The sequence below is a fragment of the Balaenoptera physalus genome, assembly GCF_965194825.1.
Source record: "Balaenoptera physalus genome assembly, chromosome: 4".
Taxonomy (NCBI): domain Eukaryota; kingdom Metazoa; phylum Chordata; class Mammalia; order Artiodactyla; family Balaenopteridae; genus Balaenoptera; species Balaenoptera physalus.
This window is the reverse complement of record NC_138891.1, coordinates 122,278,135-122,566,492: the sequence shown is the minus strand read 5'-3', so window position 1 is coordinate 122,566,492 and position 288,358 is coordinate 122,278,135. Positions and strand designations below refer to the sequence as shown.

The 288,358-nt window shown below is 35.1% G+C and overlaps 1 long non-coding RNA gene across 1 annotated transcript; it reads right to left on the bottom strand.

Annotated features, from left to right (window-relative positions):
• Positions 1–85,478: 85,478 nt before the first annotated feature.
• Positions 85,479–249,642, bottom strand: LOC309660162. Its single transcript, XR_014263223.1, has 2 exons — positions 248,214–249,642; positions 85,479–87,961 (listed from the first exon to the last, which is right to left on the bottom strand). It is a non-coding gene; the product is annotated as an uncharacterized lncRNA (long non-coding RNA).
• Between the last annotated feature and the right edge of the window lie 38,716 nt (positions 249,643–288,358).

Genomic DNA, 288,358 nt, shown 5'->3' with positions numbered 1-288,358 from the left:
TTAATAAAGTATTGTTCAAGAAAAAAAACTATATAAAATCAAAGGCAAAATAGATTTAATTTTAGTTAATTTTGATATTTTTTAATAAAATTTTCTCCCGCCTTTTCAAGAGGCTTGACTGTGGTGCTTCCTGATACCTGTTGCCACTTGTTTGAACTGCAGAATAGTTATCTTCTTAGACAACGTAGAAGCAAAGGCAAAAGCAAAAGCAAAAAACAAAAAATTAAAAATTAAAAATAGCAACAATAACAAAATCTGTGTGGGAAGGATTCCCAAACTCAAATCTCCACAGGGATCTTGTTGGATATTTAAGTGGGTAAAATAAGCTAGGTTTAAGTTCAGATGCATTTGCTAGGCAACTAGATACATGGTGGGCACCGCCAACTAAGGAAGGCAGTCATAACTCAACTGCAGCCAAGTGCTGGCAGGTTCAAGTTAGCACTCATTGCCACCGGCATTTACAGTTTTTCAAGAGTCGTATTTTCGTACATTTATGTGAAATCTTCCAACTTGTAAATGTTAGTTGTAACTTTTTTTAAACACTATAAAACCCAAACATATCTGTAGAATAGATATGTTCCTTATCCTGGCAGTTGCATCTCTTGTATTGAGTCAATGCCAAAAACTGAAGCCACAAAATGACGGTAAAGAAGAAAATGCCTCTTGAGGCCACTCAGGAGGCTGTGGCACTGGCCTGGCTCTGCAATGCTTCTACTTTACTTTTATTCAACTTATGTTTATATGACTAGAAAATAACATTTGCTTAGAGGAGGCTGAATTGGTGTTTATTTACAAATATTCAGAATATCAAATGTAAGTCATTGTAGATAATTTATAGATGGAAGTGCTGAGTGTGTGAAATTGCAGAAATAAATGGTAGCTCCAACTGGAGCAGAATGGAAATAGGAACAAATATAATAACCATGTTGTTCAATGGAATCAGACTCAAAGATATCTGATTTTCTATTTCACTCCAGTAAAAATTTGTGGTACAGCTTATTATCATGAGCATCTTATTACTACTTTTGTATATTTTTGTAGATGTTTGAAGGAGACTAGGAAGAACAGGGTTCAAGGGATGTCATTTACTTCTTAAAAAAAGGTGAAAAAGACATAGCTTTAAACTTATTTAATTTATTTATTTATGGTTGTGTTGAGTCCTCGTTTCTGTGCGAGGGCTTTCTCTAGTTGTGGCAAGCGGGGGCCATTCTTCATCGCGGTGCGCGGGCCTCTCACCACCGCGGCTTCACTTGTTGCGGAGCACAGGCTCCAGACGCGCAGGCTCAGTAACTGTGGCTCACGGGCCCAGCTGCTCCGCGGCATGTGGGATCTTCCCAAACCAGGGCTCGAACCCGTGTTCCCTGCATTGGCAGGCAGACTCTCAACCACTGCGCCACCAGGGAAGCCCAAAATAGACATAGCTTTTAAATGATGTGATTTCTGAAAAATATCATGGAACTATTTGATTGTTAAAATGTTTAGTATAATTAAAAGATCACTGAGTGCTTAATAATGCTTAATTGAATGAATAAAAATAAATAAAATTACGGGAAACCATCTTATTCTGGTAAGGGAGGCACTAATTGCTGTAAATTATATCTCTCTTTGATGTTTATGGTTCTTCAATAAATGGGTCTTTTGATTCACTTACATTGTGAATAAATGGACAGAGACAAAAGTGCAGAGGGGGAGGGAGAAAAGGAAAGCCTGAGCAGGTTTGTGCTAGCAAACATTTTAGTAGTCTACAAGTAGAATTCCTCCCTCCCATCATCACACGGTGCCAGATGCTGCTTCGTCTGAAGCCACAAGCTGCAGTGCATCCCTATGGCACCATAAACAAAATCAAACCTGGCACTGTTATCACAGTTACAGAAACTCCTATGCTAAATAGCTCTGTGTTGAGAAACTGGGTAGAGTCTATATGCAGAACCTTTACTATCTTCAATTTTTTTAAACATCTCATTAAATTGCCCATTAAAGAATGAGTCATAGTAATATAGTAAGATAAACCAGCCTTAAAGCACTAGAGTATACAATGAACACATTCTGTACACAGTCTGTTTATTCCACTCCCTAAATAAAAGAGGCATGATGAAAATTCAGCTTTTAAAAGTATATGTATGCATATACTCTATATATACACATATATATTCAAATGAAATATGAAGTTTATAGTTGATTCATGCTCAAAATAATCTAATTTTCCCCAAGAAGAACTTATATTTAACATCAAAGAACTGTTATTCCATTGCTCTTTCTCATACTCTATTGTCTCTTTTGAGTATTTTGACTAAATTGAGTAGTTGAGTATATTGCTTGCACTGAGTATTGGTTTTGTGTAATTTTCACTGTATTGAGTAGGGTAGACATATGGTATCTTTTCCAAGTTATTAGTAAAATTTGATCAGAGGCAATTATTGGATAATTGGTTTCTTTGGAAGACTGAATTAATGCGTACTTAAGATATACAGATTATCATGTAAGATTAAAGAAGAATATTTAATATATCATTGGCATGACTTTGTCCCCAACTTAAGGGGCTGATGTCTGATATCAGAAGATATTTCAAACTCAACTTGACTACATTTCTCTTTCATCTTTTTTTCTTTTCCTCAGTGGGCCATTGGCACTGCCTTTTGTCTAGCAATGTTTTTCCTGTTTTGTGATTAAGGTATAGTTAGATAACTAAGTTTGGGGCCCTTCATCTTTCCCCTAGTTTCATAGAGAAAGTACACGATTGTGATGTGGAATTTAGAGGAAGTGATGAATGAATCTAACTGATGTCATTTGAAACAAGATTTCTGGGAATGCCTGGCTTCATCTATCTGCAGATGTTTATGGTGGCAAGTGATTGCTGCTATATATCCAGAGATGCAAATTGCTCACTAGACTCATCATGACTTTTAAGGAAAATAACTCTGAAATCTTTTACAACTTTATTTACTGCTCACTGCTTCTGTTCTTTCTTGTAGCATTCTTGTAGCAGGTATTGTTGATATCTCACCCAGATTTTCTTTACCAGGCTAGTATTCGCATTACTAGCTGCTGTAGGTCTTGAAAGCTAATGGCTCATACTTGCATCCATCACCCAGAATTGCCCACAATGGGCAGTGCTTGGGAGGCTATGATCTCTCTCTCTCTCTCTCTCTCTCTCTCCCTTTTAGTCTACTTCTGATCAATGGCTGAACTCAATCCCATTATATTTGACTAGGGCTTATGTTCCAGAGCTTCTCATGAGATCAGAAGAGGTTAGCCTTCACCTGAATCACATCTTAGCTTAGTCTCTACCTCTTCCCTACTTATGTTTCTCTCGCTTCTTTACAGTTTTCTACTGAAAAGACTCTCAAAAATCACTTATATAAGTATTTATGTCTCAGACTTTGCTACTGGGGAACATGACCTAGATATACCTGCTCATATAGCAAATGCTTATTAAAAGGATGGGGGCTGTTAAAGTAAGTTGATAGGACTAAATCAAGAATGGTGATAAACACAATCATAACCTTACTAGAGTTTAAATGATATGACCCTTGGTAGCATAAACATTTTTGATTTTCACTCTAGGTGGAAATTCTAAGTGAAATAATTTTCTTGAGATTCTTAAAGCCAGCTCATCTTGGTTTTCCTGAAAACCTAGGAAAGCAACAACCACTGGGATTTTATAAAGTGGAGGACAGAACCAGTTATGGTAAAAACAATTTATAAAGACATTGTGAAAGGGTTGTGATGTGATATATATGCTTAACATCTATTGCATCAACTTATTATACAGGGTTTCTAAAAACATTACAGTTAAGCATTCATATTCTGAGAACCTTTGCTGACAGTCAATGCCATTCTCTAGACTCTAGAGTCTAGATAAGCAGTGGGATTTAGGCAATAGCGGAGAGATTAGGAAAAAATTGATGTTTCGGTCATCTTTATTTTCATTCTCCCTACGGATTGTATTTGGAGAAAAACGTTGAATTTTAACTCCTACTTTATTCTTTTCTTTTTGTCCCCACCCTTTCTTGTTATCTCCTAAATAGGAGCAGCTATCTTTATTTATAGATTCCAATTCTGCCCTCAATGAGTTACTCTTTCTCCCATTCTTATTTGAAAATTGTTCAGTCTCTATACATTAGCCTAGGCAATATAAACATCCTTCATCAAATACACAGGGCATGTTTCCAAAACTAGAAGCGGACTTGTTTCTGAAAGCAATCATAACAGTCTGACGGGATCTAACCTGGGAAGAAGATATCTATGGATCTGGGAAAACTGATGGTGAGCTTTGTGGCAATGACAAGAGCAAGCAGCCTGGGAAGCTACTACAAAGCTAATTTTAAGGAGGCTTTCATAGGGCAATATGTTCTCTTTTTGATTTTTGTTTAATATCTGATTATATAATTATAAAAATTTAAATGATATGTAAAAAAATTAATTTGGAACTCTGTGGTGTCAGAGAAAGAATTAAGTTTATTTTTAAAACAGTCAATAGTGTATAGGTAATTCAGACCAAATTTTCAATCTGTTAAACATTTGGTCTTATGACTGTCAAGGAAAAATGAAAGAGCCACTTTTTTTGTTTTTGTTTTTTTAAATATAAATTTATTTATTTATTTATTTTCTATTTATTTACTTATTTATTTTTGAATTTTTGAATTTTATTTTTTTTTATACAGCAGGTTCTTATTAGTTATCCATTTAATACATATTAGTGTATACATGCCAATCCCAATCTCCCAATTCATCCAACCACCACTCCCCCACCACTCTCGCCCCCTTGTTGTCCATACGTTTGTTCTCTACATCTGTGTCTCAATTTCTGCCCTGGAAACCAGTTCATCTGTACCATTTTTCTAGGTTCCACATATATGCATTAATATACGATATTTGTTTTTCTCTTTCTGACTTACTTCACTCTATGACAGTCTCTAGATTCATCCACGTCTCTACAAATGACCCAATTTTGTTCCTTTTTATGGCTGAGTAATATTCCATTGTATATATATGTACCACATCTTCTTTTATTTATTTATTTATTTATTTTTGACTCCATTGGGTCTTTGTTGCTGCGCACGGGCTTTCTCTAGTTGTGGCAAGTGGGGGCTACTCTTTATTGCAATGGGTGGGCTTCTCATTGCAGTGGCTTCTCTTGCTGCAGAGCACGGGCTCTAGGTGTGCGGGCTTCAGTAGTTGTGGCAGGCGGGCTCAGTAGTTGTGGTTCACAGGCTCTAGAGCGCAGGCTCAGTAGTTGTGGTGCATGTGTTCAGTTACTCCGCAGCATGTGGGATCTTCGCCGGGTTAGGGCTCGAACCTGTGTCTGCTGCATTGGCAGGCAGACTCTTAACCACTGTGCCACCAGGGAAACCCGAGCCATGGTTTTTAATTGGTCTTTTCTAATGGGGTGATTCTTTAAGGCTCATAGTTTTTATATGGTACATGCAATTTAAACTGCTGCTCTATTGTTTTATGTATTCTAATTTAACACTTTACATGTTTCACTTGGATCCTTAAACTGATCTAACCATGAAGGACAAAATATTATAAATTGAAGATTGACTAAGAGGAACATATAAGGGATTCAAGGGAGAAGCAGAGAATGTAAGTATATTCAGTTAACTGAGACCTTTGAGGAAAGTGAAGGGGAAAACAGTTAGTTTGGCATAGTTCAGAGCATTAAAAAAATGTTGTTGTGGGCTTCCCTGGTGGCGCAGTGGTTGAGAGTCTGCCTGCCAATGCAGGGAACACGGGTTCGGGCCCTGGTCTGGGAGGATCCCACATGCCGCGGAGCAACTGGGCCCGTGAGCCACAACTGCTGAGCCTGAGCGTCTGGAGCCTCTGCTCTGCAACGGGAGAGGCCGCGGTGGTGAGAGGCCCGCGCACCGCGATGAAGAGTGGCCCCCACACTGGAGAAAGCCCTCGCACAGAAGCGAAGACCCAACACAGCCAAAAATGAAAATAATAAATAAATAATAAATTAAAAAATTAAACAGAAAAATGTTGTTGTGGTGTGAGTTGTATTTTTAATAAAGGACAGATATAGAGGATTACTTGACTGTATTTTGTTCTTATCTTTTCTATCCAAAATAATTAGTTTTAAATTTAAAATGATAGAATACACATAGTTAAGAGGGAAAAAAACTTAAAAGCAATAAAGGTAGGAACATTTTGAATAACAAAATAAAGTTTTAAAAAGTATCAATAAGGAAGAAGAATGAATTAAAACTAATGAGACAAATAAATACAGATCTATAAGACTATGCATAGTTTTGGGTTTTTTTTAATTTATTTTTATTTATGGCTGTGTTGGGTCTTCGTTTCTGTTTGAGGGCTTTCTCTAGTTGCAGCAAGCGGGGGCCACTCTTCATCGCGGTACGCGGGCCTCTCACTATCACAGCCTCGCTTGTTGTGGAGCACAGGCTCCAGATGCGCAGGCTCAGTAATTGTGGCTCATGGGCCCAGTTGCTCCATGGCATGTGGGATCCTCCCAGACCAGGGCCCGAACCCGTGTCCCCTGCACTGGCAGGCAGACTCTCAACCACTGCGCCACCAGGGAAGCCCTATGCATAGTTTTTTAAAGGATTCACCTGGTGCTTTATAATTCTTTACATGGATTACCAACAGCAACAACAACAAACCGTAAGGGACCATATCCACTAACAACTGAAAAGCATATAGAACTAATTTTATGCAAACTACCTTTGGGTTAATAAAAATGTTGAGAATTAACAGTAATTTTCATTAGTGGACTGATAATTAAGATGCATTATATTCAAGGAGAAAAAGACAAAAGTGAGAATTTCAGAGAAGAAACAAAAACCAATATACTGAAAAGCATTAAAACTAAAATTAAGTGACCAGTGAATGAGTTACCAGCTAGAGAGAAAAGTTCTGACCTGGAAATGATATCAAGAGACACAGACTGGCTGAATGGATACAAAAACAAGACCCATATATATGCTGTCTACAAGAGACCCACTTCAGACCTAGAGACACTTACAGACTGAAAGTGAGGGGATGGAAAAAGATATTCCATGCAAATGGAAATCAAAAGAAAGCTGGAGTAGCAATTCTCATATCAGACAAAATAGACTTTAAAATAAAGACTATTACAAGAGACAAGGAAGGACACTATATAATGATCAAGGGATCGATCCAAGAGGAAGATATAACAATTGTAAATATTTATGCACCCAACATAGGAGCACCTCAATACATAAGGCAAATACTAACAGCCATAAAAGGGGAAATCGACAGTAACACAATCATAGTAGGGGACTTTAACACCCCACTTTCACCAATGGAGAGATCATCCAAAATGAAAATAAATAAGGAAACACAAGCTTTAAATGATACATTAAACAAGATGGACTTAATTGATATTTATAGGACATTCCACACAAAAACAACAGAATACACATTTTTCTCAAGTGCTCATGGAACATTCTCCAGGATAGATCATATCTTGGGTCACAAATCAAGCCTTGGTAAATTTAAGAAAATTGAAATCGTATCAAGTATCTTTTCCGACCACAACGCTATGAGACTAGATATCAATTACAGGAACAGATCTGTAAAAAATACAAACACATGGAGGCTACACAATACACTACTTAATAACGAAGTGATCACTGAAGAAATCAAAGGGGAAATCAAAAAATACCTAGAAACAAATGACAATGGAGACACGACGACCCAAAACTTATGGGATGCAGCAAAAGCAGTGCTAAGAGGGAAGTTTATAGCAATACAAGCCTACATCAAGAAACAGGAAACATCTCGAATAAACAACCTAGCCTTGCACCTAAAGCAATTAGAGAAAGAAGAGCAAAAAAAACCCAAAGCTAACAGAAGGAAAGAAATCATAAAGATCAGATCAGAAATAAATGAAAAAGAAATGAAGAAGACGATAGCAAAGATCAATAAAACTAAAAGCTGGTTCTTTGAGAAGATAAACAAAATTGATAAACCATTAGCCAGACTCATCAAGAGAAAAAGGGAGAAGACTCAAATCAATAGAATTAGAAATGAAAAAGGAGAAGTAACCACTGACACTGCAGAAATACAAACGATCATGAGAGATTACCACAAGCAACTCTATGCCAATAAAATGGACAACTTGGAAGAAATGGACAGGTTCTTAGAAATGCACAACCTACCGAGACTGAACCAGGAAGAAATAGAAAATATGAACAGACCAATCACAAGCACTGAAATTGAAACTGTGATTAAAAATCTTCCAACAAACAAAAGCCCAGGACCAGATGGCTTCACAGGTGAATTCTATCAAACATTTAGAGAAGAGCTAACACCTATCCTTCTCAAGTTCTTCCAAAATATTGCAGAGGGAGGAACACTCCCCAACTCATTCTATGAGGCCACCATCACCCTGATACCAAAACCAGACAAAGATGTCACAAAGAAAAAAAACTACAGGCCAATATCACTGATGAACATAGATGCAAAAATCCTCAACAAAATACTAGCAAACAGAATCCAACAGCACATTAAAAGGATCATACACCATGATCAAGTGGGGTTTATCACAGGAATGCAAGGATTCTTCAATATACACAAATCAATCAACGTGATACATCATATTAACAAATTGAAGGAGAAAAACCATATGATCATATCAATAGATGCAGAGAAAGCTTTTGACAAAATTCAACACCCATTTATGATAAAAGCCCTGCAGAAAGTAGGCATAGAGGGAACTTTCCTCAACATAATAAAGGCCATATATGACAAACCCACAGCCAACATTGCCCTCAATGGTGAAAAACTGAAACCATTTCCACTAAGATCAGGAACAAGACAAGGTTGCCCACTCTCACCACTATTATTCAACATAGTTTTGGAAGTGTTAGCCACAGCAATCAGAGAAGAAAAAGAAATAAAAGGAATCCAAATCGGAAAAGAAGAAGTAAAGCTGTCACTGTTTGCAGATGACATGATACTATACATAGAGAATCCTAAAACTGCTACCAGAAAACTACTAGAGCTAATCAATGAATTTGGTAAAGTAGCAGGATACAAAATTAATGCACAGAAATCTCTTGCATTCCTATATACTAATGATGAAAAATCTGAAAGTGAAATTAAGAAAACACTCCCATTTACCATTGCAACAAAAAGAATAAAATATCTAGGAATAAACCTACCTAAGGAGACAAAAGACCTGTATGCAGAAAATTATAGGACACTGATGAAAGAAATTAAAGATGATACAAATAGATGGAGAGATATACCATGTGCTTGGATTGGAAGAATCAACATTGTGAAAATGACTCTACTACCCAAAGCAATCTACAGATTCAATGCAATCCCGATCAAACTACCACTGGCATTTTCCACAGAACTAGAACAAAAAATTTCACAATTTGTATGGAGATACAAAAGACCCCAAATAGCCAAAGCAATCTTGAGAACGAAAAATGGAGCTGGGGGAATCAGGCTCCCTGACTTCAGACTATATTACAAAGCTACAGTAATCAAGACAGTTTGGTACTGTCACAAAAACAGAAATATAGATCAATGGAACAGGATAGAAAGCCCAGAGATAAACCCACGCACATATGGTCACCTTATCTTTGATAAAGGAGGCAAGCATATACAGGGGAGAAAAGACAGCCTCTTCAATAAGTGGTGCTGGGAAAATTGGACAGGTACATGTAAAAGTATGAAATTAGAACACTCCCTGACACCATACACGAAAATAAACTCAAAATGGATTAAAGACCTAAGTGTAAAGCCAGACACTATCAAACTCTTAGAGGAAAACATAGGCAGAACACTCTAAGACATACATCACAGCAAGATCCTTTTTGACCCAGCTCCTAGAGAAAGGGAAATAAAGACACAAATAAACAAATGGGACCTAATGAAACTTAAAAGCTTTTGCACAGCAAAGGAAACCATAAACAAGACAAAAAGACAACCCTCAGAATGGGAGAAAATATTTGCCAATGAAGCAACTGACAAAGGATTAATCTCCAAGATTTACAAGCAGCTCGTGCAGCTCAATAACAAAAAAACAAACAACCCAATCCAAAAATGGGCAGAAGACCTAAATAGACATTTCTCCAAAGAAGATATACAGATGGCCAACAGACACATGAAAGAATGCTCAACATCATTAATCATTAGAGAAATGCAAATCAAAACTACAATGAGGTATCATCTCACACCGGTCAGAATGGCCATCATCAAAAAATCTAGAAACAATAAATGCTGGAGAGGGTGTGGAGAAAAGGGAACACTTTTGCACTGTTGGTGGGAATGTAAATTGATACAGCCACTATGGAGAACAGTATGGAGGTTCCTTAAAAAACTAAAAATAGAACTACCATACGACCCAGCAATCCCACTACTGGGCATATACCCTGAGAAAACCATAATTCAAAAAGAGTCATGTACCAAGATGTTCATTGCAAGTCTATTTACAATAGCCAGGATATGGAAGCAACCTAAGTGTCCATCATCAGATGAATGGATAAAGAAGATGTGGCACATATATACAATGGAATATTACTCAGCCATAAAAAGAAATGAAATGGAGGTATTTGTAATGAGGTGGATGGAGTTAGAGTCTGTCATACAGAGTGAAGTAAGTCAGAAAGAGAAAAACAAATACAGTATGGTAACACATATATACGGAATCTAAGGGAAAAAAAAAAAAAGGTCATGAAGAACCTAGTGGCAAGATAGGAATAAAGACACAGACCTACTAAAGAATGGACTTGAGGATATGGGGAGGGGGAGGGGTGAGATGTGACAGGGTGAGAGAGTGTCATGGACATATATACACTACCAAATGTAAAATAGATAGCTAGTGGGAAGCAGCCACATAGCACAGGGAGATCAGCTCGGTGCTTTGTGACCGCCTGGGGGGGGTGGGATGGGGAGGGTGGGAGGGAGGGAGATGTGGGAGGGAGGAGATATGGGAACGTGTGTATATGTGTAGCTGATTCACTTTGTTATAGAGCAGAAACTAACACACCGTTGTGAAGCAATTATACTTCAATAAAGGTGTTTAAAAAAAAAAAAAAGAAGCACTTATGCAGAGTGAGGCATATAAACAAAAAAAGAAAGAAATATATGGAAGACAAAGGAAGTGACAGGGAATACAGAGCAAGAATACCTAGCATATGGGTTATTGGAGTTCTCAGAGGAGAAAAGAGAGAGTGTAAGAAGACATAATGGCTGACAACTTTGCAAAACTTGTGAAAGAAATCTAACTTTAAATTGAATAAATTTATAAACAGTAAGGTGGATCAATACAAGAAATATACACCCAAATACATCAGATTGAAACTTTTGAAAACCAAATCTAAAGAAAAACATCTTAAAAGTAGCCAATATTGTTACCAATATGAAATGATAATATCCAAGTGCTGAGAGAAAATAGGTTTCAGAAAACAATTCTTCATACATTGAAGGTGAAATCAAGACAATTCCAGAAAAACTATAGTGTGAGATTAGTCACTACATACCTGCAACAAAAGAAACTTTTTCTTTCATTATAAGAGATTATAAATGAAAGTTTGGGGATGCATGAAGGACAGAAAAGCAAGAAAAGCGTAAGCAAATGATAAATCTAAATAAACATTACTTTTATAAAATAATAAAAATAATTTCTTGTAGGATTTTAAATATAGGGAGAGTTAAAATATATAATAGGGCACAGATAAAAAGAACTGACTTGTTCCTTGAATTATCCAGGAAGATAATAAAATTACTAATTACTATCAGGATGTGGTAATATTTACAAAGGTATGTCACAACCACTTACCGTACCACTAAATAGTAAAACAGTGAACAACACTGAAGGTGATAGCAAGTAAATATGAAATAAAAAATGTTTTTGTATAAAAGAGTCAAAACAAACAGAAGGATGGTAAAATTATAAGGACACGCTAGGAATTATTATGTTAAAATGTCAAGATAGTAGTGTGGGTGTGGACGATTTTTGATTTTTTGATCTAGGTGGCACCTACATGCTTTTTCATTTTATTGTAACTTGATAAGCTATAGAACTTTTCTTTATGTGCTGTTATCTATATATGTTATATTCAACATTTTTTTAAAAAAAGGTTTTAAAAAGACACAACAATCAAAGGGTAAAGCCAAAAAAGAAAGACAGGACTAGACATATTATCATCAAATATGAGTAGGCTTGTCATGTAGCAGACTTTTTATGCAATTCTGAGATTGATGTTTAGAACAGCAACAACAAAAAAACAAAATAAGTATCAATCAATATGGAGTAAGAAAACTATACCCAAATAGCTTTTGATTTAAGAAAAAAAAAAAAAAAAAAACAGAAAAATTTGGAAAAGTTATATGGCATTTCCAAGGTCACCAATGTATACAGAATGGCAGTGTTGGGTCTAGAAAGCAGGTCTTTGAGTCCTTTTTCATTGTTCATGATAGTATACAGAAGTGTTTCCTATTTTTATTTTATTATTTTTCTTGTAAAAATTAACCCTAGGGTTTCAGCTTCCAAGGATTGCTATTATAAATTCAGAGACTATCCTGTCTTTTGCCTTCCTAGCAGTCCACATATTTCTATCTTTTGGTTTGTTTAACACTTGTATTGTTACTGATTGGTAAGCATCATGAAAGCAGGGACATCACATTCGTTCTAACTCCTTTTGTATTCCCCCAGCACATAGAAAATATTGTGGGCAAGAAGTCAGTAGATTAGATTCAGTAGATTAGATGTAAAAAGTGGCAAGAATAGAAATCAGATAAGACATTTGTGCAAAATGAAAATTTTCTAGTCATTTTCCTTATGAAAATATGGGACGATGTTGTGTATACTATTTTATTAGTTGGTTGTTTTGTTTTATGGTTTAACCACAAATTATGAATGACTTCCCATATTAACAAATACATATAAATAACATTATTATGATGGCTCTATCATGATGCTTTATTTTGTGATTGTCTCATTCAATGAATGCCTATTGTTGAACATTTAGGTTCTCATTGTTTCTAAAACACTACATTATACATTTTTGTATGTACTTTAAGATATGTAATCACTGGGACAAAAGATATGAGTAAGTTTAGGGCCTTTGGTAAATACTGTTAGAATTCTCTCCACAGAGGATATTGTAAAGCATCTTTACATTTCAGAAAACAAGAATAATTGCCATTTACTTCAGAGGCTTCCCGCATTTTTTGGTGCAGGAGTGTTTTTCCATTTGTAGTTACTAAAAAATTTTTAAATGCTTCTTAGATAGTCACGTTCTATCAGAAGAGTTTTTCATGTAGACAGAACATTATTCTAAATGATGTTCAAGGGTTGTGAAAGGGAATTCTTGCATTTATTTGACTGTTAACTGGTTATAAGCCATGGTTAATTTTATGTGTCAGTCTGACTAGGCTAAGGGATGTCCAGATAGCTGGTAAAATGTTATTTCTGGGTCCATCTCTGAAGATGTTTTGGAAGAGATTAGCATTTGATTCTGTAAACTGAGTAAAGTTCCACCCCCACCAATGTGGGTGGGCATCAGCCAATCCACTGAGGACCCAAATAAAACAAAAAGGCAAAAAAAGGTGAATTCCATTTCTTCTTGAGCCAGGAAGTCCATCTTTTCCTGCTCTTGGGCATCAGACCTCCTGGTTCTTGGGCCTTTGAATGCTGAGAGTCACACTAGCAGCCCCCCGGTTCTCAGGCTGCCAGCCTTGGACTGGGAATTATACCATGAGCTCTCCAGGCCCTCAGACTCAGACTGAATTACACCACCAGCTTTCTTGGTTCTCCAGTTTATAGACAGCATACTGTAGGGCTTCTCAACCTCCACAACCTCATGATGAGCCAATTCCTATAATAAAGCACTCTCTCTCTCTCTCTCTCTTTCATATCAGTCTGTCTCTCTAGAGAGCCCTGATACATTATATAACTTTCAAGTGTGTCTTTATAGGATTTAATAAAAATATGAGATGCCTCAAAGTCATAAAACAATCTGCACACACCATTAACCCTAGTTCATTGGCATAATCTCCCTCTCTCTCTATCTTTCTTTCTCTCTCTCACCCCCAAATCTAAATCTATCTACCTATCTATCTAGCTAGCTAGCTAGCTATCATCTATGTTTGTATCTATCTATCCTATGCATATATCTATACCATTATCATTTCTTCTGCTGCTTTAGCCTGGAATTTATTTTAATGGTTTTCACAATAAACAAGATGTTTGTTGTTGGTAGGTATTTATTTTGCTTCACACATTAACAGAACCCCTTTATGGTTATCTTCAGTGATATAGTTCACTAACTTTCTGGAATCTCAATCTCTTTAAAATAAAATCTTGATTATGGCCATAGAATTTTTTTCTTAAGTTATACAAAATTGTTATACAAAATTGTTTTTGACTTTTTTATTATTTCAATTATTTTACTCTGGTAGTTGGTTTTTATTAGCTATGTCACTCTTAAAATACTGTGCATCTTTAGATTTGTATTGCTTTGTCTAATATGATGAGAGGTGATCTAGAATTTCTTCTGTATTTTGGAACAAATGATATTGGAATTCCAAAGTTTCGTAAAAATCTAAGAACCACACTCAAATCAGCTTCAAAGTTCCATTAACATAGATGTCAATTTTTCTGGCTGTCTTCAAGGGATATTTTGCATACTTGTAATTGTGTCCAAAATGTGCCATAAATTAAAATCTGAAATGATAAGCTATGCTGAAGTATTGTATTTTTTAATTCATTTCCCCAATTTTCCAATGGAAAAACTATAGCTTATATGTAAAGTAGAATAAAAAACTGACGTAAAGTATCAGTTTCCTCTATAAAATAAAAGCCATTCTGAGATAAAGGGAATTTTCCTTTACAAAGAAATACCAAGCTAAAAAAATCAAAACAAACAGTTAACATAGGCCTCAAAAATTTAGTCCTTTTCTTATCCAGTCTGAAGTCCCTTTATAATCACTGCCTTCCCAACCACTTCCTTTTAAAGAAAAAGCATAATAAGCAAGGGATATTCTAAGTAATGCTTGTTAAGCCTTCCTCTTTCCATAACGCCATTCCCTTTTACAGTCCAGAGAAACAGAAACACACATAGATAAATTGTGAAATATCATCCAGTTTTTCTTATTTAAGATATAGAATAAAAGTATGCCAACCTTTTAGTGAGTTCCTAAAGATTTTGAGCTATAACTTTTGTAACTTAAAGTTGAAAGTTAACTGAAACATGACCTAGATAATTTCTGCTGCAGTGTAAGCTCCCAATTTTGCTGCTAACAGAATACCACTATTTTATTTTAAACAAATTTCATGTCACTTGGCTTATTATCTACTTTACAGTTTTACAGAATATTAAATACTCTTTTTTCTTCATCACTTGCCTCATATTGCATTGTTGTAGGTGTGTGTGGATGTGTGTGTTTTAACATTTTCCTTCTTCTCCATCTCTTTCAAGTATCAGTGGATATTTTGGGAGTACAGTGTCCAAGTTAAACTCTATTTATTACCCTTTTATCCTTTATACTCAACTCCTCAATCACTTGTTATAGTCTTCACTTTACCCAGTGCATTTCGATAAGTAAATCATCAAGCTGAGAAAAAGATGGAGGTACTTATCTTCAGTGCCTGGGATAAAGTTGATCATCTTTCTCAGCTCAGGGTATTCTTCTCTAATTTCATATTTTCATCACAAGCTGTCAAACTCAAAAGGAGACCCCTTGTAGAGTTAGAAATCACCTCCAAAATCAATGATTCAGTGGGCAGATGGACACGTTTGTCAAATGTCCAACTCCAAAATGGGAGTATTAAAGGAAGGTTGAAGCATGTCTTTTTTTGTTTGTTTGTTTGTTTTGTTTTGTTTTGTTTTAATTTATTTATTTATTTATTTTTTGGCTGTGTTGGGTCTTCATTTCTGTGCGAGGGCTTTCTCTAGTTGTGGCAAGCGGGGGCCACTCTTCATCGCGGTGCGCAGGCCTCTCACTATCGCGGCCTCTCTTGTTGCAGAGCACAGGCTCCAGACGCGCAGGCTCAGTAATAGTGGCTCACGGGCCCAGCCGCTCCGCGGCATATGGGATCTTTCCAGACCAGGGCCCGAACCCGTGTCTCCTGCATTGGCAGGCAGATTCTCAACCACTGCGCCACCAGGGAAGCCCTGAAGCATGTTTTTGAAAAAAATTTTTAAAATGTTGGAAGTATTTTTTTTCCTTAAATAGGGTTGTATTTTATTTCTTTAAAAACTATGTGAGAGTCTTGTACCCTCTAAGTCTATAGAATCTTAAATATTGTGAACTGTATGTTTAAAAACATAAATAGTATTCTTTTAACTTAGGGAAAATAAAAGAAAAACCGTATTGTTCATGCATGCTTGATGACAACCATCACTATACACATGGAGAGTATTTGCTATTTATTATACTTTGGATTGAAAAGTAATGAAAGAGTGAGAACAATCATTATGTTAATGAAATGTCAAAGAAGCACGTTTGCTTTTCCCACTTGTAATGAAAATAGTCTTGCTTCATCTATTAGATTTTAACAGAAGTCAGAGAAAATAGTCGATGTTATGCAAATTATTCTAACTACCATATTATAAACTTTATGTATGACTTAAGAACTTGTTAACTAAATACGACACTATTTATGGAGTTACACTCTGAAATTATATCTAAGAATCTTTTCAAAGATTGTTCCACTGCCTAATTCACCTACTAGATTTGTCTTTTTGAAAACTACTAGCATCCAAATAAGATCTCAAAAATAAGATTTACGGGGAGCACAAAACCCATTATATCCAAGATCACCTCTGCTACAATCACTATTGCCAGGCAGAACACAAGGGAAGATGGCAGTTTGATTTGGGTAGGCTTCCCTCTGCTCCCAGCTCTAACATATACATCTGCTTTCTACAATTAAGCAGAAGTTGAAACAGGTAGGCATGTGGGTTCAAGTGAAATTTCAGATTCTACTGGCATTATAATATTCTAACAGAAAAAGATATTACATGATTTTCCCCCTTAGAATAAGATCATGTAAGAGTGTGTCTGGTCATTTTCTTCAGCAAAGATTTGAAGATGGCCTGACTAGTTAAGCTAAATCTTTTCTCTCTTGATATTGGGAGAGCATGATCATCATGAGCTATTGTGTAGCTTCCTTCTGCATCTTTATCAGGATGCTAGACATGACCACTGAACTCTTACTGATCCACAGGCAGAGTTTAGGCCACCACTTCTAAGAATGGCAAAGCTAAAGACACATTGTATTTAGTTGTGGTCAACATGGAGTGGACAAAGAGGCTTAGCTCTCCATCACAAGTACTGAGTAAAAAGAGAAAGGAAGAGCAAACAGAAGATAGAGCTTCTGGAGGAAACTGCAGCAAAAATTTCCAAAGGACTTTGAAATGGACTCAATTATCAGTGTTTCTGCCTTTCATTTTTTGTATGCAAATTTACATATCTATAAGTTGTACATAACATATCAATGCAAATGATAATAGTCTATAGACATATAATTTTACCTGACATAGTCACTGTCAAAAAAATGGCTCAGGGCTTCCCTGGTGGCGCAGTGGTTGAGAATCTGCCTGCCAATGCAGGGGACACGGGTTCGAGCCCTGGTCTGGGAAGATCCCACATGCCACGGAGCAACTGGGCCCGTGAGCCACAATTACTGAGCCTGCAAGTCTGGAGCCTGTGCTCCACAGCAAGAGAGGCCACGATGGTGAGAGGCCCGCGCACCACGATGAAGAGTGGTCCCCACTTGCCGCAACTAGAGAAAGCCCTCGCACAGAAACGAAGACTCAACACAGTCATAAATAAATAAATAAATAAATAAATAAATAAATAAATAAATAAATAAAAGAACGTGAATTTCAAAAAATGGCTCAAAACACTATGAGGAACAATAAAAAAATCAAAACAAAAAACTGTTTAAAAAAAAATGAAATTGAGAAACTACTAGCAAAAACTAATAAAGGTAAAATAATAGAAGACCCGCATTATCATTATCAGGAATGCAAAAGGATTTCGCTACATATCCTGCAGCCTTGAAAAGAGTAATAAGGTAACACTACAAACACCTGTATGCTCAATTCAACAACCTGGAAGAAATGAACCAGTTTCTCAAAGGCCATGAACTACTATAATTCAACCATGATAAAACAGATAATCTGAAAGTTTAAAACAACTAAAGAAATTAAACTTGCATTTAAAAAGACCACAAAAAAGAAATAAACAGGAATAGATGGTTCACTCAATAATTCTCCCAGACATGTAATGAAGAATTAACATCAAAACTGCAAAGATGAAAGATCCAAATGCCTGCTAATAGAGCAAGTTGTCTGCTCCCAAAGATCATTGAGTCTTCAAAGAAAACACCAGAGATATAAGTAAAAGAGGTTATGAGGGGTTTAACAGGAGAGTTACTTTCTTTAGACTTGAGTAGGTTGTGTATGGTACTCAGTATCCACCTGTCCTTGAGTGTGGGATCTTGACACCCCTCCATTCTACTCTCTACCTCTGTCTGCCTAAGTTCTTTTTTATCTTCTTCTTTTTTTAATTTTTTTTTGAATTTTATTTTTTTTTAAATATAGCAGGTTCTCATTAGTTATCTATTTTATACATTATTAGTGTATATATGTCTTCCCAATCTCCCAATTCACCCCACCACCACCCCCCTCCCCCGCTTTCCCCCCTTGCTGTCATACACTTCTTCTCTATATCTGTGTCTCTATTTCTGCCTTGCAAACCGGTTCATCTGTACCATTTTTCTAGATTCCACATATATGCATTAATATATGATATTTATTTTTCTCTTTCTGACTTACTTCACTCTGTATGACAGTCTCTAGATCCATCCACATCTCTACAAATGACCCAATTTTGTTCCTTTTTATGGCTAATATTCCATTGTATATATGTACCACATCTTCTTTATCCATTTGTCTGTCAATGGACATTGAGGTTGCCCAAGTTATGAGCATTGTTTAGTTTAAATCTCATGCTGAACACCAGATATAGTGATGGGGCTTGATGGACAGTAAAAACCTGCTCCATGACCAGTCAAGGTGAAACTGAAGAGAACTATAGAGGTGAATTTTCCTATGAGATTGAAAAACAGTGGACATACTGACACTGACACACACTCCCTTATTCAGCAAAAATGTATTAAGTGCCTAGTATATGCCAGGCACTGTGCTCAGGCCTGGGGATACAAAGATTGATCCCCCTAAACTCAACAGAGCAGGGAAACTGGATCAAGAGCAATCACAGCAGAAACACAGAAATGTGACATAGCACAGTTCTGAAAGAAAAAGATGAACCATTCCTGAGTTAAGAGGCAGTTACAAAATTGTTTTGCAGTTTTGTGTGTTGGAGAATAAATCTCCTAAGACTCATCTTTGACCAAATCTCTTCCAATCTTTTATTTTTTGTCTGAAACACCAGTAGGTTGGATTATAGAAATAAAGTTAATAACATCTATAATTTTAAAAACTGAATTTTAAAAACTTCTAGAGAGACAGCAACCAAGAATTTGCTACAATTTCAGTACAAATCCCATACTCTTTAAAAGCTCATTTTGAGGAGTCAAATATATTCAGAAAACGAAAATGAAAGATAAAAATATCATTTAGGAAGGCATTTTGGTTTGCCACTTCTGAATAAGAGGTTTAATTATTCTACAGTGAGTAGAAAATTACATTGTTTTCAGAGTTAACCTTATGTCCTTTGGATTTTGTTGCATATATGATATGGAATATAGACTGAATATATTTCACTTTCAGGTGTACAGTTTTGAATCTTTGTGGTCCAAAGTGTGTGTATTTGTGTGTGTGCATTTGCACCTTTAATATAGAGTGTCACAAAAATAGACCGTACAAGTATAGTTGTGTGAAAGGATTTCAATCTAAAATGGAACCTCATTTAATTCACACATGAGCTCTCAGAAGAATGGAACTTAAGAACTGAAAGACTGATGTCCATTAAATGCCTGATGTATAAAAGTCCAAGACTTATCTCCTGACTATTGAACACCCACCAAGAATCTTTCCCCATCCTCAAGCCAATGAACTTACTGTTTGGACTCTGGCTGGGCTTCCCCCTATTTGCACTCCGTGCCTATAAATCCAGTCCACTCCTAACCCTCACTGGACTCGCCTATAGCTGGTGCCAGCGTGCGTTTCCTGAATTGCAATCCCTCTGCTAGTCCCAAATAAACTCAATTTTTGGTAATTTGAACTTGTCTCAGTTTAACTCCTTATTTAGGCTGACAGTTGTAAGTATCCTTTTTTTTTTGGCTGCGCTGCCGGGCATGCGGGATCTTACTTCCCCCACCAGGGATCCAACCCGTGTCCCCTACAGTGGAAGCGCAGTCTTAACCACTGACCGCCGGGAATTCCCGTAAGTATACATTTTTATTAGATGATGTTAAATAATTACAGAAAAATGTCTCTAAAAAAACCTTATTTCTGTTTGGTTTTTCACATGATACACTATGTACCAAATTATTGTATACAACATCCAATGTAGCCGATTTTCTTAGTCCTTTCTTTCCAATATCTTTAGGCTATTTGAATTTCTTTCTCTGCTATTTTAGAAATCTTAGAGATTGGACCATTTATCTATTGTAATAACAACATCCAAGAAAGTAATAGTCCTCGTCGTATTGGACTTTCAATTAAGCCAAGTAGTGTAAGGTCAATTCCATACTGTAATTGAGAAAAGATTGTTTTATTGTTGGCTGCTTTTGGCATATTGCTCATGGACTATGCGCCAGATTAATAAAAATATTCAGTGTTTGGTGTCCCTGATATTTCATATCTTTGCTGCTCCTGAACCAGGGTCAGTATCTTCTCTTTGAGGTTTGAAATTCATTTCTCCCCCGGAGTCAAATCTCAAATTGATGTGCCTTGACTGTGATGAGTAAATTGATAGAATTGATATTCATCAAGTACATTGTTTTGGGCATATTCATAAAATATTTATTATATTTATAAAAAAAGACAGAATCTCTTTAATTTTGTTTCTGGTAGAAAAAACGGAATTTCAAGCTATTTCTTTCAACAAACTACAGCTCATGGGCCAAATCTGGCCTGCTGCCTGCTTTTGTATATAACATTTTATTAAGTCACTGCCACACCCCTTCCTTTGCATATTGTCTTTGGCTGTTTGGGGGCTACAAGGTCAAACAAAATAATTGTGATAAAGCTCAATGGCCTACAAAGCCAACATTTATTTACTGTTTGGCCTTTACAGTAAAAGTTTGCTAAACTAATAAGTCTGAATTTTAGTTTGTTCTCTAGTAACTTTCCTTAATAATAATACAAATAATAACTGAAAACTGTACTATAGGGAAGATGCTGTTCTAATCACCATACATTTATTAAATTATTTAATATGCACAACTAATATTTAAGAACCAGAGGTTATCTCAATATTAAAGACGATAGGACTGAAACATATAGAGGTTAATTAATTTGTCTATGGTCACACAATTAACTAATAAGGGGCAGTGCACTGTTTGAAACACTAAGATCTAGCTCCATTGCCTACACTTTAACCACTATGTTATTTATGTGACGGTCAGATGAGATCATTGTTTAAACTTTGTTTTTATCTTGAGTTCATTGTCATCTTGAGCTTACAAATTTTATTACTACATTCTACTTTTTAACCTGCAAAACCGCACCATGTCAAGAGTAATATTTCTTTGATAATATATTATCATACTAGTGAAGCAACTCTTTAAAAAAAAATGCTGATATATTTAAGGTTCATCTAAATATGAGAAAAGTATTTTTTGTACTTCTTTTTTAGCAAAATCAGTAAAACAATAGTAAACATAACTCTGTAACACTTTCTAATATTTTATAGTATCAGTTTATTTTTACAAGTCCTTTGAAATTTAATAACTAACCAGAACATTTGCTTATCTAGAATATTCCATTTGCAACCACTCCAATGAGTGTTTTTCATCCCTTTATATAAGAATGGGACCATTTGATGATGGCTTGGCTTCTTACTATCTTCTATCTTGCTTCCTGCATACTCTCTTGCTTTCTGCATACACTGGTTTGAGAGTATGCAGGGGGGTACTTCCTTAATCCATCACTTTCACTTGAATCTATGGCTTAGGTCTGCTACTGATAGAATCCTCCTGGATATTGTAGAAGGGAACCAAGATACAATCAAGAAAAATTAGGATGCACTCCAAGCTGATACTTACAGATAAACAAATGTTTAAACAAAAGGAGGAAAGGCCATAAAACAACAAGAGCAGCAACAAAACTGTAAGCAAGATATCTGGCACTTTCATTTCTATGATCCTCCAATATATAGCAGTGAGTGAAGAAACAGAAAGAAGAGAAAGGCCATGAGTCTCTCTGACAGAAATATCTCCTCAATATATATGTTTTTTCTATGTTTTTGTTTTTTCCTTCCTCATTTTTTTCTACACTAACGCTGCTTTGGCCCAATTTAACTTGAGTTTATGCATCTGTGTGTTGGTGTCTATGTGTGATTCTGTGTGTCTTTGTAGTTATAAAAGTATATATGTACTTGTGTGTGTATGTATGTCTGTGTGTATCTACACAAGACACTTATTCCCGCATATTGATTTTTTCCTTTTGGTAAAAAAAAGCAAGTAAAGAAGGGAAGAGAAAAATGTAATAACTTTTTCATGTTCTTTTTCCCCAGTATTCTCAAATTAAAATTACAATATTATAAGAACTATTGCATTTAATACTTAATTGTTCTTGGAAAATTGAAATAGATTTTCTTTTCTGTATTCATTATATGTTTTTCAGGGTATAGTTTTGTAATAATCTTGATTTCATAATTTGTTTTCAATTATAAATGTGAATGTACTTAAGCACTAAAGAAATTCAGGAGCTTCAGCAGATATGTGACTAATGAATGGGTCTCCTGAAGATATTTTATAAGTAGGGGGAGTCAATGCATTACACACTGCATGGAGAGAGCATTTCCCCTCCTGTATTACACAGAATGATGGTCTTCCCATTGGGACATCTATATCATTCAGATGTTCAAAGAAAACAACAGGCCACATCTTTATGGTCCAAGTGTCCTAAAAGTGTCATTTCCTGAAGTTGATCTGCAGAAAAGATCTATGACCCAAGAGTATTCCCTTTCTCATGTGTCCTTCACAAGGGACTTTTCTCCTGACTTTCCAAGGAATATCATATTTTACTCAGGTCATATTTTATTTTTATGCCTTGCAGTGCAAAATCCTTGGAATGTGATCATTCTTGTCAATAATATATTTACAAGGAAGGATTAAATGAATCAAATGCCTAGTAACAAAGCACTTTTCAATTTAGGTTATTCTCGAATCATTATTTTAGCAAAATTGAAGGAGAACTTAATCTAGTTATCCACTTATAGATATTTAAACATTTTTATGATAAATCAGAGTAAGATTTGGATATAATTTAGAAAAACCTTAAAGAAGTGTTACACCATTATAAAAAACTTTGTTCTAGTCCATTCTACGTATTTATGGAGACATAACTTTGTGGTGCTTCTATTTGTTAAGAATAAAAGCGTCGGGGGTAGAATTAATACTGGAATCATATCTCATTCTGATAATAAATAATTTGTGTCCATGGATACGTGTGTTGACTGGTAAAACTAAAGCTTTTCTCATACCATTAAAAGCTGTACTTTCAATAAAATATTGTCTTTTAATATTTAATAAAGATAAATATTAAAAATATTCATTTAGTTTTGATCAGTTCTGTGCTATTGCACATCAATTTTTTAACACCCAAAGGACTCTTCAGCTTTTTACCAAGATGGAGTTACATATGTGGGTTTCTTTCTGTGTCCTCTGTTCTATTCCATCATCTTTTAACTAATATTGATACTACCTTGATTTATGTGGCTTTATAGTAAGTCTTGAAATAAGATAGTGTGACTGCTTCAACTTTTCTTCTTTTTTCAGAGTTGTTTATACTATTTTAGTTTGCCTTTGCTTATCAATTTTTGAATTCAGATCGTAGTTTTCTACAAACACTTTTCTGGGAATATCACTTGGTTTGCATTTATTCTAAAGACAGATTGAGAAAAGCTGACATCTTTACTATGTTGAGTCTTCAGCTTCATGAACATATATATGCTGAAAATACAAACTAGGTGTCCTTCCATTTCTTCCTCCAGTTCTATTTTTTTCCCTTCTCTATCCTGCTTGGTAATCCAGGACACTGACCTCTATGGACTGTATCAAGGCCTTCCTTATCCTCTGGATTCCAATTGGCTTGGGCCAAAGATAGCAACTATGGGAGATCAAACAACAGAAAATGAGGAAGGGTGAGTTTCTTTACCAAAGGCACAGCCCCTATTGGGCAGCCTTCTTCCACAACTACAACTTTTGCTGAGTTTTTTTCCTTCAGGTTTACAACTGGCAACACTATCCACTATTCTTCATTGATCCCTCTTAAGTCTGCCAGAGCCTTTGAAATTGGCCCTCAATTAAACTTTCTTAAGTTGTGCCTTTGGAATGTGCCATCACTTCAATGCCATGACCATATCATCGTGTATATGTTTTCAGGTATACTGTTATTTTAAAGCAATGTGAATTTGATTACATACACACAGAGTCTCTACTATTGGTAAATACACTTACATATTTGTGACTTATGTCAGACGACCAGTATTCTTTAATGCATACTTTCATTTTGCAGGGCACAGTTATGTTTGTATATAGAGAGGGACGTTCATTTGAATTAATAGATTTCCATGTTCCACAAGCTTTCTCACAAACAAAGTATTATGTTATATGCTATGAATTCTGAAATTGTATAGCACATCTAATAGAATATGTTACTGAATTCAGGTTCAGCTACTCACCACTCGAAAAGCCAATACTCGAGAGACAAGTGCTGGTAGGAATGGAAGTTTGCTTTATTCAGGAGGCCAGCAATTTGGGGAGAAGGTGGACTCATGTCCCAGAACCAACTCTGAAGATTCTGCTCAGCCATGACAGTTTTTAAAGGGAACAGGGGGAAAGAATCTCAGTGAATCATCAAGGTAGGAGGTTGGGTTCTGTGTCATTTTCCATTGCATGCAGACTGGCTGACTCCTCATGACCTTTCTTCAGATGTTATCTTGCCTGCAGAGTCTGCCTGCAGAATTACTAGGGGGGCTGCTGGGAGTAGAGAGCTAGTCATTTAACTACTTAATTCTTCATTCCTACTTCTTTTAATCCAGGAAAAGAATCAACAGGTTAGGCAAGGCATTGTGTGCATTCGGTAGAGCTAAAGTCAGGAGTTAGGTTAAATGTTACCTAGTGATCTCATTTTTATAATTAAGGTTTAAGGAGAACAGAAATAGGCAAGCAGGAAAGGGGAAAAAGAGCTGCTTACAAATAGATAAAGTGAAATTATTAATTCTCCCTGGATCTAGAAATTTCAAATTGTAAGACCAAGAATTTCAAATGTAACACACTTCCTAAAAATAGAAATTTTTGTAGATGTAAAAAACTTTTGTAGATGTAAAGTGTTATATTCTAGTTATAGTTTAAAATGTGATCTGTAAAATTTAGCTTATTAAAGGTGTGTATTACAGAGTCACATTTGGAAAAGAGAAAATTGTGATGAAATTCATATAATGTGTTCTGTTAAGCAAGAATGGATGTGTTGCATTGAAATGCGAAGTATTAAATGTTATAAACTGGCTTCATTGTAATCAGAACCTTGAGAAGACAATGGAGTACAAAATAAGGTAACTCAAGAAGATAAAAAGCTAATGTCATCATTTTTCCACATATCTGAATTATCACTGATGAGAAACTCCTAATTAGCATTTTAACCTTTAAGCAGATAATTCAGCAAAACTTTCATTAGTAGTAGATCAAGAAGAAACTGCAAATTAAAATGCAATTTTCTGACTTGTTACAAACCGCTTACTGAATTTAAGGATAGCTATATATAATTACATAATATTCATTATCAATGAAACATGCTTATAGTAGACTCATTCAAAAATATGTTACAAAGGTTATATAAATTTAAAAAATTTTTAAACTAGATTTTTATCTTTTCCACAGTACTGAAAAAATTAATTTAATGTAGAGTTGTTTAAAATGAGCTAAAGAAAGAATACGTACTATTTGTTCCCATTTCTAAAATTTTAAGTACTGTTTTCCTTTTTACATTCAGTTACTATTATTGAGGTTTGGCAATAAAATATTTTTAAGAATAAAATGAACAAATTTACCCTTCTTACAATTTTTTCCACCAGTTTCTGGAGAATGGGTAGTAAAGAAAATTTATTGTTTTCACCTGCTTTTTATGAGTGGGCATGGAAAATATAATCAGTTCCACATCTGACCAGTTCTTCTGTCTTTTGTTTTGTATAACTATAAAAATGAATCTTTGCAATGTCAAGCTTGCAATGTGATTATGCTTATCACTAGCAGCCTTTTGGAAAACAGCAACATATACCCTCCTTTTACTGATTGATTTCTTGTCTCTCAACAAATTGAAGTGTTACTAATGATGGCAATGATTCTGGCCCTCAGGACAACTCCAGTGGCTACGTGCATTTATGATGGCTACTGTTTGCTATTCCTGCCCTTTTGAAAAGCCCAAGGCTTTTTCCCTGGAATAGCTAGGATCAGTAAATGCATCCCATGATTATACTCTATCAGTGCTTGCATGGTAGAATAGAGCAACACAGTGAGAAGATTAAAAGTATGACTGTCTTTATCCCAAGTCTTACTGACACAAATTTACTACAAGAAAATTAAGAGCAAAATTCATTTCACAACACCAAGACTAATATCTTGATATTGGATAATAGTAAGAGATCTTATTTTAAAATCTGGTACCAGGGTATCATTGAGGTGGATTAGCTATGTGAGGCTAAAGGGTACTAAAATTTTCAAGGCTGCCACTGACTTTAAATTGTATGTTTTCAGAACTTAATTTTCATATGTTTTGAAGTGAGAAAGTTAAATCTAATGTATTATCTGTAATATTAGTAAAATTTTAAGAATAACTTTCTTTTGCTTATATGGAAAACTTTTAGTAAGTGTATACTACATTCCTAAGAATGAAAGGTGCTTTTTTCTGGTGTTCAGTCTTTTATATTGAAATGTGTCACAGGCATTACATAAAATTTGAGAAATTATTTATATGATTAGAAGTCTTAGAAAATTTTACACTTTGCCTTCATTAAAAAAAAAAAAAAAACAAAAAACAACAACAAAAAAACCTTCTCTTAATTTATATCCCTCAACCTTAAGTATCTATTTCTTCTGCTTTTTGCTTTAGCACCAATGTAATCAATATGTCAATATGAACTATGTCAGCACAGCTTGTGAAAAGGAAATACAGCAAAAGATTTTAATGATTAAATGTATATATCAGAAATAGCCAAATATCCTTAAAGAAGAAATGCCAAGCTCTAGATCTGGTCTCAATGAAACCAATTATGATGCATAAAAATTGCAATTGCTTTAGAATATTTTCATCTAACTGTGTGCCCGGCCTATCTGAAGAGACTGCAGATTAGGGAAGAATGTCACTGAAGACTGAAAATCTTTCAGAAAATGATATTCAAAATACAAGACAAAGTTAAGATCAAAGAACTGTGAAATAGGTAATAGGAAGAGAAGGATGAAATAGTAAAATCGGAAGGGAAGAAAAAGCCTAGGTTTTAGAAAGTGTCATTCTGTTAAGTAGTCAGGTTTGCAACTATGTTAGACATTTCTTTTACAATTTCCATAATAGGGACCCACTCTGGTTACTTTTGTTAATGGAGATTCATCCTATGTATATAATGAAGTAAGAAGGACAGAAAATAGTTGCCACAAAACTAAATCTCACAGGAAATTGCAATAGAATAATCGCCACCAGGATGTGATGTAGTTCTATCATACTGCAGCAATGATAGCTCTAAACAATGATTCCACTAGTCCTATTTGCGGCCACATTGTCTATTTGTCCTGTTCTCTCTTCCTCTTACCACCTTACTGTGATGCCAAGTAGCTGTTCTCTCTACTTTCTGACATCCCTTGGCTGTCCACTGATAACACTTCACTTCTGCTTACTCACTCAGTTTTCTATGCCTCTCCAATTTTGACCACTCTACTCTTTACTAACTTTCCAAATGTTCCATGTCCGGACTGTCAAAAGGCGAGATCTGGTTGAACCAGCCAGCCAGTCACCATACAGTTTAAAGTGTTCCTTATGGGCAGAGCATCTTACTGTTTCGTGGTCTACTCTTTAAGCGTGAGGACTCCTGGGTCTCAGGTATAAATTATTGTCTGAACATCTAAATCCATATGATACAAAGCATAGTTTGATATGAAATTCTCTTCGAAAAACTCTAAAATTGTAATGGATGCTGAGAAATATATGACCTTTCCTCTGGCCACCTTTAGGTACATCTGTCTATGCATGCCCAGTGTCTAAAGAGAGTTGGTTAATGGGAGTAAATGATCCAAAGTCCCAGATTCCTTTAAATTCTTGCTGCTTCTTTTAGAAAAGCAACATATATGTTTTAATAAACAAGTTTATATATGATGATTTATTTAAAATAGAAAGTGGAAATTCTCTGTAATCCACCCTGAGAAAATTACTATTAACAATTGGTTGTATATTCTTTCTTAGATACTAAGCATGTTATAAAAATATGATTTTTTTAAAATTGGGATCATAAAACTATAATTTTCTGTAACTTATAGATGCATGTTCATTTAATGGCTGCATAATAATCTAAATAGTGTTACACATTTAATTATTTTTTTGGTTTTTTACTATTACAAATAATGCTTTTATATATACCTATGTAGTTATATGTTTATATATTTGTGTAAGAACTTCTATATTATAAAATTCTAACATGAAAATATTGGGTCAAAAATTTTTTTATAGATTAAGTGTTCATTAATTAGGTACTTAAAATATATCACATTCTGTGTGAGATGATGGTAATAAAAAGGTGAAAGTATTATATACTTTACTTTCTTATGTTTCCCTTTCACTGTGTTTCTCTTTCTTATTGGTAGTTTCAACTCCATACTTCATCACCCATAGATGCTCTTCTGCAAAACAACCTCACTCTAACTGTATCTAACAACCAGCCATTACTGGGCTTTTCTCAAGATTGAAGTGTGTTATAAGAAGAAAGAAAAAAAAAAGAATGAATACATAAATGAGCTACTGTGCTCTCATGGTTAGCAAATTCAATGGTTGCTAAAACCTACTGCCAAACTCCTTAGTTTTCTCTTGTTTTGCTCTACTTGCTGGCAATTATTCCTCATTCTTCACAGAAAGTATTCAAACTGACTGTTCTACATAAATCTTTGAATCCATACCCTCTTTGAGCAGATCATCTTGCCCTACCCATCACACAAAAGAAGCCATGTGATCAAATATATCTTAAAAGCCTGGTATTAAATTGTAGTCTTTTTTTCCTTCCTGTAAAAACAAGAGTGTTATCATTTCCTTAATCTAAAGGTTTAAAAAATAGCAAAGAGCAGGGTCTTGTGCTTCCTGAAGAAGACAGGTTATGGCTGGTAAAGGAAAAAAAGAGAAGGGGAAATCAACAGAATCTAACCTTCTCTTTTGTGCGTACGGAACCTCAGTCTTTCCACTGTTCCTGAGATGAGCATCCCTGGAGTGCTGTCTTACACACACACACACCAAAATAGATAAATAAATAAGTAAATAAATAAACCTAAAACAACAATGTATATTTAATAATTCAGAAGCACGTATTTCCACAATGAGAACTTCAATAGCTATGAGGACTGGAGGTTACTCAGGGTCACTAATAAATGACTGTTCTCACTTCCAGGGAGAAGTACAGAAAACTGAACTAAAACCACAAGTTCAGTTAGCACAAAAACGGTAAATGAAGTTACTCGCACACTTAAAATGTCTGATATATCGCCTTCACAGTAGGAATATATAGGAGAAGTATACTTTCTTCGTTTACAATTGTTTCTCTTTTAATTTCTGTTTTTACTCTAGTAGTTGAGCAAGTCTCAGTGAAAATTACTAATGCCTGTTTCACATACCTTGTCTAATGTAAAGTTAGGGGTGGCTATTCAAGAGGACCTCATGCTCTTTGCACAGGACCTCAAAAGGATTAAACACCTACTATGTACGGGATACTCTTCCAATCATTAGAACAATCTTTGGCATTATATCTGTATTTGACACATATATACTGAGATTATGTAGGATCTCTGAAAAGCAGAACCTGAAAAAATAGAAATATATTTGCCTTTACTTTTTACAAAATTGTATTTATTTTCCTCTGATTATTGACCTATGTTGGTTTGAGAACATAATGAATCTCTAAAATAGGGTTTTATTTGTTGGCTGAAAGCACTGAAGAAGAGACAGACACATGGCAACACATTAGAGTGAATTAACTTTCCATTAATCTCCGTGAGATCATAGGAACATTAAATCTGATCCTGTTATTGAAGGGAGGTCTGAGAGGCAAAAGCTGAAGTCTCTTGCTAGACAAAGATTTGTAAAACATTACTGCTTTAAAAATAAAATTCTTATTATGGCTAATGTAAACAGGAAAGCTAAATGAGGTGTGAGAGTTTACATTAGAAACTGTATGTTGTCTACTGAATTCTTGCTTCCATTGGGCAGCATAGTTACTTATTGCCTAAGCTACAAGATGAAAGAACAACGGGTCCTTTCAGTAGAAGAAATGGAAGGTGGAAAGAAATCCATTTATTGATTCAAGCACTGGATGATTAGGTGAGTGAGGAAAAAACTTTTTTTTTTCATAACGATGGTGAGAACACTTAACATGACCTACCCGCTTAACTTTTTCAGTGTTTAGTACAGTATGAATGAAGAACTTGTGGTCATAAATACAATGGGATATTATTCAGCTTTAAAAAAAGAAGGTACTCCTGCCAAATGCAACAACATGGAAGAACCTTGAGAACATTATGCTAAGTGAAATAAGACAGTAATAGGAATAATAAATTTTTAAACCATCGAAATTTAGGGGGTTGTTTTTTAGAGCAGCTAGTTTTGTCTTTCCTAACACAGTGAATATGTGCATTCATTGAAAATGTACATTCCTTATAAGTGGTCTTCTTGAAATATTTCAAGGGGTTAAAAAAAAAAAAATGCAGGACTCCTGACTTCATGAAGCCTCTATTTTAATAGGAGGAGAGAGGCCAAAAAAAGAGTTAAGCAAATAAATAAACATACCTTATTTCTTAGGAATCTAAGCATCAATAAGCAGAGTGAAGTGAGTGACTGAGGATGGAATATACTGAGGTATACTGAGGTTGTTGCAGCAACGCATGTGTGGAGAGGTGGTGATCAAAGATGAGTAGTGTGGAGAGAACTGCATGCCAAAAAAATAATAATAAATGAGGGTGGAAAAACACCTAGGGCTTTGATGTGCTTGGCTGTTAAATTAACAAAAAGGTCAGTGTGTCCAGATCCTAATAAGGTAAGAATGGAATGAGAAGGTGCTACAAACCAAGACTTGAGCTGTACCAAGAGACAACTCAAGCAGTACCATCTCATAAAGAGGTTGGAGTTTTATTTAAAGGCAACGAGAAACCATTAGAATGTTAAGCAAGGATGTTATTCACTTTGGTTTATATTATATGGATCATTTTTGTCTCTGTCATCTAGTTGATGGTGAACTACAGTGGAATCTTGGATAACAAGAGAATTCTGCAATTTTCCAGGCAGGAGATGGAGATGGCTATAGCCAGGGTACTCACCGTGCAGGTAGAGAGCAGTTGCTGATCATAAATTTTATATGGAAAGCAGGTTCACAGTGGAATTTGCAATTTCATTTCCTCAAATATTATTCAGGCAAAAGTTCTATTATTAAGAAGCAGAAGGAAATATTTACCAACTACTGATGCTTTTCAGAAATGTTTCGGTACAGATGTAAGAATTAGGTATATTTGGTAATCTTCCTATATTGAAAATTGAATAATAAATTTCATAAGTGAGGAGATCATTTTGCATATGATTTTAAAAACTCTCAAACAGGGACTTCCCTGGCGGTCCAGCGGTTAAGACTTCATGCTTCCACTGCAGGGGGCACGGGTTTGATCCCTGGTAGGGGAACTAAGATCCCTGTGTTGCGGTGTGGCCAAAAAAAAACTGTTTAAAAAAACCCTCTCAAACAAAAGGCAAGTGCAATGGGTAAATGGTTCATCAGTATTTGTATACCTTTGTTGGCTGTATTTAATTGCGTACAATGGAGTCGCATAGCTTTGATAACATTTTTGTCTGCCCTTATTGAATTTCATTTACTATGAAGTGCTTTTAGAAAATAACAGACTGACAGGCATGGAAACGTTACACAGGAAGCTTCAAGCTGTAATTTTTTTTTTCTTAACTAGAATGCTATCTGGATTTTTATCTCTACATGAAAAAAGGCATTAATACTTTGGTACTCTATTAAAATGTAATGTCAGTTTGATGAACTAGGTAATGGGCTGACATCAATACATCAAAACAATGAGTTTCAGGAGCGATTCAAAAGGGTTTATGAGCTTAAATCCAAAGGTACTGAACACAAAATGCTAAGTAGTGATTAGTAACAGAATATGGAATTTGAGAATGTTAATGTGTGCATATGAATTAAATCTAAAGTGGCCTTAGAACTCTTTCAAAGGCTATGTTTACAGGACACTATTCTATATATTAATTTATGTCAAGTAAAAAAATTCAAAATGATTATATACATATGAGTCATGGAATTTCTATCAAAGATCTGTTACTAAATTTGCTGTTTTCATCAGTTTGGTTTAAAGAATATGGTTGTGCAAATATGAAATTAGGCAGTTGACTAAGTGCACAGCAGAATGAGGCAGATCTATAAAGCAGCTCATTTGGATAAAATAGATTCTATATTTGGGGTATTATTATGCTTGATGAACTATGGTGATTAATTGAAAGCAAAGTCCTGATTCACTGGATAACTATACAATTGCTTTCGTGGTTGGGAATTTCCTCTTTTTTTCCCCTCTTGTTAGGTTTGTTCTAAGATCTCCTGTAGCTTAGTTTATTGGAAGCATCAATAGTTCTCTTCAATACATAAGAATGCAGTAATTCATTCCTAACTTTAATCATTTGGAATCGACTAGATGTGGCCCATAAAATGCTGAAGTATAACTATGACAGGTAACAACCTTAGCAGAGGCAATGAGCTATAATTACCCAGATGTAACTATTAATCTTACAGTTGTAGTAAAAATACAAAATAAACTTGTGTTCTTAGAGTAAATGTATGTGTATGCATTTATGTTTCTGCGTGAGTTTATGCAAGTGAATCAAGAGCTCAAAGCTATTTGTCACAAGATGAAGAAAGAAATATACAACTGATTCTCATTATTTGCAGTAGCTATGTTCTATAAAGTCACCGTGAATGCTGAATTAGTGAATACTGAATCATTATTCTTAGGGGAAATACAGTGTTGGGTTCCTGGAAACCTCTAGTCAAGACACTTTATCACCTCATCAATACATAACCTTGTTTATGTGTGTTTCTTTTCAAAGACACCTTATTTAATATATATTGCTGATTCATTAACATTGACCTCACAACCAACCTGTTAAGTTATGCCAGAACAAAGCTTACCTAAACACACTTGTTTTCTCTGTAAGGTGCATCATAGCCTTCCTGCACTTAGGAAAACTACACAGCACTACAGCACTATGCTTAAGAGCCATTTAAACAGCTAGAGTCACTACCGCCACCAACAACAAAAGACAGAAAAATGTGGCACTACTTATAATGCAGAAAGGATATATTTACAGTGTCAGAACTGAAACAAGAAGGCAGAGAATCACCTTGTTTGACCTGAGCTGGGAATGTGAGCATCAGGCCACTCAGAGTTTTCACTGTTCTGTTCATGTGCAAATGGAGCAGAGTTATGGCTCCATGATCCCTCCTATGTTGACTCATGTCGGCCATAAGTTCTGTCGGTCATAAGTTCTGCTATGGGACAGAAATTGGAGGAGGTATGTTACCCATCAATTCAAAAAACAGTGATTAAGCATCTATGTTATATTAGGCAATTATATGTTAATTGCAAGTATGTAGCAGTGAAGAAAATAACCATGGTCTGCTGTCTTTGGGGAGTAACAACTTATGGTGCCTCGTCAATTACAGTGTTCAAACAGCTGATGGGTTTTGTACATACCTGCATGGATCTGCTAAGATTCCTCTAATGACTATTAAAAAAATCATTATATTTAAACAGAAATATCCACTGGCTTGAAATATTTTGTGATTTATAAACCATGGCTGTCATTTTTAAATCAGTTGAGAAAAGGAAATTCCAAGGCAGCTGTCTTCTATCATTGAAATAGTCTGTTAACATCATTGTTAGTGAAATATTAATTACTGAATTAATACTGATGCGTCTTAGTTCTAAGTAGGATTGACTGTTATAGATAGCATAAAAGGCGTGTACCATGTCTTTAAAATCTGCATGTAAGGTAAAAGGACTTACTGCATATATTTTGGATTTAAAATTTAAAGAGTGATATGGAAAGAAAAGCTGAACAGACCATAAATTGTACACATACACATACACACACACTCCCCCAGCACACACACAAAACAGATACAGATATATGAGTTTGTATAACAATTTAAGTTAAGTTTTTATGCTTATAGAGCATATTTTCAGGATCTGTAGTATGTCAGTTAAGCTTTTCTCTTTTTATTGGTGTACAATTCATCAGAATTACTACCTGAAGGCAGGAATACCCATCTGACTTTATAATCAAGCTCTGACCAAAACTTTACCCAAAACTTTACCTCTTTCTCTGTTCACATATTTTGCTAAGCCATAAAACTTGGAATATGATTATTATATGTGAAAAATCGCCATTATTTCATTATTGATTTTGAAAACGTAAAATTAAAAATGAAAATACTCTGAGGGTTGTCAATACTATCATCATCACAAACAAATGTCAGAGTCCAAATGAGAAATTGTATGTTTGAGACATTTTTCAACCAAGCATCACAGTCATTTTTGGTGGGTATCAAGGAAATGTTTGGAAATATTTGGAACATTTAAGCATTTTTTTAAAAGGCAGCCTTGAAGCTTAACTGACAGACCCAGAAATCTAAAGGACATCTGATAAAAACTTATAATATTCTATTGTGTGTTCTGGGATTAATATTATTTTAGGAAATGAAATTAATCACTGGGATACTTTTAAAATTTTATTTCAGTGTTGGAGAGGGTGTGGAGAAAAGGGAACCCTCCTGCACTGTTGGTGGGAATGTAAACTGGTACAACCACTATGGAGAACAGTATGGAGGTTCCTCAAAAAACTAAAAATATAGTTGCCATATGATCCAGCAATCCCACTCCTGGGCATATATCCAGACAAAATTATAATTTGAAAAGATACATGCACCCCTATGTTCATAGCAGCACTATTTACAATAGCCAAGACATGGAAAAAACCTAAACGTCCATCATCAGATGAATGGAGAAAGAAGATGTGGTGTGTGTATGTATATATATATATATATATATATATATATATATATATATATATATATATATATACACACAATGGAATCTTACTCAGCTATAAAAAAGAATGAAATAATGTCATTTGCAGCAACATGGATGGACCTAGAGATTATCATACTAAGTGAAGTAAGTCAGAAAGAGAAAAACAGATACCATACGATATCACTTATATGTGGAATCTAAAATACGACACAAATGGACTTATCTGTGAAACAGAAACAGACTCACAGACATAGAGTACAGACTTGTGGTTGCCATTGGGGAGGGGAGGTGGGGGAGGGAAAGATTGGGAGCTTGCAATTAGCAGATACAAACTAGTAAATATAGGATAGATAAACAACAAGGTCCTACTGTATAGCATAGGGAGCTATACTCAATATCCTGTGATAAACCAGAATGGAAAAGAATATGAAAAAGAATATCTATATATGTATAACTGAGTCACTTTGCTGTAGAGCAGAAATTAACACATTATAAATCAACTATACTTCAATAAAATTTTAAAAAATAAAATATTTCACAATAAACAATTACATAAAGTTTTATGAAAAGAAATTATTTATCACTCCATTCAAACTCTATGCTGATCTCACATTTAAACCACTTTATTTACATAATATTAAGAAAGATGTGTTATTATCAGAGGGGAGCCATATCATTTTCTAAAGAATTTACAGGTATTTTTAAGAAAAAAGAACTGAATTTCAGAAAAATCAAATATATTTTTTTCAAAAATGAGGATTAATATAAATGCTTCTATATACCTGAAATGTTTATAAATGAGCTTGTACATAATCAAATTAGTAAACGTTAATATAAATAAAATGATTAATACAAATTCTATTTTAAAATAGACTGTGTTATCTAACTTTGCACAAATTACTTTCTTCCTATTGTCTATCAACTTCACCTGCCTTCTCTGTAGGAAAGTTTCTAAATCCACTTTGTAAATACAGTTGTGACAACAATGACTTAAAAGATAAGAATAAAATATGTTGTCACTACTGATGTGTTTATATTACACCTGCATTGAAACTGGGACAAACGTTTTTGTCTTGAAAACAAAGCCAGTTGAGCTTGAAGCACTTGTCTGTTTCAGCCACTGAACCATTAAATTTTTAATGACTTTAAGGTTTTAAATTATAAACAACTTTCTCAAGCTTATTTTGGATCCCTGTAAAAAGTGGATTGATTTGGAAAAGAAATACATACAAAGAAGAAAACAGGAAAATAAGATAATTTATTTTGTTGTTTGTATTGACATTTTCTGAGTAACTTAAAATAATAAGTTAGGCTTAGAGATTTTAATGGAGGAATTGGCAAAAAGATAAATAAATCATTGTTTTAACTTCCAATGATTAAATGCCCCAATTTGACTTTGGGGTTATTCCCATGATGGCAATTTCAAGTAAGAAGTTGCTTATTATACTACTAATTTGAAAGTATTTTAAAGGGATGGCAAATGATTTTAAATCTATTTCTTTTCAGAGCTATCTGAATTTTTTATTTATCAGGGAACATCCAGGTAAACAAACTCACACCAGGTAATTTAACAGAAGGAATTTAACATGAAAACTTAATTCCAACATTTTATAAGAGGAAAAGGGCAACTAGGGGAGAATGAAGACATCTCCCTCTTAACTACAGGAGGTTCCTACCACTCTTAGGACTGAAGAAAGACAAGGAGGTGGTGGTGGTACCAGCTTCAAGGAGTTAGAGCTCCTAGTCAATGATGGGATCAAAGCAGATGTGCTTGTTAGGAGTGAGGACCCAGGAAGCATAGTGTGGTGGGAGCTGAAGACGTAGAGAAGAGGTGCTTCTGCCAGAGATGCTGTCCAAGGAAAAAAGTGTGTGAGAAACACCTGCTCTTTGAATTTCCTTCCTTCCCCAAATCTCTTTCTAGTGTCTCCCATTGACTGAACCTAGCCTGAAGTCAGTAGGCAAAGGATCCTGGGAAAAGCGTATAGCCCCTGACTGTTATGCCAAGGAGGAGGGGCAGAGCAGTAAATGGAACTGAGAGCAAATCACTAACACAGTCTTCTAAAAGCTTGGATCTATCTATGTCTCTTGCAATTTTTTAAAGTATTGAATACTCCCCTCTGCCTACAGTAAAGGAGTTAAATAACCCTACTCAACAAGACCATCAAGTACTTTTGCAGTCTAGCCTCAGTCTAATTGTCCAGGCTGGTCTTCTGCCACACCTTATCGTTCAGTCTAACGTAGAGGTAAATAAATGAAATACGAGTTATTTATCACATAGAGTAACTTCAGGTCACTAAACCTTGTTTATGTTATGGCTTTTGCATAGAATGTTTTTCCTGGCCCTCCCCCTGACCCCAGCACTTTATCCCATGATTCTCAACACCTTAGGAAATCAATTCAAACATATCATTTCTGCAGAAATTATTTTGAGATGCAGATAGAATGACTTTATAGCGATCAACCATATTATTAGTATAATATTTATATTATTAGTAGTAATATAGTTTTGTTTCCTTTAATAAATTGAACTATTTTAAGACAGGGACCAAGTTAAAATGCATAGTGAATGGATTATTGTCAGTTCTCAGTATTAAATATATGAATGAATTATGTTTTTTTAGAATCTAATAAATTATATTTTTCCAAGAAAATTTCCAATATATTAATCATTGTGGTGACTTTCTTTTTGCACCTATGGGATCAATGCTTTGTAATAATCAAGGTTTACACTGAAATATAAAAAAACCCAAAATATTTAATTTTGTCACTAACAATCTCTTTCTTACTTGTATTTTGTCAAACTTTCTCTTTAAAAACATCTTTTTTTCTAATAAAATAATATTTGCAATCTCACATGGTTGGTAGAATATCATTTTCTGTTATTCACAAACCAGTAAACAATCAAAATACCTGCAGGGATCAAGGAAAAATGATCATGGGCTTTGCACTTTATTAGTCATAGCTATCATTTGTTTTCTACTCATGTCCATTTCTTTTCTGCCCAGAGATTGAATTAAGAAACCCTATGTAGTATGTGAGCCCAATTCTCCAGCCATAAATGACTGAGTTATGGATAAACTTTTGTTTCAAACTGAGAGGAAATATCCCTTAGAAATGTCTGCAGCCACTCTCCCTCTAGCATTATGTTTGCATTTCAGTCAAGAAGAGGAAGTACTGACACCTTTCCAAAAGCAAAGTTTTTTTCAATAAATTCCTATTAAACTTTAATTTGTGTTTCATTGGGCAGAAATATGTTACGTGATGACACTTAAAACCAACTGAATGTACAAATCTTAGTGCTGGTGCTGAAATCTCTCAGAATAGTCATCATAATCTCAAAGTTTGTTTCAAAATTTGCAAGCATCAACTGTCAGTCAAAACTGAGGATGAAACACCAATGAATGTTGAATTCTCACCCTTTAGGTATACTTCCTTTTTAGAGTTTTTGGTTCTCTGTTATTTTTACTGTACTGTTTCATTTAAATTTCCCACACGCTAACTTCGTTTGTGCAATTGAAATAAAATTGCAGTATATACATGTTAATAAAAAAGGAAATGAGAAATTATGTTCTTGACTTTTCAGTCTTTATAGTAGAGAAAGGAAATTGAGAAAAGAATTGATACTTTATTCTGAATGAGCCAATTCATAGTATCTAACCAAACAATATGGAGATTTGGAGTTAAGAAACATAGGGAGATAGTAGGGGACATTTAAGGCAATGAGGTCACTTCTCTAAGGCACATGCCAACACAGTAACCAGTGCAGAAAGTAAGAATTTTGCAGAGGAATGTGGTATACGGAGATAAGAGTGAAAAGAGAGCAAAAAGGAAAAAGACCACGGGGCCCCAAAGTAAAGAGAAAAAGAGAACAGCTGTCTGATGTTTCATTTGTTAAGTAGCCCAGCTATAATTTGAGCAATTAAGATTCCCAAGATTCATTAGTATCCTCAAAAAAATTGCCTATACTTAAGACGGCCTGAGAGGTATTTTGTTTCTTTATAGCCAAGCTTCCTGATTTATATAGGAGCTTAGATGAGAGTAATATAAGTGGAAAGTCTGGCAACATCTTCTCTGTTTCTTTAGTATGTGCTCCTGCTCTCATAGACTCTATGAACATACAAGAAAACCCATTGAATGAGTATATGTGTTACATTTGCTACTATTTTCTCCATTTAAAATTATCAGCATTCTTGTGAAGAACGCTTTTAAAGGATAGCTTTTTCCAACCATCTAAACATGTAGCTAATCATTTAGCATTTAATGCAAATCAGTCAGAAGCAAAATTAAGAAGAATGAAATGCAATGAAACATCTGTACTTATTCTAGTTACCTCAATGTACACTATTTTAATTCTTAATAATGTCTTCTCATATAGTTTCATTTGTGAATATTAGGATCTGTGAAAATACAGCTAGAGTTTATCACTTATTATTCTCCTAGTATCATTTCTTTCTCCTACTTGATATGCTTCATCATTTGTTTGTTACTGAACCCATGTCTATGGGATACTAGAGAATCTAACAGCTATGCATTAATCCAAAGGTTACCTGACAGATTTTAGCAGTTCTCCCTGGGAGGTCCTTTTGCTCCCTTATATTTTTTTGAGCATCCTTCCTAAAGCAACACATTTGATTATAAGAACAATACATCTTTTGGAAAAGAGGCATTGGAATGTCAGGAAATAGTACAAAAAGTAAACTTTAAAAAAATATAATCTATTAGAATTGTGGAATGGCCGAAAACCAATACAAGAAGAGCTAGTTTTTACTATCACTTAACATGATACAATATTTGGTGATAGAGAATACTGATTGAGCAGTTTTATTTTTCTAAATATTCTGCTTATTTTGTATTACTTTTTCTGATACTAGGCAACCTCATGTGCAATTTGTTTAAATTTAGTCCATTTATTATGCATGCCATAGATGCATCTTTCATATACATCTGTGTGTTTAATACATCACATGCCATACATAAACACATATATACACATGTATTTATTTGAGTTAAAACATCTTAAGTAAAGGAAATTTACTGTAAAATTCATCTTTGCTTCAACTCATAAGCATGAAACAATTTTGGATTTATAAAAACACATACATACATTCCATTTTTACTGAGACTAGTAAAATTGTCAACACTAACAGATAGTGATAGACTCAGAGCAACCCTAGATTTTTTAATTGTGTTTGTCACCTTAGCAGAGATGGCAAGTTATTCTATGACATTTCTTTGCCTATTCTTCTATGGCAATAGAAATGTTAGCTGGGGCTGGGCACAAGAATATCCAAGTAAAGATTGTCTTGCAACTAGATCATGTGGCTAGGATCTGGCCAGTGGGATGAAGTGGAGATAGTGTAGGCAATTATATTGTTCTGCCCTTAAAAGAAAAAAAATCATTTTTTTTCTCTTCTTATCCCATTCCTGCCAGCAGAAATACACATATGGTGATGAGCCTTTTTGGGTAATGAAAAAAAAAGATAAAATCTATGGATGGATACCAAAGATAAGCAAAAAGCAAAAGAAGGACCCTGGATCCTTAATGCCATAGAGGTATTATTCTAGATCTTAGTTATAAATGCTTGGAATGTTAACTAATAGAGAAATAAACTTCCAAGCTATTTAAGACACTTTTTAGTGAGACAGTTTTTCAGCAGCCAAAATGGTACCCTAAATATTTTGATCGCCATTTATCACAATAAATTGAAGGTCATGTATCATAAATGAAAGGATTTTAATGAAGATGCTTGTACACATTTGTAAATTTGATTAGAAAACGAAGTCTAATGGTTTTTAAACTAACATCAAGAAAGCAGAGAAACTTTTATTCCATTTAACTTTTCTTAGTTATGTGATATGATGGCAATAATAATAATAAATTAAAGGTAAAACTATTAACAAGAATATCACAATACTCTCTTTTCTAACGCAGAAATTCATAGTCATGTATCCCTTGGGGATACTTTGTTACCTAATCATTGGGCTTCCTACATTATGAACAGGACCATGATTTAGTGGCTTTGACCTAAGAATTGGCACACTAGTCTCATAATTCCAAATGTAGACTATTTTTCTTACTGAAAGAAATACTTAAAATATATATTATACATTATATATTTTAACAAATTTATTGGAGCATAATTGCTTTACAATGTTGTGTTAGTTTCTGCTGTATAACAAAGTGAATCAGCTATATGCATACGTACATCCCCATATCCACCCCCCCCCCCCGTTGCATCTCCCTCCCACCCTCCCTATCCCACACCTCTAGGTGGTCGCAAAGCACCAAGCTGATCTCCCTGTGCTATGCAGCTGCTTCCCACCAGCCATCCACCTTACATTTTGTACTGTATATATGTCAGTGTTACTCTCTCACTTTAACGCAGCCTACCCCACCCACTTCCCGTGTCCCCAGGTCCATTATCTACATCTGTGTCTTTATTCCTGTCCTGCCCCTAGGTTCATCGGAACCTTTTTTTTTTTTAGATTCCATATATATGTGTTAGCATACGGTATTTGTTTTTCTCTTTCTGACTTACTTCACTCTGAATGACAGTCTCTAGGTCTATCCACCTCACTACAAATAACTCAATTTCGTTTCTTTTTATGGCTGGGTAATATTCCATTGTATATATGTGCCACATCTTCTTTATCCATTCATCTGTTGATGGACACTTAGGTTGCTTCCATGTCCTGGCTATTGTAAATAGAGCTGCAATGAACATTGTGGTACATGACTCTTTTTGAATTATGGTTTTCTCAGGGTAGATGCCCAGTAGTGGGATTGCTGGGTCATACGGTAGTTCTATTTTTAATTTTTAAAGGAACCTCCATACTGTTCTCCATAGTGGCTGTGTCAATTTACATTCCCACCAGCAGTGCAAGAGGGTTCCCTTTTCTCCACACCCTCTCCAGCATTTATTGCTTGTAGATTTTTTGATGATGGCCATTCTGAGTGGTGTGAGGTGATACCTCATTGTAGTTTTGATTTGCATTTCTCTAATGATTAGTGATGTTGAGCATCTTTTCATATGTTTGTTGGCAGTCTGTATATCTTCTTTGGAGAAATGTCTATTTAGGTCTTCTGCCCATTTTTGGATTGGGTTGTTTGTTTTTTTGATATTGAGCTGCATGAGCTACTTGTATATTTTGGAGATTAATCCTTTGTCTGTTGCTTCGTTTGCAAATATTTTCTCACATTCTGAGGGTTGTTTTTTTGTCTTGTTTATGGTTTCCTTTGCTGTGCAAAAGCTTTTAAGTCTCATTTGGTCCCATTTGTTTATTTTTGTTTTTATTTACATTTCTCTAGGAGGTGGGTCAAAATGGATCTTAATGTGATTTATGTAATAGAGTGTTCTGCCTATGTTTTCCTCTAAGAGTTTTATAGTGTCTGGCCTTACATTTAGGTGTTTAATCTATTTTGAGTTTATTTTTGTCTATGGTGTTAGGAAGTGTTCTAATTTCATTCTTTTATATGTAGCTGTCCAGGTTTCCCAGCACTACTTATTGAAGAGGCTGTCTTTTCTCCATTATATATTCTTGCCTCCTTTATCAAACTAAGGTGACCATATTTGTATGGGTTTATCTCTGGTCTTTCTATCCTGTTCCATTGATGTATTTTTCTGTTTTTGTTTCAGTACCATACTGTCTTGATTACTGCAGCTTTGTAGAATAGTCTGAAGTCAGGGAGCCTGATTCCTCCAGCTCCATTGTTCTTTCTCAAGATTGCTTAGGGACTTTTGTGTTTCCATGAAATTTTTTGTTCTGGTTCTGTGAAAAATGCCATTGGTAGTTTCATAGGGATTGCACTGAATCTGTAGATTGCTTTGGGTAGTATTGTCATTTTCACAATGTCGATTCTTCCAATCCAAGAACATGGTATATCTCTCCATCTGTTTGTATCATCTTTAATTTCTTTCATCAGCATCTTACAGTTTTCTGTATAGTGGTCTTTTGTCTGCTTAGGTAGGTTTATTCCTAGGTATTTTATTCTTTTCGTTGCAATGGTAAATGGGAGTGTTTCCTTAATTTCTCTTTTAGATTTTTCACCATTAGTGTATAGGAATGCAAGAGAATTCTGAGCATTAATTTTGTATCCTGCTACTCTTCCAAATTCACTGATTAGCTCTAGTAGTTTTCTGGTAGCACCTTTAGGATTCTCTATGTATAGTATCACGTCATCTGCAAACAATGACAGATTTAATTCTTCTTTTCTGATTTGCATTCCTTTTATTTCTTTTCCTTCTCTGAATGTTGTGGCTAAAACTTCCAAAACTATGTTGAATAATAGTGGTGAGAGTGGGCAACCTTGTCTTGTTCCTGATCTGAGAGGAAATGGTTTCAGTTTTTCACCATTGAGAATGATGTTGACTGTGGGTTTGTCGTATATGGATGGCCTTAAATATGTTGAAGTAGGTGCCCTCTATGCCTACTTTCTGGAGAGTTTTTATCATAAATGGGTGTTGAATTTTGTCAAATACTTTTTCTGCATCTATTGAGATTATCATATGGTTTTTATCCCTAAATTTGTTAATATGGTATATTACATTGATTGATTTGCGCAAATTGAAGAATTCTTGCAATCCTGGGATAAACCCCACTTGATCATGGTGTATGATCCTTTTAATGTGCTGTTGGATTCTGTTTTGTAGTATTTTGTTGAGGATTTTTGCATCTATGTTCATCAGAGATATTTGCCTGTAGGTTTCTACTTTTGTGACATCTTTGTCTGGTTTTGGTATCAGGGTGATGGTGGCCTTGTAGAATGAGTTTGCGAGTTTTCCTCCCTTTGCTATATTTTGGAAGAGTTTGAGAAGGAAGGGTGTTAGCCCTTCTCTAAATGTTTGATAGAATTCGCCTGTGAAGCCATCTGGTCCTGGGCTTTTGTTTGTTGGAAGATTTTTAATCACAGTTTCAATTTCAGTGCTTCTGATTGTTCTGTTTATATTTTCTATTTCTTCCTGGTTCAGTCTCGAAATGTTGTGCTTTTCTAAGAATTTGTCCATTTCTTCCAGGTTGTCCATTTTACTGGCATATAGTTGCTTGTAGTAATCTCTCATGATCCTTTGTATTTCTGCAGGGTCAGTTGTTACTTCTCCTTTTTCATTTCTTCTCCTGTTGATTTGAGTCTTCTCCCTTTTTTTTGTTGATGAGTCTGACTAATGGTTTATCAATTTTTTTAATCTCCTCAAGGAACCAGCTTTTAATTTTATTGATCTTTGCTATTGTTTCCTTCATTTCTTTTTCATTTATTTCTGATCTGATCTTTATGATTTCTTTCCTCCTGCTAACTTTGTGGGGGGTTTTGTTATTCTTTCTCTAATTGCTATAGGTGTAAGGTTAGGTTTTTTATTTGAGATTATTCTTGTTCCTTGAGGTAGGATTGTATTGCTATAAACTTCCCTTTTAGAACCGCTTTTGCTGCATCCCATAGGTTTTGGATCATCGCGTTTTCATTGTCATTTGTTTCTAGGTATTTTTTGATTTCCTCTTTGATTTCTTCAGTGATCTCTTGGTTATTTAGTAGTGTATTGTTTAGCCTCCATGCGTTTGTTTTTTTTACAGTTTTTTTCCCCTGTAATTGATATCTAGTCTCATAGCATTGTGGTCAGAAAAGACACTTGATACAATTTCAATTTTCTTAAATTTACCAAGGCTTGATTTGTGACCCAAGATATGGTCTATCCTGAAGAATGTTTCATGAGCACTTGAGAAGAAAGTGTATTCTGTTGTTTTTGGATGGAATGTCCTATAAATATCAATTAAGTCCATCTTGTATAATGTATCATTTAAAGCTTGTGTTTCCTTATTTATTTTCATTTTGGATGATCAGTCCGTTGATGAAAGTGGGATGTTAAAGTCCCATACTATTACTGTGTTACTATAGATTTCCCCTTTTATGGCTGTTAGCATTTGCCTTATGTATTGAGGTGTCCCTATGTTGGATGCATAAATATTTACAATTGTTAAATCTTCTTCTTGGATTGATCCCTTGATCATTATATAGTGTCCTTCTTTGTCTCTTGTAATAGTCTTTATTTTAAAGTCTATTTTCTCTGATATGAAAATTGCTACTCCAGCTTTCTTTTGATTTCCATTTGCATGGAGTATCTTTTTCTGTCCCCTCACTTTCAGTCTGTATGTGTCCCTAGGTCTGATATGGGTCTCTTGTAGACAACATATGTATGGGTCTTGTTTTTGTATCGATTCAGCCAGTCTATGTCTTTTGGTTGGAGCATTTAAACCATTTACATTTAAGGTAATTATCGATATGTATGTTCCTATTACCATTTTCTTAATTGTTTTGGGTTTGTTTTTGTAGGCCTTTTCCTTCTCTTGTGTTTCCTGCCTAGAGAAGTTCCTTTAGCATTTGGTGTAAAGCTGGTTTGGTGGTGCTGAATTCTCTTAACTTTTGCTTATCTGTAAAGGTTTTAATTTCTCCATCAAATCTGAATGAGATCCTTGCTGGGTAGAGCAATCTTGGTTGTAGGTTTTTCCCTTTCATCACTTTAAATATGTCCTGCCACTCCCTTCTGGCTTGCAGGATTTCTGCTGAAAAATCAGCTGTTAACCTTATGGGGATTCCCTTGTATGTTATTTGTTGCTTTTCCCTTGCTGCTTTTAATATTTTTTCTTTGTATTTAATTTTTGAAAGTTTGATTAGTATGTGTCTTGGCATGTTTCTCTTTGGGTTTATCCTGTATGGTACTCTCTGCACTTCATGGACTTGATTGACAATTTCCTTTCCCATGTTAGGGAAGTTTTCGACTATAATCTCTTCAAATATTTTCTCAGACCCTTTTTTTTTTCTCTTCTTCTTCTGGGACTCTGATAATTCAAATGTTGGTGCATTTAATGTTGTCCCAGAGGTCTCTGAGACTGTCCTCAATTCTTTTTGTTCTTTTTTCTTTATTATGCTCCCTGGCAGTTATTTCCACCATTTTATATTCCAGCTCACTTCTCTGTTCTTCTGCCTCAGTTATTCTGCTATTGATTCCTTCTAGAGTATTTTTAATTTCAGTAATTGTGCTGTTCATCACTTTTTGTTTGCTCTTTAGTTCTTCTAGATCCTTTTTAAATGTTTCTTGTATTTTTCCATTCTGTTTCCAAGATTTTGGATCATCTTTACTATCATTACTCTGAATTCTTTTACAGGTAGGTTGTCTATTTCATCTTCATTTATTTGGTTTTGTAGGTTTTTACCTTGCTTCTTCATCTGTAACATTTTTTTGTTGTTTTACTTTTTTTTTTTTTTTTTTTTTTGATGTGTGGTACTGTATTCCTGTCTTACTGGTTGTTTGGCCTGAGACATCCAGCACTGGAGTTTGCAGGCCATTGGATAGAGCCGGGTCTTGGTGCTGAGATGAGGACCTCCAGGAGGCCTCACTCCAGTTAATATTCCCTGGTATCTGAGGTTCTCTGTTAGTCCAGCAGTTTGGACTATGAGCTCCCACCACAGGAGCTCTGGCCTGACCTCTGGCCTGGGAACCACGATCTCGCAAGCATCATGGTGTGGTTAAAAAAAAAAAAGAGAAAGAAAGAAGGAACAAAAAACAGGGACAGTACAATATCAAAGAATAAAAAGCAAAATAAAATTAGAAAGATAAAAAATATATTAGGAACAGTAAAACTATAATTGAAACACCTGCAATAAGGCAAAATAAAACCAGAACAGAAAAAGGAAAAAAAAAAAAGGGCGGGGGGAACAAGCCAAAAGGAGAGAACAACAAAGTTACACAATAACAAAGTGTAAAGAATAAAATAAAATTAGAAAAATAAAATATTTATTAGGAAAAATAAAAATATAAAAGAATCAACAACAAGGAACCAACAAGGCAAAACAGAACCCCAATCTAAAAGAGTAAAAAAGAAAAAAGAAAAAGAAAAAACCCTTGGCTATGGGGGTAGAACTTAGGTAGGGGCGAGGTTAAAGGTGGGGCGGGGCCTAGGTGCAGGGCCCATTTAGCCAGAAAAGGCCCTGGGGGTGGGCCCCAGGCAGGGCAGTGTTCAAACTTGTGGCAAGGCTCTGCTTAGGACCTGCAGGGGAGAGGCAGCACTTGGAAGGGAGGGTCTCTGGAGTGTGGAGATCCAGAGTTTGGAGGTAGGGCCCTGAGTGAGGGTGTGTGGGTGGAGTTTAGGCCCAGTGCATTGGAGGGGGTCTCTGAGTATAGACATAGGGCCCTGGGTGTGGGTGTAGGGGCGGGGCTTGGGCTCTGCACAACAGGAGGGAGGCTCTGAGGGCAGAGGATTAGGCCTGGGAGCCCAACAGGCTCCCCGGTGCCTAAACGGACAGGGAAAGTGCTGGCCCCAGTCCTTTCCGTTCCTTTGAATCCTTCCCCAACCATCTCCCCCAGGGTCTCCCTTGTCGCTGCTGGACCCCTAACTGTGGGTGGGTCCCGCTGGGTGTAGGAACTCCTCCCCTCCCCCAGTCACCCATCAGGGGTGCCAGTCCCATAGGTCTGGCCTTTACTTTTGCTCCCCCCTCCCTCCTTCCCACTCCCTCAGGACCCACGTGGCTGGAGGGGGCCTTGGTAGGCAGAGGATCAGGCCCAGGATCTCAGCAGGTTTCTGAGGGCCCAAGTGGGCAGGGGAAACCTGGCCACACTCCCTTTTAATCCTCTGCCCTCCCAATGGTTCCCCAACTTCCCCCTTCAGACGTGGGATCCCTTCCCCTCCCCCAGCTGTCCCTCAGGGGTGCCAGTCCTGTCCCACCTCCACTTCTCCCCCTTCACTCCCCCCACGCCCCACATCCTACCCGGTCGCTGGGGGCTCCTCCCATCCCCTTAGGTGTCCGTGGTCCCCCACTGGTGTCTGTTAGGTGCCCTAGTTGTGAGGAGACACTAATTCCATGTCCTTCTAGTATGCCATCTTGACTCTGCCCCCTATATATTATATACATTTTTCAGAAGTCTGTGAAATTTACCACAAATTATAATAGAATCAAAACCAAAATTCTCTTCATTTATTCTCAACCTCTAATTACATAATTGGGAAGAACCTTGTTATATTTTCAATGTTTTCAGCATCTGCTTGGGAGAGTGATATCCAATTCCTCATATATCAAAATTTTCAGGGTCCTGATTATTTAAAGCCTTGAAGGCCATGGAAAAGATCATAGAGTGCATTCTATGGCAAGCTATGTGGGATGACACTAGAAAGATTAGAATAGAATAATAATACAGTAAAGTTTAGGCTTAAAAAAAGTAAGGTTAGTCTGTGGAGAATATAAATTAATATTCACATATATCATCTTAAGAGTTTCATGTGAAAGCAGGAAACTGAGTACATAAATTCCTATGGTATATATAGCAAAGACTGTAGTAACAACCTACTGCTACTACTGTATCTGCTATACTTATCAGTTATTGTTAATATACAATTCAGTTGAAATACCATGGTAACAATGAGGAAAAAATTGGACTGTTGGAAATTTCTTTTAATCTTATCTGGTAAGGGTTACTGATTTCACAGCCAGATTTTGAAGGTAAATATTATTACTATAATTTTTTTTTTCTTTTTGGTCAGGGGAGGTAGGAAACTTATACTGTCCACAATAACATTAATGTTTACAGAAAATCCATTAGGAACATTATGGTGTCTGATTTGCACAATTCATGCCTGTCTCATTTAATCTTTATAACAACCAAATGAGAAACACAAAGTTCTAAAAGGTTTTTCTTAGAAATGCCAAGGCATACATCTAATAAAAGAGAGGTAGAATTCTCCCCTAGGTCTTCATTTATCTTTTAACTTCCTTTTTTTCTAAAAAAAAAACAAACTATGTTAGCCAAAAATAAGTTTATTTTTTTTGAGTTGTATGTAATGTCAATGTGAATTTAAAAATACATATTAAAAGTTTCAATGTAGATATGGATTTTTACTTAAAAATGCTACTCCTAGAAATTTATCCTTAGGAAATAATTAGACATTTAGCATAAGCAACAATCTAATTGTCCAGTGGAACACCACCCAGTCATTAATTACCATATAAGGCTAAAGATATACACTTATTCATATAAAAAGTTGTTCTTGTCATGTTGCTAAGTGTAAAGATGAAAAAGAAAAAACACTGAAAAGAATGCACACTAAAAAGCTATTTGGTTTTGTTTGTTTGCTTGTTTGGGTAAAAATAAACATTTCATGTGTCCATGTTTGAGGGAGTATCAAAGATGTCCTGCAATTTCTAATTATTAAAAAAACAATTTTTAATGCTTGACTAACAATCATCAAATCTTTTATCCCACATGATTACTGGAACCACAGGTTTTACCCCATATTCCTGCCCAAATCATTAGGGAATGTTTCAATAATGCTGAAAAAGTTCACACATCCCTTTCAGCCCCAATTTTAGAAAGTCATTTTGCTTCCATCATTCTCTAGTCACTATTCCTTGATTTTCCTAAATATCTTTTAAACTTGTCTACATAATTTCATCTCTACTGCTATCACTATTCTCCACTTCATTATCTTCACCCATCTGAGCTATGTTAATAGCTTTCTAATGACCCTTCCGTCTCTAGTAGGATCGTCCTGCAGCTACAATGATTTTCATAAATGCAAAGTTCAGCATACCATGCTTTCTTAAACTTTCCAGTGACTTCCTAAAATCCTTAAAAGAAGTTTTAATTAAATATTTTAACAGCAGTGTCCATATCTTCCATAACCTGGCTTTTACCTTTTTGTTTTCTGTGTTACATCACATCCCTCTACCTCTTACAACGCAGCCACATTGAACTTGTTTTAACTCTCTCTAGCTTTAGAAAGATTGTTAGTTCCTTTCTAGTGTACATATCATCCCAAAGCATCAAAGAATCCCAGGAACAGGAAGCGAAATGCACACTGAGTGAACCAGAAGCAAAGTGCTCTCAGATTGTCAAGTCTGCCAGAACTGGTAGACACAGCAATGATTGTAATAAGAGGTGCGGCCAAGAGAATTTGACGTTTTTTCATGTGTCTGTGATAAAGTTATGCACAGAAACATACTTTATAGACTCATATTTTATAGAATTCAGAATTCCATTTACCCTTACATTTTTTGTTGTTGTTGTTTTAGCACTGCCATAATACTTGTTCTCTATTTGGTGCAAACCTTATTGCTTTTCGTTTCTAACATTTTATACACATGTTCTTAACTCTCTTTTTTTCTCAACAACTTATCTAAACTTTTTCCGAAGAAAATATATTTATTTTATTTTATAAGCTTTTAGATGACACATTTTAATTTCTCCCATCTTTCAGAAGTAAATATTGCTTAGGAAATCTCAGAATCAAAGTTAAGTTTAGGTAGAGCCAATTTGGCACTTAGGAAACATCATGTTACCTAATATAAATAGCAAACACCAATTCCTTATTTCTGCCTTTTCAGATAATGAAAGTGTTACCTTAAAGCAATAAAATGAACTTGTTCAGCTCTACTAGATATCTCACCAGCAGAAAGCAATAGAGCTGGACCAAATAAGCTACAGAAGACAACAGGCCACATTAGACAAATGTTGCACCTTCATTCATCATCAGAATACTTGAATTTTTCTGGAGTTATTTTTTTCTTTCTTTCTTTATGTCTTTTTGACCTAATAGCATTGTGTTTTAACTCTCTGGTCCTTGCACATTACTTATCAAACACACTACTTGTCTTATTACATTATCTATATTGGCTATTCTTTCTTCTCCTATGTGTCACCCTATTTCTTGTTAAGTATTTTGACTGGCTCTGACCTATCAATATTGGCATAGTCCCACTTATTTATGCATTCCACAATTATTTATCAGCTACATGATAGTGACTATGCTTTGTTATATATTGTTTTATTGTTTTCAGATTATTTAATAATGTCTTATTTATTATTGTTATATGTTACTTATAGAAGTGTATAAAATAAAATCCTGTGTTGTCTAAAAGTTCAGAATAAGGATAGCAAAACAACATTTTCACTAGATAAGATTTGGATTTTGATAGAGTTAATTACTGGGGAAAAAGTGGGAAGCCATCTAAATCAGCTTGGGAAAAATGGGAGCCTTTTAAGAAGAAATAACACTAAAAGGAATTTTCCATGATAATTTGACATTATTGAGGAAAAATGTAATCTTGTGTTTTATTATGAGAGGTACAAGTACTTTCACTTGGCTGGTCATAACATAAGAGTAAGATATAGTCAAAGATGGAGCAAGTGAAGTAGAATGAAGTATAAATATGATGAATCATTAAAGAATTTTAGATAGAAGTCATGATAGGATTTATAATAGGAAGTTTAGCAAGGCTATGAACGGTTGGTCAGAGAGCTGTGACTGTAGCAAGTTAGATCAATTAGGTAACTATGTAAGTAATCCAGAAGGGAAGTAATCTAGATCTTGCTTTAAGAGGGTATAGAAGATACCCCCATTTGAAGAACATTTATGAAGCAGAATCGAAGGCAGTGAAATACTGAGTTCCTGAATATACATAAGAAGGAAGAGAGAAAAAGAGAGAGAGAAAGAAGAAGAGGAAGGAGGAGGAAAAGGAGGAGAAGGAAGTGGAAGAGGAGGAGGAGGAGATGAGAGAGACTTACTCCATGAAGCATGAATTACTCCACAAAGTGTGGTCTCATTCAATGAGTTAATCACGCCATTAGACATCTTCCCCACGGGTGGTGAATGTTCGTAACTATAGCCTTACATAAACTCTATTGTTTTGAGAAAATTGTAAATCTATTTTTATTTGTTCAAAGCATTATCATTTTTATAAATTGCCTTGAGGTGCAATTTCATTTACTAAATATTCTATTCAATAAACAAATATTGATTCAATACTGTATGGCAGGGATTATTTTTGGCTATGAGTACACAATAGTAAATAACAGAAATATAGTCCATATCTATCTTCCTTCAGATTTTTTGACAGGCTATAAGCACATAAATAAACACAGCAATTACAAATTTGTATAAGAGCTTTGAAGGAAAAAAAGGAGGATATTTTATAGAGAATAAATTTTAGAACTGTGTAGTCTGATAGTGGGAGATACCCCATAGGTTGTTCACAAAATACTTTTCAGAAGAGAAGATATTTTGGCTGAGACTAGAAAACGGAGAGGTGCTGTATCAACTCTTTAGGAATAGGATGGACTCTTACTCAAAATTTGGTTCAGATGTCAAGACTGATGAGGCTGCACACACTGAAAGGGTATGAAATGCTTTATCACTAACACAGTGAGGCTCCCTGAGAGCAGAGCAGGTCTCTTAAGTTGATCCAAAAAATGGCTTGAGAAAGTAAGGAAAGGAAACTTGCTTGGGGTAATGAGTGGGGCCATAGTAAGGGTCTCAGAGCACAGAAAGGGGCTTGTAGTAGTTTGAAACTCCTATAGGTGTCAAAGAGCTTTCCTGGGCTTTCTTATCAGCTTGTCCAGATATGGAGCCAAAGAGGAAAGAGAAGGGGTGAGGCACCTGGCAGAACTCAAACATCCAAAAGTAGAGACTTTCTTACAGAAAGCTACCTTTGGACAGAGCTGGATGATGGGTGAGGAGAGAGCTGGTTTAATTCTAGGATGAAGGAAAAGTTAGAACTTAGCCCATGAGACCTGAGAAAACTGAGCATGATTAAAGCAGAATGCTGGTGTGGATGGTGTACGTTAAATAAAGGTGAGGAAATTTTTAAAAACATTTATCATTTTATCCATGTTTCTCTGTATTTTTTTCAATCTCTTAACCAGGATGTCATTCAGAATAACATAATCAGAATGGACACCAGCCTTAGCTCTAGAGTAAGATCCTCCAGGCTCCCCACTGAGCCATGAATTAACCCTTTAATATTCAGATTACTTAAAAAGTCCATGATGTCTTAGAGAGAGGCCAGGTGCCCAGATCAGTAGGGAAGATAATTGGGAAGCTCAGGGCAGTGGCTCTTTCCCAAGGCACACAGAGTATTTCAAACTTTTAAAGCTGGTATAGTATCAGCTGAATGTTCACCTTATTTTAAATATTTTCTACAAGTGAACGAACTAGAAATTGAAACTTACGATCAAAAGTTAAAATGAAGATACAAACATTTCAAGTAGTACTATTTCTTAAACTTCAACATAAATATAAAATATAAAAAAAGATATTTTAATATGACTTGCACCCTCAGTTTTAAAAACATATATGATATTGTACAGGGATATGATTAACCCATATACAAACTTGTGTAAATTTTAAAATATTTCTCTTCCTCTGGGTGCAAATATCCCCGTTCTTATTCTTCTGATTTGGTGAGGACCACAAACTAAATTTCAGCTCTTATGTGCCACTCAAAGAGTGCCTTTGTGCAGTGCACAACTTGAAACAGTACGTAGGTTGGACTTAATGTTAAAATTCTTGAAAAGTGATAATAATCTAAATGTTCTTTAATTATTTTGAAAATTAGGGAAGAAAAGAGTAGCTGTCTTGCAAGTAATAACAATGAGTCTGTACATATTTCGAAGGAGAATATTTTAGATCATCAACATTCAGTTCCAGTTTGGCTAGGAGAAAAACAAGAAACACTAGTCACTAGTTTTCTGTTTTTAGGAAAGAAATTGGTGAGAAAAATAATTCATTTCTTATTATTTTCAATTGTAGGTTGTTGGTGAAATTATCTCCACTTCGAGGAAGGGAGGACTGTTCTGGATATTTGCTTTAAAATATCACTAGAAAATCCTTCATTTCATTTTTTCATAGTTGATGGACACAAAGCAATGGCATACATATATGTATGAGCAAAATCACCAGCTGAAAAAACTTTTATTTCCCTGCGGGAACGTAATAGAAAAAATCTTGGAATTTCATTTTTTTTGTTACTTCTGCTTTTTAATGAAAATACTAATTATCCTCAATAGGAACTCTGGTAATACATTATTTAATCTTTCTTTGTTGAACTAACCCTGATGCTGTCAGACTATTCAAAATAGTTTTGTCAGTTTTTAAAAGGCAGTCTTTCTGTCATATGTGGGTGGAGAGGTTGATGAATTTACCTGACAAAATTCATTGGTAAATAATAATTCAGTTTGCTTTATTAAAGCATTTTTCATTTTACAGTTGTGATTAAAAGTCTTAGCTTTTTCTTTTGCATTTTATGATGTTTCAGAGTATATCAGTAAAGCTACAAAAATATTCATTTTTCCCCACTGAAAGAATACTTTGTATAAACATGTCTTAAGCAAAAAGGAAAATTCATTTTTATGGTTGATTTTTCACAGTGACTCACAGAGACAGAGTTTTTACTACAAGTGTATAGTATATTTAAATTAAGGAACCCTTCTTTTCTAAGAATTCGTTTTCTGTTTTCCACAGCACTTTTTGTGAATCCTCTAGCTGTCTGTATTTTAATAAGAATGTTGGACTTCCCTGGTGACACAGTGGTTAAGAATCTTCCTGTCAATGCAGGGGACACGGGTTCGAGCCCTGGTCTGGGAAGATCCCACATGCTGTGGAGCAACTAAGCCCATGTGCCACAGCTATTGAGCTTGTGCTCTAGAGCCTGCAAGCCCACAACTACTGAGTCCGCGTGCCACAACTACTGAAGCTTGCGTGCCTAGAGCCCATGCTTCACAACAAGAGAAGCCTGTGCACTGCAAGGAAGAGTGGCCCCCGCTCGCCGCAGCTAGAGAAAGCCCACATGCAGCAACGAAGAGCCAATGCAACCAAAATTAATTAATTAATTAATTAATTTAAAAAAATAAAAATGTTTATGACCAAAGGAATATATGGATTAAATCAGCTACTATAAGCCATTTGAAAGATCAAAGTAAATTTCTTTAGTAAAACTGTGTGCCCAGGCTGTGTTGATAATTGAACAGTTTTAGTTAAATAAAAAACACTGACATCTTAAAAGTTCACCATCATAAATATGCTTTGCCTAAGATTTTGAAGAGCTTCTGGAAAGAACATCGTAATAATAATTATGTTGAGAATATTTTGTTATTTAGCAAAACAATCTAATTGGCCAAAGTTCGTTTTAACAGGGTGGAAAACATATATGTAATAGATATTTTTAATGCAATGTCATAACAGAATTTCCAAAAATTTGCAATCAAAAGGAACTGAATCAGCATAACTGCTTATTTCAAAGTATTCTAATGCTGACTTTTTAATTGATAAATAAAAGGTTAAAGATTCACACATTTTATTGCGTGAGAATATTAGAAAAGCTTAAACTATATCTGATAAAAATATATAATGCATTTAAAACATCTTTCAAAATAAATTGCTTGGTGAGATATTTGCTAAGTAAAATTTTACATGCTCTAATCTTACAGAGCTTTATAGAAATCTTAATAATTCATCTAAAATTATAAACATATCATTGTATAAAAGTATGAAATAAACTCTGAAATGAAAATAGCTGTATTTAATATTTTATAGCAATATTCACTTATAGAATAATAAAAATATTTTAAAATAGTGAAGATAAGGGGGATAATCATAATAGTTTTCATTATTTAAGCAGCAATTGAAAATATTTCTTTATAAGATAACATATTTAATAAATGTTTTACCAAATATTTGTTTAAACACCACATACAATATTGGTTTCAAAAAATTAAATAATTTAAATTGCTTCAATATAATTTTAAGAGAATTTCAAAAATTTTTTGCAAATATATAATTTTATTGTAGAGCCTTTTATATTAAAATTATAATATAAAAATTAAAACATTTATTTTTCCTTTTTCATACTAAAATATAACTATGATTCTCAAAAATGAGATGCAATAAACTTAAGTAAAACAAAATGTGATACTGAGATTCATTTATTTTTTAAGGAGTTTCATTCATTCTTGTTTTAATTATCCAGTATTAAATCAACATTGTTAAACATAAGTTTGAAGTGTAGAAGGGAATATATAGAGGAAAACATAAAACAATAGAACTGGAAAGGAAATGGACCATTATGAAAGAAAGTGCGTCGTTATGTAGGTCAAGGGGGAGCCTACATATATTTTAGTTTAAAAAAAAATTGTAGTCACAACCTCATGTAGCTTGTAAACCACTTCATCATTCCAGTTCCTATTTGGTATGTTAGTTAACTAGAGTTTGGGTAGCTGCCTCACTTTAGCACAAACAACCATGTTGATGATTCACTCCGTGGCAGATGGTAGATGCTATCCTTGTCCCATATGTAACTCATAGATGTCTCAGTGTGCAACTTCCAAATGCCTGAAGGAACTGCTGAAAGATTAACTGCCAGCCTGAAGTGCCAAGGAATGAATGCTGTGAGCAGCCCTGAAACAATGACTTTTCATATTTCATATAAACATATTCTAGCTATATTTACCACAGGATAAACAGGATAATTTTGAGGTGTGTCTTTTGCATTGTTTCCATCATTTTTCTGTGGGATTGAGGACCTTGTTCTTCACCACTATACATAAGCCTGAGCTGTGATGGGTAGCCACAGGAAACACATGAATACAGTAAGTTATTTCTCTACATAATATGTTAATTATTTTATATAGAATAATTCACCAGGTTCACAAACCTATTAGTTTTGAATTAATTCATTTTAATTCAACAAGGTTTATCGACACTACTAGGAACTCAGTGGTGTGCCACTTACAACGATGGGTTTTAAGACCTTCTTAGACACTCTGCATGTTTTACAGTGCTCAAAATAATTACATTTACATTAGAAAATTCATGAAGATAGGCAACATTTGAGCCACATTCTCCTTAACAAATTTTAAATAATAGACATCATAGGAAGTATGCTTTCACTACTACTATGGAATTAAACCAGAGATCAATGACAGAAGGATAGGTGAAAAATCCCCCCAAATTTGGAGATTAAACAATACATTCCTAAACAAGGAAACTGCAAGAGATTTTTTTAAAATTTTTATTGGGATATAATTGATTTACAATGTTGTGATAGTTTCTGCTGTACAGCAAAGTGAATCAGTGATACATATACATACAACCACTCTTTTTTAGATTCTTTTCCCATATAGGTCGTTTCGGTGTATTGAGTAGAATCCCCTGTGTTATACAGTAGGTCCTTATTAGTTATTATTTTTTAACACCTTTATTGGAGTATAATTGCTTTACAATGGTGTGTTAGTTTCTGCTGTATAACAAACTGAATCAACTATACATATACATATATCCCCATATCCCCTCCACCTGTGTCTCCCTCCCATCCCTATCCCACCTCTCTGGGTTGACACAAAGCACCAATCTGATCTCCCTGTGCTATACCGCTGCTTCCCACTAGCTACCTATTTTACATTTGGTGGTGTATCTATGTCCATGTCACTCTCTAACTTCTTCCCAGGTTACTCTTTCCCCTCCCTGTCACCCCACGTCCATTCTCTACGTCTGCGTCTTTATTCCTGTCCTGCCCCTAGGTGCAGAACCTTTTTTTTTTTTTTAGATTCCATATATATGTGTTAGCATATGGTATTTGTTTTTCTCTTTCTGACTTACTTCACTCTGTAGGACAGTCTTTAGGTCCATCCACCTCACTACAAATAACTCAATTTTGTTTCTTTTTATGGCTAAGTAATATTCCATTGTATATATGTGCCACATCTTCTTTATCCATTCATCTGTCAATAGACACTTAGGTTGCTTCCATGTCCTGGCTATTGTAAATAAAGCTGCAATGAACATTGTGGTACATGACTATTTTGAATTACGCTTTTCACAGGGTATATGCCCAGTAGTGGGATTGCTGGGTCATATACTAGTTCTATTTTTAGTTATTTGAGGAACCTCCATACTGTTCTCCATAGCAGCTCTATCAATTTACATTCCCACCAACAGTGCAAGAGGGTTCCCTTTTCTCCACACCCTCTCCAGCATTTTGATTTGCATTTCTCTAATGATTAGTGATGTTGAGCAGCTTTTCATGAGTTTGTTGGCAATTACTATATCTTCTTTGGAGAAATGTCTATTTAGGTCTTCTGCCCATTTTTGGATTTGGTTGTTTGTTTTTCTGATATTGAGCTGCATGAGCTGCGTGTACATTTTGGAGATTAATCCTTGTCAATTGCTTCATTTGCAAATATTTTCTCCCATTCTGAGGGTTGTCCTTTTGTTTTGTCTATGGTTTCCTTTGCTATGCAAAATACTTTAAGTTTCACTAGGTCCCATTTGTTTATTTTTATTTCCATTGCTCCAGGAGGTGGGTCAAAAGGATCTTGCTGTGATTTATGTCATGGAGTGTTCTGCCTATGTTTTCCTCTAAGAGTTTTATAGTGTCTTCCCTCACATTTAGGTCTTTAATCTATTTTGAGTTTATTTTTGTGTACGGTGTTAGGGAGTGTTCTAATTTCATTCTTGCATATGTATCTGTCAAGTTTTCCCAGCACCACTTATGGAAGATGCTGTCTTTTCCCCATTGTATATTCTTGCCTCCTTTATCAAAGATAAGGTGACCATATGTGCGTGGGTTTATCTCTGGGCTTTCTACCCAGTTCCGTTGATCTATTTTTCTGTTTTTGTTCCAGTACCATACTGTCTTGATTACTGTAGCTTTGTAGTATAGTCAGAAGACTGGGAGCCTGATTCTTCCAGCTCTGTTGTTCTTTCTCAAGATTGCTTTGGCTATTTGGGGTATTTTGTGTTTCCGTACAAATTGTGCAATTTTTTGTTCTAGTTCTGTGAAAAATGTCATTGGTAGTTTGATAGGGATTACACTAAATCTGTAGATTGCTTTGGGTTGTGTAGTCATTTTCACAATGTTGATTCTTCCAATCCAGAAACATCGTATATCTCTCCACTGTTTGCATCATCTTTAATTTCTTTCATCAGTGTCTTATAGTTTTCTGCATACAGGTCTTTTGTATCCTTAGGTAGGTTTATTCCTAGGTATTTTATTCTTTTCATTGCAATTGTAAAAGAGCGTGTTTCCTTAATTTCTCTTTCAGACTTTCCATCATTAATGTATAGGAATGTAAGATATTTCTGTGCATTAATTTTGTATCATGCTATTTTACCAAATTCATTGATTAGTCCTAGTAGTTTTCTGGTGGCATCTTTAGGATTCTCTACATATAGTATCATATTATCTGCAAACAGTGACAGTTTTACTTCGTCTCTCCTGATTTGGATTCCTCTTATGTCTTTTTCTTCTCTGATTGTTGTGGCTAAAACTTCCAAAACTATGTTGAATAATAGTGGTGAGAGTGGACAAACTTGTCTTGTTCCTGATCTTAGAGGAAATGGTTTCAGCTTTTCACCATTGAGAATGATGTTGACTGTGGGTTTGTCATATATGGATGGCCTTAATTATGTTGAGGTAGGTGACCTCTAGGCCTACTTTCTGGAGAGTTTTTACCATAAATGGTTATTAAATTTTGTCAAAAGCTTTTTCTGCATCTACTGAGATTGTCATATGGTTTTTATCTTTCAATTTGTTAATATGGTGTATCACTTTGATTGATTTGCATATATTGAAGAATCCTTGCATTCCTGGCATAAACCCCACTTGATCATGGTGTATGATCCTTTTAATGTGCTGTTGGATTCTGTTTGCTAGTATTTTGTTGAGGATTTTTGCATGTATGTACATCATAATCTGTTGGTCTGTAATTTTCTATCCTTGTGACATCTTTGCCTGGTTTTGGTATCAGGGTGATGGTGGCTTCGGAGAATGAGTTTGGGAGTGTTCCACCCTTAGCTATATTTTGGAAGAATTAGAGAAGGAAAGGTGTTAGCTCTTCTCTAAATATTTGATAGAATTCACCTGTGAAGCCATCTGGTCCTGGGCTTTTGTTTGTTGGAAGATTTTTAATCACAGTTTCAATTTCAGTGCTTGTGATTGGGCTGTTTATACTTTCTATTTCTTCCTGGTTCAGTCTTGGAAGGTTGTGTTATTCTAGGAATTTGTCAGTTTTTCCAGGTTGTCCATTTTATTGGCATATAGTTGCTTGTAGTAACCTTTATGATCCTTTGCATTTCTGCAGTGTCAGTTGTTACTTCTCCTTTTTCATTTCTAATTCTGTTGACTTGAGTCTTCTTTTCTTTCTGGAAGAGTCTGGTTAATGGTTTATCAATTTTGTTTATCTTTTCAAAGAACAAGCTTTAAATTTTATTGATCTTTGTTATCGCTTCCTTCATTTCTTTTTCATTTATTTCTGATCTGATCTTTATGATTTCTTTCCTTCTGCTAACTTTGTGGGGGGTTTTGTTATTCTTTCTCTAATTGCTTTAGGTGTAAGGTTAGGTTTTTTATTTGAGATTTTTCTTGTTTCTTGAGGTAGGATTGTATTGCTATAAACTTCCTTCTTAGAACTGCTTTTGCTGCATCCCATAGGTTTTGGGTCTTCGTGTATTCATTGTCATTTTTTTCTAGATATTTTTTGATTTCCTCTTTGATTTCTTCAGTGATCTCTTGGTTATTTAGTAGTGTATTGTTTAGCCTCCATGTGTTTGTTTCTTTTTTTACAGTTTTTTTCCCTGTAATTGATATCTAGTTTCATAGCATTGTGGTCAGAAAAGATACTTGATATGATTTCAATTTTCTTAAATTTACCGAGACTTGATTTGTGACCCAAGATATGGTCTATCCTGAAGAATGTTTCACGAGCACTTGAGAAGAAAGTGTATTCTGTTGTTTTTGGATGGAATGTCCTATAAATATCAATTAAGTCCATCTTGTATAATGTATCACTTAAAGCTTGTGTTTCCTTATTTATTTTTATTTTGGATGATCAGTCCATTGGTGAAAGAGGGGTGTTAATGTCCCCTACTATTATTGTGTTACTATAGATTTCCCCTTTTATGGCTGCTAGCATTTGCCTTATGTATTACGGTGCTCCTATGTTGGTTGAATAAATATTACAATTGTTAAATCTTCTTCTTGGATTGATCCCTTGATCATTATGTAGTGTCTGTCTTTGGCTCTTGTAATAGTCTTTATTTTAAAGTCTATTTTGTCTGATATGAGAATTGCTACTCCAGCTTCCTTTGATTTCCATCTACATGGAATATCTTTTTTCCTTCCTCTCACCGTCAGTCTGTATGTGGCCCTAGGTCTGAAGTCGGTCTCTTGTAGACAGCATATATATGTGTCTTGTTTTTGTATCCATTCTGCCGGTCTATGTCTTTTGGTTGGAGCATTTAATCCATTTACATTTAGGGTAATTATTGATATGTTTGTTCCTATTAGTATTTTCTTAATTGTTTTGGGTTTGTTATTGTAGGTCTTTTCCTTCTCTTGTGTTTCCTGCCTACAGAAGTTCCTTTAGCATTTGTTGTAAAGCTGGTTTGGTGGTGCTGAGTTCTCTTAGCTTTTGCTTGTCTGTAAAGGTTTTAATTTCTCCATCGAATGTGAATGAGATTCTTGGTGGGTAGAGCAATCTTGGTTGTAGGTTTTACCCTTTCATTACTTTAAATATGTCCTGCCACCCCCTTCTGGTTTGCAGAGTTTCTGCTGAAAAATCAGCTGTTAACCTTATGGGGATTCCCTTGTATGTTATTTGTTGCTTTTCCCTTGGTGCTTTTAATATTTTTTCTTTGTATTTAATTTTTGAAAGTTTGATTAATATGTATGTAGTAATAATTTGATTAGTAAGTGTTTCTCCTTGGATTTATCCTGTATGGGACTCTCTGTGCTTCCTGGACTTGATTGACTATTTCCTTTCCCATGTTAGGGAAGTTGTCAACTATGATCTCTTCAAATATTTTCCCAGTCCTTTTCTTTTTCTCTTCTTCTTCTGGGACCCCTATAATTTAAATGTTTGTGCATTTAATGTTGTCCCAGAGGTCTCTGAGACTGTCCTCAATTGTTTTCATTATTTTTTCTTTATTCTGCTCTGTGGTAGTTATTTCCACTATTTTATCTTCCAGGTCACTTATACGTTCTTCTGCCTCAGTTATTCTGCTATTGATTCCTTCTAGCGAATTTTTAATTTCATTTATTGTGCTGTTCATCATTGTTTCTTGGCTCTTTTGTTCTTCTAGGTTGTTATTAAACCTTTCTTGTATTTTCTCCATTCTATTTCTAAGATTTTGGATCATCTTTACTATCATTACTCTGAATTCTTTTTCAGGTAGACTGCCTATTTCCTCTTCATTTGTTTGGCCTGGTGGGATTTTCCTTGCTCCATCATCTGTTGTGTATTTCTCTGTCGTCTCATTTTGCTTAACTTACTGTGTTTGGGGTCCCCTTTTCACAGGCTGCAGGTTCATAGTTCCCGTTGTTTTTGGTGCCTGCCCCCAGTGGTTGAGGTTGGTTCAGTGGGTTTTGTAGGCTTCCTGTTGGAGGGGACTGTGGCTTGTGGTCTGGTGGATGAGTGTGGGTCTTGTCTTTCTGGTGCACAGAACCGTGTCTGGTGGTATGTTCTGGGGTGTCTGTCAACTTATTATGATTTTAGGCTGCCTCTTTGTTAATAGGTGGAGTTGTGTTCCTGTCTTGCTAGTTGTTTGGTATGGGGTGCCCAGCGCTCGAGCTTGCTGGTCGTTGAATGGAGCTGGGTCTTAGCGTTGAGATGGCGATCTCTGGGAGAGCTTTTGCCAATTGATATTACATGGGGCCAGGAGGTCTCTGGTGGACCAATGTCCTGAACTCGGTTCTCCCTCCTCAGAGGCTCAGGCCTGACACCTGGCCGGAGCACCAAGACCCTGTCAGCCACAGGGCTTAGAAGAAAAGGGAGAAAAAGATAAAAAGAAAGAATGAAGAAACTAAAATGAAATAAAATAAATACAGTTATTAAAATAAAAAATCAAAACTATTATTAAAATGAAAAAACTTAAAAAGTAATACCAAAAAAAAAAGAAAGAAGAGAGCAACCAAACCAATAAACAAATCCACCAATGATAACAAGTGCTAAAAACTATACTAAAAAAAAAAAAGAAAAAGAAAGAAAACTGGACAGACAGAACCCTAGGACAAATGGTAAAAGCAAATGTATACAGACAAAAATCACACAAAGAAGAATACACATACATACACACTCACAAAAAGAGAAAAAGGAAAAAAGAAAATATATATATATGAAAAAAAGGAAGAGAGCAACCAAATCAATAAACAAATCTACCAATGATAATAAGCTCTAAATACTAATCTAAGATAAACATAAAACCAGAAACAAATTAGATGCAGAAAGCAAACCCCAAGTCTACATTCCTCCCAAAGTCCACTGCCTCAATTTTGGGATGATTCATTGTCTCTTCAGGTATTCCACAGATTTAGGGTACATCAAGTTGATTGTGGAGATTTAATCTGCTGCTCCAGAGGCTCCATGGAGAAATCTCCCTTTCTCTTCTTTCTTCACACATCTCCTATGGTTCACCTTTGGATTTGGCCCTGCCTCTGCATGTAGGTCACCCTCTGACATCTGTTATTTGCCCAGACGAGGGGATTAAATTAGTGGCTGATTAGGGGGCCCTGGCTCACTCAGGCCAGGAGGTGGGAGGGGTACAGAATCGGAGCGAGCCTGTGGCGGCAGAGGACAGTGTGACATTGCACTAGCCTGAGGCATGCCATGTGTTCTCTGGGAAAGTTGTCCCTGGATCACTGGACCCTGGCAGTGGTGGGCTGCACAAGCTCCCAGGAGAGAGGTGTGGATAGTGACCTGTGCTTGCACACAGGCTTCTTGGTGGCTGCAGCAGCAGCCTTAGCGTTTCATGCCCATCTCTGGTGTCCATGCTGATACCTGTGGCTCAGGTCCATCTCTGGAGCTCGTTTAGGTGGTGCTCTGAATCCCCTCTCCTTGTGCACCCTGAAACAATGGTCACTTACCACTTAGGCAGGTTCAGTTATTTTCCTGGATGCCCTCCAGGTTAGCTGTGGTGCACTGGCCCCCTTCAGGCAGTGTTCATGCCAGCAACCCCAGTGCTCTCCCTGGGATCTGATCTCCAAAGCCCAAGCCTCAGCTCCCAGCCCCAACTTGTCCTGGCGGGTGAGCAGACAAGCCTCTCAGGCTGGTGAGTGTTGGCCGACACCAATCCTCTGTGCAGGAATCTCTCCACTTTGTCCTTGCACCCCTGTTGCTGTGCTCTCCTCCATGGCTCTGAAGCTTCCCCCCCAGCCACTCCCCGTCTCCACCAGGGAAGGGGCTTCCTAGTGTGTGGAAACTTTCCTCGTTCACAGCTCCCTCCCAGAGGTGCAGGTCATGTTCCTATTCTTTTGTCTCTGTTTTTTCTTTTTTATTGTGCCCTATCCAGGTATGTGGGGATTTTCTTGTCTTTTGGGAAGTCTGAGGTCTTTTGCCGGCGTTCAGTAGGTGTTCTGTAGGAGTTGTTCCACATGTAGATGTATTTTTGGTGTATTTGTGGGGAGGAAGATGATCTCCACGTCTTACTCCTCTGCCATCTTGAAGGTCTCCCTCCTCAAGAGATATTTTAAAATATTTTGAACTAAATGGAAATAAAAATATAAGCTACCAACATTTGTAGGATGCGGCAAAAGCAGTGTTTAGAAGAAAATTAGCACAGAATACATGTGTTAGAAAAGAAGAAAGATCTAAAATTAATAATTTCAGCATCAGCCTTAAGATATAAGAAAAAGAATTAAATCCAAATTAAGCAGGAGAAAAGAAGTAATAAAAATCGGAGCATGTATCAAAGAAATTGACAACAGGAAAACAACAGAGAAAAACAAAGAAACCAAAAGTTGGTTCTTTGAAAAGGCTGACAAAATTGATAAACTCACAACCAGTCTAACTGATAAAAAATAAAAATACACAAATACTAGTATAAGAAATAATGGAGGCTGTATAGCACAGGGAACTCTACTCAGTACTCTGTAATGACCTATATAGGAAAAGAATCAAAAAAAGAGTGGATATATATATATATGTATAACTGATTCACCTTGCTGTACCCTTGAAACTAGCACAACATTGTAAATCAACTATATTTCAATAAAAATTAAAAAACAAAAGAAATGAAGGAGGGCACTCACTATCAATCCCATGGATGTTATAAGGAAAATAAAGAAATATCATAAACAATTCTATGCCCACAAATCTGATAACTTAAATGAAATGGACCAATTTCTTGAAAGCCCCAATCTACCGAAACTAATTAAATATGGAGAAACAAATAATTATATGCACACACACACACACACATACATGCATATATGGAATAACCTCAAAAATAGAAAGCACCAGGCCCGGATGGTTTCACTGGCAAATTCTACCAAACAACAGAAGAGCAAATCATTTCAATTCTCAGCAATCTCTTTGAGAAAATGGAAGCAGAGGGAACACTTTCTAAACTCATTGTATGAGGCCAGTGATACACAAATACCAAAACCAGACAAAGATATTACAAGAAAGGAAAACTACAGACCAATACCTCTCATGAAAATGGCTGAAAAATCCTTAAGAAAATATTGAACAATCAAATCAAAATGTGTATGAAAACTATTATTACCATGACCAACTTGAACTTATTCCAAGAATGAAAGATTGGCTCTACATTAAAACATCAATTAATGTAATCTATAACATCAACAACAGCTAAAGAAAAAAGATTATATTATCATATAGACAGATGCAGAAAGGGCATTTGACACAATCCAACTCTCATACAGGATAACAACTGTTAGAAAACTACAAATAGAGGGGAACTTCCTCAGTGTGATAAAGAACATCTACCAAAATCCTATAGCCAACATCATATTTAGTGATGAAAAATGAGAAGCTTCCTATTAAGATCAGGAATAGGCAAACATTTTCCCTCCCACCAATACCATTCAACATTATACTGGAAGTTCTAGCTAATGCAATAAGAAATGAAAAGGAATTTAAAAGGTATGCAGATTGAAAGGAAAAAATAAATATCTCTTCATTTAAAAATGACATGAATCAAAATGCAGAAAATCACAAAGAATCAAACAAAAATCTCCTGGAACTAACTAGTGATTATAGCAAGGCTGTAGAATATGAGGTTAATATTCAAAAGTCAATTGTTTAAGCAATAAACCATTGGAAGTTAAAATTAAAAACACAATGCCTTTTATATTAGCACCAAAATATTGTGAAATACCTAGGTATAAATATAACAAAATATGTGCAAGATATATACGAGAAAAACTATAAAACTGTGAAAGAAATCAAATAATATCTAAACAAATGTAGGTATATTCCATGTTCATGGGTAGGAAGAATTGATATTGTTAATGTATCAGTTCTTGTCAATTTTATCTATAAATTCAATGTAATCCCAAACAAAGGCCCAACAAGTTACTTTGTGATATAAACAAACTGATTCTAAAGCTTCAAAGGAAAGAAAAGAAGCCAAAATAGTCAATATGATATTGAAGGACAGAGTTGGAGGACTGACATGACCCAACTTCAAGTCCCACTAGAAAGCAACCATCAGGGCAGTGTAATATTAGTGAAAGAGTAGTAAAATAGATCAATAGAATAGAATAGAGAGCCCAGAAATAGACCCATACAAATACAGTCAACTGATAACTGACAAAGGAGCAAAGGTCATTGATTGGAGAAATTGTAACAAATGGCACTAGGACAATTAGAAAGCTATATGCAAAAGAAGAAAAAAAAAATCTAGAGACGACCTTACATGTCTTACAAAAATTAACTCGAAAATTAACTCACAGACCTATACATAAAACATAAAACTATAAAACTTCTGGAAGATAACATAGGAGAAAATTTAGGTGACCCTGGGTTTAGCAATCAGTTTGTCAATAAAAACACCAAAAGATAAAAAGCATGACCCATGAGAGAATGAATTGATAAGTTAGACTCCATTAAAATAGACACTTCTGCTCTGTAAAAAAAAACAAATTAAGAGAATGAAAACAGAAGCCACAGATTGGGAGACTGTATTTGAAAAGCATATATATGATAAAGAGTTTGTATCTGAAATACATATTTTTAAAAACCTATTAAAACTCAATAGTAAGAAAACAAACAACCTGATTGAAAAGTGGGCAACAATCTGAACAGACACCTAACCAAAGAAGGTATATCAATGGCAAACAAGCCTATGAAAAGATGTTCAACATTATACTTCATTAGGGAACTGCAAATTAAAACAATGAGATACCACTACTCACTTATCACCCTAGGATGGCTAAATTCAAACACACTGACAATAAGTTCTAGTGACGGTGTTGACCAACAGCAACTCTCATTCTTTGCTAGGAGCAATGGAAAATGGTATGGCTACTTTGGAAGACAGTTTCTTACAAAGCTAAATATAGTTTTAGCATATAATCCACTCCTAGGTATTTGCTCAAATGAGTTGAAAACTTAAGTCCATGCAAAATTATGCAAACAAATGTTTACAATCAATTGTTATCATAATTGCCAAAAATTGGAAGTAAGATGTTTTCCCGTAGGTGAATGGATAAACACTGTGCTACATCCATACAATAGAATATTATTCAGTGATAAAACAAAGTGAGCTATCCAGCCACAAAAAGACATGGGGGGACCTTAAATGTATACTGCTAAGTGAAGCAAACCAGTCTGAAAATCTGTTTGATTCTAACTATATGACATTTTGCAAAAGACCCAACTATAGAGAAAGTAAAATGATCAGCAGTTCCCAGGGGTTGGGGATAAGGGGGAAGGGATGAATAGGTGCAGCACAGGTGATTCTTAGGGCAGTGAATCTATTCTGTATGACATTATGATGGTGGACACATGACATTATGCATAGAACTGCACAACAGAAAAAGTGAAACCTATGTAAACCATGGAATTTAGTTAATAATGATATATCAGTATTGGTTCATCAGTTGTAACAAATGTATCTCAAGAATGAAAGATGTTAATAATAGGGAAAACCGAAGACAGGGAAGGAAGCAGTATTTGGGAACTCTTTGTACTTTCTGTTTAATATTTCAATAAATCTAAATGCACTCTAAGAAATAAAGTCTATTTATTAAAAATAAAAATCACCAACACCCTCCCCCCAAAAAAAAGGATTACATTTCCAAGTCACCTGCTTATGGTTAACTTTTGAAAATACATGTCTGCCAGATTAACGAAATTTGTTTAAAGTTAACTCATGCAATAGCTAGAGAAAATATATTAAAAAAATTAAGCACAATAGTGAATTGTACAGAAAGAAAACAATATGGATTTTATGAAGCTTTCCCTGATCCTATTTAAAATTATATCTCCCCAAACTTGGAACTCCCTATTGACCCTTTCTGACTGTATTTTTGCTCATAGCACAAACTACCATTTTACCTACTATATATTTTACAACTTATTTTGTCTCACTAGAACGTAATTTCCTTCAGGGCAAATATTTTTGACTGGTTTGTTGACTGCTGTATCTCCAGGGCCATGCACAGCATTTAGAATATAGTAAATGCATTGTATATGATTGGATAAATGGATTTATGGGAAAAGATTTAAAACTGATATGTGAAATAACAGAAAATATATTGATATATTTTGGTCTCTGCCCTAGGTTCCCAGCACAGAGCTCCTAAAACCGTTGTAACTTTCTAAGTTATAAGAATTCTAGGAGCATCTTTTTCTAATATCTGGTCTTTGATCCGGGTTTCTCAGACAGAGGTCCTAAAACCCCTTGGAATTTCTTGGGTAATAACAGCATCTTTTGTTCCAGTGAGGTGACTCTTGGTGGGCTCCTTAAGGGGGGCTGGTCAGTAGAAAGACCAAGCCATTATTAGAAGCTTGGAACTTTCAGCCCCACCCCCTCACTCTATGGGAAGGGGAGAAGGGCTAGAAATGGAGTTAATGATTAATCATGCCTACAGGATGAAGACTCCATAAAAATTCTAAAAGTATAGGGTTCAGAGAGCTTTTGGGTTGATGAACACATTCACATGCCAGGAGGGTGACAAACCCTAACTCCAAGGGGTCAGAAGCTTCTGTGCTTGGGACCCTTCCAGAACTTGCACTATGTATCTCTTCATCTGGCTGGTTGTTTATATCTTTTATCATATATTTTATTCTATAAGAAAGTAGTAAGCATAAGTAAGTGTTTCCCTGACTGTGAGCTGTTCTTAAAAATGATAGAACCCAAGCAGGAGAGGCATGGGAACTTCTGATTTACAACTACTTGGTCAAAAGCACAGGTGGCAACCTAGACTTTCAACTGGCTTCTGAGGGGTGGGGTCAGTCTTGCGGGGCTAAGCTCTTAACCTGTGGGGTCTGTGATAATGTCAGAATTGAATTGAGTTGTAGGACACCCAGCTGGTATAGAAGAGAACTGCTTAATGGGGGGAAAAGACCCATACATTTGGTGTCAGAAGTGGTATAAATAGAGCGTGAGTACAGCAGAAACAGAGTTTTTTTGAGACAGGACAATCATTAAAAATTTAAGACTCCTCATAGTGGAGGATAGATTAGGACTGGCCTTTAAATGATTTGTAAGATTGGAAAGAAGGAGAAGAGGACAAGAGAGACCACACTTGGTGGTAACACTATAATTCAAGTCAAACTGATAAATACCAGGTCATACAGAACTGAAAAAAATTTGGATCAGGTGGACCAGAGAATGGGAGTAAATGTGCATAGCATCACAGAAGCAACCCGTATCAGCTATAAAGGCCACAGTTTCCAGACTTCATGATAAGAACTATGTATGCTCTTGGTTAGCAGACAGACCCTAATCCCAAATCCTAATGCATTACAAAGTCTACCGCAACACTTACACAAAAAGTCAACAAGGTATTTGGGGTTATCAGTGCCCAATTTTTGTTGGAAAGACCCCATCCCCGACCCCAGTGTGTTCTACACATCGCCAAATATTTTTTCAGTATTATTTCAGTATCATTTCAATGTAAGAAGAAAAGAAAAAAATGTACACACAAATAATGCAACTAGAAAATTGTGCATTCAATCATTTCTTCATCAGATATATTTTTGACCACATGTAAGTGGATTAAAATGTAGATAATATAAAGAATGGGATACATATTTTGTAAGCACAATTAAATTACAATCTTTTTTGGTGCACACATCACAAAAGACATCAATTCTTAACAATGAAGGAGCAAAGCAACACATTAAAAATATATCCAAAATAAGACAGGACAGAGGGAGAAATAATACATAATTATTACTCCAGAAGATCCATAGGAGTAAAAAGCATTGCATATTGTGCCTCAAGTGGCAGGGACATTTCAGAGTCAGCGGATTTTAAGCCAGTACAGAAAGATAGAATAAGGCAAGGTACAGAAAGGTAGGAAGGTGTTCCTGAGAGGGTTAGAGTCACCACTTGATTTAAAATTCATTTTGTGCCCCCACAGCTCTTCCCACTTACATCTGATCTGATACACTTCACTTTACAGCAGAGCTACTTAGCACATGTCTCTGAGCTTTTCAAAAAGTAAGGATTACATTATTCAACTTAGAACCATCAGTTCTTAGCACTGTGGTTTTTAAATTTCCTAATTTGAGTAGCTAATGAATGCATGCATTTAGGGGAATCAAAGACATTTTAAATAATTAAAACCTCACTAGGAAGATACATTTTGGGGCTAAAATATCATGTGGTGAATCCCAAAGCCATTTATAGACAGCTTTTGCAAGATTCACTGCTCTCAGTTACACTCTAACTTGCTCCAACTCTATTTCACATTGAGAAGAAAATACATTTTAGTTTATTTCAGAAGAGCCAAGAAATGCATTATAAAGGAGCAGGGTAGAAGCATTTACTGAAGATTTATAATAGTTATTAAAATTTTGGCAACCAATTCCTGAGGTAGTTTTTACACGTTTCTTGTTAGATTTAAGAAAACAGTAGCCCAGGATGTCTCCGTTACTTGCCCAAGGTCACACAGTAAGTAAATGGCAAACAATATCTCCATTTCTCCAAAGACTCTTCATATATCACATTAACTATTATAGAACAGCAGAGGGGCAGAAATGACTTTTTCTAAGCCGTGGGAGTATTTTGTGTCACTCTCTTTGAAAAATATTCAGCCGTGTATTTTCAACCCAGAGTCATAAGGAATAAAGATAAGCCTCTAAAATAGCGCTCAATTGCAGAAGAACATGAAATTTCTTATGCACAGTTCCCAACTCTATCAATCATGAGTCGTGTAACCTTATATAGGTCATGTTAACCTCTCTAAGCTACCAAACTTTCATCTGTAAAATGGAGATTAAAAAAATCACATCTATAGTGTTGTTATGAAGATTAAGTAAAACAATATTTTAATGTGCTAGGGGCCGGTACATAGAAACATTCCTTGGGCATGATAGATGCTCTTTTTTATTTTTTAAACTATGCCTCTGACCCCTAAATACATATTCAGTCATTGAACAAAAGTTAATACAGTATTTGTTATGTGTCAGACACCATATCTAGAATCTTGCTATACTATGATCTACAAAAAGACAGGCTCTTACCCCTCATCCTTTAGAAAACAGAGACTGTAGCAAATCAAATGCTGATGACATACTTAGAGAGTGAGGATCTAGGGCATCATGGTGAGAAACAATACAAAGTGAGGTAAAGAAAGATGCAAACAAATGTATACTGATGCATACCTTTGGCAGGTGGCTCCACAAGTATAGTACCAGGTAGACTATACGGCATCAGTACTGTGCTGCTTGGCCTACAGGAAGAACATCTCTGGACAGGCTGCAAGGTAAACTCAGGTCTCAGAGTGGTCAATCAAAGAAAGGTAGGAAAGGAATTATGTGCCAATTTCTTTTTTACCTACTGTTTCCTATTGATCAGAGTTGATCCCACAGGGAAATACCTCACATCCATTCTAAAATGCACTACCTAGTGACTGGGCATCCCTTCTGGGATCCCAGATCCCCCTGCTTGTGCTATGGTGTTTCATCTAAATGTATCAGGTGAGCAAGAAGTCAGAAATTCCGTGATTTCACTGGTCAACGCACTCTGTTGAAATGGCCAGAGGGAATGGCTCAGAACTCTCATGACAAATGAATTGCTGGCCCTCAGAAATGGCAGCAACTTAACAGGAGGTGAAAACAAATTATCAAAACTTTGTATCACTGGCACCAAAAGAGAAACATGCTTAGGAAAGGAAAAAATGCTTAGGAAATGAGAAAACGTGTCCATTACAGCCAGAGAAGCTTCCACTGGATTGAATAACATGAACAACCTAGTTAATATATGAAAAGGCATATTGTTTGGAGGAGCCCAAAAGACAGATTAGAGCAAAAAGAAAGCAAAAGCAGTCTCTCTCTATGCAACATTCAATGCCAGGCAAGACATGCAAGAAACTACATGATATGCTAAAGGACTGTAGGGCTAGGCTCAGAAAATAGAAATGGTATTTTGATATATCAGAAATACTGAGGCTTCTCCTGAGGGGCTGAAAATACATTGCCTTTGGCCAAGAAAAAGTTGCAATGGAAGCCATTAATTTCAGAATATGTAGGATGCAACAAAATTTAGAGTAGTAATATTAGAGACATATGAACAGGATTTTTGGTAGAAATCATAAAGATGTTAAAAACCTGAGGGAAAATAAGATATATATCTATATCTTTAGATATAGATATAGATACATGTATACATAATCTCTCAGGTCATGAGGGGAAGCCCACTGCCAGGAAGGAGATTAAGCAGCAGCCAAAAATATGAGAATCAGACCTATACTGGGCAATAAAGACATATATACAACTAAAAATAAGACTGTATTAATTTAAGTATGGATGTTAAATTTTCAATGTTAGAATTAAAATATTGAAATTCACTGTCTATCTTTCCAAGTAGTAGAGAGGAAATATATGCTTAATAAAATCAATCAATACAAAAGGAGAAGAATAAATAAAAGGCAGGAAAAATAGAGCACATAATTTGAGAATGGAGATATATCTAGATATCTAGATATGAAAAATGTATTAAATTGATTAAATTTATGTGTGTATATATGTGTGTGTATATATACACATACATATACAAGTGTTTTGTTAATCACAGTAATTATAAATGGATTAAATTTTTGTTAGAATACAGAAATTATCAGATTATATTAAAAAACTAGTGATATTTACCAAGGACACACATAAAAGAGAAGAAAAAGTATGATGCTGACAAAAAATAGAACTGGTAAATGAAATCCAGCAATGATATATATCAGACAAAATTAATGTTATTGTAAAAAACATTATTAGGAAAAAAGAAAGCCTCTATTAGTTAATGATTTCAACATTCAAAATAAAGTTAAAAAGCCAGGTAAGGAAAGTAAATTCTAAAAAACATGTGTAAGGGTTAGAAGAGGTTAAGCAAAAATATCATTACGTGCATAGTATCTATAGAAAATTTTTAGAATTAATGTGTGCAACCATGTTGATATATGTAATATTTTAAAAAATCAACTGAATTCTTCTTTCTCAGTGGCAAATATTAAGAAATCATAATTAGTAGATACCATCTGCAATAGCAACAATATATAGTGTATCTTCGAATAAATCTAAAAAGGATGTTCAAAAACTCAATAAAAAATATTATAAAGCTTTACTGAAGTAATTTAAAGACCACCTGAATTAGTTGGAAGATAAACAATTTGACCCTGTCCAACCATATATTAAGGCTCATTTTAAATATGTAATAATTAAAATCCTGAAGCAGAGACATAATAATACATGCAGAGGCCAGTAGGACAAAATAGAGACCCTATTATTTGACAAAGCACACTTAGTGATATGAGAGAATGGTCATTCTATATTAAAGAGAAAGAAAAAATTGAAATGCTGCATGATAACATGACCACCATGATCCTAACTACACTGAAAAATATATAACCAAAGGAAAGTAATAGTATATTAGATGATGATGTGTCAATGTAGGTTTATCAATTCTAACAAATGTACCACTGGGGAGATGTTAGTAATAGTAGATGCTATACATGTGTGGAGGCAGGGGTATATGAGAATTCCATGTACATTCCACTCAATTTTGTTGTGAACCTAAAACAGCTCTAAAAAAATAAAATTTACTAAGAAAAGAAGAAAAGAAAAAGGAAATCAGAAAAAAAAGGGTGGGGCAATGATAAAGCCTTCTATCCATTGCCTCTGTAAGAGAAGGGAATATATTCTCCCACCTCTAGAGTTTCTTTCACTGGTTAATGCCAGTTAACATCATTTTAGGATTGTAAAAACAGAAGAAGTGAATGTTGTTACCTATACTGCCAAGAAAGAGACATTATAACAATAACTAGGACATCTGCCAGTTTATGAATGCCTTTAAAATCTTTCAAGGAGTATTTGGATATTTTGATTGGCTATTATTTTCCATTTGTAAAACTTGCAAATAATTTGTTTGCTAAAATCATCTATTATACCTCAATTTTTATACAATTGACCTATTTAACTGGTATCTAATATTTTACATATTATTTAATATTTGGATTAAGCTATAAGAGAAATTTCTGAACGCTTTCAATCTGATAAAATGTAGTCCTATCAGGCAGAATGCAGGATAAGTAATAATATATTTAAATCCTTTTAAAAGCATGAATGCTTAGCTTGAGGAGTTTGAGTCTCCTGTGTTCAAATTCACACACACCTGTGCACATGCAAAAAGTTTTTTCATTGTTCTGGGAAATATTTAATTGACAAAAATAGAAAATGGAAGAAAAAAAGGGATTGTTAACTGATAGAAAAACATTAAAGTTAACTGCTTCCAGTTAAAAACACTCTGTCTCTTATTTTACTGAAAATGAACAAAAATGTTTCGATCTTCAATAGCTATAATAAATAAAGTTACATAATGTGTGAAATCTATTATTAGCAAAGTAAAAAGCAGGTAACTATATCCAACTAAATACTGAAATAGTACACTATGAATTTTTTGCAATTTTAATATCTGATAAATTTGATTCTTTTTCTACTCTAATTTTATAAACAGAGAAACTGTTTTTTTTTTTTTTTTTTTAATTTATTTTTATTTATTTATGGCTGTGTTAGGTCTTCGTTTCTGTGCGAGGGCCTTCCCCAGCTGTGGCAAGCAGGGGCCACTCCTCATCGCGGTGCGCGGGCCTCTCACCATCGCGGCCTCTCCCGCCGCGGAGCACAGGCTCCAGACGCGCAGGCTCAGCAGCTGCGGCCCACGGGCCCAGCCGCTCCACGGCATGTGGGATCCTCCCAGACCAGGGCACGAACCCACGTCCCCCTGCACTAGCAGGCAGACCCTCAACCACTGAGCCACCAGGGAAGCCCGAGAAACTCTTTAATCAAAAAAAAATTCCCAATTCCTACGATGGGCTTTATTTTTATCTGTTTTTTAATTTCAGTTTTACTTTGTGCTTTTTTATCTTATGGTTTAGGTCTTTACATCTCATCAATGTATTAAATTCTCATTTTTTGAATAATTTTTTAGCAAATACATTTCTTTTCAGTTTCTTTTTAAACTACATCTATTTCTTCTGTATTATTTTATTGTTTCATAGCATGTTATTTGATGTTTCAATTTTACCACAATGAATTTTAATTATGCAATATGTAACTTTTAGATAAGCTGGGCCATATAGGTGTTTCTGACATTTTGAAATTTGATTCTAAAAAATGAAGATAAAACATTGTGAAAAAAGGTCTATTTTTCTAGCCTGTTCTGTTACAATTTGAAGCCCATTCTTCTCTCTATGAGGCTTAGATCGCAATTCAAATAATTAATACTTATTAAGCAACTTCAATGCTTTGGGCACTGTTTTTAGTGCTTTACACATATTTTCTATTTTATTTTTTATTGAGTTGGAAACATGTTCATAAATTAACCATCGCTCTCTACTTCCAACCACTTCAACATTTCTTATCCCTCTCTTACCCTCATTTTGAGGAGTTAGACTTTCTTCATTCATTGACTCAGCAAAGTGCTAACCAAAGAAGAATCACAGTCTTTTACCTTTTGTGCTAAAAGCTTAAGAGTAGGGTGTAATCACTAAATTTGGAAGATGCTATTTATCAAAGAAAGGTTTTTCTATCACTTCCCCTCATTTCCCTACACTACACACACACACACGCACACACACACACACACACACACACTTGATTCATTTGATTTTGAGAATGATAGCATGATGAAGAGGGAAATAAAAACAAAAATAAAACTTCTACATGGAGGAACCTTTGAGAAGGTACCCAGTGTTGCAGCCCACACTGTCCTGGGTGGCCATCAGTGAGGGAGAGGATCCTGATAGAGACGGGGTCCAAACTGCGGAGGAAACATCTACCCCTGATATCCAAGTGTTCAGATTCCAGAGTTCTCCTCAGTCTACCAGGGCTCAAGAGTCTCAAGTTAACTGAGGTACTTAAATCCACAGGCCAAAGAGAACTCAGTATGCAATAGATTTTCTCTTGTGTCAAGGGCCACAGGAAGCTTGGACTGAGGGAGAGTAAGCCTGAAGAGAATGTCATGGCAGTGAACTGCTTGGCCCCAAAGTCAGAGTCTCAGCCTGAAATGTGGAAGGTGCCCTCAACAGATGGCAACATGTGCGGGTGACAACTGGACCCGCGGTAATGTGCCCCCTGCACATAAACACACACAGTGGTTATGAGAGGGTCTGATTTTTCCAATTACTCTGATTTAGAATTTAAGTGCTGGCTCAAGAAATGATGAAAGGAACATGATTTAAGTGAGACTTTGTCAGCCAGAAGAATGAGAAATTTAATTATATCCCAGTTATAGATAAACAAAGAATTTTTTTTGCATATGTGCATTTGTAATTTGATACACATATTCAGACTGATGCAATCCTACCATCCACATTTGATGGATAAAGAAAACAAGGCCCAGTATGACATTAAGTTTTCAAGGTCATACAGCAAGAAAGATCTACAGTCAGAATTGAAATGCTTGTAGGCTGATCCTGAGCCTACACTTTAAAAAGAGATGTCTTCTCAGAAATTATTTTTTATAGTAAAAGTGGCTGAGAAGCTTTTTTTTTTTTTTGGAGGGGAGGGGCATTCTGCCAACCCAACACTAAATGGGTGGATTATGTCAATAAATAGTCACATAAGATCTCTATCTCTATCTCTATCTAAAATATGAGGATTTTTGCTTAAATGCTTAATATATTTTCTCACTTTCTCTTTCATTAAAAAAGAAATGAAAAACTGTGTGATATTTTAAAATTTTGCTTTTCAGGTTTATTAAAAATTAATTTATCAAATTAAAATAAATAAACTGTCATCCTTTTTGTCCAAAATACTGTGTAACTGAGGCACACAGTCCCTGATCTTGAAGAATAAATGTGGACACAGATGTCTTAATGTTAATATCACATAGTTACTCAAAAGTGTGTCAAAGGAAGGTACAGTAAATGCACATGGCTGTGGTTCTCATCAGGAGTGAATGTTTCTATTTCAGAAGATCGATGAAGGAGATTCCATTTGAGCCTAATCATGAGATTATATAGAAGAATATCCATAAGCAGAAACACAAAATATTAAGAACAATCTAGTTTTGGGAGAGTATATCAAAGCCCAAAGGCCAAATGGCACAAGAATTTAGAATATCTGTCACATAAAGTAGGTAGTGAAAGTAGAAGCTTGAAATATCACTGGAATATTGATCAGAGAGGACCTGACATAAAATATTAAGGAGTTTGAACTTTATTCTTAAGGAATTAAATTATAGACCTAAAATATAAGATATACAGATATTTAAGATCTCTGCGCATGTTCACTCCACAGCCCAAAGTGGTGAGTGTCATTCACATAGGCTCCAATATAAGTTATACCCCCTACAGTTGGGCCAAATGGTGGCTCTGAAGACACCTTCGTTTGCAGAATAAGGGCTACATCAAAATATCAGTGGCAATGGAAAATGAGACAAAGTTTAGCCCCGTGGATATGTGAGATCGTGGTTGTAGAAATATTTGAATTAGACAACCAAAGAAGAATGCTCTGGTTATCAATGGATTGCTCTTGGCTCCAAATGCACTTTACCTGCTCTGCAATAAAGGAGATTTCTGGCAGGCACAATAGTAAGCTTTGTCAGTAGAGAGCACTGGAGGGACATTACAGTAGTAAGGAGCTTCTCTTCCCAGGTCTATTTTGTTGCCATTTTCCTTTCTTATTGCTGCCACTGTGCAGCTGTACAAGGATTCTGCTTGAACCCAGAGCATGTAGTTTCTCAGCAAGCTTGCAGCCCCTGCCCAGGTCTGGTGACCACCTTTCTGCTGCCCTTCTGAAACAGACACTCAAGACTTCAAGCTGCCCTGGCAGAACAGGTTCACAAAGCTGCGACTCCCTTTCTACCCTTGCTTGCTAGTGTGAATGTAAAATATTGCTTGCCCTATCAGTAAACAAAGGATGCTGCAGCCATCAAGCCATCACTTTATGGTGACCCCTGAGGGAACTCAGGAGGGAGGCAGAATGGCCCGCCCCCACAACTAGCAGTCAGCTGCTGCAGGCACCCCCGACTGTGCACCCAGAGTAGACTCAGGATGAGAAGCACAGGATACTGGCCCCAGATGGCTGAGGTGTATAGCAAAGGAATGATTTCAATGAGCCCAGACGTTGCATCTTCCCATACATAGAAAAGCGCTAAATTCTTTAACTTGAGATATCTGGTTTTCTTTATTTCTTCATTTATTTATTTTTAAAGAGTGATATTTATTTCTTTATTTTCAGAACATTATTTTATTTTTATTATTTTTTAAATTAATTAAATAATTTTTGACTGCGTTGGGTCTTCTTTGCTGCACGTGGGCTTTCTCTAGTTGCGGTGAGCAGGGGCTACTCTTCATTGTGGCGCACAGGCTTCTCATTGTGGTGACTTCTCTTGTTGCAGAGCACGGGCGGGCTCTAGGCGCGTGGCCTCAGTAGCTGTGGCTCGCGGGCTCTAGGGAGCAGGCTCAGTAGTTGTGGCGCACGGGCTTAGTTGCTCTGCAGCATGTGGGATCTTCCCGGACCAGGGCTCAAACCCATGTCCCCTGCATTGGCAGGCGGATTCTTAACCATTGCACCACCGGGAAAGTCCTGGTTTTCTTTAATTAACAGTAATCTTTTGATATTCCGACCACCTGGTCTTTGTTGCAAAAACTCCTATATCTCCTGGCTCCCCACCTTGTCTCTTCAGAGCAGTCTCACAGAGCTATATGAGATGCTGTGTCCCGGGGTTAAGTCCTCAGTTTTGTCTGCCGAATAAAACATAACTCTCAACTTTTAGGTTGTGCATTTTTTTCAGTTGATACTAGCCTCTCTCGGCCTGCACCCCCGAGGATAAGAGGGTAGTTTATGCAACCCTACCAAGAGCACCCTAGGCTTCTGATGTCCCAAACAACTCTGCACGCCCTCCTCTCGACCCACCTGCACAGTGGATGGAGTCTTTCCATCCTCTCTGGCTGGGGCAGCCCAGTGAGCTTTTCTGCTATGCAATGGGCTGCACCCACAACTTCTGCCAAGGAGACTTGGAGCCCAGCCTTGGGGCGGGGGCACACTTGTCCAAATTTGTCCTTTCTTCCTCAGGTACTGTAAAATTCTGTTTATATTTTGATCATGGCTGTGCTTATTGTTAACATTTATATTAAACTTCTCCTGTTCAAATTAAATTGTAGTTTCTGTCTCCTGATTGGATATGAACTGATACAGGAGAATAAAATAAAGGAGGAGGAAAGAAGAACTGGATATAATTATAATGACTGTGTTTGTTGCAATTTGACAGAGTAATAATGGAGATAATTTCTGGGAAGATGATTAGGGAAAGCAGAGAAATATTGCTAAAATACTTATTTCATTGCTTAATAAAGAAGCTGTTTCATAAATACTTGAATGCCCGAATAACTAACTAAGTTAATGAGATATATCATGACACAGTCACTGTGTCCTTGTTCCACTCCTCACTTTCTAGTTTGAAGTTGTTAAATGTATGCAGAAACTATTACAATTTTACAGTAATCATATTTACAATGCATTTGTGTTTAAGTAGGTTTTAATTTGTTTACCATGAAAATATAACTCTGTAGTATGGCGTGTTTCTGACAGCTTCTCAATTACATGTTAAATATATGTTTAAATTAGCTAGTCAGTATATCTTCTATCGTTGAAGCTGCAGAAAATTTCCTGACAAAAATTTGCTCTTGATCCCTGTCTTGCTAAATTCTATTGAATATCCCCTTCTTTTATATTGTTCTTTCTTCAGACAGAGGACAATGTAATTGCTTGGGTATGAACTTATTTATTACGTTATGCTTCTAGGTCACATCAATTAGAAAATGGTGTTTCTTAATATCTTCAACGATCTATTTACAAATTATTCCTTTGGTGAAATAATTGTTACAGATGGTTGATTGTACTTATTGTATATCTTCATTTTATTTATAATGTGTATATTAGTTTCCTAAGGCTGCTATAACAAATTCCCAGAAACTGGATGGCTTTAAACAACAGAATTTAATTCTCTCACAATTGTAGAGGTCTGGCGTCTGAAATCAAGGCTATCGTTCCTCTGAAGGCTCTAGGGGAAAATCCTTTCTTGCCTCTTCCAGCCTCTGATGGCTCTTGATATTCCTTGTTCTTTGATTGTAGCAACATAATTCCATCTCTGCTGTCTTCATATGTCATTTCCCCCTGCGTGTATGTGTTCTCTACTTATAAGGACACCAGTCATTGGATTTAGGACCTGTCTCAATTCCATATGACCTCATCTTAACAAATTATATCTGCAAAGATCCCATTTCCAAATAATTTCCAATCTCACATTCTGAGATTCCTGGAGCATGAATTTTTGAGGTACGTTATTCAACCCACTACTCTAGGGATATTAATTTTAAGGTTAAGGAAATTATCTAGGATGACTTCTGAAAAACAGAAATAACTTAGAGACATCCATTTCAGTTCTTCTTAGTCCACTTTTATATTTGAAATCTAGTACATACTTTTTATGCTATAGACTTAAAATGGAGAGATAAATGAATATATCTGGAGATAAAACAACATGTGCCTAAGTTCCAAACTCCTCTTCTGCTTCACATTCTTTTAATAGGAAGGTTGCTTTCTTTAAACCATTTTATCGACCTTGATAGAGGTGGGCTAAATCTGTGCCAAGTTTCCCATAAGAGTCAGGATATATTATCCTGAAAAATAAATAAATAAATACTCCAGTTTGTTAGACAATGATCAAAAAAAAATGATCATTTTTTGATCAATGATCAAAAACTCAAAAAGGAAATGTAGATGAGAATTTCAAAGCAGAGTTCATTGATAATGGTACTATTTAAACAAAAGAGGAGAGGGAGTTATCATAAAATGATAACCAGAGATGAGCTTTCTGGAGAGAGAAGTAGTCAGTGTAAATGTCCTGAGATGGGTGTTGCCTGATGTGTTTCTAGGATAGCAAAGAGGTCAGTGTGACTGCAAGAAAGTGAGCAAGGAAGAGCTGCAGGAGATGACAGCACAGAGTTACAAGATGGTGTGGGATCCTGGAGCATTTCTAGACCATAGTAAGGACTTTTCCCTTTAGTCTGAGTAAGATCAGACACCTGGAGAGTTTTGCCAAGAAGAGTGAGATTATCTAATGCAAGATTACAAGAGCTGCTGTGTTGCAGGTAGTCTGGTGGGGGGGTGGGGGGGAGGGACAAAGTGGAAGCAATACTATTAAATTAAAAAGAGAGAGTTTATTGCAATAATCCAGGTGAGAGATGACTGTGGTTTTGACCACGGTGTGAGGAGTACAGGTAGTGAGGTTTAGAAGCACTTTAACATATCTTTATACATCCACTTACGAAAACTCGGTGATTTTGTAACTCATACACATTTACATAAGTAAACTGCCTCTTCAAATTCAGCAATGACATGAACATTGTGAAAGACAATGGTCAAATCTCGTTTTCCATCTCACAGGATATGCTCCCTGATTAAAGATAGATTATCCATACACAGTAGTGGAGAAGTCCATGGATACAAAAGGTTGGGGGAAGGCAACCAGGAATTCAGTTTCCATGTCTAACCTGAGATATCTACAGGCCACCTAGATGGATATATTGTACAGATAGTCAAATATATGAATCCACAGTATAGGAGGAAATTCAAGCTAGAGAAATAAACTTTGAAGAGATATTGCTGGTACTGTTAGCAGAGAGGTAAAATGAGATCAATAAGGGAGTGAGTGTATCTAAAGAATCAAAGGGGACATTTGACGTTAAGAAGTCAGAAAGAAGAGGAAGAAGGTGGGGGACCTCCTTGGTGGCCCAGTGGCTAAGACTCTGCGTTTCCAATGCATGGGGCGCAGGTTCAAACCCTGGTTGGGGAACTAAGATCCCGCATGATGCACAGCGTGGCATAAAAAAAAAGAAAAAAATAAAAAGAAAAAAGAAGAGGAAGGAAGAAGCAACAAATGTAATGAAAAGGGGTTGCAGCAAGTGAAGAAGAAAAAAAAAGGCCAAAAGAAAAAAAAAAGGCCAAAAGCCAAATAAAGGCAGTGTTTCAAAGACATGGGAGTAAAGCATGAGCTGTGGTCAATATCGCTGCTGGGTCAAGTGAAATGAAGACTGTGAACTGACCAATGGCTTTAGCAATGTGGAGGTCTTTGGTGATTTTGACCAGAGGTATTCTATTTAGGTAAACTTGGACAAATCACAAAATCTCTGCACTTCTGTGTCTGGATGTATAATGGAAAAATTAAGTGACCCATGTACCTTATTTGCCTGTGGCTCACATAGAAGAAAACATGTCAGAAGTGTCTTAAAATTGGTAAAGGTTTGTACAAACGTAAACCAGTATGCTTTTTGTTATGAATAACTGACATTCCACACATCTCCTCTCTTTGTTAACTAACTCAAACAACCATTTGCTACGCTTTTTGGTTTGGCTTTCACTTCTTTTTATTCAGATGCTTTTACTCTATGTCAAAATATAAAGATATGATTTCTGTGAGGTAATAAGTATTGGAAACTCTTTACTAACACTTTTTCTTTGAACCATGCAATTTATGTTTCTGTTAAATCTCGATTGCACTTAGGTTTAAATCTCATTTTTATAGAATCCACACACATCAAAAAAAATGTATTCAATACAAGGCAGTGAACAAACCATTTTTTGAAAAGTAATATGGATTTGCATCATCTCATAAGTGCAGATGTGGAGTGTACGTATTTAGTGCAAGATTTATTTTGTTTGAAAACACAGTATTATATAAAATGTGTGAGGATCTTATTTTGCTGCTGTTACTAAACTGTGGTTAGAGGACATTTAAATCTTTCTATGTCAAATCTTCATCTCTGAAACTAATACATTAGTTTAGATGTTCCTCTAAATTCCTTTCAACCTCTTAATTTCTGTGGTTCATTTCTCAGAATAATGTCCAAAGATATTTGCTTCCATATTTCTAGGTACTTCCTTTCTTGCAGGTTTCCTAGACATCTCATTTTATCTCATTATAAATAACTCTTCAGTTGAACTATGCCACTCTTTTACCATAAAATTCTTAAATGTGTCTTTTAATTTCATTTAAATTTAATAGAGAAAAACAGCCCAGACTGCAGGTATTCATTGCACATGTTGGAGAAAATAATTGTTATTAAAGGATTGACACTAAATCATTTTATATGAAATCCAGATATTTCACTGACCTCCATTTAGGATCCACTTCTGAAAGCAATATTACTGAGATGTTAGTCATAGTCATAATATATCAAACGTATACAGGAACATGAGTTAATGTCTATACATTATGTAATTTCTAAAGCAATTATATTTCTATAGGCATTTCAAAAATTGATAAAGTATTTTTTAAATGTTTAAATATATTTGAGTCAGCAATTATTATACACTTACTATCAGGTAAACTAGTTTTCTGGATGTTGCCGTAGAACAATGTTGAGTAAAACACACTCTGCCTTCAAGTAATTAATAATGCAAGGAAAGAGATAAGATTAAAATTATTTATTGTGATTCTAATCCATGTTAGGTATTACGCTAGGGCCTGGGGGCATGACAGTGAATAAGACAGTATTTCTTTCTTTTTGGAGTTTATAGTCTAATGGAGAGAAATAAAGGAGTAAGTACACAATTAAAATAACATCTGATAAGCGTTATGGTGTCAATGAAAAGAGTACAATGGGAATTCAAGGAAAAGCCACTTAATTCAACTCTATGGATACAAGGAAAGGGTCCTAAGTGAGAATGACATTCGATCCCAAACCTGAAGAAATAGAGAAGGACGAAAGAGTTAAAACCAGGAAATAATATGGAGACAAGCTTAAATTAAGTAAAAGCAAGCCACATTTGGAGAAGTAATGTGTTTCACCAGATTTTAAAGGTGGCATGTGTTCTGGACTGAATTGTGTCCCCTCCAAATCCATATCCTGAAGTCCTAACCCCCAGTAACTCAGAATGTGATTGAATGTGGAGAAAGTGTGTTTGCAGAGATATTTAAGGTTTAATGAGTTCATTGGGGTGGGTCCTAATCTTATACAGCCAGTGTCCTTATAAGAAAAGGAGATCGGGACATAGACACTACAAGAGAAAAGACCATGTGAAAACACAGGTGGAAGGAGGCCATTTACAAACCAAGAAGAGAGGCCCTAGGAGAAATCAACTGTGCCAACACCTTGGTCTTGGACTTCCAGCCTCCAGAACTGTGAGAAAGTAAATTTCTGTTGTTTAAAGAAATTAAACACATAGTCTGTGGCCCTTTGCTACAGCAGCTCTAGCATATTGCAACAAGGTTAAAAATATGTTAGGCATACCATAAGGAATTTTGGAGCTATTTCACAGACTCTGGGCTTTACTGTGAAGTATTTGTAAAAGCTTTGCATTGCTTTCATCAGTAGAGTAATGATTTTTAAATGTCACCCTACCTGCAATCCTTAATGAATTGGCAGGAGACATGACTGAATTTGGAATGATATGTAGGAGGACGATGTGCAGGTTTCCAGGTAAGAAATGAGGATAGTCTTAATTAGAATAGAGTGAGGATGGCAAAGGAAGTGAAGTGCCTCAAGGGATATGTGAGAGGGAGAATTGTGAGGATTTCATTGACTGTGTGTGAATACTGTGGAAAGAGCCAAGGATGCCACTCACTACCAAGAGGTGGAACACTGGTTTGATGGAGATGCCATTCACTGAGTAGAGGACTGTAAAATGCTGACATGTGCAACTAACCTCCCTTTCAGGATGGAGGCACTCATTACCTTAGATCCTGGGAGGATTGATAGCTGATGTCTCATCTGAGTTGCTTCCAGGAACTGCCCTTAGCTGAAGCAGCACCCTTTCTCAAAGGCATCCTTTTTGCTAGGGAGTAGCCCATATCCAATGACTGGTTACTGCAGTGGTATCAAACTTAGGCTGCTTCCCCTCAAAGAAGGAAATGCTGAAAGGCTAGGGAAGCTTCAGAGACCCCAGAGTATCCGCTATGGCTTATATTCCAACTCTATCATTCTTAAATTCAACTGCTCCCATTACCCAATTCTGCTTCCCTCACTCTTTCATAGGTGTTGTTCCTTAGACACTGATTAGTAAACCTCCCCCCTGTACATTTTTCTCTATTTTATATTTCCAATTGGCTTAATATAGTTAAGTCAGAAGTTATCCTAGGGAGCAGGTTTTAAAATAAAATTTTTGGACCAGGATCACTTCATGGCTAATTGGCAACGAGGACCAGCATATTAGTGGTATGTGTAATAACAGTGATAGCCCCTGGATACAGTAGTGGTACAGTTTGACTACTGATGGGATACTAATGGAAAGAAATGAACTGAATAGTACAGTAGCTCAGAGATTTGCAAGCTGTGGTGGGAATTGATGACCATAAGGACTGTGGAATCAGTTGGCTAAAACTAAGTGCTACCAGTAAGTCAAAGAAAAACAAGGAAAGGCTGAGATTGTTAATCACCAATTTAAGTAGCTGAAAGTCAGAAGGCCGCTTTTAAAAAGACATTTATTTTCTGTAGTCAAAGGAGAGAAACTTAATATTCAGACCCAGGACTCAGTTATAAATGTAGAGTAATTCCAGGAGAGGTTGGCAATTCTGCTCTTCTGGGGTCAGATGGAAAAGCAAGGAACTCTGTAGGAGTTGGAGTAGGGACCTCTGAGTCAATGTGCTTGAGAGCCATGAAACCCAAATCTTCCAGAGCTCCCTGGGCCTGGAGAATTGGCTCAATCCTTTAATATAACTCTGATGCTTAGCCTTGCTTGTAGAATGATGTAGGGACCTCCTCCTTGACAATGCAACTCACTCCTTCCTAAGGATCCATCCAGTCTTCTCATCCTAACCACCAGACTATAACAAAGACCAAAAGGATGAAGTCAACATATACTGGGAGCAGCCAGCAGAGTATGTAGGCACTGGATGCTGAGAGCTCTGTGTCAAGGCAGGGAGATACGTTGTTAGAAAATAGCCATGGTAGAGTGAACATCAGATGTAAGGCCAGAAAACTCAGCAGCTGACTATGCCTTACAGGAGAGCTTGTGAGGTATTCTATTATTAGTGAAGGTAACAACAATCTTGTTGAGAAGCTCAATGGTGGCTGTCTTCTCTAGAACATGAGTAACTACGTGGTATACTGTTACAGAATCAATCTCCTTAATAGCAATAGGGAACAATAGGGATGATAGAATCTCAAAATAATAGAGGTCAGATGGCTATGTTTAAACACAATGTTAATACATTCTTTTCTATCCCTGGCAGGAGTAAGGATCAGAATTAGCTATTATTTATGTGACACAAACATTTAATTCTCTAGTTCTCTGACATCAGCAGTGATAATGATTGGCTTTTTTTTTTTTTTTTTTTTTTGGTTCAGGGACCTGGAGATAAATTTTCAAAAAGAGTGGGGGAAAAAGATCAAGGATTAAGAAGTTTCAAGAAATAGAATGTGGATGGAACTATGGCAGTGGGCACAACGTATGAAGATCTTTGAAATGCGAATTAGCCACCGGAGAGCATACTCTATAGAAGAGGCTTTAGCCCACCCAGTAAACAGAATAGCATAGTCATTTGACATCAGAAAACTTCTATCATTGATTGTAGGCACAGTGATTCATAACAGAGTGGCCAGGTGGCAGAGATCATGGCTATGCATGGCCACAACAGCATGGGTTCCTACTCCCCAAGCCTGATGTGCAAATATCCAGTAAAACAGTGCTGAACCCCCAGAACCTGTTGTCACATTTATTATGTAGTACTACTTCCAACCTGAAAGGACAGTGATATGCATTTCAGCTAAGGGTTTGTCTTTCCTGCCTATAGGGCTTTGGCCAGCAGATAATTTAGAGACTTGCAGACCTGTAATCCCACATAAGATTGCTTCAGACCATGGAGCTCAGCCCCCTTTCTAGCAAAGAAGTATGCCAGTGAGCTCATGACCATGGGATCTACGCGTTATACTGCACACCAGACCACCCAGAAGCTGCTATCCTGATGAGCAAAAAAAAAAAACAGATTCTGAAGGTGAGATGCCATTTTGAAAATGATACTCTGAAGTGATAGGGTTTCATGCTTCCATACTCCAGGATGCAGCGAACATCCTAAAGCAATTATCATTTTATGGTGCTGGGTCCCCAGTAGGTAAAAAATGTTGATACAGGAATCAAAGAATGAAAAGAGAAGAAGTGTTCCACTTACTGTCATTCACCAAATGGGGAATTCATGCTTCTTGTCTTCACAGCATTAGGCTCTGTGGGTCTAGAGTCCCTGGTTGCTTGAGAAGAACACTTCCACCTGGGAAAAGAGTAAGAGTACCAGTGAACTTTAATTTATGGCTGCCACCTGGTGATGGCATCTCTTTATGTCACAGAATAGTGTCATCATACTAACAGGGAAGGAGGTAAAGTTGATGTTACATAGTGGGGACAAGGAAGGATTCACTTGGCAATCATTTGGGGTCTCTCTTGCTACTCTCCTGTCCAATTTTGATTGCAAGTGGACAAATGCAGCAACCAAGGTCTGAGCGGGCCATGTTGAAAATAGACCAGCCCAGATACTTTGGGGATGAATTTCTGAATCACCCCATTCTACAATCTCCTTAGGCTAACAGAGATACTAAAACAGTGTGGGGAATCTAGACTGGGTAGTAGGAGACAGAAATGTTAAGTGTTGCCATGAGAATTATGGCAGAAATGTTAAGTGTTGCCATGAGAATTATAGCACCAGTGGGAACTTCATTTGTTCCCTTTTACCTTCCTCTTCTAAATTACTCCAGAAAAGAGGCCAATTAGAATCTTAGGGAAACTATACCTAGCTGGAGTTGGATCATGTGCTGCAAATTTATGGTCAGTAATGGATTCTTTCTTGAGTTGCCCAGATCACCCTTCAGATATGAGGCTCTCATTCATCCAGCTACCGGGAATGTTGTCAGTTGCTGGCTCACAACTAAGCCTTTCGTAAGGAATTGCTCTTGACCAAAGGAGACTCATCTCCTGAAGTTACTAACTCTTCTTCAAGTGTGAGCCCACGTCTAGTTACTGGTGAATGCCACAGTACAAAGGTTCAGTTCCCTTGCCTCAATTTAGGATGACACTGAAGGGCCATTCTAGTCCAGAGCTCACTGTGTTACTGGCTAAAACCTATATTACAGTTGTGTTACAGTTCAACTCCTCTCTCTGCCAACCCCATTTCTTTACTCTACTACAGGAGATATTCTCCAGATACTTCCCTAGAAATTTATTGCAGGCAAATTTTCATGCCAGAGTCTGTTTTCAGGGAACCTTAGCTAAGACAAGAATATACCAGTAAAAGCAAATTAGAAGAAACATATAAAGAACTTAGTTGACTTTTATGGTGTTCTGGAATCTTCAGAAGCCTGGTAGATATATGGACTTGGAGTTAATTAAGGTGATCTGGGCTGGTGATATATTTGGGAGATATCGACACTAGAGCTGGTACCTGAAGTCATGAGAATAAAGATCATTTAGTACAAGTGTTCAAGTAAAAAGAGAAGAAAGTCTCGGACAGAATCCTGATAAAACAACAAATTCAGTGGGTCGGCAAAGGGTTAGATTCCAGCAAAGTGAAAGTGAACACTGGGGAAGGAAGAAAGCCATTTAAGAAAAATGAGTCTCAATGAATACACGTAATACTGAAAAGTCAAGACACCTAAGGCGTAAAAATGTACCTTTCACAAAAACATTAGCACTGATGCCCTGGACAAGAACAAAATTTATTGGTGGTGGCAGAAGCCAGGCTGCAATAGCTTAACCAACATGTGTGGTAAAGATTTGGAATCATGAATGTCAGACAAGGCTTCCAAGAGGTTTAACTGTGCAAGAGAAGAGAAAGATGACTGGAGTGTGATCTGGAATTGAAGTTTTTGGGTTTTTTTTTAATTTATTTTATTTTCTGTAATGGGAAAAGTCTTCCCATATTCAAGCCTATTTTTCATCTTATCCCGAGTATCTCTATCTTTTCATATATATATATATATGTGTGTGTGTGTGTGTATATATATATATATTTTTAATTTTAGTAATCCTATCCCTTGCAATTCATAAATAGAATTAAAAACTGTGTAGAAAGGGACAGAGAAAAATGAATTTGAAGAATGTACAAGAAGAATAAAGATAAACAGGATGGGAAAACAGGAGGCCAGGGCATATCGAAGGTAAGTGATGGAATTTTTGTAAATAAAAGTTTAAGAAGCAGTTCAAGATTTTGTTTTGTTTGTTTACTTTTAGTTATGATCTCTGTTATTGGGTTTGTTCTTTTGTCCTCCTTGAATTGCACTTGTCCAGTGATGTGAAATGGCTCTTTCTCAGTGCTAATTCATAAGTTGCAAAGAGTATTGCTTATAATTCTTTTTACAATGATATAGGTCTATAAATTTCCAATTTTAAATAACTAAATATAAGTATTTCTGTGTCTCTTTTATTCTTTTACTGGAATAAACTATAAGAAATACCATTCAACATTTGTCACTGAAACCCAAAGGAAATATTCTTATCATCTTTGAAAACATTTTTTGGGGGGTAGTTTCAACAATTTATACTTTTGATCCTGGCCATTTTATTTTTTCTCTACTTACAACAGTGCAAATATAATGGAATATAGTGCTATAGGATTGAATTCTTAGGCTGAGCAGGGAATATATTCAGAATGTCATCATCTTCTACTGCATCTACTAGATATATTCACACTTGGCACATAACATGCTCATGAAACTGATAACCCCCAAAGAGAAAATGAAACTCCCCTCCACACAGTGAAGAGAAAAAAGGTAGGAAAAATATATACACAGTTTATTTTTGTTACACTGGGTAATTGTGTGGACACCTTCAATTCCCTAGCAATTGCTAGATATGGTTTTCATTTCATTTTCTGAGAACATTCCTCTGCTCTACGTTAAATCATGACCTCCTGGGACATGATATGTTTGATGCATAATGTGTTAAAATAATAAAATATAGCATGTCAAGGATTATTACACACCAAAAATCAAACAAAACAAAGGAGGTAAGAATAACAAGGTGCCCCCAAAGCTCCAGAGGACTTATTTCTTTTTGTTTGAAATATGAGGGATTGGTTCAGTGCACTTCAACTTGGAAAAAGAGAAGACTACTAATGTCATTATTCCAGGCTCTGCTTCTACTTAAGGGTTACCTTGGACTGCACAATCACAATGAAAGTGAGAAAGGAGCAAAATATAAAAGAAAATGGCAAGCAATCTCACTATCAACAGATTTTCTCATAAGTCTTATAAAATCACAACTTGAGAACTGAACTGATCTAATATTCTATTGAATAAATCTGTGCAGCTGAGATTTATAATCAATCTACCAACATATGTTTGTGTCAAAAATATTGTACATGCACTCACTCAATAAAACTCTTGAGCATGTAATATGTGTTTGAATATCTAGATGGAAGGATTAAGCCTATCTTCTCAGGCTAGTGAGAAAAGGAGCTATGAAAACAGAAGCCAAATTCATCAGTGATGCCTACATATCTGAGAGAGAGAGAGAGAGAGAGAAAGCGGGGGGAATATTCCAAATTTTGATGGGAAGACTATATCCTCAGTCCATTTATTTCTTTGGAAAATCAATGTTGAAAGCTTACAGATTCACCCTAGTCTCAATCTCATGTGTTTTTCTCAACATTTGTCCCTGATTGAAACATTCTTCATCTTAGACATTGATTCTGCTACAGACCTGAACCTGCCAATATAGGTAGTCTTTTTCTGTAGCAAGATCCTGACCTCTTTATTGGAGGAAACTGTTCAATCACACATTTGTGCATTATTGCTTGGAAGTATTATACTTTACCCAAGGCTAGGTCAACTACTGCAAGTTGATTTTACCATAATTCCATTCTTAAGTTCTTAGAGTTATCTTGCTTTACTGCTTAGAGGGATGGATGCTCTAATAGATGTAGGGAAATTGACCTGTAGAGTACAGAGGAGAAATAAGTTCTGAATGCCATTATTTCTGATGGTTCATACCAAAATAAGACTTTCCTATATGGGGAGCTTAAAAAAAAATCATGGTGTCTGATCTGGGCTGGGATATTCAGTCAGGAGAATGTATAAAAGGCCATTCCAGGCAGAAAGACAAACATAAATAAAAGCATTGAGCCATGGAAGTTTATTCTGACTAGAAACAAAGAAAAAAATCACTTAGAAGACACATAACTGCTGACTTGGGAGTCAGAGTAACACTTTTTCCCTCTCTGTCTGCCCTTCTTGTTAAGGACAAATATTCATCAATTTATTCATATCTTGAATAAGCTCAATTGTGTGCCCATTACCATTCTATAAGGAAGAGATTATGCCTACTTCAAAACACCCACATCTCAGAGGAGGAAAAGAAAGCATTAAAGATAATTATCATAAATGTGATAAAGATAATAACAGATGTAGGGTCCAAGAGCAAAGAAAATAATCAGTAACTAAAAAAAAAAAAAAAATCAGTAACTAAACCAGCCTGGTAGAGCAGAATGCAGGGGCGGGGGGGATTGCGAGAGGGAGTGGGCAAGGAAGTCTTCACAGTAGAGAAGAAAAAAATGCCTGATTTATTTAAGAAGATCAGTAGGAGATTGAAAAGAAAAGAAGAAATGAGAAAGTCAATTTACTTACAGAAAATAACAAAGCTACAGAGAGGTAGGTGATTCTAGGAGTGTAGTCTGGGTGCAGTGAAAATGTATGGATGAGATGATGTCAAGAGGTCATACCAGGAAGGCCCTGTGTTCCATGCTAAAGAGTTACACTTTGACCCAGTGCCATAAGAGCAGTTGTTGAAGGGTTTAAAAAGAAAAGGACACAGCCAGCTATGCATGTGAGACAGATCACTCCGTAGGTGTATGGATGATGGATTTGAGGATGCACTATTAAAGGGAGGGAGACCAGGTCACAGTACTTAATTGAGAGATGATGAGTGAGAAGCCTAATTAAGGCAGTATTATTAGGGATAGTGATTAGTGAGTGTACTTACCATAAAAAAATTATGAAGCAAATATTCCTGCCTTTGTGATGGAGCTGTAGGGGAGATGAGAGAAAGGAAACAAATCTGAATTTGCTTTCAGCTTTGTAGCCCTGGTAAATTTATGAACAGTGTTGTCAGCAAACAAGATAAAATAAAAAGGAAGAGGAGAATTACCTTATAACTTTCAGACTGAACAAGTTTATCTTTGTTGCATTTCAAAACACCACTAAATTGGCAAGAGGCATATAGGTCCATAAGAACCAAACAATGGAGAGAGGAAAAAAAATTGAAGAAACAATGTCACTGTAAAATTTAAGGGGAAGGGATGAACATTTTAGCAGAGCAGAGAAAGATGGACTCTAAGTGAGAAGAGGGATAATAACAGGGATAAAACTAGTCCAATTTGCTTGAATATTTTAAGTATTCAAGGTTTTAAGGGACTATGAGGGGCAGATGGAGGGCTAGGGGCTGAAATTAGAAGGATTGGATGAACAGCTATATCTTTACCTCCCTCAGGACCCTAAAAGATTCAGAAGTTTATTCTCTAAAAATATTGAACCATAATGCTCCAGACTCCAGGATATCTGGCACAGGTGTGGGTAAGGTGGGGAAATGGTTCATATACATATGTATAAAAGATTCACTTTGCTGTACACCTGAAACTAACACCACATTGTAAATCAACTATACCCCAATAAAAATTATTTTAAAAAAAAAGAGAAATGTGGTGAAAGAGGATGGCAGTGATGAAGACTGTGGTTGGATATGACTGCCCTCAAATGCTTTAACTTTTACACAGTAACTTGGGTAAGGGATAATTTATGAACCAAAAGTTTATTTTCAAATCAGTTTGGTACTAAAAATAATTTTAATAGAAAATTTACATCTGTGGGAAAATACTTGATTTGGAATGGAAGATATTACAGAACTTTAGAACATAATCTGGTCACCTGCCAATCTACAGCTGCTCATTTAATATACAGCATGCCAGTATATGATATTACACCACTACTAGTCTTTTCCTACTCACTCCTAATGGAAGACGTTTTCACATAGTGAGGGATGAGGAAGTCATTCTGGCTTATACCTAATTTGGTTTGAACTTCATGCTAACTGAACAGCCTGCCTTGTGGCCTGTCAGCATAAATTGTATATCTGTTTAACCACTAAAGTAAAATTGGTGTTGCCCACCATCCAATTATACAAAGGGTTAAGTTGCAACCCACTGCAGTCACCCACTGACCATGTGCCCTGAGGGGAATTGAGGGGAAAAAAATAAATAAAACAGGATAAGGCATTCTGTGACTTGAATACACAGCCCATAGACAGTTAAGATGCACACCTCAGGAAGAATTTTAATGACCCAGATTCTTGTATCTTCCCAAATAGAAAGTCACTAAAGTCATTAATTTGTGGTGTCTGTTCTTCGTGATTAGCAATAATCTCTTACCAAGATGTACAGGTACTTGACTACATGTATTTCCTAGCCAAAATATTCATATATAAGCTGGTTCCTCCCCTATCTCTTAGAAACAGTGCCCTCAGAGCTACTGCGAGGCTGTTTCCAGGGCTATAGTCCTCAGTTTGGCTGTAATAAAACTCTCTTCTATTCTTATTATAGATTGTTTATTGATTATTTGCATTGACAATCTGTAGGACTGTAAAAGAAAAGAAAAATTTATGTGGTTCAAGGGACAAAAAAAAAAAAAAGGAAAGGAAAGAAAATAAATTCCAGCTCTTTTCCTAGGCTAACCTACAAATTTCATTTACTTTTGTGTATGCACTCACCTCCCACTCTTCTGGAGGTCCACAGTACCCACATGCTGGCCTGACCCCTGTGAGGGAGTCCCCAGTCTCCCTCATCAACTTAAACTTGACCTACACTCCTACCCACCTTCCCACCCTCGCCAAGATTTTCATAATCCTGGGTCATTTTTATGTTAAGAGCACTAAATTTGGGTACTAAACACTCATTAACATTTGTTATTGTTTTATATGCTGTTGTGTTTTCTTATACAATAAAGATATGCACACTTACACAAGAAGTGTGAGATTCTGTTTTCAAAGAAAGACTGAGGACTGAATAAACATACAATATCTTTACTGCCTGAGGAAAGAAACACACTCTATATTCTCTATAATTTTATAGAAAACAATATACAGGGAAATAAAATTATAGAGAATACTGTGGACAGCTAAATAAATTGTATACAAAGGTCACCAGAGATCACCAGGAATTTGAAAGTAAATATATTAAAATAGAAATTTGGGACAACAACAACAAAAAAACCCTGTAAATAAAACTGTAAAAGAAATTCTGAGTTCTCTGAACCAAAAAACTTTTGTTGTAAGTTCTACATATTTGCTAGTGAGTTAAAGTTCTTTTGCAGCCAACTATGTCTATGGCTTGCAGTAAAGTCATAGTTCTTCACAGGTGTTAAATATTGAAAAGCACAAAGTTCTGTTGACAATGTGAATATAGTAAACCAATTATGAAAATGACAAAAATGTCTTAAGGTGAAAACAGTGTGTTAAAAAGAGCAGCTTTTATTTTTTTGCTATTGTAAAATGTTCAGATAGCAGTTGAATGCAAGGGAAAATAATCCTGTATACTAGAAACCTTTATAAAATTCTCACCTACAACTAAAGCAATTGACTGTGGCTTAATGTTGTTTATAAAAATATTTGTGTGTACATATTAATTCACATAATCATATATGTATATATATATATTTATACATGTATTAGTTGACACAATTTGTTGTCCTTACATGAAACAGAAAAAAAAATTGAAACTAATAAAATAGGTTTAACATGCTTTTGAGCAAACAAAAGTGTTTACCTACAAAAAAGAATGAAAAGTTCATTGTATTAATTACTCTACAAGATCAAGACTTATGTGCTCATGTCACTACTTAAAAACTACTCCATTTTATCCCAGTTCATGACTCCCACTACACCTGTATGGCAATGTTTCAAAATGGAAATGATTCTTAAGAGACAGAAGTGAGCATCTTCCTGGGGAATGTGAATGAGTTGCCACACAGACACACAAACAGAATCTAAAGGAGGTGATTGACTATAGTGATAATTATTGGTCTTTAATACCTGTCCTTCTGAGTCTTCAAATTGTGTAAAATTACTCCTGATGCATGCAAGTAAGAAGTAAGGGTTAACTTGTCCAATGCTACACCCCTGCAAGAGAGACTCCTAAGAGGGTGTTAGTCACCCCCAAATCCACTGCTTAATGCAAAAAATTAAGGTCAACCTCAAAGCTTGGACCCCAGTCCCAATTCACCCAAGAACAACAATGTCACAAGGAGTTTGCCACATAATACAACTGCAGTTGCATGTCTTGTGCCCCAAACCTCAAACATATCCTCCCAGGAAAGGGAGTTTTCCCCTCCAAACCTCAGTTCCCACCTACACTGAGCTGGCAATAGGGCTCCCTGGATTCACGGTTCTGAACCATCATGTTATTTTGTATGTGACCCCTGCTATCACCAAAGGAGAAGCTCTCTGGTTCTTTCTGAAAGCCCCACAACCCGAGGGCTGCAGTCTATTTCCCTAAGTCTCGCTTCAGGTCTTGTGAGCTCACTTCAGATCTCAATCAGTTGTCCCAGAGTGCAACAGGGCAATGGGGACTGCATGCCTGTCATTGATTTTCATCTCTGCAAGCGTTAACAATAAATGCTGTTCCAGCAAACATGATGTTTCTGCTTGACCATCTGTCCTTTTTCACATGAGATCCAGAACACATTAATCTGGATACACACAGAAATCACTGTGTCCCCAACTCTGGTTCTTTAAACAGAGCTCCAACTAATGACAGTTCGGAGTCCTTTAACATATGGTACTTGAACAAGAATGTTCTTTGTCCATCTTTCACTTGGATCACAATGCACTCAGAGGAACAATAACACACATAATATAAATAAAAGGTCAAGACATTTAGTGTGTACTTATGTTCTGTTTGCTCAAAATGATTTACTTCCAGCTACCATTTTATTTTGTTTGTAAAAAGAAAAGTGGCAAGAGAAAGATGAAGTAAGTTTTTCAAATATTAACTTCCCTATTTAACATTTTCCCCCCTAAGGTAAGTCTCTCTTACAAATATATGATAAATGAGAAAAAGGGCAAAAGACTTATTGGTTTGGGACTAAGAGTACAGCTATGTAAGTGAACTCATCATTTTTCACCTTTTCTTTTCATGCAGTGCATTCTTTGTAGGGTTGTTCAAAATAGAAAGTTAAGTGAATCTAAAAAACAGCATATAACACTTGTTTCACAATCAATATATGATGTTTCTGACACATCGAAAGAAACGGTCAGTTTAAAATTATTAATTAAATGCAGGATTCTTTTAAGATGCAAGCAAATCTTTAAACTCTTTATTAAAACAACTGGACCCCTAAATCTAACCAATTTCTCAATTGAAATATTAAATAATGTAATTTATCATTTATGAATTACTGTATTGCACTGAAAATGGATTTAAATGACATCATTAAAATAATGTCACCACAGAGAAGCACTATAAATGATCTCTCAGTCCCTTCAAATACTTGAAATTAAGATGGAATAAATCTGCACTTTGGCATATTCCTCAATTACTATTGATATTTTATGAATCATTGCCTTTTGGATGCATTATAAATACTATGAGATATTCAATACCCTCGGCAGAAAAGCAACTCTAGTTCCTCTAGTCTAAATCATCTGCTTTCCTGGGGTGACAAAATTCAGGTTTGCTGAAAAAGTTGATTCCCAAATAATCACTCAGTAGGTAGTTGCTGAGTGAAGACTAGGCAATAAATCTGGACAAAGAATTGTGATGTCATTAAGAAAGCGTAATATAAATTCCTTTAATGGAACTGCAAATGAATAAATGGTACTAAACTCCATGCCGTTAGAATGGTTCATGATGATCTGTGCTCAGCTAACCTCTCCATCCTTCTCTCCCTCCACTCTCTCGTCATTCTCTGTGTTTCATCCACACTGGCCTGTTTTCATTTCCATAACCACGCTGCACTCTTTCCTATCTCTAGCATATGGGGTTGCCTTTATCTAAATGTCCTTCCACTTTGTCCCTAGTTAATCTATTCATTCTTTATAATCATTCTTCAGATATTATTGGAGAAAACTTTCCTTTCTTCCTCAGAGTAGGCCAAGCACCCCTCTTCCATCATTTCTTAGTATTGAATATCTTTCCTTTTCCATTTTAGAGTTACATATTTATTTTTGCCATTTTTGAACTTATCTTTTCTCCTCCCTAAGTTGTAAGCTCTATGATGGTCGGTATGATTTCTTTTTTGTTCAACCTTGTACCTCTGGGGTACAATGCCAGACAAAGAGAAAGTGCTTAATATTTGTTAAATGGATGAATGACTGAATGAAAATATGGATGAATAAGAAAATACCACAATTTGCTGTGTAATCTATTAATTATGTTATAGGTCAGGTGATATATCTAAGTATTTTAGTGTGCTCATTGGTATACTTGTAACATAGCAAAGAGATGTAGATGGGAGCACATTCTGTCCAATCTCAGCCATAGTGAGGTCCTGCCTGCCTCTGTTGCTAGTACCCATCCATACACATATTATACATTCCTTCAGCATCATAACATGTTGCTGAGAGTGGGGTAGATAGAATGTACCTGTCCAAAGATGAGAGTGAAGATGAACATTTTTGTATGGAATATATTAAATGAATGTTAATTCTATCATCATTTAAAATCAACGTAGTATAGTGCTGTCTTATACATGAATACATGACTGCTTTGTAGCCTGTCCTTAGGGACTAGAACCTTCCATGTTCCCAACAGTGAGATATAATATATTTGTGTTTCCTTTGAGTTAAATGACCCAGCTGTCTTCCCTTCACTGTCACTTTACTTTATGTTGTATAGCTCTCCTTGGTCAAAAAGAGAATAACCAAATGAGAATTGGAACATTAAAATCAAGTTTTACATTCCCCATCCCACGTTTCCTCAATTTGGAATATGTAACATTTGGGATGCTAAGATAAAACTGAATAGATTGAACTGTTTTTCTGGGAAAGACTCTTCTAAATATGTTTAAAATAAAAACAAACAAACAAAAAAAAAAAACTTCAAGTCTTTTAAAATAATTTAGGAAATGGTATTCTGAGTTTTCTGAAGATCATAAGAAAGTTTACTTAAAGTTATCCATGATAAAGTAAATTTTGTACTAAAGTTTAAAAATGTTAACATAAATTGTAAAAAGCCAGTTTCTTGTACTTGAGTAACTTTTACTACAGATTTTCATGAAAATATTTCCAACAAAAGTTCAAAAAATTGTAGATCATTTGTTTCATATAATTTTATATATATATTGCTTCTCATGATAATGATCCTTTAGTTTAGAAGAATTTATAGGGTAAATCACAATGGATATCACATAAGGATTGAGACATGAAAGAACAATGTTAAAACATTCAAATCAAAACAGTGCTTGTTTGATAAAATAAAATAATCTTTGGTGTATTTTTTTCACTATGAAAAGTCCCTGTATGTTCTATATTTAACTTGAAGTAAAAAAAAAAAATTATAAATAAGCAGTGTAAGGAGAGTATACGATCAACGATTACACTTTCCTTGGAACCATTACAGTTCTTCAAATATTTCAGAATTTATCATATATTCAAAACCAGATTATGTCTATATCAGACATCATTCATTCATTCATTTACTCTTTTCTTGGCAACAGAGAAATTTTTGTACTTGTAAGCCAATAAAACATGTACAGTATACCATAGGATATAGATGTATACGCTGCAAAATACAAAGTTTCCAAATTTCTTTCAAATATTTGAGTTTATTTTAAAACAGTTGACTTCTAGCTTGACTGGCAATCTAATTCTGCATTGATCAAAAACATAGTGATCTAAATTCTAGTAAAGATCAAGTGGATTTTTTTAATAAAAATATAATTATAGTGTACTAAAAGGTGCTCATTTACTCTTACTTTAAAATTCAAAATTAATTAGTGCCACAGAGCACAACTGTTCAATCATACATGAATATTATTAATTTCATCAAAGGAAATAAAACTGTAAACACAAACAGGAAATTAAGTAGCAAGGAAACTAAAAGATTCATATTGACCTTAATCCCGTCTCAGATTCTGAGTTTAATTGCCAGTTGCAGAGTAAGCTCAATTTAAAACTCCCTCTAGTTTATTCAGAAAACTGACTTCTAAATTTTATGGAAATAGATGGAGAATTGATTTAAAAATCTGGAGAAATAAAAAATTCCTTGATGAAAGATTATGCAAAGTAGTATTCCCACAATAAGCACAGTATTCCAGCAACTGTAAAGTCAAACAGATTCTACTCAAAAATCAAAAAAATATTGATATTTAATATGTACCTTTTGTTCCCTTTAAAAATGTAGTGTTTGATTTAGTTGTGAGTTTAATCTAGTAAATCATTCACTTAAGCAAAAATAATTCTTAATGATTGATTACGAAAGGCCTCATGAAACAAATTTTTATGAGAAAATAGTGATTAGCAACCCAACTGGTTTGAAGTAAATCAGAGAACCAGCAGAGTATGAGTGCACATCTTCCCATAGATAAACATAAATATCGTGATAAATAGTTGAATGTGGAGTCCTTCTACCAAGGCAGTTTTTCAATCCCATTTAGAAAAAAGTATAGTATCTGTCTCATTTCCTTCAGATTTATTATATGAAAAATGCTGTTTTGTACAACAGAAATTAAATCAATTTTCTGACCTATACTTTGGGGCAATTTTGTGGTTCATTATTTGTTCATTCTCTAGCTGTGGCTTAACTGTATATACAATCACCCTTCATATTGATGTTCAAAATTAGGCCTGTCATATCCCTCAAGAATTGACTCATCATCTATAAGAATCATAGTCAACAGTCCTTTATTTAGAATTCAAATTTTTCTATATATTTTGATATAATTTGGAGCTTGCTGTAAATTGCCTGGATTTTTTATCTACTAAATGTTTTATTTTAAATAACTCCTCCATTTCAACTACTCGCATTACAGCTTGACCAATATGTTGATTTGACCTCAAGTAAATTCTATTTTTATATTTTTAGCCATAACACACTTCTCCTGTAAGTAGCTATATAATTTATATGCATATATAAATGAAATTATACAGAATTCATTCCGTGTGTATACAAATTGGAATAAGTTACTACATAATCATACTTTCATACATACATACAAATTTTGAAAGAGGGAAATAGCCAGGTTCATATAACTTTTAGCTTTAAGGAGTCTATTTAGAAAAACCTATATCTTTGTATATTTGTTCTGTTAGTGCTCTCCATTTTTTTTTTTTTTTTTTTTTATCATTAGTAGCCACCTCCCCAAGCTCCATGTTCTAGGAATCATTCTTAAAGAATCATTTAAACTCCTTGATCTTTGGTTCCTGCTGTAAATTGATTCTATGCACAGCAGTCTAACGAAACCATATAAAAATAATTTTGTGATTCTAAACCATAGAAATACGTGGATGTTCCTTCACTAAAAGACAAACTTAGACACTGGTATGATTCTTTATCTCTTCACATCCTTTTTCACAAATAAGATAGCAAAACCACGAAGCCCAGAGAGAGCTCCTGGGTTAAGTGCTTGTGTAACTCTTTTTCTCAGCATGCAATTTCTTATTCTGCGCCTGTATTTCTTTAACTGACTCTCACTGTATGTTCCCATTATATCTTACTGTAGCAATGCTTCAAAATACTGTCCTTAGTGAAAAGACTCTGATCTGAGAGCTAGTGATGAAGGTGTAAATTACATGAGAAGAAGTAAAAATGCACCCTAGGAGGTTAAACCCATTTGCCTTCACGATTTGGACAAACTCATTCAGTGAGGTAATGAGCTATGAGAAACAAGCTATGTTTTAAACACTGCTGAGTGTAGAGAATATTTTAGTAGGCTTGATTCTATCATTAGAGAGTTGTGGTCTGGTACACTGTTAGGAAATTCAGAATATGTTTAACTAACATGTCTTGTATTTTTAAGAAAGAGTGATGAAAAGAGTGGGAATTTTCAAGAGAGCAGTGGTTTTTCTCTTTTTTGATAAATATGATACATTTAACATGCTTTTTATCACAAATAGTGTTTTACTTTTTGTGTATCTGTTTTTATACAACTTGTTTTATTCAAGATAATTTATTGTGGCTGACAAAATTTACCAGCAGAGCCTGCTTGAGACTTGCAACTGATGATATTTAGAAAAGTAATTACTTAGAATTGACAGTGAGACCAAAGCTTAGCAAATGGTAAGAAGCAGGCCAATTAAGTGATAGGTACCACATATTAATAAAAATGTAAACCAAATGCAGGGAAACACAGAGGATTACAAAAAGGCTTTCCTGATAATGTCATGCATTCCAAGGAAGGAGTTCTTTACCCATATCAAAGATTATTTTACAAAAACATGATGAAGCAGCTGCTTCATATTTTCAGGGATGTCTGAAAGAAAGAAACCACCTTCTACTTGCAGCAGTGAGAATTTTTGCTAAGATAACATTAGTTGACTTAATAATGGCATGACACAATTCCATTATTACTGTATTACTGTGACCATACTATTTGTACACAATAGTATGCTTTTAACCACAACAAAACATCATTATAATTTTTCTTATTTATTTTCAAGTAATTTTATGGAAAATTTAAGAGGCATAGCTTCCCATTTCTAGATGACTATGAAAATGACCAATAAATGCAAGGAAAAATACCTTGATCTTATCACCAAGTAGTGAAAAATAAGATCCAGCTGCACTTGTGCCTTTATTAAAATAAGGATGTGGTGAGAAAATACTGAGAACACATTACACTTAAAACACCACAAATAAATAAACCTTTGAGTTTTCTATGTTTTAGGAAGAAGCAATCCTTCCTGTGTTATGATTGTATTAAGCTCATGCAGCATTTTCCTTTTTCGTAAACCTTTTTAGTATTGGCTAATAATAAAATAATAGTTGATGTTTATTGTACATGCATGTCCTGGTGGCAGGAGTTTTTTAGCTCTCCAATGAATCCATTCTCCTGCTCTTACCTAAGAAGAGCGTTGTTCCTAGGCCTGAGAATTCATTCCTCAGCTTATATATGGACAGAGTCTATGAAATTAAATGTTCCCCAGGCAGTGAACAGCATTGTGCCAGTTTGGGGCCTGAGTCTGTAAGACTGTGGTCTTTCCCATATATTCTTTTCCTCTTTCCCTGCTTGATGGAACCAGACTCACAGAACCACTGTGCAAAGTGCAGATTATCACAGGCTGTTTGCTCCTGCCTTCCAGAAAAACTGCCATGTGAAAGAAATATGCTTCCTTGTTTCTTTTTTTTTTTACATTATAATATTGTTTTTTAAAAATGTAATAAAGTTAGCCTTTTCTTCCAGCTAATAAGTTTAATACATCTCATGCAATCTTCTAAGAACTTTATATGAACTTTATATAATTTAATCATCAAAACAGTTTAAATAGGTGGGTACTTTTATTATTACCCTTCTTAGAATAAAGCATCTTAGTTTTATTTAGATAACGTAATTTGTACATGTTCACTCTGCTACTGCCATATTTCATCAACTCTAAGATGAACATTCTTTTCATATTGTAACATCTTTGAAATCAAGATGCATCTTGAAATAATTGGTATCCTACAAGTTATTTGTAGAGGTTGCCTGTGTGTGTCTAGGAGATGATGTATAAAGAAATGATACGTTAAAAAAAGATGTCCTATTTTTGATAAAATAAGTAAACATGGTGGTAAGTATTCAAATCCAGGCAGCCCTGCTCCAAAACTCTTAATCTGAAGCATTACTTCACTTAAATAATAAAACAATTTCAACATAACACAAAACAGTATCTAGAAAGGGCAGTTTTGTATGTTTTCCAAGTTGATTGATTCTGTTTATTTTCAGTTCCCCATATCTCCTGAAATTTTGATTTAATAAGTAAACGACTTTTAATCTTTCAGCATAAATAAACAACTTTTCTGAAATATCCAAACAAATAGTAATAGACGGGACGATCATTGCAACTTATTTTATATTTCTTTGTGATACATGAATACAAGAGAGGACTAAATCTTGTCTCCTGGGATATGTCTTGCTTTAATGGAATTAACAAATCAGACAAAATAAATGGTTTACGAGTAAGATATGTTTGAAAAAGAATCTCAGTCAAAAATACGTAGCCCTCCACTTAGTTGTTGCCAAAATGATAATGTATTTTTTCTTTTCCCTTTCTTTCCTCATCCTTCCAATAACTATCTCTCCCTCCTCTGTCTCTCATTCTCTGTCTCTGTCTCTCTTTCTCTGTCTCTGTCTGTCTGGCTGTCTCTCTTTGCTTTTCCTTTTGTGGGGAGCAGGGAGAAGATTTAATTTGAGTCATTTGAAAGGTTTTAAAGCAATCAGAGGTGATAAAACTATGTCTTATACTTTGGTTTATCAACCAGATTATGAACTTCTTGAAGATATGCTGAATGATTTTTATCTCTGTTCTCCAGCCCTTGGTACAGAGTCCACTACTTACCAGCTCTTGAGAGTCTGTTAAATTTCACTGTGTTTTGAAAGAATGGGGTGGTAAAATTTTCTTCAATTACTTAACTCAATAATATTGAGCACCTACTGTGTACCAATTCATATTCCTGGCAGAGTTCAAGTGTAAGAAACACACTCATACCTACTTGGGGCTATCCTAAAGGTAATGATTATTTATGTAATGACATTAAAGCTGATATTTTCCATTGTATATTTCTCCTAGTGTGTTCACTTCTCTCATAAATTTTGACTATGCTCATAAAAAAGAAATATAATCCTCAATAATACATTTTTATGTGACTTAAACATATAGACACATGATTCCAAAACAACCATTCTACTTTATAAAATCTCTCCTAAAGAAATGACCCTAAATATGAAAAAAATATAAAAACACATTTTAAATATAAATACTTATAACTGGATTTTCCAAAGCGGAAAATTGGAAACAAGAAGTTACTATATCACAATAAAAGAGTTGTGGTCTTTGAGTTTTCATAATGGGATGTATTTTTCTCTTAATTTTATTTTTCTGTGATTATAAAAGTTTGTTATATATAGATATTTGTACTAGGAACTGTACAGAAATTATAGAATATAATGTAATGCTTTTTGAGGAGTCATAAAGGCTAATCACTATGTAACACAATTTAAAAGAATTATTACTTCATTATTCATTACAAGATTATGAGATATTATACTATTATTCCCATTTTATTTCTGGTGAAACAGCCCAAGCAGATGAAATTATAAAAAAGCTACAAAGTAGGGGAAATAGGACTGGAACCAGGCAATTCCAGAACTGCTTCTTGACTCATCAGTTATATAATTTCCCCGGAAAAAGATGAACAAATACTGTCTCTCTCCTCAAGTAGCAGAAACAATATTATATACCTATGGGACAATGTTAAAGACTATCTGTAAATGAAAATAAAAGTCAGCCTAGACTGAAACGAACAAAAATCTCTCTCATTAATTAGGCCAGGGAGAGGGGCTGGGTAGACACAGGAAATGACAGCTACTAAGTTAACAGGAATTATTGTATCTCCCAATGTCATAGAGCAGCTACAAAATGCCATAATGATCTCCTTTATGAGTGACTACTGCTTTCTTACCAATCACTTTCTTTGCTATCTTCATTTATAACTAGAGATACACAATTACTAAGCTAACTTCACTTTATTGAGAATCTCCAATGCCTAATTAATCCCCACTTCTCCTATCTTGCCTTAGGAAAAGTGACATCCAAAACTAACCCCTACTTTCCTTAGACCCTTCTCAAAATCATTCCATAGGATGCCAAACTTTACAAAAGGTGCTCCTCTGGAATGTTACACTTGCCACATCAAGTCAATAGCTCTGACTTAGATTACAGGTTTGTCCCTGTGGTTTTCTGACCACATGGATTTAGGCCTTGCCATGTGGATCGTCTTAATGCAAAACAGAAGTTGATAAATGCTGTTAGATGAGTTTAAATATTCTGCAGTTGGTGCACTGGAGAGGAAATGATTACATTTAGTCAAAGGACCTATGAGAGTGGTTTTAAGTTGTAGACCAATTTGGTTGTGTGACTCTGTTTCAGGATCAAGGAACAGTTTGAACATGGGAAGGATACTCTCAGAAAACATCAAAGCATTCTGCTTGGTTTGAATTAGGATTAAGGATATTAAGTCTGGAAAGGAAAGTTGGAGATATAATGTGGAATGTCTCAAATACTACAAAATAAAAGTTAGGCACATCTTCCGCAGGCCATGAGGCTGGAGACAAAGGCATTTACATGGTGTATGATGGCTAAATCTTTGGATTGGAGAAAAAAAAAATCTAGTATCAGTTAAAGAATAGGTTGAACATGAGACAGAGAGAACATTTAGGAACGTATCACAAAGTCTGAGACAGAGAGAAGGTTTAGGAACGCATCACAAAAATTTGAGTGTATATTCCTGAAATGGGCCAGTGCCAGAATGATTAAAGTAAGGAGATATTTTTGTGTGACAATATTTGATGAGGGATAAAAGGGACAAAAAAAATGTGCTAAGATTTTTGTAGAACACAGGACAGATTCAGAAGTTGGTGATGTTATCAAAGAGGGGAGGATGAATAATTTTTTGCTTGACAGGCTGCCAAGCTCAGGCATTGTACTAAGATGGAGTTACAAGCTGACATCTGAAAATAAGTATCTAGAAGAAGAGGAGTGTATCTGAACCGGAAAGGACAATTTGAGGGTTGTCAATATAGAAGTGATTTTTGAAAGTACATCAGTAGAGGATGTTAAGAAATGAACTAGTGTGGAATGAGAGGAATGAGTCCACTTAGGAACCGTATTTTAGGAGAGAGTGAATAGTGAAAAACTGGTGAATAATAGAATAAAAAGGATGAGTGATAGATGGAAAACAAAAATGTGTATTGCCTGTAAAAATAGACTTTCAAGAAGAAAGAAGTTGGCAATAATATTATACAGTGCAATGAGTGTAAGGAGGAAGAAAATAAGATTTGGTGGTTATGAAATCACTGCTGCCCCATTTAGAAAGTATTAACACATTCTAAATCTTTTTCCAAAGCTCTTTTGTTTTCGAGCAGGAGATGTTAATTAAGGTATTGCCATGTTTAAATTTATATAATTTTCCTCAAATCTATACCCCTTCCTAATTTCTCACTGATTTTATGATCTTTAAAGCCCTATATTTCTTTAAAGTTAGAAGTTCCTATGAATGATGGTTCTGGTAGAAGGTGGCAACGCAGTGCAATACTGAATGAACACAGACCTGTGCTAGGAAATAAGAGCAGTGGAAATTGGCAAGATCATCTAAAGCTACTGCTTATATTCAAAGCACTCTGCCACCCCCACTGTTCTATGAATCCATTACTTAAGAATAATTGATTTTCTATTGAATTATAAACTTTCAAAGTCATTTAAGCGTAAAGAGTATATGTCATATATTTGAATATTGTGGGTAACTTCAATGAATGGTTGATCTATAATCTTTCCTCGTCACCCACATCTGATTTACTGTGGCTCCACTGCTGCTAATTCACCATATGGGCAAAATGCCAAACAGGTTAATTTTCCTATGAATGTGAGTACTTTTATCGCTTATCATTTTTTGCCAGTTTCTCTTTTTCCTAATACATGAGTACCATTCTCAACACAGAGCTAGGTAACATTTTATAACTTATCTTTTATCTGTTGAGTCATTCCAGGAACTGCCAAGAACAACTTGAAGAACAGTGCTGGGTCAATTACTGTAATCATTTCCTCCTCTTTCTCTCAAAGACATTTGCCATTTAAGACACAGCTTAGTTCTGAATGGTCTCTTGATTTTAAACCTCTTGATGAAAGATTCACTGACTTCTCACATAAGAATCAATTTATTAATGTTTCCAGAGCTTTGAAATATTTGAAAAAGTCACCTTCTCTTTACTTTAAATATCATTTTCACCAGATAATTACTTCTCTTTTAATTTAAGTGGAAAAATCCTGCTTCATCTCCATAAAATTTTTTATATTCTTCTGTTGCCTTGCCCTAAACATGTTGCATTCTACAACATTCTTCATTTTATATGTGACATGTAATAATCTTCATTTTCTTTTTCCTGCTGGGATACTTTTCCCCTTCAAATGCTTTCTCAAAATTTGCTTATTCATTACGTTCTGAACTCTCCTTTGGTAACTTCATAATTGCTGAAGAAAAAAAGTAGTGCCTACAAGTTGGACTCGGATTAATTTTCTATTACATGACAGTGAATGACAATGGAGAAGATCTTGCCTTTCCAAACACTTGTGAAGTAACTGTCTTTCAAAATATCTAATAAGTATTTTGAAACACTTTCATGAGTTATATTACGTTCTATACATGCGAAACTATTTAAAATATTTCTAAGGAGAATACTCATCTAGATACATGACAGTACTTCTCACTGGATATTTTCAACATGTTTAGGTAGCAAACAAATGTCTACCTTTTCTCTCAATGCCCACGCTACCCAGGGAGCACCATTTTTGTCATGCCTGTTATGAAAGAGCTTCATTGTCTCAGGATAATTGGTGCTCCTGGAGTTATTTCTGCCCAGGACCTCTTCCAACAATCATTACTAACAAACTATCACAGTATTTTAGAACACATATTTGCATAGAATTATATCACTTTCCTTACTACATTTATTCATGCATTTTTCTCTTCAAATAATTTTCCAAACAACAACAAGTAAGGAGGACGTAAACATTAAAGACAAGTCTGTTTTTTACAGGTATATCTTCCCTTTGGACTGTAAGTTTTATGAAGGATTATTGAGTTGATTTGTCTTCATATGCCTCAGTGAAGGAGGAGGTCATGGAGAGGATATGACAGCTAGTTGACCCTCAAGCTGGACATGAGGTATCAGAGATTCCTCACCTCTTTCCCTGACCTTGGATGTGTATTCCACTTGCCTTCCCCATGCAAGTAGCTGCCCCAAAGTCATAACCTTGAGACTGTAATGTGATGCTGAGATCATCTGGAGGGTGTACAGGGCTCATCCCAGTAAAGGCCTCTATATAATCTTTAAAATTCTGGTGACGGGTGCAGAGATGTACTTGTTTTGAGCCACCCAAGACAAGCCTGGTAAGTAAGTTTCCTTACTTATTAAACCTGTCACCTACCAATCTGGAGTGGTCTGCCTCTTTCTTCAGTCTCCCTGCCCTCCACATAAGGGGGCCAGTTTCAGATTATACCTGGGAAGTTCCCAAGGTTGTGAAGCAATATTCAGAACAATTAGAAATAAGATTTCCTTGAGAACTTTAGAAGATGGTAGCATAGAAAGACCCTGAGCTCACCTCCTCCCACAGACACACCAAATATACACCATTACAGAGTCCTCTGTATTGCTGGAGAAGCCAGAATGGCAGATGACAAAGGATACTACAGGGCTGCATATACCTCCAGAATCCTTAGATCCTAAGAAGAATATTAAAGAGGCACAGTGAAGATTTATCCCTGATTGGCCAGCTGGCAATGATGAGTTAATATGATGAAATTTGGGGCTTTCCATATATGCAGGAAAATTTTTTCTCTTAACCTGCATTTTAAACTATCTCACTTTTACTGAGGATCTCTTGTGTAATCTATTTAAATATAAAGTTACATTCTAATAAGAAATAGGGCCCCCCCCAAAAAAACCTGGACTCTTAATTATACCAATCGTTAGTGTTTAAAATGTTGGGCCTATATTTTAGAGATTCTACATACTGAGAGAGTTATCAAAAATCCATAAAATTATCTGAGTTTAAGTAAGTGTGCTTAGCCAAGTTAATCCTGTTCATGAATTTCAAATACAGCAATATTGGTATCTAAAATCTTACCATAAGTGCCTCTCTTTAAACAACATGCAGAATGAGGTGATGCCTGCTTTGGTGGCATTCTGTATTTTAAAAAGATGAAATTGTAAATAGCACTCTAAGGCCAGTGGTTCCTTCAAATACTGCCCTCCTCCTTGCATTCAGAGATATGAAGATTTTCACATTTTTTAAAGCCATTTATGAGTGAAGGGAAACAGAAGGATGAATTGACAGGTAGGCAATTAGCTCATTAAGGGATAGGCAGGTGGAACGCTTGCCCTTTAAACAGGGTCTCAGCTGTTTTTCTGAGCTGCTGGTGAAGAAAAGAGATGATCATCAATTCCCATTTACCCTTTCCCTAATCTCCCTATCACTAGGAACACAGTTCTGACTGAAATGTGTCTGAATATATTTGGCATTTGTAAATGTCAAAATAATATCCTGAAACAATAAATACATACAGATATACTTAGAGACAAACAATACTTGAGACGTCATAGAAGACGTGTTAAGTCTTTGGTTTTGGGTTTTTTTTAAGGCAGGTTTAGATTTTCTTTCATCATTCTTAAGACTCCAGGAAGGAATCTGGTGAAAAGATGAAACCTAGGGCACTTCCTGGGAGTAAGAAAAATTCTACCAAAATAGTACCTCTGTTCTGGCAGATTCTTCTAAAAAAATAATGATACCTTGTCACTTATTGTCACTATAAAGTCAAAACCAAATATCAACTAAACTCTATGCCACCAGAAAACTGAACTAAACCTCATTGTTTTCTAAGATTAAGTGAGCAGAATTTTAAAGTGGTAGTGAGTATTCCAAGCAGAAAGATGTGATCTTTCATTTCTGTATTTTATATAACAACTGTTATGTAATATTTCCTCTTGGTATTCACTCATTTGTGATTTTTTTTAATTGAATAACTTCCAACATAGTAAAATATAATGCTAATGGTGATTAATTGGCTTTTACATTTTTGTCTTTAACCCCCAAATATGATTTACAGTTGACTCTTGAACAACACCAGGGTTATGGGCGCTGACTGCACAGTTGAAAATCTGGAAATAACTTTACAGTCAGCCCTCCATATACATGGTTCCACATCTGAGGATTCAATCAACCAAGGATCCTGTAGTTTCAAAGTACTATTTAGTGAAAAATATCTGCAGTAGACCTGGGCAGTTCACATCTGTGCTGTTCAAGAGTCCACTGTAATTGCAAATCAATTCATTCTTTGGGAGGAGCTAATCTACAGGCCCATATGATGACTTAATGACATATTGTGCTTTAAAGTTACCCATTCTCTTTTGCTGGCACTTGCCCCACCTCTACTTTTAATCATATTTAGCATCGTCTTCATAATATTTGGTATGTTGCTCATGGCAATAGGGAGAGAGAGCATGCTTACTTCAACAAAAAGAAGAAAAGGAAAGATTGAAAAGAATGTCAGCATTTCTGGAGGCCAAAGGGAGTGGAGGATGGGGCCTCTCTCTGTGCATCAGTCAGCGCATTTCTATAATGAGCCAATGATACAGATGCTAAGGGACTACATTTTTTTTTTCCTTCAGAAAGGTATCTTGCATATACAGTTTTGCTCAAACACTTGACAACTTCCTAAAATACCTTATGAACAAAAAGCAAGGAAAAAACACATAAAAATTTGATACTTGGAAAAAAGTTTGCCTAAATCACTATTATTATTTTTTTGTTCTATGATTTTCCTTTGGTAAATTTTAGGAATAGTTTAATTACCCGTACACCTTATTGTCTTTTCTCTTGTTCCTAACAGTGTCAAGGTTGGAAGCAGGCTATGGAAACATTCCTGAGAACACAGATATACAGTTAATATCTAGTAGAAACTGTCATTTCCTGCCAGCTTACCCTGTGCCAGGCACTGCTCAAAGTGCTTCATGCACATTTGCACATTTCTGCTTCATCCAGAACTGTGGGATGTAGGTACTCATCCTCGTTTTACAATTGAAGAGACTGAGTATTAGAAAAATTAATAAATGCACCCAAGGTTATATGCAAATGACTGGCAGAAGTGGGGCACCGTGAAGCTAGGGTCTGTTATAATAACCACACTCTCCTTTTGATAGATTCAAAATAAGGAACTATTGCAGGAAATTTTGCATCGTTGATGTTAACACTAAAAATTACTGTGAATGCTCAGGATATTTATAAGCATCTAGTTATTTGAATTTATATAAGTTAAAAAACTTGAATATTTGACATAATTATTCATCCAACTATTTAGCCATATTTTGTAATGTTTCACTGTAATTTGGTAAGCTGCAAATAAGATTTTCACCTAAAAACAGACAGTTTCTTCTTTAACATGAGTGCTTTAATATTGTACTGCAATATCCAAAACTTTGAATTCTGTATAATAGTATATATGTAGTGTTTACAGCACATATATACATCCTATGTAGTGTTTATATATTTATATATTTACCTATTAAAATGTGATTTATAATACATGTATACATGGGGGTATGTAGATTATGTTTATATATATATACACACACTCATATATAGGAAATATAATGTGTGCATATATGTAAACATAATAAACTATGAGAAAAATGCATAAATTAGACAACTAATTTTGGTTTTTAATATTAATGATAGCATTGTTCTTATTTGTTTTATATGATAACATTTATTTAATATAAATTATTTTGCCCAAAATTTAGATCATCATAAATATCTATTTAAAAATGGATTCTAATCATTCTATACACTAATGATCAACTTATTATTTTATAAAAACTAATATCTAGTCTTTTAATATCTAGACTAGTATCTAAAAGGATATTAAATATATAACTAGTATAGCTTAAGTCAAGATTAGTTTTATAAGGCTATGATTTTGAACAAGGAGTCATCCATCATCATAACAACTAGAGGTAGATGATGATCATTTTTAAACTTTTTTGTTTATCAAGTTTTTACTTGGTCATTTGTCAAGAGCATTTAAAATATTTATGTTGGAAAGTAAAAAGTCATATTATTCATAAAGCAAATATTAGAAAGTCTATGATACAGAGGAGAAAACTGTATACGAGTCACTATATCCTTGAAAAAGTACAAATTTGTCCACATTTCAGGTTTCAGTATGACTTATTTCCTGGAGATTTTTCTGAGTTTCAAGATATTTTCTCACATCTCAAAATAAACTATGCCATTTTAGCATGTGTTCATCATAGATTAAATAATTTATCATACCAAAAATTTCTGTACGTTCTTCCAAATTATGCTGATTCAATTTTATATTGTATTTTTAAGGCAAATACATGGTTAAAATAAGTTTATATTAAGCAAAAATTTTAACTTATAAAACATTGCAATAAATCTTTAATTACTGAACATTTCTATTTAAGTCAGTGTTGAGGAAGGTAGGAAAGAAGGAAGGGAGGAAAAAGAAAAAAAGTCCTTTGTGTATTTTTATTAGAAGTTTAAGAGTGAAGACTGTATTAATTTTCTTTTCTGCAATTGGATTTGCTGTTGTTGTTTAATTAATATTTTGTAGAGGTTCCAGATCAAGATTTAGAAAATCTAAATTATTGATTGAAAATAAATTGCCTTTAATGTATATTTCAAACTTTATTTATATAAAGTTGTCCACACATTGTGTCACATTTTGAGTACATACTGGAAATTTCTTCCAAAGAAATATGTTAAATTAGCATTGCACGTTAAATCAGAGTGCCCTTTCTACTAACTGCATTACTTATATTTTAGCTTTAATACCCAGAAAAAAAAAAAATTAGGTATGCATAATTTGACAAATGATCTAAGTCCAGAGATTTGAAATATATACACATTTAGTAAATGGCAAAACTGATTCAATCTCAAATTTCTCAGCCTCTGAAACCAATGCTGTGTTCACTTGACTATACTAAGCATATTATACTGTAATATAATTCATTTTCTGATTTTTTTTTCTTTATATACTCATCTCTCTGCCTCTTTACACAACTCTACCTTTTTCTACATGTATGACACTGTTTTCCTGTTTCGTCTATTCTGCTGCTGTCTCCAAGTTTCCCCCCTGTGTCACATCTGCCTTTGCATACTCCCCAATTCCTTTCACTAATTGTTAATATGGAACTGAATTTACTTTATAAAACAACTTTATTATTTCTACAATGTATAAGATAATTATGTTAAAATCCATTATAAGTACTTAATTTGCTTTCTTAAAAATCTATGCGTGTGTGTGTATGTGTGTGAGTGTGTGAATTATTCCTAACAGAATCTAAAATAGATTTCAAAACACAGATTAAATAAACGACATGGAAAGGACATCGGAGATCTTTTCATCTCATCTATCTCCACCCATATCCTTCTCCCCTTAAATTCTTTTATAACATTATTAACAAATGATTCATTCAGACTCACCTTTCTGTTTATTTTCAGGATTATTTACTCAAGAAAACCAATTGCATTATGAACATTCTACATTTTTTAATTAAAATATGCCTCTTCCTAACATTTGCGAGTTAAATAACATCATATTATAGTACTGAAAAGTGAACAAAATTGTACCAACAGCTAGAATGGAAATATCTTACTTCCTGTTAAATTATTGTTCTATTAATAGGTCCTTATTTTTCTACTGTGTCTTACAGGGCCTAGAATAACAAAAGTTTTTGAAGTCTTTCCAGCTGTACTCATCTCAAACCACATCTACTTGTTTTCACATTATATAACTTATTATTTGAACATATATTCAAATGTTATAAATGAAGGACTATTTCTACTAACACTTGAGGAATAATACACAGAATCCCAACAAAAATAACAATTATAAACACTAGATAATACTAAAAAACAAAAAAATACTGTCCATAGCAAGTGTTGGTGAGAATGTAGAGCAACTGAAACTCTCAAACTTCCTGGTAGGAATCTAAAATGGTATAATTATTTTGAAAAATAATTTGGAAATTTCCTAAAAATGAATATACACTTACCATATGACCCAGCCATTTCAATCCTGGAAATTTACTGAAGGCAAATGACAACATATATCCACATAAAATCTCATATACTTCTATTCATATTGGTTAAAACTTGGCAACAGCCCACACGTTCAGAAGATGAAAGGGTAAGCAAATATGGCATATCCACCCAATGGAATACTACTCAGCAATAAAAAGGAATACACTAATGATACAAACATCGTAGTGGATTAATCTCAAAATCATTATGTTAAGGAAAAGAAGCCAGACACAAAAGAGGACACATTGGAATGATTGAGAAAGGAGGAATTAGGAAATGAGGCCATGAATGAGGAAACATAGAAATGATTGAAATGTTTTACATCTTAAATGTAATTGAGACTGCACAAATGTGTACATCATTTAAAATTTATTTACCTGTACATTTTAAATGGATGCAGTTCACTATAGGTAGACTGTATCACAAAAAGTTATTTAAAGTGATATATCAAATTTAATATTGCTGATTTGGAGCTCCTGCATGGATATTCAATAATCTGAGTGCAGATTTTGCATGCAAGTAATTTGTTACCTCTTAATTTAAAAAAAATATTTAATAAACCAGAAAGCCATGCCTTCAACATTTTACTCTAAGTCCACACTTCTCAAATGTAAATACAGTCATATCCTAGAAGAGAAGTAGTATGGGGTGTGGTAAAGAGTGTAGAGGGCCCAGACAGTTGAACAAAATTGACATTTCAAAATGATAATTTAAAATAATTAATTGCTAATTTCAAACTTATTTTAAACTGTATTGCAGGCACACAGATATCCTATACTTATTAATAAGAATTCTTATGAAAGGGAGATATTTGTAAGGAATTACCACATTATAGTAAGCCCATTAGAGGACGTTCACAGCCATTCAGAAGGATAGCTTCACTCTCTTCTCATTTTAGATTTACTTTAGTGGGATAACTTGAGAAACGTGTGAATTGCCATTTTAACGCTGGACAAATTATTTCCCTAGATACAGCAAACATTTCAGGCCAGTAAATCATCTATGCATAAATCAGAAATATTTATTGACATTTTCTAAGAAGTACAAATCTACTTATAACTAAAATTTCAGCATTATGCCCGCAAGGAGATTTCTGAAGCTATTTTCCAAACATCTATCAAAAAGTAAATGATTACAAAGTACTTTTCATATGAGCCTATGCTTTTTCAGAGACGATATGCATCTTACAGGTGTAATTCATTCAGAGACGGAAAAGGGTAAGGGAATATTAATAAAAAGCAACTGGCCTCTTTATCACAATAAATAATACACAGAAAATAAGTCCTCAAAAGAGGACTTGTCCTCTACTTCTGGTATAAATAATCTTTTATTTTCCTTGATAATACAGGATGCAATGAAGACTTCTCATATTGTTTCTCACTTGTTAAGAGTGAGGGCTCTGGTTTCGAACACTCGATGTCCAATTTACTAATCTGATCATGGACGACTTGTTTAAACTATTTGTACCTCATTATCACCTTATGCAAATTGGGGCTGTTACTGATATCTACCGCTTAGCATTTTTTTGTGTGATGTTCATATATATTAATATCTGGAAAGTGCTTTAAAAATTATCTGAAACAGGGTAAAAATTCAATACATATTCCATGTATTTATTATGTTTAATTTTGATATATTATTCCCAGTATCTGTGAGCATTCTATTAAACACATTATTTTTACATAAATCCTCTTTCATTAAAATTGTCCATCTAATGCAGAATAAAAATTTAGTTTTTAAGACTCAATTTTGGAAATGCTGTTTATTTCTTTCAAAACCAACCTTATATCTGACTTTTAAAAAAAAATACACTCTTATGATTCTAGGGTGAAGTTCCCCTACTTCACCATAAAAAAATATTTAGAATTGACCTTGGTTCATTACTCCATGCTTTCACTCTAATATTTCTATCCTTGCCATTTTATCAGTCATTTCCCTAAGAGTCACAATGAAGACTTGAGAAGCACTTCCCTGTATATTTCCACAAAATTTTGAGAGATAAAATGCCATTGTATTAAATCAAGAATTTATCAGACGTTCTGCTTTCAGCATAGTAAAAGGTACAAAGAATGTTCTCCTCATCCAGTTCTACAGGGATTGAATCATTAGCCAGTGCAGTTTCAGACCTACAGACACTCTGAAAGGAATTCAAGGGGGAAGGTCAGGAATGAGGCACTCTGTGCTCTGGGAAAACAGGGAGATAGACATCTTCAGAGGAAATTTTTATGAACTGGAATTCTTGCATCTTCCCATACTTAGAAAAGCACTAAAATCATTAACTGAGATATCTGTTCCTCATGACTAAAAGTGACCTTCTACAGAGAAGTATGCTTGATTACACGTACCGCTTTACCCAAAAGCACACATATACTGCCTGTCCCCCAGCTCTTCGGAACAGTTCCTCCAAGCTGAGAGGCTGTGTTCCAGACACTGAATAAACTCAACTCACAGATCTAAGGTTGTGCATTTTTCTTCGAGTCCACAAAGATGTTTAGGTAGTTCAAGTGCAATGTAACAAAAATTCAGCTATCTGAGATTTTATTGTCTCATTTTAATAAGAAACATGTAACACTTAAGAATAATTTTGTTCTTTGACAGTCACAATACCTTTTAAAAATTAGTAATAAATCACATTAAAAAAAAACTATTTTCCCTTTTATAATGTAACTTTCATAAAAATTTTTAATTTCTCAAAACAACAATTGTTAGTGAATATACTGATATCTGCAGACTGTAGATAAAATTTTCATTAAAGATAAGCCTTAGTATGATTCGCATAACTTAAAAAAATAAAATAGAGGGGTTAATTTTCTTTTTCCACTGACAAGAAAGAATATATATTAAAGTCTTGAAAAGGCAAAACTAGAGTGACAGAAGATCAGTGGTTGCCAAGAGCTGAGGGTGATGGGAAAGGATTTACACTGTAGGAAAAGCAAAATATGCCACCCCCCAAATGTGTCTTTTTGTCATGAGGATTAAATTATGCTGTTTATTTTAAAGAAACTGAAGACACGGGGGTCGGGGGAAATCTGAAAACTGAGTAGAAGTTTCTATTTTGTAAGAAACATTTACATTTATAAGAGAACTCCCCATTTGTAAGGGGGTCTCCCTCTCTGTACTAGGAAGAGAAGGATGAATTTAAATCTCTAGAAAGTCTTATCAATAAAGAAGGCAATGACCTAAATTTCTGTAATAAAATTACCCTTGTAGCCTGTGCTTTTCCTGGTAACTTACGATAACTGCCTTTCCCACCCCTCACAATATCTTCTTTTTGTCTTTACCTGGAGATGTTATTTAACGTGGTACCTTGGGCCATTTTAGGGAGTTATTCTGTTTTCCTGAGTCTCTCCCACGTATACAGGAGGTATACATGTTATTAAACTTTCTGTTTTTCTCCTGTTAGTGTATTAAAGGGGGTGTCTCAGCCAAGAACCTAGAAAGGTAGAAGGAAAACAATTTTTCTCCCGCACAAGCGGCCCCAAAATATGGGGTGGTTAGTTTTTATGGGCTGGGTAATTTCATAGGCTAATGAGGGGGAGAATTATTCCAACTATTTTGGGGAAGGGGAGGAAATTTCCAGGAATTGGGGCATCACCCACTTTTTGGCCTTTTATAGTCATCCTCAGATCTGTCATGCCACCTGTGGGTGTGTCACTTAGCATTCTAATGTATTACAATGAGCGTATAATAAGGAAGTTGAATCTTCTGCCATCTTGGACCTAATTGGTTTTAACCAGTTTTGTCCCATCCAGTTTTTCTCAAAGGTTGTGTCATTCTTTAAGGGTTGTGCCCTGCCCCCTTCCCTCTTATCTCAGTGGTGCAACTGGTACTCTACTCCAGGCAGTAGGGCTCTGGAGAAAAGTACAGTATTTCTACAAACTAAAAGGTATGATTTAAATGAAAAAGTAAAGTAGAATAAGATATATTCTTTTATGAAATTAATTAATATTTTAGTCAAAAATTTTGAAGTTTGGCTGATGATTTGTAGAAAAATTGTAGGAAGAAGGAATTTAATGCATGCTCCTCAGAGTCAAAATAAGCCCTCGTTCAAACAGCTTTACACCAAATGTTTTAGGTCACAGTAATTGTGTATTTAACAGTAATTACATCAGGTGACATGGATGGTCACTGCAGATTTGTTCTAACACCATAATGTCAACTTAAAGAAAAACACACAACATAAAAACTGTGAGGTTAAGTTTTATTCAGGGTCTTACTGAAGGCTGTAGCCCAGGAAACAGTCTCTCAGTAGCTCTGAGAGAACTGCTCTGAGAAGGTAGGGAAGAAGCCAGTCTGCATATGATTTTGGCTAGGGAATACATGTAGTCAAGCATGAAATGAAGCAGGACCCTGTGGGGCCCTGGCTGGTACAAATCCCTTCCTTATTCCCTGTTTCTGGTTTGTAGGAAATAGGCTTCATTCAGCCTCCTAGACCTTTCCTGAGTTCCAAAGGGCAGATTCAAAGTTGCTAATCAGGTAAGGGAGGGAATGAAGAAACAAGGGAGGAGCAATGAAGAAACAATAATGCAGCCTTGGGGCAGGGTCCTGGCTCCTCCACAAGGGATATACATAACAATATCTTTGAGTTCTTCTGCAGTAACTAAGGCCCTCACCCAGCTTGGGGATGGTAACTTCAGGCTGAGCACAAGATTCCTGGAGCACTGCCCTGTTACCTCACTACCAACCAATCAGAAGAAAATCCCACACCCTGCAGCCCTCACCGCAAATTTTGCCTGTTAAAAACTTCTCCCCCAAAACCATCCAGGAGTTTGGATTTTTTGAGCACGAGCCACCCACTCTCTTTGCTTGGTCCTGCTATAAACCTTTCTCTGCTCCAAACTCTGATGTTTTGGTTTGTTTGGCCTCACTGTGCATCAGGCACACAAACTTGCTTTTAGTAACAAGAGTACATGTTGGTAAATGGTTACTGCTGGTCACAAGAGACAGTTATCTCAATTAATGATTTTAGTGTTTTTTTATGTATATGGGAAGATGTAAGAATCTGGGTTCATTAAAATTCTTCCTTAGATATACATCAAACTATCTGTGGGACCTGTTTTTCCAAAGCACAAGTGGCTCATCTGTTTTCCATATTGAATTCCCCTCAGGGTACACTGTTGGCCAGCAACTGCAGTGACCAATGACTTAATCCTTGTAGAATTGGTTGGTGAGCAACATTGTTTGTTTTACGATAATATACATACACACATACAAATATAAATATATATACATGTCTATTGTTCTATTGTTAGTGTTAAAGTTAAAACAAAAAAGCGGAGACTGGCCTTGAAAATTCTCTGAGCAGACAAAATCAGGTTAGTCACACAAACAAAGTTTAATTTAGCTTATTTTGAAAAACTAATTTGACCTGGGTGGTTTCTTGCTTATGCCTCTGGAAATCATAAGCAAAACTCAAACTGAAACCATGCAACTCAGACTGGGACTTGAACCCATGCACCAGGACTCAAACACAGCCAAAACCCAGACTGGGACTTGAACACACGTTCTTTTAACTGAGATCACACACCTGGTCTCAGGACTTAATGAAGCTCAGGTTCTTGATGTCTCATCGCAGAAAGAATTCAGTGAGAGATGAAGTGACAAATAAGAAGTGGATTCATTTAGAGAGAAACACACACCACAGACAGAGTGTGGGCCATCTCAGAAGGTGAAAGTGGCACCAAGGTATAGGGTTGTCAGTTTTTATAGGGGTGGGTAATTTCGTAGGCTAATGAGTGGGAGGAGTATTCCAGCTCTTTTGGGGGAAGGGTGGGGATTTCTAGGAACTGAGTCACCACCCACTTTTTGACCTTTATGGTCGGCCTTGGAACTGTCATGGCATCTGTGGGTGTGTCGTTTAGCTTGCTGATGTGTTGCAATGAGCATATACTGAGGCTCAGGGTCTAGTGGAATTCAGCTTGTCTGCCATCTTGGACCTACTTGGTTCTAATCAGTTTATGTCATGTTCTCAAGCTATGTCATTCTTTTAAAGGTTGTGACCTGCCCCCTTCCCTCCTGTTTCAAAACTGTTTTCCAAAATTGAAATGAGGTAACCAGTAACCAATTCCCTATCATTTAAGAAAATCCTAATATTATAACCAATCATTACAAAGAGTAACTTAGTCATTGCCTTCCCACTATATAAGCTGCTATAAAACAATATACCACTGAGCTCCATTCATGTTTTGGTTTGAGTGCTCCTGGCTTGCAAACTGTTTTTCTGTGTGTGTGTTCATGACAAACTTTTACTAATTACTACCACAGTGATTCATTGGTTTTACCTCTGTAATTTCTAAACTTTTGACATTGATTTAATATGACATGATATGCATGTGTCCATAAACATATTATATCTTTCACATTTACAGATTTTTAGGAAATATTTTATATCCATAAAGCTACTGAGATCTCTAAAGATCAGTACTGTGCTTATTCCAAAAAGAGAAAAACCAAGATTGTAAGCTAAAAAATAAAAAGCTTCTCTTTATTAGACATTTTATATTTTAAGGAATTAGGATTAGGGGGAAATTCTAAGTAAAAAACTATTTTTCTTCAAAAACTTCTGACTACTTCCTAAGGACAGATGGACACCTGCTAGGATTTAATAGTTCATTCTGAAGCACTTTCCTTTTTAGTTGCAAATTTCTGCTCTTCATTTCAAGTATGGTTTTAAACTTTGTTTTTACTTTTAAATAAAAATTCTTCTTACTCTTTTGATATGCTGATATCCTATGATATCTCGCCTTTTATTCAAACTACAGTGAATACTTCCTCCCTAGTCTTCTTTTGCCTATCTTTTTTTTATTCCCCCAAAGGCATTTCCTTGAAATGTAATACATGGCTTTATACTTCATAAACCCATGGAATTTAAAATCTTTTTTACCTATGATCTCATTTCTTTGATTCTTTCCCGCTTTCAAGCAATTCTTGCATGGTTGTGAAACATACATTTAGAATAATTTCTTCTTGTTGAAATCTCTAGTTTAGACAATGTAATTGACCTCTCAGAAACCAGGAAACCTTTCTGGTCTATTTTTAGCTATATTTGTCACCCACCAGCTGTCGAGGTAGTTAAAATACCCCTGGAGAACACTGTTAAACAGTGTTATTGAGTGTTGCATTTCAAGTTCAAAATTTTACAGCACTGAAACCTGTGCTGTGTGCATAGTGGCTCCACCTCTTAACAGGGATCAATATTGCTTTTGTTCTGCTTTAACTTAAATAGAAAGAGTGTCAGTAAACTCTGATCAAAATCATATAAATATGATGTCTTCCTTTATCAAATAAAATTATAACCAATATTTCTGGATAATAGTAGATAAGCAGCACAGTAATTTTATAGATAACACCAATATTTTTTATATGACTTTCAGAAAATTTTTCCTCTTAAAAACAGAAAATATGTTTGGAAAATTACTGAAAATAGGGAGAAATTAGGTCAACATGTAATATAAGTGCTTTGTATTTAAAATGAAATACTAAAGTAAAAAGAATGAATTATAGATTTGAAATATGTAAATTGAAAAACAATTCTCATCTTTAAAAATAATGCCTTTCTGTCTTCACATAAGTCTAAATTTTGTTGTAAGTAAATTGTAGAAAATAGAGCTTTAAAATAGTGTATTGTACTTGGTCTATAGTTGCTAAATTTCACAAAATAAAAGAATTACGAAGGTGAAAAGCATGTATAGTTTTCAACAGCTCTTCATCCACTGAAATTAATTGACCATAAATTTGTTAGCAGTTGGACTCTGAAGTGGGATGGGACCAAGGTACAGGTACATATTATTTTAATGAACAATGATGTGTGAAAGGAATCATAGCCTTGTCAACAAGATAATAGTGAATTATATAGCCTATTTGTGGATGAAAGGCTGTGTGACAAGCACATGGAGTAGTCTGTAAAAAATGCCAGTTAAAGTTGTTATTTGAAAAGGAAAAACTCAAGGAAGTGCATAGCTTTCAGGACATGTCCATTAAATAAATACACTGAAGTCCTGTTTCAAAGATTTTGGATGAAATAGAACAATTTATTGGTTTTCTATTGCCTCTGTAACAAATTTACCATAAATAGTAGCTTAATATAAGATACATTTACTATCCTACAGTTCTGAAGGTCAGAAGTCTGACATAGGTCTCACTGGACTAAAATCAAGATGTGATCAGGGCTGAGGTCCTTTCTGGAGGCTCTAGGGGAGAGTTCACTTTCTCCTTATTTGGATTCAGTTTCTTGTGGTTGTAGGTCTGAGATCAGTGTAGGGGTTCAGAACAGGTTTCCCCAGGATGTGCCACTTGTGGCATGTGGGTTATTTTGAGCTAAAGGCAATGAAGACCATGCAAGCTCAAGAGAAACTGCTACTTCCTTAATTAACTAGAAGAATTTAAATTGGGGCTTTTTCCCAGAAAAAAGTTATTCCCAGAGATACATTTTATCTAGGTGGCCCCATATGTATGGCAGGGCAAACATCTAATTACCAAACATCTGTTCTTCCTCTTATTGTCCTGTGAATGACGTTCTTGTCCTTGAAAGCCCCAGGTCCCTATCCCATTCCTTATCTCTGGATGGCATGTATATCCCATTTTAATTTTTCTGTCTTTGACCCTCTTATGTATGTGGGATTCCTGTAAGTATGAAATTAAATTTGATTTTCTCCTGTTAATCTGTCTCACAACAATATAATTCGTAGACCAGCCAGAAGAACCAAGAAAGGTAGAGGAAAGTTTTCTTCCTCCCTGACATCAGCTTTTCCTGGCTGGCTGTCAGCTGTCGCCTCTCAGCTTCAAGAGGCTGCCTTTGATCCTTGACTCATGGCTGTCTTCTTCCATCTTCAAAGCCAGTAACAACATGCTGAGTCCCTCTCATGAATCAAATCTCCCCTTCTTTCCTCTCATCTCTGACAAAGCCAGGAAAGGTCCTCTAATTTTAAAGATTCCTGAAGTAAGATTGGGCCAACCAGAACCTTCCCCTTAATCACACCTACGAAGTCTCTTTTGCCATGTGAGGCAACATATTCATTAGGTTCCAAGGGTAGAGTATGGACATCTATTGCAGGGGGTCCTTATGCTGCCTGCCATGACTCTTGACATTGATTACTTTACCCAGTGCATTTGTTTAGTAAGGCTGACATAACAAAATACCACAGACTAGTGGCTTAAACAACCAAAATGTATTTTCCTCACAGTTCTATAGGCTACAAGTCCAAAATACAGGTGTCAGCAGATTTGATTTCTTCTGAGGCCTCTCTATTTGGCTAGCAGATGGTCACCTTCTTGCTGTGTCTTTACATGGTCTTTTCTCTGTGTACATGCAGCCCTGGTATCTCTTTGTGTGACCAAATTTCTGTTCCTTAGAAGGACACTACTCAAGTTAGATTAGGGTCCACCCTAAAGTCCTCATTCTAACTTAATCACCTCTTTGAAGACCTACCTCCAAATACAGTCACATTCTGAGGTATTGAGGATTAGGGCTTCAACATATGAATTTTGGGGAGAGGCAATTCAGCCCATAAAAGACAGTAATTTGGGCATTATGAGAGCTGGGAGTTTATAATGCCACTTCTCTCAAAGTGCAACTGAGAAAACCAGTAATCAGATAAACCAAGTAGCTCAAGGTTATGTAGGCAGTCCATTGTATGTCAAGAACTCCAAACAAGTACATCACATTTGCAGTGCAAACTTAATTTTCCCAATATGCCATGTTCCCCCTCCACACAGTCATATAATTTTAATACATATCTTACCAAAATTCAATTGTAGGGCTTGATTTTGCAAAATGAGCACATAAAAGAATAGTAATGTGTGCCTATCTACTGTGGTTTCTGAATATGAAACACTATTTTTGTTGGGGGGGGTGACCCATGTATTTTCACAGGCTTAAACTTCTGACTGATTGGCTCTCCTGAGTTTTGTTTTGTTTTATGTTTTTACCAGGAGTATGTTTTTTCAGGACTCAAGGAAAACACAACTTCACCACATTAAACATAAACTAAATTAATTTTAAGGACTTAATAGATATATTCAGTCTACCACATAATAATGAAATGACTCTAGCTCTGACTTTAAATAACACATGGTGAATTGAGGCATCAGACAAGGGAACTGGAAATACTAATAGACTGTGTTTTTATGCTATGACTTGGGGTAGTCCGGGCTTCACACAAGAGGCACACAGAGAAGGAAATGGCGCAGTTGAGGGGTTGGATTGGGACAGCTGAGTGGAGGAGATAACATTGAGTTTGCCAGGGGAAAGGAGGGAGTTGAGTGGAGACAGAATGGAAGCAGCGGTGTGAATTCAGCAAGTATGAGGCTCAGAATAGAGAGAGACAGCATTGGTAATTTAAAGAATGACAGCAAATGTAAAGAACTGAATGTAAGTTAGTTCATTCTGCCCAGAATCTGGAATACCATGAGTGGATCTGAAAGGTAGAGAGAAAAGGCAATGATTGGAAAATGGTACATTAGTGGAAAATCATGAAAATAGAGATATAAACTAGGCCCTCACGATGAAAGGCCTAGTATGCTCTCCAAAAACATTAGGATTTCATCTTGAAAGCAAATGGGAGTTCCTGAAGAACTGAAGTAGATAAATAAAATGAACATATTTATATTTTATCAAAACAAGTCCAGTTGATGAGTAAAAGATAAATAGGGGTGGGATATGAGAGTATGAAACAAGAAATAAAAAGCTGCAGCAATAATAGAAAATAATTAATACTAATTGAACTCTTACTATACGCCAGTTATTTTGGTGGATGCTTAAATGATGCACTTTCTTTAGACTTAACTTTTGGAGTAGGTATTCTTTTTAGCCATATTTTAGTAATGAGGAAACTCAAATCAGAGAATTCAAATGACTTTCCCAAAATAAAATATATGTTGAGTGATAGAGGTATGATTTGAGGTCTGGCAATCTGCCTCCCGAGCTCATGCTCTTAAATACTACACAATCCACATCCTCAAGGAAGGTAAGACAATGAAATAAAGTCCAGAGGACTCAGGACATAGGAAAAATGGACAAAACAGGTTAATATATTGGATTTTGAAAGTTGAGGAAGGTAAAAACAACATTAGCTCAGGAAACCCACCTTTACAGAAATCTCTGTGATTCCACGGCAATTTGTGTATTCCTCAATTGCATACGTTTTCAAATTTACTTTTTTTTTTTTTTTTAATTTATTTATTTATGGTTGTGTTGGGTCTTCGTTTCTGTGCGAGGGCTTTCTCTAGTTGCGGCGAGCGGGGGCCACTCTTCATCGCGGTGCGTGGGCCTCTCACTGTCACGGCCTCTCTCGTTTGCGGAGCACAGGCTCCAGACGCGCAGGCTCAGTAATTATGGCTCACGGACCTAGTTGCTCCGCGGCATGTGGGATCTTCCCAGACCAGGGCTCGAACCCGTGTCTTCTGCATTGGCAGGCAGACTCTCAACCACTGCGCCACCAGGGAAGCCCTCAAATTTACTTTTTTTTTTTTTTTTTTTTTTAATTAATTAATTATTTATTTATTTATTTATGGCTGTGTTGGGTCTTCGTTTCTGTGTGAGGGCTTTCTCTAGTTGCGGCAAGTGGGGGCCACTCTTCATCGCAATGCGCGGGCATTTCACTATCGCGGCCTCTCCCGTTGCGGAGCACAGGCTCCAGACGCGCAGGCTCAGCAATTGTGGCTCACGGGCTTAGTCGCTCCGCGGCATGTGGGATCTTCCCAGACCAGGGCTCGAACCCGTGTCCCCTGCATTGGCAGGCAGACTCTCAACCACTGCGCCACCAGGGAAGCCCTCAAATTTACTTTTAATTGGAGGTTTGCTTTCTCCTTCCTATACCTGACTTCAAACTCTTCATGGATAAGGATTAAGTTTTAAGAGAGAGAAGGCTAGAATAATCTGTTATAGAAAGAATCAGAGAAGCTTCTCTTTCCTCATATTAAACAAATCTTGAGTGTTGATTCTTAATTAGTCACCTACTGATTATTGGATCCTTTGACAAGTTACTTCATTTTGTTAATTATTTCATTAATTACACATGAATTTATGACGATAATGAAGATTTCACTTTAGGATTAATTTGTCTATGTAGCTGCAGCATTGGTTAGTAAATGTTAATTATCTTTGCTTCATTGTTTTGGTCTTCAAGGAAACTTCAATCAGAGGTTAAGTCATCTAATACTGTTTAAAGTATCCCTATTTTTCTCATTTCCAAAGAGAAAAGATACAGTTGATTCAGTATTAAAGGAAGTTAATGTGAAGAAAAAATATTATAATATTAAACTATTATTCAGCTAGATTCTTGTGTAAATAGCCTTTGTGTCAAAGATACTTACAAAAGCATAGATCACTACTTTAGCATATCCCATTGCACTCAGCATTACTCCCAACAAGGACCAGTGTCACAGGCTGCATGTAGAAGGGCCCCATACTTGGTTTCATGCTCTGCTGTTGATATGTTGAAATACCTAATAATTTTTGAACAAGAAGCCTGCACTTACATCTTGTACTTGGTCCGACAAATTATGTAGTTGGTCTAGTTCCCACCTATCGAAATGTAGATAGCTGGCACTCTCCTCCTTACTCTTTCAACATTAATTAAAATTAAATACATCAAAACCCAATTAATTCTATTTATTACACATAGATATTGAGAATTCTAGAAAATCACAGCCTTGCAAATGTTCATTAACATTACATACATTTAATGGATTTTTAAAATTTAGCTGCTCTAGGTCCCCAAGGCAAGGTATCCTCACCAAAAATCTAGGTTTCACAATGTATTTGGTTTTTGACTGAAAATTTTACCCATAGCAGTGCCAGGACTCACGTTCCAAGTATCTCCTTTGTGCCTATGCTTCCTCAAAGACCTCAAAGTCAGCTACTGTGGTATAATCCATATGTAAAGAAAGGGAAAGTGAGGGATATTCTCCATTGTATTTTTATATTTTTATTTTTCTTCTATCTGAAACCTTCCCAGTTCTTTTAGAAGGTTTTCTCAAATTTTTTTCCCACTTCTCCTAGTGATCATCTAATGAAAAACCTACAACTGGTTGGGCTAGGAAGGTTAATTCTTTACACATTCATTTAATAATTTTTATTAAATCACTATACTTCGCCTAGCATTCACCTAGCAGAGGATATAGCAGTGAGGACGCTACAAAATCCTTTCCCTGTGGGAGCTTAAATTCTAGTGGTCATTTATACCTTTTAGGTAACTCTGACACATATAATATCAGAACTACAAGAACAAAGCCCATTAATAACTTAGATACCTTTTCTTTTCTAAATATGATAAACATTTTCATTTTTCATGGGCAAAATTTTGAGGTTTTTTTTTTTTTTTTTGAGCTGGAAGGAAATTTTGATGTCACTAATCTTAGGAATGATAGGGTTTGTGGATAAATCATTCTCTTAAAAATCAAATTCTCTTTAAATGTGAATCTACTCATCTATTTATTTTACAGTATTTGTTGTACAGTTTTCAGAATCCAAAAAAAAAAAAGGTACTAAATGTCAACTAAAATTACATCTGAAAACAAACCTATTAGGGAATACAGCTGTGATTGAATCAGATTATCAGCTGAGATTATACTGTTTTTCTGAGATCTAATGAAATTTGTATGTGTTTCCTAAGATATGTCTTAACACTCTGTTCTTCTTTTCCAAGTACTGTATGAGTTGTCTCTTTCTTAAATTCTTGTTCCCATTTCTGCTTCCAAGTTCCTTCTGCTGAGTTATACATCTCACTTTTACAACTATTTCCTCTTAGCCTCTCACAAATGCAATTGTAAAATACAGTTCTCATCAGTGGATGTAGCATATATTAGAAGCTTTGAAACAAAAAAAGCCTTTTGCTCCACAAAACTTACAAGTGAATATTTAAATTTTTTTATTATTACTTAGCAAGAACTTTATTCTTTATTAAGAATTGTTTTATATCAATTATTTTGATCACCCTGAAAATATCCACACAAATTCTAGCTCCAGACAATGATTCTTAGGCTATTTTCATTTTTATATTTTGCCCTCTTTTGGTGTTTAATCCAGCCTCCAAATTCCTGTTCATTTCCTATCAATGTAGTTTAGCTGATTTCTATTTTTTTTGCCTTATATAATCACCTATATCAAATGAGTTTTTAGCAAAAAATGTCAGTTTTATTTCTTAGAGGTAATTTGCTGTAAGAAGTTTAAAATGATACTCTAAAAACTGCTATAAGTAATTGGGTTATTTAATATAATATGTGCAAAGTTAGAGAAGTACAGGGCACTATGGGAATCCACAGGAGAGGTATTTTGGTGATATTAGGATGGGCTGGCTCCCCAGTTGAAGTGGCACTTAGGATGAGAAGAAATGAAACTATGTGCTATATATAGACTGAGGAAAGGAAAGTGTTAAATACTCAAAACCAAAGCTGAGAAGATACTTGGAAAAGTGACAAGAATTCAATATGCTTGGAGGGTGGCGTGTGGAACACGAGGAGAAAGGAGGAGAAAGTAGAACAGGGTTTTGATCACTAGGGATAGTCACTGTAGGCTATTAAAAAGTTTGAACTTCTTCCTAAAAATGAAAACACTGGAAAGGTTTTAAGCAAAGTGATAACAATCTGTTCTCTACTTCAGAAATTTTACGATGGCTACAATATCCACAACAGATCCCAGGGAACAAATGTGAAAATTCAGGAACTAGTTATGAAGTACAGTATTGTGGAAATTCAGGTGATAAATGATTGTGGTTTGAAGCAGGATAATAGCATAGGGAATGGAGAAACAGGAAGAGGTATGAGAGTGTTCACTGTGAGCCAATGTTGACAAAAATTCATTGATTTTGAAATTCACTGCATGGTAGAGAAGTTGATTGATTTATATTTTTGATATTAAAGGCAAAGTGTATCTGACTAAACTGATTGTCTGTTATTTAAGTGGTTTTTGTTGCCTGTCCCCAAGATTTGATTTACACTTTGGAGATGACAGAAAATGAAGAATTCCTTTTATACGTTTTAATTTGATTTTTTTAGACAAAATGCCAATAAAGAAAAACAAGTGAGTTACACAATTTTTTCCCTCAAACAAGAGAGGTGGAACTTTAAGACTTGTTTCCTTTACCGTTTCAGAGAATCCCATTGAGTCTAGGACTGGGAAAGACTTTAAAGCACTTTCTTTTCAAATTACATATTTGATGAGAGGATCCCATTAAAAGCATACCTATCAGGGTCACATAATCTGGTGCTTCTCAAACTTCAGTGTGTATGTGAATGACATGAGGATCGTGTTAAAATGTGAATTCCAAGTCTGTAATTTTGGGAGGAGGAATTTTTATAAGTTTTAATGTGAAATTTTGAGGTTTTAATACTGTTCCAGCTGTTGCTGATGTTCTTGAGGGACTATCTTTTGAGTATTATGGGTCTAACTTACACATGAAAACAATTCCTAGTTAAACCAAGTTCATTGCTAATCCTGACATTATGGCATTATGAGAGAACACTGTTGAGTCCAGAATTAAGGTTAAATGAAAAAATGTTTATCTTTTATTTATACACTTTTACTATCTCCTAATCAGAGAGCCAGCTTAAGCTCAAGTTTTCTCTGCAAAGTGAAGGACAGATGGTACCTTTCTGTAGGACTCCTTGAATTAACTGGGGATAACTGATTGATCCACATAACCCAGTGAATTAACTGAACAAAACAGGCACCATTTAATTTGGTTTAAAAGTGACAGTGTAATATATCTATATCTACAAGCAAATTCCTTCACTTTACATATTTTTTGAAGATTCATTTACATGAATACTACTTCAGACTAAGCTTTAGAGACATATCACCAAATCTGGAAATACTTAGTTATCCTAGCACATTTCAATTTGCATCTTATCTCATATAAATATTTTGGAATGAATACTGAAAGCCGTATAGTTATAGAATTTGACCCCATGTTTGTCTGTTTGAAAGCCTTTGTTTTTTCCATTATTACTTGACTATCTGTATTTTTTCTCCAATCAAAGTTAAATATGTAAAAAGATCAATTTGAGTCCGTTTCTATTTTTCTTATCTATAACATTCAGTAATAAGAAGAAGAAGAAGAAAAAGAAGAAGAAGATCACCTAATTCGCAGGTTCATTTAGTGAATTAGAGTCAATATGAGTACTCATCTGGTATACAGAAGGTGCTTATAAATTGTACTGGTGGGTGTAATTAGTAGAATTATTAAAGTTACCTCCTCCAGCTCTTAAAAATAGTCAGTATCCTTCTCACTGTCAGAGAATGTGCAGTGAAGTTGGGAGACTTCCTGCCTCATTCACCAGGGGTCTCTCTTGGGGCTTTTCATAGGCTCCCAACTTCTTTATATATATATTTTTTTCATTTTCAATGACATTTATCGTTTTCTTTCTAATTTTACAAGGAATACATGTTCACTGCAGACAACTAGAAATACATAAAAGCACATCAACAGACACTTGGTTTGCTTCCATATCTTGGCTATTGTAAATAATGCTGCAATGATAATGTGTGCATATATCTTTACATATTTTACAATTTATAGAAATACAGGTGGTTTATAACAGTATAACTTCACATGCAGAAGAGTCGATCCTATTGTTAAACGAAGTTAGAAATTTAGAATGAAGGTCAAACCAAGGTGTGTGATTTCTATAAACGTTTCACAGACTCACTAATACATTTTTGGAGAGCTTAACTTCATATTTAACTTTCATTTAAGAAGCTTCAGTGGTTTTTCGCATGTCTAGTGTTGTTTTGAAAAATAAGAAAGGAAAACACAAGACAAATATTATTCCTTAAATTATTTCTGGTTATAATTTTAAAATAAAATAAATATTTGATTTAGCAATAATATGTGAATTACTGGCAGTGGTGAGGTCATGAATGTAAATGAGCTGGAAAAGTTCCACATGACATAAAGTCCATTTAGAAAAAGTGAGAAAATTACTGGCCTTGTCATATGAGAAATATTTATGTAATTAGGTTGATTTTTGGTGTATTTGTTTTATGCTTGAATTTATTAACTGATCATTTGTAAAGTTTATATAACTTTCTTTTCTGTTCATTGTTTATGCTTCCTATTTAGCTATGCAATGGAATCAAAGACAAATGAATGAATATGTTTTTATAATTATTTGTTCATCAGCAATGAGCATTCAAGTTTTTCTGGTGTTATGAAATCATTGGTTTGATACAAATAATACACAATGGTTTTACTAAGTCAGAAAGTGACAATATAGAGTTCTCATCTAGTGGAATATTTTTGCTTGGACAAAATTATTTTAAAGAAAAAACTAATAAAAGCAAAACAATAGAAAAAAAGTAACAGTTTTTTATTGCCTTTGTCCTTTAAATTTTGTCTAAAATTTCCTGTTGTCCTTCAATAAACACTTATTATCAGAAAATATACTTGTTTAGTTGACATATTTAATTTTTAAATAATCAACTTACTAATATTAATTTAGTTAGCACAGAACTATTACCTCATATGAAGTAGCTGAATCTATTTACACAACTAAAATCCATCTAAAATGTCAATATCCTCTTCCACCATATTGTTTCATCACACAAACCTTCAGTGGCAAAATCTCATCTTTTATGAAATAAGTAGTGCTTTTTTTTGTAATATGATGGCTGTATGGGGGTAATGCTTAGCATTATTATTTTTAAGAGGAGAATCTCTAGCCCTCCTTGGTCTATAGCCCTCTCATATACATAGCCCTTGAAACATGGGGTATATTGATTCCAGACAGCCTTCTATTAAAAAAAAAAGGTCAGATGCTTGTTTTGGGAGTACATATTGTAAAATTGGAATGAAAACACTAGAGGAGACTAGCATGGACCCTGATCAAAGATGACAGACAAATTTGTGAAGCGTTCCTATCTTTATTCTCTAATGAAAATTAAAGTAGCTGAGTTTTGTTTTTTAAAGATTGAGCTGTATGATGCTTAGTTAGGTTTAAACAAATGAGATACAAATGAAATAAAAATAATATAATTTTACTTAAGAGCTCACAAAAATGAAGTAACTTATAATTTTAAGAAAATTTTCCATGGTATGCAGCCAAATGTTAATTTTTAAATGATGTGTTTTTACCTTTCTTTCCCTTTATAACTTAGTTTATAAAAAGCAGCTTTAAAAAAGCACTTTTATAAATTCATAACATTATCCAGATTACCTGCTTTGCATTGCCCAAGTTCATGACAGAATTGTTTACTTCTTCTTTTCTTTTTGTCGAGGTAAACTTGATGCTGATATTGACAACTGATATAATTGTAGTATTATTAACACTTTGCTTCAAATAAAAGCAAATCCAGGCGTAGATAAGGAGAGACCTTATTCAAAAAGACTAATACAATAGGGGGAAACCTTGGAGCTCAGAAACCTGCAAGTGCCTCAAAATCAAACACAAAAAGGCTTTTCTTTTATAGAGAGAGGTAAGCAGAGCTTAAAAGAAACTTTTAAGAGGAAGTTGGACAAACAAGGAGTGTGTAAATAGCATAATAGATGTAATCTGTTGACTGAAAAAAATGCACAAACTAAAAACTGAGCATTATGTTTTATTTGGTGGACATACTGAGGACTTAAGCCTGGGATACAGCCTCTCAGATAGCTCTGAGGGACTGTTCCAAAGAGGTAAGGGAAGAGCCAGAATATGTAGGAGTTTTTGCACACTCAAAGAAAACAAAAAACAAAACAAAACAAAAACAGGTAGTTTCTTTTAATCGGTTTAATCAGAAGATTACTGTTAAAGAAAACCAGACATCTCAAGTTAATAAATTTAGTGCTCTTCTACGTATGGGAAGATGCAAGAGTCTGACTGGGCTCACTGAAATCATCCTTTTGATATGCACCTTAACTATCTAGGGCCAGGTTGTGCAATTTTTTTGGTTGAAAGGTCTGACAGGAAATGTGCCTGCTGGGCCTGCTGATTTGGGGATTGGGGGGGAGTGCATATTCTGCATCTTAGCCTTTAACTCAGGGATGGGGACAAGCTAAAGTTCAGGGAACTGTGGGGAAAGAGAAGCTTGAATAAAGTTTGGTCAAGACAAAGCAGAGGAGAAGAAATACACAATTTTGAATACTTGGTCAGGAGCTATAACAGTATATTATGTGTGTGTGTGTGTGTGTGTGTGTGTAAGTACATTTATTGGTGGCTCAGTGTTTCACTTTGTTTGTGATAAGCTATTTTGATGGTTTGGTATGTAGCTGTGGTATTAGATAAAGATATTTGATGTTTGTCCCCTTCCTGTCTCCTAAAACCAAGCTCCTAAAAAGCTTGGAATTTCCTAAGTGATAAGGACGATAAAGGCCTTTCGTTATAAGAAGGCAACTCTTGGTGAATGAGACCCTAGATAGCTTCAGGATGGGGGCTGGTTGCCAGAAAGATCATGCCTTGATTGGAAGCTTGGGGAGAAGAACTAGAGATTGAGTCAATCACCGATAGCCAACGAAATCTCCATAAAAATATCTAAATGATGGGGTTGGAAATCTTCCAAGTTCATGAACACATGGAGGGGCTGAGAGGACGACACACCTGGAGAGGGCACAGAAGCTCCATGATCCCTCTTCCCCTACTTTGCCCTCTGCATCACTGTCACTTTGGCCATTTCTGAGGTTTAGCCTTAATAACAGACTGGAAAATGTAAGTAAAGTGTTTTCCTGAGTTCTGTGAACCTGAAGAGGTTGAACCTGATTTACAGTTGGTGGGTCAGAAGTATGAATGGCCTGAGACTTGTGACTGGCATCTGGAACTGGAGCTGTCTTATGGGACTGAGCTCCTTAGCTTGTGAGATCTGATGCCAACTCCAGGTAGATAGTGTCAGAATTGATCTCAATTGTTGAACACACAGTCAGTGTCTGGAAAATTAAATAAGTGGTGTTGGAAAAGATACCATGTATTTGGTGTCAAGAACAAGAAACTCTCTTTTGGTGTTAGAAAAAGATGGAATTTTCTAGAACAGCCCTGGCTCAGAGAAACATGTGGTTTGTGAAGAGAAAGAACAAAAGGGTAGAGGATGAGGAATCTTTAATCCCTGGATGGCTACTTACTCACCCAAGGTATGAAACTTCAGCTGCATTGCGATCACTTACTAAAGGTAAAAGTTACTGGTGGTATTTAGAAATGGTTGCAAACCTGACTTCCGAGGACTTCAGTCACTGGATAACTAAGGAAATGTAAAATAATAAGAAGCATGCCAAACATATAATCCATTGTTGGTTATTATTATCTGTAATAGCTAAAATGAATGAAAATGCTGAGTTGGACCTTGATGCTAGACCAAGCACAGATTTCTCTTGGTGAGAGTCAAGGGACTTGTCCTAGCAGGGTGGAAATTTTTAAAGGGTTACTAAGAAATGGAGTGAATAAAGGAAACATTGATGGTGAGGAAGAGAAAGGAGAGAGTCAAGAAGCCTCTTGCAGAAGGGTGGGAATATTTAGATGGTTATTTAAAAATGGGATGAATAAAATGAACATTGATGTTATTGAAACAAAGGTCTTAATACACCACTATTGAAAGTTAAGTGGACCAAAGAAAGTCCCTTCTGATCTCCCAACATTAAAAGGTCCCAAATAAGTCTACTCTATGTGCCCTCGTTTGGAGGAATTAAAAAAATGAGAAGGCAAATATTTCAATGAGAAACTGGCCCTGGAAATACTTGATGCCATAATTGGGCCGATTAATCAAGATAATGATTGACAAAAGGACTCTGGTCCCTCAGCTAGAAACCCTGCTGGAGACAACAAATCCTTTTGTACTTACGTGGTTATAATGGTCAAGGGGTAGGAAGAAGTTTCTGGGATTTCTTGACATAGGAACCATTTGCACTGTGGTACCAAAACCCACTGGTGAAACACTAACATGGACTTCAATTAGATTTAGCAAATATAGAAATATAAGAGCTAGTAGGATTAAGGTGGAGGTCTGGAAGAAAATTAGAATGTTTAAACAGTTTCTGTGTGAAGAGGTTGTATCTCCTTTACCTGAATGTTTTATGAGAATGGATGTCTATGGATATTATGTCTGACTGCGGAATGCCTCATTTACCTAGTATTATAAAACCAAAAACTGTTAATGAAGGCCTGACGAAGGCTACAGTTACAAATGTAAGGGTTAATGGGATTAAGGTGAAATTTGGGAGAAGAGTTGGTAAATTTGAATAGGCTTTATTGAAATGGTTGCAGCTCTTTCACACGAATGCATTATTAGGACAGACATCATATCTGACTGGGAACATTTCCCTTATCTAGTATTGTAAAACACAAGCCATGTAAATCAACCCTTCAAGCAATATTAATTGGACATGTTAAATGGGAACCAGTAAGATTGGCTGAGCCCAAAAAGCACAGAATAGAAACTGGATTGCTGGTATGGACAAATTCTCTGAGATACCCCTGTATTGAGTGTATACTAGGGCTTATAGCAAAACCTGTGAGTGCCTCCCTGCAATGACTACTGGGACGTCAGAAATGTTCATTTGAGGGGCAGTTACCAGTTGGTATCAGAAATTAGTTATAACTGTCCCTATGATTGAAGGACATAAAATAATCTTGAAACCTGAAACACCCATGTCTTGGGTAATGTTGGATAAATGTTCTAATGGGGAGGACCGTGTCCAGAAGAGTTTCATAATGAAATGGAAATGATTTACAGTTGGCCCTCCATAGCTTTAGATTCCACATCCACAGATTCAACCAAGCATGGATGGAAAATATTAGAAAAAGAATCCAGAATGTTCTAAAAAGCAAAATTTGAATTTGCCATATGGCAACTATATACAAAGCATTTACGTTGTATTAGGTATTACAAGTAATCTAGAGATGACTTAAAGTATACAGAAGGATATGCATAAGTTATACGTAAATACTACACCATTTTATATGAGACTTGAGCATCCTCAGATTTTGATATCTGTGGGTGTCCTGGAACCCATCCTCCGTGGATACCCAGGGATGACTGTATATAAGATCTTTATACTAAGGTAATCCAAGGAGACACCCGTGAGTAGGGAGCTCTTTCTCCAGGACTGAATTTGTAACTGCATGAAGAGCTGCTGGATTCTATTGTCACTTGGACAGCGTCCTATAAACAGCAATCAACTGACCAACAAAGAGGTGCCTGGTTTATGGATGGTAGCCCAAAAGTGAACGGACAGCATCCTGTTTAGAAGGCCATCACTTTGACTGAAAAAGGTAAAACATCAGTTCAGTGGGCTGCATTGCTTGCTGCTTGCCACAGTGTTTCAGTTTTTACTAAATGATGGGTTGCCCCTGGCAGGCCTGCAAGCCCTGTACCTGCCCAGCCTCAAGACTGAAGAAAGAGCCCGGAGTCAGCAACAGAACCATCTCATTCCTTTATCCTTGGCTATTCTTCTTTCCTTTTTCCATTTATGCCCAAACATTTACATCTTTGGAAGGGATATTAGGGTTGGCCACTGTGCTGGTCTAGAGTGTAGGCAGCAGTATTAGTCTAGCAAGTACTTCCCCTCATCTAAGGAGGGGGTTGTGGGAACCTCCTGATTTATAGCCATTAAGTCAGAAGTAAGGATGGCCCAGGGCTTGTTACTGGTGTCTGAAGTGTGAGACTTGAACCCCTTTAACCTGTGGGATCTGATGCTAAATCCAGGTAGATTGTGTCAGATTTGAATTGAATTGTTGGACACCCTGTTGGTGTGTCAGAGAATCAGAGAAGTGGTTGGTATGGGGGAAAAAAAAAACCTTCAATAGTATAAAATCAAGTCTTAAGTTTCTATTAAAGTTGGACAGTTTAGCTTTTTTTCTATCTATAAGCACATCACTAATCCTGGCCCATTACATGAGTCCTAGTGATCAAAAGAGGGATTGAATAAAGGAGAGTGTTTAAAATTGTTAAAAGCTATTCTCACTGCTGAGAAAAAGAATTTTAAGTTCTACTAGTGATGGGCCAGTAGTTCTACTAGTGATGGGCCAGTAGTTGCAGATTTGCATATAAAGGACGGCATATTATTTTCACCTTTCAAGTACTTGAGACTACTATACCTCTAGACAACTGATGCTTAACTAAACAGTACATTTTCCGTTCCTGCAATTTTTTTTTTTTTTGTAATTCAGTGGGTTGATTCCATTAATCACTTCTTCTCTCTTCAAAACTCTTTCCAAATCCCTGTATGTATCGATATTAAGGTAAATAAAGCATAAAGAAACAAATCTGCTGTCATCTGAGCCACAAGTTCCAGGTAATAGATTCATTCTTATCCTCGATTTAGGAAACCACAGCCTGTCCATCAGTGATGATCAGAAATTACATGGTTTCAATTCTGTGCAGCCCAGCTCTTGGTAGGTGTGGGGTGAAAAGTACCCTCACCAATGAACTCAGCTTCAGCTTCAGGTAAATCCAAGCCCTCACCCTTCCATGACACATGAAAGGAGTCAATGTCTCAGATCAGTCCTAATAAAGACAATCTTGCTATTAGTACCCTAAGACCTATTACTCCAACTTCTCTTTGGATGTGTGAAATAAAATTAATATTTTATGGCAAGACAAGAAAAATTTAAACAAAAAATTTTCTCTGCCTTTTGGCCTCCTCTCTCCCCGCACTGTGCTTTGTGTATCTGCATTTTGCACCGACCAAACCTCCCCAATGGTAGAAATACCTGCTCAACCATAAAAAGCAACATTCTCCTAGCATCAGTAAGACAAGTCCTTAAAGATAACATTCCTTCTTGATCTCTTAAGGGGTCACATAGTGCTTTTATATCTGGATTATGTAAACTGTCAATAATACGTCATTTGATGTACAGCTCTTTGTCTCAAAATAAACTTATATAACTGTGCCTTGACTTCTAATGGGTGGAACAGTTCTCAGAGCTTTCTGATATGCTTTCCCTGGGTTATAATCCTCAAATTTGGCTTGAATAAAATTTTCCATTTCTTTCTTAGATCGACTGGTTAATTTTTCATCAAGAAATGGCTGTGTTTTCTCCCTTTATGTAATCTCAGAAATAGCCTCTAATTGTCGTTTGTAATTCTATGGCTGGACCTCAAGCTCTTGTATTTACGCTTCTACTCTTAAATATAATTTCTTTTTTTCCCACAAAACAATCATAAACTGTAGACAGACTAGCACCAGACACTGTAGTACCTGCTATACATATATAATTTCATTTACCACTCATAGCAAAAATATGGCGTAGATAATATTTTCTCACGTTTTCTGGAGAAGTTAAATTAACTGTGATTAACAACTACTAAGTAATAAATGGTCAACAGGATCTAATCTAGATCGACTCTGTTCTTTCTACTCTACTACGCTGCAGCTCCCAGCCCATGGTCCACTTTCCAGTGTGTTCATCTACAATGCCCACCTAGTTCTTTACTTCATATTGCCACTTCCTTATAGATCATATTACCCCCGAAAGCCACTTAAACTTGCCAACTGAAACCATGGAAACACAACCCTTCTATGCCTGTGTATCGTTAGGTTTTCCTACCTCTCCAGTATGCAAAGCAGGGATTCTAAAGGTGGGTTACATGGATCTCCCTGGGTTTAATAATTGGTTTGGGGGAACTCTGTGATATCCTTAAAGCTATGCAAAACAAAGCAAAAAACAAAGTAAAAATGTGTGTGTGTGTTTGTGTGTGTGTGAGAATATGTGCTTTCTCCTAGGGTAGTAAACTCTTTACCTACCACTTATCCTCTTTACAGATGTACAGATGTATAAATCAGGGATCATGTCATTGAAGGGCTTCTGTCATGCTCAAAGCCATTGTGATTTTTAAGGTGGACTCTATGCAACCACTCATAAGTAACTTCTCTTTCTCTTCTCATGTGGGAGAGGAATCAACAGCTGTATTTGGTGGTGCCACATGTGTGGCAGAGTGTAGGAGGGATTTTGTTTTCTGTTCTCATCTACTTCATCATTACTATTTCTCACTTTGCTTCTATCATCTTCTGGTGCATATCTCCTTTGTGGCCTATTCTATTTATTTATGAAAAATATTAATATTATGATGTGTATATGCTCATTTTATATTAATATAGAGGGCTATTTAATTATTTTTTCAGTTTTTTTTTTTTCTTCTGTAGCACTTTGAATATGTCATTCTACTGCCTTGTGGGGTTCTTTGTTTTTTATGAGAAGTCAGCTGTTACTCATATTGGGGTTTTCTTGTTACAAGCCATTTTCTCTTCCTGGTTTCAAGATTTTTTTCTTTGTTCCTGATTTTCAACAATTTAACTATGATGTGTCTGAATGTGAATCTTTTTACATCAACACTTGCAGTGTGTTGAGATTTTTGGATTTGTAGATTGACATTTTTCATCAGATTTGGGAAAATTTTTCAGCGATTATGTCTTTGAATATTATGTCATAAATATTTTTCATGTCCCTTTCTTTCTCTCCAATGCTGGTACTCCCATTATACATACGTTGATGTGCTTAATGATTTTAAACACTTCTCTCAGGCTCTGTTTACTTTCATTCTTTCTTTTTTCTCTTCACCATATTGCATAATCTTTATTAATCTATCTTTGGTGTGCCTGATTCTTTTTTCTGCCAGCTCAAATTTACTGTTGAGCCCCTCTAGTAATTTTTTAATTCTAATTACTATAATTTTCAACTCCAGACTTTCAACTCGGTCCTTACTTATAATTTCTATCTCTTTATTGATATTTTTTATTTGATGGGGCATTCTTATCTTTAATTCTTTGAACATATTTATAGTGGCTGCTTTTAAAAACTTTATCTGATAAGTCCAACATCTGGGCTTCTTCAAAGAGTTTCTATTGCCTATATTTTTCTTCTTTCTTTTTGTGTATGATTCACACTTTCCTGTTTACTGTTCTTTATATGTCTCAATTTTTCATTGACCATCCCCCTCCTTGGGTGGTTTGATATGGTGTTGCTGCTGCTTCCTTGGTCATGTGTTTGTTTAGTAACTTGACTGAACTATCTCTGTAGCGTCTATTTTCCCCATAATATACAGCATCTGATGGCTCTTGTAATTTTTTTTTTCTTGTTTTTATCTTTTAGTCTAGTGGTCTTTTAGATACCTAGTGGTCACATCTAAGTCAGTTAAGCCACTTGTTTGGTCAAAGATCATGTTTAAACATCCTTAGCCAGTTAGATTTTTATCCTTTACAGTTTTTACTGTTAGATATGTGTCTGGCATAGAGGATGCTATCACAATTTAAGGAGTTTATGATCTTGTCCCATGTTCATCTAGTAACTAATCATTTAGATTTTTCCTCTCTGATCATTCCTAAAAGGACACAGCCTAAGGCATGCACATAGACTTTCACTCTGCCAGGAATGTGTGTGATTTTATTTTTAACCCTGGTTTCCTAAGATATGTCCATGAGTCAGAGTAGCTTATTATTCAGCCAGTGTTTTGTCAGAATTGCACTGACGTCTCTTGTGCCAATGAGGCTTCTGCCTTTTGTTGATGGATCTTTGTGTGGCTTGGGAAGTGCTTTTCAAATCTACCCCATGTCCAGTTCTGATTGCTTCTGATGATCTGGTGCAGCCTAGCACATGCACACAACACTCCCAACCCCCATGGTTAACTGTTACTCCAAAGAAGTCTGGTAAAGACAATATTGTCCCTGGGTTCTTTTAAATTTCTGGTTCCTCTTCCATGTCACTTGTTGCTACTAGTATCAGGGTCCTATCTTAATTGCTTCCCTCTAAGGTCTTCATGGTTTTTGACAACAACTTTAGTAATGGAATTCTCTGAGCTCTGTTAAAAATAAAGTCAGCCCCTTCAGGCAGAGCTGTGGATCTCTAAATTATTATGGCCTTCCTCTTCCCTTGCTCAGAATCTTTGCAGGTCTGCACAGGAGTTGGAGGTGAGCCAATGGCCCACTTCTAGAGCGACATCCCAGCTCGAACAGCTGATACTGCAGGCAGTTAGTAACACCTGACCTTCTTGGCTTGCCCTTCCCTGCATGGAAACTCTGCCCTATAAGCAAGCTGGAGCTGAGAAAACTGTGCCCAGTTTTTTTAGTTTATCATATCTAGAGTGGAGCTTGCATGCTACAATTAGGGCCTGAGTAGGGACAGGGGGCCTCAATCTTCTGAGTTATGCCTGTTTTGAATAGAGCTTCAGCAAAACAGGACTTGAGATGAGAAATTCCTACTACCTACCTCTTCTGAGGTGAAACCATAGCTCTCAAATGAAACTGAAGGAAGGAGTTCCCATCTTAATGTCTGTACCCTCCTGGGGTAGAGGACAGGGGTAGAGTTTCTATACATGGAGCTGGGAGGAGGAAAAAGGAATAGGTCATGGCATAAATGCCATAGTCTCCTGCTATTGTTGAGATTTAGACTTTCTTGAACAAGTGTTGTTCCCTTTGCTTTATGGCCTTAAAACAATTTCCAGAGACTTTAAATTATTGTTTTGTTTTGTTTTATAATTTTCTCCAGTTAAAAGGTTGTTTTCTTGGGAGTAAGGTTCACTGCATTACTCACTCTTCCATTCCAAAACTACTACTTCCTTAATCATAATTCATCGCATTAATTTCATATTGCTCCCAGAGATAAACCCACACACATATGGTCACCTTATTTTTGATAAAAGAGGCAAGAATATACAATGAAGAAAAGACAGCCTCTTCAATAAGTGGTGCTGGGAAAACTGGACGGCTACATGTAAAAGAATGAAATTAGAATACTCCCTAACACCATACACAAAAAGAAACTCAAAATGGATTAAAGACCTAAATGTAAGGCCAGACACTATAAAACTCTTAGAGGAAAACATAGGCAGAACACTCTATGACATAAATCACAGCAAGATCTTTTTTGACCCACCTCCTAGAGAAATGGAAATAAAAATGAAAATAAACAGATGGGATCTAATGAAACTTAAAAGCTTTTGCGCAACAAAAGAAAGCATAAACAAGATGAAAAGACAACTCTCAGAATGGGTGAAAATATTTGCAAATGAAGCAACTGACAAAGGATTAATCTCCAAAATTTACAAGCAGCTCATGGAGCTCAATTTCAAAAAAACAAACAACCCAATCCAAAAATGGGCAGAAGACCTAAATAGACATTTCTCCAAAGAAGATATACAGATTGCTAACAAACACATGAAAGGATGCTCAACATCACTAATCATTAGAGAAATGCAAATCAAAACTACAGTGGGGTATCACCTCAAACTGGTCAGAATGGCCATCCTCCAAAAATCTACAAACAATAAACGCTGGAGAGGATATGAAGAAAAGGGAACCCTCTTGCACTGTTGGTGGGAATGTAAATAGGTACAACCACTATGGAGAACAGTATGGAGGTTCCTTAAAAAACTAAAAATAGAACTACCATATGACCCAGCAATCCCACTATGGGGCATATAACCTGAGAAAACCATAATTCAAAAAGGGTCATGTACCACAATGTTCATTGCAGCACTATTTACAATAGCCAGGACATGGAAGCAACCTAAGTGTCCATCGACAGATGAATAGATAAAGAAGATGTGGCACACATATACAATGGAATATTACTCAGCCATAAAAAGAAACAAAATTGAGTTATTTGTAGTGAGGTGGATGGACCTAGAGTCTATCATACAGAGTGAAGTAAGTCAGAAAGAGAAAAACAAATACCGTATGCTAACACATATATATGGAATCTAAAAAAAAAATGGTTCTGAAGAACCTAGGGGCAGGACAGGAATAAAGACACAGATGTAGAGAATGGACTTGAGGGCACAGGGAGGGGGAAGGTTAAGCTGGGACGAAGTGAGAGAGTGGCATTGACATATATACACTACCAAATGTAAAATAGATAGCTAGTGGGAAGCAGTTGCATAGCACAGGGAGATCATCTCGGTGCTCTGTGACCACCTAGAGAGGTGGGATAGGGAGGGTGGGAGGGAGAAGCAATAGGGAGGGGATATGGGGATATATGTATACATATACCTGATTCACTTTGTTATACAGCAGAAACTAACACAACATTGTAAAGGAATTATACTCCAATAAAGATGTTTAAAAAAAAATTTCATATTGCTAAAACATTTTAAAGCATACTGAAATTTATTGTTCATTTAAATTGTATGTTGAACTGACTTAAACTTTAAACCAACAAAGAAAATTTTGGTGGCATATTATTAAATACATTTAAGAATTTGCCTGACATAAATTAAGTAAACTATATGTTAAACACCATTTATAAGTTAATCTTTGGATATACATTTCATAGTGAGACAGGAACAAATGGGGCAGGGCACAACCTTTAAAAGAATGACATAGCCTTTGAGGATACGATAAAAACTGGTTACAACCGATTAGATCCAAGAGGGTGGAAGATTCAACTTCCAGTAGACCTTGAGCCTTGTTATACACTCATTGTGATACATTAGCATGCTAAATGACACACCCACAGGTGCCATGACAGTTCCAAGGTCAACCATAAAAGGCCAAAAAGTGAGTGGTGGCCCAACTCCTGGAAATTCCCCCCCCGTCCCCAAAATAGTTGGAACAATCCTCTCATTTATTAGCCTGTGAAATTACCTGGCCCAGAATAACTAACCACCCCATAATTCAGGGCGTCTATCACTTTCCCAGATGGCCTACATTCTGTCTGTGGAGTGTGTTTCTCCCAGCGCTGATCTCACTTTCCAAGATGACCCCATTCCCTGGGGCTGCTCTCGCCTTTTGAGAGGGACCCCATTCTGCCTATAGAATTTGTATCTCTCTGAATAAACCTGTTTTCAATTTACTATGGCTCACTTTTGAATTCTTTTCTTTCTGAAGCTACGGACCCTCACTTGGCAACCTGTCCCAGGGACTCACCTGAGACCTGGGACATGACCATCCTCTCGCACCCCATTTTCCTGCAACAACAGAGCTTTATATTTTCATGAGGACTCTTTTGAAATAACTTAATATTTCATATCCCTTTTTTTATTTTTGCCTTAGTGACGGATATAATTATCCAACTCTACTGAGAAAAGATGTTGAAATATTTTCTCCTGCGGTCATTGTGAAAAGTCAAAAATTTGTAAAGGTGCGACAGTAGGTCACATTACAATTTTTGAAAAAATACTTTTTAGGCCAGTAGTAACCATCGAAATGGCAGAGATTAAAACAACAACAACAGCAGCAACCAAGTATGTAATGACTACCTTTATGTGACTATTATGTAACACATTTGCAGAAAATTCCTTCTGTACGTTAAGTATCTATACATTTATTTGGGGCCCAGACCAATTGTGGGGCTTTTTGTGTTACTCTGTCCTCATTCCTCTTTTCAGGGGTATCTAATTTTCTTGTTGAATGACAGAGTCATAGAAATTTTTTAAAAAGACAAAAACAGTAGTATCATCTGATTCAACTGCTTTGTTTTATAAATATTAAAAACTATGTTCTAGAGAGAAAAATCAAGGTCATGTGGTTTTTAATGAACATCTGAAACTTGGGTGTCTCAAACCCCTCCCCAATGCATACTTCACTCTGCATGCAGCTTCCCCCCAAAAAATAGCAGAAGGTGATGGTAACTGAACTCAAGTCACCAGAAGCAACCTAGCACCTTACTCATTTATTTCCCTATACAGCTGCTGTGCCAGATGCAGTATTCTGAAATAGAGGTAACACTTCAGAACGGGTCCTTTCTATGTTGGACACTTTATTTTTGCTCACATTTTCTGAAGATCCCATATACTTCTGGGAGATTATTTTTCCTTAACTTTCTTTAAAGGGGAGGGGGGTGGGGGAAGACTTTCCTAGGACATCCGCAATTCTGAATAAGTACTGCAGTCAAGGGAAGAAGTGAATGTTCATAATTGAAGGATATCTCCCAAAGGACAAAGGTCAAGTTAAAAAAAAAAACTCAGGAAAGGGTAATGTTTACAGAGGACAAAATGCTTTAAACTGGAGAGATGCAATATTTTTACTTTAGGATAATGGTAAAAGTATATCTTTCTCAGAAGTTAAAATTTCTGTCCATAGTTAGAGAAAAAAAAATGTATACCTTTGATATAGAGAATTACTTTTGATCAGTGTTTTTAGTTTATGTAGTACAACTACCTGGAGGAATATGCATTTTCTACATCATTTAAAAATATTTATAGCAACAAATAACTCATGAACAGATTATCTCTGACAATGGTGCATATCATTCACTGAAAATCTAATTTATTTTTGGTATTTTTAAAGAGAAAAAATAAACAAGTAATCTTTAAACAATTTCCAATGTGCTTTGGGGGCCCATTAATATAAAATTGTGTGATTCTCATTTCCTTTCCTAAACTCTCTGTGGGAATCCTCAGTCAATTGTTGCAGTGATTAGATCTTAGTTTTGTGGCATGTTGAAACACTCTAAATCAGGACAGAGGAGGTGAAGAAATCTCTCTTAGTTAAACAGATAACTTGTGTACTGCAAGGCATTCTTTTGTTTATGAACTTCAGAGAGAACTCTTTGTACATTACACAAGCCCACATTGTGACGAACAAAGATGGGATTTCAAAGGCTGGCCTCTTTTGTGATAGAAGAAAAAGCATTTTTCCTCTCCAGGTGGATATTTCTAAGAAAGATTAATAGGTAGAGGAAAAATCATCTTCAGAAAAGATCAGAGTTTGAGCTGTGCTGTTTGGGCTTCATGGTTTTATATATCCCCTCAGTAATAGTGGGCCATGCATGAAAAAGTTTTTTTTTTTCTTCAAACTATCCATTGCATAAAATGAATTGACAAACATAACCATGTCTGACAGTGAAATTTGCAATTTAGTGTGATACACACAGTATGTCTTCTACTTTGTGCAAATATTCCCCAGATGCTTTCATTTTGCTGCTAAGAACATATCTTCCTCTTCTACTATCGTCCTCTTTTACTTTTCACTGAGTCATTTCTATACCCTCGCAGGCACATTTTCAAGTGCTTCTGAAGAAGGATTGGTCTACACTGCACCTTGTCTCAACGTGATGACTCCCAGCCTCTACGATCAGAACCAGTCTTCTTTTTCACCACCCACTTTGTTTCCTTTGCCTGTGAAGATTTTTAAATATTCTAAGTCGTTTCGTATTTCTATGTAATCTGTTAAAAATCAAGCTTCCCCCGACAATCTCTGTAACAACAATGTTCTATTTCCTGCTCTTTTAATATAATTACCAGCATGAATAATCTCATGCCTGACATTTGTACCTCTATAATATATGCCTGTCAGGATTGGACTTTTAAATATATATTCTCAGTAGAGTTTAACCTACTGTAAATAGGTTGCTTAGCACTGCCATTGCATCTTACTTTATACATATTATTCAAAAATAAGCATGAAGAGCACTTCTGTAGACCAAGGACACTCTATAGGGTTTAGAAAGAACTTAGGTGAGTAAATAGTGTTTTGAATATATTAAACAGTCAGCTTATGCACTTTTATTTTTTTGGAAAATTGAATTCTAGTAATTCTAAGAAATTCTAGGAAATGTCATATACAGTTCTAAAAATCTTCCAATCAGTGAACTAAAAAATTGCCCTGATTCTTGTTTGTGTAAAAATACTTAGAGTTAGAAATAATTTCATTACTAGGAAGTATATAGCAGCCTCATTGCTAAAAGAAAATAAGCAAAAAAAAAAAAAAAAAAAAAAAAAAAAAACCAGATACACAAAATTAAATCGCTATCTACAAAAGTAATGTGGCCAGATTATATTAAAAGTGGGACATAAGATCTTAAGAGAGAGATGCTGGAAGTGGAGCAACATGGACCAGGCTCTATTATCTCTTTTTCCTTAAATGAATAAAATTATTTTCACAGGGGACATCATTTTTCCCATTTTTCCAAAACATTTTTTCCAAAATGTTTCCCATTTTTCTTGGGCAGTTGTTTCAGCAGCAGAAAGCATTTAAACCTACAAAATTTTTTTTGAAAACAAATCAGTATAATAAATAAAATATATAAAATGTTACATTGAAGGATCCAGGAAAAGATTTGTAAAATAAGAAATAGGCTCAGGGAAAAAAAAAAAAAAAAGGAATTTTCAAGTTCAAAGATTTTTATGTACACTGTAGGGGCAGAAAAAAAATTTCCCTTCTACCCTTCTAGGTTCTTTGGCTGGTCTAGTAATTAAATTGACATAAGACAGATTAACAAGAAAAAAAATTGATATCATATGTACAGGAGCCCCAAAGATATGAGACCCAAAAGGCCGTCAAGCAATTGAAGTTTCTGTGCTATCCTGAGCTGAGGACTGGGATGGGGGCTTCAAAGAGGAAGAGGGTAATTCATGGGACAATAAGAAGAGCAGATGTTTGCCCTGCCATGCAGCTCTGTGTTTCAGATAAAGAGTTATCTCTGGTAATAGTTCTCTTTCTGGGCCAGACCCCCAATCTAAATCCTTTCAGGCAGTTACGGAAGAGGTAAAAGCTTTTCCTGAGTCTGGAGGGTCTTGATTGCCTTCCACTCAAAATAATCCACATGCCAAAGTGGCACATTTTTGGATGGCATATTCTGTTCCCCTTCAGTAGCCGTTCAAAAATTTTTTCATATATTATTTAGATATACATTCAGAATATGTATTTTATTTTATTCTCTAAAATTTCTCTTTTATTTACATTCTTCTCATAATCTTCTGGGTATAGAAGGAATAAAGGAAACTAATTTTAGCAAAAATCAGTTAAAAACTTGGTCCAATCCATTAATTTAAACTGGATCTTGAGGTTGAAGTCAGTGTCTTTGAGGTAATTCATTCTTAAAGTTTCTCCATTTTTCCCCTCACTCCTGTCACAGGTGGCATTAGAGATGTGAGGAAAGGACTTCTATGACTTTGAGGCATTAGGAGGAAGAAAAACCTCTCACCTTATTCCCTTGGCTAGTTCTTGGATGGATACTGTCAAATAAAAAGAAATCTGAACTTCAGCAAGGAGGAAATGATTCAAAAAGATCATTGCAATAAGGGGAGGAAGACTGTTGTGATGGGGCAGGGGCACTCTTGCAATAAGGGCAGGGGGGTTATTGAAATAATATGATGCGGAAAATATGCCAGGAGATCTGCAAGTGTATCAAATGGCATGAGAAATGGACTTTTCTTTTTCAGGGAGGAGTAAACAAGACTAGAAAAAAATGGATATGGGAAAATGGGATGAGTGATGGTGTGTAGGACAGCTGATGGGGGAATATTTTCCCCTGAGGTCAGCTAACATTCTGAGGAGTGGCTGCAAAAGAGGAGTTGTACAGCGTTGGGATGGTCAAAAATGGGTGAAGGCTTAGGGGCCTGGGGAAGGAGAGGTGTCTGATTAAAGTCTGTTCAAGTTAGCAAGCATTTCATCCAGATTGCTCAGTGGGGATAAACAGTTCAGCTCACCATTTAAGAGTCAAAGAATGGGAATTTAGAGAGCATTGGCCAGGCCTTGTCTTAGTAAAATGGGGGATACTCCTGGGTCTTGTCTAACTATACAGGGAAGGGTGGATTTTTGCAGTCAGTCATTTTGGGGAGCACAGAAAAGCTGGGGTAATTTCCTGACTGTTGCTCTTTGGGGGAGAATCAAAGGATTCTGGTAAAGTTCAACATTGTCAACCAAGTGGAACTTTGCTGGCAAGTGCTGCAAATACCCTTGGCTGGTGAACTCGCAGTCTCCACCTTCTTAGCTCAGTCAGGGCTGACAGGCTGCTGTCAGATGGCTCAGTTTCTTATTGCCTCTCATTGGCACAGACACCCACCAATGGTGAGAGTCATAACTCTAGCACCATTTCCAGCGTAGGGGTAAAAGGATTTTCCCACCCAGTTCTCTGACATCAGTTGGGTGTCCTATAATTCAACTCAATTCTGGCACTATCTACCTGGAGATAACGTCACATTCCACAGGGTAAGGGCTCAGTCCCACAGGACTGCCTCCCCATTTCCAATGCCAGTTGCAAGCCCAGGTTGTCACCTGTGCTTCTGACTCACCTGCTATAAATTGGAGGTTCCAACAGCCCGCTTCTTGGGTATGATTCATTTGCTAGAGCAGCTCACGGAACTCAGAGATACTGGATCACCAGTTTATTAGAAAAGGATTTAACTCAGGAACAGCCAGACGGGAGAGGTGCATAGGACAAGGTATGGAGAAAGGGCATGGAGCTTTCCTGCACTCTCCAAGCTTGTTACTCTCCCCAGATCTCCACCTCTTCACCAACCCAGAAGCTCTCTTAAACCTGCACTTTGGGGGCTTCCCTGCTGGCGCAGTGGTTGAGAATCTGCCTGCCAATGCAGGAGACGCGGGTTCGAGCCCTGGTCTGGGAAGATCCCACATGTCGCGGAGCAACTGGGCCCGTGAGCCACAATTACTGAGCCTGCGCGTCTGGAGCCTGTGCTCCGCAACAAGAGAGACCACGATAGTGAGAGGCCCGCGCACCGCGATGAAGAGTGGCCCCCGCTTGCCGCAACTAGAGAAAGCCCTCGCACAGAAACGAAGACCCAACACAGCCAAAAATAAATAAATAAATAAATTAATTAAAAAAAAAAATCTGCCTCTAGCCACATTTAAAAAAAACAAAGAAAAAAAAACCATGCACTTTGGGGCTTTTAAGGAGGCATCGTTACATAGGCATGATTGATGAGAATCATTAGCCATTGGTTCAACCTTCAGCCCATTTCCCCTTCCCCAAGTTCAGGGGGGTGGGACTAAATGTTCCAATTCTCTAATCACATGGTTAGCTCCCCTGGCAACCAACCCACATCCTTAGGTTAAGTTTATTGCTCTCATCTCTTAGGAAATTGCAAGGGTTTGGGGAGCTGTGTCCAGAAATGGGAACAAAGACCAAATCTATATTTCTTATTATAAATCATGTTATCACAAGGCAATCTCCCCACTTCAGCTCTTGGTCTAGAAGGTCCTCTCCCCAGAAACAACAGCTCAGACACACAGAATTACAAGTGAGGTCCATAAATTTTCAGCTTAACACACACCATAAAGAAACTGAAGGGTACAAACCAGAAAAGCTGGCTGCCTGACCATGCTTATTTACTCTCTTAATCCATCATGAACAAAAATCTTGGTACTAAATCACCCTGAACAGTGACCTGTTCCAAAGTCTGAATTTTGGATTGGTGAAGAGCCTCTCTGCTCATAACAGAGCCTTCCTGACATAAAATGCACTTCCAGTGCAATGGCTATCTCACACTAAGCAGAAAAACAATGAATATGTGATTACTATATGGAGGAGGTGGAGAAGTCAGGAAAAGACAAAACATTTTCCTTTAAAAATATTACCTAGTTACCCTTACAAAGTATATATTCAAAAACGCATAAACTAAAAACAGATTTGCTATACATCATCTCTCAGGACAAAAATGTAATGAAATATAAATAATTAGATGTCAATGGAGGAAATTGATCAGATTAAAGGAAACTATTATTTATAATATAGCAATAGTGAAAGGAAGTAATCAGACACCCATCTAAGAATAGCTTTTTGGTAGCCAAGGTACAGAGCTTGGCAGTGACAAGGGAGTTGAATCAACCTGACATCTGCTAACCAGGAAAGATGCTCTGTTGTAAAAAGCAGAGGAATTGACATGGCTGAGCTTCTTTATTTGACTCTTATGCACCCAGGAGAACTGCATGTTATAATCGGCACAAAACTTACCAGGAACTGATAGAGCTGAGAATTCAAAAGCAGAATGGGGGTAGGGGTGGGGGTGGGAGTTAAGCAACACAACAACTATGTTTCCAGAAAGTAGATTTAAACAGAATTAAGGAACAAGTTTTGTTTTTTATGTTTTGTTTTTAAGTCTTGTAGGATGGAAAAATTCAAGAGATAGTAAGGTAAAGATCTGTACCTTCAGAAAAAAAATTTTAAGTTTATTTTATTGGTGAAATAAGTAAAAATATGGGGAAAACCTAATTACCAGACAACGACTTGAGGGAGCTAAAAAATAAGCACGCATATATATATATATATATATATATATATATATATATATTTAGAGAGAGAGACATGGATGACTGCCCAACAGAAATATCTTACAGAGGAGGTAAGGAAATTTAGAGTAGAACACTTCTACAAACACTTATTGGTCACTTATGTGATATGCACTGGTTTTATTTAATTTTTCCTTCACAATTGCCAGGAAAGACAGTGAGGACATGGAAGGTAAAAGAGAAGAAACAACAACTGGACAAGATCATATGATCTTGAATGCTTATTCCACTGAATGAGTTTTAATGGAGAATTACCCATGTTTTTTCAGACTTAAGGCTCTAATGCTTAGCACATTTCTCTGAAAGTGATCTTTCAGATATTGGCTCTCTGCTAAAATATTTCCCCTTTGTCAAGAATATTTGGACTAAAATCTGACTCTTTACTCTAGAATTCCAGATGATTCATTAGTTATCATTAGTTATTCTTCACAAACCTTTTCATCATCACATATTAACACTCCCTGAAAATCACCCTATATCTTGGTCATGGCAATTTTTCTTAACTTCTTCACACATGGTGTGTGCTATGGTGGCCAGTCCCTTTGCACATGCTGTTCCCTAGAGCTGTAATGTCTTTCCTGCCATCCTTTATCTGGTAATTCTCTACTCAGTCATCAAAACACATCTCATGAAGTTTTCTTTGTTCTAACTCAGCCAAGGTAAATGTTTTCCTCTAGGCTCTCACTAGAGAATTTCATCTAATGAAATTAGTATGTGTATCACACATGGCTGTAAAAGTTAATTTTTTAAAAAATTTATTTTATTTTATTTTATTTATTTATTTTTGACTGTGTTGGGTCTTTGTTGCTACGCACGGGCTTTCTCTAGTTGTGGCGAGTGGAGGCTATTTTTCATTGTGGTGCATGGGCTTCTCATTGCCGTGGCTTCTCTTGTTGCAGAGCACGGGCTGTAGGTGCATTGGCTTCAGTAGTTGTGGTATGTGGGCTCAGTAGTTGTGGCTCATGGGTTCTAGAGTGCAGGCTCAGTAGTTGTGGTGCATGGGTTTAGTTGTTCCACGGCATGTGGGATCTTGCCGGACCAGGGCTCGAACCTGTGTCTCCTGCATTGGCAGGCGGATTCTTAACCACTGCACCACCAGGGAAGCCCAAAAGTTAACTTTTTAGTTTAGTTTCCCAGGAGCACATGAGCCCTATTAGTTCAGAATCTTAATCCTGTGCATCTCTCTACCTCAGTATCTATCCCACTGCCTGGTATAAAATAAACCCTCAAGTTCTATTATTTGACTGGATGCTGAAAGGAATGATTCGCACTGACTAAATGACACTACTACTGTACACTAGAATAATTCCATGTGCTCGTACTGGCTCCATTCTTTTAAAACCAGTCTAGGGAAACAAGAGTTTGTTTTTTTTTGTTTTTTTTTATCAATGTCCTCCTTGAGATTCCATCCAGAAGTTGCCTCAGACTCAAGTGTTCCTCTTGTTCCTGTCCAGGACTTTCATGTGACACTTCTGACTACCCTCATTGTCGCTCACTTTAACTTATGGATACATTATATAATGGGATGCTATTCTTTTCCCAAGGGTGGTTAAGAAACCTAAGGAGAGCCATACTTCTTTTTTATAGCTTTTCTTCTATCTCTTACTATTATGAAAAAGACATATCAAGCTTTGGTAAATTTGTGATTAAATTAAAATGACTCTAAGGAAATATTGTTAAATCATGTGAAATCATTTTTATATGTATATAAAATGTACAAAGGAAAATACTCAGAAAGGTAAACCTTTGTGGGTGTTGAGGTTCTTCTCAAAGCTATCCCCAATTCCTAAAGCCACTCCCCTTTTTTCAGAGCCATGCTCTCTGTGACATCCTTTCCTGTATTTAAAATCAGTTATGTCTCTATTCAACTTTGGAAAATCTACTTCCTGTCCAGAAGGATGATCTTATTTAGCTCAGGCTATAAGCTCCTCCCTCTAGAGTTCATCCATGACCTTGAGCCCTCAATCTAGCCATTGGCTGAGCTATGCCTCTGCTCTGTTCATTACTTAAAGGGGCGGCTAATGTTTAAATTTACTAATCATAAGTGGCCAAACTATAAATCAGTTCATACTGACCTCTTGCTAACATTTTTCAATAACTTCCATTTTCACTTGGATGTCTTAACAAGCCATTGTTCTGTTTTAACCTTGGATTTTTCTCCAGCTTACTCTTGAACCTGTAGCCGTCCTGGCCTTGTTTTTACACACTGAAACTGTCAAATTCCTTCCAGCCTTTAGGGCCTTTGCATTCCTATTTCCTCTGCCTGGAGCACTCCTCTTTCTAACCGTTACAAGTTTAGCTTCTGTTTTTTTCATTAGATGTCATCTCAAATGTAAAACTCTTATGAGGCCTTTCCTGAACTCCTAAAGAATTCCATGTCAATTTTGTGTTATTTTCTCATGGCACTTGTCATTCATCCAAACAGTCTTGCCCAAATATTTGCTTACTTACACTGTACTCTTCCCACAGCTAGAATATAAGCCTCAGAGAGCAGGGAACTTGTTTCTCTTATTCGCTGCCATATCCTCACAATATAGAAGATCACCTGGCACGTTAGAGTCATTAAATGATGACTGAGTGAATGAATGAGCAGCAGATAGAGAAAATGCTTAGCCTACAGTATAGCCATTCTCATACTCCTCTTTTTAGGAAGGCAGGAAGTAAAGAGTAATTTCATTTTTCCAGTAACAACTATAATAGCTCTTAAATAATAGGTCAGCCATTACTGTCATATTCACTATAACAACAAATGAAAAATTATTGTCTGCTGATAGATCAATGAATAGATCAATTGGCATGGGTTTGAAGACTGCAAAGAATGTTTGCTGAGAAAGTTATGTGAGAATACTTCTGAGACAGAGTTTAATTGAAATTTACAAAAGTACTAATTTTCTTGATAAGGAGACTGTTTAGAATTTTCCATATTTCAAACCTGTTAAGAATAGCAAGTCATTGATGGACAAAACAAAATAAAATGAATTCTAAAAGTGCTAGAACATTCTTCCATCACAACCTAATGTAGGGTATCTATACGAGCAGCAGTTAATCAGAATGTATGGACGAAGGGGCACAGAGCACCTGAGCTATCAGCACACATCCTGCAATATGGCTCCATTTAAAATGCAAAAGTCTTACATAGTTGAACAAATCCAGAACTCATAGAGTAAAACTGAAGATATATATCCAAAACACACACAAAAAGAAATTTCTAGCTGATTGCTTAATCTCAAAATAGCATCACTACCTAAATGGTCACCATTACTCAGAGATGCATAGATGCACAATGTCACTTCTTAAATTTCTGCCTGCCACGGGTTGCGAAAATCACCAAAGGAATAAATTAAAGCAGGCTTGGTGTGAGAAGCATCTCTCTTCCAATTTTTATGGAATTCTCCTGAACAGAACAGTTTCATGAGCCTTTTTATAGAAAAGCTGTCTGTATTGCACACGTTTTGCTTCTATGCAAAGATCCTCCCTCTGTCGCTTCTTCTATACTTTCATAGAACATCTAGTGGCCTAACTGCTATTCACTTTTGCTTTTTTTCTTAGTAACAAAACCATGAATTTATATGAGGTGTCAGTGTATTCAGCAAAAGTATTTCATTTTTCAAACTTTTCAACTATATATGACCATTGAAAAAAATAGGAAAAAGGTGCTTTGAGGTAATTCCCAGGAAACCTCTGGAAAGGGGGCTGACTCAGCACATAGATAATGCCCCCTTTCCCCTTGATCCTCTCTATCTCCCTGCTCCATCCACAACCACTTGACCTTCAGGATAGAAGTCAGCTACTCCATTATATACTATTTAACCTTCCGGATAGAAGTCACAGGCTAACAATGATGAGACAGACAGGATGAAGGAGCCTGTGTCCTCATGATATGATAGCCCTAGATAGTCATTTTAGTTAAGAAAGAGAGAACAAATTCCTGGGGTTGGTTTGTTTGTTGTTTTGTTTTTAACCCACTACAAATGGGTCTTTAATTTTAGCAGCCAGAACAAAATTCTTACTGATATATAAACTTATTTCCATAAGCAATATGAAGCTACCCTATGATGAGACACAGAAATAATAAAAGCATGACGTCATAAAAGTAAAAATAAATAATAAACAATAACAAAATAGCAGTGATGGTTGCAGTTATTTATACAAGAAAACCTTAATATAAAAAAACGCAACTGAAATTGAAATATATTGTCCCTTTGAGCTTCCTGAAAATTAAGAAAACCCAGGAAATTTGATTACTTAATCTTTTAAAGTTTCATGATCAAAAAGTCCTACATCAAAAATGATACAATGCTACTAATATTAAAAAATTCTACTTTATGGAATGCCAAGATATCATGCTGATCACTTTAAATTTTGTTTAATCTTTATAATATGTCCAAGTGGTGGATTGTTTTCCTATTTCCATTTTACACCTGATAAATAGAGGATCACAAATGTTAAAGGGTCAAATCAATTTTCTAAACTTGAAATAAAAGTACTCATTTAAGGGTAAGGTTATCATTTTTAATAGTGGGGTTTTTGTTTGTTTCTGGACTCCTAGCTGTCCCTACACTTTCTTTTCTGAAAATAGGTAGGTACTGAATTATCCCTATTATTATGAAGATTAAAACATTTAACCTAAGTGAAAGGCATGCAGTAAGCCACAGTATTTTAGCTATTATTGATTCTATTTTGGTTATTTTTTATATCATTAGAGGTTATTTTATCAGCTTAGAATCTTGTGCTTTAATGCTACCCCAATAAGAGGTTCAGAATTTAAGCAAAGAAGCAGAACTTTATCTTTGTAAAGGTATTGTTTATAAATTTTTATAAATCTAAAAATACTTTTTTTTACCTAACATCTGTTGCCATTCTTGTTTCTTCAATTATGTCTACATTATATATTATGTAAAGAAATGGGACCCTAGTATTAAAGCTATTTCAGAAATACGTACCTGAAATTATTAATGAAATTATTGACATTTTAAGCATTACAGTCCCAAATATTTAGATAACTTTATTGTTTTCCTCTTGCTGTTGTGACAATGAAAACATATGTCATTGAAATCGTGAAGGGCATGAGCCTATCATGTTGACAGGGCATTTTCAACAGGACAAATATGTTAGAAATATTTCTTATTGCCTCAGGTGCATGATTTTTCTCAGAAACAGTCTAACTGGTCTTATACGGCTCTGGTACTGGTCCTTTCCAGCATTCTGATCTCTCCTTTTTTAGTGCATCATTTATCAACATGCTTTGCAGAAAGACATGCTTTTAAACATAAAAGTGTACTCCTAAAGTTCATGAACTGTTCATAAGCATGGTAGTTCATAAAATTGAATGAATACTTTTTGGAAACGATTCATAACTGCATCTCGGTGTTTATGAACCAAGACAACCTGTACAATTGAATAGATTGTATTCCTTACCTAGCTGATGAACCGAAGCTGATTTGTGTGTGTATGTACTCTGGTCATTCTGTCAAGACCTTTGCACTGAGCATTAAGAATATATTAGGTTAAATGTTTTAGTCAATGGAAAAGTTAATAACAACTCCCCAGTGTCAGTTAAGGTCAATCTGACATATTCCACAATTGTGTGCAGTTATGGTCATATAAGTAATACATCTTAAATAGAACTGTTCAAAAATATACTTGTGTTAGAAAAAAAAAGCCCCAGGAAATTATGTTGGCAAAGAATGAGAAAATTCTCATTGTTTTGTAAGATTTTGCAGGTTTCTTTTTAAATCTAAAGCAATCTTTAGTATCACTAGCAAGACTGAAACTCACCAGTCATCTCAATATATAACCCATGTTCCTGTGCCTTGTATTTTTATAAAAGGAAGGATTTTTTTTTTAAAAAATACATATTTAAAAAGGCATGCTATTACTTTTGTGAAGATTTCTTGAGGACATAAAACCAAAGAAATGGAGTTATTTTCTATTCATGGGTAGCTTATTGCCAACTGTATATATTTATTGGTCAGGCAAAGTTTTTAGGCAGTTTTGACAGACTTTGGGAAACAGGTTGTGGTTAGATGAGAAGCAAAATGTGCGGGAAAGGGAAAGGAAGTGAACAGCATCAAGATGATACATTTGTACTAGTTCCCATGATTTTTAAAATGCTTTACTAAACACTAACAATGTACTACACTCCCTTTTACATTGCTTACAAAACATACATTAAACATTTTCTTGCTTTTAATTATTTTCAAATTTAAATTGGTTGTCATCAAATGAAATACTGCTTTGAAACCAGAATATAATTGGAATTAATTATCTTTAGGTTTACTTGTATTTATTCAAGATATATTTCTTTATGATTATCACTCTTGGTATCTTATCTTTCTTAGTACTATTTGTTTTGTAAATCCCCAAAACACAGTGACATAAATCAATAAACCTTTATTAATTCTGACAAGCCTAGGGTAGGACTAGACAATCGTGCTGATCAATGAGTAGGACTGACTTTGACTGGGTTTGTGGGTCAGTGGTCAGCTGTTAGATCAACCAGGGGAAGATGTCTAGGATAGCCACAGCTGGGAAGACTCATGGCTGTTCCACATGGTCACGTCTTGCAGCAAGCTAGCTCAGCTTATCCATTGGCTGGTTTCAGGGTTCTGGTGGAGTGAAAGGAAGCATGTAGGGACCTACATGCTTAAGGCCAAGGCTTACAAATGGCATGCCATCACTTCCATGTTAGTCTATTGGTCGTAGGAAAACCCAATGTAAGTCCATACTCAAAGAATGAGGAAACAGACTGTGATCCTTGATGGAAGAGCTTCAAATTGCAATTCAAGGGACACTATTATATGCAGTGAAAAGTGAAACTTGTTTTTTCCTCACAGTACGCTTAATAAAATGAGGTCTGTTTGTAAAGTATTAGTACAACTTGGTCTTAAGTTGCCCTTTAATAAAATACCTCTGGTAATTAAAGAAAAATTGGAAACATAATATTTCTTACTATTTTAAATGTGATTTGATTAAAAAAAAAGAAAGCCTTAATTCATTCACTGTAGAAAAATTTCTAAGTGCCTACTGTGTCTCAGGCAGTGTTATAGGAGTGTCCTATGAACTTGGTAGAAAAAATGAACATATAACAATAGCTTTGCTTTCATTTGGCTTGGAGAACTGTCAATACCAGAAATCAAATAGCCACACAAATGAATATATAATTTAATATGTGATAAGACCAGTGATAGTAAGTCTAGAGTTCTGTGACAATATAATTAAAGATTTTAATCTAGTCCGTGTCAAGAGACATTGTTTTTCAAAACTGTTTTGGTCTTTTGCATTCTTATACATACTGTAGAATGAGTTTGTCAAATTCTACAGAAAGCTCTGCTAGGATATTCACAGGGATGGCCATACATCTGTGGATAAACTTGGAGAGATTTGAGATCTTAACTGTATTGAGTCCTCTGACCCATTATCATAGCATATTGCTCTGTATATAACAACTCTACTAATTTCTTTCAACAATGTTTTTAGTCTTCAGTGTACAGGTCTTGAACATATGATGCCTTTTGATTGGGGTGTTTAAACTATTAAACTAGCTGGGTCTAATAGGAATTGAATATGAGCTCCTTATATAATTTTAAAATGTACTAGCAGTCACATTAAAAAAAGTAAAATAAACAATACACAAGGCAATCTACAGATTCAATGCAATCCCTATCAAAATACCAGAGGCATTTTTCACAGAACTAGAACAAATAATTCTGTAACTTATACAGAAACACAAAAGATCCTGAATAGCCAAAACAATCTTAAGAAAACAGAGCTGGAAGTATCATGCTCCCTGACCTCAGACTATACTACAAAGCTACGGTAATCAAAACAGTATGGTACTGGCATGAAAATAGACACATAGATCAATGGAACAGAACAGAGAGCCCAGAAGTAAACCCATGCAGTTATGCTAAATTAGTCTATGACAAAGAAGGCAAGAATATACAATAGGGAAAAAATAGTCTCTTCAATAGTTGGTACTGGGAAAATTGGACATCTACATGCAAAAGAATAAAATTGGAACATTTTTTCATACCATATATAAAAATAAACTCAAAATGGATTAAAGACTTAAATGTAAGACTGGAAACCATAAAATTCCTAGAAGAAAATATAGGCACAACACACTTTGACATAAATCGTAGCAATATTTTTTTGGATCTGTCTCTGAGGCAAAGGAAACAAAAGAAAAAATAAACATATGGAACCTAATTAGACTTAAAAGCTTTTGCACAGCAAAGGAAACTATCGACAAAACAAAAACACAAGCTACAAAATGGAAGAAAATATTTGCAAATGATAGGTCTGCTAAGGGGTGAATATCTGAAAAATATAAATGGTACATACAACTCTATCCAAAAAAAAAAAAAAAAACTGATTAAATAAATGGGCAGAAGATTTCAACAGACATTTTTCCAAAGAGGACAGGCAGATGGCTAATAGGCACATGAAAAGATGCTCAGTGTTGCTCATAATCAGGGAAATGCAAATCAAATCCACAATGAGATATCACCTCACACTTGTCAGAATGGCTATATTCAAGAAGACCACAAATAACAAATGTTGACTGAGATGTGGAGAAAAGGGAACACTTGTACACAGTTGGTGGGAATGTTAAATTGCTGCAGCCACTATGGAAAACAGTATGGAGGTTCCTCAAAAGACTAAAAATAAAACTACCATATGATCCAGCAATCCCACTGCGGGGTATATACCCAAAGAAAATAAAAACACTAATTCAAAATGATGTATGCACCCCAGTGTTCATAGCAGCATTATTTACAATTGCAAAGATATGGAAGCAACCTAAGTGCTAAGTGTCCATCAACAGAGGGATGAATAAAGAAGAAGTAATTGATTTATATATAGATATATAGATATAGATATATATGTAGACACACTCACACACAAACACACAATGGAATACTACCTAGCCATAAAAAGGAATGAAATTTGGCCATTTGCAACAACATGGATTGACCTTGAGGGTATTATGCTAGTGAAATAAGTCAGATAGAGAAAGATAAATACTCTTTGTTATCAGTTATATGTGGAATCAAAAAAATCAAAACAAACAAATGAATATAAAAAAACAGAAACAGACTCACAGATGTAGAGAACTAGTGGTTACCAATGGTGAAAGGGAAGGCAGGAAGGGAAAGATAGGGGTTGGAAATTAAGAGTTACAAACCACTATGTATAAAATAAAGAAGCTATGAGGATATATTATACAGCACAGGGAATATAGCCAGTATGTTATAACTTTAAATGGAGTATAATCTGTAAAATTTTTGAATCACTAAGTTGTACACCTGAAACTAATATTATAAATGAAATATAATTCAATATAAATTAAATGAATAAATAAAAGCAAAAAAAATGTACTAGTGGCCTCATTAAAAAAGTAAAAACAAATACATGAAATTAATTTTAATAATATATTTTATTTAATCCAATACATTCAAATATAATCATCTCAACATGCAATCAGTATTAATTTATGAATAATTCTCATTCTGCTTTTAATATGAAATCTTCAAAATTCAGTGTATATTTTACACTTGCAGCACATCTCTATTTGGGTGAGGCAATATTCAAGTGCTCAACAGTCACAAATGTCTACTAGCAATAAACTGAACAACACAGGTTTAGATCATTTCTCTTCAATGTAATTTGGAATCATCTATCAACTTTCTGTTCGATTTCTAATTGCCCAGCTCTTTGTTTTTCCTTCTTTCCCCTATTCCTGCTGATTTTTAGATTAATTGTAGTACTCTTCATGATTTCAATTTAACTCTTTTGTTGGCAATTTAGCAATATCTCTTAAGTATCTGTTTTAGAGAACACTCTAAGGTTTACTGTATACATCTTTAAGTTCTCACAATCTACTTTCAAATATTATTATACCATTTCATGTATATTTTAAAATTTATAACATTCCTCAAAATCTCCCTTGTCCTGTTGTATTGCTATCCTATGATTTAATTCTACATATAATCTCCATAATACACTGTTAATTTTGCTTTAAACTATAAATTATCTTTTTAATAATTTACTTTAATGAGAAAAAATATTTTATACTTAACCACATATTTGCCATTTCTGATGATTTTAATTCCTATTTCTCCATAGATACTTTTATTTCAAACCATGTTCCTTATACTAAAGAACATCCTGTTTTTCAACATTTCTTATAGTGCAAGTATACTAGTGATAAATGGTCTCAGGTATTTTTTTCTCTGAAAAAGACTTTATGTCTCTTCATTTTTGAAATATATTTTGGTGATCTGAAAGTTTTTTGTTTTTCTTTCAGTACTTTTATGGTGTCTCCCTCACTTTATTTTACTCCATCGTATTCTGGCTGGTATGGATTCTGATAAGAAGTGTGCTGTAAAATCATTGTTGTGCCATTAATACTATGTGGGTTTTAATTTTTTTTCTGGCTGTATTTAACATTTTTTAAAAGTATTTGTTTTGTACAATTACATCCTGAAGGAAGTTGTGTGGTTTTTTCCATACTATTCTACTTGGGGTTAATTGATCTTGTCTACATGGGTTTATATTTTTCTTCATTATTTGGAAAATTTTTAGCCATTATGACTTTAATTTTTTTTTCTATTTTTTTCCTCTTTCTCTTCTCTTCCTAACATTCCAATTACACATATGTTAAGCAGAATAAGATTTCCCAGAAGTCACTGAGGTTCTGTGATTTTTTTTCTTCTTCTTCCATATTTTACAGTGTTTTAACCATAATTACTATAGCTGTCTTCCAATTCCCTGAACTCATTTTGCCACAGTATTTAATTTGCTGTTATTCTTATTTAGCATATTTTTATTTCATGATATTTTCTTTTCTAGGAATATGATTTGGATTTTTGTTTCATGTTTTCCATTGCTTTTTTTATATGCCAGTTTGTGCATTTTTTTTTTTTTCTACCTACAGAAACATTTGGGTGATATTTACAGCCACTGGTTTAACACTCTTGTCTGCTAATTAGATTGATGAGGAATCTTTCTGCAGATCTCTGGATCTCCTCTCTATTCAGCTTCCTCTTGATTCAGTTACCTTCTCTCATTTGTTTTGCCCTGAAGTTTCTAGTCTCTGGTCTAGAGGTTCTAGATCTGTGATGCTTGGCTTCTCAACTCAGTAAGAATTCTGGCCTCTATGTTCCCTCTCCCTTTGCTGAGACCTGGATATTCTTTCCAGGATGTAAACTGGGATATTCATCGGGCTTGCCCTGTTTTATCCTCTTTTCTCAAGGATTACTGACCTGAACTGCTTGTTATCCACCATTGAAAAGCCTTTGTCTCAAGTATTGATATGTTGTCTGGCCTCCTAGTTGTTCAAGTCAGAAGGGTAAACCAGTCCAGATATAATTTTTTGAAATTCACCCTAGCCTAACAATATTTCTATACATAATTGTTCTTCAATTCCTGGGGCTAGGGGTAATCCCAATAAACAATTTCTAAAACTTCAAATTATCTTGGGTATAAACTGCTTTTAAAAAGTCCATATTTTCTCCCATGATGTATAATACTAATAATATAAATTAGTGTGACAGTGAAATTAAATTAAATGCACCTCAGCCAAGTTTTCAATCATAATATTAATTTCACAATCTATGAACTAAGAACCAAAGTTGGATTGCTGTGAATATAGCCATAAATCTCGTGCCATTCTACTTAGAGATTTTTGGATTATTGTGTTTGTTTTATCCAAAATCTTTTGAAAAAGAAGTTAGAATCCAATATTTAAATATGGCATGGTTTGTTATTTTACATACATCCACAAGACAGTCTCATTGCTACTCTATTAAATTTCAGCCATTCCAGTTTTAATCGCAACTCTTAGGATGAATTTACCCTTGATTGCACTCACTTTTCTTCTACATTTCATTGCCAAGGATGAAGTAAAGTTAGCATTTTTAGGCTATACAGGGTAAAATATCTTATATTCTGATGTCCACTTAAAATGAACAAGTGCAAAATTTATAATTCATCTGAGAAAATTTAATATTCTTTTATCCTTCAGCAGTTAATGTAAAAGGTTCATGGAAAACAGTTTTACAACATGCAGTTTAATGAATAGAAAAACATTCTCTTATCATTTTCATCCTCTCAAACATTTCACCATCACCTCATGGTGCAGAGAACAGTTGTTTATATAGAAGTCAAAATCTCCTATGGCATAATTGTTTTAAAAAGTCCCAAGACTTCATGGCAATCTTAATAAACACTAATATTCTCATTTAAAATTACATATTATATACTAAAATATGTGTGCTTCTCCTCAAGTCATTAAAATTATAATTGCTATATGAATTGAAGATTAAAAGAATAGTGAGCCATGATTCAATGAATGCAAGTTATCAGGAGAGGGCATCAACAAGACCATAGTGTTATTTAACTAAGGCCAGCCACTCTTTTTATCCCCTACATAAATTAATTTGATATTTCCTTTTATATATCTTTATTAATCCAGTTATTCTATAAAAGTATTATGTGTGGTTAGATTAGGCAGTATTTATTAATAATAAAAATATTGGTAGCAAATAAGTTTGTTGTAGTCCTTGCTTACAGGTATATGTGTTTAGGAAATATGACTTTTCTTTCTTTTTTAAATTTTTATTGGAGTACAGTTGATTTACAATGTTGTGTTAGTTTCATGTGCACAGCAAAGTGAATCCGTTATACATATACATATATCCACTCTTTTTTTAGATTCTTTTCCCATATAGGCCATTACAGAGTATTGAGTAGAGTTCCCCATGCTATACAGTAGGTCGTTATTAGTTATCTATTTTATATACAGTAATGTGTATATGGGAAATATGACTTTTCTATCTCTGAATATTATCTACTACATAAAATGACCTAATATATGATACTTAAATGCATGCATATTACCTTGATAAAAATATTGTACAATATTTTAATACTTTAATATATTTATGTTTTGAGGATTAAAATATTAAGTTTTTTATTTTAATATTGAGAGAAAATGTGTACAGAGTGCGAGCCATTTTTTAGGGATGAAATTATTACAGTGAAAATGTAGCCAAAAGAGGAAAGATAAATAAGTGTAATGGTAGACTTCCTAACATTACGTCAATAAATCACGAAACTCAGAATTTATTTACCAAATTTTGTGTTAACTAGTATGTTAGTTATTCCTGCAAACTCAGGAGCTGGTCATTTTAAGTGGCATATATTCAACCTGAATATAAAATGACATGAATCACAAATAAAAAATCCAATCCCACCAAGCATTTCTGATTTTTATGGGCTTTACTAAAATGTTTGAGGGCAAAAGGATTGTTCACAACCATAGCACACTGATAAATCCACATAAGTCTTTCTGTTCTCATAGGTTTCTTGGTCAAATTGTACCTGACAGTCACTCCTCAAATGGGCTAAATTGTGTCCCCTGCAAAATTATGTATTGAAGTCTAACTTCCAGTACTTCAGAATGTGACTTCATTTGGAGAAAGGGTCTTAAAAGAGGTAATTAAGGTTAAATGAGATTATTGGGTGGATCCTAATTCAATATGAGTGGTGGTGACTGGTATCCTTATAAGAGGAAATTGGGACAGATACATGCAGAGAGAAGATGATGTGAAGACACAGAGAGAAAATGGTCATCTACAAGCCAAATAAAGATGCCTCAGAAGAAACCAGCACTGCCAACATCTTGATCTTGGTCTTTAAGCCTCCAGAATTGTGAGAAGATAAACAATAGAAATTTATGACACCCAGTCTGTAGTCCTTTGTTATGGCAGCCCTAGGAAAATAAGCAGCCACCCTATCCCATTCAGTGCCTATTACTTCTTTTCCCTTAGATATCATGAACACATGACCCAAAGTATTAGAAGACTGTCTATCCTAGAGGTCTATATCATATTACAGTTTTTAATATTTCTATCATCATAGTTTGGAAATAGAGCCGATAGAAGCAGTGAAAATGATAATAAAATCTGTTTCACTGGTCTCTTTGACTCTGGAAGTCTATGTATCACTAACTTCTAAAATATGTGATTTATTTTTATTATTTTTTACTTCCATGCTGAAGCACAAAAAGAAATTTTAATAGAAATTTATTTCTTTTAAACATATTTTTATTTCTTTTTAACATATAAGAAAAAATATATTGAGATTTCTGATACAGTTTTAAAACAAATTATTTCTGCTGAAAGCCATCGTTTAAAAATATCATCTACTAAATTTTTCATACCTTAAAACAATAATGTTTCTCCCTGATTACTACATTTTAAATACTGTGTAAAGTCTCACAATTTAGGACTATTTTCTAATAAACATGTAGAAATACTATTGCTTTTTTAAAGACTGGTAAATCAGGGACTTCCCTGGTGGTCCAGAGGATAAGACTCTGTGCTCCCAATGCAGGGGGCCCAGGGTTCCATCCCTGGTTGGGGAGCTAGATGTGCATGCTGCAACTAAGAGCCTGAATGTCACAACTAAAAGATCCTGCATGCCGCAACTAAAGATCCCTCAGGCGGCAACGAAGATCTCACGTGCCGCAATGAAGACCCGGCTCAGGCAAATAAATAAATATTTAAAAAAAATAAAATAAAGACTGGTAAATCAAACCCTGTTATATTCTATTTTGTTTATTGTTTATGAGCAAGTATGTATAGAAAATAATGCACAGATTTTAATAATGAAAATGATTTGATATTAGAGCCCAAACAAAAGCTTAGTTTTTTCTCAGTGATGTATATTTACATAGATTTCAGATCATAATTTTTTAATGCTTTCAACCAGCTTTCTGTTGTATGATTTATTTTGGAGCTTTCAACTGATCTTTCTACTTCTAGTTTCAGCATTGTGTGACTTCTTTAACATCTATGCTCACTCGACTGCTTATGGGCACTACACATACACACACACACACACACACACACACTTTGCACACACAGGATTTCAAGGCTTGTAGCTCAAAGCATCGAAGATATGAATTTAAAACTTATATTACTTAGACATACAAACATCATAATCTCAAGACTTCTCCAGCATCGATTTCTAGGGTCACAGTACTTGAGAAGATTGGTCATGAGGAGATGAGAGGTTGTACCTGAGAAGTAAAGTAAACAATCCCTGGGGTAAATACTTATTGGCATTAGGCTTCTGGAATTAGGATCAGACACAGAAGAATTGTGTGTTCTACTAAAATTATGATCTGTGAAAAAGAATATTAAACTCATTTACCCTTGTACTGATATTTTCCTTGAATTTCTCTCTGAAATATATAAGGAACATGACTTTCTGTTTCCCAAAGGGAGGGTGCATATCTCCTCCTCTATGTTCACATCCTATCTTTGAAAAGACTAAATTCCCTTAGTAAATCAAGAGTCCAGTTCCTAATTCCTGCCATAATATTACTTATTCATTCCCACCTAACTGAAGTTTAAGTCTTCCTACACTACTTCCAGGTGCTCTATTTGCTGAACCAAGGCACAGCATTACTTTCCATAAAATCCAGAGGCATTTTTTTAACCTTTGTTATGCTTTTCCACTTTTTTCCCCTTTTCTTTCCCGTGCTACTTGGTATAGGGTGCAACATATGTGGTGGTTTCTTCTCTATGATGTCTACATATGAATATAGTTCTATGAGAAATGCTCTGAAAGCTATTCACTTACCTTAATGAACATTATTTACAGAGAGAAAGCCATTTTACTCTGGGGTTTGGTACTCCCTGATTTGATTAGAAAGGTGACATGAGCCCTATCTTTGCTGGCCTACAGTGTGTCAACTTGTAGGATCATGTATCTTTTTGGAATAATACTGAAAGGCTTTTTAATACCATAACCTCCTTGGCATCCTTTTTTTATCCATTAAACACTGAATTTATTTGTGATATTGTACATGATGGCGTGTGGGAGTGAGGTGGGGACAATGCATCAGATGAAACTTGTTTGCTCAAATTTGTATCCACCAATGGCAGAGCAAAGGAGAAAAATAGGTTAGAAAATTTACCTGTTTTTCCTGCCTTCACTAAAGAGGCTCCTGAATATCTCAAAAGTCTTATGTAAAGATAATTTCTCTTTGGAGGGAAGTCTAAAAATCCCTATCGGGGCTTCCCTGGTGGCGCAGTGGTTGAGAATCTGCCTGCCAATGCAGAGCACATGGGTTCGAGCCCTGGTCTGGGAGGATCCCACATGCCGCGGAGCAGCTGGGCCCGTGAGCCACAATTACTGAGCCTGCGCATCTGCAGCCTGTGCTCTGCAGCAAGAGAGGCCGCGATAATGAGAGGCCCGCGCACCGCGATGAAGAGTGGCCCCCACTTGCCACAACTAGAGAAAGCCCTCGCACAGAAACGAAGACCCAACACAGCCATAAAAATAAATAAATTAATTAATTAATTAATTTTTAAAAAAAAAACTGCTATTAAAAAAAATCCCTATCAATACTACTGGTAAATTTATAATTTTGGAATAAAATGACTGCAAATTCACACTATATTTGCTAATCACCTTAAGTATAGGAAATTTTATTTGGTTGTTCAACATTTTTTAAAACATCTGTTTTCTAAGTGTAACTGATGCTTTTGCTACAATCCAAATTGTAATTAGAAATTGCCTGCCAAAAGTCACCCAACAGGTCTTTACACCAGGCTTGACATAAGTAATAACAGAGGAAATGAACAGTATCATAAATCTAGTTAGTGACATTTCCTGTGGGATAATACAGAAATCACAATTCTATTCAGATATTTTAAAAAATATTAGGGCTGAAGGGAACACGTCAACATCAGCAAGTAATTACCAATGATATCTCTGAGGTTTCCTTAACATTGCTGACAGCTCAAAACTGAAAAAACAAGGGCTGTATACAAAAAAGATATATATCATGTAGCTCAAGAAGGTTGCAAATGTGAAGCATCATTCTCACCTGACTACAACACAGCAATGCACTGGGAACCTAGGGAGGGAATCAAGGACACTTGGCAAGCTAAAGATAGGAAAATTCAATTTTCCAGTTAAGTAGACGAGAAGAAATGAGAGGCATACTGCTATTTGGATTAGAGTGACATACACATTTTTCCTATTCTTTACAGAATGATATGGGGTCTGCACACTCCAGTGTGAGTCTTCTCCCAGGGCTGCCATTAGCTAGTTGTGTTTCTGTGAACAAATCATTTCTGTGGACCTTATCTTCCATCAAATGAGTGAGAGATTGGCAATAAGCAGTCTTCTCGTTACCTTCCACCACGAATACCTAGGCATACATGATGGTCAGAAACATATAAATAGCACTGTTGAAAATGAAAGGGAGGTACAGAAATACATGTGGCATACTGCTAATGACACACAAATTTCATTCTTCCTTGTTCTTGCCTATTAGGAGCCCATTTTGTTTTGTCCAGGAGGTGAGATTTGTTCATTCATCTACATAGATTTATTGCATGCCTACTACCGCCAGACAGTGTCCTGGGCATCAGGACACTGTAGTAAACAAATCAAAGGCCCTGCCTTCATGGAACTCATGTGACCTCTTTAGGCTCTCTTTTAGCTTGTATTGTCTGAATGGAATACTGCTTAGTAAGATGGGGTTAGTTAAATGGGCGGTGGGGGGGGGCGGATTCCAAGAGATGTATTTTCTCTTCATTAAAATAAGAAAAGGCTCAGTTGGAATTTTTCCCTTGCCATTCTTTATTCTCCTTCCTCCTGCCCTATTCCTACCTAGGATGCCAATGAAATGTATAGAATTGTAAAAGCCACATTGTAGCTTGCAGTAGATTGGTGTATCTTAAAAACATAAAACAGAATTATAGAATGTACAGAGAAAGAAAAAAATCATGGTCACAATATGTGTGTGTATTGGTCAGCTAGTGCTGTAACAGAATACCATAGACTGAGCGGCTTAAACAATAGAAGTTAATTTTCTCCCAGTTCCAGAGGCTGAAAGTCAAAGATCAAGGTGTTGGCAGGGCTAGTTTTGGGAGAGGTCTCTCTCCTTGCCTTGCAGATGGCCACCTTCTTGCTGTGTCCTCACATGGTCTTTCCTCTGTGTGCATGTGCTCCTGGTGTTTCTTCCTCTTCCTATGATGACACTAATCTTATTGGATTAGGGCCCTACCCTTAGGACCATAGTTAACTGTAATTACCTTTTCATAGGCCCTATTTCCAAATATGGTAACAATGGGGGTCAGGGCTTTAACTTATGAATTTTAAGGGGAGCACAATTCAGCCCATAACAATGTGGACCAATGTTGACAACTGTTTTTCTTCTTCATGCTTGCCTTCATACATTTTCTAAGAGCCCTTAAAAATGGCCCACCATTTAATAACTGACTTTGTTGGCCAAATTTGTAATCACTTTCTGTCCATTTTCTTTGACTAACCCCTTATCCTCAAAGTTGCCACTCATCTCTGCTTCTTCATCCCTATTAACCCTCAAGGTTTTATCCTCTGATCTACAGTGTGCTGTAACACTTCAGAAAAATACCACATGACTTAATGAAATTTGGCTGTTTCTTTTATTGGGTCCACCCATTCCAAGTTCTATGACCATTACAGTCTTATGCCTCCTTCAGGACTATCGCAAACAAATCCACTACTGTGACACATTTCCTAACCCTAATGCAAATGATTGCTACTTATCACTGAGTTCCAACTCATGGTAAATTTACCTCTGGTTATTATGCCAATCTTTTGAACAGAAGCACAACAACACAGACCAATGGTTCTCAAAGAAGATAGAATTTCAATGTTTCTTAAAGCATGAGTCAGATTTGATGAAAATAACTGGCTGGAAAATAGAAAAGGGGATGGCAGAAATAATGAAGAAAATCATACAGTGTGTTTGTGGGTATAGTAAATAGGAGATTGGCTAAGGTAGGGATTGGAGGAATTGACAGGTTTGGAATGAGAGTTGAGGTCTAACTGTACACTGCTCAAAATTGTGAGCTATGGGGTTTAGTCTTTATATGATAGCAATGGAAGATTTTGAGTAGGGATGAAATATGATCAAAGTGCTAGAACATAGATGAAGAAACTAAGGCACAGAGGCATTACAAGAACTGCAATTTGGAGAGAAAGCCCATATCATGAAAACATGTGAGCTGGGTATTGATACATATTTTTCAGTCTCCAAGACTCACACCAAGCTCTAGTGCAAATGACAATGTTCCTTTCTGAATTTCCTCAACTATAAAACATAAAAAGGTGAATCAGATGATTGATTTTACATAGTATAACCCAATAGCAAGAAATACATTTTGATTAGTTTGTCAAAATGTTAATATATTCATAGCAAATGTTAGAATACTATTTCTCTTTTTTTAAGCACTCCACATTTAATATAACATTAAAATAAACAGAAAGGCCTCATGTTAAACAAAAGATAGAAAAAACTATAATTCAATAGTAAGAAACATATTTAAAAGTATTGAATGCATGAAGTTTGATACTTATGAATTACATAGTGATATCTATAAAGACAAAGGATTATCCTCTAATTTTTCTTATATTTCACATTTTAACTTATAGGGTGTGCTTAAAGCAAGGACTACTATAAGTACATGTCAAAAATCACAGTGATGAAAAAATAGTCTTCTAAGAGTATTTTGTTTATTTAATTTTTACACCAGATTTATTGAGATATAATTTACATAGAGTAAAATGAACTTTTTCCAAGGAGACATTCCAATGAATGCTGATACATGAACATAGTCAGGTAACCATAACCACAACTGAAATATAGACTCTCAGCCCGAAGCATTCTCTTGTGCCCTTTGAAATCAGTCCACACCCCTCCTGACACCAGTAGCCAGTGGCAACTACTATGACTCCTATCTTTATAATTTTGACTTTTACAGAATGTCATACAAAGAGAACCATATAGATGCAGGGTTTTGTTTTGGTTTGGTTTGTGTCCAGCTTCTTTAACTTAGTATAAGGATTTTTAATTCATCTGTGTTGGTACATATGAGTAATTTGTTTAGTAGTATTCCATTGTATAGTATTGTCATGATTTGTTTAGCCATTTTCCAATTAAAGGTCTTTTCGTAATTACCTTTGGGGTTATCATGAATAATGATGTTTTGAACATTTCATATAAAAACATTTGTGTGGGCATAGATTGTCATTTTTTATTGGGTTGATACCTAGTGGGGAAATTGCTTAGTGAAATGCTAAGTGTTTACCTTTACAGGAAACAACTATATTGCTTTTCAAAGTGGGTGTATTATCTTGCATTCCCCTCAGCAATGTGTAAGAGTGCAGTTACTTTGTAACCATCTGCTTTTGCTATAGTTAGAGATTTCAGAACACTAAACCTCACCACTCCTCCTTTAATGTCTATAAGATTTGGATTTGCACATTTAAAGGTCTATTATTAAACACATACACAATTAGGAAACATATCTTCATGATGAAATAACCATTTTATAATTATGAAATATCCCTCTTCATAAAATGAAAGCTATTTGCAGATGTAATTAAGGACCAAATCGATTGATTTTGTGTTAATTAAAAGAGCAATTATCCTTAGTGGGCTTGAATTAATCAAAGGAACTAAGCCCTTCCTTAAGTTAGAAATTCTATGTTGCTGGCTTTGAAGAAGTAAACTCCCATGAAGTAAGTAGTCATGTTGGGGAAGCCAAGCACCATGGGTGGCAAGAAAATGAAGCCTTAGCCCTACAGCGGCAAGGAAATGAATACTGCCAACATCCTGCAGAGGCATGGGAGTGTATCCTTCCCCAGTCCAGCCGCTGATGAGGCTGCAGTCCCAACCAACAGGACTGCAGACAAGGGAGACCCTGAACACAGAGCCTAGTTAAGCTGTAGCTGGAATTTTGACCTACAGAAATGGTGATATATAAATATGTGTGTGTGTGTGTCTTTAAGCCACTAAGTTTGAGGAAGTTTCTCACACAGTATTAACAACTGCCTTTACAACCCTTAAGTAAACTGGCAACGTGCACATCCAGCTGTACCATCAACATGATTCTAAGAACACAGTATCTCTGTTACAATGTATCTCTTTTATCACTTATTCGTAGGAAAGCCCCTTTATCCTTTTTTTTTTTTTAACTACTAATCATTGTCTTCTCTCTCATTCTCTGTCTCTGTGTCTGTCTTTGTGTCTCTGTGTGTGTGTGTGTCCCTCTGTGTGAGCATCTCTTTCTCTGTGTCTGTGTGTGTGTCTCTCTCTCACTGTCTCTCTCTCTCTCTCTCTCCGTCTGTCTCTCTGTCTCCCTCCCTCCTCCCCTCCATCTTGGTATGTGGTAGTTACTGAAAATTTTTCTTGTTATGAAAAAAATCAAAACATGAAAATATATGTTTTATCTAAATCTAGTTAATGTGCAAATGGAAGCAGAAATATAATAACGATAAAAAATAATATATTGGTAGATAAGTAAACACGTAATTGTGTGGTAACAAAATGACTCCAACTAGAATCATTCTTCATCTTCAAATAAAGGTATCCAACTCATATAAATTCCATTTTTCAAATATGAATAAAGTAATAAAACCAAGACTTTTGAATGGCATACCTGTGCTCAATTTTTAAGTAAATGGTACTTTAATGAGGAACCTGTAAACTTAACAAGGCATAAGAAAAGTCAACTTTCCAATTTCCCTATAGCTTGGGTTGCTCTGAATGCTCTGGCTTTAACCTGTATTTACCTGTATGACCTCTGGAAACTTCTACATACCTAATCTCATGAGGACTTAGGTTTATATATTTATGTATTGTTAATAGCCATCTTATTATCATTTTATTCTTCATATGTTGACATGAAGCATTTTACTTCCTGAATTGACTATGTAAATTCAAAATTCAAAGTCTCCCTAAATCTCAAACCACTAAGAAGGGTTTGCTCGGTGGTATTATTTCTCCAACATTTCATTATTAATATTCCTTAGCAAATAAACCTCATTAGAATTGATCATTTCCTTTTGAAGTGTGGCGTTCTGGAGCAAAATGTAAAGTCACAGAGAAATGTAGTTTTCACAAACCTGCAGTGGATTAGAATTCTGCAGAATTTCAGAATTTAAAATACTCATAAATATTGAATTTGGTCTTAATCTTGTCTCTTTTTCTCAGATAAAAATAATCTCTCTCTCTCTCCCTCCACCCCATACATCTGTGAAAAAGATATCAGCATTATTAACCAAAGGCAGAAGCCTACAGAGTGTTCAGTTTTTGTATCCTCACTAGTCTATCAAGAGACATGGTAAGACTAGGAGAGAGTGTAGTTTTGTACTTTTTTTTTTTTAAAGCAAAGCCCTATAAAAAAAAATCAAAACAAATAGTACTGAGTTACTTAATTTGAAGAGTCAATCACCTAGATTAAATGACATATGAAATGACACATAAGCGTCATTTTGCATCAAAATGAAAATGTTCTTCTTGCTGCTGAAATGAATCTTAAGCCACCGAGAGCTCGCGCATTTAACAAATTGTTCTGCTTGAGCAATCCTATCAAAAAGGACAGTCAGACTGTCAGACTGAACTATAGAGGCTCCCTGATTAATAGAAGTCCCCATATGATGGAGTAAGTTACAACCTTAATGTACAAATAATGAACCTCTATTAAAAGGAAGGGTATCATAAATCAAAATGCTGTAGTAAAACCATAAACCTGTGGCAACATAATGGCCACCAGAGCCCAAGCTATATTAATCTTGTATGGTGCAACATCATTTCTCTAGGAGAGACAACTAAATATATCCCATACGAAAGTGAATCATGAGTGTGATAAAGGTTGTGGACTATTCATTTAAGTTAATGGCAAGGCTCATATTGGGATACCCCCCTAGTTAACTCCTCCTCTCCATCTACCTTAACTCTGCTTCAGCTGAGACAAACATCAACATGTTTATCTACATTCTAAGCCTCCCATTTGTCTGCAATGTCCTCAGAAAGCAAGGAAAAAAGAAAAACACTAAAGGCCAAGAACTTATCTCTCCTTCAAAATAGTTTTAGTTTTTCTTCCCTTCCGCTAATGTTATTTAAACCTTCCTTATATATATTCTATCTTTACTCATAAGTACACACATTATTCCATAGCACTTTAGTACTATGTATAGGATTGAAACTTATACCTTTTGATATAATTCCTGCATATTTTTCTATTACCAATTGCATATTGGAAATAACCCTTCCATATGAATTAAATTCTAAAGAGCAAAGAAAATATTTAACACAAAATATCTTAGTGTACCATTTGTTTGGAAAAGGTTTTCGCTTATGTTTTAATGTAAGAGAAGACTTTTTTCATTAGTATTCCCTGATATGCCCTGATTTGTAACTATCTCCTATGGATAAAACAAACTCTAGTAGGATGAACAATTCAAGTTGATTGTTTATGTATCTTGTGCTTATTAAAAAGTATTTGCATTTAGTCTTGTTCTATTAGAAGTTGCTCCTGTGTGATGACTGTGCTTTAACATCACCTAGAGCAAGATCCGATAGTCTCTGTTGTTTTTAGAAGTACATGTGTTCTTAGTTGTAGAAGGCATGTATTTTCATTATTTTACTGTTTATTTGCCTACAATGAATTTAAACTTAGTCCTGGAACCTCAAGTTTTTTTCTATATTGGATATATTTATACAGTAAGTTTCCTACATAGAACCTTCAAGTTGCGAACTTTCAAAGATGCAAACATGCATTTGCAGTCGAATTATGTAAGTAAGTTCAAGTGTCTGGCATACATTGTCACGTGTGTGCATCCTCTACAAGTGGTTGTGCTTTTGTGTACTCTACTGTACAGTACTGTATAGAGTACAGTAGTACAGTATCTTTATTTCAAGCCCAGAATGGCCAGAAGCAAGTGTAAAAGCAGCGGTGATGTAGCTGGTACTGCTAAGAAGCACCAAGTGATAACGATGGAAACAAAAGTGAAAATGATTGAGAGAGTGGAGCAACAAGAAGAAGAAGTAACTGAAGAACCGAAGAAATTCACGACGCAGGAAATGGCAAGGGGATTTTATTTGAGGAGGCACCGTTAGTTTTTGAGGCACAGGACAGGAACGTAGAACGGTACGCAAAGGTTGCAGCAGCCATTCAGAATGCAATCCAGTGCTACTGTGTCATCTATGGTGAGAAAAAAAGATCTACTACCCAGACATCACTGGATCCTTTTTTAAGAGGGTAGATAGAATTGAACACAGCAAGGAACCAGAACCTGTGCCACCAATGTCAGGCATGAGTGAAATTGCATGTTGCCCTCAGTCTCCTATTGCTGACAATCCTTCAGCTCTACCATCTCCCACCTTCTCTCCCCTCCTCTAGTCAGTAACTCTTCTTGCCTGTTCACTCAATGCCAGCCCCTGTATGACAGCTGTTGTAGTGTACTACTGTACTTTTCAAGGTACTGTACTTTTCAAGGTACTGTACTGTAAGATTAAAAATTTTTTATTTTTTGTGTTTGTTTGTTATTTATGGATTATTTGTGTGAAAAGTATTATAAACCTATTACAATACAGTATTATATAGCCAATTGTGTTAGTTGGGTACGTAGGCTAACATTGTTGGACTTATGAACAAATTGGATTTATGAATGTGCTCTCAGAATAGAACTCATTTGTATGTAGGGGACTTCCTGTACTATCAATTCAAATACATCAAATATATCTCAGTCACTTATAGATTTTCCCCCGTTTGGTAACTCAGTCAATTCAGCATGCCACCTCTGTATCTTTCCCTTTTACATCATGGTGACCCACTTTTCTAGGCTCACACTTGCTGGCGTTTATTCACCCCGAACTCTATAGTCATGTGGAATCCCAGAGAGCCTTTGGTGGTTAATAACTATCTGTTTTAATATCTATGATGTGGGTTCCATCATCATCCCAGGATAACAAGCTTACACAACCTTTGCTCTTCACATCTGAATTCTGAAGTCACAATAAAATCCCTAGTCCCCTAGGGTGGGATCAGGGGTAATTAGTAGGAGGTGAGGGAACTCTTATTTTCCTGCTTGGCTTTGTGACACAGGAGACTTGAGGTGGTGGGGTGTATTTCACGACTTAAATTTGCCATAAAGTAATCTGCTATCTCTAATCTAATATAAAAAAGAAACAAATAGGATAACCCCATATAGTGATAAAATCAAGGAAGAGGATGTAACATGGTCATGCAAAAGAAGAAAGTGACTGGGTGAATCCTTTGCCTAGGATCATCCTGAAGACATGACATTTGAAATGGCACGTAAAGGAAGAGAAAGTGTCAAGCATGTGGACATTTGAGAGAAAACTTGCAAACTGCAGAACAGAAAAAAACCCTAAATTACAAATAAACTGAAAATGCCCTGGAAGAGAAAACTACTTTGTATTTTTGAGGGACAGAAAGCAAGCCATTATGACTAGGCATTGTCTCTCCGGGAGAAAGTACAGACATGCATAGCCAGAAGAGATACAGGAGCCAAATTTGTAAGCCATTATGGGGAATTTGGCACTCATGTTTTAAAAACTTTACTATGGAAAGCAGACTGGAGGTGAACAAGAGTAGAAGTAGAGAGATCAGTTTGGAGGCAAAGTTGGAGTTTTCTAGAGAAGAAGTGATCATAGCTTAGAATGGGATTATAGCACCAGAGAGAATAAGAACTACTAAAACTAGAGGGATTAGGGCCTAAGCGTATCTCAAAAATTATGTGTTCAAGGTATGAATCATGAAATAATTTACTTGGATGGAGAAGATTTGTTGTAGGTGGAGAAAATCAAAGACTTTGTTTTGTTCTGGCCACAATAACATAGCGATGATTGTCATGCTGTCTCGAGGCAGGTGCTCAATCACTATGTGTGAATAAAAGGATGACTGAATCAATGAGATGCCTATAAAAACCCAAAGGAGAGAATATGTACTTGTGTATTATATATTTGTATTATATATGTATACACACATATATATGAATATATGTTTGTGTGTGTGTATATATATATATATATATATACACATGCACATCAATATGTGTTCATATCTATACGTATGTGTGGATAAATATATAATTACCAGGAGATTATTATGGGTACACTGGGACTGAAAATATACGAGGGGTACATGCAGTGAGGTAGCTGCATCCTAAGCCCTCACAAGTACGACCACCAGGCTCACCCAATTCCGATGTGTGGGGAGGGGGAAGGGGGGCAGGCAGGCAGGAGAAGCCCAGGCTCCGGCCCTGGGTGCAGCACGCCTATGCCCCCAGCAAACATTGCAGCCTCTGAGGAAAGGCACTTTCCTGCCTGCCCATCCCAGGGGCAGCTCTTTCTGGGGGGCACAGCCATCAAATACAGAGACCATTGAGGACAGAACCCTGGGAGGCATCAACATTTAGAACTGTAATAGGCAAAGAGGTACTGTAAGAATGCTGAGACAAAGCAGGCCTCAAAGCAGGAGAAAGACCAAGTGACTGTGGCATAATGGAATGTTGTCCTACAACACAATTAGATCAGGAGATCAGATATCTAGTTATATCTAGATATTCAATAAAAACCTATTTAGTCCTTACAGGTCTCTGTGCCAGTCCTTAATACAGAGTGAATAAAAAAGATGCATAGGACATGGACACTGTCTTCGAGACACTTATTCTAATGGGCGATAAGGCATAAACAGCTAAATTACAAGACAGTATTTGTTACATGTCACAATTTTAGTAATCATCTTTTCTGAACTCATTTTCTAAAGAGAATATACGAAATTGAGTGTCCTTCAAACATCTAAACTGTAGAGTACAAGGTGACAGGAGAGCTCAACCAGGCTTCTTGTTCTCATGAAAATAAAGTAAAACACAAAATACTCTTGGGAATCTTTCCCTTGTTTATGTGTGGTAATGTAGTCATTGTATGTTCTTCAAATGTAGATTATAATCTAAAGTAGTAAATCCACTTTATTTTTTTGGAGTTTTGGAAGGGACTTTTTTTATTTTTTATTTTTTTTGGCTGTGTTGTGTCTTCGTTGCTACGTGCGGGCTTTCTCTAGTTGCAGCAAGCGGGGGCTACTCTTCATTGCGGTGCGCAGGCTTCTCATTGCGGTGGCTTCTCTTGTTGCGGAGCATGGGCTCTAGGCGCACAGTGTTCATTAGTTGCAGCACGCAGGCTCAGTAGTTGCGGCGCACGGGCCCTAGAGCCCGTGGGCTTCAGTAGCTGTGGTGCATGGGTTCAGTAGTTGTGGCACACAGCCTTAGTTGTTCCGCAGCATGTGGGATCTTCCTGGACCAGGGATTGAACCGGTGTCCCCTGCACTGGCAGGCAGTTTCTTAAGCACTGCACCACCAGGGAAGTCCTTGGAAGGGACTTTAGAGTGTATCTAGTACAACATTCCCTGTTTGCTTATGAAGAAAAATGGAACCCTTGGAGGCTTGCTACTGATTTGCCCAAAGTCACATAATGAATGCCACTGCCACGGTGTCACGCTGCCACTTTTTCCTCTCAGATGCTGGTGGCCTGCCTCTAGGAGGCTCCCAGCCCTGCTCCAACGACCGTGATGGTGGAGATGAAGGTGGTGTTGAAGGTGTCTTAGGAAAAGCGAATAGGAGGCAGGTCTTGCCCACCCCCGAGTCGCCGATCATCAGCAGCTTGAACAGATAATCATACGTCTTTGCCGTCTTCTCTCTCCTGCCCTCTAGTAAACCCACTTTAAAAGAAAGCAGAAACCAAATAAATACTAACTCAACGATCGATATGTTGTGGTTTTGACCAACTTGACTCCAATCTGGAGGATTTGGGGATTCTGTTGGTCAAACCCTATAAATCAGTACTCTGGAATATTAACATAACATTAAAAGTTCTGAACAATTGTATTTTTATTTTTTTGTCTAAAAGGTTGTATAATAAACTTTTAATGTTTTAATTGTGGATTATAATAGAGGAATATCATACATGGAATTAAAATATTTTTATTAGTAGGGTCCAGAGACAGAGGTGAATGTTGAAATGCACCTTGACACAAAACCTGAAGGATTCTGTTAAAATTTACGTTATTTATAATGCCCTGTATGAGGGTAACCAAGAAAAAAGAACCATATGTATTTTGAGCTCAAAAGAAAACAAAAAACAACACACATGAACATACTATTATGTTAAACTTTAAGACATTTTAAATGACAATGTTAATATGTACATTTTCTATAAAATGATGGTGATGAAATAAAATGTTTCTATATAGAAGTGGATGCCATTTGTCAGGCTAACAGGCTGAGTTTCGTTGAGCACTCATCTGCTGCACAAGAGTGATGAAAGCCACAAAGAGCCTAACAGGCTCTACTTGTTTCTTGGACCACTGACAGTGGCTTTCTGCCTAAAAACAATGATTCAATTAAATCTAAACAATTAAAAATTCTGAATCACTACAATGCTGAAAAAAAAAGATTCATTTAATTTAGAATATTTTGTGGAAAAAATCTGAAATTATTTATATTTGCCACTGAAAATCATGTTAAAATATTGTCACAACATTTTAGGTAATACGCACATATAGTCAATATTTAAATACACGAAAGAAATTAGAAATTACTCCTCTTGTTTATCAAAAATACTGATAGATCTTATTTAACAAAACCCTTAGTGGACATCATCACTAGAGTTAATGGACTATGTTCAATTAATACATAATGGCTCAATGTATAGATGTATAACTTTTTATCTAACTATTCTCCTACTGCATATTTAGGATATTTCTGATATTTCTCTGTTACATAAAAATGTGTTTAAATTATATTAAATTACTACAATGGGTTTGCAGAAATTAGAAAGGCTCCCATATTTTCCTCTTCCCTTTTTGTTTCTTTAATTATATTTTCCTATACTATTTCGAAGTCCAAGTAAATCTGCTGAATTATTCTACATTACCTCGCAGCTGTGCATAAGTGGTTCAGTGATAAAAGAAAGGATCAGGGGCTTCCCTCGTGGCGCAGTGGTTGAGAATCTGCCTGCTAATCCAGGGGACATGGGTTCGAGCCCTGGTCTGGGAAGATCCCACATGCCGCGGAGCAACTGGGCCCATGAGCCACAACTACTGAGCCTCCGCGTCTGGAGCCTGTGCTCCGCAACAAGAGAGGCCACGATAGTGAGAGGCCCGCACACTGCGATGAAGAGTGGCCCCCGCTTGCCACAACTAGAGAAAGCCCTCGCCCAGAAACGAAGACCCAACACAGTCATAAATAAATAAATAAATAAATAAAATTAAAAAAAAAAAAAAAAAAAAAGAAAGGATCAGGATCAGGCTTAATTCCAGATCAGTGTAATTTCTGTTGCTCTCACATTGGTTGTTGTGTTTGATTTATAGTTTCACTTTAGGAGACATACAGTTTGTAGATAAACAATTTGTAGACAAGACAAAACTACATTATTTGAGGGGCTGTGAACATAATGGAATTAGACTCTGAATTCTCTTTCCACAGCCTACTAGAATTTAAACATTCCCTGGGTCTCACTTTCCTCATGTGAATAAATAAATGTAACTATACTACTCCTCAGAGAGTGTCACTTAAAAAAAATATGTAGGGGGCTTCCCTGGTGGCGCAGTGGTTGAGAATCTGCCTGCCAATGCAGGGGACACGGGTTCGAGCCCTGGTCTGGGAAGATCCCACATGCCGCGGAGCAACTGGGCCCGTGAGCCACAACTACTGAGCCTGCGCGTCTGGAGCCTCTGCTCCGCAACAAGAGAGGCCGCGATAGTGAGAGGCCCGCGCACCGCGATGAAGAGTGGCCCCCACTCGCCGCAACTGGAGAAGGCCCTCACACAGAAACGAAGACCCAACACAGCCAAAAATAAACATAATAAATAAATAATAAATAAAAATTTAAAAAAAAAATATGTAAAGGGGAGCAAATTGTCTAATGTACAGAATAAATTCAATAAATGGCAGAAATTATTCTTACAGGCTCATTTTACTCTCTTCAGAATTTGGAGCAGTTTTAAAGCCACCCTCAGAAATAAGAGATGACTATCAACCTAAAATAAATATATATGGTTATTCATCAATGAATACTACCTTCCTTTTATAAATAATCAGCTGATGTGGCTAGAAATTTTCCTATTTAAGGTCAATACTTCTTACAAATCCAATAAAAATGAGTTAGTTCTATTCTTAAGAAAGCTTATCCTGGATAATAGGGGAATGTGAAGAAAGATATTCAAGTGGTAACAAATATTCACATAATATATGATATAATACATAATGTAAATATTTATCAAATGTATTTTAGGTAATATTTTCTTAAAGTTCTAGTTTTTGAAACTACTCTTTCGCTCATCAATCTAAATAAAACTAATATAACCTTTTAAACAATAACATCTGAAGTTTGTCTCTTAAAAGTGAGAGACCGAATATACAAATGGGCAATGACCAGACCATATATAAAGACAGAACTCTGACTCAGAATCTGCAGCAGGCAGCCCAGAAGACCAACGCATGATTTAGAGTAACCAGCTCAGGAATCCAACCTACTATCCACAAGACAAACACGCAGAAAGTCAGACCACTCACTATCTCTAGCAAACATTCCAGGAAGCCAAACAGCAACTCCTGTAACAAGCAGCCTAAGATGGCCAGAACCTGGATAATAATTCTCAGCTTCCCTAATTTTTGTCCCTGCTTCCAACATAGAACCAACCAGAGAAAGCCAAATATAAATATCTAACCAATCACACTGGATGCCCTGATTCTGCTTAGCCTGCTTGCAGCTTCCCTGTGCTAAGAGCCTCCAGTTAGAACATTCCTGAAGTTCCTCCTGTTTTCCACTAGAAAGCTTTCCCGTTCTACTGCCTGCATCTGAGTTTCTGCCAAAGCACAAATGATAATGATGACTCCCTTGCAAGAGCAAGCTCTGAAAAATAGTCTTCACCTGTTCTCATTTGTTGGTCTTTATTTCCACAATAGAAAAAAAATATAAAATCACTTATGATTTTTAAGATGAACCAAACCTAAAAAGAATGCAAATACAGAATCAGTGTAAATACAAACAAAGGCTGCCCCAATTTAACCTCACCAATTTCCTTACTCAGACTGGCACATTCAGTAGCTCTGTCCCCTTCCTGAACATTTAAAGACATGACTTGGTTATTCCAGCACATCCCTTCTAGAAAGTGCCTAACAGGAGTGACATGTTAACAATGAAATATTACATAGCTTTCAATAATAGCTTTCTGAGTTTTTCTCTCACTTTTCAGAACATTGAGTTATAAGACTATTAAGCCAGAAATAAATGTTATCTCTAACATTTCTTTCTACAAAGTTCATATAGGAGACACACATCTAAATTGAATAATTATTCAGAGAAGTGGATGATGACCAAATCAGGACACTTGGAAAATAAGTAGTGGGGAAAATCTCAAAGAAGATCAGGAGAAAAAAAAAAAAAATTAAAGGGAACAAGGGAATTTGTTTAATGTCATTAAGGCTCTCTTAACAGAAAGGAACCAGCCATCAAAACCAAATTATACATACAAAAAATTTTTAAAAGTAACCTGAAGCAAAGGAAAAATTTAATCTACCTCTCTTTTTGTCACCTGCCCCAGTAAAATTATCAGATTCCTAGAACTTTTAGACTAAGAAAGGGATTCTATAGTTTAACAATTTTAAATTATTATCTAATCATTTGGGATACAAAAAAAATACAGGAAGAGCAATAGAAAAAAAAAAACAACATCGTATGTTTAGCACAAATTACACTTGGTATTGCGCAAGGTTCTTGCACATCTAGTAGCTCACTTTGAAAGCTCTGCTTGACAATTTGGAAATGTATGGTACAGATATTGTTTTGACTGTGACCTCATGCTACATCCTAAATTGTTTAATAGCCACTCGAAATGAGAACAGAAAAATATTTCAGAAAGATATTTCAAGAATATCTTCTTTGAAAACAGAAGATATTTTAACTCAAACTACTAACCTACAGTATAAATCAGAAGTCCTCGGGCTTCCCTGGTGGCGCAGTGGTTGAGAATCTGCCTGCCAGTGCAGGGGACATGGGTTCAAGCCCTGGTCTGGGAAGATCCCACATGTCACGGAGCAACTAGGCCCGTGAGCCACAACTACCGAGCCTGCGCGTCTGGAGCTTGTGCTCTGCAACAAGAGAGGCCGCGATAGTGAGAGGCCCGCGCACCGCGATGAAGAGTGGCCCCCGCTTGCCGCAACTAGAGAAAGCCCTCACACAGAAACGAAGACCCAACACAGCCATAAATTAATCAATTAATTAATTTTAAAAATTAAAAAAAAATAAGTCCTCTTCAGGAATTCACTGTTTAAAAAAAATGTCCAAATATATAAAGACAGGACAAATTGCTTTGGAATGTATAAATGTTTAATATAGGGGGAAAACCCCACAACTTCACGCCTTTCTGTTTATGTAAATCTTCACCAAAGATGTGAACTTTTCAAGTAAGAAGGTGTAGGTAAGTAGGCAATAGACACCACTCATAGTTATTACCATGCTTAGTCTAAATGACTGATGCTTAATATAGTTGAGAAGGAAGCAATGTGGAAATAGATATTGATATTTAATTTAGGTCATTGTACTATAAAGTAACAGGGAAAAAAAGGATAATCGAAGGGGAAAAAGATAAATCGACATTACACTTCCATTTTCAAAAGTGATAACTGTTGAATACATTCACACATTATAAATGTCATTAGACCTTGCCAGGTTATTGTATCATGATATTAAGTCAAATGGTTCAATTTTAGACCTTGCTTGTTTTTTCAGATATGATGTATTTCATGCAAAGCAAAATAAACTTTCTATATTCAATCATGTAATTGATTTTTGAATATTGTACATGACTCGTAATAGAGGACATTGCAGGGTCTCTATTTTCCATTTTAATTCATATTGAAACGTAATTTCATTAAGTAGTATACAAAATAATTTAAGTCACAATTAAATATGCAAGTTTGGATATTTCCCAGTATGTGAAATATGTTGCAACAAAATCACCTTGAAAACCTAACATTAATTTTTATCTCCAGAATTCATATAGCGCATTTCAACAGGAAAAGTCTATAGTTCTGTACAGAAAAAAAAAAAAAAAAAAAAAAAATCAAGTGAAAAAAAAGAGAATACTCAAAGTGTAAAGAGACCCAGAAAGGTAAATTATAACTGAGAAAATAAAAGCAAGAAATCAAAAAGAGGAACAATTTTCAGTTATGAATGATAATACACTATTTTATATAATAATGGATTGTCTAGCAATATCATAGTTTTAGTTGATTCAGCTCCTCGTCTTTTCTCACCAATTTACATTAATTTCTTTACCAGGGATACAAGAACTCTATTATTGACACTTCATTTTAACTGTTACTGTTCTACTTCTCTACTGTGTGGTCACCAATTTTTTATATGTAGCCTTATGAAATCCTATGTGCACAGAAACACAGGTGACAAAACATTAGCACTTACAAAATTATGCAATAAACAGTATATATAAGGTAACTTTTTAACTAGAGCATTACTATGGTAAATGCTGTAATACATGAAATGGGAAATTCTTCTAGTGATAGCCTGGAAAATCAGACAGTACTTAAACTGGATGCCATGTCAATGTATAAAAATTGTTCCTGTCAAGCATGTTATTGAAAGTGACACCATCACAACCTTATATGTATCTTAGATTGACAGTGTAGCCAAATAAATGGGATAAAGAACAAGGTTAACATTTGATATCTAGTAACATATTATCAACTGGCTTTAAAATTTTAGTTTTTCATCCTTACTTCCTGGTGGTTTTAGGGTTTAAAAAGAAAGTTTAAGTGACAGACTACTATTTCACTGTTTTTTAATCTAGGTATATAAATGTCAAAAAAAAAATTTGAGATGTTCTTAAATATCCTCAATTGTCGATATTAATCTACCTAAACAATTAAATTTCCTTAGACTATAAAACTAAACACAGAAAATTCATTTCACATTTTATTCTCATTTTGAAGCATGCCATGCAATGTTTCATGAAGAAAATACTCTATTTAAATACCTTATATTTTTCTTCAGTAACTTCACTTCCAACAGAGTTCAGCAATTTAAGTCCAATATGTTTTATAAAATTTTATTCCATTTTATTCTGTGACAATGTACTTAGATTCTAAAACATACTCTAATTCTATTTTCATTAGAGCAATTAATGACATAAATTAAGCAAGAATATTCAGAAATCCTTGAAATAAATCTTGAAATAAACTTGATGAGCAGCTCACCTGATCTTCCCTCAGTTTCCCCCTTTGTGATAATATTTGCTCTCTACATTAGAACAAATGAAACTGTGCTTATGAAAGCATTTGGTATCCTTTAAGCTCAAAGTTGCTATGCAAAAAAAATATTTTATTAACATTACCATGCACATTTCATGTGTACAGAACTCAAATGAAAGTCAGTAAAGGTTATATGCCTAAGAGATCTGTTCAGTCAAAATTCATTTATATTAATCAATACGGAATGGAAACTGTCATAATGTGTTAAAAGATTGTAGATTTGGTGTGTGTGTGTGTGCTTCTGCCTGTATGTCTGCCTGTAATTATATTAAAATACTTACTGAAAATGTCCGTTTTAAAAGAACATCTGCTACAAATGACAAGCTGATAAATTTGTCAAATTAAGTTATTAAAAAAATCCATATTTTGCATTAACAAAATAAACTTTCTTCAAAAGGGAAGAACAAATAAAAATCTAAAATTACATTTTATAGCAATACATTTTTTATAATCCAGAATATCCTTTACGTTTTTTTCCTTCCTATAGATTTAGTTCAAACATATTTCAAGAATAATATTATCTCCAAGTAAACCTCTAGTCTCTTTACTCAGCTGCCTATGCAAGTTTTTCTAATCAGGGTACAATACAGATGAAAAATAATTGAACTAGTTTTCAACACAGAGGTGTTCTTTTTTTTTTCCCCAGTCACATTAACTCACATCATTTTATTCAAATTCTTTCAACCTCTTAAATACTGAGTCTAAGCTGTTAAGAATTTATCCTCTCTCCAGTATTCTGATGCTTATGTAGAATAAATTTGGTGAGAACAAACTGATTTTAAGGCTATTATTTGAAAGAACAGTTTATAGTCCTGCAAGTTAGGGAGCCATTCACATTTCACTCGACAAGAGTTCTTAATATAACACTTCCAACTAGGCTGCTATCATGGCTAGTCACAAAAATTCTTTATCAGCATTTTTATACACCTATATAATTTAGTAATTTTTTTACATGATCAAATAACATAATTAATATGAAAACCTTCTGTAAGAATACACTACTGCCTATTTAAAAGGCATTAGGAGTATTTCACTTCCTCCTCTGTCTTCCAACAATATTGCACAAATAATTTTACTTGTTCTAAGAAGTTTGTAGAACCATGGATATGAGGAACCATGGATATAGCAATCAGATATTTTATGTAAAAGTTCTTTTAGGAGTTAAGGTCTACTAAAATGTAAGAAATTAATGTTACAATATGTAAGTATATAAATCAAACCAAAGAACCCACATTCACTCCATATAGGTTGGTCATCTGTCTTTCTTTCACCATCATTTTTCTATTTGTTCTCCTTGCTGTTTCAGAAGTGAGGGAATGACATACACAGAGAGGTAAGGATAGAAAAACTACAAATGGGGAAATAGTTTAAGATAGCATTTGCTTCTTAATGCTCCCCCAATCCCACAGTATTACCATTAAAAGAGATGTCTGGACATTCTTCATGGAGAAAAACTAATGAAAGCCTAAATTTACCATTTAAACCGGAGTATCCTATTTACTAACTCACCTTTCATTACTCACCCGTATCTCTCAAAATCTCTGTCTTACAAACTCACAGTCATGAAGATTATCCCTTAATTAAATTTCAAAATGAAAATTATTAAAATTCATGATGAAATATTAAATAAAGAAATAACATAGCTGTAGGCTCCAATTAATTTCTCAGCTAATTTTTATGATGCCAACTAAATTATTCCTTAAATAACAGAGCAAATGTTTAAAAAACCAAATAAGGAATGCCTGCAAAGGCCCTTAACCATTCCTTTTATACTCTATTAACATTGAAAGTATAAGCTTAGGAGTTTGAAAATGTGAATAGAGTGTTAAGATGAACATAGTAAGTTAAACAATACATCTAAAAGGCTTTACATTAAATTAATTCTTACTCCACTATTTTTTCCCAAGTTACAGACGACAAAACCAAGGTACAGAGAAATATACAATTTTCCCAGAGTCAAAATCTAATGAAAGGTGGAGCTGATCTTTGAACCCAAGAGGTTACACATCACAGTTCTTGCTCTTAATTATTAGAATACCCAGCAAAATCTCTCAAAACTATTGTAAGAATGAAAACCATAGGAAGCTAATGTTTCACAAATAAGTCTGAGGAGTCTGGCTCCTGGTTAAAACACCATATGTGATTTTTCAGTTCTGGTCATAGAAAATTACAAGGGCATTATCTGGGAACCCTCACAGGGAAAGTTGCCCTCTGCATACCAGACTTGGTGCCCAGCAGGGCACTGCAGTTTCTGAAAGGAGTTGCAGTCAGGCACTCAGCCCACTTGGCCCGCCATGTTTTTATGCATAGCCACATTCCCAGCCCAGGTGCCTTCATTCAAAGGTCTTTTTAGTGGGGGCCTTCAGTCAAGGCCTTCCTCAGGTGCCTCTGCTGAAATCTTCTTACCAGAGGGAAGGAAGGATCTTAAAGACACTGTCCCCCACTCTGACTCAGTATCTAGTACTTCTTTATTCCTAGCCCTCCCCATTGACCTCTCCCCATCCCTGGGTTCAAGAACTTGCAAGCCTTGGCAGTGAGATGACACTCATGTCTGTCCGGATCCACTTGACCGTCAACATGACTTTCCTTGGGGTTAAAATGAAAGAGAGGAGCCAGTGATATTGAGACTCTTGCTAAAACTACTATAGTAAGTGACGAGAGGATTGACTATTTTTTGATTTGGCTTGTTGTCTTGTTGTCTTAATGAGCTACTCTAGCATCTGGCAGCTCAGCCCTCTCCAGCTGAGCTGAGCTCCTGATAAGGACATATTCAATTGCATCAAGTTTTTGAAGATGAGAAAGGAAGGTACTCCAAAGATATCTGCTGCGAGAAGACTCTGATGAAGAATGGTGAAGACTACACCCATGTTGAGAAGTTCTGTGGTCAATGAAAGTCTGAGAGGTAAAAAATCAAAGACAAAATATAGATTACACTTTAGGAGAAAAAAAAAAAAACTTTTATGAAGGACATGAGATGATACCTAGAAGCAGCTGTAGGATCAAGGGATTTTTAAATTTTAAAATATGGTGACATTGAGGTGTTGTGATGTGAAATAGAGAGTAGGTTGGAAAATTCTGAAAATAAAAGGAGAGACAATATGAAGGTGGGAGGTTCTAAGAAGGTGGAAGGGGCCTAAGTGCAAGAATTGGTCTCAGGTAGGAGAAGGGACAATGCTTCATTACAATAGAGTAAAAAGTAAAGAACAAGTGCAGATGTGGGCAAACTTGGAGATCTGATGTTAGCAAATTTAGATAGTTCTTGTTCTGTAACTTATAATTTATCATCGGAAGTTGAAATAAATTATCTGCTAAAAGAGGTGTGGACACTGGGGATGGGCAGATATAGGGAAGAATGTGAGAAGCATGAAAGAACCAAGAAGAGAGTGTGTTCCCTGCAAAGGCATGCAAATGATGCTGCAGAAGGCGGGATGCTCAATACAGGTGAAAGTTCAATAATGGGTATAAACAGCTGGTTCTCCACATTCCCTAAGACCCCATTCAAAACCTTGCAATGTGGCATCTCGCTTCCATAAAGCTTCCGTAGGGCAACAGTGTATTTATTTTCAGAAATTGAATTCCAGGGGTTCGGGTCTCAGAAATAATAGTCAAGGAAAGGCTGGGTGGTTCACATCACTGTATTGAAAACAGGGGGATCCTATGAAAGTCTAAACAGAGAAAACTGAAATCCATAGCCTCCTTTTCTGGTCCAGTTCCACGACACCTAAAGTCAGATCCGTACTGTTCAAATAGAACATAAGAGGATCATAAAGAACTTTAGAACTTGACTTCACTCATAGAAAAGACCATTAGAGGAACCCTACTAAAAAGCCCAATTAGTTATTCTGCAGTGATGCCCACCAGGACCAATATTTATTTCCACTGAATAGAAATCTTTAAAACAGATTTTCAGTTTCTCACTAGTATTCATACAATGATCATAATAAATTTGAGGAACGACTCCAATTCAAAATACAGAAGTGAAAACACAGCCATCTATACACACACATATACATATACATATATACATACAGGAGTGTATATGAATTATAGTATTGAACAAAATAATACTTCAAAGAAATTGTATATATCTTCCAAAATTTAAGATAGTGCAAAACTGAGAAAAGAACCAGATAATATGAAAAAAAACCCAAAAAGAATAAGCAAGAGTTTGTGATATTTAGAAAGAAAAAGAGCAAACATTTTTAAAACTCAGCAAAGAACTAGAAGATAATATTTATGAGAAAATTTCAAAAAGATGAATAATTTAAAAATTAAACTATTAAACATTCATAATAAATTTTTAAATTAAGATAATTAGATGTCCAATGCTGTGTTAACAAAAAGATCAGCATTAGGGGTGAATTAAGGAAAGAAGATATTAATTCATGAGTTTTACAAAATAAAACAAAAAAAATAAAAGAGTGGGAAATCTTATAAGAGAGTAAAGATTATGTAGTGTGAAGGATACTACCAGTTTTTCAGGATCTTTTTGTTTGATTCCTTGTCATTTAGAGATCAGCTGATTTATCAGCTCTCTAGAGCAACTTTACTATTGAAATCAAGCAGGACCCAGCAGGGTCTTCCTGGGAAAAGACCCACATAAACCCCTCCTCTTATTTGTAGAAAAGCTTTAGCCTCCTAGGCCTTCCCTGAAGCCCAAAGAGCAAATTTAATCAGAGAAGTGAGAAAATGCAGAAACAAAGGAAAACAGTCAAGCAAGACAAAATAATAACAATTTAGCCATAAATCAAAGTCGAGGGCCTTTAGTTCCACCTCAAGGGCTATAGATAATATTCTGAGCCATATCCTTGAGTTGTTTTGCAGATACCCAAACCCTCACCAGGTGGAAGAAGTTAACTGAGTGCTGACCACAACCACTAGAACCCAGACTGGCTGGAACCAGAAGGTGGATGATGTTGACTGCTGATTACCTCACTGCCAACCAATCAGAAGGATGTATATGAGATGATCATGTACCCTGCGACCCTCTCTCTCACCCTGTCTTTGAAAACCCCTCCCTGAAAGCCGTTAGGGAGTTTGGGTCTTTTGAGCATGAAATGTCCATTCTCCTTGCTTGGCCCCACATTGGGCACAATAAATGCTGTACTTTCCTTCACCACAATCCGGTGTCAGTAGATTGGCTGTACTGGGCTCAGATGACCAGACCCAAGTTTGGTTCTTGACACTAAACCATCCAATCTAAAGTGAACTCCCTGACCTACTAAAATATATTGCATTAAAATTCTTTATATATCATCTATCAATATCATATTATTTTTTATTTTTATTGCCTATTTTCACATACTGGAATTTATGTTTATTGGAACTAGAACCTCATTTGTTCTGTTTAATCACAGAAGAATTCCTAGCATGTAATAAATTGCTTACATTTTAGTTGAATTTTTTGTTATTGTTCACTTTTGGTTTGTTTCTTCATTTGAAGTAATTCAGTTGTCTCCTTCAGCTATTTACATTTCTTTAAAAATACCCACCTGCAAACCTGAATGATTTGCCTTCTATTTTAATATTGCAACACTATTTTTCTCTTTTCTGCCTAGTTTTAGAAGAGCTAGGATTTTCCATTTCAATGTTAACAAGTATTCCTAAAAGGTGGCAAATTTGGGAGTAGGCAAGAGTTGTAAGTGAGCTTCTATTTAAACAAAAACATATTAACATTATCAGAGATTTAGATAAAATTCCAGAAACATCATCATCAACATTTAGAATATCTTGGCATTCAATGCATTCTAAAAATTATTGTTCACAATTAATTTATACTTAATGGTTCTGAGAACAGATGGCAAAATTAAATAGCTTTTACATTTTCAGAAACAAAAAAGGCAAGCTTGTTATTGAAAATTCATAGTGAGATATTTAATGGGATAGTTACTTTTCTAGATAAAAATATTTATTTGAAGTCTTCACAACTTTCAGACACACATTTGTTCTTAATCATTTAAAAATTTAAAGTAATGTTTAACCTTGCTTCTGTTATAGTCATCTAGTCCATCTAGTTATCCATTCAATCTGTCTTTTAGTATGGTCCAATATCCCGATTATTACACATGATTATAAATGACACAAGTGTTTGAAAGGATTCTGTTGCAGATGGTTAATTTCTTATTAATGGGTAGGAATGTGCCTGTCATAAATTTATATCTTGCGAAGAAAAGCCAATCGGTTATTTTGCCTAGCAGAGTAATTTACTTATTCATATATATTTTTGTCCCCTGTCTTGACCTAAGCACAAAGCCTGTATATTCTAACTTTTAAAATACTTTCAAACTCTTTTACTTACCTGTGGTAGGCAGAGTAATGGCTACCTAAGGACGTTCACATCCTTATTGCTGAAACCTGTGAATATCTTATGTTACATGGTAAGGGTGCATTAAGGTTGCTAATCAGTTGACCTTGAGATGGAGACATTAGGCTGGATTATCCAGGTGCGACCAATATAATCACAGAAGTCCTTAAAAGGGAAAGAGGAAGTCAGGAAAGTCTGGAAAGACATTCCATGAGCCAAAGAATGTGCAGAGCCTAGAAGCTATGAAATGGCAGGAAATAGATTCTTCCCTAGAGCCCTGCTTGATTTTAGCCCATTTCAGACTTATAACTTCCATATTGTAAGATGATAAATTTGTGTTTTTAAGCCACTAAGTTAACGGTAATTTATTACGGTAGCAATAGAAAACTAATTAATCACCTATTTTCTGATATTCCTACTGTCCTAATTCTTCTTTCTACTCCTTGTGTTATGTATCTCACTCAACATAGTTAACACGCATTCTGCTATGAGTTGAATGTTTAAATCATGCGCTAATTGCTTATTTAAAGCTGCCAGTGCCTTTCATTTGCCCAATGGATTAATATTTCTATCAGCTGCTTTTCTACCAGCCCTTCTACATCTGCCAATACCACCAAAAAATCAATATATGTCAGGCATTCTCTATGTGCAAGCATCGTGCAAAGCAAGTTGTATTTTTTATCTTCTTTGCTATCCACTCAGAAATCTATGATGTAACAAATGTTATTATCTTTATTCTTGCTATTTAGGAAACTTAAATGAACAACAAATAATTTGACCATCGTCATGGAGCAATTACATAAAACAACAAATAATTATGTTGAGATGGGCCTGGCTTCAAATCCTTGTGACAAACATGTTTCTTTACTGCCCCTAAAGCAAATACAGATTTATTTAAAATACTTCACCCATCAATAACTCTACATTACCAAGATCATATTAATTGGATGGGGGAAGGGCCAGGGGACTAATCTTAGGGGTTTATCTGAGATGTTTCCTAACTGCGAAAAAGATATTTAGAGTATTTTTATAAGTCATTATACCACCTCTCTTTTTTTTAATATCATCAATCTCTAATTCATAAAATTGAGTCCCTAGTAGCTATATTTATAAGTTATGAAGCTGTGCTCACTGTTTACAAAAGTCAGTCTGTCTTGATCACATGAGTCAAGCACAGTCAGATCCTTTCTCCTGGGAATTTGGAATTTATAATGACAAATGCTAGCCTTGCTCTGGGTGGTTCCTTTAATAGAAGATTTTGAACATATGAGTTGTAAACTGAACATGTACATGGAAAAGGAGAAGAAAGTTTATCTGCAGAATACATGCACACAAACACAAACTCACTAAGGGGAGATACTGATAAAGATGTGTGTGTGTATGTGTGTGTGTGGGGGGGGTGGGTACGTGGGTGTGTGGGTACGTGGGTGGAGAGAGAGAAAGAGAGAAAATATTGGCTTTTAACACCTTCCTTATACTTTTTGAATTCCCTCTTCACGTTCCCTTTGCCTTTTGTTCCATATATATATATATATATATATAATGAATTTCCTATTAACACAGGTTCTTTCCTTTTTACTAGGCCAAACAGCAAGTTTTAATTTTGGTATTTGATAGAGAATATAGCCCCCTCTAAGGTTCTCTGTGTATTCTATGAAGATATTTCATGACTTCCTAGGTGTCATGAAATATTATAAATAAATGTGTATTAACTCTTTAGTATGCTTCAAGATGTTAAGACATCTAGCTATATTCCTTAATTTGCATATGGCTAAAGTGTGTTATGGTTGAAAGACTGATCTCAGTGCACAATCGAGATTCAGACAGGAACAGACTTATCCACCAGAATCTTACTTAAACCGTTTCCTCTCATCCAGAGCCAAACAACAAAAAAACCATTTACCATTATCTAAAAAAATATGAAAAAAAAAATCCAGTAGAATTATACTGAAATAATTTCCTGTAATTTAGGGGAAAAGAAGGTATCCATGGCTTTAATAAAATATGACCTATGCAAGAAAAATGTGAAAAGTTTGCATGTCCTGTTGAAAATACTTGGAACTATTCTTCAGAGATTAAAATGTTATCTAAAAGGTTACAGTACATATAATACCAATACTTATATCAAACTAATAATGCACCAGAGGACAGATTCTCCAAGCCAAAATAACTGAGAACACATTTATTTAAATAGCATTAATTCTATAAAGTATTCTATTTAAGTAATACATATAATTCAAAACTTTAAAAGCTCAATATTTATATTTTCCTTTAAAATTTCCTATATATGATACAAAATTCACATTATTCCTAGTATATTCTCCCTCCTTCTTGAATTTTCTACAGTTATTAGTTTGTATCGTATACCTGAACTTTGCAAAGTCTTCAGTCAGAAATCACTTATTATTCCTTTTCTATCTATCTCCCACATCATGACTTCAAAAGAAATAACAAGAAGTTTAGATAAGAAAATTTCCTATAATTTAAGAGAGTAGGCAAGCTTGAGATTTTGTCTTCTCTCCTTTTAATTTTCTTTTAGTAGTCTTTTTAAAGTTTTTTCTTTTCTACCTCAAGTTTAACTTTTTTCTTTAATAATCTTTGATAATATCAAAGACTTCTTTAAAAAAATTAAATGGGTTAGCTAAAAGCAGGAATAACTAACTGATAGCTACAGGATTATTAGTGTTTAATTTCTTTTCATAATTATCACCATAGCTTAAAGGGGGAAAAATACTTATCAAAGTATTATTTAACCAATAAAATTCAATGCTTTTGTGGCACACGAAAATATTTAGCTAATATTGCTTGTCAAAAGGGTCCTTCTTTGTGGAAATAATAACATGCTTTATATAAAAAAAAAGATGAAAGAAAGCAAATGAAAAATGTAACAGACTTAATAATAACAAAACAAAGAGAAGAAACAATTCTGTTTTGAGATGATTCTCTCAGCTTAGTTGGTAGTTCTTTCAGTGTCTTATGTGTAAACACTGAACAGAACAGCTCTATGATAAAATGGATTTCCCAGGATGGATGTGCACTACGGTTAATTGCCACCTTCCTAACGAACTATAGACAAGTCTACTCCATGAATCATGCTTATAATGTTTTGCATGTATTAATGAGTAATTAGTAATGCTAAAACTGAATAAGATATCACTTTAAAGGTGACAGTATTCTTTCTATTAATCCTAAATATCAATAGTTCTGTTTAAATTATTAGGCAGTATTGTGGATGGGACATTTGTATCCTCTCAAAATCCACATGTTGAAGCCCTAACCCCAATCTGATGGTATTTGGAGATGGGGTCTTTGGGATGTAATTAGGGTTGGATGAAATCACTAGGTTGGGGCTCTCATGATAGGATCAGTGTCCTTATAAGAAGAGACATGAGCTAATTTGCTCTTTCTCTCCATCTTGTGAAGACATAGTGAGAAAGTTACCACCTCCAAGCAAGGAAGAGTGCGCCCATCAAAAACTGACCATGATAGCACCCTTATCTCTGACTTCTAGACTCCAGAACTGTGAAAAAATCAATTTATATCATTTAAACTACTAAGTCTACGGTATTTTTTTATGGCAACCCCAGTAGGCCAAGATTGGCAGGAACTTAAAATATATACATTTTTACATTCTGTGCCACTAAATAGGATCTTTAAACTAAACAAATGTAAAAAATGCTTTCTGGTATTGTTGTTTAAGGTTTATAACTGAGAGGAAACTCAGAGTATAATTTAATTTATCTGTATAAATATTTATTTGTACTTTTAATATTTTAAACAGTTATATAGAAATATCATAAGGGGACTGCTACAATAAAAATAAATAGCACTATCTGATTTTTAAATAGTATAAAATGTGTTATTTTCTACATTTAATCAAAATATAGTAGACATTTAATTAAATAATTTTGAAAAATGTAAATTTCCTGTGCATAGTAGTTTTGCTCCCACTATTTTGTAAACTTTTCCAGGTTGCAGGCTACTTCTTAGGGAACTTTGCTCCACTTAAAAACTGTACCTTTTTTGGTAGAAGATTATGAATACACTTTTTGAATATTTTGAATTGAAATGTTTGAATATTTTATATTTTCCACTATATGATTTAAAATAAATACTACAGATTTTATAGTTAAAACCAACTCTATAGCACTGCATCTCTCTTTTCTCTCTCTCTCGATGGATGGAAGGATGGATGGATGCATAGATAAATAGATTTACTTATATCTATACATAGATTTAGAGTTGTGGGCAGGAGCTTGGCCCTGGGGGCATCAGATACTGACCCAGCTAATAATAAGTGGACATTTTTTCTGTTATTCCTTGAGTGTTTAGCTTAGGAGGAGAGAGAATTGACAGACCAAAATGCAGGTATTCCTGGGTCCTCCAGTCAAACGCCACTTACTAAAGCAAAACATCATTTAGAATTCTAATAAATGAATAACCCTGTCTGAGTGAGATGGAGAGGGAGAATGAGGGAGGGCTTCACATGAGAAATAACACCGTAGCATTGGGTTATAGAGACGAATAGGAGTCCTTTAGGAAAATAATTCATGGGGGAAGTGCAACAATGTAGAAAAAACAGGTATTAAAGTCAGAATGAAGTAGGTTCAAATCCTGGTTCAGTTATTAATTGTGCGAGCTTTAGTAAGTTACCTACTCTCTTTGTATGTTTCTTTACCTGTAAATTAGGGATAACAAAACAAATACTGCTCCAGGTACAGCCATACACATACACACAGAGAGAATGAATGTGTGTGGGAGTAGATCTGAGAAGACCATGCTTTCTTCACTGACTAAAAAACTAAATAAACTAGGAACTACTAAACTTTTACAAACCCATCAGTGTGCTAAGGTCACAGGTCAAACAAGTAGCCTGAAATCTAAAGACAGGCTCCTCCAAGACTCCATCTCTATTTTGTAAATAAGATCATTTGTACTATTTTTTTTAGATTCCACATATAAGCGATATCATATGATATCTGTCTTTCTCTATATAACTTACTTTAAAAAGAGGTTCTAAATGCATGAAGTATAAACTGATAGAAATGAAAAAAGATAAGAAAACAAAATCCTCACTGCTCTTCCTGATATAACAAGTAGACAGAAAATCAGTAAGGGCATAGAAAAGATGAACAACGCTATCAACTAAATTGACCTAATTGACATTTGCAGAATTCCACTCAACTTCAGCAGAAAACATATTTAACTTCACATGGAATATTCGCCAATATAAACCAGATTCTGGGTGACAAAACAAAACATGACAAATTTAAAAGAATTGAAATCATACAATATATGTTCTCTGACAACATTTGAATTAAACTATTAATTATATAAAGATATCTGGAAAAATCCCTAAATATTTAAAAATTTTAAAAATATACTCTATCTACCCTATAAGTCAAGGAGGAAGCCACACGGGAAAATTTTTTTTTTAATTTTATTTTACTTATTTTTTTATACAGCAGGTTCTTATTAGTTATCTATTTTATACATGTTAGTGTCACACAGGAAATTTTTTAAGATTTTTAATTAAATGAAAATGAAAACACATACCAAATTGAGTGCAATGCATCTAAAGCAATACATAAAGGAAAATTTATAGCATTATAAATAAATATAAATTTATATTTATATATTTATAAATAAATAAATAATAAATATTTCTATTATCAAATAAATGTCTCAAATTAATTATCTAAGCTTCTACGTAAAAAAAACCTAGAAATATAAAGAGCAAATTAAAAATCAAAGCAAGAATATGAGCATAAGAAAATAAATAATAAAAACAAGAGCATAAATCAATGAAATTGAGAGAGAAAAAGAGATCAATGATAACAAAATTGCTTTGAAATTTAAATAAAATTAATGAACATCTAGCGATAATAATCATGAACAAGAGGCACAAATTACCAATAAAGGAATGAAGAAGAGGATATCATTGTAAGCCTACAAACACTAAAATGAAAATAAGGAAATGCTACAATTTTATGCCCATAAATTTGACAACTTAGATAAAATGGTCATATTCCTTGGAAAGAAACCAGCCACAAACATCCCCTCAAGAGAAACCCGGTAACATGAATGGTTCTGTGTCAGTTAAAGGACAATATGTGAATCTAGGCTGTTTCTAGCGTTGGCTCAGGGACTCACTCATGCCATCAAGGGCACAAGATTCTTCTACATTTCCCTTCTATCATCTTTAGAATGCTGGATTTTAGTTTTCATGCATATAAACCATGATAGCAAAATGGTTGCCCCAGTTCTAAGCATACTTACAATTGCAGTAGAAAAAAAAGCAGAAGGAAATTTAATTTAATTTAAGTTTAACCTGTCTCTTTTACCAGAAACGCAGAAGCTTCTTCTGAAACCCTATAACCCCCCCAGCAAACTTCCCTTTATGTCTGTGGAAGGAAAGCAGTGTTACCGCAGCCAACAGTGGCAGCAAGAGAATAGGCGGAGCAGAATTCTAATTGCTGGTTTAGTTCAATCACCATCTACTATTTGCAGCTGGGCTCATTGTTGCTTCAAACAAGATCAGGTACCTTATTGGCCAGGAATATGGGGGAGATGGATATTTGGAAGGAGTCAATGTCTACCACATCATTCCACTGTAATCTGACTGCCCTGCCAAGTTTTGATAAATGATACCTGCACTAAATAGAAAACAAAGATTTTAAAAGTACCTTCAGTGACAGATGAAAATGGATATTAAAACAGTGTGATCAGTGATTTAATACAACTTTATTCAATAAAAATTCCTTGCAACTTGATGTGAGATTTTAAATTAATTAATTTTTATTTTTAAAATAAGGTTTTCTCTGCCTGTGGGTAGAATCCATCTGTCAAACCACAGATGAGCAAGCCAGATTGAAGAGGGACAGACTTTCTTAGTGGGCAATATGTATGAAATGTGGTAATTTTGCAGATTTGGTTGCTTAAAAATCTGTGAATCCCTATAAGCAAGTTATGAACCCTAGCCAAAACTGTTAGGAAGAAAAAAATTGAAATTGTTGTATTGAAAACTCCTTTTTTATATGCAGGGACCTCTGCAATGGCTCTGAACCAAACTACAGGATTCAGAATGTGTTCTTCCTTAAGAGTATCAGATAATTCATGGAAGGTTCTTTATTTCTTTTTCAGCTACTACCCATAATGACAGTATAAAATGCTTATCTCTTGTCAATATGATGTTAATGTGAATAAAATATAAATTAACCTAAACATAGTAGAATAATTTTAGATTAAATGGGAGTGGAAGTTTTTGCTACAAAATTTGGAAGTAAGTAACTGAGCATGTGCTTCATGCCATAGAGCTCCAAAATATGAACACAAGCATTGTGTTCTTATGAATGCAAATTTTTAGCTTTTTTATCCTTTAGTTGACAATTATTAAGCAAAATCGTCATAGCAACAGTCCGTTCTTCAAAGTTTTATAAATGATCTGGAAATAAATGAATGAATTCTAAACATGCAAGTTACATATTAAAATATTTTTCATGTATTTAAAAAAGCATATGCTCTTCAGCCATATATCCATATATAATCACAAAAAATATTCATTTATTTTTCCATATAATGTTATTTTTTTCTACATCTTTTTTATGATTTCTCCTACTTGGTTGTGGAACATTTCCAGTTTCTGTGCATTACCTCTGTGATATATACATGTATATGTATATATAATGTGTATATATATACATATATATTATATATAAAAATTTATGCATTTTGTTATCTTGCTAGACTTTGAAATAAAACATAAAACTGAAGTATATCAAAACAGAGTTCAGGGCTTCTCTGGTGGTGCAGTGGTTGAGAATCCGCCTGCCAATGCAGGGGACACGGGTTCGAGCCCTGGTCTGGGAAGATCCCACATGCCGCGGAGCAACTGGGCCCGTGAGCCACAACTACTGAGCCTGCGCGTCTGGAGCTTGTGCTCCACAACAAGAGAGGCCGCGATAGTGAGAGGCCTGCGCACAGCGATGAAGAGTGGCCCCCCGCTCGCCACAACTAGAGAAAGCCCTCGCACAGAAACGAAGGCCCAACACAGCCATAAATAAATAAATAAATAAATTTATTAAAAAAAAACAGAGTTCACTCTTCATTTTTAAAATTATGCAATATTTATTTAGGACATACAAAAAGGAGCGAAGAATAGCATAATGACTAATTATGAACCAACAACACAGTAAACAATAGAACTTTGCCCACAGAGTTTAGGTACCACCCTCCACATCCTTGAGTGCATTTATCTTACCCTTCCCTCCCCACAAGTAACTACTGTATTAGGTTTAGTTTCAATTATTCCTATGCATTTTTATGTAGTTTTATTGCATATGTATTCATCTTTAATGATATCTTTCCTCAGCATTATGTTTGTGAGACTCTTGTATGGCAATATACTGAATGAATGTACTATTGTATTTTGGCGGCAGTAGTCTATTCCACTGACAAACATTTAGGTTTTGCCCAATTGTTCACTATTATAAGAGACTTTACTATAAATATTCTAACATGCCCTTGTGCACATGTGCAAAAGAAATCACAGTTTATAAACTTAAGAGTGGAGTTTATATGAGTTTTCCCTCATTTTTAATGGAATGTTTCTACCTTTTCACCTTTATGATTACAGCCGTAGATTCTCTGGTAGATACCATTCAGCAGATTAAGAAAGTCCCTTTCTAATCTCAGAATGACAAGAAATTTTGTCATGGAAGTATACTGAATATTATCAATATGTTTCTAGAGCTCTTAAACTTATCCTTAAACATATTAACAGGTAATCTATCAGGGATTTCAAATGTTAAGCTACCTTTGCTTTCCTATGCTAAATTAAAATTGTTTGTGTGCACTTTTTATATACAATACTGGGTTTGATGTGTTAAAATTTACTTAAAATATTTGTGTTATTTGCCCAAGTGCACCTTTCTCATGCTCTTTTTTTTCATATTAAGATTAAACATGTTATATAATTGAAGAAATATTCCCAAATTTTTTCTTCACTGGGAAAATGTGTAATAATTTGAAAATATCTGTGTTTGTTTTAAATAATGTGCTACAACATCTAGGCCCAGACAGTTCTGTGTATATGTGGGGTAAGGAGATGGGAGTAAATATTTAGTGTTGATTAATTTTAATTATCTTAGATGAGTTCAGGTTTTCTAATACTACTGGAGTAAATTTTGATAAATTAATAGTTCTTTAGAAAACTGAATATTTCATTAAACTTTCTAAATTATCAGCAAATCACTGTGAACCAAACATGAAATTGACATTTTAAGGGTACAGGACTTAGTTTGCAGATAAACAGCTCACAGGCTTTTGAAGTAGAGACTTGTGGTATCTTTGGTAACCCAACTCTTTCAAAAACTTGATAATTATCATTTTGCTTCTTGTAAACTCCATGTTCAAAAAATACATGAAAATTAGATTAAAAATTTAGTCTAAACCTTGCAGTCTTTGTCTCCTAGCTTCTTTGCTCTTCCAGGGCCCTCTCTCTCAATGTATGGTTGCTCCTTTGAGGACATCTCTAACAATGGATTTGAGTGGAAAAGCACTATCCTTAAATATCTTTACCAGTATGGCACCAGAACTTGATTAACTATATTTATATCTTTCTAGTACTGACAGTTTGAAGTCATGATCCTTTACTGGGATAAAAATTCAGGGTCAAAAAACATTTGGGTTTTTCAACATTTTATGGTTTCTTGGCAGGGGTGCTTGGACAATACTTTGAGAACCAGTGGTCTAGGTGAAGCTTGAGGCAGTCTATCGTACTGGCTCCTGATACAAGTAACAACAAGTATCTAACGTGAAGCGTTCAAATCTCTTCTACCATATCAGATAATGCTCTCAACTTGGTCAGCATTGTTTAACAAATGTTTGGCCAACACATAATAAGGATCACCACCTTTTATTTTATGTTTTCTTTTGTTGAACAATTCAATCTCAGTAAAGAAAAAAAATAGTGTTAGATTTGGCAGTGAAAGAAAACAAAAACAAAATAATAGTGGCTTCATTCTGTATGACAGAGTAAAGTAAGTCAGAAAGAGAAAAACAAATATTGTATATTAACATACACGTGGAATCTAGAAAAATGGTACAGATGAACTGGTTTGCAAGGCAGAAAACACAGACACAGATGTAGAGAAGAAACATATGGACACCAAGAGGGGAAGGGGGGGGGTGGGAAGAATTGGGAGATTGGGATTGACATATATACACTAATATGTATATAATAGGTAATGAATGAGAACCTGCTGTATAGCATAGGGAAATCCACTTTGCTATACAGTAGAAACTAACACAACATTGTAAAATAACTATATGCCAATAAAAAAATAAAAGTGGCTTAATGAAATAGATTTTTACTCTCTGGTACAAAATTCAAATCTACCTAGTAGTGCAGGACCAGTGTATAACTTCTAATTTAAGAAATCATCAGACTCATGCTCATCATGTTTCTCTACCGTACAGAGCCTTAAACCTCAGGATTAACCATGGTTGTCTACACATTCCAGGTGGCAGAATGGGAAATGGAAGGAAAAAAGAGATCACCTGTCTCTCTAATGATACTTTCCAAAAATTGCACACGCCTCTTCTACTCGCATCTAAATTGATTGCCTTTAGTATAACTATATCTCATTTCAAGTGATCTGCAGAATTTTAGTCTTTATTCAGAGTAGCCAAATTTCTGATGCAATTTAGGATTCCATCAAGGAGATCAAAAGGAAAAAAAACATTTATAGGGATATGTACCCACTGATATGCAAATTTTTATCTCTTCCCTTTGTTGCTGTTGTTCTACACTGTACATTGTCACTTCAAAATCTCCAAAGGGATTCTTTTTATTTATACTGCTAGCTTTGGAAAAATATTAGGCGCTCTTTGAGCACGTCTTTTCCTACATTTTGAATTAATAATTTCAGGAACTCCAAAGCATATGTGCTTTGCTTCTCCCTGGCTAATTTCTCACTTAGAGATTTTTCTGGACCACAGTTTTTGAAAATTCAACCTATACCTCTATCTCACAAGGCCTATAGAAGGGAAACATCTTATTCCAGGATGAAAATATTTCTCACTGATCTCCTCTTGCTAATGAACAAGTCTTTCCAAGTCTGTATTTTTACTGATTAATGTACTGGGAGATGATGTAGGAAGCTATTTCGTATATATGTGTTTTCACATGTATATATGCATTTTCTGACATTATGTGTTAATTTTTACTTTATGTTGTTTATTATTACTTCAGATATAAATTTGCAGGTTTTTCAAACTACCCTATAAAATTCTCTATAAGTTTATTAATTCACCATAATCCTCATTTTATTCTTCATTACTTGGTGTGAAGAGTACATTTTAAAAAATTAACAAGGAAACATAAATTTATGAAAATAAGCAGGGAAGTCTGGAATAGTAAGAGTAATTCAGGGGACTTCCCTTGTGGCACAGTGGTTAAGAATCTGCCTGCCAACGCAGGGAACATGGGTTCGAGCCCTGGTCCGGGAAGATCCCATATGCCCCGGAGCAACTAAGTCTGTGTGCCACAACTACTGAGCCTGTGCTCTAGAGCCTGTGAGCCACAACTACTGAGCCCACATGCCACAACTACTGAAGCTCACGTGCCTAGAGCCCATGCTCCGCAACAAGAGAAGCCATCACAATGAGAAGCACACGCACTGCAATAAAAAGTAGCCCCCACTCACTGCAACTAGGGAAAGCCAACGTGCAGCAACGAAGACACAAGGCAGCCAAAAATTAATTAATTAATTAATTAATTTAAAAAAAAGTAATTCGGGGATATTTTCAGTAAGAAAAAAATACAAGAAATCAAGGAACTAAAATAATGTGAAGCTAAACATATCAGACATAAACTAGATTTCACTGCTTTAGAATCTAATGAAATTTAAGATAAGGTAAAATATTAAAATCAATTATCAAAATAAAGAGATAATTATTAAAATTCTCAGTATTTTCATAAAATTCTCAGTATATTCATAACTATCCAATTAAAATGTCATTATAAAACTTTCTTAGGATGAATAAGTATTTCTATTATTTAGCTGAAACCTGTATAAATATTAATAAATCAAAGCAAAATAGTCAAATTACATCTGGCTTATAACTTATTTCTATTGATCAACAGAGTCTACCTCATAAATATGTGATCACATGTTTATTATGGGGTATCAAGAGACAGTTTCAAAGAAGGTACTAAGGAAGTGATTAAACTTATTCCAAAATATCAAGGAGATATTTCCATTATCATCTTTGTCTGGGTGAATAAATTAATCTATTTAAACATGTCTACTTTAAAAAAAAAGTAAACCAAAAATACTGCAAGAGTACTTCATAATTTTTTTATTGTCATTTGGATCATCTTTTTCTTTTTTTTTTTAAATTAATTAATTAATTTATTTATTTTTGGCTGTGTTGGGTCCTCGTTTCTGTGCGAGGGCTATCTCTAGTTGCGGCGAGTGGGGGTCACTCTTCATCGCGGTGCGTGGGCCTCTCACTATCGCAGCCTGTTGTTGTGGAGCACAGGCTCCAGACACGCAGGCTCAGTAGTTGTGGCTCACGGGCCCAGTTGCTCTGCGGCATGTGGGATCTTCCCAGACCAGGGCTCGAACCCATGTCCCCTGCATTGGCGGGCGGATTCTCAACCACTGCGCCACCAGGGAAGCCCCCCATCTTATGTTTTTGCATATGAAAGTTGTGTACCATATGAATACACTCAGATGCATATTTTTTCCTTTACAAGGTTTCTGTTTAAATGCGGGAGTAAGTGCTAATTAGCAGAATTATATGGGGGGAGCTCATTTACATGATTGACTCAAAACCTTTGAATCTACTGTTAAATTCAAATAGCATACAATAAGGAATTTCTGTAAATAAGATGAAAGAATGAGAAGATGAGAAGAAAGAAGTGAGAAAATCCAGTGGAATAAGAGACTGCAGTAGGAATTAAAATTCTCTCCAAGGAAGTATGCTTTCTATAAGGTTGGTATTATCTCCTGGATATATGTCACTGAGTGAAGAATTATTAACCTGCTTTTAGAGTAAAACCAAACCAAACCAAACCAAACCAAAACAGCCACACATAGTCAAGAGTTTCCCCAGAAAACATATATAATGTTTGATGTATGACCAGTAACAAAATAATTTAGCATTATTCCTGGAAAAAACTGATGTTGTTTGCTTTTATGTCTTTGTAATCACTCAAAGACTGGAGAATAGTATTAGGAAATAAAATAGTCTCTTCATAATAGAAAACTACGAGTATCAAACTTACTATGTATATTTGTATATGTATATACACACATATATAATAACTACTATGTGTACATATATACATACCTGTATTATATATAATATACAGTGTAGATATGTATACATATATATTGTAGTATTTATTGTATATAATTATATTGTATTATTAATTAGCATATTTTTGAAAATATTTGGTTATGTATCCCAATTTCTAGCAAAAACTTAAGTGGACAGGAATAAGCCTTATCATTATTAAAATCTACTCTATGGAAACTCCCAATGGCATTGTGAAGATCATCCCAGAGCTAGTTTAGCATGAATATATGAAAGTACAATTTATATTTGCTGTTGTATGCAATTAAAATGTAGAATTGGTCCCAATGCTAATATTATACCATTGTTTTTATTTTCTGTTAAATTGGATATAATAACTTCTAGCTGTATTATATCCTTGAGTGTAAAGTGTATAAGTATATAAAAATGTTTCATTATTTGACGACATTAATTTTACTATGTTACTTTTGAATATTCCTATTTTTTACATTATTTTGTTATCTAATTTTGCTATTTCTTGTTTTATGTATACATGCTTATCTTAGGTATATATTTTAGATTTTTTCTTTGGAATATTTAGCTAAGTTTTCCTCCCAGCAGGCAAATGGTATTTTTTTCCTTCAGGGATGATAGTAAAGCTTAGAAACCCATTTTAAGATGTGTCTGGTAATAATTTCTCAACTGTCATGGTCTAACACACCCTTGTAATTTCTGCCGGTATCTAGGGGGCTCTTTGGGCACCTATTCTAAGGGATGAAATGCCAATAACCAGGTGTTCTTCTGTCACTGTAGTTACTGTCACTCCCAAGAGTCTTACAGTCTCCATTACACCACAGAGGTTAATCCAAGTAGTTCAGAGATAACCGTCCCTGCCAAATTTCACACTGACTGGACTTTTTCACAGAATTTGATTAAATTTTAGATAAAGCAAGAAAGAGTTCCAAGTTATCAAAATTATTCAAAAAGAGAAAGAAAGGCTTTTAAGATACTTTAAAAAAATCAGAAAAATATTAGAAGGATTTAAAAAATATCTTCCCTCAATTCTCTGTTCTCTTCTGCCACAGAGATCTTTGCTTAGACATAGGACTTTCTCATCTTAGATGCTAGACATGATAAAAACAGGGTCATTATTCTTATTGTTGACTTATTATTACTGTATCACTGCATTTTGCTCATCATCACACAAATTTTTAAGTATTTTATTCAATGATGTTACATTATAACACTTCCTTAATCTACTTCTGGAAGTTGGTAATTACATTCCATAAGGTAACCTTTAAGTTTAACATTAAAAAATGAGGTCACAAACATATTTTAGTTTTACTTAACAAAACACTGTCCTGCTAAAAATACTGCCTTTTTTATTGCCAGTAATTAACCTTGGATAGTTACAATTTCAACACCTTCTCACAGAAAGGAGTATAAAATCATTTCATATACTTTTAATGCACTGTACCATTTAATTGCAGAATCTTGTACTAACAGGGGCTCAGTAAAAATTAATTTACTAAATCAATGCCTTTACGTGCTTATATACAGCAGTTTATAAAGGAGATTTGTTTGCAAAGTATAGGTATTGAGTCTTACAGAGGAAACTTGTGTTGTGTATATTTAGCTTGGAAACTTCATTTAGGTACTGATATTACATGTGAATTGAAGAAGTCAAAGCTATAGAATATATGAAGGAGAAATTGGAAGGATTGGGGCTTTGAAGAATAGCAGTTTCACAAAGAGACTAGAAATCTCTAATTACTACTGAATCCACTGCTTTGTAACCATTGTTGGCATATCTTGTTTTGACTGCTTAAGAACAAAAGCTTCTTTAGTTTTCTTTGCTTCTGTTTCCATGAATATGAGAGTACTTCTGAGCCACCTGCAGAACTTTCAGTAGGTGATGGTGAAATGAATTCCAGAGGGTGGGAGAGAGAAAAAAGAAAAGAAGAATGCTGTAGAAACATGTAACTATAGATTAAATATATCTCAAATATTTACTCAGAGCATTCATTTGAATTTCCTCATTAATTTGAATAAAATTATTTCCTATTTAACTATAATAATCCTAGTAGATTCTGATTCCTCAAAATATCTGGCAAGAAAAAAGTTGAAAAAAGCGATGAAAAAAACATGGACCTTCTGTATAGTCGATGCAAAAAAACTGGTGATATGCTAAGGATATCCCAGTGAATGAATGTCCACTGACTTTAGTATTAATTTGCGTTGTTGAGAAAAACTTTTGAAATGAGCATTTCAATTGTCAGGAATTTTGATATTAAATATATTACTATGTTTCCCAATGAATTATCCATTTGGAGTAAAAACTAGATGTTTATTTTTCATATATATAAAGTTTTATTTTAAAAGTTTCATGCTGAGTAAGTCTGAAAACATTCATTCATGGAATACTTTTTTCCTTATTCCTTCTTTATGCGGACACAGCCTTTCTTGAGATTTTGATGCCAGAAACTAATTTAAAATGGGGAGAACTATCAGATAAATGTTATTAAACACATTATGTCAATATCAAATAACCTGCTGCATAACTAAACAAGGAGATGCAAGTGATATTAACTGAAACCGTGTCTCTCAAGATTTCCATTTAAGGGAGCCATGTGATTTAGTGGAAGAAATTTAGGATTTGAAGGAAACAATCTATTTATTAACATATATTGTTATTGCTTAACTTCCTCCAGAAGGTTTTCAAGACCACTGGAATTTGCAATTAAGGTTTATCACCTTCCAGCATATATTATTTTCAGAATCTCTTCTGGTGTGGAGAAAGATTTTTCATATGTAAAGTGGATAAAATATATCTTCTTCCAAAAACAAAACTCCAAGAGCAGAGGTCTGTAGCCTCTACATTTTTAAAAAATAATTGAGATAAAATTTATATAACATTAAACTAATGATTTAAAAGTCCATTTTAAAGTGAGCAAGTCAGTGGCATTTAGTACATTCACATGTTGTACAATCACCACCTCTATCTAGCTCCAAAATATATTTAATTCAACACCCCAAAAAGAAATACTGTATCTATTAAGCAGTTACTTCCCATTCTCCCATCCCCCAACCCTAGCAACCAATCTGCTTTCTGTTTCTATGGATCTACCTATGCTGGATATTTCGTATAAGTAGAATCATACAATATATGACCTTTTTGCTTGTGGCTTCTTTCACGTGGCATAATGTTTTGAGTTCATCCACACTACTGCATGCATCAGTACTTCATTCTTTTATACAGTTCAATGATATTCCTGTAAACTTGCTACCTATTGACCTGTTGGTGGACATGTGAATTGTTTCTACCTTTTGGCTATTGTGAATAGTGCTGCTATGAACATACATGTACATCGACTCATTTGGGTACCTGTTTTCAATTCTTTGGGTATATATCTAGGAGTAGAATTGTGGGGTCATACAGTACTTCTATGTTTAACTATGTTTTGAGAAATTACTAACCTGTTTTTCATAGCAGCTGAACCATTTTACATTCCTACCAGCAATGTATGAGGGTTTCCATTTCTCCACAGTCATCAACACATTTTTTCTTTTTCCTTTTCTCCTTGCCTCCCTCCTCCTTCCCTTCCTTCCCTTGCCTACCTACCTACATTTGTTCCTTACTCCCTCCTTCCTTCCTTCCTTCTTTTCTTTTTGGTTACAACCATCCTAGTCAATGAAAAGTGGTATCTTGTGGTTTTAATTTGCATTTCCCTAATGACTGCTGCTGAACATCTTTTCATGTTGTAGAACCAATCTAAAATGGAGTCACTTCCGTCATGGATGAAATGGAAATGGTCAACACAGGTGCACAAATGAAACAACATAATGTTACAGGAATTTACAGCTCTTCTCAGAAATCAGCAGAGCATACCAGTCAGTCCCTAAATGCCAAGTAAGTATGTCCACACCCTCTCTGTGCTTCCTTGTTCCTTTGACTCAGGTATCCTGATCTAAATAAGAAAGAAAACCACCAGGTAATCAATCAGCTGAAAAAGCCAATAACTTCTGTATTTATTCCATATCACCCTTAGTCTGTGGGCAATTTGGACTCATTGCTCCTGTAGCTTTGCCCAGCTTGCAGGTTAAAAGCCTTGCAATAAATTCATCCTTCTGCTTTTTAAATTTTTATTCAGTGTGCAGCATTTGGTTTTTGACAATGTACTCATAAGCCATTTGTATATCTTCTTTGGAGAAATGTCTGTATATGACCTTTGTCCATTTTTATATTGGGTTGTTTGTCTTTTGTTTTTGAGACATAAGCTTATATTCTTTATCATGTATGGTCTCTGAAGTCAGTTTTCTTTAAGCTGTGTTTAGCTAGTGTTTTGACAGTCATTTCCTTGAATGCTGGGAGAGAGAGAGATCGGGTGGAGGGGAGCAGGAGGGAAATGAAGGGAAAAAAAAGAAAAAAAAATATCTCCCAATCTTTGTGGATTGGCTAAATAGTGGGGCTCTCCTTCAACACTTAGCCAGGCCAATTCTGCCTTAGTCTTCATTATCTGCTTACCCTGTGTCTAGAGATTAGCCAGAGGGGAAAGCTTAGTGTATCTGCAGGTCTTCTCTGAGAATATGTCCTACCTAGGGCATGCATATGATTTTCAAAATCCCCAGTATACACAGGCACTTTTGAGTGCCCTAATTTCCCAAAGAAACTCTCTCCCCAGTTTCTCTCCCAGGCCTTTGGCACTCTACTGTTCGCTTCAATTGTAATCTTTTGCCCCAGGTGGCTATGGGTTTTTCATTCACCTTATCATGTTTCTGAGGCAATCCCACAGATTTTCAGACATGACTGAGTTCTAAGCTAGGTTAGACAAAGACAAGTTCCTTGCCTCAATATTCAGGCAGGCCCACAGAGGTTAGACCAGACATATACAATTTTTTGAGAATAAGTTCTGCTCTGCTCCTCTGGAACCAGGGACCTGGGTCCCAGTCTAAGACATGGACTGCTATCATCAAGACTGTTGCTGAGGGCTTCCCTGGTGGCGCAGTGGTTGAGAATCTGCCTGCCAATGCAGGGGACACGGGTTCGAGCCCTGGTCTGGGAAGATCCCACATGCCGCGGAGCAACTAGGCCCGTGAGCCACAACTACTGAGCCTGCGCGTCTGGAGCCTGTGCTCCGCAACAAGAGAGGCCGCGATAGTGAGAGGTCGCGATAGTGAGAGGCCCGCGCACCGCGATGAAGAGTGGCCCCAGCTTGCAGCAACTAGAGAAAGCCCTCACACAGAAACGAAGACCCAACACAGCCAAAAATAAATTAATTAATTTAAAAAAAAAAAAAAAAAAAAAGACTGCTGCTGAGCTGGGAAAGGGAATGTGACAAGGGCAAATGAAAATGCCAGAAAATATCCTTACCATGTTCACATTTTTGTTTTCTTGATTCAGCATTTGCTTTTTTGCTATAAACCTTTCACTGCTTTCCAGAATTCTGACAAAATTGATTCTGACAGTTTTTGCTGGAGTTTTCAATGTTTCTGTGGCGTGTTGAGCCCTTGAAGCTACCTGTTATATCATTTTCACTGACCTCACTCACTCATTTGTTTTTAAATCACAGAATTTCCACTGAAGTAGCATCTCTGTATACCTTCTAGTGCCTGAACATAAAGACTGCAGCTTCTGCTTCTACCTTTGGAAGCCAGGAAGGTGCTCTCACTGGGACAGTAAAGATGTTCACAGCATCCCGGATACTTATTCCAAATATTCTCCAATAGCTCAGGAGTTAACATTCTGAAAGCACGTTTAATCCATTTAGAAGCAAACAGATGCTCTTTATTCTGTACTTCAAAGGAATAACCTAAACTATTTCTTGTCAAACATTGTAGTTCTCTTAGTCCTAGTGTCCCATGGCACACTGTGCACTAAATTTAGTCCCATTAAAATTGGTATACAAAAAAAAAAAAACAAAAACAAAAACCTAGGGAAAAAGAGCTGTTTTAATTGAATAAAAGCCCAGGCATGGAAACTCTCTACATGTTTGTAATGATTCCGAGTATACAGAATATTGAGGCATTTGAGATGAATGTAATATTCTGTCTTTGATATACACAACCTGGCATGCAAGGCAGACAGTCAGGGCATCCTGCAGAGTAGGTGATGATGTGTTGCACTGCAAGCAATCTGTCTAAATATGAGAACTCAGTTTTTGAAAATTATTCATGAATAGATAGGAGATGAAGTCATGAGAGAAGAAATCCCTCATCAGTAAGGATATAGTGACAAAGTGAATCCAACTCAGTTATATGGTATATTTTCATTAAAATAAGTGGAAAAGAAAAACACTAAAGTTGTAAATTGCAGGACAATAGATTACAATGTTTAAACTTCCTTTTTTAATTCTTAATAAAGAAACTTTAATCCTGAATTTCAAAAACATGCATATGAATAAATCCATACAGATATTTGGATAGACACAGTGTAAGTACAGCTTTATTTTATTCTGTCCTAATAGCTTTTATCTATAGCCTTACACTCTTAGACAATTGAAAAGAAGGCATAATGTGAATGGCATCAATTTTTGTATCTATATATCAAATATATGTCTCTTCTCTCGCTCTGATGATTCCTTAAGAAAAAAAAAAAAGTAAATAGTACGCAGAGATAGAAGTAAAGGAAATAATTGTTGTTACAGAGACTTTGACACATGTTTAGAAAATGAGAAGCAGATGGGAACTTAGTGCTACATCAAAGACAGTGGAGGAAGTCCTGGTCCAATGCACACATGGGAGAAGGCTGCAGTAGCACAGTTGGCTCCAGTAGCAGCCTAGAGAAGCTCAAAGCTTGAGATAGGAGGAAAAGATGGAAAGCATAACAGAGAAGGGTATTAACTGAGGGTTATGACAATGGCTGGAATTTTTGCCAATTATTTTTCCCCACCTTTTAACTTCACCCACACGTTGTGTAGAATCATCAGAGGTTCAGCATTGACTTCTAGAGCAGTGCTTTAAAAAAAGTGGAATGATCTCCCTAGAAAGGACTAGAAATTCTAGTATAGTTTTAATCAGGCCAAAACAAATCCATCATCTGCATTTTACTAATTTTAGGTTGATTGCAGTAGTCATCATTGTGAACACTGTGCTAATAATTATTAGGTTTGCTACTGGAAACACCATTCTTAAAAACACAAAACATCCAATTGCCTCTCAAGTTTAGAAGAAATAACTATTACAAATAATTAAATATATATATATTTGCATTTTCCCAGTAAACCTGTAATCATTTAGAGAATACTTAGGATGTGGTTAAGAGGCCCCTGCCCCAGAAATTCCAATTGAATTGGTCTGGCATAGGGTCCTGTCATCCATTAAAAACTCCCCTGATTCTATAATTATGAACACATAACTAATAATCACCAGGTACAGTGAAAGACTTTTAGAATATAAAGCATAAGGAATATGCATGTGTGTATATATATGTGATTTTCATTAAACTGACATCAAATTTTCCTTATTGATAATAAGTGTTATAAAACAATGGAACCATATTATAAGAGGAAATAAAATAGAACATAGATTTGAGACCCAAATCAAATATAAGATTAGACAAAATAAATATCACGATAAGCAAATTCTTCACTCAGAAATTTTGAAAAATATTATCTGTGGGTATACGTTACCAACATGCAAATTAAATCCAATGAATAGAGACTATAAATAGTGGGCCAAAATTGGGAGCACGCTGAAAAAAATATATATAACTTGAAAAGTGAAACTCTTCCCATACTTTTGGCCTGAACACAGAAGATTGAAACTACCTACCCCCATTTACCTACATTTATCAGTCTGCTAGGACTACCATAACAAATGCCACTGATGAGGTAGCTTAAACAGCAGAAACTCAGAGTGGTAAGGCAAGGGTAGAATTTACTGAGAAGTTCTGGATGCTAGAAGTCGGAGATAAAGGTGTCAGCAGGATTTCATTCTGAGGCCCCTCTCCTTTTGTCTTCATGTGGTCTTTCTCCTATGTGTGAACATGTCTATGTCCAAATTTCCTATTCTTAAAAGGACACTACTTAGATTAGATTAGGACCCACCCATATGACTTCATTTTCCCTTAATTACCTCTTTAAAGGCTCTACCTTCAAATACTGTTATATTCTGAGAAACCAGGGGCAAGGACTTCAACATACAAATTTTGGTGGGATTCAGTCCATAACACCACAATAACGTGACTTAGCTATTCCACTGTCTTTATTAATATCATTGTACTTTTCTAGAGGTCTCTAGTCTAGGCAGATGTTTTGATTGTTCATTATGGAACTTCCTGAAAGACCCGTCAGGTCTTTAATGGAAAGCATCAATAGACAGATTGTGTCCTAAGATTCCTTGAATCCCCTGCCTCAAAATCTTTACCTTGTGTTTTCCACCAATCTGAGACTATTATATCATGATTTTTACCCGATCCTAATCAAGCCTACCAGTATTGAAAGTCTTGCCTTAAACCAAACTTCAAATTGTCAATAAATTCTGATCTTGCCTCCTCACTCCAAGACACTGTCCAAGCTCTACAGGAACATTATTCTCCTTTATCCTGTGAGTAACAAAGTCAATTTTCTCTTATGAAGAGTTTATGCTGCTGATATTTGAAGATCATAGAGGAGGAAAAACTTAACTTCTTTTATTCTCCTAGGTTCTCTGGCCTGGCTTTGCAAATTAGATTGATGAAAAGATCAGTAAAAGAAGAACAGAGTTTGTAAATGAATACAGCACACATTACACAGGAGAAACCTCAGTGATGAGTAACTGAGAGGGGTGGTTAGAGCTTAAATTTATATAGCATCTTAAAAAAAAAAGAACAATATATTTGTCGAGAAGTGGCAAGGCAACGTAAAAGGGGTTTAATCTTTTAAGGGTGGCAAGTTGTGGGAATATAAATATATGGGGACACTAATGGAGAGAGGTGTGTTTGTACAGGTCCATTTCACACCTACTTTGCCTTCTTCATGGCCATAAAACTTCCCCAAGAGAGGAGATTTATGACAGTCCTCATTTCTTACAAGTTTCTTCTTGTAAGAGAAGAGAAGCTCCAGGAAGGTTTTTTTCTGCATATGTTGATTCTCATTTGCCTCCAGCTTAAAATAATCCCCCAAGCTACAGTGGCATATATTCGGGTGTCATACTCTGTACCCCTTCAGGATCCAACATTCTACAACATATAACAGGATTCACCTATACATGTGGTATGAAATAAGACACTCAGTGTGTTTATTAATAAAATAGAGTCATATATATATTTTACAAGTGAAAAAGGCTATTGCATACTCTAGATAAAACAAAATCTATCAAACGAAGTCATGTTCCAATTATGATGCAATTTGGGCCATAAATTTTCAAAAGCAGTGTGTACTATGTAAAGATAATTCATTTCAACTTGATACCTCTCACATTCTTATTCAAATTGGACAGTTTTAATGACTTCAATATATATCATCCATCTTTTCCCATCAATCTTCCTAGAGGATAAGATTTATATAATCATAAATTTGCAAGCACTCTGCATTGGATTTTAATTTTTAGAATCCACTTATAGACAACCGTGAGGGAAGTAAAAATTCCTACCAAGAGAAAGAGTCCTCCATACCAGTAGAGAAGGGAGAGAACACAATTTGTTATTGCATATGTAATCAGATTACACTGACAGACTACCAAGTATAAACAAACTTTTTCACAAGTTTATATACTAATGTAGAAGGAAAGATCAATTAAAACTTTTCTTATCTCCTTGAGAGACAAATAGTTATACCTTTTGATAGTCTCTCATAAAACTGGTGAGAAATTCCTAATGAATTTCAGAGTATGTGTTTCCAGTTCCAACTGAGATCTTAGAGTATAAAATTTAAAACTTGAACCTAGTATTGAGCCTATTATATTTTCAAGGAACATTCTAGTAAGGGAAGAACAGCTGCCTCTCCTTTATTAGACAAAGAAAATTTCATTTTACTTACACTTATACAACTTATCAGAACTTATAATTTCAAAATATATGTTATAGACTTTGATAACCCACAGAAAATAAAATCATTCTTGTCGTAAGCTGGAAGATAAAACTATTTGGAAACAGATGAGAGTGTGGAAGCACTAACTTTACATAGTGATAATGAGATATTATCTAAAATTGATGGATTAAGAAATATAAAACCAACAAAAATATGTAAGTTATTGGGGGGGGGATAGGTTAAGTAAGATCATCTCCCATAAGAGTATTTTAGTGGGTGTTGTTTAAGTTTGATAAACTGAGATATAAGCATATTGTTAAGATTGCAGAGGTGACTGCCAACAGAATTAAGAAGAACAGCAATATGAGCATGCATCTCACTGAGCATATTTATGTAGGACTTTGTTCAGGCAAAGGGTACAGTACAGCAGGAGAAAGAAAGCACAGCCAAGCACTGGGGGCCAGAACGACTTCCAAGAACAGCTCTCAAAGTCCTTTCTTCAGTTATGTAGAATTCACTTTGTCTCTGGAGAGGACCACTGATATATGTGTAAAGACTCGTGGTTTGGGGAGATATCCCACCCAAGTTTCCCATTGAGACTCTTCCATCCTTATTCATGTGGTCAAACCAGACCCTCTAAACAGTTATACAATGTGTGAGCTACCAATAAGCGAGATTGCCCTGGGTGCCACAAGGGAAGTTTTCAATATTAAACAGCTTAATATAAATCATTAGTTACCAGACTTATTCTTACCCTAGCCAGAAGTTAGGACCAAATATCCAGGCTTACCAGGAGATAAACAGAGAACTGTTCCTGTCCAGTTGTAAAATAGCTTTGTTTTACACAGGGATAGTGTAAGAAGTAAAGTGAAATATTTCTACTTTCAATTTTTATTTACTTGTTTGAATTTGACCAATAACAGTGCTCAAGTATTAATAGTTGAGAGAGAGGCATACCATTTTGTAAAGCATGTTGGCTTATTTTTGCTCTTATATTTGAATAAGTATAAAAGAGCTAACAAAATTCCATTTAAGATATGCTGACCAATAAATATTATAATAAAATCCTTATATATTATAAATACCTGACATTTGATTAATGTTTGTCAATGAAGTTATTTTTACTGCTATATAACAACAATATCAAATAAGTTGTCAGGGGACATTTAATTTCAATTGCTTGCTCTTTGAGAATGAAAATGAAAATTTTAAAATCAATGTACATCTGATTCAGTTTTTCTACCTGTCTAAAATAGCAGAAATAATTATGTGCGTGTTTAAGAGGAAATTTATAAATTCTATTTTGCATAAAGTTCAACAGTCATGAAATGTATATAGTTCCAATTTACTAAGTAATGTATAATTCTAAAATTGTGTAAGATTTCATTAATAAAATTGAATCAGTGGCAGCTGAATTCATTTGGTTAAAAAAATTATTCTTCTACTTTTTATACAGGTAACTAAACTATTTTTCCAGTAGTTTGGTCAGATTTGTTTCTTTTTCTTTTTCTTTTTCTTTTTTTCTGTTTTCTTACTTTAGCTTCACACATATTTATTGTATTTTGTTGACTATATTAAGTTCAAGATAAGTCACTAAGAAATTCTTACAGCATTTTTACTTCCCCCATATAAACACTTACTACTCCTTATTAAAGATGTACAAGGGAATTTTAAAAATATTTCCCCTGTATTTTACTTCCTGGATAATATGGACTTTTACCCCTGCCACCATTCACCATGCAGATAAAGTTATGAAGCTACAGTTGGAGAGAAAATAATGGATTCCCATCAGACAGAAATCAGCAGAAGGCCCTTCTGGTACTGAGTAGAGCAGAGGGGAAAAAGGAATAGAAGGCAAGGGATAAATATCTTGAATGCTCCATATCATTCCCCTCCCAAACACACACACAGATTTCTATCAAAACTCTGCTTTTGGGTGATGGGAGTATGTTTTAGACACAGCCAGGGGAGGCTGTGTAAATCCCACAGAAGGGGATCTTGTTCCCTGATTCCAAGACCATGGTCTTTGAAAATGTTCAGGTTCTTAGATACATTTGGTATCTAGCATGCCAATTACTGTCCTAAGGCTCTAGATTAGAAAAATAAAGGCAGCAATGAGAGTATTTAGGCAGGTGGTCCAGAGTACAACACATAAAGTACTACCCACACCAGCCTGAGGGAGAAAAAGCAGTCTGTAAGTGCTAGGAGTCCCACTGTTTTAAAATGTTCTCAGAGAACAGGTATATCAGTGGGTGCCTGGTGTATGAAAAAATTAAAACTGTGGAAAATGAGGATCTCAGGAATGGCATCTAAAGTAGAGGTCTCTTTAGTATTAGTATTAGTATTAGTAATCATTTAGTATTAGATGCAGTTCAATGTCAAACACATACACACACACACACACACACACACACACACACAGAGGCAGGACTACACAGTTGTCAGCTCATTCCAGCATGTAATGGCTGGTCACCAGACAAGGTGAAGTACACCTGTTTGGAGTCCTGCATAAGAACTATAAGATGAACAGCCATCTCTCCTTTTCTCTTACACCAACCTGATCCATAATTTCCTCAAGAGAAAGGGTAGAGGGGAACCCAGATATGACTGAATGTAAGCTTGAAATGATTATCTGAAAGAAACAAAGACAGAGAAAAAGAAAGTAATTTTAAATTAGAAGAGTCTAAGATGGGCAATTTCGTTGTATTTTGCTTGTGTGTAGGAAGACACATTACAGGAAATAAAGGATTTCTACATTTAATTCATCAGCTTTATAGGTTGTAAATTTTGACTTCAGTATAGCATTAAGTTTATAAGCTTTCATTGCTGTATACTACAGTTCCCTGAGCCGGGGACATATCTGCTTTTTATACTATTCCAGGAACAGCCCCTAGAAAAGTGTATGAAATTTAGTAAACGTGTAATAAGTATAGATTGAATGGATAACAGTTTCAAAAAATTAGTAAATTATCCTCAAGTCTTGTGCCCATTTCCAAGCACTTTATTCACTATATCTGACTTTATATACAATGACAAGAATATCTAATGGGAATTACCACAGCTTATGAACCTCCTCTGCTTTGACATTTATCAAATGCAGAGACTGTTCAAATACCCTATATTCTTGCTCTCCAGTTGCAGAGGACTCTCCTTGTTCCTATTTAATCACTTGTATCCTTGATCCCATTTTTTTCTCTTTACTAGTAGCCACAAACTGGAGACCCATTTTATGCCATACATGCATTTATTTATTTACAAACATTTATTGAGTGGGTACTGTTAGCCAGACACTACTTGAGGCACTGAAATGTAATAATAAAAAAATAAACAAGCTTATGATCTTATAGTTATTAAATTTAATGGGGGTATCCAATAAGTCAACAAATGTATTTTATAATATCTATAATATCAGGTAATGACATTATTATAATATCATCTAACAGAACTGAGGGGTGTTAACCTTTAAAATTAGTCTATTTTCTAATGAACCTGTGTCATCATAGTAATATATTAATAAATGTATGTGCATGAGGTTTTCTTTGGTAAATGATTTTTGCACACTTAAGATGTTGAGACATTATATATTTATATATACCTTCTGTTTATTCGCTGAGTCTTTAAATGATTCCTTAAACTGATGAAATACATAATGTTACATATTTAAGAAACTCTGAACAATCCAAAGCAAGATAAATACAAAGAAACATCACCTAAACACATCATAGTAAAAATGTTTAAAACTAAAAACAGAAAGAAAATCTAAAAAGCAACCAGAGAAAAATGTACATTGCTTTTAAAGAAGTAACAATAAGACTGACTCAGAGATGATATTTAAAATAGTGAAATTATATAAGACAATGAAATGATATCTATAAATATTGAAGAAAAATAACTGCTAAGGTATACTTCTACATTTTTTTCTTTTTTAAATATAAAGACAAAAAAAAAAAGAAAACAACTGCCACCAGACTTACACTAATAGATGAGCTTCTAAGCAGAAAGGAAATAATCCTGATGAAATTAGAAAAATAAAGGAAACAATGAAAAGGAAAAGAGTAAATACTTGGGTATATATAATAGAAATATAAATTATTATTAACTTTAAAAAAATGTGATAATTTCCAGTAGATAGTAAAATAGTTATGAAATTAAAATGGATGACACCCTACACATTTACAAAATTAACACAAAGTAAAACATTTTACAGGTCAACGAAGCTGAATGTGTTGCCACAAGAGTGGTACTCAACTAATTTTAAAGTAAAATCTACATAATAAAAGAAATAGTATCAGATAGAAACTTTGATTTGGAAAAATACATAAAGAGTTCCAGAAATATAATATTGCAGGTAACTATAAAAATATATTTTTCTCAATTTTAATGTAAAAATCATAATCTGTTTAAAGCAAAACTAATTACAATGGACTAGGAGATTATAAGTAGAAAGAAATGTGTGACAAAAGTAACACAATGGGAGAAGAAAATAGAAGTATTAATATTAGAAGGTTCTTATGTCCAAGGTGGTATAGTATTATTTCATGGCAAACTGTCATAAGTTAAAGATTCATATTGCAAACCCTAGAGAAACTGCTGAAAATAAAATATGTAAAGGAGAAGCTAAAAGTTCATTAGGAAAGATAAAATAGAATATTAAAACTATTCAATGTAAAATAAAGCAGTAAATGAGGGAAAAAGAACAGAATGAATAGAATTCAGACAGTAATATAAAATTATTAATATAATTGGTCATTTCATTTAATGCAAATGGTACAAAATCTCCAATAAAAAGGCAGAGACTGTAGACAGGAAAAACAACAAAATTCAACTGTATTCAATTGTATGTGTGCAATGAGTTGAATACTGGCACCCAAAGAGACATGTTCAAGTTCTAACTCCCATGGAAAAATAAAAACAAAATGATAATGAAAAATTAAGTTGAATTGAATGATGATGAAAACAAAGCAAATCAATATATGTATAATTCTGCTAAGCAGTGCTGGAGGAAACATTATAGTTTCAAATTCCTATATTAAAAAAAGAATGATCTAAAATAAATTATTTAAGGAGGCAGAAAAAGAAGAGCAAATTAAACTCAGTATCAGTAGATGTTATGAAATAATAAAGATAAGAATGGAAATAAATAAAACAGAACTGAAAAACAATTTAAAAAATCAATGAAGAGATAAGAGTGCTAAATCTTTAGCTAGACAGTTAAAAACAAAAAACAAAAAACAACAGCAACAAAAAGAGAAGACAGAAATTGCCAATATCAGGACAGAAAAAAGGAGTAAGTTTATCAACATTTTTAAAAAATAAGGTGATATTGCATACAAGCTTATGGCAGAACAAACTGCAAATATACATAAAATGTAACAATTATTTTTTTAAAGTTTAAATATTGTCCCTAGAAAGAAATAGAAACCATGAATGAGTTTATATCTGTTAGAGAAATACATGATTGAATATATTTCCACAGAGGATACTCCAAACCTGGATATTTTCACTAATGAATGATAGCACACATTCAAAGAAGTAATGTTCCCAATTTTATATATATATTTTTTAAATGAAAGAGGCAGAATGCATCCCCAGCTCATTTTTTGAGGACCATTACTCTGATACCAAAACCAAGAAAAGTAAAAGAAACCTGAAAATGAGTATCCCACATGAACATAGATGCAAAAATATCAAAACAAATATATCAGTATATGGAAACAATAAATGTGAACAAATGATGTTTATCCATGGGATGCAGGGCTTATTTAGTATTAAAAGTACATCAATGTAAATCATCAATAGAATAACGAAGGAAAAACATCTGAGTAACTCTATAAATACAGAAAATCATTTGAACAAATTTTAACAATTTTCAGTGCAACAAACTAGAAGGAAGTAGCCTCAGCCGGATAAAGAGCAGCTGTAAAAAAAAAAAAAAATCCCCACAGCTAATATAACACTTCAAAAAACTTGAATGCTATTTCCCTATGATCAAGAACAAGGCAATAGAGCTGTCTCACCAGCTCTCTTCAGTATTGTGTTAGAGGGCCTATCTAATGCAGTAAGAAAAGGAAATGAAATAAAAGGCATACAGGTTTGAAAGTAAATAAATAATCAGTAAAGATGTCTTAAGTAGAACACAACCTGACTGTTGGGCTGTCTATTGTACTAAAATTGATCTCTAACTTCCAAAGCATTTCCAATCATTTATCTACGAACTTTTTTTTTTTTGGTAGAAATTGACATACTGAATCCTGTGTCCCCCAAATACAGTAATGCAAATACTATGAATGGTCAAAAAATCTTGCAAAATCAGAACAAATTTGGAATACATAATTATCTGATTTTAACATGTACTTATGAAGCTATGATAAACAATTCAGTGTGGCACTGGTAAAGATATAGACATATGGATCATTGGAATAGAATAGGGAGTCTAGAAATAGATCACACATAGATATTCATTTATATTAAGCAAAGTTGCCAAGATAAATCAGTAAAGCAAAATAATATTTTCAATAAATTTTCCTTGAACGGAATATCCATATAAAAATAAAAACTTTTGATTTACATGGTACACAAAAATTAGGTTGAAAATGATCATGGATCTAATACAAAAACTAAAATTAGATGACTAGAAAAAAAGCATCTGGGGGGAAAATATTCACAACCTGGAACTAGGCTAAGATTTCTTAGATAGGAACAAACAGCATACAACATGAAAGAAAATACTGGTGAATTCAACTTAATTAAAATGTTAAACTATTGTCCAACTAAAGATACTATTAAGAAAATAGGAAAATAAAGCCATAGGTTGGGACAATATGTTCACAGTACTAATTCGCAGTACAAAGAACTTTCATTTGAATATATAAAAAATCTTTAGAACTCAACACTATGAAGATAAGTAAGCCATTGGTTTTAAAAAAATTGAAAATGATTTGACACACTTTACAAAGAAGTTATACAAATGGCCCATAAGCACATAAAAAAGCTCTCAACATCATTAGGAAAATGCAAATAAAATCAAAATGAGATACCAACGTGCACACACTACAATTTTATAAGACTGACAATTCTAAGCGTTGTCAAAGATCTGGAGCATCTGCAACTCTCATAAATTGATGATGATAATGTTTACTATCACAATCACTTTGGAAAATTATCTAGAAGTTTTTTCTAACATTACTATATGGCCTAGCAATTGAACTCCTCTCCTATATATTAGCCAACGAAAATGAAAATATATGTCCATCCAAAGACTTATATACCAATGCTTATAGCAGCTTTATTCATAATAGCTCCAAAGGGAAACAAATGAAGTATTTTTCAATAGGTGAATGGATGGATATACTACTCAATAATAACATTTATGTAATACTGATACTCAGAATCACATGAGTAAATATAGGAAACCTTACGCTGAGTGACAAAATACAAACACAAAGAGTATATGCAGTATGATTTCATATATCTATATATCTATGCCTACGTATAGATCTCTATGCCTATCTCCCTCTCTCTCTCTCCCTCTCTCTCTCTGTCTCTAACCTACCTACCAACCTAATTTCTTGAATGGCCAAAACTAATCTATAGTGACACCTAGCAGTAAAATGGTTTGGGCCAGGGTTAGGGAGGGAGATTAATAGCAAATGGTCATGATGGAACACTCTGGAATTATGAAATGCTTCTATATCTTGATTATGGTAGTGGTTACAAAGGTGCATATGTTTCTCAAAACTCACTGAACTGTGCATTTAAAACGCAGGCACTTTGAAATTAAATTATACCAATAAATCTGATATAAGTACATCCATTCAAGTATGTCAATAGTAGCATTTTTTTTTTATAAACAAAAATTGGAAATAATCCAAGAGAAGGCACCATGGGGACTTCTTGAAAGCTTCTAATTTTACTATTTTATCTCAATTTGCGATAATTTACCAAGCTATAGTACCTATGATTACTTCCTGTTCTGTATCAACTATACTTTAATAAATAATCGAGTAAAACTGTCAAACATAAAAGAGAATTCTAGGAGAGGAATTGGTGACAATGTGTTCAAGACAACTCTTCCGAGGAGTTTCACTTAGAAAGTGGAGAAAATATCAATAAATGGTCTGGTAATTTACGGGGTAGAAATTTCAGCTCATTTATATTCTAAAGAAATACTGGAGAGAGGAAGATTAGTTTTGCAAAATCCTTGGTTAGGTGATCTATGTTTGGATCTAGTGCACAGTGGAAGTACTTGCCTTGGTGAGGAACAAGGATAGTTCATCCATGATAAATAGTGGAAAACAGAATATGTGTAGATGCAAAAAATTATTATGAGCATTATGTGAATGTGAATGGGTAACACAGGTAAGGGTGTCTAACACACTGTAAACCTTTAACATATTACTTATTAATGACCACACTGATACTACGAGTACTACTACTACTACTACTAGTTCTGTTAGTGGAACACTGCTGAGGAACGTGAGGGAGGAACTGAACCAAACCAAAAAAATTACAAGTGACTTTCATGGTGAATTTTATTCTTAGTGACTTTCATTATTTCTTTATACAATTTTAATTATTTTATATAGCAGGAAATTTTACATGTTTAGGATTAAATCTAGTGACACAGGCATTTACAAGCAAAATAATTAACCTGTTAAAATATACAATAATTCCAATTCATAAGTGATGTTGTCAGCACACACACAAAAAAAGATTTTTAAAAATTTGACTGAAAAAAACCTTTATAGAACAATTTAACATTGTGAATAAGATCAAATGGGCTTCTGTTTATTGCATAACAACATTTTATAAGGTAGCAAACATTTTAAAGAACTTTATTAACTTTTTCATCTGCAAGTAGTACAGTTAAAAATGTAACTCATGTTTTGACTTGTTTGACATTTATTCAATATTGAGACTTACAGAGTGAGTGCTAAATAATTAGGTTGAACCATATGAAATTGATGATATTCAACCATTCTGACCTTCTGAAACAACAATTTCTTGTGGTTCAATCTAATAATATAGTATAAAGAGAATAATTTCTACTTTTAAGGAGTATTAGTTTCTTAGGATATGTTTCCAAGCAGAATTCCATTTAAAAAGAGAGATCATTAAAGATTATTTGTCAAAACATTAGATGTGTGCATGCCTCTGTTTTCTCAAAAACAGTAAGATTCTGGTCAATAAGAATTTGGTTTTGAAAGATTTCAAGTTTTCAGCCTCTCAGAAAAACACATATATTTTTAATTTAAAGATTATATTTATCCAGTGATTACTACATACAATGTTGCATTCTAGATTATTTTTAGTCATTGTTTAATGTTTAGGCAGTCGTGGAAGTAAATAATACTATACTCCAAGTTTCAAAGATAAAATATGCTCAGAAAGTTTGTGTTGCTTGTCCTAGGTTATGTTGATGATTGGGTAGCAGATCATGAACTAGAAGTCAGTCTACCTTGATTCCAAAGCTTGTGGTAATAATATTCCAGAGTGAACAACTATGTCCTTGATGGGTCAGATGTCTCTAATCAATTTTTCCTTTGACTCTATGTTACTATTTGGGAAAAGGGTAGGGTTGAAAGTGTTAAAATGAGGTAGAGTTAGGGCAAATATTGCTTTAGTTATTATTAATAACTTGCATGATCACCCTCTGATTTTAACACTGGGTTTTAGCTTTGGGATTAGGGGCAGTATAGATTCTTCTCAGTTGGAAAATGAATAGATATTATCTGCAACATGAATTGAGAGATTCCTCATCTATTTTTGCTGATAATTCTACCAGCTATTGTGTTAATTACACCCTCAAACCCTACCTTTCAAAAATGAAAACAGAAACAGAGGAAGTGGAGCTAAACTAGCTTTATCACCTATGAGAATTTGGAAAAAAATATTGGTTTTACAGAGTCATAGCTGGACTTGAATGTTCAAATATAAAGTGGAAGATTTGGAGAGAGCACAGGCAAACTCAACAGTAGACAGCTAAGGTAACCATTAGGTCAAGGGATAGCAAAGATGGGAATTAAGGTAATGTTACAAAGTTAGAAGGTTAGAGAAAATAAGATAGTGGACTGGTATCAGTCTTGATAGAAAATCATAAATGAGATAAACATCCATTTCTCAGTGTTTGGATCCATTCTTCTAGAGATACATTTAATGGAATTTCTAGAACTTTGAAAACAAAGGACTTTGTTGTGATTTCAAAACCAGATGAATAAATGTGTCTGTGAAATTTAAATTGGATTTTATATCCTATATTTAGCACCTCCATATATTCATGTGTATAAATAACAGTAATATGGAATGGTCAAGTTTAATACTAGACTTTCAGCCATATTTTGACATCAAAAATTTTATAAAATAAAATTCTATTTGTCTCTATATGAAAGAAATAAGTGTATATTTCCAAACATAAAATCATTTATAGTTCTGGCATATTAATATTATGACTATATTGACTTGGGAAAAAAAAATCAGCATTCCTTGACTTTGATAACAGATGGCCAGTTAACACTGACAAAAAAAAATACCTAAAAATCTAGAAAGACTTTATTCTCCAACTCTGAAAAACTAAAATTAACAGTATACAATTATGTTGTAATTGCAACAAGTTTTATTAATAACATCAAAATTCTATTAGAACCTACTATATGTTAAGTTATAAGATACACTTAATATTCTTATTTTGTATGAGAGGAAGCTGAAATCAGAAAGCTAAAACAATCTGCCACACCTCAAACTGGGTATAATAATTGTGTCAGGATGTGAAGTTTGTGTTCTTTCCAATATAAACTACCGTTTCCGTTGAATCTCATACATACTCAAGGCACAAATTACTAAAGAAGCTAAGGCTGGGAGATTAAAAAAATAATAATACAAGTTAGGCAAAATAAAACTGACTTAAGATAGGTATGTATTTTTATCAGAATAAAGTATTAATGTATGTGTATACATATATAAAAATATAAATAAAGGAAGTTTTCATGAACCAGATAGCTTCCATGATAAAGCAAGTATTCTACAGTTGTAAGTAGAATTTCTGGAGAGTTCTAGAAAATGGGTACAGAATAAGCTAAGGATCATACAAGTATATGAACTTAAATGTTATATTCCTGGAATACTGATAATTACTGAGGCTGAAGACATTTATTGTTAGAGTCTGGATCCAATCTCCTAGGTTTCTTAAACACATGTAACCTCTTAATATTTAATTCCCTCTTTTTCCAAAAGTAACATACACCTAACAAAATCACACGCACACAATTATATATTTATCTACTTTTTAAATATTTATATGAATAGACCTTACATAGCATTGTAGATCTGTACGTATATATATAATTGTTAGAGGGACTTCAGTGTAGTTTTAGGACAATAACAAATTCAGTACCAGCTTTAAAGAGAAAATCATTTAAATATCCAAACAGCCTATGTTTGTTAAAGGTCTTCTGACTTTTAAAGGTCAGAAGCCCAGAATCAGCATTTTAATGATATTTTCTAAAGGATTGTTACCATTTCCTGTTGATATAATTTTAACAGTATTTCTGCTTGCTAATCATTTTGTTCTGTTCATATAACCAGGAATTCCATGTATTCTCTCATTTTTTCCATCATTTGAAGTGGTGTCTCCTGAACCACTTCCTTGATTTGGTGTCCACATTCCTTCTCAGGGATCTTAGGATATCAGTGATGAAATTCCCTCCAAATCATTTTTTTTTTCCTTCCTTCCATTCTCAGTTTGCCTGCAAACATGCTACCTACACTTATTCTTTGATAATCTTCCAATGAGCATGCTTCTTCCCTGCAGATCATGTTCTTGGCTGTATTCCCCAAGTCATATTTCTCAGAATATTGTCATTTTTGGTTTCCTCTTCCTCAGGCTAATTCATTAATCACTGAGAGTTATGTCTACCTCTTCCAACATTCTACACAATCAGGTCCTCTAAGGCTTCTAATGACGTCTTAAACATAGAGACATTTCCTTTACCACTATTTTGCTTAACTTCTCTTGCTTGATGAAGTGGAAAAAGCATAGGCCCTTGAATGATTCATACAGGTATTTCAATCCAAATTTTGTTTCTGTGTTATTTTAAATGTAATTTTCCCACTTATACACAGAATTTAGATAAAGTAATTTTCAAGGCTGCTGTTTGACTGAAAAATCACCCAAAATACCAAACACAATTGGACATGCAATGATTTATAGGTTGCATTCCAGCTACCAAGTACCATAGTACTTGTTTTAATCTCTATATTTTAATACATCCCCAGTAACTTATATATAGTAGTAATGAATAAATGTGACTTAATATATGAACTTATTTTCCTTTAATCTTGGTGAAACTAAACACCATCTAAAAAAACCTAGGGGTTCTGTTTTTCAAATTTTCTATACATATTCTTCTTAGAATAGTCAGCCATTCCTATGATTTCAGAAATCACCTGTACGCAGATAGTGCCTAAATCTTCATTTCTGGCTTTGAGATCTTGAGTTCAAGTCTTACATGTATAGTTCATTGATAGTCAACTTGTACATCAAACTGGAAATAAGCTCTTTTCATAATTTCCCAGGATACTTCAGAAAAGTGTTGTGGTATAAAAATTATCAGCAATTATTATCCTCCTGTTCACTGACTGTGTATCACCATTTATTAAATGATGCTCCCATCCTCTCAGGCACCCTTTGCCCAGACATACATAATCTGTGACTAAGTTCAGACAATTAAATTGCAAACTGCATCTCTCATAAATATGTATGATTCTTGCATTAATTTTTTGGCCAACATTCTAGCTTCTGCTCTTGTTTTCTCTTACATCAGAATGTTGGAAAAGAATATTGATTACCCATTTTCTTTCATTGTTATCGTTGTAATATACTTCTTCTGGTTTTCTTTTTCTTTACTTTTATAAAGAACACTTTATAAAGTGGTAAGAACACTTAATAGATGATCTATCACCTTAGCAAATTTTTAAACATATAATACAATACATTACTGTTGACTATAGGTACAATGTGGTAGAGCAGATCTCTAGAACTTATTCATTCTACAAAACTGGAACTTCATGCACATTGATTAGTAACTCCCCATTTCCCCCTTCCCACACACCCTGGAAATCATCGTTCTACTCTTTGATTCAATGGCTATTTTAGATACCTCATATAAGTGGAATTATAAAGTATTTGTCTTTCTGTAGCTAGCTTATTTCACTTAGCATAGTGTCCACAAAATTCAGCCATGTTGTTGCATATTACCAGAATTTCCTTCTTTTTTAAGGTTGACTAGTATTTCATTGTATTTATATACTACATTTTCTTTATCTTTCCATCTGTCGATGGATGTTTAGGTTGTTTCCACATCTTGGCTATTGGGAATAGCACTACAATGAACATGGAAGTGCTAAAAGCCACAGTGGTATTTTTTACAGAAACGGAAAAAATAATTCTAGGAATTATAAGGAACCACAAATAGGCAAATCAATCCTGAAAGAGAAGAACAAAGCTGGAGGTATCACACTTTCTGATTTCAAAATCTACTACAAAGCTACAGTAATCAATCTAGCATGGTGCTGGCATAAAGACAGACATACAGTACAGACCACTGGAACAGAATGGAGAACCCAGAAATAAATCCACTCATACACAGTCAATTGATTTTTGAAAGGGAGTCAAGAATACACCATAGGGAAGGAATAGTCAAATGTTGTTGGGAAAACTGGATATTCACATGCTAAAGAATGAAACTGGACCCTTAACTTACACAATACACAAAATCAACTTTAAATGGATTAAAGACTTAAATGTCATACTTGAAACTGAAAAGCTCCTAGCAGAAAACATAGAGGAAAAGCTTCAGGACATTTGTCTTTGCATGATTTCATATATATGACAGCAAAAGCACAGGCAACAACAACAACAAAAAAAAAATGAACAAGCTGGACTACATCAAAACGAAAAGTTTCAGCACAGCAAAGAAAACCATCAACAGAGTGCGAAGACAACGTACAGAATGGGAGAAAATATTTGCAAGACATATGTTTGATAAATGGTTAATCTCAAAAGGATGGGGGGAGGGAGAGATTGGGAGTTTGGGATTAACATGTTCACTCTGCTATATTCAAAATAGGTAACCAACAAGGACCTACTGTATAGCACAGGGAACTTTGCTCAATATTCTGTAATAACCTAAATGGGAAAAGAATTTGAAAAAGAATAGATACATGGATATGTATAACTGAATCACTCTGCTGTACACCTGAAACTAACACAACATTGTTAATCAACTATGCTCCAATATAAAAGCAAAGTTTAAAAAAAGCAAAAAGATATACATATAAAGAACTCCTACAACTCAACAGCAAAAAACCTAACAACTCTATCAAAAAATGGGCTAAGGACTTGACTAGACATTTCTTCAAAGAAGAAATATAAATGTCCAACAGGTATATGAAGAAATGCTCAAGGTCACTAAGCATTAGGGAAACCAAAACTACAATGATTTCCCATTTTGTACCGACTATAACTAAAGACTCTCATTATTTGACCCCAGGCCTGTCCTCACACCATCATTCCAGTCCTTTACCTCACGGTTCCCTCTTAAAAGCAGCATACCTCAGCCACATTAGGCTAGTCAGGATTTACCAACATAGTCTTGGTAAATTTCCATCTTGATTTCCATCCTTCCCCTTACTTACTGCTCAAATACTTCTCCTCTCATTCTTATCTATTTTTTTGAAAGCTACACATCCTGCAAGACGTAGACTTAGCTCTAATGTCCCACTTACATTAAACCTTTCTTATAATATCAGCCTGATGTAATGTTGGCTTAGGTCTTCTATAACATTTTTGGGGGGGACAGTTGGGGTGGATAGTGGTGAGGGAGTATTTATCACTACCTTATTCTATATATTATCTGTATTTTATCTCCACTAATCTTTTGTTAATACTTGGAATCATGAACTTAGTCATAGATATGTATTTCTGAAGTTTCTGAAGAATGTATTTTGTGTACCCTTTTATTAGCTCTGTGTAGATCTTTATAATGTATAAATTATTTCTGCATATATTATACAAATTTTTTTTGCTATAAAAGCTTTACAAGTCAGAGATAGATAAAAATGGGATAAAATACTATATGACCAGTCAATTGTGGTGAGATCATAACACATTTTATTCTTATTTAATCAATACTAAATTGTGGCTTTGAAACATTTGGAGGCTGGTAAAATATCACAGGCATGTGAGTAGAGGCTCAAAAAGCACTTCACAATTCTTTTAACTCTAAGACCTGGGAACCTGGAATGCAAAATAAATATGTCACTTTTCATGAAGTTATGTTATTGTTTTATATTAATATGTAAACATAATTGCCTACTTTGCTTTGGGGGATATAGAGGCCTGGTGTGGAGATTAACAGCATTGCAAGACCATGTCAGCCTGGATCACTGAACCACAGCATGTATGATCTAGTATAGAGAGTTTCTTGTGCCGAGATCAAACATGGTGTGGGCAAGCATAAATTTTGTGTGCATGAGTTAAACCAGTGGTTCTGTTTATTTGGTTATTATTACATCACATTCTTGCTATCCTAATAGAGCTTGCAATCTTGTAATTCTAATCATTTGACTGTAGATTCTTTCAGGTTTTCTATGTAATAAACTTGTCTTCACTTTGCAAAATATAACATTTTTTTTTTTCCCCAACATGATGCCTTTTATTTTGGGCTTATTTACTTGCTATTATTTGCTAAATTTTGAACATAAGAAATATAGTGAACATACTTTGCTTGCTCCTGATTTTGGAGGGAAGGCTTTTAAAAAGTTACTATTAAATATAATACTTGTAAGTTTTTATCAGTTTATCTGGTTAAGAAAATTACTTTTGTCATTCTACTTAGGATTGTTTTCTCATCAGTCATAAATGAGTATGAATGTAATCTAATGATTCCCTAAATCCACTGAAATCAACATGATTGATTTTCTTTAATCTTCTAATGTAGAGAATTACATCAATGGATTTTAAAATATTCATCCAATTTTTAATTATCGGGGAAGTGTTGTATTTTTAAATGACTATTATTTTTCTAATATTTATTTTTTAAATTTATGAGTATATTAGCCTGTAATTTCCTTTTCTTCTAAGGTTTTTGAATCAAATCTATAGGAGATTCATAAAATTATTGAAAGATATTTGGTTCTGTTCTTGTTTAATACTCCAAACAATTTCTGAAAGCTAAAATTTCTTGCTTCTTGAATATTTGGTAGATATATTCACCATTAAATGATAACTTTTGGGCATGATAACTTTATTTATTCAGAGCTAAAGCTGAGATAGACAATTTTCTCAGCCTTTATCCCTGTGAGATAGATATTTTATTTCTAATAAACAGTACCTCAGGATTGTCTCCTGTGTCCAAGTTCTAAGTCATAAAGGAATGTATATGCCCTAGGAGCTGGGCTTTGGTATTGCTAAATTATGTCTCTAAACCCATACAGGCTCTAACTTTTTATCTTTTGAGTATTTTTCACTTTCTTGCCACCTCTGCTATGTGTGTTCATGTACATTCATACACATACTGTTATCTCTTCATAGTTGATCACAAAGCATACATTTTCTAAGTATTCTCTTTCTTATACTAAATTTTCAGATATCTATTTTTTAATCATGAAATCTTTAGGGCAATTCTTCCTGTTCTTATGCTATAATATATCCTTTTCAGTTTATTATCTATTTTTTTTTTTTGGAACAGTGAGTGTATAGTCACACAAAGTGAATTATTTTCCCATTAGACACTTGTTTAGACACTTGTTTACTGCTAGCTTCTCCCTCTCAGATTTAATGTTAGAAGACAGAATCTTATTCCCAATAGTCAGTTCAAATTCACATGGTTGAAATTCATCTAGCACATCTCTAGTGGGTGAAGAGATATGCAAATACCCATACAAGCTTGAACAATAAATACTAATATCTCCAGAATATCCTGACCTCAAGTCTTTACATTCAGTATTTACTCATGCCTTGCCTAACTCACCTTACTTTCTAGCAGTGAACTGCTGTCTTGAAATTGATTTTAAAATGACTTTTATTCCACTGTGGGGAGAGCAAATGATTTTTGACTGGCACATAACCTTTGTCCTTGAACTAAGTTTGGGTTCTGTACAGGGAGGTAGACTTTTACTACAGTTAGCAGGATATAGTATTTTAACTCTAAACCTTTATTTTAGAAGCTGATCTGTGTGACCATGTTTAAACTTTTTTCCAGTTGATCTCGCAATCCCATTATGATGTCAATGAGCATCGTCACAAGCACTTATGCCATGTTTTTTCATTGTCATTGGAGAACTCTGCCTCCTCCCCCGCCACCTTTTACATTCCCCTTGGCCCTTCCTGCTTAGCTGAGCCCTACAGATTAGAAAATCTGGTAAGGTGGTACTATAAGATTAATTCATTGGAGAATTATTTCTCCTATTATTCTTTTACTTCTCATAGGCAATAAATTTACTGAACCAAAAAGAGATTAAAAAGTTAAATTTTAGCCTTAAATTATGCCCTGCAAGTCACAGAGCAGTAAAATATACTTAAAGCCATGAAGGCACTAAGGGAGTCATCATAATTTGATGTTGCTAAGAGCAACTAGGACATTTAAAGAGGAGAATTAAGGGAATAAAAATTAAGATCACAGTAAAAGAGAGAAAAATGTTTCAAAGAAAGGATGAAGACATTTTGTGGGCCTGACCTCTTCTTAGTTAATTATTTGTGGATAGGTCTGTTTTTACATTTTATGAGTATAAATAATGCTTTCTACACTTTTCATTCTACTCCTTTTGTTCAGGCCTCCAACCTGTATCCAAAAATGCAGCAGACTGTAGTTGAAAAAGTATATATTTCAGACTCAGGCATATCTAGGGTTACACATTAATGTCTCAGCTAACGTACTGACTGCATAGTCTTGGGCAGTTTTGTTAATCACACTAAATCTGTTTATCATGTTTTATTATTGTTCTGAAATGTAGTATATAAGATACCTAACATAGAGAAGGTGTCATATACAGGTACAAGAATCAATATGAACACTTATATTCTTCATTTCTTCTAAAGCTATGCATAGTAGCTAAATTACCCATGAACTGCTCATATTATATGTGTGGATCAAAGGCATTGGATAATAATTAGATATGCTCCCTACATCTTCAATTGGAAGTCTGATTCATCCACACACCCCATTACAAATAACCTTAAGTATTTATGAACTAATTAGATATTATCACATAAAGATAATACCACCTTAAATTCAATAATCCATTTAAAAATATAGATAGCATTTTTCTTTGCTACAAAAACATTATTTGGGTCTCTGGATAGACACTATAAATACAATTTTGAAACTGAAAAAAATTTAACAACCTTGGTTACATTTGGTTTCAAGAAGAGCGTTACTAATGTCATTGTAAATAATGAACACTTTAAACATCTATGTGAGGCATTAGGGATTTAAGGATTGCTCACTAATTTAAAAACAGCAATTAGCATAACACAAAATTTCCCATAAGAATTGGAACTGGTCCAAGTTGGCCCCAGGGATCTCAGCCACAAGAAGTCATGACCTCCACTCTAGTACACCACAATTAATAGGACAGTTTCCAGTTTCAGCAATATTCTCCTTTCTATAAAACATTACACATATCTACAAAATATAGGTTTTATTTTGCATTCTATTGCTTCTCCTACTAGATAGTTTTCCAGGGTACCACTGTAATCCTGACTCTGCCATTTACAACTGAATGATCTGAGGCAAAATTAACTTAAATTCTGTGTGCTTCAATTTTCTCACTGCTATAGTTGAGACAATAATAGTACCTTCCACAAGGAGATGTTGGGAGGATTAAATGAGTTATTGTGTATAAAGTTTTTATAACACTAAATTAAGTACAATAAAAATGGAAGGTGGATAGCAGAGAGAACTTGGGGTAGCCTACACTATTAAAATCCTAGTAAAAGGATTAGTATTTAAGAAGTAGAATGTCTTCATCACTGGACTTCTTTGACAGCTACTCAAAGTAAGAAATGTATTTTACATCACAATCCTAGGAAACCATGGGTGTACATGTATACACACAAAATGCCAAAACAATACTTTTTATTCTATTAATGTTTTTAATTATTCTATTCTATTCTGCTTTATTCTGTTGTGTTGAAAAATAAATTCCTGGCCATTCTCCACTAGATTAATTTTATAACCCACAAAAGTGTTACAACGTCTAGATTAAAAACAATTGTCTATTGGTCCTTAAATATATTAACTGCTTCCAGGGCACTTTCTCTTTTGTTCTTTACCCTCCTCTCCCTTACTTCCCTCTTCCTCTCTCTTATCTCCATGTGGCAGGGTGTGTGCTATCTGAGAAATGACTGGGACACACATACTTTCAGCTTTCAGGGTCACACAGGAGTGACACTTCTCCACCACCTTCAAAGAAAAAGCCTGATGGTTCTGCTGTGACTCAAGAAATCAACTGGCTGTTTCTAACCCAATCCCTGGTGAAAAAGGTGCCCCTCTCTGGTTACTAAAATCACGTAGGGAAATTAGATACTGAACACACATAAACAATGGCTGCAACAAGTCTATCCCTTGAGAGCCCAGATCTCACACACATGCTTGAGGTATATAGACAACTGTCTTCAGTTATATAAACACCAAAGAATGTCTCATTCAATGCAACTGTCCCATATACCTATTATGTAAATGAAGTTGTAGCTATTATGACTATAGTTATATGTACTATCCTATCTTATTCCACAATCTGAAGCTGAAGTATATGTAACATTTAAATGCCCAGATGTTTCTTTTTAAAAACCTGCAACCTTTGAGCTATCTGATCATTTAAAATGACTCCATAAACAAACAAATGAATATAACAAAACAGAAACAGACTCACAGATGTGGAGAACAAACTAGTAGTTACCAGTGGGGAGAGGGAAATGGGAAGGGGTGAGATAGGGGTAGGGGATGAGAGGTACAAACTACTATGTATAAAATAAATAAACTACAAGGAGGTAGTATACAGCAGAGGTAAATATAGCCATTACTTTATAATATCTTTAAATGAAGTATAATTTATAAAATATTGAATCACTATGTTGTAGACCTGAAACTAATATAATATTGTACATTGGTTATACTTCAATAAAAATAAAAATAAAAAATAAATATGACTTCACATACAAAATATAATAGTGAATGGAAAAATAAGGCTTCTACACTAAACATTCTAATTTAGTAGAGGCTACAAGTTGAAGGAATACACAGTGATCATTGGTATAGGTCCTATACCTCATACCACTAGACAAGAACAATAAAGTAAATTCATTATTGACATACTCAAGTCTGAAAATCTGCAGTCTGCCCATTCATTGCCAATGTGGCTATAAAGGCCTGTGGAGGGAATAACCACACATCCCCATCCAGCTTGATGCCAGAGCTCTAATTTCCTTAAAATTTTAGACTACTACCCAAAGATTTAATTGGGGGCAGGGAACCATCTTATTTATGTCCAGCAGCAGAAATCTTTTAAACCATGAAATTTTAATGTGAAGCCCACTCTTGAACTCTCTTTTAGCCATAGATGTATACAGCTTCAGTCTGTGTTGTCAGTTCTTAGCATTTGACTCTGACTAATGAGAAACAGCAGGCAAAACTAGTCACCTCTGTTCCCTGCCTGCCATCTGATAAATTGTGCCAACAGGTGAGAGTACTATTGATATTACCTTTGCAGAACATAGCAGCCATTGGAGTTTTACGGGAGGAGATAAAGAATTCGGCTCCCTGCTATTTTATGTTTGTTTTGTTGTTGTTGTTTTAATTTCCCATTGGATGCCAAGCTAACTTCTGACATTTCTGACTTTCATTTTCTGGCCTGCCATAACTACAGCGTGAGGCAAAGAAGTCACTTTTGGCAGTTTCTAATTATGGACACTTAGCAGTGTTGGATCTCTGGCAGAAAGGAGAAAGGATCTCTTTTCTCACAACAGTATGTATGTATCTGTTCTTTCTTCAGACCGGTCAGCTTAAATCGAAAATTCTCTCTTTAGCAGCACTGACATTTATCTCTTTTAGCACCTTACTGAGGAGTGAACATAAGTCATTGCCACACACCAATAGCTTGATATTTTTTTGGAGAGTCCTATTTTTTCTAAAATGTCCCATGTTCTTCCAGAGCCTTGACTGTGAATTCTAAGCAACAAAAGTCAGTATTTTAACCAACCGGTTAGCTACAATATAATAAGGTTATTTCTCACAAGCTTAGGGTTGCTAGATAAAGTACAGGATGCCCAGTTAAACTTGAATTTCAGATAAACAAAAAATAATTTTTAGTATGCGTGTGTTCCATGAAATATCTGGACATAAACTAAAAAATTATTGTATATCAGAAATTTAAATGTAACTGGGGGTTGCTCGTGTTACTTGCTACGTAAGCACAAAGTGGAGGATCCTCACCCCCCTTACAGGATTTATTATCTGGAATCCCTAACATTGTGTACTAATTGTTGATGCATTATACACAGTCTGTGCATATTCTCATAGAGTCCAAGGAGAGAATCCAAAGACTTCCCAGGATTTTAAGGACTGGAATTGGGCATTTGATAGACTTGGTGAACTTAATCCATGAATCCATCATTTGTCTCTGCTTCACTCTAAATGTTGGCATTATTCTTTCAATTTTTCCCATATGATAGAATGGGAACAAGATGGATATAATAGCATCCATTACAAGTTCCTGCCTACACTGAATTTTGGATCTAATATTTCTTCTTTTTGTACTTATGTTAATTCAATACCCCCTCACACTAATCATTCAACATAATGGCCCTAATATCCTGGTCATCTTTTATCACATCATTGTATTTTATTCTTTCAGAACAATTATTTCTTCCTGAAATTTTTTTACGCAGTTATTTGTCCATATGTCAATGGTCTGTCTTTCTGATTAGAGTTTAGACATAAAGTCTAGACATAAAGTAGACATAACAGCAAGAACTCTTTACTCAGAGTATGAAATTTGTCCACATGTATAAACAGTACAGACTTTTTTCTCTCACAGATTATCTACCACTAACATGTTTTTTACACAAGTCAACCTCTAGCTTGATTTATTTTAGGTTACAAACTGATCTGTTTGTTTCTTCAGAAACTATGCTGTTTTCACACAACATTGCATCATACTCACAAAAACTGGATAGTCTGGTATTCACTGACATTCTCAGAAATTCAAAGGACATCTGATGTCCAATATATTCCTACACTCAAGTACTAAATTTACTAACGTCATCATATTTGTAAGTTATTTATAAATATTTCTAACAATTTCAAAAAATCTAAAAAGGATTCCTGTGATGGGAATACCACCTTCACTATATGTTGCTTCTAATTACTAGCACTTTTCCCTAAAAAGATTTAGGTGAATAAGGAAGTTGAAAACAACCAGAATATGTCACTCCAAAATATGCCTCTCTGATATGAAAATTATTTTGAGCTGAAGGCAATTAAGAAGCAGCAAACACATAAAAAAGCTCCCTCTTTTTCTTCCTAAAGGGAGGATATAGTATCTCCTTTTACTGGAGACAAGCTCTTTCCAAGTCCAGAAAGGACAGCAGAGGAATCTGCAAACCTTATGCCATTAGTTTACTCCCATACATTTACCTTCCCACAGTTTGCTGCCCGTGTAATCCTAACACTGCTTCCTTCCCCTTGTCCTACCATTGCTCTATAAATGTATTCCTTTGTTGAAAATTCAATTTAAGCCTAGTTCTAAGCAGTTACTTTGAGTTACTTTGCCTTTAGGTTTCTCCCATGTGGTATGTGCTACACACATTAATAAACTGTTTTTCTCTTGTTAATCTGTCTTTTTGTCAAAGAGTTCCAGTTCAAAACCTAAGACAGGTAAAGTTCTGCCTCTCCTACACAGATTAGGGAGGTAATTTCCACAACCTACAATAGGATATTTATTTGTATGTGATTTTTAGATCCAGACTATGTTTATAACCATAATTCTTACATTTTCAACCTAATCATTTTCATTTGTATGCGCACTGTAATCTAAACTAAATATATGTAAAACCAAGGTCATTATGCTCTTAGCAAACTCTGGCCATGTATTAAGTTGACCTTAGAAATCATAAAGACTAGGTGCTTCATCATTTCCAGGTGACTTTTCATCTTCTCTTTTAAGACATCACCAAATCCTTCTAACTCTTTTTTCGTATATTTTCTTATGTATAACACTATCTTTTAATCATCCCACCACAATTTAGTTAAATTATTTTCAATAGCTCTTAATGGTGCCATAGCCTCTTTACAAGGTTTCCTAACTAACAGTCTATTTAATGTATATTAAATTAGAAGTAATAGTCAGCTAAGGCAAGTGTCCTTTTGATCCCATTATTCAGCTTCTTATAGTACTATCATGTTGCCAAATAGCCACTTATATCAAATGAAAATTACTGGCCATGTCTTTTAAAATATTACGCCAATTAACACACAGAGACCCTGCAACACACAGATATACTTTACTGGGATGAGCTCATTCCATTTCATCTATGTTCTACTATAGTCCCAAGTATCATTTTATGGCTCAATGTGTGAACTGTTAGCCTCAGTAAAATATACAAGTGGATTTTTCTTTTTTTTTGAGGTGGATACAATATGGGCATTAATATCAGAACCATCTTAAAATCCTGGTTTCACCACTTATTAACTACCTAGTGACATGCTAGGCTTTTAAACTTTTTGTTTCTTATTTACTGTCTATATTTAAAAATATAGATAATAATACCTATCTCAAGTGTAGAAAGCTAATAATTAATGTGATATATTTTCCCCTAAAATCAGTTCGAGAGAAAAAATTCAGAGAAAAAGCAGCTCATAGAACATGCATGGTATTAAGACAACAAAATAAAAAATATACCAAAGTAAACAAAGGACAAGATATGTCAATTCTGAAAGTAATGTAATTGAGCTTAATACCTCTATTGCTAAAAATGGAATTTTCATGTTGGGTTACAAAGAAAGAAACAACAAAACAAACCAAAACCACAAAGAAAAAATTAAAAAAAGTAATACTCCCACAATGGTGTATTTTCTAAAGACTGAACTACAAAACTAAAACAAAGTGAGCCAAATATCTTGACAGTAAAATGATTCTCAGACTAATGAACAACAACAACATCAAATAATCAGAGATTAATATGTTTACAACAAAATGTAGAAATCAAGAAAAGTATTATTAAATAAGCAAAGTTATTTAAAAAAAAACTAGCTAAACAGTCATGGACTTTAACACAAACAGAAAAATAGCATAAATATATGTTTTAAAATATCATATGAACACAAAAAAAATGCATTGGAACAGCTGTTTCAAAAATCCCTTTAACCTTGAGCAGTCAAATGGGCAAAAATAAATGATATGAAAAAAAAGGCAATATGATTAATGCCATAGAATTACTAAATAATTAGAACTATAAATCATACAGAAAACATATGTCACTTTTAAGTGTCTATGAGATAGTTCCAACATAGGAATCATTGGTAAGGAATTAAAACACACACATGCGGGATCTTTAGCTGTGGGGATCCGGCATGCCGCAGCTAAAGATCCCACGTGCCGCAGCGGAGATCCAGCACGCGGCAACTAAGACCTGGCACAGACAAATAAATAAATAAATATTAAAACACACACACACACACACACACTCAAACACAAGTACACACCTTTAAAAATAGTCATCAAAAGAGAAATTTTACAGGTACCATTTTCTAATGGTATTTCAAAATTACAGAAATAAAAAAGAAAAATCCTTGGGGAATTCCCTGGTGGTCCAGTGGTTAGGACTCCACGCTTCCACTGCAGGGGGCACAGTTGGGGAACTAAGATCCTGCATGCGGCCAAAAAAAAAAAAAAAGAAAGAAAGAAAGAAAGAAAGAAAGATCTTTAACGAAGTCCTTACTCTACTGAGTTACTTCATGGTCATATAAAGCCAAATCATAGGTTTACATTTTTTTTAAGAATTTAAAAGGAATTTGGCCAAGAAAACTGGAACCCAAATGAAATAATACTGAGTTAAATCAAATTTATCAATTAGCAGATGATTATCAAAAAAGCTTCAAGAATAGAATAAATAAAGGTAAAGGGAGAAGTGATAATGAAGAGAAATGTAGCACTCATGATTAAACTCAATAGTTATTTTTTTTAGAAAAAATATAAACAAGGAAGATAACAGTTAAACTACTCTAATAAGGAGAAAAAACATACAGGGAGAGGGAGAGAAAGAACAGTTTCATGAAGTTGAAAATGTAAAAATAAACAACGGACCAAATAAAAGAGACTTAATTTTCAGATGATCAATACCATGTAAAAAACATTACATAAAATTCTGCAGTGTAGTATAAGAGTATATCGTTATTTTAGATTTCATTTACAAAAGTGTTTGACTACAGTTTACTATAACTTTTGAGGACGAATAACGTCAATTAAGGGTTGCCAACCCAGTTAACCCTTATCCCTCTGATATTAAGACCTATTAATAAGTTACAATGATAAAACAATATTAAAACTATGTGATATTAACATAATAGAATTAAAGTTTATTAGATTATATACATGTCCAGAAGTGTTCAAATATATGCAAAAAAGAGATATATAACATATTGATAAAAAACATTTGAAACCATCAGATAAAAATTATCTATTATTTTACCCATAAAAATTATCTAATATTTTATCCATAAAAATTATTAAATATTTTATAAAACATATTGTAGCTTATTTCATAATGTGGCAAAACTAAATGCAGATGGTTAACGGAGTTAAATGTGAAAAAAGGAAAATCTGTTATAACAAAACTCTATGCATTTCAAAATATTTTTTAAAACTGAGACTAACTACTATAGTTAAAGCACTCTTTTATAATGTTGGAAGTAATATTCTTTCCACAAGACAATTAGACATTGTAGCAAAATCCCTGGATTTGCTCACATACTTTGAGTTGTTATCTCCAGTTCTAGGAATTCATTAAAGATCAGATATTGAAACAAATGTGTATCCTCATTTATGGGACAGGCACTTACATATTAGAAAATGCTACACAGCCATTGTTAATTTCACTACCAATCAGTTAATGACAGGAAAAATGTCCATGGCATTCATTCACGCATTCAATCAGTTTAGCATCATGCTTGTGCCAGGTACTTTTCTAGCTTTTAGAGCTGTAGAGATAAAAACTCAAACAGATTAAAAAAAAATCTAGCTCTTTTAGCGTATACATTTTAGTGATACAGCACTAAGAAAAAAAAATCACTGTGGGAAACAGGAAATTATACACTCCATATTCTTAATATGAAGACAGAAGATTATAAAATCCGAATTTTTTTGCTTTTGGTGATATAAAAACGAATTGTTTCCTCAGGTTAAGGATCTTGAATCATGAATTAGCAGTCATTCCAGAGAAATGGTTAGGGAGGAAGGAAGTGTTGACTACAGACAAGTGAGGAGGGAAGTCTCAATTATTTTCAGATAAGGACAAAGGCTTGAGATATTCTTAAAATGTTTTATCTTTAAGATATTAAAATATAAATATTAATGCAAATAGATTGAAAGCATCTTTGGTCAGAATTATATGGTTATTGTTAATATTCCTTAGGTGTTTTGTCTGAAATTAGTACCCTTTGTATGATCTGAATTTAAAATCGCTAAACAGATTTCTTGCCATGGGGAAAAAAAAAAATCAGTCTTTGCAATTTCCCTTAGTTCCTTTCTCTATGTGTAAACCCTATTCATTGACCATGTCCTTTTCTGAAAAGTTTCCAGAACAGATCCACGGTATTCTTAACAAATTTATCTTTCCTGTCATATTTCCCAAACTGCAAATACTCAGCATTCATTACATGGGTTTTTTTCTGGGCTCTATCTTAAAGACCTGCACTGTAGCATATTTTAAAAATATTGATTTCAAGCTCATCAGCTCAGTGATGAGCATATCATCTCATTATGTGGGTTAAATAGGGTAAAAGTGCTTAATTACCTATGGAGTAGGTGTAAATACAAACACATTTGTTTCTACTTTCTCTCCCCATTGGAAACAAACTTGATAAAACTGGAAAAACAAACAAAAAAAAAACTCTAAATTTAAAGAGATAAGGAATAAAAATATAACAAAAATTCTTTTAAATGACCTCCATTTTACCAACTCACCGCATAAACCAGTGCTTTCCCGTTCTTCTGTTAAACACACGTGCTGAAGTCTCTGGCTTGCTGAATGCTTTTGGCTCACATAACTGTCTCACACACTCCCGTTCCCTCTGTTTCGGAAGGACGCGTACCAAGTATCAGATGTGCTTATACCTAAATCTGTTTGTACCAGTTGTTTTTGTTTTTGTTTTTTTTTCACTTACATAACTTACTTAAATATCACTTAAACTCATGAAAATAGGAGTGTGAAAATAGAGTTGCTTCTATAAAAACTAAGTTGTATGCCTTGAAAACAAGTTTGTAAAGGTGAGTTGCTTAAAATAAGCTTTCAAAGTAAGTGTGGGCTGGACAACCATAAAATCTGGGGAAGATATTACAGATGTCTAAAAGGATTCTGCACACAAATTGCTTACAAGTGGTTGTAATTGCTTGACGTGATTTAAAGAGATGGAAACAGAAAGTTGCAGAGGATGAGTTATGAGTATACTTTATGTAAAAAGAAAAAAAGAAGTAAAAGGAAAAGAAAAGTGCATAGGACCATCTATTAGCTGACTTACAAGCAAAGCCCTTGGCCTCAAATGATAAAATTTTAAAATAAACTCACATTTATACTTTCAAAGTTAAAATAAAACATATAAATTATAGACCACCTTTAATTATTTTGAGGTTTTCTCACATGGTAAATTATTTGAGTAAAAGGGCTTCTTCCATATTGTGTATATGTTAATCACCAAGGGCGACTTGCTTACCTTTGTTTTGATGAAAAGTGCCTCAGTATAACCCCTTCCTCATTTGATGCCCTGTGACTCTCACGTCTGCCTATCCCATAGACACAGCTAATTGGAACAATGGTGGTAGCCTAATCAAAGGAAGTCATTGGGTAGAGGCAAAAGACTGCTGACCTGTTCTAAAAACATGGAATGGAAAAATCAGATTCCTTTTTGGTGTATTTAGATTTCAAATGATGAAGACCTAGCTATTAATAGTGGGTATGGGTATCAAAGTTTCCTTGAAGTATATATTCAGGGTCAAAATTCTTTGAAATTGTGTGTAAACTGAACTTATGAGGGAAGAGGAATCATGCATAGGCGTTCAAGTGGAAGGAATCTGTGATATTCAGAGAAAAGCAAAAATGCCATGAAAGATGATATATTTTATTGCCTTTAAAATGAAATACTTTAGTGCCTGTAACAGTACTTTTCCCCCTGCTTTTTGAATAAGGGGCTCTGTGTTTATATTTTGCACTGGGTCTTGCAAAATATTTGCCCTATCCTAACAACTAATGGGAGTTTCTGTTTATTGAAGACTTAACATGTGTTAGGTTCTTTGGCAAGTGCTTTTAATGAAATGGCTCATTTTACTTCTTGAATTAGCCCAATTAATTTTACAAATAAAGAAATTGAAAATTGGCATGATAAAATTTCCCAAGAATAAACTTGCTTTTAAATAATAGCCAAAGAAACTGGAAATAAATCTAGGTCTATCTGATTCAAATGTCCATGATTTAAGTCATGATGTAGAAAGATGACCTTCTTTAACCCTTGCCCTTTCTCACTATTCATATACTCCCCTTTACAGAGATAAAGTAATGAACCTCTGTTTTTTGTAAGTAAAACTGCTTGACAAGTATCAGAAGTCTGCAATACTGTAAAGAGATTCCAAATTCAAGGAAGAATATCTTTTGGCATTCTTTTCCTTAACATTAGTAAAGTTCTTAGCCCGGAAAATTATTAATTTCATATATACATATATATGTATATACCTTAAAAATTATGTACAAGGGAGTATTCATCAGTGAAGTTTCTTTCTGTATTTAACTTATTAAGGAGGTGAATTTGTTGAAAATTAACATTGGGTCTCTATCTTTTGAAAAAAAAAATTGAAGTGTTTACTTGCAATCAGGTAGTTGTAAGAAATGCACTCAAATTATGTATGCATTTATACTTATGCAATTCTAATAATCAGTGAATTTATCTACTGACCAAGTATATGCTCTTTGCAATTTAGCGATCAAAAAATTTATTATGGGTGTAGTCATGTAAAGTGACATAATTGTCATCAATGGTTACTTTTTTTTAAATCATGACAATGTATACCACAGTTTTGCCTCCAGTGAGGCAAATCCTCACATTTGTGTGATATATGAACTCTTAATATTTATAAAATTAATTTGAATCACTGGTTATATAAGCTAAAAGTAGTTAAATATTGTCAGTTTCATATGATTCAACTTTATATATAGTGCATATTAAAAAATATATATATGTATATAAAAATTCATTAAATTCCACCACACTGTTAAACAGAAAGGGCATGCCATCCTGTGAAATTTCCAATACCTTAATATCTACTTATCCTCTTTTTATGATAGCAGCTCTTAAGTAAAAGTTCTGTCTATCTCTTTCTCTGTTTTTTGTGTCCTATTTGTTGTTATTTCTCAGTCTTGAAATCTGGCATAAGAATAGCAATATATTGTTTTGCAACCCTATTTTATGTCAATTCCTTAGCAACATTTCTCTTGTCGTTTCCTTAACAACATTTATTAAAAGAGAACATTCACAAGTAAATATAGGAGGAAGTAACTACCACTCAATTCTGAATTTTGATTTGAACTTTGCAAAGACCAAGATATATCAATATATGTGCACAAGTGCATGCACACACATACACACATTTCTTTTCTTTTTTTTTTTGGTTTTATTTCATTTACATAAAGTCAAGTATTTTAAGACTCTCTGAATAAGAGCTAAGCTATGAATAAAAGCAGGAACTTATGTTCCAGAAAACCATAATTTTACTGCAAGTGATTGCTAAGATATGCAAATGATTTTCAACCATTATCTTATCAGATGCTTAACTCAGAAATTCCTATTCCTCACTAGAGATTTTTTTCAAGTTTTTGATTGCTATTTTCAGATGTCTATTTAGCTATGATGATAAGTAAAATGTTCTTCTTATGAGTCCATTACTATTATAAATGTATTTCATCTTTATCTCATATAAATCATATCAAATAAGTTTCTCTATTTGGACAGTAACAAGTGAGAAACAGATGGCCCCAAATACCAAGAAATAAAGAAGGAATTCAAGCAGGAAACAACATATAAATATTGACAGCAAAATGGAAAACATAACCAAACTTTTTATAAGAATGGGTCTGCCTCAATGCTAAAAGCAGGTTATTTTTTAAGGGTATTTTCACATATTGATGTTCAATCAATGTGCCTTCCTGAACATCACATTTAGTCAGATACTTGTTATTTATATTGATAGAGTTAGAGGGAAAATGCTATGCTTATACATTGAATCTAGTCTTGTTTGTATGGTTTTTTAAAACAGGAAATTTTAAAAATCCAATTTTGAAGGAAAAATTCCCTATAAGAGTTTGCCAACAGTGAAAATGGTGCTTCATACAAGATTAATTCCAGGAGCACCAGTAGAGAAAATCCAAGTCTGATGAAATGGCTTCAAAAAATAGATAAAGATGGAATTATTTCAATAGAAAAAAAACTAAAAATGTATATTCCAATGAATGAAATTATAATATACTATCCCCATAATGTGCAAACAGGTTTTCACAATTCTGAACACTGGTATTTAAACAGATGTTGAGCTGATCTCTATCATGTGTCATCACATGAGCCAAGTCTTAAGAAACATGCACCACTGACTTTTTACGTCTATATGAAAAATAATTTCATATTTTAACTGTTGGTTTTCCATAATATAATAACAATATCAATGCACTTGAAAAATGACTCACAATGATTATTTATTATTATGGAGATAAATGGATTGGATATTATCTCATTGCTCTCTGTTTTGTTTTTTAGAAAAAATTTTATTTTTCATTATTGCTAACAGCAAACAAATATCTTCTTAAAACGGACTAGTATGTTTAATGTCTAGGTGTCTTTTGCAGAGTACAGTATTGAAGTTTAGCCTTTTCTGCCTCAGTTTTGCCTTATGTAAAATGATGATAATAATGAATACAATGATGATGATTATGAAAATAATAGTACATCCCATTAGTTTTCTTAAGCATCAAGAGCAATGATATAAGTCAATAAGTGAGCACATTACATATAATAAGCACTAAGTAAATAGTGGCCTATCTGAAAATATATTCATATATGCTGAAAAACTTTGGAAGAATACATGAAGGGGACACTTGTTGGAGTAGTTTATCACTGGAAAAGGTTACAAAACAAGAGGAATGGATTCATGACTCTAACACAAAGTTTACCATGCAGTTTTAGAAAAGTTTTTAAAATCTCCATGCCTCTTTCTTCATTTGAGAAATTGATGATAAAACTTTACCTATGGAGTTGTAAAAAGCCAAAGAGCTTATGTATGTGAAAGCCTTTTATTATGAAATGCTATATGATTCCAACTTTTCACATACTTACTAATTTAATCAGCGTTTATTTAGAACATTAGTAAGCACCTACTGGACCCAATGCTGATGCTGGAACACAAAAAGAAATAAGACAGATATTCTCCCTAACTTGGTAGTATTCAAATTTTATCAGTATAAACCATTATTGTAGCACCAAATTTGCTTCTTTTGAGTATCAGCTCCCCATTATTTGAGAATTCAAATTCTGTTTAAAGATTGAGTAAACTACTTTAAAAAATGATATGTATCATTTGAGCTTAGATGTTCATACTGTCCAACTTTGAACATTATTGAATGAAAAAGAGTATATTTTAGATGGAAAGTCTATTCAAGTCATTTCACAAAGTATAAAGAAAAGGAAATTCTCTTTATTCTTCAAAAACTAAATTGATGTATGCAGCTTTTTACTTATTCAACTTGACTACCTCAGTTATTCTTATTACTAAAATAATACCACCAGTGTGAAAAAATTTAAAGAACCAGATGTGGTCTTTGATCAACAAGGCAGAGACTGTTAATACTATTGTTATTTTTTTTTTAACAAATAGAGTTCCTATAAGAAGTTTTAATGAAGGGACTACTTACATATGTTTATGGAAATGAAAGGATGCTGAGGTACCTAGACACTATCAAAGGCAGGAAATCATTATCAAACCCAGACCCAAACGTTCACCAGGACTTGGACGGGAACTATGGATGACGTGCTTTGGGCAGAGTAGGACACTACCATGACCGAGACATTGAACCAGCACTAGAACGCATGGAAAAAGGAAGACAACTGGGGTTTTCCCTGAGTCTCCTATTTGCTGAGCCCAACCAGGAGCAAGTGAGAGAATGAGACCATATTACCCTAGAGCACAAAGTAAAAGGAGGGAGGTATATTGATGAGTATGGAGGCAAATGAAGACTAAACTACACACAAGTGATGTCATTTCAATTACACTAAGATTTAGGTGTTTGCTTCCTTTGTCTATTAACTAGTAGCCTTTGGTTTAGCTAATATTTGAATATGAGCTCATAAAAGCAAAATAATTTAGAATGGATTAGATGAGTTAATAATACCTCCTCTAACAGTCTCTGTATTTAAGAGATTATTTAGGAAAGCCAGTTTTTCCATTGACACTATTGGCCTATTAAAAATTAAAATTAAAAAATCATACCATATACATTTTAGTGTCTTCTTCATAATAAGGATATGCGTATAACATCATATGTCCTTAAAATTTGTAATGCAGGAGGTGATGTCAGCAAGCAGGCAGGCCAGAAGATCCCAACAGTCCTCTCCCCAAGAAAACAATGAAGAAACAACTACAAATAGAAGAAAATAGCTCTGGGAAAGCTTTGAACTACAAAGATGCAGCAGAAACCCCATGGAGCCTAGAAACCAATGACTGGCACATAGAAAAGCACAGGAAGCATCTTACCTCTGCTGCGCCACCCCATCTCCAGTCTGGAGCCGCTAGGTGCTAAGAGGGATTCCCTCAGAGGGCTTTCACTCCACTGGGAAAAGAACCGGAGGACTTCAGTCATCCTCATCACCACCGGGGACATCTGCAGCCTTCGCTACGGAGGGCTCCACAGCCGTCACTGCGGCTAATTCCAGTTGACAAGCTGCCTGGAGTCCCTGTGACTGTGTCTCCTCCCCAGGGCTGGAGCTGTGGCATGGAGACTTCCCCTGGGCGCTCTAGTTGCGCATGTGCCTTGTTTTCCATGATGAGACGCCACATTGGCTCGCCATCTAGTGGTCCGGAACTGCCACTGCACGGTGCCCGACCCAAGGAGTCCTAAGGTGCAGCTTTGATTTGCCATGCCTAGGGCCATGCTGCCAGTACACTGAATCCAGCCTTCGTGGTTCTAAACCCAGCTTTGATCTGCCATCACCCAGGCCACACTGCTGTACTGTGCCTTGCTCCCGAGTCCTGAGTTAGGGCTTTGACCCACCATCACCAGGGCTGTGCTGCCACTGCTCTATGTCCTGACCCTAGGTCCTGAGTCAAAAACGCAACAGGTAAATTTTGGTGGGAATGTTGAGAAAAGGGAATCCTTGTGCACTGTTAGTGTGAATGTACATTGGTACAACCATTATGGAAAACACTATGGAAGTTCCTCAAAAAATTAAAAATAGAACTACCATATGATCCAGCAATTCCAATTCTGGGTATATATTGGAAGAAAATGAAATCAGTATCTCAAAGAGATATCTGCACTCTTATGTTCATTGCAATATTATTCACAATAGCCAAGATATGGAAACAACCTAAATGTCCATTGATGGATGAACGGATAAAGAAAATGTGTTTATATATATATATATATATACACACACACACATATATACACATATATATATAATTTGTTGTGATTGTTCTGGTATTTTAATTTTTGTACTGAATCCATTTTTCTAAAAAAATTAAATATTTTTAATATATCTTAGAAAATTAGCAAAAATTAAGAAAGTTGAACATATTGCATTGTATAATATTTAGATAAGAATGTTTGAAAATATAGATATTTTATTCCCTCTCAATATAGCACATCACTCTTATTTAGGAGTCTCAATTATGACAAACATTCACACACACCTGAAATTTTATGTACAGTAACTACAAAAGTAAAAACCAAGGGCAGTCTGTCATCACTTTGATAGTTGAAACCATTTTAAATATTAGGAGGAATTCAGTTTGTATCAAACACACACACACACATAATGGGATATTATTCAGGAATAAAAAAGGAAATTCTGCCACCTCTGACAACATGTGTGAAACTAGAAGACATTTTGCCACTTGAAATAAATCAGAAAGAGAAAGACAAATATGGTTTAGTATCAATTATCTGTGGAACCTACAAGAAATAAAAAGCCAGTCTTACAGAAAGAGTAAAATTGTGGCTTCCTGGAGTGGGGGGGGGTGGGTAGGTGAAACGGGGAAGTATATTTCAAAGGGTACATGTTTTTAGTTATAAATTGAACAGGTTCTGAGGAGCTAATGAAGAACATGGTAACTGTAGTTAATAATACACTATTGCATACTTGAAATTTTGAGAGTAGATTTAAATGTTCTCACCACACAGAAGAGTTAAGTATGTGAGGTAACAGATGTGTTAATTAACTTGATTGTAGTAATCATTTCATATTGTATATGTATATTAAATCCTCACATTGCACACTTTAAATATATATGATTTTATTATCTATTATTCCTCAATAAAGCTAGAAAAAAACTGTAAGTAACGTGGAAACTAACTTATAAAGGCTAAGTTTTGTTTCTTGCACTGCTATTAGGAGTTGCTTACCATAATGTTTGAAATATTTCTAAACCAGTCTAGATTACACTGAATAAGAAACCTTCAATTATTTTTTTTTACCCACATAGTTATATTTATGTAAAAGAAAAATATCATATATCAGATACATGTGCTTGTGAGTAAATAAGTTCCATATATATTCATCTTATTTGGCAGTTTGCATTTTGTCTTTATTAGTTTTAAGGTCAAGAATGGTCTCCTTTTCCCCAAATTATGTCTATTTCATAGTCAGTTTCCACTTTACTCCAAAAGACTTGACTCAATCTTCCAATATCCATTGTGAGCCCTTGGCTCCCACAAAAATGCCATTTTTCTAAATCCTGTATTAGAGGAAACCTTCAATTATTTTCTAATAATTTTTTGTTTTAACCTCAATCAGTAAGTGTGTTAACAGATATGAAAAGGAAAGATGGGGACTTCCCCGGTGGTCCAGTGGTAAAGAATCCGTCGTACAATGCAGGGAACTAAGGTCCACATGCCTTGGGACAACTAAGCCCACACGCCTCAGCTAGAGCCCGGGTGCCACAACTACATAGCCCACGCGCCCTGGAGCCAGAGCTTCACAACTAGAGAAGAGAAAACCTGCACATCACAACTAGAGAGAAGCCCACGCACCGCAATGAAAGATCCCGCATGCCTCAACGAAGACCCCGTGTGCCGCAACTGAAACCCAACACAGCCAAAAATAAATAAAAATAAATTAATTAATAATAAATAAATCTTAAAAAAAAAAGAAAAGGAAAGATGGATGGGCATTAGATTGTTGAAGTTAGTTAATTAAGAAAATCATGTTTCATAAAATGAATTAGACATTGTCAACTAAATTCTCATTTATTTTTCATATTTAGAAGCATTTATATTCTTTTTTTAATTAATTCATTTTATTTTATTTTTGGCTGCGTTGGGTCTTTGTTGCTGTGCGCGGGCTTTCTCTAGTTACGGCGAGCGGGGGCTGCTCTTCGTTGTGGAGCGCAGGCTTCTCATTGCGGTGGTTTTCTTCTTGCAGAGCACAGGCTCTAGGCGCGCTGGCTTCAGTAGTTGTGGCTCGCGGCCTTAGCTGCTCTGCAGCATGTGGGATCTTCCTGGACCAGGGCTCAAACCCGTGTCCCCTGCACTGGCAGGCGGATTCTTAACCACTGTGCCACCAGGGAAGTCCAAAGTATTTATATTTCATAGTCACATATCTTAAAGGAAGTAAACATGCTTATATTATAATAATTAACTATTTTTTCTGAATTATTGTAAACATATTACATATACAAATATATGTTAAATATATGTATTTTTTATTGAATTTCTGTGATGTGTTTTGTACACATAACCATAAAACCACTTCAAAGTAACAATTTCTATATTAGTGAAAATAATGCTAGCTGTTATAACACTATAAGATCAATATCCATCAATGACAAAAAACACCAAAATTTCATTTCTTGTTCACATCACCATCCAGTTGACAGCAAGTGAGTGGCTATGTCTGAGACCAAGGCACTTTTCAACATATGAATTTGTTATCTCTGAGTTTCCTCCATGCCATAGGCAGATAAGAAAAGAAACACTGTTGTCCAATAAATTTACCATTTTGATTAAGACATAAAGTAAAATTAATTAAAAAAAAACAATGGCTTGTTTTTCCTTGAGAATTAAAGATTGAATATACAAGATAAATTAGGGTAAATCAGTAATAGAATTTTACTAAAAAGACAAAAAGATGTGGACTGTAACACACACATAAAGGAATTGACCTTAGGAAAAATGAGAGTGCAGACTGAATATGTTTACATTTTGTAGTATTAATGTATCTGTAACCTAATTTTATGATTTCTATTTTCTTTGACAGGTAGCTGGCAAAGACATCTGTTAGAGTGAAGGAGATGTGTGGGTATCAAAATTTGAAGACCGATAAGAAGATTAAAACATTTTGTGGTGAGTAAGATAGATGGGCAGTCCCAATGGCTGGCTTGTGAGTGATAATACATTTTAGGGGGCTAATATGACCTCATGTGTGAAAATATCTAGCACTGCTCAGCTGCTGGGGTAAAGGCATGCTGCATTATGATAGTTTAGGTCATCCTAAAACAGGTTGCTGTTTTGCTTTACAGGCTCAATAAGAATAACAGAGGAACAAGAGAGTTTAGAATATTTGTAAGAATGTCCTTGAAATCACAGACCATGGAACTCAAGGTAGAGAAAGATAAAGTTTAAAAAAAAACAAAAGGTAGATGGCGAGAAATTTATGGAGGTCTCAGCTCCTGACCAAGAGTTTTTGACCAAGCAACTAGATAAAAATGAGCCTGTGGTCACAGCTGGGAATCATTGAGTTAGTGTTATGTAGAGTTGGAATAATTGTATTATGGGTAACAACAAGGTCAAAATTGTAATTGTGGAAGTGGATTGCTGAATGAGTCAAAAATGTCACTGAACATAAAATAGTCGTAAAGCTAAGAATTTGGTTGTTTTTAGGATTGTCTGCGTGGATGTTTATACCCGATGGCAATGAAATCTAGGAGTGGAAATAATGATTGTGAATCATGTGTCAAAGTGTTCAAGGAAAAATGGAAGTGATAGTGAAAGAGAAACAGAATATTTGAAGAGGAAAAAAAAATGCCCTCAAAGGAGAAAATACCAATCTCCACCTCTGGATCCTGAGATCAGAGGGAAGTAGAGAATAAATGATGGTTCAAGAGAGTTTGGGGATAAAAAGAATTCTATGTCCCCAGAGAGAGAGAATCTGAGTTTAGTTAATGCAGTTATTAGTGAAAGCTAATAAAGTTGAAAATACAGAGAATTCTGCAGTGCTCTGTGGTAGAGGACTTCCATGAGGGAGAGGGCTGAAGATTGAGACAGTAATAATAAAGTAGAACTCACTGTGGCAAAAAATAACATGGTAGAGAACTCTTAGGGTCATGGGGTGGTTTCTTGTATCTTGCAAACAAAGATGACAGGCATGGGACCAATGGATTTTTGTCTCAATCATGTTTTTGACTTGGATGGATATAGTACCTCTGGATAATACATGCTTCAATCTGCCAGGTGAATGCTGGCACAGATGAAGGTCTGCAATCTGCTTGGTCTGGATAATAATAGCTCTCCCAGAACATGCAAACATGTACTCCCCTGTGCTGTTCAGCCTAAACATGTATGGAGATATATATATATATATATATATATATATATATATATATATATATAGTCATATACATATCCATATATATGTCCATATATATATCCATGATATATGTACATATCGGCACCTATAATTGCAAATATATAGTATATAAAATGATGTTAAAATTAGACTAATTTTGTCTTGGTTTCAGTTGAGGATCCAGAGGCCTAAAATCATAGAACATTATGATAAGTATCCCAGTATCTTAAAGTGGTGATTGAAAACATATGAAGGATATCCTAAGATTTTAAAGATTTTAGAACATCCTAAGAGATTTAAAATCTGGATCAATCAGCAATAATCCATTGCAAATTTTTAGGTGTCTTGGTTTCAGCAGAGACTTCAAAGGGGAAGAATAATATAACCTTTCAAAGTGTCTCTACATAATGAAGACATGGGATCACACATATATGACACATCCAAAGATCTTAAAACTAGATCAGAAGCAATAATTAATCATTCACTTTGAGGTGCCCTGATTCTGCTAAATCCCAAGAGACTAAAAATAATATCATATTGAGTCAAATGTCCCCATGTACTAAAGAGGTTCTGAACCAAGTATGCAGGACATGCTAGCAGATTTTAAAACTGAATCAGCCAGTAATAATCTACCACTAACTTCAAAGAGATGGAGTAAAGATTTATTTGAAGAATGTTGTTTATGTGCTGTGTGTTGCCACTACCTAACATCTCCCGAGGGCAGGTGAGATGCTCTTCAACGATGTGACACTTGGGTTTTGGGCTTAAAGTGGCAGAGAATGAGAGTTGCCCTGAAGCAAGCTTCAGTGATACTTAGGTCAGGGCAAAGATGCTAAATGTATCTACAAAAGAGAGCCTGCCAGGGGTTGTATTTCAAAACACTTCTTTCCAGAATTGACTGCAAGAGTAAAAAGGCTCCATCCCAGAGAACAGCTGTGAATGGACAGTCAAAATACCAGGGGCATGAGGATTCATAAGAGGCATGTGTCGGAGAGTGCTGTGAGCAATGACCCCAGTAGGATAATAGTTCACACACACACACGCACACACTCACACACACACACAGTGCATTTTTAAAAAAACATTAGTTTAAATTAGGCTGGATGGGAAAATGTCATCTGCACTGGAGTCCGTTTGGAAAAAGGAGTACAGGAAACATTGCACCTCCCTCCCTTTTTCTGAATATTAAAATTTAAGTTTAAAATTTCAATGTTTAATGATCCCCCAGAATGTTTGACAAAAAATCAACCTCCTTTCACGCTGAAAAATATTGGAGGGTTCTCTGAACAAATAAAGTTGTCTACAATGTATATTCTTTTGGAGATGCACCGATTTTTTGTAGAATCCACATTCAATTCATTATCCTTCCTAATGTGGAATCTTTAGGGAGTTTTCATTTTTTTCTTGATTATACATTGTATTTTTTAAAAACTTACATTAAATTGCTTAGGTTAGATTTCTAGATGTGGAATGGGTAGAATGGCTTTAACTCCTATTTGCGAGTTGACTTCCAGAAATATTAGTTTCCATTTCTAGCAACCTATCCATGCCCATTTCAGCTAAGTAGCATTGTTGCGTATTACCATATTTTAGAAATTTATCAGTTTGAAAGATATAAAGATATCTTTTCTTCCACCCTTCTATCATTTTTTAATGATTAGAAACCAAATATATTATCATAACATTTTCAGACATTTGTGTATGTTATTCTGTATTATTATTATTTTCTCAGTGTTCAATTTTTTTAATATTTTATTATTTATTTAAAAGCCTTCTATATCTAAAATATGTGAAATCATTATTTATTGTACTTATTTTTTTACAACTCATTTTATCTTTTAACTTTTTCATGTATATTTATGCAAAATGTTTAATTTTCATACCATAAACAATATTGATTGTTTCCTTTAATACTGGAAACATTACATATTCAGTGATAATGTAATATTTCATCATCTTAAAGAAAAATAAATATTGAAATAAAACAGACATTCGATACAAGATGAAATACCTACTTAGAAAAATGTAAGAAGAAGTGAATCTACAAAATAAATTTTCATCTCCTAGATTCAAATGGAAAGGATGCAAATTGAAAACACGTAGTAAACTGTTTTGAGTAATGAGGTTAGAAAGAATCTGAAAGTTCACTGACACTTAGGCAATACTACCTTGTGATCCAAATGAAAGGGCCTGGATTCTTGGACCAGGTCCTTAGAGATCCCAGTCATGACCCATCTGTCACAGCAGCCATTGCACTGAGGTGATGCACCCACACAGAGCTTGGCCTCCTCTTCCAAACCATAACTTGGACCTTGGAATCCCCCCACTCAATGGGTCAAGACTTCTCCTTGCCCTCTATCTTCTCCCCTTAGAGCATCTTTGGTGTTCACACTCCTGGGCCTAAGAAATGACCAGAGAGGGAGGAGCAGGAAGATGTAGGCCTTTCACAGGCTGTGGATCATGTCTGGTTATATGGATTTTATTTTCCAAATACATGATCAGGAGGCTACAGAGGAGGAGGGAGACAGGTGTGAAAAAGAATGGGCATACTGTGAACTGGAAACCTTCCTGTGTACTTTTTTTCAGGACAAAAGTGGACCTGCACTTAAATTAGAACTTTTCTAGGCCATTAGCTGGATTCTGAATAGAAAAGTCTCTTATATCTCTGGATCTTAGTTTCCTCAATTGAACAATGAAGGTGTTTAACCTGTAGCAATATTCCTTGGTTGGCTTTATCCCTCTCAGTGAATTAAGATTCTTTGGAAAAAAATAAAGAAAATAAGAATTTAACAAAGTGTACACATAATAATTGACTTTTCTACCTTAAAGGGATTTATATACTTTAATAAAGTGGTGAGAAGACTTTTATACGAATTAATTTCCCCTGTTGTGCAGAAAATTGATTTCTATAAACTCACAGAAATGAAACATGTACATGCATATGTGTGTATCAGCAAGGATAGCCACTAAATTTCAGTTTTTGTGGTTGCATGTTTAGTTTCTGAATATGGTATTTCTTACAACAGGAATTATCTCTGATTTATCCAGGTTCCTTTATCAATTCATACCATACTCTGTTGTCTGCTTTCTACAATTTCTCCTTTCTTGTACAGGATGATTCCTATGTCAATAAAAAAAGTAATGCAAGAGGCTTCAAATAAGAGTCTTAAGAACTGCAACTTGGGAGTCACAGGTTCTGGAACCCGAAAGAGTATTCTAAGAAAGAGAAAGAGTCAGGGGCTTATAAAGACAAAGAGCCATGACGCTGTTAAGAGTTGCCTGGTAAGAATTGTGCTCAACTCTAAAGCAAGTGAGAAAATATTTGTTCTTAAGGAATCACAAGTTGTTTTAGGGTAGGGGTCCAATAAGGACATGAATTTCTGGCAGATGTTCTGGATGACTTCACTAGGTCAGAAAGTCAGATTCCATCCAGGCTGAGACACGCATGCGTCACACTTCCTTAATGGCCTCCCAGTGCCATTTTAGAGCTCTCTTAGCAATACCAACTCCATTTTGATTTTTCTTTCACATCCAAGTTTATCAAAACTTCATTCTTATTTTCCATGAATATGGAGGTTGAGTTTCACTTTTGCTTAAGATAATTAGGCTATCCTTGCAAAATGGTGATAATTATTGTACTCTTTTGTTGAATTGGATCTGTTTCTTTGTGCTTTTGCACTGGGCCCTTCGAAACATTTGTGTAACAGAAGAGTAACCAAAAGATCAAAAAGATATGTGTTTTGCATTACTACCTCTAGCATTAATTATCTATGTGACCCTGGGTAAATTACTTCAACTATTTGAGTCTCAGTTTTATCGTCACTAAAAAAAGGAAAAAAAAAAAAAAATCCTACCTCTGATAATGTAAAGTCCCTGGCACAGGATAACTTCTAAAGATGTATTAGCTTATTCTATTGTTGTTCTAAATGTGCTACTTCAATTCACCTTATGGGTATTCAGTGTTATACATTTGCTGAAATGCCTTGGTATCAAAGAAGAATTGCTAAAATCTGTTTGCAACTCCTAGTTCCACCTATGAGGAGGCTTTAGGCTACTTTTGCAGGGCAGAGCAAGTGGATCTGAACTTCTACAGCAAAAATTGCTTCTTTTAGAAAAGACATATTTGAAGCTAGACAACAAAAAGTTTGCTGCTTTCCCGCTAATGAAAATCAAGGACTATCCAATACACACAGAGTAGGATAAACAATTACTGACAGAAGCTGCTTAGTTGCTTACAGGTTTGAGTGACAAGAATTGAGAATTTTTCAGTGAAGAAAGCACATGAAGGATCTAACAAACATTGCTTTTTCATCAAATTATAAAGATAATACATTAACTGTTAACAGTTTTTTTCTTTGTATTTCAATATGCATTTTTTGCTCATTACAGTTGATCCTCACTATTCACAGATTTTGTATTTGCCAATTCACCTACTCGCTAACACTATTTTGTAACCCAAAAATCAATACCTACGGGGGCTTCCCTGGTGGCGCATGGCTGAGAATCTGCCTGCTAATGCAGGGGACACGGGTTCGAGCCCTGGTCTGGGAAGATCCCACATGCCGTGGAGCAACTGGGCCCGTGAGCCACAATTACTGAGCCTGCGCGTCTGGAGCCTGTGCTCCGCAACAAGAGAGGCCACGATAGTGAGATGTCCGCGCACCACGATGAAGAGTGGCCCCCAGCTTGCCGCAACTAGAGAAAGCCCTCGCACAGAAACGAAGACCCAACACAGCCAAAAATAAATAAATAAATAAAAAGATTACTATTAAAAACTCAACTCTCCTTTCCCCCATTAAAAAAATAAAAAATAAAAATCAATACCTGCAGTGCTATCCCGGTCACCTGCAGACATACAGAGAGTGGAGAAAATTTGAGCAGCCAGATGTGCTCCTTCCCAGCTGAGACTGAACAAGGTAACTCTGCTTTCTTGTTTCATCGTTCTTACTAGAAACAAGAGGTTTTTTGTGGTCTATGTAGTGCCATGTTTTGTTGTGTTTTTGTGGTTTTCTGGTGATTTTACTGTTTAAAATGGCCCCCAAGTATACTGCTGAAGTGGTATCTAGCATTCCTAGTGCAAGAAGTTTGTGACATGCCTTTCAGAGAAAAGAGGTTTGTTTGAATGCTTTCTTCAGGCATGAGTTAAATAAGCCTATCTATGAGTTCAGTGTTAATGAATCAACAATATGTGGAAACCCAAATAAACATATTAATAGGTTGTTGAAAGTGCAACTAGAGGCTTCTAGGAACCTAGCCCTGTTTTTTCCCTAGGAACAGTGGTTCTGCATTTGCTAATTCAGGATTTGTGGCGACTTGAGAGAATATAACTACAGCAGGTAATGAGAATCGACTGTACTTAGTAATAAAACACTATCAAGTGTGCTCAGCTAAAAAGCTGTATGTTCTAAACTCTCTCGAAGCTAGCTGGGTTACATTATAAATTCTACTAATATAATTTAAGTGAAACATTGCACTACAATTCCAAGAAGCATTTCCTAAAGGGAGGGGACAATATTTCCTATATATCTCATGCATATAACCTGGAATGCAAACTTAAAGGTAGAGGTCCAGCAGGCATGTTGGATGATATGGTGACTTGGAATGGAAGCAGTGTGCTGAGGAAGTTAGAAGGGTAGCTAGAAACTAAGGCCTACTGACATGTACAGAGCACCTTCCATCCCAGCCACGAAATGCCTATCAGCTCAAATATTATACATATCAGAGAAATAATCTTCTGTTTTGTTTAGTGCAGTTTAAAGAATCAGCTTGCATGTAGTGATTTTTAATTGTAACTTCTGATATAGTATACAGATCAGTTTGTCAATTAAATAATATTGTCTCTACTTGATCTTACTCTTCCTGCTCTCATTCTCAGCATACATCACTTGGGCCATGGCCTTGCTCCAGTACCTCTTAAAGTCGCTACTCAAAATGCCCCACATTGTTCTGTATCTTTTTAAAAAATTGTTAGTTCCATGGCTCTATCATGTTTATATATTCGACTCTTCTCTAATTGCCTGAATCAGTATATAATGCTGCCTTTTTTCTTCAACTATTTTATGTGTATTAGTTATGTCTACATAATTAGGTTGTAAAAATTGTAGATGGGAGTACATCTTAAACTTTCCTTGTACTCCATGATAATGATAATAAATTTGTAGGTGCTGAATAAACACCAGTTACTGTTTAAATTACTAGAGAAAATGAATAATTATATATGTGTTCTTTAGATATTCAAATTATACCTAACACTTTCAAACTGCCACATCCTGTGCCATACATATAATATATAGTATTTAATCATATATAATATATATTTATATAATATATAATATAATGTAATTTACATATACTACATAATATTTGAATTTGTTTCTGTTTACATACAGTGATTAACAAAGTTGTAAAAATTGAAGCTGAACAGTTTACATTCATAATTGAATATACTTCAATGAAATTAATATCATACCATACTTCAATGAAATTAATATCATACCATATGTTATTTTAAATGCATATTTTATGTTTATGTATATATGTGTGTATAGGATATATATATACCATAGTCTTACTTTTTTGTAATTTTAAGTATGTATGTCACAAAATTTTAGTAAGACTACTTTCCAAGTCTCCATTAATATTGAGTCTACAAACCATATAACCTTTAACTACTCATGTCAAGATCAACCAGGTATGATGATATAAAATGTGTATTGTTCAGCTCTATTTAGTAACTAGAATAATTAACAAATCAACCTGTTTCTTCATTCTTTTTCCTATATTCTTTTGTTCTGTTTTTGTTAGGTCACAGCATGGTACTTCCTGTCTTTACATTCAGGTGGGATTTTCCTGCTGTGAAATGGTGTCACAACTTATGCACAGCCTTCTTAGAAAGTTATGATTTTGTAGTTATAAAAACATGAAAGCATTTTTCATCAGTTTAGATTTTACTTCTCTCATCTGATTTCATTTCAGAACAAATAGCTACTAAAGTGGGAAAAGCAGTGATTCAAATAAACTTAATTCACAATTATTCTGTACATTTTTTTCTAAGGGAATCCAGGCCTTAATTATATTTATCATATGCACCAGCTATATAATTTTGTTTTTCATAGTCACTCTGTATCCTTAATGTAAAATTTCAACTAGAGTACCCTTTTATAAGAAAATCACTTGCTATTGGCATGCTTGTTCAGGAGACTAAGATTTCTTTTTTTTTTTTTTTTTTTCTTTCATCATTGTAGAGCAAGTTACATTATCTGCTCCCCATAAATTCTTGCCATATGTAAGAAACATATGGCAGAGTTTTATAATTATGTCAAGGATGGGCAATGCAAGTTTTCTTAGAAGGACAATTCTGTTCTGGGCTAGCTAAGATATTACACACAGATTCTTATGTAATTCTTTATTATCAGGAAATAATAATACTACTTATAAGTGCCAGTGGCATTTGTTATATTAAATTAATTATCCTAATTAAAATCCTTCCTAAAGAAATAAATAAATGATAGAGATCTATAAGTATTTTGCTTTAATAAATGATAATGTTATAGTTTTGAAGAGTTTTCTTTTAAATTTTATACCAGTTGGGATGAAAAATAGATATTTTCTACCTTGACTAAAGCAATTATTTTCTCAATATAACTGTTTAAGACCACCATAATATTCCCCATCAAAAGAACTATGTCCCAGTCCATGCATAAATGTCTGTGTTGGTAATATAATTTTATTTTTTAATGAACGGATCTATATATATGGAGATCTCATTTCCCTCCTAAATAATTTAGTTGTTCTTTCACATTACAGAAATGGAGATTGTGCAGATTATGGAGGAAAAGAAAGAAACCATGGCCATGAGGCAGTACTACATGTCTTCATTCTATAAGAAGGTTGTGCATTTGTTGTTGTTGTTGTTGCTATAAACATGGAATAATTTAAAAAATTATTGAAAGAAATGGTTGGTCATATAAAATTACTCTTCAAAGTTAGTTTTTATTTTAACCACATGATTTTTCTCATGTTGAATGATTCAGGAATTTTAAGGAAGTAGATGGAATTTTATGTGTGTGTATATATATATATATATATATATATATATATATATATTGAATACATGATTGATTGAATCTGTGGATGTAGATGTGGAAACACGGATACAGAGGGCCTACTGTGAAATTATATGTGGATTTTCAACTGCAGGGGGTCATAGCCCCTAGTGCCCATTTTGTTCAAGGGTCAACTGTATATATAGATATCAATATATATGTATATGTACATAAATATAGATATATAAGCATGAAGCATTTTTCATCAGTGCAAGTGCTGGTTGACTGACTTGCACAACTTGTGATTAGAAATAAGTAAGAGCTCCATGATGTTTTCTTTATTTTGGGTCCAAAGAAGAGAATAATAGACTATTGCTTCTGGGTTGTAATCAATAATAATTAATTAAGTTTGGAAAAAAAGAATGCATCAAGTAAGCACTGCTTTGGGTTCTTCCTCTGCTGTTGCAATTGTGCCTGCATCTTCACTGCCCCACATCCCAGGTGGAGAATGCCTCTCATCCTACCCAAGTACAGTAATCCCTCTGGATTCTACTTACTTTTGACTGTCAAAAGAACTTCCTTCTTTGTAGATTTGTTTTCTTCTCAATTCCTCATATCTGTCTTTCATACTGGTTCCTTTCTCAGTATTTATATTTCTCCAATATTAAAACCAATCATCAACAAACAGTTTACCAAACTAACTTTCTTTTAGCTCTATTCTCAGTCTCTATCTTTTCCTATATACTGATCCACATGCCCTTCAAACTCAAAACTATGTTCATCAAAATTTTCAGAAAGTAACCTCTCCTCTTATTTTGCATATGTTGATTAATTCTAATACCATTCACCTGATCATCCAAGCCAGAGTTAACGGTTTTCCTACTTATCCTCATTAATCATTTTCCATAGCCAAATCCCATGATTGTTTGTTTTTAATATAAACTAATCCCACAAATATCTTGCGTGGTTTCTTGTTTTTACTACCCTGAAAGTTTATTGTTTTTAAATTACTTACTTTCCTATACAAAATCTGAAACTATAGAGAAACACTGAAATATATCCTCTGAGAATGGAAAAGATAACTGATGCAGGGGAAAAGAATTTGAATTTCACATAAATATTCGTCCAACTTGAATCTGAAAGTCAGAAACAAGTAGCAGTATAACTTTTCCCCCCTAAATATCTTAGTAGCTCCATTAAAAAAAAAAAAAATTGCCAAAGGAGATGCATTCAGTTCTGCTATAATGTGATATGTGAATTCTTAAAAATCAGTTTGCTATGCAAAATCACACAATAAAAAACACAGGGCTTATGGATAAAATGAAGTTAAGGGCACAACACTCCAAAACTTTAACAGTGACATATTAAAAAACAAAACAAAACACCTGATAAAGGCAGTAGCATAGGTTTGCATGTGTCATATGGTAAATAAATACATAAATGCTACAATAAATATGCCACTTTACCTTGGAAAAGACCTGGAGTGGAGTTTTGCTTGTAGAAGTGGGTATTGAAATGATTGCAGTTTATGATTTATTGTGAAATCACAGATGGAGGGTTATATGAAATCAAATGAAAGTGAAAAGCCAGACACGGAAGGGTGTGTAGCATAACACATGTGGTGAATTGAGGTAGTAGGGAGATGTTTGAGGTTTGAGTGTAGGTGTGTTTTGTATATTCCTACATGGCTTGGTCCAGCTGGGTGAAGTTTTCTCTGTTCACCTAGTGTTCGGTTTTTTCCAGAAAAAATTGTGCATAGCTATTTTAGAGAGAAGAATCTGTCAAAATTGATAACATCTTTAAGATTCTTAGAAGTTAAAAGAAATGAGGAAAAATAAATATTGGTAAAGCAACAGATGTGATCCTCAGAAGATGGTAGGTTTTTTTTTTTTAATAGAAGGAAAATTGAAGATGACAGTAATGCCATCTCTCATGCTGCATATGGGTTATTTTATAATTTGCACTTGAGCAAGCTGTAATAGGAGCTGTGATTTCAGGAGAAAGCTATGTTATACTTCAGGTAAGAAGATGCAAACGTTTTATTAAAAGTAAAAGGATCAGGACTCTGGTTTCTGATTTTGCATATAAGGAGCTTGGTGGTCACCACCCTGTTGTAACAACAAGTAAATAGGTAGAATAGACTGAAAAAATAGGCTGAAAAGACTAAGAAATCAACAACTCTTCTTGGATCTATAAGAGAAGGGAGGACACGGGGCAAATCACTACCCTCAAGATAGGAGGGTAGACAGACAGGCAACTAGAAGTAGATGTGGCTTACCAGAGCAAGGACTTTTATGCACAGACTGATGTGGAAGGCAGTGCTGGCCTAGAAAACCTGAACGGTAATTGATGGATTGCTAGAGGTTCAGTTTCGACAACTCTGAGAGTTAAAAACTCCAGGGTAACCCAGTCTTGGGAGTTGGTGGGGGCACAATATTGTATGATTTATCTCCAGAAACTTGACCATGGTCCCAAAGTAAATATCAGAGAAAAATCCCCTCAGGCCTCCAGCAGTGGGGAGGGGAAGGCAACCATTTTGAAGGACACACAAGCACTCTGTTCTTCTTAACAAGGCCTGTCCTCAGGGGAAACTAGTTAGCCATAAACTAACATTCTAGAGTTTTGTCAGAGCCTAACTGCCCTTGGAAAAGGAAATACCTGACTCCAGCCCAGGCAAATGATTCACTCCCACGTAAGTGGGGAGAAAAACAACTGAGAAACTGTTGTAAAGACAATAGTCAAAAGGCATGGGCTGTCTAAAAGACTGAGACCTAATCACAGGACTATATATAAAACACTTCCTCTACCCACACACCTCATCACATTACTAAATGCCTATTTACATCAGTTCCTTTTACCTGGTACATCCTGTACATCTATCAAGAAAAAATTAGGACACATACCAAAAGCAAAAGATGTGAGTTAAAACAACTGTGATTAATATGCTAAGGGATTTAACGGATAAAGTAAATAGCATGCAAGAACAGATGGGCAATGTAAGCAGGGAGATGGAGGTTCTAAGAAAGAACCAAAAAGAAATACTACAGATAACAAACAAACAAATAAAACAAAACAGACAAACAAGACACTAACAGAAATGAAGAATTCCTCTGATGGACTTATAAGTAGATTGAACATAGCTGAGGGAAGAATCTCTGAGCTAGAAAGCTAGGAGATATATCAATAGAATCCTCAAAAACTAAAGGAAAAAAAAAAGGAATATCCAAGGACTGTGGGACAATTACAAAAGGTAACATACACATAATGGGAACACAAGGAGAAGAAAGAGAAAGGAACAGAATAAATATTTGAAACAATAGTAACAGAATTTCCTTAAATTCATGTCAGACACCAAAGCACAGATACAGGAACCTTGGGGAACATCAAGCTAGCTAAATGCCAAAAAAATTACACCTAGAATTAAAATTAAACATCATCTTCACACTTCAAAAAATCAACGATAAAAAACTCTTGTAAGAAGCCAGAAGGGCAAAAAAACACCTTAACTATAGAGGAACAAATATAAGAATTACATCTTTTTTAGAAACCATACAAGCAAGAAGAGAGTGGAATTAAATAGTTAAAGGATTGAGACAGAAAAAACAAACAAAAACAAAACAAAACAAAACAAAAAAAACCCCAAAATACCATCAAACTAAAATTCTGTATCCTGTGAAATAACCCTTCAAAGGTAAGGAGAAATAAACTTTCTCAGAATAATTGACGGAAATTGTTGCCAGTAGGCCTAGCAGACAAGAAATGTTAGGAGTCCTTTACAGAGAAGGCACATAATATAGATCAGAAACTGATATCTACATAAAGAAAAAAAGACCATCAAAGAAGGAATATGTGAAGGTAAAATAAAAACTTTCTTGTTCTTAATTGATCTAACAGATAACAATTTGTTCAAAATGATAATAGCAACAACGTATGTATGCTTATGGATATATTTTATGTATATATATGTTTATACATAAGTGAAATGAATGACAGCAATAGTAAAAGTGACGTGAGGAAGGAATTAGGATTATTTTGTTATTATAAGGTATTTACAGTACTCATGAAGTAGTACAGTGTTACTTGAAAGAGGACTTGGATTAGTTGTAAATGTATATTGCAAACTCTAAAGTAACCAGTAAAAATATATATATATATATAACTTATATGCTGAAAAGGAGAGGAAATGGAATTATATAAAATGCTCAATTAAAACCACAAAAGGCAGAGCAAGGGTGGAAGACAAAAATAAGAAGAACAAGGGCAACAAAATAGAAAACAGTAACAAATAAGGTAAATGCTATTCCTACTATATCAACCATCACTTCAAATGTCAATAGTCCAAATGCATCAATTAAAAGACAGAAATTGTCAGATCAAAAAAGCCAAGACTCAACTACAGTTGTCTATAAGAAACCCACTTTAAATAGAAAGACACATGTACATTAAAAGTAAATGGATGGAGAAAAATATACCATGCTAACACTAATCACTAGAAAGCAGGATTAGCTATATTAATTTCAAACAGAGCTAACTTCAATGTAAGGAAAGTTATCAGGGATAAAGAAGGTCATTATATAATGACAGTGGGTCAACTCTTTAAGAAGACATAATAATTCTTAACTTGTATGTGCTTAACAACAGAGTGTCAAACTACATGATGCAAAACAGATAGAACTGCAAGGAGAAACAGATGAATCCACTATCATAGTTGCAGACTTCAATACCTCACTCTCAGAAATGGACAGATTTGGTAGGTAGAAAATCAGTGAAGATGGGATTGAACTCAACAACACTGTCAATTAACAGGATATATTAATATCTGTAGACAATTTCAACCAACAACAGCAGAGTACATATTTTTCTCAAGCTCCTATGGAACATTCACCAAGATAGACCACTGCCATAAAATTCACCTTAACAAATTTAAAAGAATACAAATCATAAAATGTCTGTTTTCAGACCACAATGGAATTAAACTAGAAATCAATAACAGAAAGATAACTGGAAAAATAAACTACATGCATGTTAAATATTACACTTCTAACATAAGTCAAAGAAGAAATCACAAGACAAAAACATTTTGAGCTAAATGAGAATGAAAACACAAAAACTGTAGGAAGTAGTGAAAGCAGTGCTTACAGGGAAATTTATAATATTGAATAGAATGCTAGTAAGAGAAAAGAAGGATCTAAAATCAATAACCTTTCTTTCTACTTTAGGAAATTAGAAAAAGAGAAAATTAAATTCAAAGTAAGAAGTAAAGAAATAATAAGAATTAGAGCAGAAATCAATGAAATTGAAACAGGAAATCAATAGAGAAAAATCAATAAAACCAAAAGTTGGTTCTTTGCAAAGACCAGTAAAGTTGATAGGCCTCTGCCGGGGTAAAGAATAAAAGAGGATACAAATTACTAATATCACAAATGAAACTGGGGGCATCACTAAAAATCCTGTGGACACTAAAAGTAAAATCAAAGAATAGTATGAATAACTCTATGTATACAAATTTGACAACCTAGGTGAAATGGATCAATTCCTTGAAACACAATTAGTCAAAACTCACACAAGAAGATATGAACAATCTGAATAGGCCTATATCTATTAACTTGAATCAATAATTAATAATATTCTAAAACAGAAAGCACCAGGCCCAGATGGGTGCCCAGGGAATTCTATCAAACATTTAAGAAAGAAATTATACCAATGTCTACAATCTCTGTCAGAGTATAGAAACAGAGGGAATACTTCCTAACTCATTTTATGAGGCTAGCGTTACTCTAATACAAAAACCAGATAAAGAGATTGCAAGAGAAGGAAACTGCAGACCAATATCTGTAATGAACATAAATGTAAATATTAGCATTTCAAACTTCCCAAAATAATAGGAAAAATTATACACCATGACCAAATGGGATTTATCCCAGCTATGCAAGACTGGTTCAACATTCAAAAATCAAATAATGTAATCCACCATATCAACAGACTAGAAAAGAAAAAAATCACAGGATCATACCAATAGATTGAGAAAAAGCATTTGACAAAATCCAACACCCATTCATGATAAAAGCTCTTAGTAAACTAGGAATAGAAGGGAACTTTCTCAACTTGATAAAAGATATCTGCAAAAAACTATGGCTAACATCATAGTTAATGGAGACAAACTCAGTTTTCCCACTAAGGTCAGAAACAAGTCAAGGATGAACCTCTCACCACTCCATTCAATCAGCACCCTGGAAAAGGCAAAACTATGGAGAGACAATAGGATTAGTGGTTGCCTGGGGCTGGAGGAAATGAATGAATAGGCAGAGAACAGAAGGTTTTTAGGGCAGTGTAAATACTCTGATGGATGATGATGGGTATATCATTATACATTTGGATAATGACGGATATATGTCATTATACATTTGTTCAAACTATACAACACCAAGAGTGAACACTAAGGTAAACTATGAACTTCAGGTGATTATGATGTGTCAATGTAGGTTCATCTTGGTTAAAAAAGAAAAAGAAAAAGTACCATTGTGGTGAGTGATGTTGATCATGGGGGGCGCTATGCATGGGTTGGGCTGTTTATGGGAAATCTGTACTTTCCTCAGTTTCGCTGTAAACCTAAAATGCTCTAAAAAAATAAAGTCTTTTAAGAAAATGTCAAAGAATTCAGGACATAGCTTTTAAAGGGAAGAGAGGGTGGGTTTATGGGAGGAAAAGCACAAAGCAGTCATGAAGCTGAGAACATAGGAAGATAATAAGTAAACAGAAAGCCTTATTTCTTTTTTTTTTAACATCTTTATTGGAGTATAATTGCTTTACAATGGTGTGCCAGTTTCTGCTTTATAACAAAGTAAATCAGCTACACATACACATATGTTTCCATATCTCTTCCCTCTTGCATCTCCCTCCCTCCCACCCTCCCTATCCCACCCCTCTAGGTGGTCACAAAGCACAGAGCTGATCTCCCTGTGCTATGCGGTTGCTTCCCACTAGCTATCTATTTACGTTTGGTAGTGTATATATGTCCATGCCACTCTCTCTCTTTGTCACAGCTTACCCTTCCCCATCCCCATATCCTCAAGTCCATTCTCTAGTAGGTCTGTGTCTTTATTCCCATCTTGCCACTAGGTTCTTCATGACCTTTTTTTTTTTTTTTAAGCCTTATTTCTTGAGTGATGACCTGGTTTCACAGAAATACATAGCATGACAGATCAATCTACTAAGAGGGATTCTAACAGAATTAATCCCAGCTATCTTGCTCTGTAAAGAGCTGGGGACTGTTACCTACAAGCTATAGTGATCGACTTCTGAGAGAATATTTGTGTATCTGCACTGAGTCTCAGTGGAAATAGTTCTTACACCGTTTTAGAAATTATAAGTAAGAATTAAGTCGTGTTTGTGTGTGCATGTTCGTGTGCACTTCAGGAGCCCTGGACTAGGTAGGTTCTTGTGAGAAATCAACTTACCCCATTAACACACTAGGTAAACACAGTCACCATTTAATTAATGAGGAATTAGAAACTGGAATAAGAACCCCCAAATTAAAGACTTCTTTTACATTTCTGTGAGAAAAGTGTATTTGCTTGTTCTCAACTTCTTCCTTTAGCTTCATAAGAACAGGGGTGATGTGCCCAACATTTGATGGGGTCCAAATATTGGTTCCATACCCCGGCAATTTCCTGATTTCCTGATAATCAGTTAAGTCAGCAATTACCTGAATTCCTTATATATATATATTTGTAACTCCTGAGGGTAGTGGGTCATATTAATTACTTTTATAACTCTAAAACCAAAAATGGTAACATAGCTAATAGATGTTCTTAGACAATATTTATTGAATTAACAGATGAACCTAGAAATATGATACTGAAACTTAACAATGATGTATTGTAGCCAAATATCAGATAACATTTTTAAGGGCATACTGTTGAAAGGCATGATTTGCCATTTCTATATAAGATCTGAAAGGCCAGAACCACTGCCCTGTGTTACAGAAAGTACTAGAACAGAATTAATCAAGAAGATCTGGGACATGAAGTCTCCCACACCTGGAAGTATATTTCAGTTAGGAACTCCTTGAGCATGGACAAATTTGGAGCAACCTTATTTTATGGGATAAAAGACCTCTAAAACAATAGGAGATAATTGCATGTGAATAAAATGGAAAACTATATACATACAAAGTGTTACTATTCAAAGAAGGAAATGTGTTAAGACAATAAATGCTGGCTGGAAGGTCAGTTCACTACCCACTCCTTCTCATTCCACAGCCTAAGAAAAAATACAAAGAAAGGTGTTCAAATTCAGAACACTTTCAAGAAAGAGAGAAACACTTAAGGCCCTGCTCTTTGACATTTACGGTTAAAAACATAGCTAAGTGCTCTTTCTGGGCACTGATTTCCCATCACCTCTCCAAACACTTGAGTTATATTTACCTTTCCATGAGATTATAAAGTCTGGTCAGTACACTCTGGAGAGTAAACTGAGAAATGCTTAACAAAGTCCTGACTCATACAAATGCTGTTACATAAAGGCTGCAATCCATGTAGTCCACTGACTACTCTAAAAACTCAAGCCTCTCCTTATTATTACTGTCACAGCTAGAGACAAGTCTATCTTGAAAAAGATTTTTATAATGAAAGCTTTTGTAAGTCCTGAAATATGATAAAAAAAAGTAACAACATCAGCGACAGTCAAAACTTTTGTTTTCTGAAAATATGTAATTCCTTTTATTTTATATAAAAGAGCTAAGAACTGAGTGATAGTGTTTTGTTTGGTTTGGTTTTGGGGGCAGGAGGCAAATCAACTGAGAGGAACCTAGTCAAGATTAGTAATTCCTTTGGGTAATTGGGGACATACATAAACCAAAAGGAATTGGGGATTATTTAAATTTCTTTGTTCAGGGGGTCGCTGAAGTTAAATGATACTCAACCAAAGCAGTTAAAACAATAATTTTACTTTAGCATTTCATGGAATATTCACTGACCTAGAGTTGATGGCAATTTTATTTTTTAATTTAAAACCTTCTGTGCCCTTTGCAACTCAAGGTTAGTTATGGGTATTTTGATGTATGTTGGAGAACAGCGTTGGATTGTGAGTATTAGTGTTGATAATATAACTGTATATTTGATCATTTTAATCTAGTCTAGATGTTAGAGTTCTGTATATTTTAATAATATCTTAATGGAATTATCAAAATGGCCGGCTATTATGGGAACTTTATCAAAGGGTAGGAGTTGTACCATTGTAACAAAGTAGCCCCCGTAACAGTGGCTTAAACAAGAAACATGTTTACTGTTGTTGTGTCAGACATGATTCAGAGTTGAGAGAGCACCTTCCCTCTCAAGGTCCAAGAAAGGTGCAACAGTTTCAACATCTCCCAGAGACAGGAAAGGAGAAAAGGCTGAGAGAGTATGCATGTAGTGCTTTTAAGATCATGGACCAAAATGGCACATGTCAGTACTATCCACGTACCTTTGCCCAGAACTTGCTTACGTGGCCACAAATAACAAGGATGACTAAGGAATGGAATGTAAGGCTAAAAACCATGTGGCCAGAAAGAGTTTGAGAAAGAGAAAGATAAATGAATATTTGTAGGTAACTATTAACAGCCTCAGCCAAGAACTATTCCCAAATTGCAAGCTCAAATCTATTACTTTTTTCCATATCCTCCCTTTATGCATCTCTAGATTTTCAAGTGCCACTGAAAGAAATTCCTCACCTCCTCTGACTAAATCTGTGTTTTGCCCTCTGCAACTTTGCCCTTTAAATACAACTATCTTATAAACTACTAAACCTAGATCAAACCTACTGATTTTTTCTTCTTACTCTGTGTTGTTATAGGACATTATTTAATTTCTCTTGCTTTAAATTCAATCTTCTCAAAATCACAGTTTATCAAAATTTTTGAAATTTTTCATGTGCTATTTCCTCAGCAATCCATCACAATCAACATTCTATCCCCATAACTCCAGTGACGCCCCCTTCATTAAATTTATCAAAATATCCATACACCTCCATTGGTCTCCTAATTCTCCATAGATCATTGTTTGCCTCCATTATGGATTCCTTTTCTTCTGTGTATCTTTTAAACAATAATGTCCTCCATTTTCAACACTGAACCACTGTTTTTTTTGTGTGTGTGTTTTTTACTGATTTTTTTTAAACATACTTCTCTTAGGTACTATCACTATTTTCATTGCCTGTACAACTCCCCTAAATCTCCATTTTTATTTAACTGCATTGTTCCACACATAAATGATCTTTGAGAAACAATTATTTTATTGTCTTAGATTCTATAAAATACATGGCCAAACCACTTTGTCATAAATGTAGAATATTAAAAAGTTAATTTAGCACCAATCATTAAGCCTAAACAAATTCAGCCAATTTTCATGAGTGGCTTGATGAGGCATATTTTTTTTCTCAGAAATGCAAAATAAGCTCCTAATTTGTCTTTAAAAGTTTACATGACATTTACCTGTAGGAACAGCCTTGTCCTGTCCTGGTCACATAAAATGCTCTTCTTCATATGACCCAGCCCTAAAAATAAGTCAATAACAGGTACTTCGGCCAGCGTGTCTGTGTTTGTGTGCTTTGTGTATAGGCGATGGTAGTGGTGAGGGAGAAGGTTGCTAAGTAAAGCTTCCTCCTTGCTCAGCAAGAGCCAGGAGGCTTCTGTGAGGGAATGGACAAAGATGCCTGCTGACTGAGCCTCGAATTTAGGGAGGCTGCCTAAGATGGAACCTCATGATCCTGACAAAGACCTTGCAGGAAGGAGCACCGCTGGAATAAAATTACCTCTAAGAGAGAAATTCAACTGGGACAAAGTTTTAGAATTGTGCTCTGGTAAAATCATTTTCCCTGGCAAGAGCTAAGGCTCTGGGCATGTTTCACAATAATTACTCTTCCCTTCCCCTGCTCCCACAGAGATCTAGAATCCTCTAGATGAGAATCTGGCTGGGTTCTTGGAGGAAAGCTCATGAAAGTTAGGGGGCATGAGGTGTTTCTCTCTCTCATGCTCATCCACACTCAGCCTCCAGCAATTCATCAAAATTGCCATTTACGGGCTTCTCCCGGTTCATGCCTCCAGCAGCTTTTGCTCCAATCAGCAGACCATGGTTACCTATCTCTCTAGATTTTGGAGAAATAGTTTGCCCTACAACCTGAGACACATGGATGTAAGAAGAGTTGTCGGTTTTCAGTTGGTCCAGCTTTTTCTTGTTGTAAGAATGAGTGAGCACTGCCAATCTCTTTACATGTTGGAACTGAAATTGAAAGTCTCAGCTTCAAAGATTTACCTTTTAACTTCCATGGCTAAGTAGTGGGCAAGTCTCCAGCGATAATTGTGGTAATACTCAGCCCAAAGGGTCATGTGTAATTGTTTCTAACAAAGACGGGACCTGTGAGGCTATTTCCTTTGCAAGATACTAGTTAGTACGTGAAGGTTCATAGACATATAGGGCTTAGATGGACTTCTTAAAACTATCAGTGTTTTTTTATTCCTCTTACTCTTTGGAATTAATTAGTGATGGGATGAATGTGGGTGCATGTGTGTGCATGTGTGTGTGTGTGTGTGTGTGTTACTTGCAAAAGTATAGGCTCATGTAGAATAGAATTTTTTTTATTAGAATTATCTTCTTGGTTTCCAAAGAATGTGTCCAACTACTCAGTACAGGTAATTAAAACCTATAAATGTTTAAAGAAATAGGTATAAACAATATTTTATGAATGTAAAATGAGGAAATTAGTTAGTATTTTGCCCCAAGAGAGAAGTATAGCCCCAAAGGAAAATAGGGCCAATGTCATAATCTTCCTTAATTTCCCTTTTATAGCCCAACATGGAACATTAAGTAGAATCCCTCAAGCTAACCTAGAAAATGTTGCAGTAGCAAACAACCTTTAAATCTCAGTGGATTACACAACAAAGGTTATTTTTTTTTTCATGCTAAATTTTCATTCACATTTTAGCTGGTGGCTGTTTCCCATCAGCCTTACTCAGGAATACAGGCTACTAGAGCCCCACCATTTGGAATATATCAGTCTCTGTGGTAGTAGAAGTGGAAAGTGCTAAACTGGATACTAGATAAAGTTTCTTCCCACAAGTTATACACTTTACTTCTACTCACACTTCATTTTCCCAAAGGAGAGAAACTTAAAATTCTCTCATATCCTATAAATAGTGCCTATATTATATCCTTCATATGTTAAATAGTTAAGCAGAATTTCAGTAGCATATCTGACTAAAATCCATATTAAATTTTTTTCAATATAATATTTATGTAGAGCAAAGAACTTTATTTCCTCAAATACTTCTGAATATCTACGGGAAAAATGAAGCAAAGTAAGAGACCAACATGTCTATGTACTTACAGCCTCTGTTCCCACAAACTGTGGTAGGTAATTTACCACAGTTTGCCTTTCAATCACTGTAACTGCTATGAGACATGACCATTATCATTGTTTTATAGCTTCTAAGTAACCTGACGAAATTACACAGCATTCAAAAGCAGAAACATAATGGGGTCCTAAGATCCTCTTCTTCAAATAGCCCTGCTAATGGTGCTAAATTGGGGAAACATATTCATAAAGTAAAATAAGTACTTCTTAGAATTTTCTCTTCGTTTTTCCATTCAGTGGGCACTTGATAAAGACCTAGTATCAACCCTTTTCTTTTTCAACAAAGTTGGCATTGCAGAATCGTAGTTTATGAGACTGGGGAAAAGGCTGGAAAGATTTAAAACTTCCTCGTTTTTCATACCATATCCACTTCAAGTAAGCTTCAAGCACATGTAGGTGACTGCTTTGGACCAGACCTAAGGAGAAATTCTCTAAAGTATTATCAGTTATTTTCAGAATAGTTTGACTAATTTACATTTTCAGTAAACATGTATATATGTGTGTACATATATATGGGTGTGTTGTGTATATATGTGTATGTACATGTATATGCATCTATACATACACTGTTAAAGTAACTGACACTTAGTGACTATTGTCACTAAACAAATATTTTTATAATTTAATGAATCTCTGGGCCACACACACACACACACGTTCTAATGTTGTAGATCTGAAAAAAAATCTCGAAAGTAAGTTCACGGGACACATTGTAGGTTACATCACCAAAGAAAAATGATCCCACTTACTGTTTCATATTTGATGGTGTGAACAAGAAACACACACAGTTCAGAATAACTAATTTGCTTATACAAATTTATTTAATGAAACTGTTTATTTTGCTCCATTTCAATAGTGTTTCTGTGTTCCCAGTAGCTGAAGGCACCTATTTAATATTCATACCAGTAGACACTAGAAGACTCTTAATGTGAGCAAATACATTCTTCTTGGTCAAAGGTCAGACATGTATTTAAATTTCTAAAATTTGGGGGCAGAAGGCTCACAGTTTTAGCTCCCACACACATATATTTTGAAAGGCTGATCACTTGCCAACTTGTTTCATTTAAATGAGAATTTAGATCAAGGATATGCTAAATAAGTATGAAGATGCAGTATCTCTTTCCACAATATTGTATTTAATTTGATAATAATATTGAAATATATATGAGAATGTAACACATCTAATAAGGATAACTTAATGAAGTCAATCTGACCTAAACTTACCATATTAAACTATGGGGTATGAGCAACAAAAACTATATATTGAAGGATTACAAAATGTTATCACAACAATAGTCATTTAGAAGGAACACATGATTTGGGGAATAAGCACACTAAAATTTTGAAAACAAATTCCAAATATGTAATAAACTAGAAAATTTTCAGATGGGACAGCCATTATTTTAAAATGTTCAGTCTTAGAAAGTTGATGTGTCAGCAAATGTGAGATTATAGATTCACATACAGTTATAAGAAATAGATTTCTCGACCCTTTACCCAATTTCCCCCAATAGTACCATTTTACAAAACTCTACAATAATATAATGACATTGATGCAGTTGAGATGCAGAATAATTCTAATACCCTAGCGTTGTCCTTTTATAGCTACCCCTTCCTCCTGCCATCCCTGACACCCACCAATCTGTTCTCTATTTCTGTGATTTTGTCATTTCAAGAATGTTATATGTATGAAATGATATATTATGCAACCTTTTCAGATCAGCTTCTCTCAGCATAATTCCTTGTAGATTGATCCAGGTTGTATCAGTTGTTAGCTCATTTTTATTGTTGAATTGTATTCTATGGTATGGATGAACCAGTTTGTTGATCCATTCACCAACTGAAAGACAACTGGGTGGTCTTCAGGTTTGGGTTATTTTGAATAAAACTTTATTTGTATACTGGTAAACATTTATGTACAGGGTTTAGTGTGAACATAGGTTTTATTTTTCTCAGATAAATTCCCAGAAATAGAATCAACTGCATGTTAAATTTTATAAGAAACTGCCAAGCTGTGTTCACTTGTAGTTTGTTTGGTTTTTTTTTACCATTTTCTATGCACACATATCTTCCAAGAAAGATTTACTTTTTAATTCCAACCAATATGCTTTTTGTTCTTGTCTTATTGCACTGCCTCAGATTTCAGTAAAATGCTATGTGAGAAAGTGGTAAGAAAGGACATTCTTGTCTTGTCCATGATACTGTGTAAAACACTATCAGTGTTAAAATAGGAGTGGGCTGTAGCTTCTTTGTAAATGCTCATTATAAAGTGGAGAAGATTTTTCTATTCTTAGATTTCATCAAATGGTTATTCTACGTCAATTTAAATAATCATATGATTTTTACCCTCAATCTGTTAATGTGGAAAATTAATTATTACATGGATATTTGCTAATGTTGTACTAAGGATTTCTATATGTGTCTACATGAGGGATATTGCTCTGTAGTTTATATGTGTGTGTGTGTTTGTGTGCATATGTGTTTCCTGATATTGAGTGGAGAGGTTGCTCAATTCTCCTGCTTCAGTCTTAGTTTTAGGCAGGACTTGGGTATCTAAACCTCAGGGATGAGGCTTTCTCTGCAGTCCTGACCCTCCCTGTGTGGCAATCAACCTTTCCTTTTACTCAGTGCAGGGCCTAGCCCAGGTGTTTTCTGCCTTTCCCCCAGTAGCAGAGGTGTTGCCTCAAGTCAGTGTAGAGTCCTGGAGGTGAGCAGGTTTCTTGCCCTTCTTTCAGCAGTAGATGGCTTTTGCCTTGTATCGGAGAAGTGTCTGGTACACAGACATGTTGTCTATTTGTCTCCCTGTGATAGTCAACCACTACATTGTTGAACGTACCCAGGGTTCAGGGTGCAGAGAGCTTTCTCTAGGTTCCACTGCTTCCACCTTGGCAATCCCTGTATGTCTACACTGCAGGGGGCTTTTCCCTCAGGCCTCTTGCGGTGCTACTAATCTTCCTTGTGAACCCTTGGTGGAGGAATGTAGAAATGAGTTGTAGAATGGCTGCTGACTTTCCTCGTTCTCGGTGCTTCCTGGGATTCTAAACTGTTGTGCTAGTCTAGATCTGTAAGGATTTGTTAAAATTTCAGCTGCTTTATTTCCTCCTTCTATGAAGAACAACACCTCTTCTCCCTGAAGAGCTGCCTAAAGTAAGCCAGTTCATTTGTCCTGTCTCTCTACTCTGCCTCTTTGAATCGTCACCTTCACTCTTTGGATTTAATTTCACCAGGTGGCCTTGCAATATGAGTCACCTGACAAGCTTAAAAAATATTTTATAGGTTACTGAGCTTGTTTTTTCAGAGATGATATAATATTTTCCTGTTGCTTTCTACTTGATAATGGGAAGTAGAAGGTCGAGCATGCATGCTATGATTTTTATTACAGGCATTTACAAACACAATGACTTAGGAGACATGATTTCCTTAGGAGATATGATTAATCATTTCCACAGGATAGTAAAACATTCTTTAAATTAAATGTGTATATATATTCATTTTTATATTTTCATCTTACAGGACAAGGTGTCCCCTTCATGGTTAGCACCTGTCAAGTATCAAGTTCAAGGTCAGTTCCACAATTTTATGCTAAACACAACAGGAAATAAGCTGCATTGAGGAAAGTGAGAGTTTGCAAAAAACAGAGTCAGCAAGAGACTTTACTGGGCCTTCATCTTCCCATTGTCCCCCAGAAATTTTTCACTGGCTAAGGTGCTCCACTGGGTATGGAATGTGGGTTCACGTTCTTCCGGGATATTGTTCCCCCTCAATTTTCCTTCTTTTGTAGAAGGTGATGAGAAAGCAGAAATTCAATAAAAGAATATCCAGGAAAATTCGGATGTGGTATCTTACCTGAATTCACTAATCACAAATTTCTGCTTATTAACTTTGACAACTTTTCTTCTTCCAATACTACTGATTCTCCTCCCAGTAAGTAATAATGCTCAGTCATTAATAAGCATTGCATCCTATGCTAACAAATATATGCACATATGCTTTTAAGTATAGCACATGAACTAATCTTACTTAGAAGCACAAGTACACATATCTGGAAGGTAAATAGGTCAGGGACTCTCTTAGAGATTATTAAAAACATGAGAGCTTTCAGGAACAACATTAAATTTAATAAGATAATTATCTACACCAGACATCTATAAATGAGATCTTCATATGAGGAAACTTTGTAAGGTGCATCAAGATAACACTAGTTTTTAGCTAGGTGCTTAAACTGAATTGTTTTGGAGAATTTTCTTTTTATTTTGTACCCCTGCTTCATTTCTCCATTACAATGATTTTATAGTGAACGTGCCTGCTTGTAAAGTAATTTTAGCAAATGTTTAAAAGTATCTTCCAGGCTGAGTGTATTAAGTTTTATATAAGCTGTGTGTTTGATGTTCTGCTTTATTTCAACTATGTCCTTGGACCTATAGTGTTTATGTAAGCTGCAGGCTACTGCCATCATCTTTAGAACATCTAGCCAAATGCTTTTATGTCTTTAAGAAACTCTAACAGTTAAAATAACGTTGGCAATAAGCACATCAGGAAATAAAGATACATTTCAGGAATGGACTTCCTTAAAACTCTGCCAACTGATGGTTGAATGGCCCATAGTGCTTTTGTAGCTTTTGCAGATAATCAAGAATGGGATTTCTGTTCAGATTTTTATTCTCAGAAGGAGGTTATTTTCACTTAGAAAAGAGAATATGTTCTGATAAAACCATGTGTGTGACCGGATCAATTCTTATGGCAGTATTTGAACTTCTTTGATTCTTTTTGGAGGTAGAGGGAAATGCCTGGTTAATTTGAATGGCTTCTAATTTAGCTAACAATTTGGATTGGTTTTATAGATTATTCCTCCTAGAATTCACATGAAATCAAAGCAATATGCATATTCTATATGCTTCTTTCCTTTTGTCCTCCTAACATTTAAAATCAATAGTATTATGTAGTCTCCAATCCAAAATAAAGAAAATATTCTGATTTATAAAATGAACCGTTTTGGAATTAAAAAAAAAAAGTGTGAACACAATAAAATGGCAATAATTTGAGCATCCAATTAAAATTTAGAGGGTTGGAGCAGGAGGGCATTGTAACTATTTTTAATTTTCTAATCCTCTGCATTTTCCGCACATTTTTAAATGAATTTTACTTGTATTCACATTTACTCTTATAACTGTGATAGAATTAGACAGTAAGAATTAGAACTCTATCTATCTTTCCATTATTTAGCTTTAGATTTCATCTGAAGCAACAAAAATTTAGGAACACTTTTGTATCTGAGAAATACCCCAGATGCAAACTACAATTTACTCTTTTCACATCATGGGCTCTAACAAGGATAATGAGATGAGTGAATGATCAGCCTGGAATAATAGGAATGTTATGCTGGTCACAACCATATGGCAGTCTATAATTAATGTGCTTTAAATATTTGTAAATTTTAAAATTGAATATTCTGGTTTTACCATCTTGTTTTACTATAAATATGATTCCTATAATTTGGGGGGCCAGGAATGAGGACATATATTAAATAAAATTAAAGACATGATAAAATGTAAAACTTGACTTACAGCTAATAGAAGTCAATATTTCTAACATAAATGTTATATACATAAAATAAAATTCTTATTGAAGAATTTCACTATAATTGGTTAATAGTAAAGGTATATTCTATTAGGTGAAAATACTATCTTAAAATTATTTCTGTCATGAAGAGAAAGATAAATGTCTTTCAGAACTGTATATTTCTATTTAGCTTTGTATACATGGTGGTCTTTCATGATATTTAGTGAGGACACAAAAAATAAAAAGAGGCTTTTAATATTCATCATATGCTAAAAGATAATTTTCATAATTTTGAAGTCAGATGCAGGGGATCATTTAAGGGAAAAAATGATGGAATGAGCACAAATAGAGGAGATTTGACTTAGATTTGATAAGAGAAAAAGGTGTAAATATTTGAACATGGCACTATTTTCTTCATTCTTTGTTAAATATTACTGTATATTCAGGATTGTATTGCTTCAAATTTAATTGAAATTTTCAATGTCAGTTTTCTCTAGTCTTTTAAAGTGAAAAAACAGTGAAATCAAGTGATATAGATAAATGGTTAATTCCTTAGAAAAATATATATTGAAAACCCAGTCTTTGTATTAGGCATGGGACATACAGCTATGATTAAACTCCTGGGCTTCAAAAAGCTCAGTCTAGAATAATAAAAACAATGTAAGCTGAGATTTTTGAATGCTAGAAAATACATAGGCATATTGCATAAATTATGTTAATTAGCTCTCAAAGTAGCCCTTTAAGGAGATGCCACCAATATATTCATTTTTCAGGTAAGATCCCTTCCTTGTTGCAGGTTGGTAATCTATAGAGCTGGGATGTATAATTGGAGGGCCTTAGTCTCTTCAGAATATCTCCCTAGAGAAGCATGATAATTCACAGAACAGCCTAGTGTTCTGAGCTAGGGTTTTTATGTACTGTATATTCTTACTTGAAATTCTCCTCAGCAAATCTCAATGACTATTCAGTTTCCCTACTTGAAAATGTGGAGTCAGGTTGTCCAAACCTCAAGATTTGTTTTTAATGTCTGCAGTCAAAATCAGGGAGTCAGAATACTATATAAAAACTGGAAAGCTTGGTGCAAAAAGAGATAGTACTATCAGCCATATATAAAGTAAAGCTAAAAATGTGCAAAAAAGTGGAAAAGACACAGAAAGGATGAAGGTTTATTGGAGAGAGAGCCTTAAATAAGGGAATTACAGAGTGATGGCAACCCCCAAGAACCACATTATCTATGGCATATCTTGGACTGGGCATGGCTGGTCTGACTTCATCATGGCTTATCTTTTGTTAGAGCATGGCTTCATCCCCATAATGCTCAAAATGTTTTTAGAGTCAGGAGGATTGGAAACACCTATGCAGCTTCATCTAAGCAGGCTTCAGATTTTTTGGGTTTTTTGTTTTTTGTTTATTTTTAGTTGAGCTAACTTGGATTTTCTGAGCCAGCTGCTAAGCTAATATAAAGGCATAGAAAATGAGCCTCCAGGTAGTCCAGATTTGTCTGTCCTCAGCTCCATGAGCTACCTGTACTTTCTCAAGCCAGACAGCCTAAGGAAGAGCAGATTTGTACATAAAGAACAGTTGTACCTTTCTAAGCTCTTTCTTATTTATCCTCAATTTCATTTAATGTCATGATCGTTCCCTCAGTTGCCTGAATCAAACAAACCCCTGAATCATCTCATTTTGTTAATTTCCCTCATAGAACTAGCCAGACACTAAAAATGTCAAAGTTGATTTTTTTCTATTACTATTATTTTTGCCTTAGTTCATATTCTTATCACTTTTTAAAAATAACTCCAAAAACCACCTAAATGATATTTCTGCCCTATTCTACGTTTGGTTCACAACTCTGTTTTAAACCATTACTAATACATTTCTTTTAAAAAAATACAAGAACTTGAAATGCTTGACTAAAATTCTTTACCCTAGCATCTATGACAGAACGGTTTAAGTAACACCTTGCAAACATCCTGAAGTGAAAATATTGAGGCATGTTTGAGGACAGCAAGGGAGCTGGTGTGGCTTGAGAGGAGTGAGCAGGCGGTGTAGTAGTAAGAGCACTTGTCTAAGAGGTAAGGAGGGTACATAAACTTTGGTTACAGTAAGGACTTAGGTTTAACTGTGGATCCTTAGAACAGAGGAGTGGCATACTGAATTTTACATTTCATAGGGATCATTCTGGATGCTATAACTTTCAAATAGACAACATTAGAACAGGTTCAGGAGACAACTGCAATATTCCAGCTGAGAGATGATGGTGGCTTGGCCAAAATAAAATGGTAGTGGTGAAGGTGGGGACACCAGATGATTCTCTTGTGTTTCTAAATAAATATCCAAGAAAATAAGAGCACAAATCTATCTACATCTTTCTTGAAATCAGGCAACCTATGGAAGGCTGTCTATCTGTGAGACCTGTTAACAAGAAATTTGGCCAGGTTCCTCCTTCTGAACAATAATAGGGAAAATGCAGAGTCAGAGGGGTCAGGTTTGTATTAGCTTAGTGTTTACCAGCATCATTTTACAAATTGTGTATCTTCTAAGGTTTCTATAGACCAATAAGACTACTTTACCATGAAAGCTTACTGAATAAAATGTCACTCCCTTCAATAGTTCTTATGAATGATCTGATTGCCCTCCCCCCGCCAAGTCTTGATTCTCTTTCTCAGGAACAGTGAAATGCACTGATTGACAATAGTTAGAGATGAAAGAGGCAAAGTCATTAAGAGAAATTGACATCATTCTCACCATTTAATTCAGGCATTGTGGAATAAGCTAGAATATCTTTTATCTAATGCCACTTTTCCACCTTAATAGAAGGTGTGTGTGGGGGGCTAGGTAATGCCTGAAGTCCTATTATGGAGTTTTGATGTCTTAAATAAAGGAGTGTTTACAAAGATCAATATTTTGAATTTCCACTTTGCTTGATATGATGGTTAATTTTGTGCGTCAACTTGACTGGCGATGGGGTGCCCAGACAAACATTTTTTCTGGTTGTGTCTGTGAGGGTGTCTCTGGAAGAGATTCACATTTGAATTGGTGGACTCAGTAAAGTAGATTGCCCTTCCCAATGTAGGTGGGTGTGATCCAATCCCTTGAGAGCCTGAATACAACAAAAGGTGGAAGGAGGAGGAATTTGCCCCTTGTTTTCCTGCATCACTGTTTGAGCTGGGGCAGCTCATCTCATCTTCTCCTGCCCTTGGACTGGCATTTAAACCATTTGCTACCCTGGTTCTCAGGTCTTTGGACTTGACATGAACTACACCTCTGGTTTTCCTGGGTCTCTACCTTGTAAAGGACAGACTGTCAATTAGAATTTTTAGTCTCCACAATCACATAAGCCAATTCCTCATAATGTCTCCTTTACATATATACAGATACACACACACACACACACACTTCATTCTATTGGTTCTGATACTCTGGAGAACCCTGACTAATATACTTGGCACCGTGAGGTTTTTATCTCAGAGTGAAGTAAAAGTCAAGTATCAGAATGGGTAAGAGATAAGTATGAATTTCTTTTCTAAGTGGAGAATGATTAGGAAACGATGGATCAAAAGAAAGACAGGCATCATGTTTTGAGTCAGGCACATTCTCAGACATAATAACTTAGGAAAAAGTAAATATGAACCTTAAGAATATGGAGTTTTTTCCCATCTTTCGTAATATTCTATATGCCGGCCTACTCCATGAAAATCTTTAGGGATTCAACAATACCTGAATCTTTGTATCCAGCTGCCCTGGGAAGTGTGAGATACATTTTGCTCAGCAACATACTTTCTCAAGGAGGCAACACAGAGAAGTATATTTTAAAAATTCAACAAAATGAATTGTTAGGGGATTAGTTTATTCACCTGCAAAAGAAAACCTAGATGCATTTCTGGATAAGCAGGTTGAAAAGAAGAAAATATTTCTAGCTTTTCTCGCATAAACTTTAATATCTACCAGTTTCAGGAGTCAATCTATAGGGAAAACACAGCCAAGCCTTGAAGAAAGCATCACAATGTTGAAAAATAGTTCTACAGGTTAAATTTAGGAAAACTTTGTTTATTCCCTGAACCAGTCTTGCCTTTAATGAGACACAGACTTAGAAAAAATGGGTACCACGTAGTAATAAATAGATTTTAAGAAAAAAAATTCACTGAAACTGTTACCTTTTTATAAACTCTGGCTTAGAAAAAATATGCAATATACTATAATAAATTTTAATTTATTTGTATTGATATATATTTCTCTATCAACTTTTGAAAGCTGTTCAAGTTGATGTGAAATTGAAATCAAATGCATCCATATCTATAATATATTTTGCAGCAATTTGTTACCTGTTTCTTTTACTAAAGTTTATCCACGGAAATTGCTTTTATTTATTTATTATTTTTTTAATTTATTTATTTATTTATGGCTGTGTTGGGTCTTCGTTTGTGTGCGAGGGCTGTCTCCAGTTGTGGCAAGTGGGGGCCACTCTTCATCGCGGTGCGCGGGCCTCTCACCGTCGCGGCCTCTCTTGTTGCGGAGCACAGGCTCCAGACGCGCAGGCTCAGTAGCTGTGGCTCACCGGCCTAGTCGCTCCGCGGCATGTGGGATCTTCCCAGACCAGGGCTCGAATCCGTGTCCCCTGCATTGGCAGGCAGACTCTCAACCACCGCGCCACCAGGGAAGCCCGGAAATTACTTTTAAAATGACTATCTAAAGTGCATTTACTTGAACAAAACAGCTGTAGTATTAGGGATTATTTTTTTGCAACATTAATTCAACATTGTTACTATAATATTTTTAAGTAAGATGGTCCAAACATATCAAATATCTGGATTATAGTCTTAATCTGCTAATTATGTAAACTGTTATTCAGTTTCAGAATAAATATCTACAACTTCCTCTTCCTAATTTACTTAATCTATAGGTGTTTGTATCATTATGACTTTCCTTGCTGAAGTAAAATAATTCTAGAACAAAGCAGACCATTTAATTCTCAAGGTCTTATATAGTTGTTTTTTGAATTGCCACTACAAAATGACAACCTTTGGAGAAATTTAGTTAAGCCATTGAAAGTTCAGGGTTGAACTAAATGTCCTATATATTCTAATATTGTCTCTCTCCTCCCTTTCTTTCAAACAATAAGGAATAGTACAAAAATAGCCAAATCCAACCTTTACAAGAACTGATTTGAGTCTAGTTTCTCTAGTAGAATAACTGTATACCTTGTCAAAATATTTAGTTCATTTGAAAGACATTTCAATTCTCTGGGAAATGCAGGATGATACAATATTTGAAAGTGCTTTCACAGGCATATAGACTAGGGGTGGTTTGTGGATCACATTTTTACTACCTTCCTCTCTGAGTAAGGCTTAAGATCCCTTGATAGCTCAGTTTTCCCACTTATATAAGTGTGTTAAAACCCTTGGTGAAAATGAAGTAAGATATTTGCAAAAATTTGAACATAGTGTCTGGCATACATCATGACTAAATTATATGTTTTCATGGTGTTTCATAGAATTATAAAGTAAGAGCAATATTAAAATGACGAGAAGTATGTGTGCTGTACTTACAGGAGTGTTGTGAATAGCAAATTATATATTTGAAAGCACCCGCAAATGTATATAAAATGTCGTGCATTTTTAAAGATATCCTTTGAAGTTTTGCTGAAGATTGTAATGAAACTTGGTGGTCAATTTTCTGGCCACATATGTGAACACATTCTTTAGAGTATATGTTTCCTCTCAGATATATTCACTATTTGGTATAGGTAGGTTATTTTCAAACTTTCTATGGAAACCTAGAAATTGGATTGAGTGCTACCTGAATAATTTTATGTTGTATGTGCTTGTATGGAGAAAGGGTAGGATTCTGTTCCCATTTCTTTATTCAACCAGAGCCATTCTTTTGTGATGGTATAATTTTTAATTAAAAAAAAACCTTCAAATGGAATAAATTTGAGGTTCCACATTTCAGTAATAACAGAAAAACTTGTATAGACAAACTTTCCTGTAGGTAATATCTATAAAATCTGTATACAACATTTTTAAAATATTGACCTCAAACAGAAACAATCTTGAGAAGGATAACCCCTGAAAGATAGGAAGTACACAAGGTGAGATTTAAATGCTTTCAGGATTTTGCTGAAGGGTACTCCCTGATCTCTATGGTGCAGTGGGCATGAGGTTAGCATGCAGATTTGAGGCTGGCATATTGGTTGGGAAATTAAGGTGAAAATCCTGGGAAGGAAAGAGTTGAATATGGAATGAGAGCCAAATTCTATATTTAAAAATATGTAAAATTCATGATTAAACACTGATCTAGTCAAGCATTTGTGAGATACTAAGGAGCCTGGCAAATAAAGTCACTAGAAGTTGGAAGGATGCAGATTTTCAGTTGCTGCTTCTCCTGAAGGAAATAGATTTCAGAGTTTGAGTTTGACCATTTTAAACTCAGCTTGAACAAATATCAGTCCTTCAGAGGAACATAAGTAGAATCAGAAGCCTACAAGTTACTTTTATTGCCCAACATGCAATAAAAACTTACTAGACACGTGAAGAATCAGCAAAGTATGACATACTCAAACAAAGCAGTCAACAGAATTGATTCCCAAGAAGGCATAAAAGGTGAAATTATCAGAAGGAATTTAAAGCAGCAATTATAAATATATTCAAGGGTTCTGAAACAAAATCTAGTCACAATGATTGAACTAGTCACAATGATTGAACATTTGGAAAATATGAGTAGTAAAATTGAAACTGAAAAAAAAGGAAATTCTATGAGAACTAAATTAAATAATATGATAAGTGAGCTCAAGAGCAAGGAGAAAAAAGAATCAATAAGCTTGAAGATAGATCAATATAACTTATAATATATAGAGAAAAAAGAAAATCAACAGAAGTTTAATCTGTAGGAAATATAAAAAAGTCAATAGAATTATAGAATAGGTAGGAGAGGGGGGAAAAGAAAAATTCAGTATAACTTGGGACTATATCAAGTGTTCTAAGATATGAGTGTTTATATACTAAAAAAGAAAGAAGAGAGAGAATGAGGAAAAGTAATATTTGAAGAAATAATGGTTAAACATTTTTCGGATCTGATGAAAATCTTAAATTTATGGATCCAAGAATAAAAGTGAGTTGCATGCAAGGTAAACACAATCACACCAAAGCACATCAGAGTCAAAATGATGACATCCGAAAATAAAGAAAAAATCTTGAAAGAAACTACAGAAAATTGTTATATTACATACAGGAGAATAATGCTACAACAGCTGACATCATCAGAAGCAATAGAGGTCATTCTCCACTAAAACTACCAAGACATTTTAGACAACAGGCTGATTCCAGGACAGGTGCATGTAAAATACTAGAGGATATTCCTACATCTTGTTTGGGTCAAGCAATGATATAAGCTCATGAGAAAAGCTCAAGGAATTATGGGGAATTCTCAGAAGAATCTAAAAGTCAGCTGGAAGAGTTCTCACCTATCATATGAAGGACAATTTATTGCCCCATCAGATAGAATACAAATGTTTAAATTCATATTAATATACAAGCACACATATACAGAGAATGAAAATCCCTTCCTTATAGTAGAATTTCAACTGAAAATATATTCACAAATACAGTAAAAAAAAAAAGTTGTAAATTCAGTAACAAAGGGATTAGAGAATCAGTAGTTAGAATAGTTAAGTGAAATTTTTACAATGAACATTTACATAGTTGCTAAAGGTATTCTACAAATTATTAAAAAAAAAAAACAAGTAGTAACTTTATAGCAGAGAAATATGGCAGATACCATCTTAATCAGGTCACCAATCTTAACCTAAGCTAATATCACTTACAGTAGAACAAAGTAGTATCATGTTCTTCCTAAAACAGCACCCCCAAAAAGACACAGTACACTTCAGTAATATCCCTGCTATCACACACAGGTGCACAAACACCATAACCTGAATTAAATACAGGGATATAGCAGACAAATCCAAATTAATTGACATTCTACAAAATAACTGGCCTATTCTGTTCAAAATTTTAATATTAAGAAGGAAAAGGCTGAGGAACAGCTCCAGAATAAAGAGACATAAACAGTGCAATACATGAATCTCTACGGGATCATGGATGGGAGAAGAGAGCTATCGAGAATAATGTTGGGAAAATTGATGGGATTTGAATATGGGCTGCAGATTAAGGCTGGGATACAGTGATAGGAGGAAGCCACTTATCTCGGGCACATAGAATTTATGGTGGCACAAATAACTCAGTAATCAAATAACATCTGAAAGTAATGTTTAAAAAAATTAATGCAAAAGTCCATGATGAACAAAGTATGAGAATTTTAAATTACAAAATTATTTCTTGCATTGGTGATATAGTGCTGAGTATAGCTGCCCTCCAAAATTATTTCTGACCTTTCCTTTTGCCTTAGGCTCCAATATGACTAGGTAAACACTAACTATATCAATGTTAAGTTACCTGATTTTGTCAACTGTTCTATATTTAAGAGAATACACATTTAGGAAATATATAATAAAGAAATTTGGGGTAAAGGGCCATGATATCTTTTCCTGTGGAAGAATTAAAAATGATCCAAAGATGTATTAAATTCCTAATCTCTAGAACATTTGAATAGTACCTTATATGGTAAAGGATGTGATTAAATTAAAGATCTAGAGAGAAAGTGGATATCCTGGCTTATCAGCATGGGTTCTAAATACAATCATATGTATCCTTACAAGAGAGAACCAGATAGAGTTTTAGGAAAGAAGCAGCAGTAGCAACGTAACTAAGGCAGCAGCGATTGGAGTGATGCCACCACAAGGTAAGGAATACTGGCAGCCACCGCAAGCTGCAAGAGGCAAGGGGTGGATTCTCCTCCAGAACCTTTGTAGGGAACAATACTGCCCAGACCTTGATTTTGGACTTCTCTCCTTCAGAACTGTGAGAGAGTAAATTCCTGTTATCTTAACCATCAAGTTGAGTTTTAAACCACTAAGTGCTAATCTGCTATGGCAATCACAAGAAACTAACATAATCTTAAATGGCATTAGGGTGGTGATAGATGATATAGATAATTGATAAATATAGGAGAAGGAGTAGGGGAGAATGAGAAGAAGGAGAGAGAATAAAACTGAAATGAGGATGCA